The sequence below is a fragment of the Spinacia oleracea genome, chromosome 1, assembly GCF_020520425.1.
Source record: "Spinacia oleracea cultivar Varoflay chromosome 1, BTI_SOV_V1, whole genome shotgun sequence".
Taxonomy (NCBI): Eukaryota; Viridiplantae; Streptophyta; class Magnoliopsida; order Caryophyllales; family Amaranthaceae; genus Spinacia; species Spinacia oleracea.
The window spans coordinates 36,575,580-36,863,937 of NC_079487.1; the positions used below are offsets into that span (position 1 = coordinate 36,575,580).

At 38.1% G+C, this 288,358-nt stretch overlaps 2 protein-coding genes, 5 long non-coding RNA genes and 1 pseudogene across 7 annotated transcripts; 4 read left to right on the forward strand and 4 right to left on the reverse strand.

Annotated features, from left to right (window-relative positions):
* The first annotated feature begins 27,133 nt into the window (after positions 1 to 27,133).
* Positions 27,134 to 28,215, forward strand: LOC110777802 (uncharacterized). The gene is made up of 2 exons (XR_002530582.2): positions 27,134 to 27,715; positions 27,923 to 28,215. It is a non-coding gene; the product is annotated as an uncharacterized lncRNA (long non-coding RNA).
* Positions 28,216 to 54,742: 26,527 nt separating this feature from the next.
* LOC130465819 (uncharacterized) lies at positions 54,743 to 57,493 on the reverse strand. The gene is made up of 4 exons (XR_008925828.1): positions 57,001 to 57,493; positions 56,674 to 56,908; positions 55,994 to 56,057; positions 54,743 to 55,009 (listed from the first exon to the last, which is right to left on the reverse strand). It is a non-coding gene; the product is annotated as an uncharacterized lncRNA (long non-coding RNA).
* Positions 57,494 to 62,767: 5,274 nt separating this feature from the next.
* On the reverse strand, positions 62,768 to 65,475 carry LOC130465820 (uncharacterized). Its single transcript, XR_008925829.1, has 4 exons — positions 65,026 to 65,475; positions 64,699 to 64,933; positions 64,019 to 64,082; positions 62,768 to 63,034 (listed from the first exon to the last, which is right to left on the reverse strand). It is a non-coding gene; the product is annotated as an uncharacterized lncRNA (long non-coding RNA).
* A 758-nt stretch (positions 65,476 to 66,233) lies between these two features.
* Positions 66,234 to 68,316, forward strand: LOC110778176 (uncharacterized). Its single transcript, XR_002530686.2, has 3 exons — positions 66,234 to 66,407; positions 67,573 to 67,859; positions 67,965 to 68,316. It is a non-coding gene; the product is annotated as an uncharacterized lncRNA (long non-coding RNA).
* Positions 68,317 to 94,049: 25,733 nt separating this feature from the next.
* LOC110778175 (DNA polymerase I A, chloroplastic/mitochondrial-like) lies at positions 94,050 to 191,140 on the forward strand (annotated as a pseudogene).
* A 5,985-nt stretch (positions 191,141 to 197,125) lies between these two features.
* On the forward strand, positions 197,126 to 224,593 carry LOC110777056 (ferredoxin-dependent glutamate synthase, chloroplastic-like). Its single transcript, NM_001426325.1, has 33 exons — positions 197,126 to 197,641; positions 198,466 to 198,778; positions 200,494 to 200,936; positions 201,024 to 201,155; positions 201,823 to 201,921; positions 202,131 to 202,201; positions 203,355 to 203,451; positions 204,699 to 204,791; positions 207,911 to 208,056; positions 209,094 to 209,253; positions 209,679 to 209,789; positions 210,081 to 210,296; positions 210,390 to 210,547; positions 212,147 to 212,276; positions 213,791 to 213,849; positions 214,002 to 214,107; positions 215,200 to 215,296; positions 216,311 to 216,426; positions 217,019 to 217,216; positions 217,333 to 217,443; positions 217,631 to 217,870; positions 217,951 to 218,049; positions 219,008 to 219,103; positions 219,188 to 219,385; positions 219,479 to 219,553; positions 219,720 to 219,848; positions 219,962 to 220,060; positions 221,048 to 221,190; positions 221,313 to 221,406; positions 222,552 to 222,790; positions 222,873 to 222,951; positions 223,191 to 223,274; positions 223,960 to 224,593. Exons 1-33 carry the CDS (start codon positions 197,369 to 197,371, stop codon positions 224,119 to 224,121), a joined length of 4,866 nt encoding a protein of 1,621 aa, NP_001413254.1. The 5' UTR covers positions 197,126 to 197,368; the 3' UTR covers positions 224,122 to 224,593.
* Positions 203,352 to 207,126, reverse strand: LOC130466342 (uncharacterized). Its single transcript, XR_008926516.1, has 2 exons — positions 206,988 to 207,126; positions 203,352 to 203,506 (listed from the first exon to the last, which is right to left on the reverse strand). It is a non-coding gene; the product is annotated as an uncharacterized lncRNA (long non-coding RNA).
* Positions 224,594 to 284,095: 59,502 nt separating the features above from the next.
* LOC110805743 (uncharacterized) lies at positions 284,096 to 286,440 on the reverse strand. The gene is made up of 5 exons (XM_056833105.1): positions 286,362 to 286,440; positions 286,056 to 286,228; positions 285,674 to 285,893; positions 284,811 to 285,034; positions 284,096 to 284,166 (listed from the first exon to the last, which is right to left on the reverse strand). Exons 1-5 carry the CDS (start codon positions 286,438 to 286,440, stop codon positions 284,143 to 284,145), a joined length of 720 nt encoding a protein of 239 aa, XP_056689083.1. The 3' UTR covers positions 284,096 to 284,142.
* Positions 286,441 to 288,358: the final 1,918 nt, after the last annotated feature.

Below are 288,358 nucleotides of genomic sequence, written 5' to 3' on the forward strand. Positions count from 1 at the left end.
CGGAAGCGCATCGTACGAATAAGCATCGGACGAGGCCTGCCGGACGAGGCCCAGCACGATGCCAGGCCATCGCCCAGCAAGCCAAGCGCGCCGCACAAACAGCCTCGCCAGGCCCAGCGCAAGGCCAGGCCCAGCAGGCTGCGCAGCGCGCACAGCGCGCACAGCACGCGCAGCGCGCAGCGCGCGCGGGCGCTGCGTGGGCTGCTGCTCGCGCGCACGCATGGGGGCCCATCGTGGCTGCCGTGCGTGTGTGTGCAAGTGTTTGTGTTCGTGCACGTTTCCTAAAACATGCAGAGTTCGGTTAATGATTAAATTCCTAATTCTATTTGATAAATTAATTTAATTAGAGTTCTTGTAGGATTCTAGGTTTAATTAATTTGTATCTGAATAGGATTTCGATTCCCTTTCCATACCCCTATAAATATGAGGCTAGGGCTCACAATTTATAACAAGTTTCAAAGTATTCAAAGTGAGTTTTTGAGAGAAAAATTCAGTCACACATTTGCCTATAAAGTGCCGAAAATAATAGTACCTTAAGGGCGATTCTAGTTGGTCAATCTTAAGGCGGATCCGGACGTGCTGTGGACTATCTACGGAGGGACGACACTTGAAGTCCTAAAGACTTGTTCTTGTTCGGTTCGGGCGCAGCTAGGGAAGGCACGCAACAAAGAGTATGCATCTAAACTATGCTAAATGATTATGTGTAAATAATATGTTTTCCTGGCTTTATGGTTTTTCCGCATGATTTAGGAATTGTCATATGTATCATAACCTAACAGAAATATGGCAAATGGATGTCAAAACTGCCTTCTTGAATGGTGTTCTTGAAGAGACTGTGTTTATGATGCAGCCAGAGGGTTTTGTCGATTAAAAGAACCAAGGAAAGGTATGTAAGCTTAAGAAGTCCATTTACGGACTAAAGCAGGCATCAAGGAGTTGGAATAAACGATTTGATGAAGCAGTCAATAAGTTTGGCTTCATCAAGAATCAGGACGAATCTTGTGTATACAAGAAGGTCAGTGGGAGTAAAATTGCATTCCTAGTCTGGTATGTTGATGACATACTACTTATTGGAAACGACATTCCTATGTTGGAGTCTGTAAAGACTTGGCTTGGAAAGTGTTTCTCAATGAAGGACTTAGGAGAGGCACAGTAGATATTGGGCATCGAGATCTAAAAGGATGATTGGACTAAGCCAGGGCACTTACAATGATAAAGTGTTAGCTAGGTTCAATATGATGGAAGCCAAGAGAGGCCATCTACCCTTGTCACATGGCACTTATCTAAGCAAGACTCAGTGTCCCAAAACATCTGAAGAGCGTAGAAAGATGAGTGGAATTCCATACGCTTCGGCTATTGGATCCATCATGTATGCTATGATTTATACAAGGCCGGATGTTTCGTTCGCACTCAGTGCAACGAGCAGGTACCAGTCAAAACCAGGTGAGGCACATTGGACTGCTGCCAAGAACATCCTAAAGTACCTGAAAAGGACTAAGGATCAGTTTCTGGTTTATGGTGGTACAGATGAGTTGATTGTTAAGGGCTATACAGACGCAAGCTTTCAAACCGACAGAGATGATTTCAGGTCACAGTCTAGGTTTGTGTTCTGCCTCAACGGCAGAGCAGTAAGCTGGAAAAGTGCTAAGAAAACCACTATTGCAGATTCTACAACTGAAGCTGAGTACATTGCTGCCTCAGAAGAAGCAAAGGAAGCTATTTGGATTCGGAAGTTCATCGAAGAACTTGGGGTTGTCCCCTCCATTAAAGGACCACTGGCTTTGTATTGCGACAATAGCGGAGCCATTTCCCTGGCAACGGAGCCTAGGAGCCACCAGAAGTCCAAGCACGTACTGCGGCCATTTCATATACTTCGAGAGATCGTTGAAAGAAAAGAAATCGAGATTAGCGAGGTTGGAACTGACGACAACTTTGCGGATCCATTGACTAAACCGTTGCCACAAGAGAAACACAACGCACATGTAGCAACCATGGGAATCAAGCATGTTGGAGACTGGCTTTGATTTTCTAAGTTTTGTTTTAGAACATTTGTTAGCTCTATGTTTAAAACAATTGATTTAACCATTTCATATTGATGAAATTTATTATTTCATATTCATTTAATTTTGGTTTAGGATTAAATGATAATTCCATGTGATTCAAAACATTCAAATGGGATGTCAAGATGGATTCTTCGACAAAGAAACACCCATAAGTGAACTTGAATATTGAAGTCACAAAGGATCCCTAATCCAGGTCATTGAAAGGTGGACGACCAATGACTAATGAAGATTAGATTGCAAGTAGATTCTTTAGTTCTGTTTCTTGAAACTAAATTGAGTAGATGTCAGAATTGTTAGGTTATGATACATATGAATAAACATAAATCATGCGGAAAAACCATAAAGCCAGGAAACATATTATTAACACATAATCATTTAGCATAATTCAGATGCATACACTTTGTAGCATGCCCTCCCTAGCTGCGCCCGAACCGAACAAGAACAAGTCTTTAGGACTCCAAGTGTCGTCCCTCCGTAGATAGTCCACAGCACGTCCGGATCCGCCTTAAGCTTGACCAACTAGAATCGCCCTTAAGGTACTATAAATTTCGGCTAATAGGGCAAGAGTGTATGGCTGATTTTTGCGAAAATCTTACCTTTGAATACTTGAATCTTACGTGTATAAATTTGTGACCCTAGGCACATATTTATAGAGTTATGGAAAAGGACTTAGAATCCTATTAGAATACCAATTTAGTTTTAATTAGAATCCTATTAGGATTCTTATTAAATAAAATCTATCTACTAGGATTAGGATTTAATCATAGAACAAATTCTAATAGCTTTAGGATTTGTATTGCACACAACCGTACACGAGCACGAGCACGAGCACCACCCGCGCAAGCCTTACGGCCCACGCGAGCTGCACTCGCTCGCAGCCTAAATGTCGCAGCCCAGATTTACTCCGCGCGCGCCAAGGCCTTGCTGGGCCTGGCCTTGCGCTGGGCCCGGCGGGGCTTGGCTGTGTGCGATTGATGCGTGTGGCTTGCTGGGCGATGGCCTGGCTTCGTGCTGGGCCTTCGTCTGGCAGGCCTCGTCCGATGCTAATTCGTACGATACGCTTCCGATTAAATTCTCGATTCCGGAATTCATTTCCGATACGAACAATATTTAATATTTCCGATTCCAGAATTAATTTCCGTTTCGAACAAATATTTCCGTTTCCGGAATTATTTTCCGATTTCGATAATATTTCCGATTCTGACAATATTTCCGTTTCCGGCAATATTTCCGATTCCGGCAATATTTCTGATTCCGGCAATATCATCGTTTCCGGAGTATTCATTTACTTGCCTTTGACGATCTCAACTCCCACTGAAACCAAGATGTGTCGATTCCGAATATCCATAGATGGAGTATTTAATGCCATTAAATACTTGATCCGTTTACGTACTATTTGTGTGACCCTACGGGTTCAGTCAAGAGTAAGATGTGGATTAATATCATTAATTCCACTTGAACTGAAGCGGCCTCTAGCTAGGCATTCAGCTCACTTGATCTCACTGAATTATTAACTTGTTAATTAATACTGAACCGCATTTATTAGACTTATCATTAAATGCATACTTGGACCAAGGGCATTATTTCCTTCAAGAATCTTTTGCATAGATACTTATTGGATCTTGTATCGGAATGACCATGAGAACACTTTAAGATATTAAAGTCATGTCATAAGTAGTTCTCATTAATGGTGATTAGAACCATTCCTCAGAACATGAGCGATTATGTCTGCTTGTTTGAGAATTAGTTCGCTTTGATATTAGCAAAATGTCGCACCGTAAAAGGAGGCTATAAAAGTAGTTATTGGGCGTACTATGAATCAGATTGAGTGTTCATAGATTGTAATAATGGATTGTCCTCCTATCTTTGATGGGATATGGTGTTGTTTTGTAACAATGCCTCTCGGAGAGTTAGATACTGTAAAATGCATGGTCGTGCTCAGAATGGTTAAGGATTAACCTTCTATAAAAGTTTAACAGTTGAGATCTGTAATCCGAGAAACACTTCTGGACCTAATAAGGATGGCTTGGATCTTACCTTATCTTCAGTAAGTAACACTAAGTGACAAAGGAATGTGAATGCACACTTGTCTGAATGACAAGTGGGAGACTGAAGGAAATATGTCCTTCACCCAAGGTGCATTTAGTCTAATACCAAGGTTCGGATTAATTGCGAACAATTAATTCAGTGAGATCAAGTGATCGGAACAGCTAGCTAGAGCAATGCTTCCGATCAGTGAGTTATAATGAATATTAAGCTCACAACTTACTCTTGACTGAACCTACAAGGTCACACCAATGGCATGCAACAGATCATCGGATTAAATGAAAATCGAAAATTCAATTAATAGCTTTTCGGGAATTAGTTTTGGAAAACGTATTATACGATACGACCTTGCGTCAGAATCGTATATCGTATCGCGAATATTCGTAAGCTGGGCGAAACGAATAATCGTATCATACGACGCTGATTTGTCAGATACGATACGATAAATAATAGCCGTAAGGTATTAGTCGCGAATACGAAGAGCATCGGAGCTGCTGGCCCGTCGAGCCAAGCGCGTAAGGCCCAACGAGCCAGCGAGCTCGCGAGCAAACGAGCAAGCCAGCCTACATGGCATGGCAGCGCACGCACTAACGCGCAGCAGCACAACAGCGAGCCAGCGAGGTCCATGGCCCATGCTGCTCGGCTGCGCGTTGTGGGCTTCGGCCTGTAGTGTGGGCTACGTGTGGGAGTGTCCGTGTGGTTGTATGGTGTGGCTAGTCAAGGCCCCTTGGTCTTGGCCGGTTACACTAAATATAATTAGGTTAATTATACTTTTCACACACTAAACTTAATTCTGAATATTATGTTCTTCAGTTTTCTCCTCTGTGAAAACTGTTCTTCCCAAAAAGCAAAAACCTTGTACTTTGTCTAAGCTAAAATAATCAAGGCGGATCTGAACGTGTCGGTGAACCAAGTTGAGGAATGACAAGTGGAGTTCTTTGTTCGTGTTCGTTGACAGATTACTTGGGAAAACACGCTTCGAATGTAAGTTTGCTTAATCTGTGCTTTATACATGTTTCCTGGCTTTGGGGATTGTTCCGCACATGTTATGTATGTTTGATTGTATTCCCCTACATCTTTGTATATATATGGAATTGTTTCCATTAGGGAAAATTAGAGTGTTAGAATTGTAAAGAAACAGAAACAAATAGGCGCCACCCTCATACAATCAATGCAAAAATTGGGGTTTAACTCCCAACCAAAACTTACTCTCTAAATTCATTATTAAAATGGAAACTTGAAAGTGTAAACTTTCTTCATGGTATCAGAGCGTCAAGGTTGGTAAGATCTTGGTGGAAAGAATCAGTTTTTTTACTTTAAAAATTCAAACTTTGAAGCTGTACAAGCAAGGAACTGACTAAAGATGGTAGGATCATCAAAGGAAGGAGAGAAAGAGAAGGAAACACCTGGATACCAGGATCCTTATTATCTGTCTACAGTAGATAACCACATAATGTAGATTGGAGCGTTGGTCTTTAATGGAGGTAATTATCTAAACTGGAGTAGAAGTGCTAAAATGGGATTAGCTTCTAAGAACAAACTGGGTTACATAAATGGGAAAATTGCTAGGCCTTCAAATGATTCTCCTGAATATTTTAAGTGGGATAGGAATGATAACATTATTAGATGATGGATTTTAAGTCCTTGAAAGAGAGTGTTGCTGCAAGTTTAATGAATGTAAAATCTGCTAAGGAACTGTGGGAGGAGAGAGCAGAGAGATATGCCAGAGTAATGCACCACAGATTTATCAGTTAAGAAAAGAACTGAGTGATTTTGAACAAAATGACTTGTCTGTGTGTGATTACTATTGTACGTTGAGAGGATATTGTGACCAATTGAATGAAGTAGAAGGAATTCCTGAGTGCACTTATGGTGCAATGACCAAGGGTAGATGTAGTATTGTGAAGAAAATGCTGGAAATGCAGGAGAGAACTAGATTGAATGAGTTCCTTATGGGACTAAATGGGAAATATGAAACAGATACTGGGAATGGATCCTCTGCCTAATGTGAACAGGGCTTATCACTTAGTCTAACAGATTGAAACACAGAAACAGATGACAGAAGGTCTTGTGAGAACATCAGAAGTGAGTGCAATGGCTGTGAATAGACAGGAGAAAGTCTAGGTCTTTTACAGAATTTCCAGAAGAAGGAGTACGAGGAAATGAGACTTGAGAAGATTGAGAAAGAGTCTAGGAGATGTGAGAACTGTGGAATTAAGGGTCATTTAAAGGCTGAATGTTTTAATCTCATAGGTTATCCAGATTGGTTTAAGACAGGGAAACTAAAGGGTCAAGTCAAGTATGCAACAAATGTGGAAAACAAATATGAAGAGGCTTATCAAGATAGTCCTTTTGATGGTATGGGAGGAGAAACTTTGGGGAAGCAGGATATAACTCTCATTTCTACAGTGGTTCAACAAGTCATGAAGGCAATGTCAGAGAAGCAACAAGGGAACAACAGTCAGTCAATCAATTTTGCAGGTATAATATCAGCCTCAAATGTAGCTTACAATAATGACATGTTTGATTCAGAGTCTTGGATAATAGACTCTGGAGCATCAGATCACATGGTAGGGAACACGAGTCTCTTTAGTGGGGTGAGAGACCTTAAACAACCTATCAGTGTGGGACTTTCAGATGGGAGTAGCAGACTAGTGATGAAAATAGGAATGGTGATTGTTTCACCTAGTATAAGACTTGTAAATGTCTTGTTCCTACTAGAATTTAAGCATAACTTGTTGTCTTTGAGCAAATTGATTCAACACAACAAGCTGAAGATAGTGTTTGATGATCATAGATGTGTCTTTCAGGACCATATCACTAAAGAACCAGTGGAATATGGAAGGAAGGCAAACGGATTGTACAAGTTGTGTCTGGATGTCAGAAAGAAGGCTGAATCAAAGAAGAAAGAAGAAGAGAAGAAGCAGTTCCTGGAAAGAACAGTGAAATTTAATTCAATGTCTGTAAGTGGAAACATTAATCTTAATTTTATTCATGCAAGACTTGGACATGGATCTTTGTCTAAAATGCAACATTTGAGTTTCCGTGATTGCAAAAATGTGAAAAGTATCAATTGTGACACTTGTTGTGTAGCTAAACATCATAGATTGTGTCTTCCTGCTAGCAGTAGTATAGCTAGTAAAATATTTGAGTTGATTCATATAGACTTATGGGGCCCTTATAGAATTGCAAATATATCAGGGGCAAAGTACTTCTTGACTATAGTAGATGACTATAGTAGATTCACCTGGACTCACTTGTTGAAAAGCAAGGATGAAGTACAATATTTGATAGCTAAGTTCTTGGCTCATGCTGAAAATCAGTTTGTCAGTTGAGTCAAGATAGTGAGGAGTGACAATGGAACTGAGATAATGAGAAGTGAATGTGAAAAATTGTTTGGTGAGAGAGGAATAATTCACCAAAGGAGTGTTGCTGGTGTAGCACAACATAATGGAAGGGTAGAGAGGAAACATAGATTCCTTTTGGAAACTGCTAGAGCTCTTAGGATCCATGCATGATTGCCTAAGTTCCTCCGGGGAGAATGCATTCGAGCAGCAACACACTTGATAAAATTGTTGCCAAGTGTTGTTGTAGGATGGAAGACTCCATATGAGAGACTGATGAAGAAAGAACCAAGCTATGATCATCTGAGAATTATAGGATGTCTATGCTATGGAAGTGGAAGTGAGAAGAAAGGAGATAAGTTTGAAGGGAAAGGAATCAGGAGTATTATGTTGGGATATCCATATGGACAGAAGGGTTACAAGCTCTATGACTTAGAGAAAAAGAGAACTTATATAAGCAGGGATGTGGTATTTAAGGTGAAGGAAATAATGCCCTTGGTCCAAGTATGCATTCAATGTTAAGTCTAATAAATGCGGTTCAGTATTAATTAACAAGTTAATAATTCAGTGAGATCAAGTGAGCTGAATGCCTAGCTAGAGGCCGCTTCAGTTCAAGTGGAATTAATGATATTAATCCACAGCTTACTCTTGACTGAACCCGTAGGGTCACACAAATAGTACGTAAACGGATCAAGTATTTAATGGCATTAAATACTCCATCTATGGATATTCGGAATCGACGGATCTTGGTTTCAGTGGGAGCTGAGATCGTCACAGGCAAGAAATGAATACTCCGGAAACGATGATATTGCCGGAAACGGAAATATGGATCGTATCGGAAATATAAATATTATCCAAGTCGTAGATGTTGCCGGAAACGGAAACATGGTACGTATCGGAAAATATTATCGGAAATGGAAATATTGCCGGAATCGAAAATATTGCCGGAAACGGAAATATTGTCAGAATCGGAAAATAATTCCGGAAACGGAAATATTAAATATTTGTTCTAAACGGAAATTGATTCCGGAATCGGAAATATTGAATATTGTTCGTATCGGAAATGAATTCCGGAATCGGGAAATTAATCGGAAGCGTATCGTACGAATTAGCATCGGACGAGGCCTGCCAGACGAAGGCCCAGCACGAAGCCGGGCCATCGCCCAGCAAGCCAGCGCACCACAAACGCATCAGCCAAGGCTGCGCCAGGCCCACCGCAAGGCAGGCCCAGCGCGCGCCAAGGCCACGGCAGCGTGTGGGCTTGCGGCAGTGGGCTGCGAGCTGGCGGGCTGCGCGCGCGCGCATGGCGCCCCTCGTGGGCTACTGTGCATGCGTGTATGTTTGTGTGCTACTCGAATCCTAAAGCTACCGGGATTTGTCATATGATTAAATCTAATCCTAAAAGATTTAGTTTATTTAATTAGAGTCCTAGTAGGATTATAATTAAATAAATTAGTATCCTAATAGGATTCCAAATCCTTTTCCATAACTCTATAAATACGTGCCTAGGGTCACATATTTACATAGAGTATTCAAATATTCAAAGTGAGTTTTTGAGAGCAAAATTCAGTCATACAATTGCCTATAAAGTGCCGAAAATTCAGAGTACCTTAAGGGCGATTCTAGTTGGTCAATCTTAAGGCGGATCCGGACGTGCTGTGGACTATCTACGGAGGGACGACACTTGGAGTCCTAAAGACTTGTTCTTGTTCGGTTCGGGCGCAGCTAGGGAAGGCACGCAACAAAGAGTATGCATCTAAACTATGCTAAATGATTATGTGTAAATAATATGTTTTCCTGGCTTTATGGTTTTTCCGCATGATTTATGAATTGTCATATGTATCATAACCTAACAGTGGTATCACGAGCCTCTTATTATTTTCATAATCTAAATTGCATGAACATGGTTAAATATTACAAATTTGCAAGAATTAAAAAGGGGTGATTAATTTTCGTAATTGTTAATTAATTGCAAATTGCGTTTATTTAATTATACGTACGCAGTTTTTCGGCAGTTTCTTCGTTACTCATCCAAATCGAGTGATTTTTGTATCAATTCCGCATGTAAAAGGCATTCTAAAATTTTGACAAAAACAATATTTTTCTGCCGAACCCAGAATTCTCAAATTCGAAGCCTAACTATGACTTTTCGGAGGTTTTAGTTTTTCGAATGCAAAATTTCGTAAATTTAAGATGTTAAATTAAATATTTGCGATTCTTGTTGATAAATCTTGAATTTTTTATTGACCTACTGTATATGTTTAACAAGTTTGAATGCCTAGCCTTGTTAATTATGCAATCTAATTTGTAATTATGATTAATTTGTTGAAAATTAGAATAATTTAGAATTAATTTGATTTTCATAATTAATTATAATTTAATTAGATACCTATGATTAAAAACCACCATAAAAATTGTAAATTTATGTTAAATTTTAAATTTTTATGACCTAGACTTGAATCCATGTTAATCGGAAATCAATTGAATAATAAATTTTCGATTTTTCGCCCTAAAATTATGAAATTAATATTATTTATTAATTTGTCATTAATTTTAAATATAAATTTTTTAAATTTTATGCGATTCGCTCATATAACTTGCACGCACAAAGCAATGGACGCTACGTGTTACCCTTAAGGGGTGTTGTATAGTGCGGGCATGTGACGACGAGCAAGGGAGCTCGTCGCCCATGCGGCACGAATGCAATGAGCAAGGCCATGGTGCACGAGCACAAGGCAGCAGCCCTGCCTTGTGTCGTGGGCTGTGAGCAATGGACGAATGGGCGAGGGCGAAAGCAAGGCACAGCAGTCGCGTGTGGGCAGCAAGCGAGCTGCGCCACAGCGCGCACTGCCTCGCGCAAGCGTGCGGAGCCTCGCGCGCAGCGAGCGCAAGCTCGCGTGCCACGAGTGCTACGCCCAGCGTCGATGCCTCGCGCAGCGAGCGATGGCTCGCAGGATCGAGCGCTGGCAAGCGCGCGCAGCGAGCAATGGCCCGCATAAAGCGAGCGCGCGCAGCGAGCGCTGGCGAGCGAGCGCAGAGAGCGATGGCTCGCGTGCATCGAGCGCTGGCGCGCGCAACGAGCACCATGCGTGAAGCCTTGCGATGGTGAGCAGCAGCGATGCATGGTAGCGCATGGGCTGCGCGCACATGGCCAGCGATGGTTGTGTGCGTGTGGCCCATGGGCGTGCGATGCGTGAGGTTGTTGCTTTGCGATTGGATCGTTTTGAAATTTTAATTTGAAATTTTCAGTTTACGTAATTTTAATTAATTTTAAAATTAATAATTTAAATTATTTTCTTGGATTTTAATTTTGAATATTGTAATTATAATAAATTTTATTTATTCTAATTATTTTACTAAAATTAAAATCATGAATTAATTTAAATACGACTGAAATTAAATTAAACTTTTTGGATTCAATTATAAATTTATATGAGCTTTAAATTTTAATTAAATTTGTATGTTTCCGGTTAGACTAGAAATACATTTTTATGTTTAAAATTAGTAAAGCATATGAATTTATTGGTTTAAGTGGGAGCCCTTTTAGTCATAAACTCTTGATTAGGTCTACAAATCCTTAAGGTTAAAACAACTTGATTAGAATTAATAAGGACTGAATAATTGGTAGATTATTGGTGCCCTTGATTAATTGCTGCAAATGTTTACGTGATGCATAATGTGTTTTACTAACCAGCTAAGTGGGCCATTCATGATAATGAATGGGTGAATGGTATATATTGTATATGTACTGTTTTGCAGGTTATGAAGTGACTAGTATGGCCCAAATAGGATAGAAAATATGGTCTGCGTACCATTAATTTGAATGTAATTGGTCTAAAGTACCAAAGTTGTTTTTCAATTCAAATATGGTCTGCGTACCATCAAATAGTTGTAATTAGTTTTAATTATAGCTTATCCTATTTGAAGAAAATGGTGCCTCCCACGAAGATTTTCAAGACGGACTTTGAAGTTAAAGCTTCAAGATGAAGTCGGGCCATACTAGATCACATTTATCTTATGCATGTTTTAAGTTATTTATTGCTTTTAAATATGTCTTAAAATGCATGAGATCAAAAGCTTGATTATGTTGCATGATTAAGGATTTTAGTTCACTTAAAATCTAACCAACATAGTAAGAGCCTTAAGTTCCAAACTTAAAAATTGAGTTAAAAGGCGCCATGCCAAAATATACACTTGCTTGGATATCCTTTACATCAATCTAGTAATAGTTTTCGCTCAGCGAGGTGTTACTTATTGGTCCTAAAGGGGCAAGGTACACAAATAATTGTGAGTACATGTTAGTTTTGGTGAAACTCAACGATATAAGTAAGGAGTCCTTTTATGTCGTGGCAAAATCGATAGGTTTACCTAATAAGTTCTTAGACGTACCTATCAACCAAGAATAGTTTCTAGACTATTAGCAAAAGGCTTTTGCTTACCTAAGATGTTTTAGGATTAAGTCGACAAACTGTGCTTAGTTCTTCAATGATTTTAGGGTCTTGGAATCATTTTATTCACACCTGCCGGAACAATAAAATCGAATAAAATGCTAATAACTTGTTTGAATTGCATGGTTGCTTTAATTTCAAGTTATTATTCATGATAAATGTTTAGACTATGCATGCTTCAATGTATGTTTTAATTATTGTTTATAATTAAATATCTTGCACTGCAATAAATCCTTTTAGAAAGGTAACAGTAAATTTCCTCGATTGGTAGTGAATCCAAGAACGATTCACGGAAAAGAGAGAAAGTGAGCAATTTAAAATGTACGTTTCTTTTAGCGACTTTTATGGTTGTTTTCGAATATCAAAGTCGAATGGCAAAATCGATTGGTGCTTGTGAATTCAAAATACAATGTAGTTTTGAGATCATAAAGCATTGAGTTTAAACGCACAGCTTTACCAATGGTTAACAACCTAATATCTTTGTCCATTTAATTCTCGAATGAGTCTAGTCCCTAGACATTCGAATAGATCGATGCTTAGAGAACTTTAGAAGCTTCTGGTAAGATCATCTAGTTGAAACTTAATATTCAACAAAATTAAATGGTAAGAACCTTGTTGGGGTGACATTGGACATGTCTAACAAAGTATAAAAGTCAACACTAAAGAATTCAATTCTTAAGACTATAAGAAAGGGTACAAGAAATAGGAAAACGAGGAACAAATGAAAGGAATTTACGATTCCGTTTCTACCTATAAGTTTATGTTTAAAGAGAAGTGACCTAGCAATCAAACTTCCTTGGTATCATATACCGCTTGAGGTTCTTACTTCGGTAATAACTCAAACAATGGAAGCTAGGATACACTAATGACCTACAAGTGGGAAATGAAGCATGGCAATGCTACATTAGTTGTAGGGTCATCTAGTTTGTTTTAAGTCCTTTCAAAGGCTGGAACTTAATGGCTATTTTGTTCCATAATCAACATACCTAAATTTCTGTTTTCAAACACAGAAAGAGTCACATTCAGAAGAGCAAAAACAATGTTTGTTTGTTTATTTGAATGAAATGGTCATTTAAGGGTTGAGTCAATATGCTTGATTAAAACAAACAACTCTTTAAAGAACTTTACTAGGTTCAAATCAACCCCTTGATTTGAGTTCCACTAATCTTTGGCATTGTTGCTTAGACCATATCAATAAGTTAACATTCAAAAGTTCTATTTTGATGGAATTTTGAAAGTTGATTGATTTCTAGATCATTCAAGACAACTAGTCTTACTTGTTGAAAGTAACAAAAGATATGAACTATTGTTAGAACGCCTAGACAATAGAGTTCAAAGCTAAAGAAAGATTTTATTATTTCACATGGATTTGAGTGAATATAGGTTTATTTACTCAAATATGATATAAGTTGAATCTGTTTGGCTAGTTCAAAGATTCAGAAGTATAAAATCCACTTGGCAAGAAATCATAAAGATCTAGGTTAGATCATGTTGATGATTACTTGAGACCAAATATGATCATCAATGATTGTGTGTTGTAATTTCACAATCTAGGTCCATAAGATATGGCATATCTTAGTTGGAATAATCAAAGTCAATTAGTACTTGATTCGATCAATGATGGATCATAAAGACTTTTCCTATAATTTCTAAAACAAAATGCTCAACTACCACCAAACTAAACCAAATTCGTCAAAGCTATTGAAAAGTAATTTCAGAATAACTTTTCATAAAATATATCTAGAGAGTTGCAAAACTCAGTGGGAGCTTAGTGTTTGTCATTCGACAAACTAAGGCTCAAGTATAGATATATGTTTCATTATGATTTATTCAAATGAAACACAAGGGTATTGTTTCTACCACGAATTTTTGAGAACATGATGTTTGTTTGCTCGAAATAATGTCCTTTTGGAAATTCGTTTCCAAAATGACAAGTGGGAGAAAATAGACCTCGAAAGTTTTCGAGGCGAACAACAAACATAAACGGACATTCCGGAGGCTTTTCGAAGTGCTTCAGAAAATCCGAACTTATTCTTTAAGGACTTTAGAAGTGGCTTTAAAGAATAGACATCTCTTAGAAGACTTTACAAGTGCTTCAAAGAGAATAGAATATTCAAAGGACTCTCAAAGTGCCTGTTGATATTCTATTGTTTGATGTTCTATACCCAAGTAGGCATAGAATTCAAGTCACTGAAACTATGAGATTCTTCTATTAGATAGCGAAGAAACATAGAGATCAGGTCAATGAAACTATGAGATTCTTCTATTAAATAGTGAAGAAACCTACAACTTGCAGTCAAACTATTATCATATAGATTAATGAGTTTGTGACTTGTAAGAAAGCTATGACGAAATATAGATTCCCTAAAATGGTTAGAGGCCATATATAGACTCAAATGTTTTAAATGGTTAGAGGCCATAAAACGTACTCAATGTTTTGATGACAAAATTGAAATTTTGTTGATTTGCAAGAATAGTTTCACACCTATTGGTTGCAAGTTTATTTTAAGGATAAAAACCATCAAACATGGAATTGTGTTCACACACAAAGCTAGATTAGTTGCTAAAGGTTACAAGAAAATTCATGGCATGGATTGTGTTGAAACCTCATGCATAATCGTGATGCTCAAGTCTATAACTCAAGCAATGATTGCATATTGGTACATATGACAATTGGATGACAAAACGTATTCCTCAATCAAATGTTGGAAGAAAACTATGTACATGGCATGTCATAGGATTTGTGGATCCAAATAAATGCTTGAAAAGGAATGCTAACTTATGAAATCTAAGTACAGATTTAAGCAAGCAATTGGGAATTGGAACTGTATTTTAGTGAAGCTAATAAGCATTTTAGTTACATAAAATATACATGATTCTTATAGATATATAAGAAGTTTAGTGGGAGTACGTAAAACTTATTTGGTCCTATGAGTATCACACATATCTCTCTATTGTGAAATAACATTCAAATGCTAATGACTTAGGTTTGAAATTATTCATCAATGATGGACCAAGGCGAAACTTAGTACATACTGGGTATTAAGATCTATTTACAAAGATCTTATGATATTGTTTAGTAATGGCATTTACTAAATCAAACACGAAAGACTCCATTGGAGATATTCGATCCATATGAATAAATCTAAGTAATGAATGTTTGAACTATGTATAAGAATTTACTAAGTTAAACATCAAAGAATCTAATGAGATTCTTCACCTATATTATATGTCAAAGAATTTAGTTGGATTCAGTATCTACTGTAACTGAATGAGCTAAAGTTACATGAATAGAATTCAATTGGGAATTATTCTGCAAAATAATTTATCATGTATATAATATAATATGAGGATCGCCAAAAATGTATCGTATGACTTTAGGCATGACGAACATATACCAATCTCTATTGATCTAAGTGAAGATCAACTAGATTGAGATCAAGAACACTTATGGTACTTGAAAAGGTACATAGGAATAGTTCTTGATTCAAGGAAATAAAGATATGCTAAATATTGATGATACACGCATAAACACTGGCAAAGGATCAAGCAAAGACCCTTTGGAGTTAACCATTGACAAGGGCGAGCTAAAGAGCATCGTGTTTCGAAATGGCAACATGGATTGGAGACCATGAGTTGTTGCGTGGGAAATTAAAATATTAATTTCTATGTTCTAAGATACAGCTGGAAAGTCTTCCACATATCTGTGAACTGCTTGGATAAGCAAATCCAAACAAAGCATCACTAGCAACCTAAACAGTTGAAGTAAAAGTACTTATTGCCTAAGAAACAATAAAACAGAGTTGTTTATATTAATGAGTTCTTCATTGAACTTGGGTAGATCACATGTCTGCTGACTTGATGGCTCTTCATTGCAAAATGCGTAGAACCACTCTTGTAGCTAGAAAGAATAGATCACAAACTAAACACACTCAAAAGATTTTATCATCCTATCTCGAAGAGACATTCGATGAAAAGGATATTAAGATTGGCAAAGCATGATAATTAAACCTATGCAACAAGTGAGAAAGCAACACTCACATTGTAGCACTGGAAATCAAGCATAGCTTTGAATTCAATGAAATGTTTTAAAGATGGGTTCGAGGCCCATGGTTGTAAAACATTGGGGTTGAACATTTATCATATATGAAATGAATTTTCATATTCAATTTAATCTTGGTTTAGTATTAAATGATGAGTCCCTTCAATTTGACGATATATTCAAGATAGACTGTCAGGACCAGTCCTGTGACTAAGAAATGTCTATCAAGTGAACTTGAATGTCAAAGGTTGAAAATGGTCCCTAGTTGGAGTTTTCTATAAAATTGGACGCATAGAAAACGTTAGACGATTAGAATGCAAGATGACTAGTAGTTCTGTTTCTTGAACTATGTGGACATGGCAATGTCATAATCATTTGCATAGATACTTACTTTGGGAAGACTAGTATCGGACAAGACCTATGAAACTTTACTGTAAGAGATGAAAATCTGTCATAAGTAAATTTCATTAAAATTATTCGACACTAAATCCTCAATACCTGAGTGATTTGAGATTACTTGTTTGAGAACTGGTTACTTTGACGTTGACCAACCGTCGCACCGTAAAAGGAGGCTATAAAGGCAACGCTCAGGTAATCACCTATCAAACAAAGTCTAATCTCAAGATCGCAAGATTGGGATTGTCCTCCCATAAATCGGGATGAGATGCTTAAAAGTTGTACAAGGCCACTCGGAGAGCTAGAAACTGTGAAATGCATGGCCGTGCTCGGATGAATCATAGGCTATGATTATCTGTTTATTTGATCAGTTGAACTCTGAAACCGAGAAACACCTCTGGACATAATAAGGATGACAACTCTTACCTTATGTTCAAGAGCAAGCATCGAGCGACAAAGGAATTAGGAAATGCACACTTGTCCCTAAGGACAAGTGGGAGACTGAAGGAAATAATGCCCTTGGTCCAAGTATGCATTCAATGTTAAGTCTAATAAATGCGGTTCAGTATTAATTAACAAGTTAATAATTCAGTGAGATCAAGTGAGCTGAATGCCTAGCTAGAGGCCGCTTCAGTTCAAGTGGAATTAATGATATTAATCCACAGCTTACTCTTGTCTGAACCCGTAGGGTTACACAAATAGTACGTAAACGGATCAAGTATTTAATGGCATTAAATACTCCATCTATGGATATTCGGAATCGACGGATCTTGGTTTCAGTGGGAGCTGAGATCGTCACAGGCAAGAAATGAATACTCCGGAAACGATGATATTGCCGGAAACGGAAATATGGATCGTATCGGAAATATAAATATTATCCAAGTCGTAGATGTTGCCGGAAACGGAAACATGGTACGTATCGGAAAATATTATCGGAAATGGAAATATTGCCGGAATCGAAAATATTGCCGGAAACGGAAATATTGTCAGAATCGGAAATATTATCGGAATCGGAAAATAATTCCGGAAACGGAAATATTAAATATTTGTTCGAAACGGAAATTGATTCCGGAATCGGAAATATTGAATATTGTTCGTATCGGAAATGAATTCCGGAATCGGGAAATTAATCGGAAGCGTATCGTACGAATTAGCATCGGACGAGGCCTGCCAGACGAAGGCCCAGCACGAAGCCGGGCCACCGCCCAGCAAGCCAGCGCGCCACAAACGCATCAGCCAAGGCTGCGCCAGGCCCACCGCAAGGCAGGCCCAGCGCGCGCCAAGGCCACGGCAGCGTGTGGGCTTGCGGCAGTGGGCTGCGAGCTGGTGGGCTGCGCGCGCGCGCATGGCGCCCCTCGTGGGCTACTGTGCATGCGTGTGTGTGCTACTCGAATCCTAAAGCTACCGGGATTTGTCATATGATTAAATCTAATCCTAAAAGATTTAGTTTATTTAATTAGAGTCCTAGTAGGATTATAATTAAATAAATTAGTATCCTAATAGGATTCCAAATCCTTTTCCATAACTCTATAAATACGTGCCTAGGGTCACATATTTACATAGAGCATTCAAGTATTCAAAGTGAGTTTTTGAGAGCAAAATTCAGTCATACAATTGCCTATAAAGTGCCGAAAATTCAGAGTACCTTAAGGGCGATTCTAGTTGGTCAATCTTAAGGCGGATCCGGACGTGCTGTGGACTATCTACGGAGGGACGACACTTGGAGTCCTAAAGACTTGTTCTTGTTCGGTTCGGGCGCAGCTAGGGAAGGCACGCAACAAAGAGTATGCATCTAAACTATGCTAAATGATTATGTGTAAATAATATGTTTTCCTGACTTTATGGTTTTTCCGCATGATTTATGAATTGTCATATGTATCATAACCTAACATAAGGAATATATTTTCCCTTTCTTATTAAAACCTAGTGAAGAGAATCACATGAAAATGGTGATGAATGAAGTTCCTGTATTGGAAAAGAACAAAAAGGAACAAGGAGATATGAGAGATGAAGAATCTCTTGAGATTAAAGAGATGGAGGAATCAGATGATGTAGAGGGGGGAACAAAATGGAATAGGAGAGGGAGAAGAAACCAATAGACCAAATTTGGAAGAAAGAGAGGAAGAAACAGTTGAGAGGAGTGTAAGAAAGTCAAGCAGAGAAAGACAAGTTTCTTCAAAGCTGAAAGGATTTCAGTATAAGATCCCTGGGAACACAAGTGCGAACAAAATAGAAACCTCACCTTCCTTTGTTGCTCATCTCTTGTCATATATGGAATATTATTCCCCTGACTACTTAATTTCCTTGAACAATGCACTGAAGGTAGAGGAACCAACTAGGTTAGAAAAATATGAAGGCTATAGAATGGCAATGGATGAGGAATTTGATGCCCTAGAGAAGAATGAAACATGGGAATGGGTGGTTCTACCACCAGATAAGAAGGCCATTGACAGTAAGTGGGTTTTATAAAGTAAAAATCAACAAATAGGGTTTTGTTGAGAGGTTGAAAGCTAGACTAGTGGCTAGAGGAGATAGACAGATGAAAGGAAAAGACTACAAACATAACTTCTCACATAGCAAAGTTTGCTACAGTGAGAATGTTGGTAGCTTTGGCTACACTGAGGAATTGGAAAGTACATCAGCTAGATATCAACAATGCATTCCTGCATGGATATCTAGAGGAAGATGAATACATGAAGGCACCTCAGGGATGTAAAAATGTTTCTAAAGGCAAGGTTTGTAAATTGAAGAGAAGCTTGGTCTGAAGCAGGCTTCAAGACAATGGAACATTGAACTGACAAAATTCCTTAAGAACAGGAACTTCATCCAGTCCAAGAGAGATTATTCTATTTTCTGAAAAGAAGAGAATGAGAAGATGTGTGGAGTTCTAGTATATGTTGATGATTTACTAATCACATGTGATGATGCTGAATTCATAGAAAAACTAAAGAAGGAATTGGATGATGAATTCACTACCAAGGATCTAGGAGAAATGAGATTTTTCTTAGGGCTCGAAGTTTCTAGGACAGAAAAAGGAACAATGCTTAATCAGAGAAAGTACGTGACGGACATTGTGAGGGATGCAGGGCTGGAAAACTGCAAAGAATGCAAATCCCCTTTCCTCAACATGTCAAATTGTCAACGGATCAAGGAGTGATCATGGAGGATGCAGAAGCATATAGGAGGCTGGTAGGCAGGTTGCTCTACCTGAACTTAAGCAGACCTGACATATCTTACTCAGTGCAGCAATTGAGTCAGTTCATGAGTTGTCCTAGGATGCCACATTGGTATGTAACTCTACATGTGATCAGGTACCTGAAATGAATAATTGATTTGGGATTATTTTATCTCTCTAATGGTGATTTGAGCATCACAACCTTTTGTGATGCAGATTGGGGTACTTGTGCTTTCAGTGCAAGATCCCTGATAGGTTGCTGTATTTTCTGTAGGGGAATACAGTTAAACATACATAACATGTGCGGAACAATCCCCAAAGCCAAGAAACATGTATAAAACACAGATTAAGCAAACTTACATTCGAAGCGTGTTTTCCCGAGTAATGTATCAACGAACACGAACAAAGAACTCCACTTTTTATTCCTCTACTTGGTTCACCGACGCATTCAGATCCGTCTTGATAATCGTAGCTTAGACAATCACTCAAGAGTTTTTACTTTTCGGGATGAACAATTTTCACAAAGAGAAAACTGAAAAACGTAATATTAGAATTAGGTTTAGGGTTTCTGGAAAACTTATATGAGTATTGGGTTGTGTGAAAAATATAATAACTAATTATTATATTAGTGTAACCAGCCAAGACAAGGCTTGACCGGCCACACTTGCATACACGGCCTCATTGACCCGCGCACAGCCTACATGCTGCAGGCCGAAGCCCACAGCGCGCACAGCCGAGCAGCTGGGCCGTGGGCCTCGCGTGCTCGTTGTTGCGTTGCTTTTGCTTGCTGCGCGCTTGTGCCACGCCATGGGCTGGCCTGCTCGCTTTGCTCGCGAGCTCGCTGGCTCGTTGGGCCTTGCGCACTTGCGCGCTTGGCTCGACGGACCGGCAGCTCCGATGCTCCTCGTATTCGCGACTAATACCTTACGACTATTATTTATCGTATTGTATACGATGAATCACCGTCTCACGATACGATTAGTCGCTTCGCCCAGCTTACGAATATTCACGATACGATATACGATTCCGATGAAAGGTCGTATCATATAATACGTTTTCCAAAACTAATTCCCGAAAAGGTGTTAAATGAATTTCCGATTCATTTAATCCGGTGATCTGTTACATGACATTGGAGTGACCTTGTAGGTTCAGTCAAGAGTAAGTTGTGAGCTTAATATTCATTACAACTCACTGATTGGAAGCATTGCTCCAGCTAGCTCATGTTCCGATCACTTGATCTCACTGAATTAATTGTTCGCAATTAATATGAACCTTGGTATTAGACTTAATGCACCTTGGGTGAAGGACATATTTCCTTCAGTCTCCCACTTGTCATTCAGAAAAGTGTGCATTCACATTCCTTTGTCACTTAGTGTTACTTACTGAACATAAGGTAAGATCCAAGCCATCCTTATTAGGTCCAGAAGTGTTTCTCAGATTACAGAGCTCAACTGTTGAACTTTTACAGAAGGTTAAGCCTTAACCATTCTGAGCACGGCCATGCATTTTATAGTATCTAACTCTCCGAGAGGCCTTGTTACACAACAACACCATATCGTATCATAGATAGGAGGACAATCCATTCTTGCAATCTATGAACACTCGATTTGATTCATAGTACGCCCAATAACTGCTTTTATAGCCTCCTTTTACGGTGCGACGTTTAGCTAGCATCAAAGCGAACTAATTCTCAAACGAGTAGACATAATCGCTCATGTTCTGAGGAATGGTTCTAATCACCATTAATGAGAACTACTTATGACATGACTTTAATCTCTTAAAGTGTTCTCATGGTCAATCCGATACAAGATCCAATAAGTATCAATGCAAAAAATTTTGACATCTAGACAATTTAGTTTCAAAAAACAGAACTAAAGAATCTACTTGCAATCTAATCTACATTAGTCATTGGTCGTCCACCTTTCAATGACCTGGATTAGGGATCCTTTGTGACTTCAATATTCAAGTTCACTTATGGGTGTTTCTTTGTCGAAGAATCCATCTTGACATCGCATTTGAATGTTTTGAATCACATGGACTTATCATTTAATACTAAACAAAAATTAAATGAATATAAAATAATAAATTTCATAAATATGAAATGGTTAAACCAATTGTTTTAAACACAGATCTAACAGATGTTCTAAACCAAAACTTAGAAAATCAAAGCCATTCTCCAACATGCTTGATTCCCATGGTCGCTACATGTGCGTTGTGTTTCGCTTGTGGCAACGGTTTAGTCAATGGATCCGCGATGTTGTCGTTAGTTCCAACCTTGTAATCTCGATTTCTTTCCTTTCAACGATCTCTCGAAGTATATGAAATCGCTGCAGTACGTGCTTGGACTTCTAGTGGCTCCTAGGATCCTTTGCCTGGGTAATGGCTCAGCTATTGCCGCAATACAAAGTCACTGGTCCTTTAATGGAGGGGACAATCCCACGTTCTTCGATGAACTTCCGAATCCAAACAGCTTCCTTTGCTGCTTCTGAGGCAACAATGTACTCGGCTTCAGTTGTAGAATCTGCAATAGTGCTTTGCTTAGCACTTTTCCAGCTTACTGCTCCGCCGTTGAGGCAGAACACAAACCCAAACTGTGATCTGAAATCATCTCTGTCGGTTTGAAAGCTTGCGTCCGTATAGCCCTTAACAATCAACTCATCTGTACCACCATAAACCTGAAACTGATCCTTAGTCCTTTTCAGGTACTTTAGGATGTTCTTGGCAGCAGTCCAATGTGCCTCACCTGGTTTTGACTGGTACCTGCTCGTTGCACTGAGTGCGAACTAAACATCCGACCTTGTACAAATCATAGCATACATGATGGATCCAATAGCCGAAGCGTATGGAATTCCACTCATCTTTCTACGCTCATCAGATTTTTGGGACACTGAGTCTTTCTTAGATATGTGCCACGTGACATGGGTAGATGGCCTCTCTTGGCTTCCATCATATTGAACCTAGCTAGCACTTTGTCAATGTAAGTTCTCTGGCTTAGTCCAATCATCCTTTTAGATCTTTCCCTATAGATCTTGATGCCCAATATCTACTGTGCCTCTCCTAAGTCCTTCATTGAGAAACACGTACTTTCCAAGCCAAGTCTTTACAGACTCCAACATAGGAATGTCGTTTCCAATAACTAGTATGTCATCAACATACAAGACTAGGAATGCAATTTACTCCCACTGACCTTCTTGTATACACAAGATTCGTCCTGATTCTTGATGAAGCCGAACTTATTGACTGCTTCATCAAATCGTTTATTCCAACTCCTTGATGCCTACTTTAGTCCATAAATGGACTTCTTAAGCTTGCATACCTTTCTTTGGTTCTTTTGATCGACAAAACCCTCCGGCTGCGTCATAAACACAGTCTCTTCAAGAACACCGTTCAAGAAGGCAGTTTTGACATCCATTTGCCATATGTCATAGTCATGAAACGCGTTAATCGCAAGGATTATCCGAATAGACTTAAGCATCGCGACTAGAGAAAAGGTTTCATCGTAGTCCACGCCGTGAACTTGCATGTAACCTTTTGCTACCAATCTAGCCTTGTATATGTATACAGTTCCATATTTTTCTTTCTTCAATTGGAAGACCCATTTGCATCCGATAGGTGTGAACCATCCGGCAAATCTACCAAATCCCAGACTTGATTTTCAGACATAGAGTCTATTTCAGATTTCATGGCCTCTAACCATTTAGTGGATCTTGGGCACGTCATATCTTGCTTGTAAGTTATAGGTTCATCACTATCTAATATGAGAATGTCTAAGTTTTCAGTCAAGAGGACGCTTGTCCATCTGTCCGGCTGAACCTTAGTTCTATTTGACTTACGAGGGGCAACAACGTTTTGAGGAACCACTCCCACTGGCTCTTCTAAAGACCTTGGAGGTTCTTCATCCTGAACTGCTTTTAAAGAGTTCTTGGTTTGTTGTCCGTCTCGAATCTCTTCGAGGATTATTATTCTCCCACTTGTCAATTTGGAAATATGATTTCTTTCTAAAAAGACACCAACACGAGCAACGAATACCTTGTTGTCTGACTTGTTGTAGAAGTAATACCCCTTTGTTTCTTTTGGATACCCAACGAAGAAACATTTGTCAGATTTTGGTTCGAGCTTGTCCGAAATTAATCGCTTGACATATGCTTTGCAACCCCAAATCTTTAGAAAAGACAACTTTGGAAGTTTCCCAGTCCATAATTCGTATGGAGTCTTTTCAACAGCTTTTGACGGAGCACGATTCAGTGTGAGTGCTGCAGTTTGCAACGCATGTCCCCAAAATTGTAAAGGAAGTTCGGCTTGACCCATCATTGACCTGACCATATCGAGTAAGGTCATGTTTCTCCGTTCCGACACTCCATTCCATTCAAGTGTCCCTGGAGCAGTCAATTCAGAAAGAATACCGCATTCTTTTAGATGGTCATCAAACTCGTGGCTAAGATATTCACCTCCTCGATCCCATCTTAGAGCTTTGATTTTATTGCCATGTTGATTCTCTACTTCATTTTGAAATTCTCGGAATTTCTCAAACGATTCAGATTTATGTTTCATTAAGTAAATATAGCCATATCTACTGAAATCGTCCGTAAACGTTACGAAATAGCTGAACTCACCTCTAGCTTTCGTACTCATAGGCCCACATACGTCCGTATGTATTAGCCCTAGTAGTTCGCTTGTTCTTTCTCCCATTTTTGAGAAAGGTTGCTTTGTCATTTTGCCAAGTAAACAAGATTCACATTGATCAATCGTCTCTAAGATGAATGATTCTAGAATTCCCTTTCGTTGAAGTAATTCCATGCGCTTTGTGTTTATATGGCCTAATCGACAATGCCACAGAAATGTGAGATCCAAATCACCAGTTTTAGCCTTTTTAGTATTTATGTTATAAATGTGTTTGCTCGTATCTAGCACATATAGACCATTTTCTTGTTGTGCGCACTGAACCATAAAACATTCCATTCAAAGCAAAAGAACAACTATTGTCTTTAAATTGAAAACTAAAACCTTTAGAATCCAAACTTGAAACGGAAATAATGTTTCTGGTGATACTAGGAACATGGTAACAGTTTTCTAGTTCCAAAACAAAACCACTAGGAAAAGAAATAAAATAAGATCCTAAGGCTAATGTAGCAATCCGTGCTCCATTTCCCACGCGTAGATCCATCTCGCCTTTATCAAGCCTTGTACTTCTCCTTAGTCCCTGCGAATTGGAACATAAGTGTGAGCCACAACCAGTATCTAATACCCAAGAAATAGAATTAGCAAGATTACAATGTATAACATACATACCTGAAGGAGAAGCAACGTTTCCGTCCTTCTTCTCTTCCTTTAGTTTAGGGAAATCTCGCTTGTAATGAACAATTTCATTACAATTGAAGCATTGCGATGTTGAAGGAGAAGCATTTTTCTTCATCTTGCTCTTGGAAGGCGCCAGTTGCCCTCCGGGAGTGGATGAAGTTCCAGCCTTGCTTATCTTCCCCTTGCATACTTTCTTGAATTTGGTGCACCTCACATTCAAAGGGTCTTGCTTGAACTTAAGGATCCTCTCGAATTTCTCGAGCAATTCCACAAGTTCATAGAATGTGCTCTCTTTCTGATTAAAGAGATAGTGCATCTTAAACCCCTCATAATCCCTATGAAGAGAATTCAGCACTAGTGCGATAGCTATCGACTCTTTGACGGAACCACCAAGTCTCTCGATTGTGAAAAATAATCCAGACATCATATCCACATGAGACCGAATTGGTGTGTTTTTGTCCATCTTGATTGAGTAAATGCGCTTTTGTGCCTCTAGAAGCTCGTTCTCTAGGCACGACTTGTGTGGGGTAATGAGTTTGAGATTGCATATTGAATTAGCTAATTCATCAACCCCTTTGCCACCAGTTTGGCACTTGGGTTGAAACCCCGCACGACACCTATCCCCAAGATGACTTAGGAGAGAATGAGGCTCAAAAGTAATGAACCTCCCTCTCCAACTTTGGGGAATCTATAGACTTTAGGATAAACTCCGTGACAAGGTACTTGTGAAGTGCCCAACTTTTGTACCTTTCTAGAGTCATATCCTGCGCATCATAGCTAGGAAAAGGTTGTTCAATGACATAGTGCATGTCATTAACTTTTAATACTTCGATAAGTTTCCTTTCCCATTCAAGAAAGTTAGTCAAGTTTAACTCGACATCCAGAATTTCCGATGATTTGATTGTTGTTATTTATGCGGCCATTTGATTACTACATTTGAAAAGAATTCGCAATAAATAACCATTCATAACTTAATAACTTTAAAATAAAAGCTAGCATGCAATCATTAAAGCTATTAAACATTTCATTCATGCAAAAGCAAAACATGGTCCAAAAATGAATGAAACGATTCCAAGATCCTAAAAGTCCTAATCCTTAAGCAGCTTTGGCATGTCTTAAGTAGTTTAAGATTCTAGGTAAGCAAAACCTATTGCTAGTAATTCCAAATTACTCTTGGTTAATAAATTAATACCATAATTTATCCCATTTCCACAACATAATGCCATTGTTGTTTGAGTTTAAACCACAATCAACGTGCTCCTTTGGGACGCCTTACCATCTAAGTCAACTAATATAGCACCTCTCTTTGGCGTAAACCTACTACGTTAGATCCTTAGATTTTTGTAAGTGCTTGATTTGGAAGGAAATTTTTAAATTCAATATTTCTTTGGACCTAGTTGTTTCTATGTTGGTTTGATTATTTAGTGAACTAAATCTAATCGAGTCATACAAAACAACCTATTCATGCAAAATATACATTCATTCAAGCATAATATATATATATAAAGTGCATAAATAATAGGTGAACTAGTGTGGCCCAAAACATCTTGTCTTGAAACATCCAATCTTCTTCACCATCTTGTTAGCTTGGCATCGTCTTGAATCTTCATTCAATTGCTAACTTAAAGTTCTAAACTTAGAAATACTTGAAAATAATAAAATTACATCAAAATTTCCATGGTACGCAGACCATATTTAAAACTTTACATTCAAAGATAGAACGGTTCGCAGACCGTATTTAACTATCCTAAATGGCCATACTAGTCACTTGGAGTACCTGCATTACATAAAATATACATTCTATGCATTCACCCATTCGTATGCTAAAACGAATGACCCAATTAATTATGTTAATTATGCAAGTATTTACATGAATTAATTAAAATTCACGTTCACATAAACGCGTCCTAAAAGATTAATCAGTTTCCAAATTATTAATCTTTAGACTTCATTCTAATTAAAATTGAATTTAATTAAAATAATGCGACCTACAAAAATAATTAAATAATTATTTCATTTTTAATTTCATTTAGTGGATCCCACTCAAACCAATAATTATTCCGGATAATTAATTATTTAAATATTAAATTAAACTCGAGGCCCGGCCCAAGTAAATAAAATAATTATTAATTATCCCGTTAGCCCATTTTAATGCAAACGTAAAGATCAAGCCCAACGAAACAAACAAAAAAATTGTTCGTGTGCATGTGTGGGATAGGCTTGCGCCCAGCCCAGCATTGCATGATGTGGCCTACGAGGCACACGAGCAAATCCCATGCACCTCGCAGCCCCGCCCACGTACCCGCAGCATCGCTGCTGCCCCTTTGTGTTGTTGGCTCGTCGCTGCGCAAGGCAAGCTGCCTTGCTTGCTCGCAGCACTCGCAAGCCAAGGCAGCTGCCACTACAAGAAATCCGGACTTTACCTACCAAAAATTACCGACAGCTCTAATATTGGTAGGTAATATACAAATTACCGACTTCTTAATTTACAGTCGGAAATTACCGACCGAAAAAATTGACAGTCGGAAATTACCGACCGAAAAAATTATGTACCAACCGTATAGCAGTAGGTAATTCTTTTTTCAACTTTTAGAATACGACTGATCATCCTAGTATAAAAAAGAAAACCCTACATTCTCTTGTTCTCTCCGCCTCCCACTCCATCCTCTCACATCACATTCTTTCTTCTCTTGTTCTCTCCGCCTCCCACTATTTTCTCTCACCTCATCTTCCTCTCGTTCTTTGGCCTCTTTCACTTTCTCATCTCCACTTAATCTCTTCCCCTCCTATGTTCTTTACTTAATACTCGTGTTTTTCTTCTTGAATTTGATAACCAAAGTTCAAATTCTAGAAAGATTCAAATAAAGAATTGTTGTGGCAAATTAGTCGGGCGAAGATGAAAGGTAAAGGATTCAAATAAAATCAAGGAGCTTCAGTTGTTAATTTTTTTATTTTTTTTTTATTAGGTTGATTTATTTAGTTCAGATCTGTTTGGTTGGTTTAATTTTTTGGTTTGTAATTTGGACTGTTTGGATATGAGTGATAATTGTGGTCTTTGTTCTTCATACAACTCAATAATTTATGTTGTTGAAATTTAATTTTGGTTGTAGGTGAAAATCTGAAGGAATCGAGCAAAAATTTGATATGAGGAACTCAAGCAGTGAAGCAGCACCGAATATTTGATGTGACGGGGTACTGTACTCAAGCAGCAGCAGCAACAACACGGAGGAACTCAAAATCAACTTTTTTTTAAAGAAAATTTAGATAAGTCTGACATTTATTAGTGTATATTGTTTGGTAGATTTTATTAGATTTTTAGATCCTAAGTTATTTTTTATATGATATACATTGTATTGTGAATTTTATCATATTAATAATACTGCAAAAGTGTAGTTTATGTTAAGTTGAAATATCAAATTTTGGCTATAGGAAAACTCAGTTGGAAATCGGTGCACCGGAATACTATTCAGGCATTCTGGTGGCTGGTTTCCTATTTTTTTTTTTTTTTTGAGACCTAAAAATACCGACAGCTTTTGTCAATATCACCTACTGATAATTTTTACCTACCGACTACTGGTAGGTATTTACCTACTGATCAGTGGTAGGTAATTATAATAATTACCTACCACTGGTTAGTAGGTAAATACCTACTGTCGAGCAGTCGGTAATTTTTACCTACCGCTAGGCAGTCTGTAATAAAAATTACCGACCCGCCCGATACCTAGGAATTATTACCGACTGTTTTGTAGTAGGTAATCAAATTACCGATGGTTTTTCAATGATTACCGACTGTTTTTTGCGGTAGGTAAAACATCAAACTACAAGAATTACCTACCAATATTAGAGCTGTCGGTAATCATGATCCCTCACCCAGCTAACCGTGACCCTCATGTCAGACACTCAACCATTGTACTTTAAAGCAACTACTAAAGACGGACCATAAACTTCAGTTTAATTGATGCGCAAACTTAACTAAAAGATTAGCGACATCCAAGATTTACCGACTGTTTTTTACGGTAGGTAAAACATCAAACTACAAGAATTACCTACCAATATTAGAGCTGTTGGTAATCATGGGTGCTAATCATGATCCCTCACCCAGCCAACCGTGGCCCTCGTGTCAGACACTCAACCATTGTACTTTAAAGCAACTACTAAAGACGGACCATAAACTTCAGTTTAATTGATGCGCAAACTTAACTAAAAGATTAGCGACATCCAAGATTTACCGAGAAGTTCTAAGAGTAAAACACAATCAACGAAAGATCATTGCATACTGTAACACCCCCAATTTACTAACTGTGAATATATATGAAATAATACATACTTTATAAAAATTGCAGAAGCTTACACCTAAATCGGAGGTATCACCGCCACACTTGACCACATTGTCAAGTGCCAAGGCTTCCAAAACTCAAACTATTACAACTCGATTACTAGGTGATCTATTCACAACTGTACAACTGTGACTAAACGGTAACACTTGAGCACCTTTAACTTCTAACTGCAATCTTTCACGATCAATCTGCTCCAGTCATCTTGACTTCTCACCATAGAGGACAAATTCCAAAGGATCGTCGCAGAGCCACCATAAGAAAAAGACATGGCTACAAACACACATAACAAATAAACACACACGTCAGCAAAAAGGTGAGTAATCACATGTAATAAAAACCATACCAATATAGAATAATACTTGCTCATTTAAACAACGTAGTATGAAACTACGTTACACATATAATCCAAAAGGTATGACTAACTCTATACTCTGTAAGTACTATAAATCTTCTCTTCAGTTGAACCTTAAATATATTTGATCATTTCCTCTACCAGAGGTATTTAAACCAATAGGTGCCATGTGCGCTCTTTGTTCTATACATAGCCTTGGACATGGGTAATTCGAATAAATAAACCAACAAATATAAAAACTTGAAACTCTCAATAGCTACTAGAAAAACTCTCTAAGTCAAGACCACTTTTGTACCAAATTCTACTTTGGGGATATTAAGAAAATAATAAAGATTGTATCTTGCTCCTCTACTAATGGTTATCATCTCCTTACCAACAAGCCAAGGACTAAGGTATATAACATTGACCCTCAAACCAACTATATAACAATTTTCTCAACCCTTTTCTCATGATCTGATCACTATGATTGATACCCATTTCAGGTTAATAATCTATACTTCTCAATAACGGCACATATTCCTAAATAATGAATCGCATAAGTTGAGAAAATCCTATTCCCAATCTTTCATTTATATCATCCCTGGATGATAATAGGTCGCACCTTAATATAGCATTCAATCTCCAATATCAGATAAAACCTCAACACCTTATTTTGAGTCACCCCACTATTGTCGATTTCATTAAGAGGATAGAAAGAACAAATCAACAAACCAAAAAGCTAAGATTTTGATACATCTTGAGAAAGTTGTTAAAGATCGAACTCAAATACACGGTAAACCAACCATGAATTAATATAGTTCATAAAAAAAGAGCAACAATCATCAAAACATCAGCAAGTACATCGCATCCGTAAAATAATATACATTAGCTATGAATGTAAATATAACGTTGGCTATCATATACAAATTTAGTCATATAACCACACAACCCCAAAGATCTATACATGATTACAACCAATAATCAATACTTCCAAAAAATTTAAAGTGACTAAGTGTACGTGATTACCTTCCCAAAAAAAAAAATTAAAACGACAATATTCGTCTTCGATACGCATTCAACTCAAACAGATTGCTAGGATGCACGCAAATTATTTCGACGGATAATATTCGGTTAATAATTGGAGTACTAACTAATACTCCCTTCGTATTTATTTAAGGGATACACTTGATCGGGCACAAGTATTAAGAAGAAGAACTGAATGAAATAAAATAATAAAACAAGTGGGATTGGGTAGATATTTTAATAGGTAAAACAAGTGGGGACCATGTCATTTTAAGGGGTGGGGGTGGGGTGTAGTTATGAAACTAGTTGTTTAATAAGGTGGTGGGACATAGGATGTATTAGATAGATTATTAAATGAGATGGTGTGGTTGATAAGTTAATAAAAATGACAAGTGTATCTCTCAAATAAATACGACTGAAAAAGGCAAGTGTATCCTTAAATAAATACGGAGGGAGTAAGGGCGCATGATCTTGATGATCAAGAAATTGTGAGCATAACCATAATTACAAATTTATCAATCATGTGATGTAGAATGATGATATAGGGATCTCCTTGTTTCTAAACATTATAAAACCTCATGAAGAAAAACGACTGAATAAGTAAAAAGGCATCTCTAAATATTTTTAGGTTTAATAAGTGTTTATATTGTCTCATAAAAAGAGTCCTACTAAGTATAAAATAGCTTTTTAAGCTTTCCGAAAATATTAAATAATACTACTTAAATACTGAAAATTATTAAATAATAAAGATAATTTTATATTGGCTATAAAATATATTTTATGTAGCTATAAAATATATATTATGTAGCGATAAAATATTAGGGTATTACAATCTATTCCCCTTAAAAGAAAATTCGTCCCGAAACTTAACATTTGAAAAATATAGGGTATACTAATCTACCCTCCTTAAAAGAAGTTTCGTCCCGAAATTTAAAGTTAAACAAAATTTTATCACTCTCTCTCAAAAAAAAAGTATACAATATTTTTCTACTTTAAAATATAATTCAAGCTATAAAATATAAGGGATATTATATATTACCCAAAAAAAAAAAGGATTTCATCCCCGAACTCTAAACTAGCTAGTGAAATAATCATGTCACAGAGAACACATAACTGACAGTTAGAAAAAGTTGGTCTCTTCAATTAAATGGCTTTACCTAAACTTTTTAACTTAACACTTAATTAATCATTTTAGTCCTAGACAATTCAAACACTGCGATGTGAGGATCTCTGCGTCAATCCCAAAAGGCGATTAGGCTCTTGATACCATTATGTAACACCCCCAATTTCCATACTTGTTTAAGACTTATAGCAGAAGCATAAAACAATAAATTAAGGGTATTACCGTCATATTAAGCTATAACCCAAATGTAAGGCTTATTTATCCATCAACCATCCAAACATTTTAAATAAATCAACATTGTCATAATTAAATAACTTGAACCAACTACCCAAAATTTCATTACAAATCAAGTTAAATATAAACCGAAACTAATCCTATTTAAGTGATTTATGTTACTAGCTAATAGCTTGCTACTAGTTATTGTGAAACGACCGCTCATGACGTGCCATACATACCTGTAAATTGGAAAAACATATACAGAAAGGAAACCACAAATCAGTGGAAATTGAGTAAGTACTACTTCACCCCGTAAAACATTTTCGAAAAACTTTTTCTTACTTTGGGAATACAGTTTATTTTAAAATAATTCATGCACAGATAACACCTAGCAGGCACACGTACACCATTCATAATTAATAGTTAATTAATTACTTAGAGGTAAGAGAACAAGATAATTCCACCAATATGTAGTTCGAGACTACCACCCTAATGGGTGTAACCACCATAATAGGTCTTAGTCCTTAAGTGTGCACACCCCCAGTGAGTATTTTTAACTCAAAGGAGTAGAATAAGCCTAGGTCGTGCTAGTTAGATCCGACTAAATATTAAGACACGTTGTCATACCACCAATGTATTCATCACCTTAGGGGATCCTGCTTAAGATGTCTTACCAACCAAGTGTATTTCACTGCAAATGGTTATTATTTAAGGGGTTACTCGTGGCCATATAATACACAAACAGATCTTTCATTAAGCTATATAACACGAAATCATATTAAAACATCTCCGCCTTCATTATTAACATGTTAACTATATATGACCCACAATATTGCTTCTCGTTATTCCGCATTATAATCCCTGTGACGAAGAGAATTACTATACATAATATATAATATATATATATATATATATATATGTATATACGTCAGATACTCAGATATGGGTATTGTTGGTGTTTGGGCTCTCAATTGGAAATCAATTGGGCCTCTAAATCCAAAGCCCAATGGCTCAATACAACAACATCAAACCCACAAGCGCTACATTCCAAAAAGGGCTATTCAGCCACCAAGCAAGGCCCAAGGCTCAAATAGTAACAAATGACCTATGGGCACATTTACTACTCAAACACTATAAATAAGCCGCCAAGGCACACAGCCCAAGGTACGTCCATTTTCACGCCTTAAGACTACTCTTCTAGAGAACTTCTCTCTCTAGAATCCGAGCATTGTTCTTACTTAGGCGTCGGAGGGGCTTTCCTCGGAAACACCCCCGAGGCTAGTAACTTGTTTACTGTGCAGGTTGACTTGGACACGACACATTCGAGCTAGCAAGATCTTCAACACAAACAAAATGGCCTTCATTCGAAGCCCATTGTTTCATCCACTTCGACACCGGAACAATTTGGCGCCGTCTGTGGGGAGGAACACTTGAAAGCTTCGAAAAACACTTCACTTTCCACGTAAAAAATGAAAATTCCCAACAATGACAACCAGGTGGGAGATGTCCTTGTCCAAACGGATTCGGAATCCGATGGAGGGGAACAGCTGCACTCAGTGGGGAGATCGCAGCCAACAAGGGCCACCACCACAACCAGCAGACCACTCCCTTCTCGAGAAGAGCTCGCTGCGGCCATGACCATCATGCAGAACTTCCTCTTCAACGAGAAAGAACAAGCCCAGGCAGCAGCACGGCGAGAAGCGAGGAGAGCTAGGCGACAGGTATTGCTGAATATGCCCTCGACTGACGAGGACAATGTGAGGCCCGAGCAAGATCTCTCCACAATGTCAGGAACGCACCTAATGACAAGGTGGAGAGAGAGCACGTGGGATACGCAGCAAAGAGCTGCACAGCAGCCAGAGTGGTTCGCAACACCGTCTCCAACACCGCAAGCCCTCCAAAGCGGGGCCAGTGATCGCACTCGGATCCGAAGCTCGGTCCATAGCAGACTGCTACCTTCAGTTCATGACAGGCTGGGTAGCCCCTGTGGGTCCAGTAGACAACCCGAAGGCAGTGGCCAGTCGAGAAGGAGAAGGAGAAGTGACCGAACTCCTAGCCCCCTACACGCCCCCGAGCAATCCCTTGGAGGAAACTCGAGGAGCGAAGGTATCAGGGCGAGGCTAGGAAAGAGGATCATGACTCCAGCATCGTCCCCATTCTCGGACGACATTGTCATGGAGACAATCCCCAAAGTGAGGCTGCCAGCACACTTGACATACAGCGGGGTTACGGATCCGAGGGATCACGTCATCTCCTATGAGCAGCAGATGTTTCTAAGTCCCTACTCCGAAGCCTGTTGGTGCAAATACTTCCCAACCACGCTGACAGGAGTTGCGGGAGAATGGTTCAGATCGCTGCCGAAGGGATCGATTAAAAGTTGGAAGAAACTGAAGAAGAGGTTATGTGTGCAGTTCGTGAGCAACAATCGCCCAGAACGAACCACTGCCGAGCTAACTTCCATACAGCAAGAAAGGGACGAGAGCCTGCGAGACTTCATGGCCAGATTCATGAAAGAATCCACCAACATTCCGAACCTGCAGCCAGACGTGGCAATCTTCGCCTTGAAACACGCGCTACGTGAGGGAAAATTCCGAGACAAACTGACAATGAAAAACCCCTCCAAGATAGCGGACGTTCTCCAAATGGCAGATGCGTTCATCAGAACAGAAGAGTTCAACAAGGCCGCAGCAAGGCTAAGAGGATCCTCGGATCCGAAAGACAACAAAGCAAATCAGAGTAAGCCCGAGGGCAACTCGAGAAAGGGGAAAGAGAAGGTGGGTGCGAGAGAGGCGAGCCCAAAGAAGGATGGGAAAAGGGTGAATTTCAACCCAAATACACCAACTACACTCCACTCGCCATACCCCGAAGAGAAATTTTCAATCTCCACAAAGATGATGAAAAGTGGAAGCTACCAGACAAGCTCAGGTCCAACCTCCTCCGTAGGAACAAGAACAAGTGGTGTGAGTTCCACGATGACTTCGGCCACACCACTGAGGAATGCAACTCGCTGAAGGACAACATCGAGGACCTCATCCGCCGAGGCTACCTAAAGCAATACTTGCTCGACCGTAGAACGGAGAGGGAAGAAAAAGAAAAAGCAACATCTGGAAAGCTACAAGAGCAAGCCCAGAGAAGAGTCCATGAGACCGAGGGGCAAAAGAAGAAACCAATTCTCGTGGTGTTCGGAGGACAAAGGTCCGGCCACGCCAGCAAGAAACACTTAAGAGCTCTCTCCCACCGAGTCAACTTCAGCAATGTTGGGGAGAACCAGCCTACTCCCCCGAACATGACCTTCACTGCTGATGACTGCCTCGGGACCCAGTACAAACATGACGACCCGTTGGTGATCGAAATGGATCTCAACAACCATAATGTCCACAGAGTACTAGTCGATGGAGGAAGCGCCGTCAATATCATCTTCAGGAACTGTTTCGAGCAGCTTATCCTCGAAGAGGGAGAAGAGTCACTGACCAAGGTCAGCTACCCACTGATCGGATTCAACGGATCCGCGGCTATTCCCCGAGGAAAGATCACCCTACCCGTCACAATCGGCCAAGGCCTGGCGGCGAGAAACGTTCGAGAAGAATTCCTGGTGATGGACTGCGACTCAGTGTATAACGTCATCATGGGACGAACCATGATCCACAAAATACAAGCAATCCCATCCACATACCATCAGAGGATGATGTACGTCTCGGATGCAGGCTTCGCCGAGCGGATAAAAGGCGACCAAGAGGTGGCAAGGTCAACCTGTCACACGGCCATCCGAAAGCCGAAGCTAGGAGACAGTCCTGAGGACGAAGATGAGAAGAGCCCTCCCCCCAGGTGGAGAAAAATATGCCAAGAGGAGAAAGGCAGAGCCGAGCAGTCTGGTAAAGCCCGCAGAGGTTGATGCTCGACCAGAGACCCTTTCCCCCGAACCAGACCAAGAAATGGAAGACATACCCCTAGAGGATGATTCAGACAGAAGTATCCGAATAGGCAGAGGCCTAGGCTCGGGACTTCGAATAGAGTTGATCCAATTACTGAGGGATCACAAAGACATCTTCGCGTGGTCGGCGGCTGATATGCCAGGGATAGATCCGAAGATGATCTGTCACAAGCTGGACGTCAGTCTCGAAGCTCGGCCAATCAAACAGAAGAAAAGAAACTACTCCTCGGAGAAAAACAAATCTATCGCCGAAGAGGTAAAGAAATTGCAAGACGCAGGCTTCATCGAGCCATGCATGTACCCCAAGTGGTTGGCCAATATGGTCATGGTCAAGAAAGCGAATGGCTCATGGCGTATGTGCGTCGATTTCACTGATCTGAACCGAGCCTGCCCAAAAGACTGCTATCCCCTCCCGAGGATAGATCAGCTAGTGGGCTCAACCAGTGGTCATGCATTGCTGAGCTTCATGGACGCCTTTTCAGGGTACCACCAAGTGTTCATGCACCCCGACGATAGAGCGAAGACCGCCTTCATCACAAGCGCGGGAGTGTTCAACTACAGAATGATGCCCTTCGGACTGAAAAATGCCGGAGCCACCTACCAAAGACTATTTGATCACGTCTTCGCCGATCAAAAGGGAAGAAACGTCGAGGTTTATGTGGACGATTCCATAGTAAAAAGCGTGAAGGAAGAAGATCACATCAAAGACCTGGCTGTGACCTTCGCCAACCTGAGGAAATACAACATGAAATTGAACCCGAAGAAATGTGTCTTCGGGGTAAAGTCAGGGAAATTCCTCGGATTCATGGTGAGCGAAAGGGGAATAGACGCGAACCCGGACAAAGTCCTGTTAGGTTATGATACATATGACAATTCATAAATCATGCGGAAACAACCATTAAGCCAGGAATACATATTATTTACACATAATCATATAGCATAATTTAGATGCATACTCTTTGTTGCGTGCCTTCCCTAGCTGCGCCCGAACCGAACAAGAACAAGTCTTTAGGACTCCAAGTGTCGTCCCTCCGTAGATAGTCCACAGCACGTCCGGATCCGCCTTAAGATTGACCAACTAGAATCGCCCTTAAGGTACTAGAATTTTCGGCACTCTTAGGTAAGAATTATGGCTGAATTTTTCTCTCAAAACTCACTTTGAATACTTGAATTAATCACTGAAAATATGTGACCCTAGGCACGTATTTATAGAGTTATGGAAAGGGAATTGGAATCCTAGTAGGATACGAATTAATTAAACTTAGAATCCTACAAGAACTCTAATTAATTAATTTATCCTTTTAGGAATAGGAATTTAATCATATACTAATTCTAATAGTTTTAGGAATCGTGCATGAACACAAACTCACACACACACGGCAGCCACGATGGGCCGCCCATGCGCGTGCGTGCGAGCAGCAGCCCACGCAGCGAGGCCATGGCCTTGGCGCGCGCTGGGCCTGCCTTGCGGTGGGCCTGGGCGCTGCCTTGGCTGGGCGCGCGTTTGGCTTGCTGGGCGATGGCCCGACTTCGTGCTGGGCCTTCGTCCGGCAGGCCTCGTCCGATGCTAATTCGTACGATACGCTTCCGATTAAATTCCCGGTTCCGGAATTCATTTCCGATACGAACAATATTTAATATTTCCGATTCCGGAATCAATTTCCGTTTCGAACAAATATTTAATATTTCCGTTTCCGGAATTATTTTCCGATTCCGATAATATTTCCGATTCTGACAATATTTCCGTTTCCGGCAATATTTCCGATTCTGGCAATATTTCCATTTCCGATAATATTTTCCGATACGTACCATGTTTCCGTTTCCGGCAACATCTACGACTTGGATAATACTTATATTTCCGATACGATCCATATTTCCGTTTCCGGCAATATCATCGTTTTCGGAGTATTCATTTCTTGCCTGTGACGATCTCAGCTCCCACTGAAACCAAGATCCGTCGATTCCGAATATCCATAGATGGAGTATCTAATGCCATTAAATACTTGATCCGTTTACGTACTATTTGTGTGACCCTACGGGTTCAGTCAAGAGTAAGCTGTGGATTAATATCATTAATTCCACTTGAACTGAAGCGGCCTCTAGCTAGGCATTCAGCTCACTTGATCTCACTGAATTATTAACTTGTTAATTAATACTGAACCGCATTTATTAGACTTAACATAGAATGCATACTTGGACCAAGGGCATTATTTCCTTCAGTCTCCCACTTGTCCTTAGGGACAAGTGTGCATTTCCTAATTCCTTTGTCTCTCGATGCTTGCTCTTGAACATAAGGTAAGAGTTGTCATCCTTATTATGTCCAGAGGTGTTCCTCGGTTTCAGAGTTCAACTGATCAAATAAACAGATAATCATAGCCTATGATTCATCCGAGCACGGCCATGCATTTCACAGTTTCTAGCTCTCCGAGTGGCCTTGTACAACTTTTAAGCATCTCATCCCGATTTATGGGAGGACAATCCCAATCTTGTGATCTTGAGATTAGACTTCGTTTGATAGGTGATTACCTGAGCGTTGCCTTTATAGCCTCCTTTTACGGTGCGACGGTTGGTCAACGTCAAAGCAACCAGTTCTCAAACAAGTAATCTCAAATCACTCAGGTATTGAGGATTTAGTGTTTAATAATTTTAATGAAATTTACTTATGACAGATTTTCATCTCTTACAGTAAAGTTTCATAGGTCTTGTCCGATACTAGTCTTCCCAAAGTAAGTATCTATGCAAATGATTATGACATTGCCATGTCCACATAGTTCAAGAAACAGAACTACTAGTCATCTTGCATTCTAGTCGTCTAACGTTTTCTATGCGTCCGATTTTATAGAAAACTCCGACTAGGGACCATTTTCAACCTTTGACATTCAAGTTCACTTGATAGACATTTCTTAGTCACAGGACTGGTCCTGACAGTCTATCTTGAATATATCGTCAAATTGAAGGGACTCATCATTTAATACTAAACCAAGATTAAATGGAATATGAAAATTCATTTCATATATGATAAATGTTCAACCCCAATGTTTTACAACCATGGGCCTCGAACCCATCTTTAAAACATTTCATGGAATTCAAAGCTATGCTTGATTTCCAGTGCTACAATGTGAGTGTTGCTTTCTCACTTGTTGCATAGGTTTAGTTATCATGCTTTGCCAATCTTAATATCTTTTTCATCGAATGATATTCGAGATAGGATGATAAGATCTTTTGAGTTTGTTTATTATGTGATCTAGTCTTTCTTACTTCGATAGTGGTTCTACGCATTTTGCAATGAAGAGCCATCAAGTTAGCAGACATGTGATCCACCAAAGTTCAATGAAGAACTTATTAATATAAACAACTCTGTTTTATTGCTTCTTAGGCAATAAGTACTTTTACTTCAACTGTTTAGGTTGCTAGTGATGCTTTGTTTGGATTTACTTATCCAAGCAGTTCACAGACATGTGGAAGACTTTCCAGCTGTATCTTAGAACATAGAAATTAATATTTCAATTTCCCACGCAACAACTCATGGTCTCCAATCCATGTTGCCATTTCAAAACACGATGCTCTATAGCTCGTCCTTATCAATGGTTAACTCCAAAGGGTCTTGCTTGATCCTTTGCCAGTGTTTATGCGTGTAGCATTAATATTTAGCATATCTTTATTTCCTTGAATCAAGAACTATTCCTATGTACCTTTTCAAGTACCATAAGTATTCTTGATCTCAATCTAGTTGAACTTCACTTAGATCAATAGAGATTGGTATATGTTCGTCATGCCTAAAGTCATACGATACATTTTTGGCGATCCTCATATTATATCATACATGATAAATTCTTTTGCAGAATAATTCCCAATTGAATTCTATTCATGTAACTTTAGCTTATCTAGTTTCAGTAGATACTGAATTCAGCTAAATTCTTTGACATATAATATAGGTTAAGAATCTCATTTAGACTCTTTGATGTTTAACTTAGTAAATGCTTATACATAGTTCAAACATCCTTTACTTAGATTTATTCACATGGGTCGATTATCTCCAATGGAGACTTTCGTGTTTGATTTAGTAAATGCCATTACTTAATCCAAAACAATACCATAAGATCTTTGTAAATAGATCTTAATACCCAGTATGTACTAAGTTTCGCCTTGGTCCATCATTGATGAATAATTTCAAATTTAAGTCATTAGCATTTGAATGTTTTTTTTTTTTACAATAGAGAGATATGTGTGTGATACACATAGGACCAATTAAGTTTTTATGTACTCCCACTAAACTTCTTATACATCTATAAGAATCATGTATATTTTATGAAACTAAAATGCTTATTAGCTTCACTTAAAATACAGTTCCAATTCCCAATTGCTTGCTTAAATCTGTACTTAGATTTTATAAGCTAGCTTTCCTTTTCAAGCATTTATTTGGATCCACAAATTCTATGACATACCATGCACATATTATATTCCAACATTTGATTGAGGAATACGTTTTGTCATCCAATTGCTATATGTACCAATATGCAATCATTGCTTGAATTATAGACTTAAGCATTACGATTTTGCATGAGGTTTCAACACAATCCATGCCATGAATTTGCTTGTAACCTTTAGCAACTAATCTCGCTTTGTGTATGAACACAATTTCATGTTTGATGGTTTTTATCCTTAAAACAAACTTGCAACCAATAGGTGTGAACCTATTCTTGCAAATCAACAAAATTTCAATTTTGTCATCAAAACATTGAGTATGTTTTATGGCCTTTAACCAATTAAACATATAGTCTATATATGGCCTCTAACCATTTTAGGGAATCTATATTTCGTCATAGCTTTCTTACAAGTCACAAACTCATTAATCTATATGATAATAGTTTGACTGCAAGTTGTAGGTTTCTTCACTATTTAATAGAAGAATCTCATAGTTTCATTGACCTGATCTCTATGTTTCTTCACTATCTAATAGAAGAATCTCATAGTTTCAGTGACTTGAATTCTATGCCTACTTGGGTATAGAACATCAAACAATAGAATATCAACAGGCACTTTGAGAGTCCTTTGAATATTCTATTCTCCTTGAAGCACTTGTAAAGTCTTCTAAGAGATGTCTATTCTTTAAAGCCACTTCTAAAGTCCTTAAAGAATAAGTTCGGTTTTTCTGAAGTACTTCGAAAAGCCTCCGGAATGTCCGTTTATGTTTGTTGTTCGCCTCGAAGACTTTCGAGGTCTATTTTCTCCCACTTGTCATTTTGGAAACGAATCTCCAAAAAGGACATTATTTCGAGCAAACAAACATTATGTTCTCAAAAATTCGTGGTAGAAACAATACCCTTGTGTCTCATTTGAATAAATCACAATGAAACATATATCTATACTTGGGCCTTAGTTTGTCGAATGACAAACACTAAGCTCCCACTGAGTTTTGCAACTCTCTAGATATATTTTATGAAAAGTCATTCTGAAATTACTTTTCAATAGCTTTGACGAATTTGGTTTAGTTTGGTGGTAGTTGAGCATTTTGTTTTAGAAATTATAGGAAAGTTCTTTTATGATTCATCATTGATCGAATCAAGTACCAATTGACTTCGATCATTTCAACTTAGATATGTCATATCTTATGGAGCTAGATTGTGAAATTACAACACACAATCATTGATGATCATATTTGGTCTCAAGTAGTCATCAACATGATCTAACCTAGATCTTTATGATTTCTTGCCAAGTGGATTTTATACTTCTGAATCTTTGAACTAGCCAAACGGATTCAACTTATATCACATTTGAGTAAATAAACCTATATTAACTCAAATCCATGTGAAATAATAAAGTCATAAAATCTTTCTTTAGCTTTGATCTCTATTGTCTAGGCGTTCTAACAATAGTTCATATCTTTTGTTACTTTCAACAAGTAAGACTAGTTGTCTTAAAATGATCTAGAAATCAATCAACTTTCAAAAGTCCATCAAAATAGAGCTTTTGAATGTTAACTTGTTGATATGGTCTAAGCAACAATGCCAAAGATTAGTGGAACTCAAATCAAGGGGTTGATTTGAACCTAGTAAAGTTCTTTAAAGAGTTGTTTGTTTTAATCAAGCATATTGACTCAACCTGTAATTGACCATTTCATTCAAATAAACAAACAAACATTGTTTTTGTTTTTCTTGAATGTGAGTCTTTCTGTGTTTGAAAACAGAAATTTAGGTATGTTGATTATGGAACAAAATAGCCATTAAGTTCCAGCCTTTGAAAGGACTTAAAAACAAACTTAGATGACCCTACAATTAATGTAGCAATGCCATGCTTCATTTCCCACTTGTAGGCCATTAGTGTAGCCTAGCTTCCATTGTTTGAGTTATTACCGAAGTAAGAACCTCAAGCGGTATATGATACCAAGGAAGTTTGATTGCTAGGTCACTTCTCTTTAAACATTAACTTTTAGGTAGAAACGGAATTGTAAATTCCTTTCATTTGTTCCTTTGTTTCCCTATTTCTCGTACCCTTTCTTATAGTCTTAAGAATTGAATTCTTTAGTGTTGACTTTTATACTTTGTTAGACATGTCCAATGTCACCAACAAGGTTCTTTACCATTTTAATTTATGTTGAATATTTTGTTTCAACTAGATGATCTTACCAGAAGCTTCTAAAGTTCTCTAAGTATCAATCTATTCGAATGTCTAGGGACTAGACTCATTCGAGAATTAAATGGACAAAGATATTAGGTTGTTAACCATTGGTAAAGCTGAGCGTATTAAACTCAAGGCTTTATGATCTCAAAACTACAGTGTATTTTGAATTCACAAGCACCAATTGGTTTGCCATTCGACTTTGATGTTCGGAAACAACCATAAAAGTCGCTATAAGAAACGTACATTTTAAATTGCTCACTTTCTCTCATTTCCGTCAATCGTTCTTGGATTCACTACCAATCGAGGAAATTTACTGTTACCTTTCTAAAAGGATTTATTGCAGTGTAAGATATTTAATTATAAACAATAATCAAAACATTCATTGAAGCATGCAAAGTCTAAACATTTATCATGAATAATAACTTGAAATTAAAGCAACCATGCAATTCAAACAAGTCATTAGCATTTTATTCGAATTATGTGTTCCGGCAGGTGTGAATAAAATGATTCCAAGATCCTAAAACCATTGAAGAATTAAGCACAGTTTGTCGACTCAATTCTAAAACATTTTAGGTAAGCAAAAGCCTTTTGCTAATAGTCTAGAAACTACTCTTGGTTGATAGGCACGTCTAAGAACTTATTAGGTAAACCTATCGATTTTGCCACGACATAAAAGGACTCCTTACTTATATCGTTGAGTTTCACCAAAACTAACATGTACTCACAATTATTTGTGTACCTTGCCCCTTTAGGACCAATAAGTAACACCTCGCTGAGCGAAAACTATTACTAGATTGATGTAAAGGATATCCAAGCAAGTGTATATTTTGGCATGGCACCTTTTAACTCAATTTTTAAGTTTGGAACTTAAGGCTCTTACTATGTTGGTTAGATTTTAAGTGAACTAAAATCCTTAATCATGCAACATAATCAAGCCACAATCTTATGCATAATTAAGACATATTTAAAGCAATAAATAACTTAAAGCATGCATAAGATAAATGTGATCTAGTATGGCCCGACTTCATCTTGAAGCTTTGACTTCAAAGTCCGTCTTGAAAATCTCCGTGGGAGGCACCATTTTCTTCAAATAGGATAAGCTATAATTAAAACTAATTACAACTATTTGATGGTACGCAGACCATATTGAAAAATAACTTTGGTACTTTAGACCAATTACATTCAAATTAATGGTGCGCAGACCATATTTTCTATCCTATTTGGGCCATACTAGTCACTTCATAACCTGCAAAACAGTACATATACAATATATACCATTCACCCATTCATTATCATGAATGGCCCACATAGCTGGTTAGTAAAACACATTATGCATCACGTAAACATTTGCAGCAATTAATCAAGGGCACTAATAATCTACCAATTATTCAGTCCTTATTAATTCTAATCAAGTTGTTTTAACCTTAAGGATTTGTAGACCTAATCAAGAGTTTTATGACTAAAAGGGCTCCCACTTAAACCAATAAATTCATATGCTTTACTAATTTTAAACATAAAAATGTATTTCAAGTCTAACCGGAAACATACAAATTTAATTAAAATTTAAAGCTCATATAAATTTATAATTGAATCCAAAAAGTTTAATTTAATTTCAGTCGTATTTAAATTAATTCATGATTTTAAGTTTAGTAAAATAATTAGAATAAATAAAATTTATTATAAATACAATATTCAAAATTAAAATCCAAGAAAATAATTTAAATTATTAATTTTAAAATCAATTAAAATTACTTAAACTGAAAATTTTCAAATTAAACATTCAAAACGATCTAATCGCAACGCAAACACCCTACGCATTGCACGCCCATGGGCCGCACGCACACAGCCATTGCTGGCCATGTGCGCGCAGCCCATGCGCTTGTCGCATAGCTGCTGCATCTTCCATCGCAAGCCATCGCACGCTGTGGTGCTCGCTGCGCGCGCGCCAGCGCTCGCTGTGCGCGCGAGCCATTGCTCGCTGTGCGCGCGAGCCATCGCTCGCTGTGCGCGCGAGCCATCGCTCGCTGTGCGCGCGAGCCATCGCTCGCTGTGCGCGAGCAATTCCGCGCGATCAACGCTGGGCGCAGCGCTCGTGGCACGCGAGCTTGCGCTCGCTGCGCGCGAGGCTGCGCGCCCTTGCGCGAGGCAGTGCGCGTTGTGGCGCAGCTCGCTTGCTGCCCACACGCGACTGTCATGGCTTGCCTTTCGCCCATGCCCATTCGTCCATAGCTCGTGGCCCACGACACAAGGCAGGGCTGCTGCCTTGTGCTCGTGCACCATGCCTTGCTCATTGCATTCGTGCCGCACGGGCGACGAGCTCCCTTGCTCGTCGTCGCATGCCCGCACTATACAACACCCCTTAAGGGTAACACGAAGCGTCCATTGCTTTGTGCGTGCAAGTTATATGAACGAATCGCATAAAAATTTAAAATTTATATTTTAAATTAATGACAAATTAATAAATAATATTAATTTCATAATTTTAGGGCGAAAAATCGAAAATTTATTATTCAATTGATTTCCGATTGTCATGGATTCAAGTCTAGGTCATAAAATTTAAAATTTATCATAAATTTACAATTTTTATGGTGGTTTTTAATCATAGGTTTCTAATTAAATTATAATTAATTATGAAAATCAAATTAATTCTAAATTATTCTAATTTTCAACAAATTAATCATAATTACAAATTAGATTGCATAATTAACAAGGCTAGGCATTCAAACTTGTTAAACATATACAGTAGGTCAATCAAAAATTCAAGATTTATCAACAAGAATCGCAAATATTTAATTTAACATCTTAAATTTACGAAATTTTGCATTCGAAAAACTAAAACCTTCGAAAAGTCATAGTTAGGCTTCGAATTTGAGAATTCTGGGTTCGGCAGAAAAATACTTATTTTTGTCAAAATTTTAGAATGCCTTTTACATGCGGAATTGACACAAAAATCACTCGATTTGGATGAGTAACGAAGAAACTGCCGAAAAACTGCGTACGTATAATTAAATAAACGCAATTTGCAATTAATTAACAATTACGAAAATTAATCACCCCTTTTAATTCTTGCAAATTTGTAATATTTAACCATGTTCATGCAATTTAGATTATGAAAATAATAAGGGGCTCGTGATACCACTGTTAGGTTATGATACATATGACAATTCATAAATCATGCGGAAACAACCATTAAGCCAGGAATACATATTATTTACACATAATCATATAGCATAATTTAGATGCATACTCTTTGTTGCGTGCCTTCCCTAGCTGCGCCCGAACCGAACAAGAACAAGTCTTTAGGACTCCAAGTGTCGTCCCTCCGTAGATAGTCCACAGCACGTCCGGATCCGCCTTAAGATTGACCAACTAGAATCGCCCTTAAGGTACTAGAATTTTCGGCACTCTTAGGTAAGAATTATGGCTGAATTTTTCTCTCAAAACTCACTTTGAATACTTGAATTAATCACTTAAAATATGTGACCCTAGGCACGTATTTATAGAGTTATGGAAAGGGAATTGGAATCCTAGTAGGATACGAATTAATTAAACTTAGAATCCTACAAGAACTCTAATTAATTAATTTATCCTTTTAGGAATAGGAATTTAATCATATACTAATTCTAATAGTTTTAGGAATCGTGCATGAACACAAACTCACACACACACGGCAGCCACGATGGGCCGCCCATGCGCGTGCGTGCGAGCAGCAGCCCACGCAGCGAGGCCATGGCCTTGGCGCGCGCTGGGCCTGCCTTGCGGTGGGCCTGGGCGCTGCCTTGGCTGGGCGCGCGTTTGGCTTGCTGGGCGATGGCCCGACTTCGTGCTGGGCCTTCGTCCGGCAGGCCTCGTCCGATGCTAATTCGTACGATACGCTTCCGATTAAATTCCCGGTTCCGGAATTCATTTCCGATACGAACAATATTTAATATTTCCGATTCCGGAATCAATTTCCGTTTCGAACAAATATTTAATATTTCCGTTTCCGGAATTATTTTCCGATTCCGATAATATTTCCGATTCTGACAATATTTCCGTTTCCGGCAATATTTCCGATTCTGGCAATATTTCCATTTCCGATAATATTTTCCGATACGTACCATGTTTCCGTTTCCGGCAACATCTACGACTTGGATAATATTTATATTTCCGATACGATCCATATTTCCGTTTCCGGCAATATCATCGTTTTCGGAGTATTCATTTCTTGCATGTGACGATCTCAGCTCCCACTGAAACCAAGATCCGTTGATTCCGAATATCCATAGATGGAGTATCTAATGCCATTAAATACTTGATCCGTTTACGTACTATTTGTGTGACCCTACGGGTTCAGTCAAGAGTAAGCTGTGGATTAATATCATTAATTCCACTTGAACTGAAGCGGCCTCTAGCTAGGCATTCAGCTCACTTGATCTCACTGAATTATTAACTTGTTAATTAATACTGAACCGCATTTATTAGACTTAACATAGAATGCATACTTGGACCAAGGGCATTATTTCCTTCAAGTCCAAGCTGCGCTAGATTTTCCCGAGCCGAAGACAAAGAGGGACGTGCAAAGGCTAACAGGCAGGTTAGCCGCACTGTCGAGATTCATATCGAAAGCTTCGGATAAAGGGGCACCCTTCTTCAAAGCTCTCAAACCTAAGGCCCTCCCAGGAGGAGAAGCAGAACCCATCAAAAAGAAAGGAGTCCCGAGGAAAGTGGACCCCGAGTTAACATGGGAACAACAGCAAAGAGACGCATTTCAGCAACTCAGGGCTCACTTAGCTCAACTGCCGACGCTAGCCAGGCCGAAAGAAGGGGAAAATCAGTACCTGTACGTCGCAGTCAGCCCCAGAACTGTAAGCGCAATGCTCCTCCGAGAGGAGGAAAAGAAACAACAACCAATCTATTTTACCAGCCGAACCCTAACAGACGCCGAAACTCGGTACCCGCTCATTGAGAAAGTAGCATACGCGGTGGTGGTAGCAGCTCGGAAACTGAGACCCTATTTCGATTCCCATCAAATAGTGGTGCTAACTGACCAACCACTGGAGAAAGTGCTAGACAAAATAGAGAGGTCGGAAAGATTGGCTGCATGGGCTTTCGAGCTATCTGAGTTCGGGATCAAGTATCAACCAAGGACGACCATTAAAGCGCAAGCGCTCGCAGACTTCTTGGCCGAATGCTCATATCAGGAAATGCTAGATGACACCAAAAGGACATGGGAGGTTTACACTGACGGATTTTCCACTGTGAACGGCTCGGGAGCCGGAGTAGTACTGATACCCCCAGTGGGAAAGAGCATAGAGTACGCCCTAAAGTTCGGTTTCAAAGCAACCAACAATGAGGCCGAATATGAGGCCGCGATCGCAGGAATAGAGCTGTGCTTATCTCTGGAAGCCGAACATGTTTGTCTCAAAACTGATTCTCAGCTCGTAGCCAACCAGATCCGAGGGGAGTATGAGACCAAATGGCCAAGCATGACATCTTACCTAGCAAAAATCAAATCCTTAACGTCAAAGTTAAGATCCTTCGAATTCATACTCATCCCCCGAGGTCAGAACGCACAGGCAGATGCACTATCCAAATTTGCAAGCTCAACGCTCATCGACCTAAACAGGTCAGTTCATGTGGAAGTACACCAAGAAAGATGCATTGACATGCCACCCCCCACAGTGAGCAATGTGCGCCCAGAGCCGAGCTGGATGGACGCAGTCATTGCGTACAAAGTGAGGGGAGAACTTCCCGAATACAAGCTGCAAGCAAGGAAGCTGAAAAGGTTCAACCAATGGTTCATCATTGACGCCAACGGAGAGCTCATGAGGAAGTCATTCTCAGCCCCACTGCTGAAGTGTGTAGGCCCAACCGATGCCGATTATATCCTCAGGGAAATCCACCTCGGCATATGTGGAAATCACATCGGAGGCAGGGCACTGGCACACAAGGCACTAAGGGCCGGATTCTGGTGGCCCACCATGGTCTCCGAAGCAAAGGCGCTGACAAGGAAATGTGAGAAATTCCAAAAGTTCGCACCTACAATCCACCAGCCAGCCCAAACCCTGCAAGCAACACTCTACCCCTTACCATTTGCACAATGGGGTTTGGATATCATCGGTCCATTCCCTTCGGCTATGAATCAGAAAAAGTGGTTGATTGTAGGGGTCGACTACTTCAGTAAGTGGATTGAGGCCGAGGCATTCTCATCCATCACGGAGCAACAGGTCCGCAAGTTCATTTGGCAAAATATCATCACAAGGTTCGGGATACCGAGGCTAATGGTCTTTGACCATGGGAAGCAATTCGACAACACACCACTGCAAGGATGGTGTGAACAGTTCGGTATCCGCCTCGCCTACTCAGCAGTGTGCCATCCTCAGAGCAATGGGCAAGCCGAAGCCGCAAACAAACTCATCCTCAACGCACTCAAGAAGAGAGTTGAGAACGAAAAAAGCAAATGGCTAGAGGAGCTCCCTGGGACACTCTGGTCCCTTCGGACCACCGAGAAAGAAGCCACAGGACAAACACCCTTCCACTTGGTTTACGGTTCCGAAGCTTTCATCCCTGTAGAGATCGGAACAGAAAGCCTAAGGGTCCAAGCATACAACAAGTATGATGGAATCCATGGGCAAAGCAACGATCAACTTCTGTCCGAATCCTTGGATCTACTAGATGAGGCTCGGGACGAAGCCAGAACTCTCAACGCAACCTATCAGCAAAGAGTCAGCAAGCACTACAACCGAAGAGTCAATGCCAGACCTCTAAAGGTCGGCGATCTAGTGCTCAGAAATGCTGCTGCAGTTCAGAAGGGAAAGATCCACGGGAAACTCTCGGCAACATGGGAAGGACCATACATCATCCACTCTGAAAAGAGGACTGACACCTTTATGCTTAAACAGTTAGATGGAACCATCTTGAAGAACCATTGGAATGCCGATGTTCTCAAGAAATATTTTGTATGATCTCTCCCCTCCTTTTGTATTCCAAGTAAGTCGTTTAATGAGAAGAGGAAAGCCACTGGCACCATGTGTTTCATTAAACATATCCCTATGTCTTTTTTATTTTTCTGTCACTATGTTTTTATACGAATACATGCAACTTCGGATCTGATCAATCCGAAGCTAAAATCAACCCGAAGGAGCCATTTCTTGGGGTCAAAAGGCCCGAGAAATAGCTAATTCGAAACAACCCGCAAGGTACCGTCCAGAATCCTTGGATTCGCGGTACCCAGGGACATTCCGTTCGCAAAAAAGTCTCGAACAGTTATAAAGAGTTCGGCTCAGATCCATGGATCCCCGAAACTCATAGCTAAGTCAGACTTGCGATTTCTTGCCCAGGTTTCCGAACCACAAGAAGTCGGAAGAACGGAAGTAGACATTAAAAGAGCTCAAAAGCAGACTCGACAGATCCACGGATCTGAAGAGCTTAGAAGCAGACTCTAAACATGTCTACAAACATTGAAAGAGCTCAAAAGCAGACTCGACAGATCCACGGATCTGAAGAGCTCAGAAGCAGACTCTAAACATTACAAACATTAAAAGAGCTCAAAAGCAGACTCAACAGATCCACGGATCTGAAGAGCTCTGAAGCAGACTCTGAACACTACATACGTTAAAAAGCTCAGAAGAGCTCAGAAGCAGACTTTAAATACGTCAACGTGTTAGAAAGCTCAAAGTAGCCTCCTAACAACCCCTCGAATCTGAGGAGCTCGGAAACGGAATTCCAAGGAAATCAAAGACAAGTCTAAAGCTATCAAATCCACCCGCAGAGCCTAAGCAAAGCTCAAAACGAGCCTTAGAAAATCTACGGATTGGGAGAGCTCGCAAACAAGGAAACAACTTAGCAAAATGGTGGATTCAAAAGCAAAAAACAGACGCTTCGGTAAAATACGAAACAGCAGAGTCATTTTTTATTCAATATTCGGGGGGACAAGTACAATCATACCAACTAAAGCTCGGCACAGCCCGAGGAGCCCTCAAAAATTGAAAACAAAATGACCTAAGAGCTAAAATCGGCAGCCATCAACAGACAAAATGTCGGCCTACCGAAGTACTAGGAAAGCAAAAAAAAGAAATTATTAAAGTACGACGCAGAATCGAGGCAAAAGGGGAGTGTTAAGCACAAGTTCGGAGACCCTCAACTGGAGCCAACCGACTCTGAAGAAGACGGATGCCCGAGTTCCTAAGGGACTTCACCAGCAGGCCCCTGAGGAGTAGCTCGGGAAGCACCACCAGCAGTGGTGTCACCCTCCGAAGCAACCTTCCGAGCTTGCGCCTCCTTAGCAGCTGCCTCCTGAGCTTTGGCGGCGTCATCCCTGTCAGCTTGGCACTCCACCTGGTTGTCCTCGGCTGCGAGCCACCTGAGCACATTCTCTGCCCACTTAAAATCAGGCATGTTCTTGGAGAACATCCTGCGGCAGCCGAGGATCCCCTCCTAGTACATGTCTTGACACTGCTCGACAGTGTACATATTGGAGCCCCTTTACTCAAGGTCACGAACCTGCTCTTTCAGACGCCTGATGTCATCCTCGAGAACAGGAACTCGGTCGACAGAGGCCTGAAGCTTCGTATTGCTCTCCCGAAGACCGACAATCGTGGTGTCTTTACCTTGGAGCTTGCTCTCCAGGTCAGCCTTTTCAGCAGCATGCTTCTTCGACTCGGCCTTGTACCTCTCAGCGTCCTCCTCTACTTGGAAAGCGAGAATGCCAACCTCCTTTCCAATCTCCATCAGGGCATTCCCCCCTTCCTTGGTGAATTCGGCAACCTTCTCCCTTGCCCTCGCAAGCTCAGAGACGACCAAACTGAACTTTTGGTCAAGGTTGGGAATGTCCCGAGCGTAGAGTGCCTCAAACCTTTGGAGCCTTCTCTCGTCATGAGATTGGCATACAGCAGATAAAGAGCTCCAATAGGCGACCTAAAAGAGGAAACGAACTTAGCTGACGACAAAAACAAAAGAAGGAAAAGCAATAAGCAAAAATAAGCAAGTATAAATTACCTCGTTGAGATGGTACTGAGCCATCTTGGTGGGATGGTTCGATACCTCCCCAGGAATGCGAAACTGCAGGACCCCGCGCAGCAAGTTCTCATGGGCCGCCTCGAGGCCAATCATGGAGGTCGCATGGGCAGCATGGTCTTCACCCAGGACAGCAGGGCGACGGGTAGCGGGCCATAGTCTCCCGAACCTCCAAAGGAATCCTTTTTAAAGGAACTTCGGAGCACGGGTCGCCATGAACCAACCCCTCCAAAACAGAGGTAGAGGTGGAGCCCAAGGTCTCACGGCGCCGCTTCGTACCACGCCCCTCCGAAGCACCCCCTTTAGAGAAAACCAGAGCTGAAGGCTGTTCAGCACCCTCCGCCGCCGAAGGGACATCCTCAGCAGCATCTGAAGCAGTGAGATCCACGAGCACCCTCGGAGGAGTCTTCGGATCCTCCCCCAAACCTACAGCATCAGCCCCCATCAGAAGCATGCACCTCAGCGGAGGCAATCGGAATATCCTCCTCCTCCCTCTCCACTTCAAGGGTGATGTCCTCAACGATCACCCCCAAAGGCTTCAGTGGCGAGGGAATGGTTGCTTCCTCGGCCAAAGGTTGGTCCACCTGCTCATTGGGCACCAACACAGCGACGCTCTTCAGCTTCTAGCCCGGAACAGGGATGAAGCGGCGCAAGTTCTCAAGAAGAACCATTTCTTTCTCTTGCCGAGCAAGATACCGCTCCCCTGCTTCAGCGAGACTAGGATCCGAGGCAACAGCCTGTTGAATCCTCTCCTTAGTCAAAAAAGGCCGCTGACTCAGAAACTCGAGAACCTTGGGGCGGGGGGTTACCTTAGAGAAGTTCGAAGACTTCTTCTTCTTCCTCCTCGGAGACTTCTCCCTAGCAGCCGACTTCCCCTTCCGAGAAGCTTCGTCCTCCGAAGACTTCCGCTTTTTCAACCTCTGCGACTCCTGGAGAACACAGGAAAGTAAGAACGCAAGAAAAACCCGCAGAAGAGCGAAAAAAAAGAGAAGTGGACACTCACCTTGGGAACAGCGAAGGAAGGAGGAGACGAAGAAGATGAGACAACAGGAGCAGCAACTGTCATTTCGGGACCCTGCACGAATATAAAACGAGATGAGCCCCCACATCGGAAAAAAGGCAGAGTACCACGCAAACAAACAGCAAGAAAGTTATCGGATCAGAAGTAGTTACCAGTTCAGGGAGAACAGTCTGCCTCGGAACCGCGTCACCAGGACGATCAGCAGACCAAGGGTCGGACCGAACGTCGTCGATATGGGCCAAGGCGTGAGCCGAAAACCGGGCGTTCTCTAACCTCGGTTGCCGAGGGTTGCTAGCCTTGAAATCGTAAGGAGGGCAGTTAGAAAGAATCTCCCCACCTTCCAACTTGTATCCCAACACCTTGGGATCAAGAGCGGCCTCACCAAATGCTGCACAAAGAAAAGGAAAAAGGCCAGTCACAAACAGGCCAAGGGAGAGGCAAACACCTCCGCCGAAGCACGATCTCAGCACGAGAATTCTCACCCCTATCGTAGATCCTACTAAGACCGGCAGCAGCAAGGATAGCCTCCCGAGTGATATAATGAAAATTAGGAAGCCAGTGCATAGGCTCCCTAGTTGTCTTCGCTCGGAACCACTCCAACAGAGCTACGTGATATGGATTTCCCAGATCCACAGGACCAACCCTCGACATCTCCGGGTCCACCCTCACGAACCACTTCGGCGGAGAATAGTAGTGAGGATGCTTCGGATCCACATGCACCCGCACTAGAAGCCATTGCTTCTTCCAGTTGTGAACCGAGGAGACATAAGGAAACGCAGTTATGTACTGCGAGTCCCCCTTCCGAAGCCTTTTGTTGCTAATCGCCCACCAGCCGTGCTCCGCGTTTTGGTTCCTCGCGAGCTCGTGCATTTCCTTGAAAACCTCGATAGAGGGAGGGTAACCGAGGAAATCTCACGTCCAACGGTAAGAGATTATGTGACGCATGGACTTCGGCGTCAACTGAGCCAAGGAAATGTTGTACTCCTCCAACACGCGGGACACGAAGGGGTCCAAAGGGAACCTGAGCCCGTAATCAAAATGATGGAGATACACCGCTATCCTGCCTGGAGGCGGCCTCGTCACCCGAGCATGTGGCTGAAGAGGAAGCTCGCACCAGTAGCCCAAGGCATACTGAATGCCGTATAGATCCTCGGCGAGCCGATCATAACGCTCCCGCCGAGCGGCAACCAACCACTCCCCCTCAACAGCAGTACCGTGAGGACCAGCAATCTCAGTAGGGTCGTTAAACAAAGCCGCGAGCTTACCCTCGGGATCCGCCTCCTCCCACCTCCTCGGGAAGAAAGGGCGAACCACAAATCGACCAGTGGCCCCAGTTCGTTGGCTCGACCCGGCTTGGGCTCCGCTTCCCGCACGTTCCTCAACCTCGGAAGGGACATTCCTCACATCCTCCTCCGAACCACTAGAGGAGGACGCCGTGTTGAATTTCCTCTTCCACCTTCCTCCGGCCATGGCAAGAGCTTCGAAAAGGGCAGAATGCCGAAGATACAGAGTGGGGAAATGAAAGCAACAAAAAGGGAAACAAATTACCTTTCTCGGAGCGGAAATAGCCGATAAGTCGAACTGAGTGAAAATCCGAAGCTGATTCTCGACGAATTCACGAAGATCTGAAGAAAACTCACAAGAAATGTCACCGGATTTCTGGGAAAGCTTGAGAGAGATTTGGGTGAATAAAGTTTTAAAATGTGGTTTGGGTCGAGTATTTATAGACCTTGGCATGAAAAACCGCCCAACTTCCGCTACATCTTGGACCGTACGATGGACACCGCATCTGAAGCGTCCTTTGGACACCTGTCCCACTAGCGCACGGATTCAAACGCCCCTTTGTGAAAAAAGAGGGGGAAATCTTTCAACTTCTGGAACTTGGAAACCCGCCCATTTATTCCTAAATGGACCGGGTCTGGGGGGCATGTTGTTTGGGCCCCCAATTGGAAACCAATTGGGCCTCTAAATCCAAAGCCCAATGGCTCAATACAGCAACATCAAACCCACAAGCGCTACATTCCAAAAAGGGCTATTCAGCCACCAAGCAAGGCCCAAGGCTCAAATAGTAACAAATGACCTATGGGCACATTTACTACTCAAACACTATAAATAAGCCGCCAAGGCACACACCCCAAGGTACGTCCATTTTCACGCCTTAAGACTACTCTTCTAGAGAACTTCTCTCTCTAGAATCCGAGCATTGTTCTTACTTAGGCATCGGAGGGGCTTTCCTCGGAAACACCCCCTGTAACACCCCGACAATTCTCTCTTTTCTAAAATAATCTTTTAATATAAAACGTAGAGAATTATCAAGGCATTATCGCCCGTGTGAAAACGTAACGGCTTATTCAGAATTTTGCAGCGGAAAACATAAAACTAACTTTAGGTTTATAAATAATCGATTACAGATTTAGTCCCCAAAAATCAACCAACGAAAATAAGGAAATATAAATAGTACGACAAGTTTAAAGTCCCAATTAACAAACCCAAGTTAACTTAGCAAATCAAAACTAAATACAAGCTCTCTATTCCCGATCCCAATGATGCAACATCTTCAAACCTGCAGATGGACAATGCTTATTGATCCTTAGAGACTGCTCACCAAAGATTGGGTCATCACAAGATCAATAAGGCATAGCCATGATCAACATGCACAAGCAAAAGCACGTAATCAGCAAAGCTGAGTACTACATACTAAATCAATAATAATCCTAACATGATACTATTAAACGATCAATCCTAACATGACACTAATGAACATAAATAAGGGCAGACAAATCATGATAATCTGAAGACCATACTTAACTAGACTAGGCTAGACTGGACTAGACTTTTATAACAATAATATTATTTTAATTGAAATAGGCAATGGACCGAGTTTTCTAGCTAGACGAGGTACGGGCGCGACTCCGTAACCTCAGTGACCTGCGATATCGAGGAACGTTTGACTGAAAATAGGACGCGGTGATCAATCCGGTCCGAATGAAAGGCCATGGGCTACCACCATGAACCCCAACTCCTGTTTGTCCGTCACTTTAGACGTGCACAGTCTAAAGCTATTGCTACTCAGTTTCACTTTACATGATTTACAAATTAACACCCTGTTATGACTCGACAATCACATAAGGCATGCAACTCACATTTATTTATAACTGTTTTTATCTTGGAATTGAGTAAGTGATCACAAGGCATCAAACAGGATTCATTCCAATTAACTCCAATCTTTTCTTTAATACTGATCAACCCCTGAATATGGGTATAAGGTTTCAACTTACTAAATGAGGTCCTCCGCCCTCATAAAGTAGTGAAAAGCTAAAAAGGGAACAACAATTAACTGATCTGAATTATATACTAAATACTCTAGTGTTCCCAATCAAACATGTTTGCATCAATCTTCCATACTAACATGTTATAATCCTCAAAATGCAATAAAGGTTTAATATGTTCATCCAACAGTATCAAACATGCAATTTCAACCTGACTAAGTTCATCAACAACATTAACATAACCAAGTTCATCAATAATACACATGGTTTCAACAATTAGCACACATTCCAAGCACGCAGGTATGTACGTACCTTGTGTAAACAAACTGCAAGACCACTTTAATAATTCAAAAGTCGCCTACAGAGAATTCTCCGCCTAAAACAACCAACAAGGATTCCCAATCAACTTCTAATCGCTCACAGCTATAATAACACATTCTAACTACATCCTAAACATATTTAGAACTTTTCTCCAATAACAAAACTTGAATATTTGATTTCCTAGCATAACAATTATTGAATTAGTGATTGAAATTCGTTGAAAACTCTTTGCAAACACCATACTTTAAATTTTCAGCAATATAACTAATTTTAAACTACTCCCAAAACTTTGAAATCATAAAAACAATAACTTTAATAATTTATAATCATCCTACCATGCTTTAATAATTAAAACTCCTATTTTAATCAAATTATATAATCTGAAAATTACCAACTTAATTATATAAAACATATAAAATCTGAAAATTATAATTAAACCATAAAAATATAAATCTAATCCAAGAAAACATGAATTAAATTAATAAACATAATTAAAACTCTAACTTAAACATAATTAACAAAAATCTGAAAATTAATTAGTTTGTAATATCAACATATAATCTGAATTCTAAATTAAATTATCAAAACTAATAATTTAAATTATGAAAACCTTAATTAAATCATTAGAACATAAATATTACATTAATGAAATAAAAGGGTAAGGAATTAACCAAAAGAGAGAGGGAAGGGAGAGTGGTTGGCCGGAGGTGGTGCTGTGGCGCGGCGGCACGGCAACGACAATGTTATGGCGGCGGCCGGCTGGCTTGCGCAAGAAACAAGCAGGGGAGGAGATGGTTTCTACGCGAAGGAGGAGAGAGATCGAAGAGGGTGTCGGCTGGGCAGGGCTGCGACGAAGATGCAGGTGGTGGTTGGCCTGGGGGTCGCGGCTGCGCACGCGGCGGCTGGCTGGTGGTTCAAGAAAACAGAACCTGCGATTAAGGGGAGGATAAAACTAAAGAAAGAGAAAACAAAATAGAAGAGGAAGGAGGAGAGAGTACCGGCAAAGGGGAGAGGAGCACGTCGACGGTGGTGAAGCAACGGCGGTCCGACGGCTTGGCAGAAGCGGCGGACGTGAAGGGAGGAGAGAGAACGGCTGAGAGGGATGAGTGTTTGGTGTTGTACGTGAGGTTGAAGGAGGGAGAGGGTTTTTTTTTTTTTCTTTATTTTTTGTTGTTTCCTTTGGTCTCACGTGAATTAGAAAAGGGAAGGGAGTATTGGTTTGGGTTTTATTGGTTTGGGCTTTCCCCAATTGGGCTAGGAGTAGGATTTAGCTTTTATGATTCGAGTCCAAAACTGAATAGGATCGTTTTCTAAATTCAATCAATTTTCGTAATTCAAATTCTTTTCAACTTAAAATTCTAAAATCATTTTCGATTTCGTAAATCGTTGAAAATATTAAAATGTAATAAATAAATGCACGTTAATTATATATTTATTTCCAAAATTCATAAATTCTTATTTAAATATATTAAATATACGTTAAAATATATAAATGAAATGTATAGAATTACGGGGGATTACAATCTACCCCTCTTAAAAGAAGTTTCGTCCCGAAACTTGACACGAAAATTCACATATCTTTCCAAACTTTTGAACTTATTCTTATTGTAGAAGTACTTGTGGCATTTATGTACACTCTTTTGCCAACTTAAAGTTTCTTGAATTACTCATGAACACCTATTTCTTACGCGAAGAATCTATTTACTTGCATCGACATGTATAATTTGCTAAAATAAGCATAGAAATGCATGAAAACACCATAAAATTAGGTAAAAAGCGCGAATTTATATCGCATTCTACCCCTCTTAAAGAAAACGAGTTACGCCCTCGTAACTCATCTCACGGAATAACTTTGGGTATTTCTTCCTCAACGAATTATGTCCTCAATACAATATTTTCACTCAAATCATTCTAGCAATGGACTTCTACACTTTTCCCTCACAATGCCTCAACATGTGACATCGTAATGCTCGCATGGTAACTATTGGTGCAAGAAATTCAATCACTCTAGTTGGTCTTCCCAATTACCCTTAAAGTCAATTAACACAGAATCTCAACATATATTTCATAGTAATCTCAGTCTGTCTATCGGTTGCAGGGTGGAAAGAAATACTCATTTCAATGTTGTTCACAAGATTCACTAGGCCTTTTTGCCAAAATTTCAGACTTTATAGTCGGTAAGGATCTCAAATGTTGTCCCATAAAGATAATGTCTCCAAATCATTCAAAGCAACGCACTAGCAGCTAGCTTTAGGTCATGGGTTGGGTAATTGGCTTCATAAAGTTTCAATTGACGCGACAACAGGTGCGGAAGTCAAACGCTCTTTCAAAATTTAGAAAGCTTTCTCCCATTTCTCACTCCACTCGAATTTTGATTCCTCTTTCAACAAGTTGGTCAATGGTTTTGCTCTCTTCGGAAAGTGTTTCACAACTCCTATAATGGTCATCTAGGCTTAGAAAACTTCAAGTATCGGACACGTTCTTTGGAGTAGGTCGCTCACTCACAGCTTGAATCTTAGCAGGATCTACAGAAATTCCTTCTGTTCAACTTTTCCTTGTTACCGAACCTCATTACGCTTTTCATGGGTGTATAACTTTTGGGCTTTTCTCTTAGCTCTTGCGCCAATTCATGTATTTCTTTACATCTTTTCCAGACAACAATGATTTCTAACGATCCTGGACCACTCAAATCGTCTCTTAGATTTATTCCCTTACGTAACATAGTTCTCAATCAAGTTAGTCCTTCACTTTTCCACTGGTGTCACTTATACACACATGACTTCAAGATTTGTATACTTCATTTAAGAAAAAAAACTAGATTCTTTCTAAGCGTTTCCAAAGTAATCCTCAAGATTTCATTATGCTCTTTTTGCATTCTTTGAATAAATCAGGATACCATCAGTAATATAATAACAAACTTAATTCGGAATTCGTGGGAAATCTCATTCATCAATTCCATATTTATGGCAGGTGCATTGGTTAACCCAAAAGACATTACTCTAAACCCATAATGACAATAACGAGTCCTAATGAGGTCTAGGCCCTTATCATCTATCCTCAATTGGTGGTACTTCAACACAAATCAGACTTTGAGAACACACTCGCCCAATTCAATTGATCAAATATGTCATCTATCCTAGGCAAAGGATACTCGTTCTTGATGGTGTTTAGCTCCCTAAAATCGATGCATGGTTCCATACTCTTATCTTTCTCCTTAACAAACAACTCTTGCAATTGTGTATTAATTCGCTCATTTCAGGAGGTGTCATGCTATAAGGTGCTTTGGATATAGGTGTCGTTTCAGGATCTAAGTCTATAGTGAACTCAAAAGCTCTAACAGGTAACATACTTGTAATTTCACTCGGAAACACATCAATGAATCCACTCACAATGGCAACATCCTCGATTGTCACTAACTTCTTTAATCACCTCTGACACACTACAGAAAATAGTTCGTACTCCCTATTCATCAATTTCCTCACTTGCATTACGGAAATAAGTAAAGGTTCTTGGACTTTTCAAAACATCTATATGAGGTCAATTTTCCAATAAGGTTCCTTAAACTTACTTTCTGAACTTCACAATCTACCTTAGCCTTGTACACACTTAGCTAGTCCATCCCCGAAATTACATCTAGGTCCCTCAGACTAAACTTTATCAAATCAGAAGGAAAAACACAATCTTTTGTCTTCAAAGGCAAGTTCTTAAACAACTTGGTACACTTTATGGTTACACCAGTAGGTAGACTAACAGGTAAATCAATCGCCTCAAAATCTACTAACTTCAACTTTTAACAATAGAGCACGAAATAAAAGAGCAAGTTGCCCCTGAATCAAACAATGTTTTAACTGGCACGGAGTTAATAGAAAAGTACCATAAACTACATCTGCAAAACGTTCAGCTTCACTTCTACTCATAACGAATAGTTTATCCGGAGCCTTATCCTGGTTGTTATTCTCATTAGCAGACTTATGGAAGTTCTCTTAGTTGTTCTACGCCCCTAAAGGCTTCGACCCTAATTTCCTGACTGGTTAAATCCCTACTTTACCTGGTTACCACTCCCATTACCATTTTCATTCATATTTCTCTTGAAATTTCCTTGGTTTTCCCCAGCATTAAACTCTTTTCTTTTCTCCCCAACGACAATATTTTTCTTGTCCATTCTAGACTGCAACCCATAAATATGAGCAGCTCCCCCATACACAAAATCCAAAGATGTAGAGGTTTCCCCACCTAATCCTAAGGTGGTCATGCTATAAATCTGCAATAGTATTCATCGATGGTCATGCTCCCCATACTAATGTTTATGAATTCCTAAACTTTCTGCTTTCTCATAAAAGGTAGGGTAAACCTTTCCCTTAAGGCAGTAACAATTGAATCCTAATTGAATCTTTCAGCAGCGCTAAGCCTAACTCTATTTCTCTCCACTGTAAATCGGCTTCATCTTTCAAATACATGACAACTTGACCCACTCTCATATTCTCAAGACAATTCAAATCCCCAAACAATTTCTCAAACTCTCCAATCTGGTTTTCTAAAAAGGTGGGGTCATCTTTTCCGCCAAGAGGCGAATAGCAACAACTAAGTCATTATTGTTGGCCATTCTAGAACGCGGCCTGCAATTAGTATACTCTACTTTAGGTTTGAAACATCACCTATACGTTATCCCATACAATTTAATACTTGAATTGACCATAAAGTTCGCCTCAACCAACAATGTTCACATTAATACACATCATTTATGAAGGCACGACAATCGTTTATGAAGGTGCAACGATCGTCTACAAGATGCAATAATCATTGAAAAATAATCATCCTCGATAATTCACGAAAGACATTCACACACTGCACATAGGGCATAACCTTTTGAATCATATTGGTCATGAGGGTCTAGATTGGCCCTCACTTTCTTTATGTACTCAAATCATTTAATATTATTGTGGCAATTAAATTGATCCACAATTCACACTGAGTATGCAACCAATGGAAAATTAATCCATGACGTGTTACCTAAAGGTTGGGGTATTATGGAATCCTCAAAATAGAATAAAGAACAATTCCTTGAAAACTTTAACTTTTATTGCTAACTCCATAAATATTTATTACATCCTTCAAAATAATAAAGAACATTTCAAACTTCAATAAACTTTAACTTTAAACTATTGTAGCTTCGCTACTTATTCTCTAAAACATAAAAGAGTTAAATTAACTATTTATGACTTCAAAATATTTGTGGCCTCTTGCCTATCCATTGCTCCTGAAACTTGCGAAGTGAAATTTAGATCTCAAGATTATCGAACTCTTCTTCAGGGTCTTCATCGGGGTCTTCCTCAGGGTTTGCATCTTCACCCATGTCTTCATCTTGATTAGGCTCACTTGCCATCTCCTGTTCACTTTCGAGCTCTGCATCCGAATCACTAGAGATCTCAATGGTTGGCTCATGAGCCGCTGGGTTAGGATACTCTGCCTCAACACCTACATTCTCATTCTCCACAGCTACATCATTTTCCTCTAGGTCATTATTTACACTAATTCCCATAGGTTCTTCTGTAACTGAATCCCCAACATGACTCCCTACGATTTTACCGTCTCTAAACCCACTTTCTGCCGCTTCAATAATGGTGGTCAGAATTTCTGAATCATATTTCCATCTACCATCCCAAGTTCCATACTTAGTCAAGTTTGGAGTCCCATTATCAGAATGCATGTCTTTAAACTTTTCCTTGAGTTCTAGGTATGGAAATTTGTTAGGTAAGCAATTAATGATTGTGGCTGCTATGATATCCTTTCTCATTAAGATAGGTTGCCCTTGAACTTTAGCATAATATTCACATCCAAACACAATTTTCTTCACGTAAATATCAGGGGTTTCTATATCAAGTTTCTCGAAGGATCCTATGTTAGTATACTTGGAAAGAAACATTTTATTCCTGAAATAAACAATTCAAAGTCTCACTAACGATTTTCCAGCCAAAACATAAACAAGGTTCAATAATCAATAAGTTTGGTGGAATCAAACAATTCTTTATGCACATGTAAATGTAACACTTAAACAATTAGCACATGCACATACATAACAATCAATTTCTTATCATTGACTAGCTACTAATGCACATATAATTCTATCTTATATGCCCTTCTTATACTACCCATCTCTCATAAACTAAAGCATTAGAATCATTTATATAACGAAATAAAAGAACGAAGTTATAATAAAATTATAACATAGAATAATAACATAAATAAAATATAAAATAAATAAAGTAAAATAAATTAAGGAAATGCGTAGCGAATAAATTCGAAAATAAAATTATTAATTCGAAAAAGATTTATATTTCCTAAATAACGAATTCTAACTCTTGAAACAACTTTTAAAAAAAAGTTTTGAACTTTTTAAAAAAAAATTGTACTCATTTTTGAATAATAAATAATAAGAAAAGAATAAAAATTTCGAAAGTCACTTTAATTTGAATAAATAATTTGATTTCGAACTTAAATAAGAAATATTATATACTTTCAAACAAGATAAAAGGAAATCGGCCCCCCAAAAAAAGTACCAATTTTTGAACACTATAAGTCTATAATACGTAGAATCTCGATTTTTAAGAAATTTATTTTAAATAACTAGATAGTTAGGCGCCTAAAAATTTATTAAAGTAAAACCTTAGCTTCTAGATACCACTTTGTAACACCCCGACAATTCTCTCTTTTCTAAAATAATCTTTTAATATAAAACGTAGAGAATTATCAAGGCATTATCGCCCGTGTGAAAACGTAACGGCTTATTCAGAATTTTGCAGCGGAAAACATAAAACTAACTTTAGGTTTATAAATAATCGATTACAGATTTAGTCCCCAAAAATCAACCAACGAAAATAAGGAAATATAAATAGTACGACAAGTTTAAAGTCCCAATTAACAAACCCAAGTTAACTTAGCAAATCAAAACTAAATACAAGCTCTCTATTCCCGATCCCAATGATGCAACATCTTCAAACCTGCAGATGGACAATGCTTATTGATCCTTAGAGACTGCTCACCAAAGATTGGGTCATCACAGGATCAATAAGGCATAGCCATGATCAACATGCACAAGCAAAAGCACGTAATCAGCAAAGCTGAGTACTACATACTAAATCAATAATAATCCTAACATGATACTATTAAACGATCAATCCTAACATGACACTAATGAACATAAATAAGGGCAGACAAATCATGATAATCTGAAGACCATACTTAACTAGACTAGGCTAGACTGGACTAGACTTTTATAACAATAATATTATTTTAATTGAAATAGGCAATAGACCGAGTTTTCTAGCTAGACGAGGTACGGGCGCGACTCCGTAACCTCAGTGACCTGCGATATCGAGGAACGTTTGACTGAAAATAGGACGCGGTGATCAATCCGGTCCGAATAAAAGGCCATGGGCTACCACCATGAACCCCAACTCCTGTTTGTCCGTCACTTTAGACGTGCACAGTCTAAAGCTATTGCTACTCAGTTTCACTTTACATGATTTACAAATTAACACCCTGTTATGACTCGACAATCACATAAGGCATGCAACTCACATTTATTTATAACTGTTTTTATCTTGGAATTGAGTAAGTGATCACAAGGCATCAAACAGGATTCATTCCAATTAACTCCAATCTTTTCTTTAATACTGATCAACCCCTGAATATGGGTATAAGGTTTCAACTTACTAAATGAGGTCCTCCGCCCTCATAAAGTAGTGAAAAGCTAAAAAGGGAACAACAATTAACTGATCTGAATTATATACTAAATACTCTAGTGTTCCCAATCAAACATGTTTGCATCAATCTTCCATACTAACATGTTATAATCCTCAAAATGCAATAAAGGTTTAATATGTTCATCCAACAGTATCAAACATGCAATTTCAACCTGACTAAGTTCATCAACAACATTAACATAACCAAGTTCATCAATAATACACATGGTTTCAACAATTAGCACACATTCCAAGCACGCAGGTATGTACGTACCTTGTGTAAACAAACTGCAAGACCACTTTAATAATTCAAAAGTCGCCTACAGAGAATTCTCCGCCTAAAACAACCAACAAGGATTCCCAATCAACTTCTAATCGCTCACAGCTATAATAACACATTCTAACTACATCCTAAACATATTTAGAACTTTTCTCCAATAACAAAACTTGAATATTTGATTTCCTAGCATAACAATTATTGAATTAGTGATTGAAATTCGTTGAAAACTCTTTGCAAACACCATACTTTAAATTTTCAGCAATATAACTAATTTCAAACTACTCCCAAAACTTTGAAATCATAAAAACAATAACTTTAATAATTTATAATCATCCTACCATGCTTTAATAATTAAAACTCCTATTTTAATCAAATTATATAATCTGAAAATTACCAACTTAATTATATAAAACATATAAAATCTGAAAATTATAATTAAACCATAAAAATATAAATCTAATCCAAGAAAACATGAATTAAATTAATAAACATAATTAAAACTCTAACTTAAACATAATTAACAAAAATCTGAAAATTAATTAGTTTGTAATATCAACATATAATCTGAATTCTAAATTAAATTATCAAAACTAATAATTTAAATTATGAAAACCTTAATTAAATCATTAGAACATAAATATTACATTAATGAAATAAAAGGGTAAGGAATTAACCAAAAGAGAGAGGGAAGGGAGAGTGGTTGGCCGGAGGTGGTGCTGTGGCGCGGCGGCACGGCAACGACAATGTTATGGCGGCGGCCGGCTGGCTTGCGCAAGAAACAAGCAGGGGAGGAGATGGTTTCTACGCGAAGGAGGAGAGAGATCGAAGAGGGTGTCGGCTGGGCAGGGCTGCGACGAAGATGCAGGTGGTGGTTGGCCTGGGGGTCGCGGCTGCGCACGCGGCGGCTGGCTGGTGGTTCAAGAAAACAGAACCTGCGATTAAGGGGAGGATAAAACTAAAGAAAGAGAAAACAAAATAGAAGAGGAAGGAGGAGAGAGTACCGGCAAAGGGGAGAGGAGCACGTCGACGGTGGTGAAGCAACGGCGGTCCGACGGCTTGGCAGAAGCGGCGGACGTGAAGGGAGGAGAGAGAACGGCTGAGAGGGATGAGTGTTTGGTGTTGTACGTGAGGTTGAAGGAGGGAGAGGGTTTTTTTTTTTTTTTTCTTTTTTTTTTTGTTGTTTCCTTTGGTCTCACGTGAATTAGAAAAGGGAAGGGAGTATTGGTTTGGGTTTTATTGGTTTGGGCTTTCCCCAATTGGGCTAGGAGTAGGATTTAGCTTTTATGATTCGAGTCCAAAACTGAATAGGATCGTTTTCTAAATTCAATCAATTTTCGTAATTCAAATTCTTTTCAACTTAAAATTCTAAAATCATTTTCGATTTCGTAAATCGTTGAAAATATTAAAATGTAATAAATAAATGCACGTTAATTATATATTTATTTCCAAAATTCATAAATTCTTATTTAAATATATTAAATATACATTAAAATATATAAATGAAATGTATAGAATTACGGGGGATTACACCCCCGAGGTTAGTAACTTGTTTACTGTGCAGGTTGACTTGGACACGACACATTCGAGCTAGCAATATCTTCAACACACACAAAAGGGCCTTCATTCGAAGCCCATTGTTTCATCCACTTCGACACCGGAACAGTTGGGTTTTGGTTATTAGTTGGGGCTGTATATCCAAGGTAAAATATGACATGAATAAGCAATCACAAAAGGCTGAGAACCCACATAGTTGGACAACGGTGCAATATATTTTTCACCAAAATCATAATAAATATACGGATACCACATACGCATGTCAAAATCCAATTTTCACAAGGTTTGGTAAAACAGTAAACATAATAACTTACCTTAACATGCTTAGCATCACCGACATCACATGTAAACACTAGTACGTATCCTCACGCTGTATGCACTCTACATACAAGCATAACATAATTGACGTCAATATATATACGATCCAGGTGTAAGCTATACCTATAAGAACTCTATCTCTCTCTCTCTCTCTCTCTCTCTATATATATATATATATATATATATATATAGAATCGGGATCTGGTGAGAACCACCCCTTAAGATGAGAACTGAGAACCAATATCAACCATTCAATCAACGACCCTTGTCTTACCCGACCAAATCAAAATAATAAGGGTAGATTGGTAATTTTGTCAATGTGAATGACATCCCCTCTTTCCCGATTTTCAGTTTTCTTTCATTCTCTCTCTTCCTTTTGTTTTCTCTCTCTTCCTGAAAGTCCTCTCAATTGGATTGACTTCATCTTCTTCAACTTTCGATGTTCCTGGAATTCGATATTGCTTAATCTTCTTGAGATTTTATCTCTCTCAATTTGCGCAGGTTAATTCAGGTATTACTTTGTTCGATTTGTTGGATTTAAGTTCTGATTTGTATCGAAATTTGGTCGATTTTTTAGGGTTTCAGTTTTGTTTTGGTTGAATTAATGTTTAACTGAACAAGTATTGGAATTAATTTATGCTTTTAAATTTGTGAATTTGTTACATTGTTTGCGATTTCAATATCTAAATTTGGGGTTTTCAAATGTTGATTTTTTAGCAGTCTAGTTTTTAGGGTTTTTTCTTGTTGTTTTTTTACATGTTCTTGTTTTTTATTTACCGAATATTTATGGTAAAATTTGATGATTTAATAATATGAAGTAGTTTATGTTGTTATTTCAGTTTTACAAGGTTGATATGAGAAGAATGGAGTTTGGCTTGTTATTTGTACATTCTCCTAATTATGATTGTTTACTCTCATAGGTTGTATTGTTCACTTTTATGAGATTTTTATCTACTTCTAAAAAAAATGAACGACAAATTATGTACTGCTATATCTATATTTTCTCCTTCCATGACTAGCCCAAATTTTTTAATTCTTCCTCCTTTGTGTCTTTGTATTGGGATGATTGATTTTCTTTTACTTCGAGCATGATTGCCCCCTGAATATAGAGTTTTGGTTGCCTTGTGGCACCTATATAATAGGAGAAACATTTGGAGAATAGTCTCCTTTTTCTTGCTCTGAAAATGAGAGCTCCATAGATTTTCTTGAGCAGTGTTTTCTCAAGCCTATTATGGTTAACGCCAGGGAGAGTTTAGTTCTCCTTAGCTTGACGTTTTTCCTGCATTGATCATGGTGCTGCTCTTAAAACTAGTAATTGTTGCATCAAACAGTCGTAGCTCAAGTTGAGGAGAGGTAAATCAACTCAACACCAACCTTGCTGCTTGTTAGGTGTTCGTTAGGTGTTGGTTGGGAAAGCTAAAGGTTGCAGGTAGGCGGGTCATGAGCATATACTCGAGTGGCTGGTTGATTGTGTGGTAATAAGTGATTGTTTGAAGGGTGCTTTAGATTTATTTAAAGTAGTAAATTAGTAGTCTTATTTTGTTTTGTTTTGTTTTTTCGCTTGATTAGTGTTGTTCTATTTGTAGATTTTAGCTGCGTTTCTTTGTTGGTATAGTGTGAGTAAAATTTATGCTTCTTATCACAAGTTATCTTTTCTTCATTTATTTTCTGTGTAGAGGACATAGCCCTTTTCTATCAAGATTGCGATGAATCGATTCATGCGGCTGCTACTCTAGCCGCAAACCATCAGAGATACTTAGCACTCGTATACGGTTCGCACTGGACTGCCTCTCGAAGTGCAAAAATGAAACTGAAAAGAACTGCACAGAGCCATCAAACCAAAATGAATCACATGTTGCCTTAAAACAAACAGTGCAACAACCTGCTGCCTTTTCACCTCCATCATCATGGGTTGTAGATGATTAATTTCTTGGAGTTCCCTGATTTTTAATCTGCCAATAAGGTTAGGAATTAATATTCTAGCATGCAATAACTAATCCCCTTGTTTATTCTAATTAAGTTAAAATCTTATTGACATGCAATTTGTTGTTGATAATGTAATGTGCAGAAACTAGGAGAGTTTAACTGGTGGTCAGATGTATTCGGTGAGCAAATTCCTTACGAAGCCTTAGCAGCAGCTGAAGTAACTCATCCAAACCTTGCAACAAAAAATGTGATAGTTTTTGTTGTTTCTTACAATTGACTCATCTCGTGGGTTGAAAAAAGGCAATGACTTGAAGCTTCAATTCTATGCTTATTTATTGCGCTCATTTATCACTTCGTTCTTCATATATACTATTGATATTTTTTGATTCACTTTCGAGCATTTTTAGTTTACTTTTGAGACGTTTTGATTTACTTTTGAGATAATTTGTTTTACTTTCGAAATATTTTATTTCTTTTATTTATTCTATATGAACACACTAGCCTACTAGCTCAATAGGTAGAGCATTGTGCAAATGCACAAAAGATGTGGGTTCGAATCCCACGTAGGTTCATTTTTCTTTGACCTCCATATACTGCAATACTCGGAGTTTTTATGTCGTACATATACTTTTGAAAATTTTCTATTTACTTTGGAAATTTTTCTAATTACTTTTGAGATTATTTTAATTACTTTTGAAAATTTTCATTTACTTTTTTTTTATCAAACTTACATGATACTACTAGAAAATTTAGTTCATATAAAATTTGAATCACATACACAATTAGACTGATTTTATCTCAAATGAAATGATATGACTATTGTACACGTGTAAATAACCAACCTATAAATAGCTTTCTACTTTTATTTACTTTTTGGATTGTGTTATTTACTTCTAAGTTAAAAAACATTACTTTGGCCTCTGACAACCATATATTTATTTCTTATAGTTATCTCATATTATGGATCGAGATATGAAAGTTAATGAATCTTTCCTAGATCATTTGCCACTTTAAACTTCAAAATTCTTTTCTTTAGTTTAATGTATAGTAAATTAATAATTGTGTTGTATTTCAGAGATACATTTACTTTTTAGTTATTATGATTTACTTTTGAGGTACTTTGATCTACTTTTAGTTTCTTGTAATAACTTTTTTTTTAAAAAATTACTCTTTAGACAACCTATGTAGGAATCGAACCTACATCCCCTATGCAGTTGCATAGTGCTCTACCATTTGAGCTAATAGGTTTAAGAAAATCAATAAAATTTCAATCATGGCAAGAAGAGAAGAAAAGGAAATGAAGGACAAAGCAACAACATAAACCACCCTTCAAGCCAACATCTAACACTTCCCAACTGACTGTTCTTGCTTGTACTCGGCAACTGCACCTCAAACCTGCAAACAAGACACAAAAAGAGAACTAGGCTGCAACCAAACACTAGCAGACCATAGGCTCCGGCTCAGCTAGCAGCAACCACGACAATGTTAATTTATTGGTATTCAAAACAGGTTTAACCGTGGAGGAAACACCATTCCACTAATGACAACCCGCAGAAAAATAAATCAAGTCCTTGATTGTATCCAATTTCGGTGCAATTGCACCAAGAAGTTCAGAAGGAAACATAGACCAATCAGCCATCTAAACCACATTAAACACAAACATTCAGAAACCGTAGATACATATAAACACTTTGACTTCAGTAAGAAAAATCCGACAACATTGTGCAACAAGGCCTTAACTCAGTACTTTGCTGAGTATAGACTCAGATATATATACAGCCTGTACACTCCAATATATGTTGAAAACCAGAAGAGTATTCACATGAGGAATATACTCAGCCTCCTGTAATTGATGGCATTTCTCCTGGGTTGTTTTCCAGATTTGTAAGTCATTATATTCATTAATCCTATCTTTTCTACTTGATCACGAGTTCAACCCGGTCATAGCCCCATTCGCGACCAACTAATTGTTATTATTTTGCAGGAAGGGTGGCTCAGAAGACCAGCAACGGGGTCTGATCCATGTGCATCAGACTACACAGATGTTCATATGAATAGACCAGATGTTCAAGATGCCTTACATGCCAATATTACTAAAGTTCCTTATCCATGGACTCACTGCAGGTAAGTGTGAATCGCGCACTAGGCAACTATATATGGTCATTATCATTGATTCATTAGCTTCTTAAGCTAAGCTAAGCTACAACAGGTAATTCTTTGACATAACATCCAACCATTATTTACTTTTAAGTTTAATTAATCTACTTTTACTGATTGTTTATTTACTTACGGGTCTAACTAATTTACTTTCTAAAATATAGTTTGACAAGACCAAAAATTAAGAAAAACACAATTGCAACAGAATAGAATGACCAAAACCGACCAACAGACACAATTTTGGCTTAAACCTGACAAAACAACTTAAGCATGGATCCACATACCAAAACAACAACACATGAACAACATAACATCAACGCAGGAATGGGACCAGCAGGTAAAGCTCATATCAGAGAAATAGAACAGTAAAGAAGATAAAAAATATCAGTAAGATCCAACTGTAGCAGCAAACAACAACACAATTCAGAACAGAAATGAGCAAAAGCAAGCAGAGCATCAATCACAAATCGTTACAACATCTATCTTTCAACATTTTCCAAGTTGTTCAGTCTACTTTTAGTTCAATTTAGTTTACGTCTTCAACATATGAGAAGCTAGGAAGGCACCGAATGATAAAACCCAATAGTTCAGTCACATATCCACCATTTTTTTGCTAGTCAATATCCTACTTGCTGAACTCGTACAAATTTGTTTACTTTTAGCTATATTAAGTTTACTTTAGCACAGTTTTCGTTTACTTCAACACATAGAATGATAGAACTAATTTAAAAGTAGATAAATGTAAAAGTAGATAAACAACTCAGAAAAGTAAATGGAACTAATTAAAAAGTCAACTTAAATCATAGATGATATCAACTGCCCGTATTTCTTTCTAGTTCCTAGGACCATAGAGTTGCAGACCTGCAGTTGATAAGCACACAGCCTTACAGAAAGGAAAAGTTCAAATTGCAGGGTGTTTGAGCAACGATTAGCAGACTGTTTGTGAGGTGTATTTTCTATTCTTTATCGCTTTCCTCTGTGCAGGTTTTGCTAGCTAGTTGCCAGGACTGATTTCTTTAACAACACAGTGTATTATTACCACTGGTTGACTGTCCTAAATTTCGGAGAAGGTTACATCAATAAGTTGGATTTGTTAAGGGCCCTAGACTGCAGTGTCTTCATATTTCAGAGATATTAGTTTACTTTTAAGAGATATTAGTTTACTTTATTCAGATTTGAATAACTCTGCTAAATTAGAAGCTGAGTGATAATTTAAACATGAATAAGATTACCTAAAACTCAATGAAGCATAAAACACATAAAACTCGATCAAGCCTTATACCTAGAAATTGATTTCGACTGAATTTGCTCCAAAAATCAGTAAAATCAAGCTAAAATTTACTATCAACTCACAATCAGATTCAAAAGTAAACAAAGAGAGGAGAGACAAAACACCTCAGTAGTTCAGTCCCCGGAAAAATCGAAGCTCCGGCACTAGAAATGCAATTTCAAGAAATTCTTCAAAACAGTAAGATTAACATGATGTGGTGTAATTTGCAGAAATTTGAGCAAAATTCACAGATAGTTGAGTTTATTTTCAAGCAAATTCGACCAAAAAATAATTAAGGAACAAAAGCGAAAGAAATCGAGAGAAAAAGTAATATTACCTCAAAATCTTTGCAATCTTCGCGAAATATTTATAATTTTCGGTTTTCAAGTGTATTTTAAAGCAAATTCATTGAGGAGAAAGAGATTGACGTCAGTGAGGGAGAGAAAAATTGAGCGAGGAGAGAGAAAATGTCAGTTCAATGGAGAGAGGGAAAAGGAACCGCGCATCCGAATTTTTGTTTCAATTCGCGAGATGTGATCTTGGCCGTTTGTTTCATCTCAATCTAACGGTGGCTTTGAGGTTCTCATTATAGTAGAGGTTCTCATCTTAAGAGAGGTTCTCACCAGAACCTGGTCCTATATATATATTAGAGTGAAATCCTCCCCACTACTCGTTTCCATCATCCCTAGCAGTACCTAAAACAGAAAACAAAACGGTGAGCCGAACACTCAATAATGTACTATACTAGTAGCATACATTCATTTAAACTTATTTTAATTGATAAACAAGGAGAATAGAATAGGGTAAAACATTTAATAAAATATTATATTTAATTCATTCATTACCTTTTTATTAACATGCTAGTCGTTGGCAAGTATGACATGGTGGAACGTCTTCCACGATGGAAGTTGTTAGGTTATGATACATATGATATTACATAAATCATGCGGAAACAACCATTAACCCAGGAATACATATTATTTACACATAATCATATAGAATAATTTAGATGCATACTCTTTGTTGCGTGCCCTCCCTAGCTGCGCCCGAACCGAGCAAGAACAAGTCTTTAGGACTCCAAGTGTCGTCCCTCCGTAGATAGTCCACAGCACGTCCGGATCCGCCTTAAGATTGACCAACTAGAATCGCCCTTAAGGTACTAGAATTTTCGGCACTTTTGATCAAGATGTGGGACTGAATTTTTCTCTCAAAAACTCACTTTTAATACTTTAAAACTCGTTATAAATTGTGAACCCAGGCCACATATTTATAGGGGTATGGAAAGAGAATTGGAATCCTATTAGGATACGAATTAATTAAACTTAGAATCCTACAAGAACTCTAATTAATTAATTTATCAAATAGAATTAGGAATTTAATCATTAACCGAACTCTGCACGTTTTAGGAATCGTGCATGAACACAAACTCACACACACACACACGGCAGCCACGATGGGCCGCCCATGCGCGTGCGTGCGAGCAGCAGCCCACGCAGCGAGGCCCACGCAGCCGCGGCCTTGGCGCGCGCTGGGCCTGCCTTGCGGTAGGCCTGGGCGCTGCCTTGCGGTAGGCCTGGGCGCTGCCTTGGCTGGGCTTGTGGCGCGCGTTTGGCTTGCTGGGCGATGGCCTGGCTTCGAGCTGGGCCCTCGTCCGGCAGGCCTCGTCCGATGCTTATTCGCACGATACGCTTCCGATTAAATTTCCGATTCCGGAATTCATTTCCGATACGAACAATATTTAATATTTCCGATTCCGGAATTAATTTCCGTTTCGAACAAATATTTAATATTTCCGTTTCCGGAATTATTTTCCGATTCCGATAATATTTCCGATTCTGACAATATTTCCGTTTCCGGCAATATTTCCGATTCTGGCAATATTTCCATTTCCGATAATATTTTCCGATACGTACCATGTTTCCGTTTCCGGCAACATCTACGACTTGGATAATATTTATATTTCCGATACGATCCATATTTCCGTTTCCGGCAATATCATCGTTTCCGGAGTATTCATTTCTTGCCTGTGACGATCTCAGCTCCCACTGAAACCAAGATCCGTCGATTCCGAATATTCATAGATGGAGTATTTAATGCCATTAAATACTTGATCCGTTTACGTACTATTTGTGTGACCCTACGGGTTCAGTCAAGAGTAAGCTGTGGATTAATATCATTAATTCCACTTGAACTGAAGCGGCCTCTAGCTAGGCATTCAGCTCACTTGATCTCACTGAATTATTAACTTGTTAATTAATACTGAACCGCATTTATTAGACTTATTATAGAATGCATACTTGGACCAAGGGCATTATTTCCTTCAGTCTCCCACTTGTCCTTAGGGACAAGTGTGCATTTCCTAATTCCTTTGTCGCTCGATGCTTGCTCTTGAACATAAGGTAAGAGTTGTCATCCTTATTATGTCCAGAGGTGTTCCTCGGTTTCAGAGTTCAACTGATCAAATAAACAGATAATCATAGCCTATGATTCATCCGAGCACGGCCATGCATTTCACAGTTTCTAGCTCTCCGAGTGGCCTTGTACAACTTTTAAGCATCTCATCCCGATTTATGGGAGGACAATCCCAATCTTGCGATCTTGAGATTAGACTTCGTTTGATAGGTGATTACCTGAGCGTTGCCTTTATAGCCTCCTTTTACGGTGCGACGGTTGGTCAACGTCAAAGCAACCAGTTCTCAAACAAGTAATCTCAAATCACTCAGGTATTGAGGATTTAGTGTCTAATAATTTTAATGAAATTTACTTATGACAGATTTTCATCTCTTACAGTAAAGTTTCATAGGTCTTGTCCGATACTAGTCTTCCCAAAGTAAGTATCTATGCAAATGATTATGACATTGCCATGTCCACATAGTTCAAGAAACAGAACTACTAGTCATCTTGCATTCTAGTCGTCTAACGTTTTCTATGCGTCCAATTTTATAGAAAACTCCGACCAGGGACCATTCTCAACCTTTGACATTCAAGTTCACTTGATAGACATTTCTTAGTCACAGGACTGGTCCTGACAGTCTATCTTGAATATTTCGCCAAATTTGAAGGGACTCATCATTTAATACTAAACCAAGATTAAATGGAATATGAAAATTCATTTCATATATGATAAATGTTCAACCCCAATGTTTTACAACCATGGGCCTCAAACCCATCTTCTAAAACATTTCATGGAATTCAAAGCTATGCTTGATTTCCAGTGCTACAACGTGAGTGTTGCTTCTCACTTGTTGCATAGGTTTAGTTATCATGCTTTACCAATCTTAATATCCTTTTCATCGAATGTTCTTTGAGATATGATGATAAGATCTTTTGAGTGTGTTTATTATGTGATCTAGTCTTTCTTACTTCGATGGTGGTTTTACTCATTTTGCAATGAAGAACCATCAAGTTAGCAGACGTTTTTCTTGCTTCAAGAGTGGTTCTACGCATTTTTCAATGAAGAACCATCAAGCCAGCAGATAGGTGATCTACCCAAGTTCAGTGAAGAACTTTAAACAACCCTGTTTTATTGCTTCTTAGGCAATAATTACTTTTACTTCAACTGTATAGGTTGCTAGTGATGCTTTGTTTGGATTTACCTATCCAAGCAGTTCATAGATATGTGGAAGACTCTCCAACTATATCTTAGAACATAGAAATTATTATTTTAATTTCCCACGCAACAACTTATGGTCTCCAACCCATGTTGCCATTTTTAAAACACGATGCTCTATAGCTCGTCCTTATCAATGGTTAACTCCAAAGGGTCTTGCTTGATCCTTTGCCAGTGTTTATGCGTGTAGCATCAATATTTAGCATATCTTTATTTCCTTGAATCAAGAACTATTCCTATGTACCTTTTCAAGTACCATAAGTATTCTTGATCTCAATCTAGTTGATCTTTACTTAGATTAATAGAGATTGGTATGTGTTCGTCATGGCTAAAGTCATACGATACGTTTTTGGCGATCCTCATATTATATCATACATGATAAATTCTTTTGCAGAATAATTCCCAATTGAATTCTATTCATGTAACTTTAGCTTATCTAGTTTCAGTAGATACTAAATTCAGCTAAATTCTTTGACATATAATATAGGTTAAGAATCTTATTTAGATCATTTGATGTTTAACTTAGTAAATGCTTATACATAGTTCAAACATCCTTTACTTAGATTTATTCACATGGGTCGAATATCTCCAATGGAGACTTTTGTGTTTGATTTAGTAAATGCCATTACTTAATCCAAAACAATATCATAAGATCTTTGTAAATAGATCTTAATACCCAGTATGTACTAAGTTTCGCCTTGGTCCATCATTGATGAATAATTTCAAACCTAAGTTAATAGCATTTGAATGTTATTTCACAATAGAGAGATATGTGTGTGATACACATAGGACCAATTAAGTTTCACGTACTCCCACTAAACTTCTTATATATCTATAAGAATCATGCATATTTTATAAGCTAGCTTTCCTTTTCAAGCATTTATTTGGATCCACAAATTCTATGACATACCATGTACATATTTTATTCCAACATTTGATTGAGGAATACGTTTTGTCATCCAATTGCTATATGTACCAATATGCAATCATTGCTTGAATATAGACTTGAGCATTACGATCATGCATGAGGTTTCAACACAATCCACACCGTGAATTTGCTTGTAACTTTTAGCAACTAATCTAGCTTTGTGTGTGAACACAATTCCATGTTTGATGGTTTTTATCCTTAAAACAAACTTGCAACCAATAGGTGTGAAACTATTTATTGCAAATCAACAAAATTTCAATTTTGTCATCAAAACATTGGTTATGTTTTATGGCCTTTAACCATCTAAAACATTTGAGTCTATATATGGCCTCTAACCATTTTAGGGAATCTATATTTCGTCATAGCTTTCTTACAAGTCACAAACTCATTAATTTATATGATAATAGTTTGACTGCAAGTTGTAGGTTTCTTCACTATTTAATAGAAGAATCTCATAGTTTCATTGACCTGATCTCTATGTTTCTTCACTATCTAATAGAAGAATCTCATACTTTCAGTGACTTGAATTCTATGCCTACTTGGGTATAGAACATCAAACAATAGAATATCAATATCCACTTGAAAGTCCTTTGAATATTCTGTTCTCCTTGAAGCACTTGTAAAGTCTTCTAAGAGATGTCTATTCTTTAAAGCCACTTGTAAAGTCCTTACAGAATAAGTTCGGATTTTCTGAAGCACTTCGAAAAGCCTCCGGAATGTCCGTTTATGTTTGTTGTTCGCCTCGAAGACTTTCGAGGTCTATTTTCTCCCACTTGTCATTTTGGAAACGAATCTCCAAAAGGACATTATTTCGAGCAAACAAACATTATGTTCTCAAAAATTCGTGGTAGAAACAATACCCTTGTGTCTCATTTGAATAAATCACAATGAAACATATATCTAGACTTGGGCCTTAGTTTGTTGAATAACAAACACTAAGCTCCCACTGAGTTTAGCAACTCTTTAGATATATATAATTGAAAAGATATCCTGAAATTATTTTTCAATAGCTTTGACGAATTTGGTTTAGTTTGGTGGTAGTTGAGCATTTTGTTTTAGAAATTATAGGAAAAGTCTTTATGATTCATCATTGATCGAATCAAGTACTAATTGACTTCGATTATTCCAACTAAGATATGCCATATCTTATGGACCTAGATTGTGAAATTACAACACACAATCATTGATGATCATATTTGGTCTCAAGTAATCATCAACATGATCTAACCTAGATCTTTATGATTTCTTGCCAAGTGGATTTTATACTTCTGAATCTTTGAACTAGCCAAATAGATTCAACTTATATCACATTTGAGTAAATAAACCTATATTCACTCAAATCCATGTGAAATAATAAAGTCATAAAATCTTTCTTTAGCTTTGAACTCTATTGTCTAGGTGTTCTAACAATAGTTCATATCTTTTGTTACTTTCAACAAGTAAGACTTGTTGTCTTAAAATGATCTAGAAATCAATCAACTTTCAAAAGTCCATCAAAATAGAGCTTTTGAATGTTAACTTGTTGATATGGTCTAAGCAACAATGCCAAAGATTAGTGGAACTCAAATCAAGGGGTTGATTTGAACCTAGTAAAGTTTTATTAAAGAGTTGTTTGTTTTAATCAAGCATATTGACTCAACCTGTAATTGACCATTTCTTTCAAATAAACAAACAAACATTGTTTTTGTTTTTCTTGAATGTGAGTCTTTCTGTGTTTGAAAACAGAAATTTAGGTATGTTGATTATGGAACAAAATAGCCATTAAGTTCCAGCCTTTGAAAGGACTTAAAACAAACTAGATGACCCTACAACTAATGTAGCATTGCCATGCTTCATTTCCCACTTGTAGGTCATTAGTGTATCCTAGCTTCCATTGTTTGAGTTATTCCCGAAGTAAGAACCTCAAGCGGTATATGATACCAAGGAAGTTTGATTGCTAGGTCACTTCTCTTTAAACATAAACTTATAGGTAGAAACGGAATCGTAAATTCCTTTCATTTGTTCCTTTGTTTTTCTATTTCTTGTACCCTTTCTTATAGTCTTAAGAATTGAATTCTTTAGTGTTGACTTTTATACTTTGTTAGACATGTCCAATGTCACCCCAACAAGGTTCTTACCATTTATGTTGAATATTAAGTTTCAACTAGATGATCTTACCAGAAGCTTCTAAAGTTCTCTAAGTATCGATCTATTCGAATGTCTAGGGACTAGACTCATTCGAGAAATAAATGGACAAAGATATTAGGTTGTTAACCATTGGTAAGGCTGAGCGTTTAAACTCAATGCTTTATGATCTCATAACTACATTGTATTTTGAATTCACAAGCACCAATTGGTTTGCCATTCGATTTTGATATTCGAAAACAACCATAAAAGTCGATATAAGAAACGTACATTTTAAATTGCTCACTTTCTCTCTTTTCCGTGAATCGTTCTTGGATTCACTACCAATCGAGGAAATTTACTGTTACCTTTCTAAAAGGATTTATTACAGTGCAAGATATTTAATTATAAACAATAATTAAAACATACATTGAAGCATGCAAAGTCTAAACATTTATCATGAATAATAACTTGAAATTAAAGCAACCATGCAATTCAACAAGTTATTAGCATTTTATTCGAATTTATTGTTCCGGCAGGTGTGAATAAAATGATTCCAAGATCCTAAAATCATTGAAGAACTAAGCACAGTTTGTCGATTTAATCCTAAAACATCTTAGGTAAGCAAAAGCCTTTTGCTAATAGTCTAGAAACTATTCTTGGTTGATAGGTACGTCTAAGAACTTATTAGGTAAACCTATCGATTTTGCCACGACATAAAAGGACTCCTTACTTATATCGTTGAGTTTCACCAAAACTAACATATACTCACAATTATTTGTGTACCTTGCCCCTTTAGGACCAATAAGTAACACCTCGCTGAGCGAAAACTATTACTAGATTGATGTAAAGGATATCCAAGCAAGTGTATATTTTGGCATGGCACCTTATAACTCAATTTTTAAGTTTGGAACTTAAGGATCTTACTATGTTGGTTAGATTTTAAGTGAACTAAAATCCTTAATCATGCAACATAATCAAGCTTTTGATCTCATGCATTTTAAGACATATTTAAAAGCAATAAATAACTTAAAACATGCATAAGATAAATGTGATCTAGTATGGCCCGACTTCATCTTGAAGCTTTGACTTCAAAGTCCGTCTTGAAAATCTCCGTGGGAGGCACCATTTTCTTCAAATAGGATAAGCTATAACTAATTACAACTATTTGATGGTTCGCAGACCATATTTGAATTGAAAAATAACTTTGGTACTTTAGACCAATTACATTCAAATTAATGGTACGCAGACCATATTTTCTATCCTATTTGGGCCATACTAGTCACTTCATAACCTGCAAAACAGTACATATACAATATATATACCATTCACCCATTCATTATCATGAATGGCCCACATAGCTGGTTAGTAAAACACATTATGCATCACGTAAACATTTGCAGCAATTAATCAACGGCACCAATAATCTACCAATTATTCAGTCCTTATTAATTCTAATCAAGTTGTTTTAACCTTAAGGATTTGTAGACCTAATCAAGAGTTTATGACTAAAAAGCGCTCCCACTTAAACCAATAAATTCATATGCTTTACTAATTTTAAACATAAAAATGTATTTCTAGTCTAACCGGAAACATACAAATTTAATTAAAATTTAAAGCTCATATAAATTTATAATTGAATCCAAAAAGTTTAATTTAATTTCAGTCGCTATTTAAATTAATTCATGATTTTAATTTTAGTAAAATAATTAGAATAAATATAATTTATTATAATTACAATATTCAAAATTAAAATCCAAGAAAATAATTTAAATTATTAATTTTAAAATTAATTAAAATTACGTGAACTGAAATTTTCAAATTAAACATTCAAAACGATCTAATCGTAACGCAAACACCCTACGCATTGCACGCCCATGGGCCGCACGCACACAGCCATTGCTGGCCATGTGCGCGCAGCCCATGCGCTCGTCGTATAGCTGCTGCATCTTCATCGCAAGCCATCGCACGCTGTGGTGCTCGCTGCGCGCGCGCCAGCGCTCGACGCACGCGAGCCATCGCTCGCTGTGCGCGCTCGCCAGCGCACGCTGCGCGCGCTCCATCGCTCGCTGTGCGAGCGAGCCATCGCTCGCTGTGCGCGCGAGCCATCGCTCGCTGTGCGCGAGCAATTGCGCGCGTTCAACGCTGAGCGCAGCGCTCGTGGCACGCGAGCTTGCGCTCGCTGCGCGCGAGGCTGCGCGCGCTTGTGCGAGGCAGTGCGCGTCGTGGCGCAGCTCGCTTGCTGCCCACACGCGACTGCCTTGGCTTGCCTTTCGCCCATGCCCATTTGTTCATAGCTCGTGGCCCACGACACAAGGCAGGGCTGTTGCCTTGTGCTCGTGCACCACGCCCTTGCTCATTGCATTCGTGCTGCACGGGCGACGAGCTCCCTTGCTCGTCGTCACATGCCCGCACTATACAACACCCCTTAAGGGTAACACGAAGCGTCCATTGCTTTGTGCGTGCAAGTTATATGAACGAATCGCATAAAAATTTAAAATTTATATTTAAAATTAATGACAAATTAATAAATAATATTAATTTCATAATTTTAGGGCGAAAAATCGAAAATTTATTATCCAATTGATTTCCGATTATTATGGATTCAAGTCTAGGTCATAAAAATTTAGAATTTATTATAAATTTACAATTTTTATGGTGGTTTTTAATCATAGGTTTCTAATTAAATTATAATTAATTATGAAAATCAAATTATTTCTAAATTATTCTAATTTTCAACAAATTAATCATAATTACAAATTAGATTTCATAATTAACAAGGCTAGGCATTCAAATTTGTTAAACATATACAGTAGGTCAATCAAAAATTCAAGATTTATCAACAAGAATCGCAAATATTTAATTTAACATCTTAAATTTACGAAATTTTGCATTCGAAAAACTAAAACCTTCGAAAAGTCATAGTTAGGCTTCGAATTTGAGAATTCTGGGTTCGGCAGAAAAAAACTATTTTTGTCAAAATTTTAGAATGCCTTTTACATGCGGAATTGACACAAAAATCACTCAATTCGGATGAGTAACGAAGAAACTGCCGAAAAACTGCGTACGTATAATTAAATAAACGCAATTTGCAATAAATTAACAATTACGAAAATTAATCACCCCTTTTAATTCTTGCAAATTTGTAATATTTAACCATGTTCATGCAAATTAGATTATGAAAATAATAAGGGGCTCGTGATACCACTGTTAGGTTATGATACATATGATATTACATAAATCATGCGGAAACAACCATTAACCCAGGAATACACATTATTTACACATAATCATATAGCATAATTTAGATGCATACTCTTTGTTGCGTGCCCTCCCTAGATGCGCCCGAACCGAGCAAGAACAAGTCTTTAGGACTCCAAGTGTCGTCCCTCCGTAGATAGTCCACAGCACGTCCGGATCCGCCTTAAGATTGACCAACTAGAATCGCCCTTAAGGTACTAGAATTTCGGCACTTTTGAGCAAGATGTGGGACTGAATTTTTCTCTCAAAAACTCACTTTGAATACTTTAAAACTCGTTATAAATTGTGAACCCAGGCCACATATTTATAGGGGTATGGAAAGAGAATTGGAATCCTATTAGGATACGAATTAATTAAACTTAGAATCCTACAAGAACTCTAATTAATTAATTTATCAAATAGAATTAGGAATTTAATCATTAACCGAACTCTGCACGTTTTAGGAATCGTGCATGAACACAAACTCACATACACACACACGGCAGCCACGATGGGCCGCCCATGCGCGTGCGTGCGAGCAGCAGCCCACGCAGCGAGGCCCACGCAGCCGCGGCCTTGGCGCGCGCTGGGCCTGCCTTGCGGTAGGCCTGGGCGCTGCCTTGCGGTAGGCCTGGGCGCTGCCTTGGCTGGGCTTGTGGCGCGCGTTTGGCTTGCTGGGCGATGGCCTGGCTTCGAGCTGGGCCCTCGTCCGGCAGGCCTCGTCCGATGCTTATTCGCACGATACGCTTCCGATTAAATTTCCGATTCCGGAATTCATTTCCGATACGAACAATATTTAATATTTCCGATTCCGGAATTAATTTCCGTTTCGAACAAATATTTAATATTTCCGTTTCCGGAATTATTTTCCGATTCCGATAATATTTACGATTCTGACAATATTTCCGTTTCCGGCAATATTTCCGATTCTGGCAATATTTCCATTTCCGATAATATTTTCCGATACGTACCATGTTTCCGTTTCCGGCAACATCTACGACTTGGATAATATTTATATTTCCGATACGATCCATATTTCCGTTTCCGGCAATATCATCGTTTCCGGAGTATTCATTTCTTGCCTGTGACGATCTCAGCTCCCACTGAAACCAAGATCCGTCGATTCCGAATATTCATAGATGGAGTATTTAATGCCATTAAATACTTGATCCGTTTACGTACTATTTGTGTGACCCTACGGGTTCAGTCAAGAGTAAGCTGTGGATTAATATCATTAATTCCACTTGAACTGAAGCGGCCTCTAGCTAGGCATTCAGCTCACTTGATCTCACTGAATTATTAACTTGTTAATTAATACTGAACCGCATTTATTAGACTTATCATAGAATGCATACTTGGACCAAGGGCATTATTTCCTTCAGAAGTGCCCATAAAACATAGGGCCTTCTCGAAAATATGAGAGCATTGGCTCAATGGGCAGGTGCCCCATGGGTACATGCATGACCGAGAATCATAACATGTGAACATATACTTCCAAACGGACTAGGTCTTTCACTTTTATTTATCATGTTGCATTTAATTTTACTTTTCTTAGGCTTTGTACTTCAGTTGAAGTAGCATAATCCCTTTAGTTCATAAGATCAAATAAAACATCATTTCTTTCAATTCTCATAAACATCATATTATAAGAAATAATCCAATCAAGTCATATTTCATTCCCGCAATCATAAAACATGTCAAACATTATAAATTCAATCGTAACGTCATAATTTCATAATCTCATTTAGAAGGGATTGTGGGTACTAGCAATAGCCGTTATCTCAATTCCGCGATTTGCTAAGATTTTTCCTTGGTTCGTTCCTTCCGAGTTCGATTTCTTTGAAAAGATTATAAATTATTGAATTAATATTAAAATGATAGACACTTTAAAATCAATATTTCTAAATAATATTTTGTAAATAATTTACATGAATACTATTTAAATTCCATTTTTTTGTTAAGTCAAGCTAGTAACTTATTTTATTAAAATCAATAATTAAATACCTTTCTTTCCTGAAAATAGTAAATAATTTATTTGTAATTATTACATAAACAAGTAATTGGATTATCAAATTTTATTTATTAAAACATTTAGGTGTAGGGAATCTGAAAATTAAAATTCATATACAACTTACTTTAAGACAAAATATTTAGAATTGGGCTAGCTTTTAATATGGATAGGAAACCAAAGTTCTAATTTAGAACTTGGTTCCTGGGAAGTGAGAACAGGAGTAGGAGATGCAACAAGGAGTAGGGGTGGAGAACGAAGAGGAAAGAGAGGAGGGAGGGAGACGGCGGCTGGGGCCTGGGCGACACGGCGGCGCAAGAGAGCGCCGATAGGGAGACGGTGGTGGTGGCCGCATGGAGGCGTGACAATATGCTGGGTATGCGAAAAGAAGAGAAGAAGTAGGGGATATGTGAGTTGGGTTGTTCTGTGAGGTGGCAACAACAACTCGATGGTGAGAGGTTGCAGTGGTTCCTGCGTAGGGATGGTGGCGCTGCTGCTGGTGGGGCTGCGCTGCGATGGAGAAAGAGAAAATACAGGGAGGAGGGCGCGAGAAAAAGTCGAGGAGGAGGGGGAGAATGCAAGGGTTGTTTAGAGGCGTATCGTCGGTCGAGAAAGAGAAGAAGAAGGGTGGGTTCAGTGTTTCTGATGGTGGATGGACGGTGGTTATAGGCGGCAGTTTTTGGTGGTGGTTAAGAGTTTGAAAGGGGCAACAACAATGGTGGATTTCTATCACCAAAATGAATTGAAAAATAAGGGGAAATGCTCAATTTAATTATGGTTTTTGAACTGATTCGTTGTGGTTAATGAAGAAGAATGTTGCTCTGTTTATAGAGTAATGAAGGCTCACATGATATATTCCATGAGCTCATGGTGGAAGTAGAGTGAAGAAGAAGGAGACGATCTTGGAGACCAAGGAATGCATATGCACTGAAATTAGGGGAGAAGGAGAATCCAAAAGTGGGATTGCCTGGCAAGCTCCATGCTTGCCAAGTATGCTGGCTCATACGACAAATATGAAGAAGAGAAAGTGAATTTTTCTTATTTGTTGTGTTAGGGCCATTTTCGTAATTAGGAAATGTTGAGCAAATTTCAGAAATTTATTGCTATTTTTGGACATTAAACGAATGAATTAATGACTTTGAGTAGAAAGAAACTTCTATAAATATTATTTTATAAAGTGCTTAATAAATTTAGTTTTCGAATAAACATTTTCGTTAATAAGAATATTTTAAAATTATTGAATTATAAATTACAAAATAGGATTTAAAATAATTCTAAGCTCGTAAATACAAAATTAAATTATAAAATCTAAAGAAAAATAATAGGTCGTGTAAAAATATTAAAATGCATAAGTTAAATAAAACTTTCGTTAATCAAAATAAATTTTGAAATTAGAATTTAAAAAGATTTAAGTTAATAAAAAGGATTTTAAAAATTCGGGGTATTACATATTTACCCTCTTAGAAAAAGTTCCGTCCTCGAAAATGGAGCTTAGTTGGACTTAGACTAATGTTCATCCATTGAAAACATACAGGTCATAGTTAATCATTTAATCCGTTATACTTTCATGGTTGAGACATCATATCATAATTGAAGAAAGTTTACACTTTCAAGTTTCCATTTAAATAATGAATTTAGAGAGTGAGTTTTGGTTGGGAGTTAAACCCCAATTTTTGTATTGATTGTATGAGGGTGGCGCCTCTTTGTTTCCGTTTCTTTACAATTCTAACACTCTAATGTTCCCTAATGGAAACAATGCTATATATATACAAAGCTACAACCAATGAAAGAGGAACAACAAGGCAACTACAAAAATGTACAAAGCTGCTAACAGACAAAATGGTGGCTGCAAAGATAGTGGGTTCCTGTCACTATCATCTCACATGATCCTAGGAGGATACATATGAGGCCTCATCTCAGTGAGGCTTTATTGCAGTGTAAGGAGCACTAGAAACTCAACCATGTTCCTCATAGGAACTCGACCATAAATATGAGTACAGGAACTCGACCATGTTCCTCACAGGAACTCAACCATGTTCCTCCTCATATTTCTTCACCCCCCTCTTCAAGTTGGACTTGGGGGGAACAGACAAGACCTGACTTGAGAGACAAATAGTGATGTTGTCTTGCTGATAGAGACTTGGTATAACAGCCTGCACTTTCGAGCTGCTATTTAGAATTACTTATTAAACATCAATCAAACTTAACTCTTAATCCACCAAGAATTAAACCAATCTCATAAATAACTCTCATAATTAACCTAAGATTATCCACAAATAAAACTTTTACAACCTTATTCAATTCATAAAATCCAGCTAGCACATCTATTTTCACCATTCACGATCCTTGATTTAATTTCGGCATTTACTAAACCTGCAAAATCACTACATAAGAAACGGCCCCCACCAAGACAGGTTAAAAAAAAAAACAAAGTCAGGGAAACTGAGTACACACTGTCCAACCTGAAACTCATTTAATTGAGTGGCTTAAAAACATGATATCGTGATTTATTAATTTGTAAGATAAAACAGATTTGATACGATCAAAATCACATTTTAAATCAAGCTCAGTAAACAAATTGCAATAACTTAAATCATTCCACATGAAACCTTTGAATCATAACTTTAATATTCATAATTGATTAAATAAAATAAACAAAAGCTTCAGACTCATTCACTAAGTGTACCAAAGATGTTCATATATACCAAAAGTCTTCAAATATACTATTCAACATAATCAAACCTTAACATATACTTTGAAAAGTATCCATCATCTATTTACAATTCGTATCTCGTGATTTTATTTACGAACATAAGCTAAGCACTAACACATCTCGTACCATAATAGCCACTAATGATCTTCATATTGAATCTCTCATACCAATACACATATATTCATTCGAAGCATTGACACTCCAATTTGTATCGATCTCGATAATTTATTTTTGAAATAGTATCAAGACTAGTATAAACTTATCAAAAGAGTAACTATAAGTTATTCATACTCCAAAACTATAATTTTTTTAATTTTTATTTTTTTCCAAAAATACTTCTTACAAATAATAAATAACAGGTATCAAAATCACACTTTAGATTTTGCAAACAATATATGTTTGATATTTCAAAACGCATACACACAATAATTCTTTCATAATATTTGTTTGTTCTAGCAAACTCAAACACATTTGTCTTTAAAATTTGTATACCAATTAGGGGAAGAGAACACGAATAGAGACGGATTGAATAAATCACCGTCACTAAACTTTTAGGGGTCGTCACCCCACACATATACACAGCCTTGCAAGACTTTTAGGACATGTCCCCACACATATGTACAGATGTACATTTACACAGATGTACTGATGTACATTTACACACAAATCACGCACAGATATACAATGTTGTTCATGGCCGTTGCTAACGGCTTCTTCCCCACTAAAATCACAGTTAAAAAAAAACATATCTTATAGAATTAAGAACTTCATAAAACACAAATTTTCACAATTTGATTTCACAATCAAATTTATACAAGTATCTTTAATACAAAACTGAAATATTGTCACAAGTTTATGATAATTATGTTCAAAATATCGCTTAAAAATCATAACAAACTATTCACATATTTTCACAAACTTTATATACGTGAATCTTTAAAACGTTTTAAATTTAATACCCACGTATATAAATTCAATTTGCTTGAAAGCCCTCGAGTACGAAATGTAGCTCAAGGCATACCCGAGATTCATAACTTATCACAAATTATATACTCACAACTTTAAGCACTGTAAAATCTCAGTATTAGTTCTCCGATATCCTTAACCTTAAAACCCACAATTGTAATTTAATTCCGATTGGGTTTTTAACCCAAATATCACATCTCCGAGCCTTTCCAATTCATAGTCACAATAGTATAAAGAACATAAACCAACTAGAATATTCAACCCCCACAGCTTCAAGTATGATTATTCGAATCTCACTTATGGATAATCTCTGATGAATATGAGTTATACCCAAACTAGCTCAGTAGCTCTACTTATATTAGTCTACTTGATCTTAAATCAATCATGTATCTTATTCAAAATTAGCATGGCTTCATGAGAATAATCTTCAATACTATCTTTGAAAACATACTAAACTTAAGGAATCTAGCATAAGCTAATTCAGCACAGCTCATATCGCATTTAATAAGCATAGCCATCTTTAACAAGATTTCATAACGATTAAATACACAAGTTTTTTTTTTTTGATTAACCGTTCACATGGTTCATGGTCAGTTTTCACAAGTCTCGCAATCAACCGTTCACAAGTCTCATATTCAAAATCGATCATAGTATTCAAGTTTAGGTCACAAAACATTGAGTTCAAATTCTAAAACAAAGTTTCAAATAACACTTTATTTGTATAATTCCGAATTCCAATTCACAGTATTATAATGATTTAACTTAAATCGGAAATATTTTATGGACATAAATCACATCATTCTTAAAATCAAAAGAAACACAAGCCATAAATTTTATGGAAGTGGATGGACAATGTATAACTTAAGCATACGACAATAATACTCCAAGAGTATGATCTCAGGTTCATAATCCCATCATCACCACCAATTTCATGATACCCATCACTCCTTTGCTTGAACTCCCAATTATACATCCATAATTCAATCTTCATAATATATGCATGAACTCAACTCTTTAATAAGCTCCATATATTATCTTAACAATGGTTTTACTTTGCTAAACAAATCAGAGTTGAGAAATCAGAGGTAAGGCCGCAACAACAATGAATTGAGGCATCAACAACAACTCGTAGCCAGCAGCAGCGACTGATTTCAGAAGAGCATATCTCCTAAAATACGGCTCCAAATTGAGTGATGTTTGAGCCTAAATTCATCTACGCAAAGAGATCTAAATTTTTTGTTTAGAAACAAGAAGGGAAAAACTACCGCAAGATCTTCAAAACATCACAAACAGAAGCTAGTTCTGAAAACAACAACTGCAACAGCAGTGACAAGAAGAGGGCGTATCTCCTACAATATAGATCCAAATTGAGTGATTGTTGAGGCTAAATTTATTAGCTTTTCAAGGTCTACAACTTTGATGTGAGGAACTATGGCCAAAATATGAACGTGTGGTGTACGAATGTGTGGAACAAAGCATCGATATGAAACCGAACAGAAGGATGTGAGGCCTTTTCCATTTTATCCACTTAGTTGTCTTTTTTTTTCTTTTTTTTGAAAATGTAGGGAGGTAGTGAAAGGATGATGATGATCATCATTATGCATGATATTATGACAACAATGCAACTATGCAAGTGGTGGCAAATCCTCCACTAGACACGAATCATGAAGAGGAAAAACTATAAAGAATATGACTTCCTCAATTTTAAGTAATAAGGGTAATTTTGTAATTTTATATAAAGGCTCATAAATCATATTTTTCACACTAATGAATCAAAAATAAAAAAATAGTATCTTAACAATAGTCATATTCTCAAAACAAATTTTTAAGCAATATTAAGAGCAGCTTTAAATTAAAAATAATAATAGTTAATGCTTAATTACGGATTTCAAAAATTAGGGCTATTACACTTGGTCATTATGTCAGCTATCTGTTGAGCGTATCTAATGAACTCGGTGGATAAAAACCCATCCACTAAATGATCTCTCACATAGTGGTAGTCCACATTTAAATGTTTAGTCGTCTCATGGAACACTGGATTGTGAGCTATGTAGTGGGTTGCCTTGTTATCACAGTAAAGAGGGATGGGTTTAGGAATGCAACATAGTAAGTCTTCTAATACCCCATCCATCCATACAAGTTCAGATGTAGTTTGAGACATACATCTGTACTCTGATTCTGTGGAGGACTTGGAGACAGTCTTTTGTTTCTTTGTTTTCCAAGAAACTAGACAATCTCCCAAGAAAATGAAGGAAATATGTCCTTCACCCAAGGTGCATTAAGTCTAATACCAAGGTTCAGATTAATTGCGAACAATTAATTCAGTGAGATCAAGTGATCGGAACAGCTAGCTGGAGCAATGCTTCCGATCAGTGAGTTCTAATGAATATTAAGCTCACAACGTACTCTTGACTGAACCTACAAGGTCACACCAATGGCATGTAACAGATCACCGAATTAAATGAATCGGAAATTTATTTAATAGCTTTTCGGGAATTAGTTTTGGAAAACGTATTATACGATACGACCTTGCGTCGGAATCTTATATCGTATCGCGAATATTCGTAAGCTGGGCGAAACGAATAATCGTATCGTACAACGGTGATTCGTCGTATACGATATGATAAATAATAGCCATAAGGTATTAGTCGCGAATACGAGGAGCATCGGAGCTGTCGGCCCGTCGAGCCAAGCGCGCAAGGCCCAACGAGCCAGCGAGCTCGCGAGCAAAGCGAGCAGGCCAGCCCGTGGCGTGGCACAAGCGCGCAGCAAGCACAAGCAACACAGCAGCGAGCATGCGAGGCCCAAGGCCCAACTGCTCGGTTGTGCGCGCTGTGGGCTTCGGCCTGCAGCGTGTAGGCTGTGCGCGGGTCTGTGAGGCCGTGTGTGCAAGTGTGGCCAGTCAAGCCTTGTCTTCGCTGGTTACACTAATATAATAATTAGTTATTATATTTTTGCACACAACCCAATAGTACGTCATATAAGTTTTCCAGAAACCCTAAACCTAATTCTAATATTACGTTCTTCAGTTTTCTCTCTGTGAAAACTTTTCATCCCGAAAAGTAAAAACTCTTGAGTGATTGTCTAAGCTACGATTATCAATGCGGATCTGAACGTGTCGGTGAACCACGTAGAGGAACGACAAGTGGAGTTCTTTGTTCGTGTTCGTTGATACATTACTCGGGAAAACACGCTTCGAATGTAAGTTTCCTTAATATGTGCTTTATACATGTTTCCTGGCTTTGGGGATTGTTCCGCACATGTTATGTATGTTTAACTGTATTCCTGTACAGTGGTATCATGAGCCTAATGTATTCAAAGCATTTTTTAGCATGATTTAATTGTTTTTGCTGTTGTCGAATTTTTTAGTATTTTTGTTGAATTTTCGGATTTATTATGAATTATTGGATGAATTGCGTAATAAGGTCTGATTTCAAAAAGATTCGTATTTTCGACTTTTTGAACCCTAATCTGATTGAAAACAGTTTTCTAAGATCAACTCATGTGAACGGAAATGTAAAAACAGGCCTCCAAGTTGTGTTTTTTGTACGTTTTTGTTAATTTTGGTATTAAAATTAATAAATTCGGAAGGTTTTTCAATTAATTGGTCGACATAAACTACTAGGAATTGATTGAAGTTTTATCACAATGTTTCTGGGTATATTCTTGAACTATGATAAAAATTTCAGCCGTTTTCGATAAGTATAAACCCTAATTTTGTTTTCCCCAAATTCGTAAATTTTAGATCGCTAATTGATTTTTTAAATAATTTGGATATAGTAATTTGGTTAATTAGGAAAGGGAATATAATTTCATGGTCAGTGGCTAATTTCAAAAATTATTGGATTAAAATTTTGAATAGTTTCGTTAATTTTAATCGACACTTAAACCAAATTGATTAAAAATCTGAAATTTAAATGTTTAGAACGATTTAAAGTTTTAGATTTGATTATTTAAAAGTTCAAATTTTCAGTTGAAATCGTTCATCTTAAAATTTGAATAATATTAGCCTTGATTTAATAATTTTAACGAAATTGGATTGTTGTTAAATTAATTAAATCCTAAGAATCGTTATTTTTCGGAAATAAAAATCGTAACTTTTTTAATGAAAAATAACTTAATGCAAACGTTCGTGAAATTAATTTTTTTTTAATTAAGTTGGTCCGTAGGCACGAACCAAAGGCACGAACTTGAGGTGGGGTGGACGTGTGGCTCGACGAGCCGCGCAGGCTGCCACGCATATGCCGAGCCACAGCAACGCGGGCAGCAGCAGCGTGCTGCGTGCCGCGCTCGCTGGGCGAGGAAGGGGCAAGCAAGGCATGTGTCTGCATTACCCGTTATCTATTTGTCTCGTGTCTGCATTAACTACGGGAGATCATGTTCTTGAATGTGAAGCTATAAACCCGTTATCTATTTTAGAATTAATTGTTTAGTGATGTTGTGAGGTGGAGTATTCCATATATTCTGTTATCAATATCTTTGCTATAATTTTAGGCTGGTTAGTGAGAGATAGATATCTATGAGTTGTTCTCATACTTGCAGTTTTCTTGCATAGATGTAGAACATAAATGATTTTTTTGTTTAACCAAAAGTGTCATGGTGTTGTTTTTAGCATATGGTTTGGCTATGCAATTCCAGAAATGGGTCACAAAGGGATGCAAGGAAATTTGCAGAGACACGAGGCTAGCTTACTTGCTTCACAATACTTGGAGGAGGGAAGGAGGGGAGAGAGAGATGTTGCTACGGGGTGTTGTAAATTGTCCGTAGAACTACACAGGGATGCAAGGAACTTGGCAGGGACACGGGGCTCACAACACTTACTCGAATTGTTGTTGTAATGACTGTAGTTTACGCTACAGTGACTGATTTCGATTCTGTACTAGACTGCTAGAATTAGATGTTTTTATTGTGCCTCTAAACTATTATGGCACATACATTGTAAACATATTTATGATTATGTATTGTCTATTACATGTAAATCCAACTTTATTATCTATTACATGTAAATCCAACTTTAACGTAACATTTCTAACATTTAAGATATTTCTTACATTTACCTTAAAATACAAGTGGTTTGTCTTTCACATTAAATTTTTACAAAACTATTTTACATACCCTGGGGGACCGCGCGAGCTAACGCACGGTCCAACAACTAGTAAAAGGAAAAAAGCTGAATGTGGTTCACGAAAGAAAGGCACTTGGATTCCAAATGTATGAGAACCAAGTACATAAATATGAGAAGATGTCACTCTTTAGTGCCGATTTAGAATCATTGATGTATTTTGTTTTACTTTTTGCTTAAGAACACGTTACTTTTCTTAGATCAAGACATCAAATTTGATCTTTCTACTGTGGATAATTTGTTGTTTTGATTTTCATTGTATCCAATAATGTAAAACTTCTTTTGAGTAATGAAATTTCCATTTGATTGCAATATCAACAGCATAATAGTTAGTCGTTATTTCCAAAAATTCAATTTTTTGACCTTTGGATCGACATTTTACGAGGGTTTCGTTTGGTCGTTATTGCTTAGCTGTTCATCGTGAATAAGTACATATCGATGAAATATCATATCGTCGTTATTTTTTAACGACGAAATCGTAACGAGGAAATCATAATTCGTCGTTAATGGTTAACACCGAAACAACAATCCGTCGTTAATGGTTAACGACGACATGATGTTTCATCGTTAAATATTAACGACGAACATCGTCTTTAAAACCAATGACGATGGAACCGGTTACAAACGAACGTCACGATGGAAACTTTTCGTCGTTTAAAGTTTAATCGACGAAATTAGGGGCTTTTAACGACGAAATATTTCGTCGTTAAATGTCCTTTTTCTAGTAGTGAAACTTATTTATTTGATTGAATCTATTACTATATACTAAAACAGACACCGGGAATGACACGTGTCAATTCCTGGTGCAATTTTTTCCCGCCAAAAATCATTTCCTAAAAAAAATATATCTACTTTATTCTATTTTTATTTTCTTTCCTTTTGTATAAATGTTTATAAATAGAAAAAATTATAGGATTATTAAATATGACATTATTAGACAATTTTGGTAATATTTAGTCAGATCGTCATATCAATAATAGAAAACATTCTTACTCAATATTTTGTTCATATTAAGCATATCAAATATTTAATTTGGTCAAATCATCATATTAAACATATAAAATATATAATACGTAATAGAAAGGAAATTGCATATTGTTATATAATAAAATGAGTACGTTCGAGATTTATTAATTACGCAATAGATTTAAGGGATAAATATTTCAGTTAAAAAAGATGATTAATTAATAAATTTAAAATAACCGTGCGTGCACGGGACCTAATCTAGTTGTTTATAAGAATGATTACATGTATTTATATCATTAACTAATCACATGGACTTAAGCTAAGAACAACTAAAAACAACATTATGTTGTAACATAATTTCTCCCTCCCTTCTTAAAGCATGTACATTGGTTGAGTCTTCAAAAGATCTCTTGGAGCGCTCTCCACTCTCTCTCTCTCTCTCTATATCACTATCTCTCTACAAGACACATTCAAGAATTCATTCCTAAAAACATCAAACATTGGTTCGTTAATCAGGTGACTATGCAATCTCTTTTTAACCATGTGGTAGTCTATAATAATTGTATTTTTAACCAAAATTACTCCCCACTTTTCAACAAGAATCAACTTTTGGATAACTCTTAGGCTTAAGCAAAAGCTACTTCAAATAATTCTCCACGAAGATCCACTCAAAAATCGCTCAAGAGCTTGTTTAATGAAAGACTTGTCCTCGAGTGTCTAACTGTCAAGTATAGCTCCTCCCCTCCTCCTCCTCTACCGCCGCTCCTCCCTTCTTCTGCCGCTCCTTGTCTTCCATCTCTCTTCTATCTGTCCTCTCCGACCACCATAGCCGACCACCACCACCACCTCTATGTCTCTTCCCTCTCTCCTCTTTCTCCCTCTCCGACCACCAACCCACCCTCTATGTCTCCTTGCCTCCTTTCTCAAGCCTTCCCCAAAATTTTGCTCATGAACTCCTGACAAATCCCATCTCTTCAAAACCCTCCAAAAACCCTCCACCCCAGAAAAACCACCCATTTTTTTTGTAACTTCTGAGTTGTAATTTTTCCCCCACAAACAAAAACAGTATAAATTTCATTCCAAAACGGCGGGTTGTATTAGCAATAAAAGCCATAAGCTTAACAGAGCTTCTGAAGCTATAGCTATGGCGGTTTCTTCACATGCTTTTCCTTTTAGGGCTTCTTATTCACCTCCCCTATTATGGGTTTGCCCTCATTCTCGCTCTTCTTCCATGGTGGCTTTGCTTCGTCCTCGCTTCTTCTGCTCACAAGATGCCCACAATTGGTTATCTTCTGGGTTTGGTTTTCCCTGACAATTTATTTGCAATTTAGATTTATTTTGGGTATTTTAGATTTGCCATTTTTGTGAATTTTATGTGCTAAATTGGCTAGCTAGGACTTTGATAGTGCTGATTTTTCTTTTTTATAATTTTAAATTGTGTTGCATTCTACTGTTACTTGGATGTTGTTTATGTTTGGTTATCAATTATTTGCTCCATAGTGGTATTGCTTAGATATATACACACACCATGGATGATTTGAGTACTTTTTGATTTGCAAGATAAGATGAAGAACAGTGCTCACATGTGCTTTTATTAGCTTACAGGAAGGAGCATTTTCGGAGTCAATATGGGTTGTCTCATAACGATGAACTGTTCAAAGTTGGGGAGCTTAGACAACCTAAACCAATGTTTTCTACCTTGCAATATGCTAACTCTACCAAACATGCATAACAATGGTGTGCATTCGTTGTCTCTATTTAATACTTTATTCTGCATGAAGGGAATGCCGATTTTACTATTATGTGTTGTTTCTTTGAAGAAAACCCTTTTTTCATTCAAGTGTTGTTTCTGTACTTGTTGCTTTGACATGTTGTCCCTTAATCACATGGGCTCTATCAGAAGAAACCTCTCTTCAGCAATAATTAAGGAAGCTTTGATTTCCAGTCTTTGTTGGCTTTCCTTTGCTTGCAGGATCCATGTTTTCTTTAATTTAATCCTTTGATTTTGTCTCATGTGAATCAAGGAAGATAGCCACACTCTTCTGTTAGGCTATGATACATATGACAATTCATAAATCATGCGGAAAAACCATAAAGCCAGGAAAGCATATTATTTACACATAATCATTTAGCATAGTTTAGATGCAAGCACTTTGTTGCGTGCCTTCCCTAGCTGCGCCCGAACCGAACAAGAATAAGTCTTTAGGACTCCAAATGTCGTCCCTCCGTAGATAGTCCACAGCACGTCCGGATCCGCCTTAAGCTTGACCAACTAGGATCGCCCTTAAGGTACTTAGAATTTTCGGCTAATGTAGGCAATTATATGACTGAATTTTTGCTCTCAAAAATCACTTTGAATACTTGAATCGTATATTCAAATAATGACCCTAGGCCCTTATTTATAGAGGTATGGAAAAGGAATTGTAATCCTACTAGGATGTGGATTTGTTATTTAGAACTTTATTAGGACTCTAAATAACAAAGCAAATCTAATAGGATTAGGATTTTAATCTTCGCACGAATCCTAATAGGATTAGGATTTCCCGCACACGCATCGTACAAGCCGTGCACCCGCGCAGGCCTTGCGGCCCACGACAAGCGCACAGCCCATGTGCGGTGCTGCGCGCGCGCGCGCCCTTGGCTGGGCCTGGCCTTGTGCTGGGCCTGGTCGAGGCGTGTCTTGCTGCGTGCGGCTCGCTGGGCGATGGCCTGGCTTCGTGCTGGGCCTTCGTCTAGCGGGCCTCGTCCGATGTTAATTCGTACGATACGCTTCCGATTAAATTCCCGATTCCGGAATTCATTTCCGATACGAACAACATTTAATATTTCCGATTCCGGAATTTATTTCCGTTTCGAACAAATATTTAATATTTCCGTTTCCGGAATTATTTTCCGATTCCAATAATATTTCCGATTCTGACAATATTTCCGTTTCCGGCAATATTTCCGATTCCGGCAATATTTCCATTTCCGATAACATTTTCCGATACGTACCATGTTTCCGTTTCCGGCAATATCATCGTTTCCGGAGTATTCATTTCTTGCCTGTGATGATCTCAGCTCCCACTGAAACCAAGATCCGTCGATTCCGAATATGCATAGATGGAGTATTTAATGCCATTAAATACTTGATCCGTTTACGTACTATTTGTGTGACCCTACGGGTTCAGTCAAGAGTAAGCTGTGGATTAATATCATTAATTCCACTTGAACTGAAGCGGCCTCTAGTCAGGCATTCAGCTCACATGATCTCACTGAATTATTAACTTGTTAATTAATACTGAACCGCATTTATTAGACTTAATATTATATGCATACTTGGACCAAGGGCATTATTTCCTTCAGTCTCCCACTTGTCCTTAGGGACAAGTGTGCATTTCCTAATTCCTTTGTCGCTCGATGCTTGCTCTTGAACATAAGGTAAGAGTTGTCATCCTTATTATGTCCAGAGGTGTTCCTCGGTTTCAGAGTTCAACTGATCAAATAAACAGATAATCATAGCCTATGATTCATCCGAGCACGGCCATGCATTTCACAGTTTCTAGCTCTCCGAGTGGCCTTGTACAACTTTTAAGCATCTCATCCCGATTTATGGGAGGACAATCCCAATCTTGCGATCTTGAGATTAGACTTCGTTTGATAGGTGATTACCTGAGCGTTGCCTTTATAGCCTCCTTTTACGGTGCGACGGTTGGTCAACGTCAAAGCAACCAGTTCTCAAACAAGTAATCTCAAATCACTCAGGTATTGAGGATTTAGTGTCTAATAATTTTAATGAAATTTACTTATGACAGATTTTCATCTCTTACAGTAAAGTTTCATAGGTCTTGTCCGATACTAGTCTTCCCAAAGTAAGTATCTATGCAAATGATTATGACATTGCCATGTCCACATAGTTCAAGAAACAGAACTACTAGTCATCTTGCATTCTAATCGTCTAACGTTTTCTATGCGTCCAATTTTATAGAAAACTCCGACTAGGGACCATTTTTAACCTTTGACATTCAAGTTCACTTGATGGACATTTCTTAGTCACAGGACTGGTCCTGACAGTCTATCTTGAATATATCGTCAAATTAAAGGGACTCATCATTTAATAAACCACAAATTAAATGGAAAAATGAATTCTTTTCATTTATTGTGAATGATTAACCAATAATGTTTTACAAAGATTTAAACTCTAAAACTTTAAAACATTAAACAGGGATATCAAAGCCATTCTCCAATATGCTTGATTCCCATAGCTGCAGTGTGCGAGTTGTGCTTCGCCTGCGGCAGAGGTTTAGTCAATGGATCTGATATGTTGTCATCAGTTCCAATCTTGTTTATCTCGACTTCTTTTCTTTCAACGAACTCTCGTAGAAGGTGAAATCTACGAAGTACATGCTTGACTCTCTGGTGGTGTCTAGGCTCCTTTGCCGTGCAATAGCTCCGTTATTTTCACAATACAGGGCTATTGGTCCTTTAATGGAGGGGACTACACCAAGTTCACCTATGAACTTCCTTAGCCATATAGCTTCCTTTGCTGCTTCATGTGCAGCAATGTACTCCGCTTCAGTTGTAGAATCCGCAATGGTGCTTTGCTTAGCACTTTTCCAGCTTACTGCACCTCCGTTGAAGGCAGAAGACAAACCCAGACTGTGATCTGAAATCATCTTTGTCGGTTTGGACACTTGCGTCCGTATAGCCTTTAACAATTAATTCATCATCTCCACCATAGACCAGGAAGTCATCTTTGTGCCTTTTCAGGTACTTCAGAATATTCTTGGCAGCAGTCCAATGCGCCTCTCCTGGGTCTGACTGGTATTTGCTCGTAGCACTGAGTGCGTACGCAACATCCGGGCGTGTACATATCATAGCATACATTATTGAACCAATCAATGATGCATATGGAATCCCATTCATTCGTCTACGCTCATCAAGTGTTTTTGGGCACTGAGTCTTGCTTAGAGTTATTCCATGAGACATGGGTAGGTAGCCTCGCTTGGAGTCTGCCATTTTGAACCTATCAAGCACCTTATTGATATAAGTGCTTTGACTAAGTCCAATCATCTTTTTAGATCTATCTCTGTAAATCTTGATGCCCAATATGTACTGTGCTTCTCCTAGATCTTTCATCGAAAAACATTTCCCAAGCCAAATCTTGACAGAGTTCAACATAGGAATTTCATTTCCGATAAGTAATATGTCGTCGACATATAATACTAGGAAAGCAATTTTTCTCCCACTGACCTTCTTGTATACACAAGATTCGTCTGCGTTCTTGATGAAACCAAAGTCACTGACTGCTTCATCAAAACGTATATTCCAGCTCCTGGATGCCTGCTTCAATCCGTAGATTGACTTCTTTAGCTTGCATACCTTTTTAGCATTCTTTGGATCCTCAAAACCTCCAGGCTGTGTCATAAACACAGTTTCTGTTAAAACGCCGTTTAAGAAAGCAGTTTTGACATCCATCTTTGAAGAAAACCCTTTTTTCATTCAAGTGTTGTTTCTGTACTTGTTGCTTTGACATGTTGTCCCTTAATCACATGGGCTCTATCAGAAGAAACCTCTCTTCAGCAATAATTAAGGAAGCTTTGATTTCCAGTCTTTGTTGGCTTTCCTTTGCTTGCAGGATCCATGTTTTCTTTAATTTAATCCTTTGATTTTGTCTCATGTGAATCAAGGAAGATAGCCACACTCTTCTGTTAGGTTATGATACATATGACAATTCATAAATCATGCGGAAAAACCATAAAGCCAGGAAAGCATATTATTTACACATAATCATTTAGCATAGTTTAGATGCATACACTTTGTTGCGTGCCTTCCCTAGCTGGCCCGAACCGAACAAGAACAAGTCTTTAGGACTCCAAATGTCGTCCCTCCGTAGATAGTCCACAGCACGTCCGGATCCGCCTTAAGCTTGACCAACTAGGATCGCCCTTAAGGTACTTAGAATTTTCGGCTAATGTAGGCAATTATATGACTGAATTTTTGCTCTCAAAAATCACTTTGAATACTTGAATCGTATATTCAAATAATGACCCTAGGCCCTTATTTATAGAGGTATGGAAAAGGAATTGTAATCCTACTAGGATGTGGATTTGTTATTTAGAACTTTATTAGGACTCTAAATAACAAAGCAAATCTAATAGGATTAGGATTTTAATCTTCGCACGAATCCTAATAGGATTAGGATTTCCCGCACACGCATCGTACAAGCCGTGCACCCGCGCAGGCCTTGCGGCCCACGACAAGCGCACAGCCCATGTGCGGTGCTGCGCGCGCGCGCGCCCTTGGCTGGGCCTGGCCTTGCGCTGGGCCTGGTCGAGGCGTGCATTGCTGCGTGCGGCTCGCTGGGCGATGGCCTGGCTTCGTGCTGGGCCTTCGTCTAGCGGGCCTCGTCCGATGCTAATTCGTACGATACGCTTCCGATTAAATTCCCGATTCCGGAATTCATTTCCGATACGAACAACATTTAATATTTCCGATTCCGGAATTAATTTCCGTTTCGAACAAATATTTAATATTTCCGTTTCCGGAATTATTTTCAGATTCCAATAATATTTCCGATTCTGAAAATATTTCCGTTTCCGGCAATATTTCCGATTCCGGCAATATTTCCATTTCCGATAATATTTTCCGATACGTACCATGTTTCCGTTTCCGGCAACATCTACGACTTGGATAATATTTATATTTCCGATACGATCCATATTTCCGTTTCCGGCAATATCATCGTTTCCGGAGTATTCATTTCTTGCCTGTGACGATCTCAGCTCCCACTGAAACCAAGATCCGTCGATTCCGAATATCCATAGATGGAGTATTTAATGCCATTAAATACTTGATCCGTTTACGTACTATTTGTGTGACCCTACGGGTTCAGTCAAGAGTAAGCTGTGGATTAATATCATTAATTCCACTTGAACTGAAGCGGCCTCTAGTCAGGCATTCAGCTCACTTGATCTCACTGAATTATTAACTTGTTAATTAATACTGAACCGCATTTATTAGACTTAATATTATATGCATACTTGGACCAAGGGAATTATTTCCTTCATCTTCTCCAGAGATTTGGCTCCAGTACCTCCATCACAAGATACCACCACAAAATAGGGAATCTGTTAACCATAAAACTAATGGGGGTTAAAGGGTGGCTATGAGAAGGTGGAATAGGACTTAAGGGCAGTTAAATTATAATAACTATAATTAACGGTGTTTATGAGAATAATGCCTCCATTTACGGGTAGTTTTTGCTCGCAACTCAATTAATATCATACATGAGTATATATAAAATATACTCATAAAACATTTTTCAAAATAAATTGAATGACTATACTTCTATATTGGAATCCAATATGCTATAGTTTCTAAACTTTGACTTGAGGCATATACAACAGCATGAAGGGAATATTATATTATCTTGACACATTGTTTATAAAATCATGAAAATGATTCAAAATGTTGTTGACATATTGCCGTTTGAAATTCATTAATTGTGCTTTATGTTTCATCTCAAGATGTTAGTATAAACTAAAGGAGGATGTTTGAACTTTTTGCACTGAAAATTACAGAAAGGAGTTCCTAATTTGTGCTTGGTTTCACCAAGTACCATTTTGTGAAAAGAGAAATTTATGTCATTGTGAGAAAAAACTCCATGCCTATCAGTATGCTCATTTCCTGCTACTCTTTATCTAGGGACCTTGTTAATGCCAAGGGGATCTGGAGAATCTACCCAACAGTTAGTGGCGAAAATAGGTTGGACTCAAGAAACTCTTCATGAAAAGTGGAAAAAAATGGCCCTTAGACAAAGTTTGATTGAACGAGGACCATCACTATCCAAGGAAGCCACAGACAATCGCGGTCACAAATCTACAAGCGAGAGCTTAAATGGAATTCCTGGGTTTACTGGCGTCTCTTCCGTTATAGGGTCCCACCGTTTTGCAACCACCACTGTTGCTGTAGAAACAAACTTTGATAAAATTAAGGAAACATTTGGTAAAGAACTGCATGAATCTGATGGTAGTGCTACTTTACTTTTTGTTATTTGTGTTTCATCTCTATTGTGGTTTTGTTGTTCACAAGTTGAACAATAGAACTCATGATACCATAACAGCCAATACCTGTTTATCTTGGACAGACGTCGTTAATAAAGCCCTTTGCGCTAGTGGCTTATCATCGAGGAAAGATTTAGGTAATTAACTATTATCTAATGAAAGGAATGATGTGGGTCTGAAGTCTGCTGCGTTGAGTAGTCAAATTCACAGAAAATCAAAAACGACTTTGTCTGCCAATGGCTTATCCTCAGTTAAAGAACCGGATGAACACCGTTTATTTCAGGGAACAGAAGGTGTACATGAGATGTCTTCTGAGCTTCATTTTCTTGATGCTATACAAATGGATGATCAACAAAAACTTCGGACGAGGCTCTGCAGCATCTTCGACAAAGTTCTTGTAGTCGATAATGTAACCGTTGCTAGGAAAGTTGTGCATAAGCTAACACATGAGTACAAGCATCACGTACATGCGTGTGATACTGAGGCATGTTTACTGCTATTAAACTTATTTGGCTATTCCGAGGGGAGTTGTTTATTGGGTGGGGATTGTTTCTGTTGGATTCCCTATTAGTTTTATCTTGTACTACCACTTTGATTAATTGTCATGATGGATGTTCTTGTGGGGAAAAGGGGAAGCTTACTGTTTCCTTCTAGGGTTAGGGCCATTAGGGGCTTAGGGGCATTGAGGCATTGAACAAGTTAGGATTTGATACAGATTTATAGTTTATCTGAACAACAATATGCAAGTATACTAGAATTGTACAATGTTTCAGTTTTTATTGATGTCTATATGCAGTATATATGTGTTTTGAGCTGATTTCTTCAACGCTGGTTCTACTATTAATATACAACTTTATCATGATAGGTGTCCAATATTGACGTGAAGCAGGAGACACCTGTAAATCATGGGGAGATAATATGCTTCAGTATTTATTCCGGCGAAGGAGTGGATTATGGTAATGGGAAAACTTGTATATGGGTAGATGTGCTAGATGGTGGTGGCAATGATATTTTGGCTCAATTTGCTCCATTCTTTGAAGACTCATCAATAAAAAAGGTGAGTGTTTCTTTAAGTGTTCTATACTTTGTATTAATTAATGACTATTAGTATTATGTCACTCCAAAAGGACTGACCTACTGATGAAGCCATAACACTAGAAATCTTTTACATTTATCCGGTTGATCATCTATTAGTCGGATTTGAAGAAAAATAATGTCACTGTGCTTCTGGGTGTTGGCTGTCTGTTCATCATTGATGCCTGCCAACAAATTGATGATATTGGATTCTTAGACAGGCGCATTTTGGTATTATATCTAAGGGAAATCTACAAGCATAGTATTTAGCAACTGATGATGCTGTTGGCCTTTTCTAGTGATAGATTTTCTACCTGAATTAGATATTATTTTCTAAATATCACAATTTAGGAAAGTTCTTTTTGTTTCGTAAGCTTCTTTTTTAGTTATAAACTTTCATTCCCGAAGCAAATGAAAGATGGAAAATCAAAATGCAAATACGGAGTAGTATATTTTAGGTATACATTAAGGCGATTAAGAAATTAGTAGTTGCTTTCGGCTTTTATTTGTTTGAATCGACTAAGTTGAGATGGATCGATTATACTTGTATATTCATGCCTACCAAAGTACCAAGGCCAATGCTTTTGTATGTTAGATTGATTTTTAGTTCTACTTTGTGTAGGTCTGGCACAATTACAGCTTTGATAGCCATGTTTTAGAAAACTATGGGATCAAACCTTCTGGGTTCTATGCTGATACAATGCACATGGCACGATTATGGGATTCTTCGAGACGGACAGTCGGTGGCTATTCCCTTGAAGCACTAACAAGTAATCCAGATGTAATGTATGCAAATGCTATGGGCCATGATGATGATCTGATGGGAAAAATTTCAATGAAAACCATATTTGGCAGGAGAAAGACAAAGAAAGATGGGTCCCAGGGAAAAACTGTCTCTCTTCTTGCAGCTGAAGAGCTGCAAAAAGAAGAAAGGGTTCCATGGATATGTTATTCGTCTTTAAATTCCATGAGTACATTGAAGCTATATGAGAGCTTGGAATCCAAGTTATTAAAAATGCCATGGATAATGGAGGGTGAATACGTTGAGAATATACTTCATTTCTATAAAAACTACTGGTAGCCGTTTGGCAGACTTCTGGTGCAAATGGAAACAGAAGGAATGCTAGTAGACCGTTCATATCTTGCAGAGGTGGAGAAGGTGGCTATTGCTCAACAACAAGTCGCTGCTGATCGCTTTCGAAATTGGATTTCTAAGTACTATCCTGATGCTAGGTATATGAATGTAGGGAGTGATACACAATTGAGACAACTCATCTTTGGTGGCATATGCAACAGGTACTTTTGTTTTTATAGCTTTGTTTTTCCTTTTATTGTGGTGAATGGTTTTGATCCACTCAATGCTTTGAGTAGGTTGACAGAGTGATGTATGATTTTGATCATCTCCTAGTCCTGATTCGAATGCATTTGCTTCCAAAAAAACTTGTGCCCCAAGTGTTATGAGGTTCTGAAGGGTCTGGCACTGAGATCTTTAGTTTTGTTGTTTGATCAAGGTGGAACCCTACATTCAGTTCCTTTGGTTCTTTTGCATGTATTTGGTAGATCCACTTCCCTTTTACTTCTTGCAATTTTTTTCTTTAAACAAGAGTCATTAAAACCCTATCATCCTTTTCCTGTAAGGTTATGATACATATGATATTACATAAATCATGCGGAAACAACCATTAACCCAGGAATACATATTATTTACACATAATCATATAGCATAATTTAGATGCATACTCTTTGTTGCGTGCCCTCCCTAGCTGCGCCCGAACCGAACAAGAACAAGTCTTTAGGACTCCAAGTGTCGTCCCTCCGTAGATAGTCCACAGCACGTCCGGATCCGCCTTAAGATTGACCAACTAGAATCGCCCTTAAGGTACTAGAATTTTTGGCACTTTTGAGCAAGATGTTGAAGGAAATAATGCCCTTGGTCCAAGTATGCATTCTATGTTAAGTCTAATAAATGCGGTTCAGTATTAATTAACAAGTTAATAATTCAGTGAGATCAAGTGAGCTGAATGCCTAGCTAGAGGCCGCTTCAGTTAAAGTGGAATTAATGATATTAATCCACAGCTTACTCTTGACTGAACCCGTATGGTCACACAAATAGTACGTAAACGGATCAAGTATTTAATGGCATTAGATACTCCATCTATGGATATTCGGAATCGACGGATCTTGGTTTCAGTGGGATCTGAGATCGTCACAGGCAAGAAATGAATACTCCGGAAACGATGATATTGCCGGAAACGGAAATATGGATCGTATCGGAAATATAAATATTATCCAACTCGTAGATGTTGCCGGAAAAGGAAACATGGTACGTATCGGAAAATATTATCGGAAATGGAAATATTACCAGAATCGGAAATATTGCCGGAAACGGAAATATTGTTAGAATCGGAAATATTATCGGAATCGGAAAATAATTCGGGAAACGGAAATATTAAATATTTGTTCGAAACGGAAATTGATTCCGGAATCGGAAATATTAAATATTGTTCGTATCGGAAATGAATTCCGGAACCGGGAATTTAATCGGAAGCGTATCGTACGAATTAGCATCGGACGAGGCCTGCCGGACGAAGGCCCAGCACGAAGTCGGGCCATCGCCCAGCAAACCAAACGCGCGCCACAAGCCCAGCCAAGGCAGCGCCCAGGCCTACCGCAAGGCAGGCCCAGCGCGCGCCAAGGCCACGGCTGCGTGGGCCTCGCTGCGTGGGCTGCTGCTCGCACGCACGCGCATGGGCGGCCCTTGTGGCTGCCGTGTGTGTGTGAGTTTGTGTTCATGCATGATTCCTAAAACTATTAGAATTAGTATATGATTAAATTCCTATTCCTAAAAGGATAAATTAATTAATTAGAGTTCTTGTAGGATTTTAAGTTTAATTAATTCGTATCCTACTAGGATTCCAATTCCATTTTCATAACTCTATAAATACGTGCCTAGGGTCACATATTTTTAGAGATTAATTCAAGTATTCAAAGTGAGTTTTGAGAGAAAAATTCAGTCATATTTCTTACCTAAGAGTGCCGAAAATTCTAGTACCTTAAGGGCGATTCTAGTTGGTTAATCTTAAGGCGGATCCGGACGTGCTGTGGACTATCTACGGAGGGACGACACTTGGAGTCCTAAAGACTTGTTCTTGTTCGGTTCGGGCGCAGCTAGGGAAGGCACGCAACAAAGAGTATGCATCTAAATTATGCTATATGATTATGTGTAAATAATATGTATTCCTGGCTTAATGGTTGTTTCCGCATGATTTATGAATTGTCATATGTATCATAACCTAATAGTGGTATCACGAGCCCCTTATTATTTTCATAATCTAAATTGCATGAACATGGTTAAATGTTACAAATTTGCAAGAATTAAAAGGGGTGATTAATTTTCGTAATTGTTAATTAATTGCAAATTGCGTTTATTTAATTATACGTACGCAGTTTTTCGGCAGTTTCTTCGTTACTTATCCAAATCGAGTGATTTTTGTGTCAATTCCGCATGTAAAAGGCATTCTAAAATTTTGACAAAAATAGTTTTTTTCTGCCGAACCCAGAATTCTCAAATTCGAAGCCTAACTATGACTTTTCGAAGGTTTTAGTTTTTCGAATGCAAAATTTCGTAAATTTAAGATGTTAAATTAAATATTTGCGATTCTTGTTGATAAATCTTGAATTTTTGATTGACCTACTGTATATGTTTAACAAGTTTGAATGCCTAGCCTTGTTAATTATGCAATCTAATTTGTAATTATGATTAATTTGTTGAAAATTAGAATAATTTAGAATTAATTTGATTTTCATAATTAATTATAATTTAATTAGAAACCTATGATTAAAAACCACCATAAAAATTGTAAATTTATGATAAATTTTAAATTTTTAGGACCTAGACTTGAATCCATGACAATCGGAAATCAATTGAATAATAAATTTTCGATTTTTCGCCTTAAAAATTATGAAATTAATATTATTTATTAATTTGTCATTAATTTTAAATATAAATTTTAAATTTTTATGCGATTCGTTCATATAACTTGCACGCACAAAGCAATGGACGCTTCGTGTTACCCTTAAGGGGTGTTGTATAGTGCGGGCATGCGACGACGAGCAAGGGAGCTCGTCGCCCGTGCGGCACGAATGCAATGAGCAAGGCATGGTGCACGAGCACAAGGCAGTAGCCCTGCCTTGTGTCGTGGGCCACAAGCTATGGACGAATGGGCATGGGCGAAAGGCAAGCCATGGCAGTCGCGTGTGGGCAGCAAGCGAGCTGCGCCACGACGCGCACTGCCTCGCGCAAGAGCGCGCAGCCTCGCGCGCAGCGAGCGCAAGCTCGCGTGCCACGAGCGCTGCGCCCAGCGTTGATCGCGCGCAAATTGCTCGCGCACAGCGAGCGATGGCTCGCGCGCACAGCGAGCGATGGCTTGCGCGCACAGCGAGCGATGGCTCGCGCGCACAGCGAGCAATGGCTCGCGCGCACAGCGAGCGATGGAGCGCGCGCAGCGAGCGCTGGCGAGCGCGCACAGCGAGCGATGGAGCGCGCGCAGCGAGCGCTGGCGAGCGCGCACAGCGAGCGATGGCTCGCGTGCGTCGAGCGCTGGCGCGCGCGCAGCGAGCACCACAGCGTGCGATGGCTTGCGATGGAAGATGCAGCAGCTATGCGACGAGCGCATGGGCTGCGCGCACATGGCCAGCAATGGCTGTGTGCGTGCGGCCCATGGGCGTGCGATGCGTAGGGTGTTTGCGTTGCGATTAGATCGTTTTGAATGTTTAATTTAAAATTTTTCAGTTTACGTAATTTTAATTAATTTTAAGATTAATAATTTAAATTATTTTCTTGGATTTTAATTTTGAATATTGTAATTATAATAAATTTTATTTATTCTAATTATTTTACTAAAATTAAAATCATGAATTAATTTAAATACGACTGAAATTAAATTAAACTTTTTGGATTCAATTATAAATTTATATGAGCTTTAAATTTTAATTAAATTTGTATGTTTCCGGTTAGACTTGAAATACATTTTTATGTTTAAAATTAGTAAAGCATATGAATTTATTGGTTTAAGTGGGAGCCCTTTTAGTCATAAACTCTTGATTAGGTCTACAAATCCTTAAGGTTAAAACAACTTGATTAGAATTAATAAGGACTGAATAATTGGTAGATTATTGGTGCCCTTGATTAATTGCTGCAAATGTTTACGTGATGCATAATGTGTTTTACTAACCAGCTATGTGGGCCATTCATGATAATGAATGGGTGAATGGTATATATTGTATATGTACTGTTTTGCAGGTTATGAAGTGACTAGTATGGCCCAAATAGGATAGAAAATATGGTCTGCGTACCATTAATTTGAATGTAATTGGTCTAAAGTACCAAAGTTATTTTTCAATTCAAATATGGTCTGCGTACCATCAAATAGTTGTAAATAGTTATAGCTTATCCTATTTGAAGAAAATGGTGCCTCCCACGGAGATTTTCAAGACGGACTTTGAAGTCAAAGCTTCAAGATGAAGTCGGGCCATACTAGATCACATTTATCTTATGCATGTTTTAAGTTATTTATTGCTTTTAAATATGTCTTAAAATGCATGAGATCAAAAGCTTGATTATGTTGCATGATTAAGGATTTTAGTTCACTTAAAATCTAACCAACATAGTAAGAGCCTTAAGTTCCAAACTTAAAAATTGAGTTAAAAGGTGCCATGCCAAAATATACACTTGCTTGGATATCCTTTACATCAATCTAGTAATAGTTTTCGCTCAGCGAGGTGTTACTTATTGGTCCTAAAGGGGCAAGGTACACAAATAATTGTGAGTACATGTTAGTTTTGGTGAAACTCAACGATATAAGTAAGGAGTCCTTTTATGTCGTGACAAAATCGATAGGTTTACCTAATAAGTTCTTAGACGTACCTATCAACCAAGAATAGTTTCTAGACTATTAGCAAAAGGCTTTTGCTTACCTAAGATGTTTTAGGATTAAGTCGACAAACTGTGCTTAGTTCTTCAATGATTTTAGGATCTTGGAATCATTTTATTCACACCTGCCGGAACACATAACTTGAATAAAATGCTTAATAAACATTGAATTATGCATGTATGCTAGAATTTAAGTTTATTAAGAGAAACTGTGAATGGTTATTTATTTGTTTATTCTTTTCAATTGTAGTTTTAATATGGCAAACAACAATTCATTCAACATTCGATCAATTCTCGAAAAGGAGAAGTTGAACGGGAAAAACTTCCTTGACTAGCAAAGGAACTTGCAAATAGTTCTTATGCAGGAAGAAAAGGAGTATGTCCTAGATGAGGCGATGCCCGAAGCCGCAGGCGACGGGGTCACTCAGGCAGCCCTCAATCGTTGGATTGATGCCAACAAGGATGCGAAATGTCTAATGCTCGCCACCATGAGTGCGGATCTGCAGAAAACGTTCATCAATTCAGATGCTTTCACAATCATCAGTGAGTTGAAGAACATGTTCCAAGATCTGGCTCGAGTCGAAAGATTCGAGACTCATAGGCAAATTCTTGAGACCAAGCTTAAGAAAGGCGAGCCCGTAAGTCCACATGTTCTCAAAATGATTGGACTCATTGAGAATATGAGTCGGCTGGATCAGCAATTTTCTCAGGAAATGGCTATAGACACCATCCTCCATTCTCTTCATAGCGGGTATGATCAGTTCAAACTGAACTACAGTATGAATAGTCTGGACAAAAATCTCACTAAGCTTCACGGTATGCTGAAGACCGCTGAAAAGACGCTCAAAAGTTATAAGCAGGATGTGCTTATGGTGCGTGGGGGCAAGTTCAAGAAATCTGGAAAGAAGAGGAATGCTAAGAAAGGTGGCAACAAGGCCAGCCCAACTAAGCAAACTGGCGCCAAATCTGTAAAGAGGAAGGTCAGTCAACCCACTTCTGAATCCGAATGCTTCTACTGCAAGAAGAAGGGGCATTGGAAGAGAGATTGCTTGAAGCTAAAGGAAGATCAGAAGAACGGAACAGTCGTTCCTTCTTCAGGTATTTTCGTTATAGACTGTATACTTGCTAATTCAACTTTTTGGGTATTAGATACAGGTTGTGGCTCACACTTATGTTCCAATCCACAGGGACTAAGAAGAAGTAGAAAGTTAAGCAAGGGTGAAGTCGACCTACGAGTGGGAAATGGAGCACGGATTGCTGCATTAGCTGTAGGAACTTACTATTTGTCGTTGCCCTCCGGGCTAGTTTTGGAACTGGAAGATTGTTTCCATGTTCCAAGTCTTACTAAAAACATCATTTCAGTTTCTTGCTTAGATGCTAAGGGATTTTTCTTTTTAATAAAAGACAATAGTTGTTCGTTTTATTTTAAAGAGATGTTTTATGGATCTGCTAGATTAGTCAATGGACTTTATTTATTAGATCACGACAAACAAGTATATAACATAAATACCAAAAAGGCCAAAAAGAATGATTCAGATCTCACCTATCTGTGGCATTGTCGATTAGGCCATATAAACTTGAAACGCTTAGAAAGACTTCAAAAGGAAGGAATTCTAGAACCATTTGACTTAAAGGATTATGGTAAATGCGAATCATGTTTACTTGGCAAAATGACAAAGCAACCTTTCTCTAAAGTTGGAGGAAGAGCAAATGAACTGTTGGGATTAATCCATACAGATGTATGTGGACCAATGAGTACAAATGCTAGAGGTGGTTTCAGCTACTTTATCACTTTCACTGATGACTTCAGTAGGTATGGTTATGTCTACCTAATGAAGCATAAGTCTGAATCCTTTGACAAATTCAAGGGATTTCAGAGTGAAGTAGAGAATCAATTAGGCAAGAAGATTAAGGCACTGCGGTCTGATAGAGGCGGTGAATATCTGAGCTATGAATTTGATGACCATCTGAAAGAATGTGGAATTCAATCAGAATTGACTCCTCCTGGAACACCACAATGGAACGGTGTGTCAGAACGGAGGAACAGAACCTTGCTAGACATGGTCAGGTCAATGATGGGTCAGGCCGAACTTCCATTAGAATTTTGGGGACATGCACTAAATACAGCTGCACTCACTATAAATAGAGCTCCGTCTAAAGCTGTCGAAAAGACTCCATACGAATTATGGTTTGGAAAGCCTCCAAATGTGTCTTTTCTTAAGATTTGGGGATGTGAAGTATACGTCAAACGATTAATTTCAGACAAACTTCATCCAAAATCTGACAAATGTATCCTTGTGGGCTATCCAAAGGAAACAAAGGGGTATTACTTCTACAATACATCTGAGAACAAAGTGTTTGTTGCTCGAGATGGTGTCTTTTTAGAGAAAGATCACATTTCCAAAATGACAAGTGGGAGAAAAGTAGACCTCGAAGAAATTCGAGTCGAACAACAAACTCTAGAGAATGCTCAAGATGACATTCAGGATGAAACTCAGAGATCTTTAGAAGAATCTGGTGAGAATCATGGTCAATCTAGAAATGTTACCCCGCGTAGATCGCAAAGATATAGATCTCAACCGGAAAGGTACTTAGGTATTTTGACGAACGAGAGCTATGACATTCTATTACTTGAAAGTGATGAACCTGCGACTTACAAACAAGCTATGACGAGCCCTAGCTCCAAGCAATGGCAAGAAGCCATGCAATCTGAATTAGACTCCATGTCTGAAAACCAAGTATGGGATTTGGTCGATTTGCCAGATGGCTACCAAGCCATTGGAAGCAAATGGGTTTTCAAACTGAAAAAGGACAAGGATGGGAAACTTGAAGTTTTCAAAGCTAGATTGGTTGCAAAAGGTTACAGGCAAGTCCACGGTGTGGACTACGATGAAACCTTTTCACCAGTTGCAATGCTAAAGTCTATTCGGATAATGTTAGCAATCGCTGCATATTACGATTACGAAATATGGCAGATGGATGTCAAAACTGCTTTCTTAAACGGCATTTTAACAGAAACTGTGTTTATGACACAACCTGAAGGTTTTGAGGATCCAAAGAATGCTAAAAAGGTATGCAAGCTAAAGAAGTCAATCTACGGATTGAAGCAGGCATCCAGGAGCTGGAATATACGTTTTGATGAAGCAGTCAGTGACTTTGGTTTCATCAAGAACGCGGACGAATCTTGTGTATACAAGAAGGTCAGTGGGAGCAAAATTGCTTTCCTAGTATTATATGTCGACGACATATTACTTATCGGAAATGACGTTCCTATGTTGAACTCTGTCAAGATTTGGCTTGGGAAATGTTTTTCGATGAAGGATCTAGGAGAAGCACAGTACATATTGGGCATCAAGATTTACAGAGATAGATCTAAAAGGATGATTGAACTTAGTCAAAGCACTTATATCAATAAGGTGCTTGATAGGTTCAAGATGGCGGACTCCAAGCGAGGCTACCTACCCATGTCTCATGGAATGACTCTAAGCAAGACTCAGTGCCCAAAAACACTTGATGAGCGTAGACGAATGAATGGGATTCCATATGCATCATTGATTGGTTCAATAATGTATGCTATGATATGTACACGCCCGGATGTTGCGTACGCACTCAGTGCTACGAGCAGATACCAGTCAGACCCAGGAGAGGCGCATTGGACTGCTGCCAAGAACATTCTGAAGTACCTAAAAAGGCACAAAGATGACTTCCTGGTCTATGGTGGAGATGATGAATTAATTGTTAAAGGCTATACGGACGCAAGTTTCCAAACCGACAAAGATGATTTCAGATCACAGTCTGGGTTTGTCTTCTGCCTCAACGGAGGAACAGTAAGCTGGAAAAGTGCTAAGCAAAGCACCATTGCGGATTCTACAACTGAAGCGGAGTACATTGCTGCACATGAAGCAGCAAAGGAAGCTATATGGCTAAGGAAGTTCATAGGTGAACTTGGTGTAGTCCCCTCCATTAAAGGACCAATAGCCCTGTATTGTGACAATAACGGAGCTATTGCACATGCAAAAGAGCCTAGACACCACCAGAGAGTCAAGCATGTACTTCGTAGATTTCACCTTCTACGAGAGTTCGTTGAAAGAAAAGAAGTCGAGATAAGCAAAATTGGAACTGATGACAACATATCAGATCCATTAACTAAACCTCTGCCGCAGGCGAAGCACAACTCGCACACTATTGGTTAATCATTCACAATCTTTGTAAAAACAAAGTGCAGCTATGGGAATCAAGCATATTGGAGAATGGCTTTGATGTCTCTGTTTAATGTTTTAAAGTTTTAGAGTTTAAATCTTTGTAAAACATTACTGGTTAATCATTCACAATAAATGAAAAGAATTCATTTTTCCATTTAATTTGTGGTTTATTAATTGATGAGTCCCTTCAATTTGACGATATATTCAAGATAGACTGTCAGGACCAGTCCTGTGACTAAGAAATGTCTATCAAGTGAACTTGAATGTCAAAGGTTGAAAATGGTCCCTAATCGGAGTTTTCTATAAAATTGGACGCATAGAAAACGTTAGACGATTAGAATGCAAGATGACTAGTAGTTCTGTTTCTTGAACTATGTGGACATGGCAATGTCATAATCATTTGCATAGATACTTACTTTGGGAAGACTAGTATCGGACAAGACCTATGAAACTTTACTGTAAGAGATGAAAACCTGTCATAAGTAAATTTCATTAAATTATTAGACACTAAATCCTCAATACCTGAGTGATTTGAGATTACTTGTTTGAGAACTGGTTGCTTTGACGTTGACCAACCGTCGCACCGTAAAAGGAGGCTATAAAGGCAACGCTCAGGTAATCACCTATCAAACGAAGTCTAATCTCAAGATCGCAAGATTGGGATTGTCCTCCCATAAATCGGGATGAGATGCTTAAAAGTTGTACAAGGCCACTCGGAGAGCTAGAAACTGTGAAATGCATGGCCGTGCTCGGATGAATCATAGGCTATGATTATCTGTTTATTTGATCAGTTGAACTCTGAAACCGAGGAACACCTCTGGACATAATAAGGATGACAACTCTTACCTTATGTTCAAGAGCAAGCATCGAGCGACAAAGGAATTAGGAAATGCACACTTGTCCCTAAGGACAAGTGGGAGACTGAAGGAAATAATGCCCTTGGTCCAAGTATGCATTCTATGATAAGTCTGATAAATGCGGTTCAGTATTAATTAACAAGTTAATAATTCAGTGAGATCAAGTGAGCTGAATGCCTAGCTAGAGGCCGCTTCAGTTCAAGTGGAATTAATGATATTAATCCACAGCTTACTCTTGACTGAACCCGTAGGGTCACACAAATAGTACGTAAACGGATCAAGTATCTAATGGCATTAGATACTCTATCTATGGATATTCGGAATCGACGGATCTTGGTTTCAGTGGGAGCTGAGATCGTCACAAGCAAGAAATGAATACTCCGGAAACGATGATATTGCCGGAAACGGAAATATGGATCGTATCGGAAATATAAATATTATCCAAGTCGTAGATGTTGCCGGAAACGTAAACATGGTACGTATCGGAAAATATTATCGGAAATGGAAATATTACCAGAATCGGAAATATTGCCGGAAACGGAAATATTGTCAGAATCGGAAATATTATCGGAATGGGAAAATAATTCCGGAAACGGAAATATTAAATATTTGTTCGAAACGGAAATTGATTCCGGAATCGGAAATATTAAATATTGTTCGTATCGGAAATGAATTCCGGAACCGGGAATTTAATCGGAAGCGTATCGTACGAATTAGCATCAGACGAGGCCTGCCGGACGAAGGCCCAGCACGAAGTCGGGCCATCGTCCAGCAAGCCAAACGCGCGCCACAAACCCAGCCAAGGCAGCGCCCAGGCCTACCGCAAGGCAGGCCCAGCGCGCGCCAAGGCCACAGCTGCGTGGGCCTCGCTGCGTGGGCTGCTGCTCGCACGCACGCGCATGGGCGGCCCTTGTGGCTGCCGTGTGTGTGTGAGTTTGTGTTCATGCATGATTCCTAAAACTATTAGAATTAGTATATGATTAAATTCCTATTCCTAAAAGGATAAATTAATTAATTAGAGTTCTTGTAGGATTTTAAGTTTAATTAATTCGTATCCTACTAGGATTCCAATTCCATTTTCATAACTCTATAAATACGTGCCTAGGGTCACATATTTTTAGAGATTAATTCAAGTATTCAAAGTGAGTTTTGAGAGAAAAATTCAGTCATATTTCTTACCTAAGAGTGCCGAAAATTCTAGTACCTTAAGGGCGATTCTAGTTGGTCAATCTTAAGGCGGATCCGGATGTGCTGTGGACTATCTACGGAGGGACGACACTTGGATTCCTAAAGACTTGTTCTTGTTCGGTTCGGGCGCAGCTAGGGAAGGCACGCAACAAAGAGTATGCATCTAAATTATGCTATATGATTATGTGTAAATAATATGTATTCCTGGCTTAATGGTGGTTTCCGCATGATTTATGAATTGTCATATGTATCATAACCTAACAGATGTGTGACTGAATTTTTCTCTCAAAAACTCACTTTGAATACTTGAAAAAACTCGTTATAAATTGTGAACCCAGGCCACATATTTATAGGGGTATGGAAAGAGAATTGGAATCCTATTAGGATACGAATTAATTAAACTTAGAATCCTACAAGAACTCTAATTAATTAATTTATCAAATAGAATTAGGAATTTAATCATTAACCGAACTCTGCACGTTTTAGGAATCGTGCATGAACACAAACTCACACACACACACACGGCAGCCACGATGGGCCGCCCATGCTCGTGCGTGCGAGCAGCAGCCCACGCAGCAAGGCCCACGCAGCCGCGGCCTTGGCGCGCGCTGGGCCTGCCTTGCGGTAGGCCTGGGCGCTGCCTTGGCTGGGCTTGTGGCGCGCGTTTGGCTTGCTGGGCGATGGCCTGGCTTCGAGCTGGGCCCTCGTCCGGCAGGCCTCGTCCGATGCTTATTCGCACGATACGCTTCCGATTAAATTTCCGATTCCGGAATTCATTTCCGATACGAACAATATTTAATATTTCCGATTCCGGAATTAATTTCCGTTTCGAACAAATATTTAATATTTCCGTTTCCGGAATTATTTTCCGATTCCGATAATATTTCCGATTCTGACAATATTTCCGTTTCCGGCAATATTTCCGATTCTGGCAATATTTCCATTTCCGATAATATTTTCCGATACGTACCATGTTTCCGTTTCCGGCAACATCTACGACTTGGATAATATTTATATTTCCGATACGATCCATATTTCCATTTCCGGCAATATCATCGTTTCCGGAGTATTCATTTCTTGCTTGTGACGATCTCAGCTCCCACTGAAACCAAGATCCGTCGATTCCGAATATCCATAGATAGAGTATCTAATGCCATTAGATACTTGATCCGTTTACGTACTATTTGTGTGACCCTACGGGTTCAGTCAAGAGTAAGCTGTGGATTAATATCATTAATTCCACTTGAACTGAAGCGGCCTCTAGCTAGGCATTCAGCTCACTTGATCTCACTGAATTATTAACTTGTTAATTAATACTGAACCGCATTTATCAGACTTATCATAGAATGCATACTTGGACCAAGGGCATTATTTCCTTCAGTCTCCCACTTGTCCTTAGGGACAAGTGTGCATTTCCTAATTCCTTTGTCGCTCGATGCTTGCTCTTGAACATAAGGTAAGAGTTGTCATCCTTATTATGTCCAGAGGTGTTCCTCGGTTTCAGAGTTCAACTGATCAAATAAACAGATAATCATAGCCTATGATTCATCCGAGCACGGCCATGCATTTCAAAGTTTCTAGCTCTCCGAGTGGCCTTGTACAACTTTTAAGCATCTCATCCCGATTTATGGGAGGACAATCCCAATCTTGCGATCTTGAGAATAGACTTCGTTTGATAGGTGATTACCTGAGCGTTGCCTTTATAGCCTCCTTTTACGGTGCGACGGTTGGTCAACGTCAAAGCAACCAGTTCTCAAACAAGTAATCTCAAATCACTCAGGTATTGAGGATTTAGTGTCTAATAATTTAATGAAATTTACTTATGACAGATTTTCATCTCTTACAGTAAAGTTTCATAGGTCTTGTCCGATACTAGTCTTCCCAAAGTAAGTATCTATGCAAATGATTATGACATTGCCATGTCCACATAGTTCAAGAAACAGAACTACTAGTCATCTTGCATTCTAATCGTCTAATGTTTTCTATGCGTCCAATTTTATAGAAAACTCCGACTAGGGACCATTTTCAACCTTTGACATTCAAGTTCACTTGATAGACATTTCTTAGTCACAGGACTGGTCCTGACAGTCTATCTTGAATATATCGTCAAATTGAAGGGACTCATCATTTAATAAACCACAAATTAAATGGAAAAATGAATTCTTTTCATTTATTGTGAATGATTAACCAATAATGTTTTACAAAGATTTAAACTCTAAAACTTTAAATAGTGTGCGAGTTGTGCTTCGCCTGCGGCAGAGGTTTAGTCAATGGATCTGATATGTTGTCATCAGTTCCAATTTTGCTTATCTCGACTTCTTTTCTTTCAACGAACTCTCGTAGAAGGTGAAATCTACGAAGTACATGCTTGACTCTCTGGTGGTGTCTAGGCTCTTTTGCATGTGCAATAGCTCCGTTATTGTCACAATACAGGGCTATTGGTCCTTTAATGGAGGGGACTACACCAAGTTCACCTATGAACTTCCTTAGCCATATAGCTTCCTTTGCTGCTTCATGTGCAGCAATGTACTCCGCTTCAGTTGTAGAATCCGCAATGGTGCTTTGCTTAGCACTTTTCCAGCTTACTGTTCCTCCGTTGAGGCAGAAGACAAACCCAGACTGTGATCTGAAATCATCTTTGTCGGTTTGGAAACTTGCGTCCGTATAGCCTTTAACAATTAATTCATCATCTCCACCATAGACCAGGAAGTCATCTTTGTGCCTTTTTAGGTACTTCAGAATGTTCTTGGCAGCAGTCCAATGCGCCTCTCCTGGGTCTGACTGGTATCTGCTCGTAGCACTGAGTGCGTACGCAACATCCGGGCGTGTACATATCATAGCATACATTATTGAACCAATCAATGATGCATATGGAATCCCATTCATTCGTCTACGCTCATCAAGTGTTTTTGGGCACTGAGTCTTGCTTAGAGTCATTCCATGAGACATGGGTAGGTAGCCTCGCTTGGAGTCCGCCATCTTGAACCTATCAAGCACCTTATTGATATAAGTGCTTTGACTAAGTTCAATCATCCTTTTAGATCTATCTCTGTAAATCTTGATGCCCAATATGTACTGTGCTTCTCCTAGATCCTTCATCGAAAAACATTTCCCAAGCCAAATCTTGACAGAGTTCAACATAGGAACGTCATTTCCGATAAGTAATATGTCGTCGACATATAATACTAGGAAAGCAATTTTGCTCCCACTGACCTTCTTGTATACACAAGATTCGTCCGCGTTCTTGATGAAACCAAAGTCACTGACTGCTTCATCAAAACGTATATTCCAGCTCCTGGATGCCTGCTTCAATCCGTAGATTGACTTCTTTAGCTTGCATACCTTTTTAGCATTCTTTGGATCCTCAAAACCTTCAGGTTGTGTCATAAACACAGTTTCTGTTAAAATGCCGTTTAAGAAAGCAGTTTTGACATCCATCTGCCATATTTCGTAATCGTAATATGCAGCGATTGCTAACATTATCCGAATAGACTTTAGCATTGCAACTGGTGAAAAGGTTTCATCGTAGTCCACACCGTGGACTTGCCTGTAACCTTTTGCAACCAATCTAGCTTTGAAAACTTCAAGTTTCCCATCCTTGTCCTTTTTCAGTTTGAAAACCCATTTGCTTCCAATGGCTTGGTAGCCATCTGGCAAATCGACCAAATCCCATACTTGGTTTTCAGACATGGAGTCTAATTCAGATTGCATGGCTTCTTGCCATTGCTTGGAGCTAGGGCTCGTCATAGCTTGTTTGTAAGTCGCAGGTTCATCACTTTCAAGTAATAGAATGTCATAGCTCTCGTTCGTCAAAATACCTAAGTACCTTTCCGGTTGAGATCTATATCTTTGCGATCTACGCGGGGTAACATTTCTAGATTGACCATGATTCTCACCAGATTCTTCTAAAGATCTCTGAGTTTCATCCTGAATGTCATCTTGAGCATTCTCTAGAGTTTGTTGTTCGACTCGAATTTCTTCGAGGTCTACTTTTCTCCCACTTGTCATTTTGGAAATGTGATCTTTCTCCAAAAAGACACCATCTCGAGCAACAAACACTTTGTTCTCAGATGTATTGTAGAAGTAATACCCCTTTGTTTCCTTTGGATAGCCCACAAGGATACATTTGTCAGATTTTGGATGAAGTTTGTCTGAAATTAATCGTTTGACGTATACTTCACATCCCCAAATCTTAAGAAAAGACACATTTGGAGGCTTTCCAAACCATAATTCGTATGGAGTCTTTTCGACAGCTTTAGACGGAGCTCTATTTATAGTGAGTGCAGCTGTATTTAGTGCATGTCCCCAAAATTCTAATGGAAGTTCGGCCTGACCCATCATTGACCTGACCATGTCTAGCAAGGTTCTGTTCCTCCGTTCTGACACACCGTTCCATTGTGGTGTTCCAGGAGGAGTCAATTCTGATTGAATTCCACATTCTTTCAGATGGTCATCAAATTCATAGCTCAGATATTCACCGCCTCTATCAGACCGCAGTGCCTTAATCTTCTTGCCTAATTGATTCTCTACTTCACTCTGAAATCCCTTGAATTTGTCAAAGGATTCAGACTTATGCTTCATTAGGTAGACATAACCATACCTACTGAAGTCATCAGTGAAAGTGATAAAGTAGCTGAAACCACCTCTAGCATTTGTACTCATTGGTCCACATACATCTGTATGGATTAATCCCAACAGTTCATTTGCTCTTCCTCCAACTTTAGAGAAAGGTTGCTTTGTCATTTTGCCAAGTAAACATGATTCGCATTTACCATAATCCTTTAAGTCAAATGGTTCTAGAATTCCTTCCTTTTGAAGTCTTTCTAAGCGTTTCAAGTTTATATGGCCTAATCGACAATGCCACAGATAGGTGAGATCTGAATCATCCTTTTTGGCCTTTTTGGTATTTATGTTATATACTTGTTTGTCGTGATCTAATAAATAAAGTCCATTGACTAATCTAGCAGATCCATAAAACATCTCTTTAAAATAAAACGAACAACTATTGTCTTTTATTAAAAAGGAAAATCCCTTAGCATCTAAGCAAGAAACTGAAATGATGTTTTTAGTAAGACTTGGAACATGGAAACAATCTTCCAGTTCCAAAACTAGCCCGGAGGGCAACGACAAATAGTAAGTTCCTACAGCTAATGCAGCAATCCGTGCTCCATTTCCCACTCGTAGGTCGACTTCACCCTTGCATAACTTTCTACTTCTTCTTAGTCCCTGTGGATTGGAACATAAGTGTGAGCCACAACCTGTATCTAATACCCAAGAAGTTGAATTAGCAAGTATACAGTCTATAACGAAAATACCTGAAGATGGAACGACTGTTCCGTTCTTCTGATCTTCCTTTAGCTTTGGACATTCTCTTTTGTAATGGCCTATTCCATCACAATAAAGACAGCTTGATGTGGACTTGTCCTGCTTTGATTTAGCATTGCCCTTGGACTTTCCACCTTTCTTGAACGGTCTCTTTCTAGCCTTGAGTAAATCTTTGGCTTCACAGTCCAGTATTATTTCATCCTTTTTGACAAGGTGAACAAATTCTGCAACTGTTTCTTCTCTTGGTTCACTTTAGGTATAGTTGCTTGAAGCGACCAAACCCACTGTGTAGTGAATTGAGCAAGACAGAGACTGCCATCCTTTCGCTTATTGGTGTTCCTAGTAGACTTAGGCGATCAAAGTATGAACACATAAGATCCACATGGAACCTCAGTGGGACGCCTACCCTCTGTTTAGTGCGAAGGAGCTGAACATGTGTTTCTTGGACCTCCATCCTATAACACCTGTTGGGAGAACTAACCTTTAGACCAGACATTGATTCAATCAACTCATGGACGTTCAGGTCCCTGTCCTCCGTACTTCCACGACAGATATCCCTCAGATTCTTGATGAGCGTAAAAGGTTCATAGGCTACAAACCTTTTAGCCCAATCATCAGGGATATTGTTCAGCATGAGACTCATAACCTTTTTGAGATCCGCATCCCAGGCGTAAAATCTCTCAGGGTCATGTCTCTGGCATAGTAGCTTGGCATGGGATGTGACAGTACATACTCAAGTCCATTGAGTTTGACTATTTCAACTAGCTTAGCTTCCCATTCAAGAAAATTTGTCAGGTTCAGCTTGACCATAAGCTCAGAACCCATGATGATGCTTTGATTGTTGTTTGCCATATTAAAACTACAATTGAAAAGAATAAACAAATAAATAACCATTCACAGTTTCTCTTAATAAACTTAAATTCTAGCATACATGCATAATTCAATGTTTATTAAGCATTTTATTCAAGTTATGTGTTCCGGCAGGTGTGAATAAAATGATTCCAAGATCCTAAAATCATTGAAGAACTAAGCACAGTTTGTCGACTTAATCCTAGAACATCTTAGGTAAGCAAAAGCCTTTTGCTAATAGTCTAGAAACTATTCTTGGTTGATAGGTACGTCTAAGAACTTATTAGGTAAACCTATCGATTTTGCCACGACATAAAAGGACTCCTTACTTATATCGTTGAGTTTCACCAAAACTAACATGTACTCACAATTATTTGTGTACCTTGCCCCTTTAGGACCAATAAGTAACACCTCGCTGAGCGAAAACTATTACTAGATTGATGTAAAGGATATCCAAGCAAGTGTATATTTTGGCATGGCACCTTTTAACTCAATTTTTAAGTTTGGAACTTAAGGCTCTTACTATGTTGGTTAGATTTTAAGTGAACTAAAATCCTTAATCATGCAACATAATCAAGCTTTTGATCTCATGCATCTTAAGACATATTTAAAAGCAATAAATAACTTAAAACATGCATAAGATAAATGTGATCTAGTATGGCCCGACTTCATCTTGAAGCTTTGACTTCAAAGTCTGTCTTGAAAATCTCCGTGGGAGGCACCATTTTCTTCAAATAGGATAAGCTATAACTAATTACAACTATTTGATGGTTCGCATACCATATTTGAATTGAAAAATAACTTTGGTACATTAGACCAATTACATTCAAATTAATGGTACGCAGACCATATTTTCTATCCTATTTGGGCCATACTAGTCACTTCATAACCTGCAAAACAGTACATATACAATGTATACCATTCACCCATTCATTATCATGAATGGCCCACATAGCTGGTTAGTAAAACACATTATGCATCACGTAAACATTTGCAGCAATTAATCAAGGGCACCAATAATCTACCAATTATTCAGTCCTTATTAATTCTAATCAAGTTGTTTTAACCTTAAGGATTTGTAGACCTAATCAAGAGTTTATGACTAAAAGGGCTCCCACTTAAACCAATAAATTCATATGCTTTACTAATTTTAAACATAAAAATGTATTTCTAGTCTAACCGGAAACATACAAATTTAATTAAAATTTAAAGCTCATATAAATTTATAATTGAATCCAAAAGTTTAATTTAATTTCAGTCGTATTTAAATTAATTCATGATTTTAATTTTAGTAAAATAATTAGAATAAATAAAATTTATTATAATTACAATATTCAAAATCAAAATCCAAGAAAATAATTTAAATTATTAATTTTAAAATTAATTAAAATTACGTGAACTAAAATTTTCAAATTAAACATTCAAAACGATCTAATCGTAACGCAAACACCCTACGCATTGCACGCCCATGGGCCGCACGCACACAGCCATTGCTGGCCATGTGCGCGCAGCCCATGCGCTCATCGCATAGCTGCTGCATCTTCCATCGCAAGCCATCGCACGATGTGGTGCTCGCTGAGCGCGCGCCAGCGCTCGTCGCACGCGAGCCATCGCTCGCATTGCGCGCTCGCCAGCGCTCGCTGCGCGCGCTCCATAGCTCGCTGTGCGCGCAAGCCATCGCTTGCTGTGCGCGCGACATCGCTCGCTGTGCGCGCGACATCGCTCGCTGGGCGCGCGACATCGCTCGCTGTGCGCGCGAGCAACGCTGGGCGCAGCGCTCGTGGCACGCGAGCTTGCGCTCGCTGCGCGCGAGGCTGCGCGCTCTTGCGCGAGGCAGTGCGCGTTGTGGCGCAGCTCGCTTGCTGCCCACACGCAACTGCCTTGGCTTGCCTTTCGCCCATGCTCATTTGTTCATAGCTCGTGGCCCACGACACAAGGCAGGGCTGCTGCCTTGTGCTCGTGCACCATGCCTTGCTCATTGCATTGGTGCCGCACGGGCGACGAGCTCCCTTGCTCGTCGTCGCATGCCCGCACTATACAATACCCCTTAAGGGTAACACGAAGCGTCCATTGCTTTGTGCGTGCAAGTTATATGAACGAATCGCATAAAAAATTAAAATTTATATTTAAAATTTATGACAAATTAATAAATAATATTAATTTCATAATTTTAGGGCGAAAAATCGAAAATTTATTATTCAATTGATTTTCGATTGTTATGGATTCAAGTCTAGGTCATAAAAATTTAAAATTTATCATAAATTTACAATTTTTATGGTGGTTTTTAATCATAGGTTTCTAATTAAATTATAATTAATTATGAAAATCAAATTAATTCTAAATTATTCTAATTTTCAACAAATTAATCATAATTACAAATTAGATTGCATAATTAACAAGGCTAGGCATTCAAACTTGTTAAACATATACAGTAGGTCAATCAAAAATTCAAGATTTATCAACAAGAATCGCAAATATTTAATTTAACATCTTAAATTTACGAAATTTTGCATTCGAAAAACTAAAACCTTCGAAAAGTCATAGTTAGGCTTCGAATTTTAGAATGCCTTTTACATGCGGAATTGACACAAAAATCACTCGATTTGGATGAGTAACGAAGAAACTGCCGAAAAACTGCGTACGTATAATTAAATAAACGCAATTTGCAATTAATTAACAATTACGAAAATTAATCACCCCTTTTAATTCTTGCAAATTTGTAATATTTAACCATGTTCATGCAAATTAGATTATGAAAATAATAAGGGGCTCGTGATACCACTGTAAGGTTATGATACATATGATATTACATAAATCATGCGGAAACAACCATTAACCTAGGAATACATATTATTTACACATAATCATATAGCATAATTTAGATGCATACTCTTTGGTGCGTGCCCTCCCTAGCTGCACCCGAACCGAACAAGAACAAGTCTTTAGGACTCCAAGTGTCGTCCCTCCGTAGATAGTCCACAGCACGTCCGGATCCGCCTTAAGATTGACCAACTAGAATCGCCCTTAAGGTACTAGAATTTTCGGCACTTTTGAGCAAGATGTGTGACTGAATTTTTCTCTCAAAAACTCACTTTGAATACTTGAAAAAACTCGTTATAAATTGTGAACCCAGGCCACATATTTATAGGGGTATGGAAAGAGAATTGGAATCCTATTAGGATACGAATTAATTAAACTTAGAATCCTACAAGAACTCTAATTAATTAATTTATCAAATAGAATTAGGAATTTAATCATTAACCGAACTCTGCACGTTTTAGGAATCGTGCATGAACACAAACTCACACACACACACACGGCAGCCACGATGGGCCGCCCATGCTCGTGCGTGCGAGCAGCAGCCCACGCAGCGAGGCCCACGCAGCCGCGGCCTTGGCGCGCGCTGGGCCTGCCTTGCGGTAGGCCTGGGCGCTGCCTTGGCTGGGCTTGTGGCGCGCGTTTGGCTTGCTGGGCGATGGCCTGGCTTCGAGCTGGGCCCTCGTCCGGCAGGCCTCGTCTGATGCTTATTCGCACGATACGCTTCCGATTAAATTTCCGATTCCGGAATTCATTTCCGATACGAACAATATTTAATATTTCCGATTCCGGAATTAATTTCCGTTTCGAACAAATATTTAATATTTCCGTTTCCGGAATTATTTTCCGATTCCGATAATATTTCCGATTCTGACAATATTTCCGTTTCCGGCAATATTTCCGATTCTGGCAATATTTCCATTTCCGATAATATTTTCCGATACGTACCATGTTTCCGTTTCCGGCAACATCTACGACTTGGATAATATTTATATTTCCGATACGATCCATATTTCCGTTTCCGGCAATATCATCGTTTCCGGAGTATTCATTTCTTGCTTGTGACGATCTCAGCTCCCACTGAAACCAAGATCCGTCGATTCCGAATATCCATAGATAGAGTATCTAATGCCATTAGATACTTGATCCGTTTACGTACTATTTGTGTGACCCTACGGGTTCAGTCAAGAGTAAGCTGTGGATTAATATCATTAATTCCACTTGAACTGAAGCGGCCTCTAGCTAGGCATTCAGCTCACTTGATCTCACTGAATTATTAACTTGTTAATTAATACTGAACCGCATTTATCAGACTTATCATAGAATGCATACTTGGACCAAGGGCATTATTTCCTTCATTTCCCTCATGTATAATGTGGGTCTTGGAAGATAATCTAGGTAAGAGTACAACTAGCCTTTGACCATTTCGGTGCAAATGGTAGCATGGGAGAAAATATGTTGTTGGAGATGTATCATCTTTCAAAATCTTCGAACATTTATTGTATATATGGTGCATGTTTTCTTGGTAGGATTTTGTAGTGTCTTGTTACTGGGTGAATTATTTACTGTTTTCCCTATTTTATTTTTTGATGGTGAAGATGATTGTCATTGAAAGAATGAAGTCTTTAGCTTAAGGTATGTGTCAATTCGTTGTAAGATAAAATATGATAATGTGATTGAAGAAGGAAAGAAGACATTAGGGATAGAGCCTCTGATAATCTTTCAGAAGCACAGACATAATGCAGTGGCTTACCTTTTTTTCTATTGTTACAGGAAGAATCATAATGAGTTCCTCCCTAGAGAGAAAAAGTTCAAAGTCCCAAATATTGATAATGTGATTGAAGAAGGAAAGAAGACACCTAAAAAGTTTTGTGACATTACATTGCATAAAATTGGTGATACTATAAAAACTGATTTTTATACACCAAGTGGTTGGCCTTCTATTAGCGGAGATGCCTTGAAAGCTATTGCTGGGAAGGTCTGTGCAGAATATGTTTTTCCAGTGATTCTTCTGAAGATTTATTGATTGAAGATCCACTAAACTCAGGAAGAAAAGATGCTGATATTCCTGCTTACGGAACAACTTATGCTGCTTTTGGGGGAGGGCATGAAGGAATGGAGGCTTGTCATGCTATCTGTGAGGGGGTCGAAAAAGCACGAGGCTAATGCGTGACCTCGTCCCTCGTGGGTGTGACGCTTCTTTTTGTCAAATCAAGTGTAATTGGATTTCCTGTGAGTTTACACCCAATTGACTAGTAATATAGGAGTCGTCATTCAGTTTTTAACGACAATGAGAAAAACTGACAAAACCCGGTTATCGTGACATAAAGGGAGTACAATTATGTTTGACCACGACGGCCGTAGGTTCCCTTGTGATCCCTGGTGGTGGGGATCGCTCAACGTACACCCGCAGGGTAGACATTGAGGGTTCGGGGGACTGTAACTACCGAGAGGAGTACTCGCTCTTCGATAACTCCAGAGGCAGGATATCCTTACTAGCTCAGCATAAATAATTGAAGGGACATGCGTTAACTATTAAACTAATCTGAGTCGATTTTAACAATATGCAACATATAATACTAGATCGAGCGCGATTATCTGATTTAGATTGTTTTAAGGGACCTAGCATGATAATCCAATTTCCCAAAGATATCATATTTATTAGGCGTGATCGAACAATCAGATTTTAGTTAGTTTAACAGTTCATAAAAGGGCGAGGAAAGCAATTAAACCATAGAAAAGGGACACATTACGACGCACCCTTGAGAGGTGCGTCACGGTTCTCAGAAAACTAACCACTTTGACTTTGCTATTTCTCCTTTTATTTAACGAATCTCAAATTATGGGACGGGATACGTTCTGTTCGATTTATGGATCGATTGCGACAGAACGCGTGATCAGTTTTGCAGCGTGAGGCTTAGGCTTAGGCTTAGGGGTTTAGAGTCAATACTCGGAATAATAATTGTGTGTTGTTGTGTCCTTTTCACGTCGAACTTAAGGCCCTATTTATAGGAAAGAGTGGCGTAGAAAGATAGATTTTCAGGAATTTGAATACGAAACGGATTAGGAAAAGAATCCGTCCCAGGTATTTTCGGCGCCCAGCTCTGGGCGTCAAAGATTTCGGCGCCCAGGGCTGGGCGTTGAAAATAGGGTCTGGCAGAATTTTTTGTCATATTGGACTCTAGAGTACGGAGTTCATTAAGAGACTTAATCCGAGTTATTTGGTGCGTATCAATTTATGACGAAATGCGTCTGGGCCCTTTACGAACTCTAGGTTCGTTATGAGTTTAATTAATACGTTAACTCTTTTATCGAACTGCGATAGGAATAGAATTCCTTTTACAATTTCTATCTCTTTTAGGATTTATGTTGGCGTGCAACACCTAATTCTGACAGGTTTCTATCTTTTATGAATTGCCACTTTTAACAACTACCCATTACGGCAGTTACTATTTTTAGCAGGTTTCCATAAATAGCAGGTTTCTATAAATAGCAGGTTTCGGGTGAAATGAAAAGGGGAATTGAGATTCGTTATTTTATAGGAGATGCGTTGTCAAGTGGAGATGTACGTTTTCATCATCGAACCTTCCCTTTCGGGAATGGGGACAAAAGTAGGTGTCTACAGTTAGCCCCCACTTTGACTGAGTCTTGGAGTAAGACGATGGTCAAAGTATTAGACGGAGTGCGTCGCACAAGCCATGGTGACTTGTTTTGGCGAGGGTCTCACGAGCCCCCGAGTTATAACATTTGACTTAAGGGTCATCACTTGAAGTGTCGACATACCCCTCACGTGTCATTGGGATTTGTCAACGGATAGTATAGAAACTTCCTCACTTTGTCATTGGAAGGATCTAAAGGTGCGTAGAAACTCCCTTACTTTGTCATTGGGAGTAGCTACAGAAGATGTTTTCGAAATCAAAGCTATAAAGTGTAATTGGGCCTGGCCAAGCCCAACCACGAGGTAAAAATGTTTTTAAAGATTCTCATTTTCAGGGCTAGCTAAACGAGAAAACCCCCTTGTTTTTATGGGACGTAAAACGAAGGAAAATCCAGCACATCGTTCTTTTTTTTTTTTTTTTGGAAAAAACGGAAAACCAATCCTTTAATTTTTGAAAAAAGGGAAAACTACTCACATCACTTTTTTGGAAAAACGGAAAACCAAAAGCTACTCACATCGTTCTTTTTTTTTTGGAAAAACGGAAAACCAAAAGCTACTCACATCGTTCTTTTTTGGGAAAAACGGAAAACCAAAAGCTACTCACATCGTTCTTTTTGGAAAAAACAGAAAACCAAAAGCTACTCACATCGTTCTTTTTTGGAAAAACGGAAAACCAAAAGCTACTCACATCGTTCTTTTTGGAAAAACGGAAAACCAGAAAAAGTTATCGCTGCAGCGACTAAGGACCTGCGCGGTTAGTGGTGCAGACCCCGCCGGCTAAAGATGGCGAGCCTGTCCGCTAAGGGTGGACACCCCGTCCGATAGAAGTGGACGAATCTGTTTTTGAAATTTGAAAATAAGGACCTACGTGGTTTGTGACGTAGACCCCGCCGGCTGAAGATGGCGAGCCTGTCCGCTAAGGGTGGACACCCCGTCCGATAGAAGTGGACGAATCTATTTTGAAATTTGTTTGTGCTTTTTGAAAATAAGGATCTACGTGGTTTGTGACGTAGACCCCGCCGGCTGAAGATGGCGAGCCTATTTTGAATTTGAAGATTTTATTTTTCGAAAACTAAGGACCTGCGCGGCTAGTGACGCAGACCCCGCCCGCTGAAGGTGGGCGAGCCTGTTTTTGTGTTTTGAAGAATTTTGTTTTCTTTCGAGGGATGCTCGGATTTAGTTACAACCTGAATGTGGGTTGACAACGTGCTTAGACGGACCATTGTCTTATGGTCATCATCCTTCATGGTTTTGAGCTAGTCTTTACGGCTCAATTTTGCCACTACCAAGGTCCTTGAATAGGGGACTATGTGTAAGTATCAACGGCGACCTTTGTCTTTGAGGTCGTAATCCGGTTTTATTTTTTTGAGTTTATCCAAACACGGGACTTCGTACAGCGTAGTCTGGGAATATTGTTTTAACTTTGCATACTCTCTTTTGAAACATATATTTTCTTTCGAGCCCCCAAGCATTCGTGCTTGACGGTCATTTCTTGTCAAAGAGGTTCCTTGGGGATACGCATTTTGTAATGTCCTTGATTGTGTTTGGGATCGTGCTCGTAAGTGCGAGCGATCTTTGTAGTGGTGTGCTACTCTTAACAAAGCCGTGAGGTGCGACTTTCAGTAAAGGAATCGGCAATTTTGAGTCGAATGGATACGACAGGGCCCTATAGAAGTCAGAGCTGTTTTTTTTTGGGTCTGGGATAATTTTCGGCGCCAATGCCTGGGCGTTAAAGATTTCGGCGCCCAGCGCTGGGCGCTGAAAATAATTTCTGGCGAGGTTTCTTGAAGACACAGTTGGCCTCTTGTTCGTTCGTTTTCCTTTTTTTTTTCTTTTGAACGCGTTCGTAAATGTTCAATACTTAGAAAAGATGATATGTGTGTGCGAACGAGCGTTCATAGAATGGTCGTGGTGTGCGGTCCATTAATCAGTTTGCTTGAATTGTTTCATTTTTTTTTTTTGAGCAACGATTGATTTTGAATAGTTTGCTTAGAAGCTTGATAAGGTTCAGGCCCATTCATGAAGTGGGCTCAAACATCGTGCCCTTTCGATTGTTCAAACATTTGCTTCGAGATTTTTTATTTTGCTATGGTCGTTTCGTAGCTTGGAGCCTCCAAGCATGCATGTTGGGATGCTTCCTTTTGGCGTACGATTTTTGTAGGTTCTTTCGAGAAAGATGCCTTGGGGTTCCGCTCGTGTAGGTGCGAGTTATCCCTTCCGTGGTAGGTAATATTTTGCTACCTTTAATCCTTAATGTAGAAGTCGTGTGGCTTGCATTTTGAATTTGGGCGATAAGTAGTCTTTGCCTCTTTTACATGTGCTCTTGGTCGTGCCTACATTAGTGTAATATGCCTTACTCTCTATTTTTTAGACTTGCACCGTGGGATGTTTGAACTTATGGTGCGACGTAGGCTTGTGTGGCCTAACAACATGTATTAGAACTGTTAGGTTATGATTCATATGACAATTCATAAATCATGCGGAAAAAACCATAAACCCAGGAATACATATTATTTACACATAATCATTTAGCATAGAATAGATGCATACTCTTTGTTGCGTGCCTTCCCTAGCTGCGCCCGAACCGAACAAGAACAAGTCTTTAGGACTCCAAGTGTCGCCCCTCCGTAGATAGTCCACAGCACGTCCGGATCCGCCTTAAGATTGACCAACTAGAATCGCCCTTAAGGTACTAGAAAATTTCGGCAATTTTGAGCAAGATGTGTGTTTGAATTTTCTCTCAAAAACTCACTTTGAATACTTTGAAACTTGTGTTATAAATTGTGAGCCCTAGCCTCATATTTATAGCGGTATGGAAAGGGAATCGAAATCCTATTCAGATACAAATTAATCAAACCTAGAATCCTACAAGAACTCTAATTTAATTAATTTATCAAATAGAATTAGGAATTTAATCATTAACCGAACTCTGCATGTTTTAGGAAACGTGCACGAACACAAACACTTGCATACACACGCACGACAGCCACGATGGGCCTCATGCGTGCGCGCGAGCAGCAGCCCACTCAGCGCCCGCGCGCGCTGCGCGCTGCGCGCGTTGTGCGCGCTGCGCGTGCTGTGCGCGCTGTGCGCGCTGCGCGCTGCGCGCAGCCTGCTGGGCCTGGCCTTGCTGTTTGTGCGGTGCGCTTGGCTTGCTGGGCGATGGTCTGGCTTCGTGCTGGGCCTCGTCCGGCAGGCCTCGTCCGATGCTTATTCGTACGATGCGCTTCCGATTAAATTTCCGATTCCGGAATTCATTTCCGATACGAACAATATTTAATATTTCCGATTCCGGAATTAATTTCCGTTTCGAACAAATATTTAATATTTCCGTTTCCGGAATTATTTTCCGATTCCGGTAATATTTCCGATTCTGACAATATTTCCGTTTCCGGCAATATTTCCGATTCTGGCAATATTTCCGTTTCCGGCAATATTTCCGATTCTGGCAATATTTCCATTTCCGATAATATTTTCCGATACGTACCATGTTTCCGTTTCCGGCAACATCTACGACTTGGATAATATTTATATTTCCGATACGATCCATATTTCCGTTTCCGGCAATATCATCGTTTCCGGAGTATTCATTTCTTGCCTGTGACGATCTTAGCTCCCACTGAAACCAAGATCCGTCGGTTCCGAATATTCATAGATAGAGTATCTAATGCCATTAGATACTTGATCCGTTTACGTACTATTTGTGTGACCCTACGGGTTCAGTCAAGAGTAAGCTGTGGATAAATATCATTAATTCCACTTGAACTGAAGCGGCCTCTAGCTAGGCATTCAGCTCACTTGATCTCACTGAATTATTAACTTGTCAATTAATACTGAACCGCATTTATTAGACTTAACATAGAATGCATACTTGGACCAAGGGCATTATTTCCTTTAGTCTCCCACTTGTCCTTAGGGACAAGTGTGCATTTCCTAATTCCTTTGTCGCTCGATGCTTGCTCTTGAACATAAGGTAAGAGTTGTCATCCTTATTATGTCCAGAGGTGTTCCTCGGTTTCAGAGTTCAACTGATCAAATAAACAGATAATCATAGCCTATGATTCATCCGAGCACGGCCATGCATTTCACAGTTTCTAGCTCTCCGAGTGGCCTTGTACAAATTTTAAGCATCTCATCCCGATTTATGGGAGGACAATCCCAATCTTGCGATCTTGAGATTAGACTTCGTTTGATAGGTGATTACCTGAGAGTTGCCTTTATAGCCTCCTTTTACGGTGCGACGGTTGGTCAACGTCAAAGCAACCAGTTCTCAAACAAGTAATCTCAAATCACTCAGGTATTGAGGATTTAGTGTCTAATAATTTAATGAAATTTACTTATGACAGACTTTCATCTCTTACAGTAAAGTTTCATAGGTCTTGTCCGATACTAGTCTTCCCAAAGTAAGTATCTATGCAAATGATTATGACATTGCCATGTCCACATAGTTCAAGAAACAGAACTACTAGTCATCTTGCATTCTAATCGTCTAACGTTTTCTATGCGTCCAATTTTATAGAAAACTCCGATTAGGGACCATTTTCAACCTTTGACATTCAAGTTCACTTGATAGACATTTCTTAGTCACAGGACTGGTCCTGACAGTCTATCTTGAATATATCGTCAAGTTGAAGGGACTCATCATTTAATAAACCACAAATTAAATGGAAAAATGAATTCCTTTCATTTATTGTGAATGATTAACCAATAATGTTTTACAAAGATTTAAACTCTAAAACTTTAAAACATTAAACAGAGACATCAAAGCCATTCTCCAATATGCTTGATTCCCATAGCTGCAGTGTGCGAGTTGTGCTTCGCTTGCGGCAGAGGTTTAGTTAATGGATCTGATATGTTGTCATCAGTTCCAATTTTGCTTATCTCGACTTCTTTTCTTTCAACGAACTCTCGTAGAAGGTGAAATCTACGAAGTACATGCTTGACTCTCTGGTGGTGTCTAGGCTCTTTTGCCTGTGCAATAGCTCCGTTATTATCACAATACAGGGCTATTGGTCCTTTAATGGAGGGGACTACACCAAGTTCTCCTATGAACTTCCTTAGCCATATAGCTTCCTTTGCTGCTTCATGTGCAGCAATGTACTCCGCTTCAGTTGTAGAATCCGCAATGGTGCTTTGCTTAGCACTTTTCCAGCTTACTGCTCCTCCGTTGAGGCAGAAGACAAACCCAGACTGTGATCTGAAATCATCTTTGTCGGTTTGGAAACTTGCGTCCGTATAGCCTTTAACAATTAATTCATCATCTCCACCATAGACCAGGAAGTCATCTTTGTGCCTTTTCAGGTACTTCAGAATGTTCTTGGCAGCAGTCCAATGCGCCTCTCCTGGGTCTGACTGGTATCTGCTCGTAGCACTGAGTGCGTACGCAACATCCGGGCGTGTACATATCATAGCATACATTATTGAACCAATCAATGATGCATATGGAATCCCATTCATTCGTCTACGCTCATCAAGTGTTTTTGGGCACTAAGTCTTGCTTAGAGTCATTCCATGAGACATGGGTAGGTAGCCTCGCTTGGAGTCCGCCATCTTGAACCTATCAAGCACCTTATTGATATAATTGCTTTGACTAAGTCCAATCATCTTTTTAGATCTATCTCTGTAAATCTTGATGCCCAATATGTACTGTGCTTCTCCTAGATCCTTCATCGAAAAACATTTCCCAAGCCAAATCTTGACAGAGTTCAACATAGGAATGTCATTTCCGGTAAGCAATATGTCGTCGACATATAATACTAGGAAAGCAATTTTGCTCCCACTGACCTTCTTGTATACACAAGATTCGTCCGCATTCTTGATGAAACCAAAGTCACTGACTGCTTCATCAAAACGTATATTCCAGCTCCTGGATGCCTGCTTCAATCCGTAGATTGATTTCTTTAGCTTGCATACCTTTTTAGCATTCTTTGGATCCTCAAAACCTTCAGGTTGTGTCATAAACACAGTTTCTGTTAAAACGCCGTTTAAGAAAGCAGTTTTGACATCCATCTGCCATATTTCGTAATCGTAATATGCAGCGATTGCTAACATTATTCGAATAGACTTTAGCATTGCAACTGGTGAAAAGGTTTCATCGTAATCCACACCGTGGACTTGCCTGTAACCTTTTGCAACCAATCTAGCTTTGAAAACTTCAAGTTTCCCATCCTTGTCCTTTTTCAGTTTGAAAACCCATTTGCTTCCAATGGCTTGGTAGCCATCTGGCAAATCGACCAAATCCCATACTTGGTTTTCAGACATGGAGTCTAATTCAGATTGCATGGCTTCTTGCCATTGCTTGGAGCTAGGGCTCGTCATAGCTTGCTTGTAAGTCGCAGGTTCATCACTTTCAAGTAATAGAACGTCATAGCTTTCGTTGGTCAAAATACCCAAGTACCTTTCCGGTTGAGATCTATATCTTTGCGATCTACGCGGGGTAACATTTCTAGATTGACCATGATTCTCACCAGATTCTTCTAAAGATCTCTGAGTTTCATCTTGAATGTCATCTTGAGCATTCTCTAGAGTTTGTTGTTCGACTCGAATTTCTTCGAGGTCTACTTTTCTCCCACTTGTCATTTTGGAAATGTGATCCTTCTCCAAAAAGACACCATCTCGAGCAACAAACACTTTGTTCTCAGATGTATTGTAGAAGTAATACCCCTTTGTTTCCTTTGGATAGCCCACAAGGATACATTTGTCAGATTTTGGATGAAGTTTGTCTGAAATTAATCGTTTGACGTATACTTCACATCCCCAAATCTTAAGAAAAGACACATTTGGAGGCTTTCCAAACCATAATTCGTATGGAGTCTTTTCGACAGCTTTAGACGGAGCTCTATTTATAGTGAGTGCAGCTGTATTTAGTGCATGTCCCCAAAATTCTAATGGAAGTTCGGCCTGACCCATCATTGACCTGACCATGTCTAGCAAGGTTCTGTTCCTCCGTTCTGACACACCGTTCCATTGTGGTGTTCCAGGAGGAGTCAATTCTGATAGAATTCCACATTCTTTCAGATGGTCATCAAATTCATAGCTCAGATATTCACCGCCTCTATCAGACCGCAGTGCCTTAATCTTCTTGCCTAATTGATTCTCTACTTCACTCTGAAATTCCTTGAATTTGTCAAAGGATTCAGACTTATGCTTCATTAGGTAGACATAACCATACCTACTGAAGTCATCGGTGAAAGTGATAAAGTAGCTGAAACCACCTCTAGCATTTGTACTCATTGGTCCACATACATCTGTATGGATTAAACCCAATAGTTCATTTGCTCTTTCTCCAACTTTAGAGAAAGGTTGCTTTGTCATTTTGCCAAGTAAACATGATTCGCATTTACCATAATCCTCTAAGTCAAATGGTTCTAGAATTCCTTCCCTTTGAAGTCTTTCTAAGCGTTTCAAGTTTATATGGCCTAATCGACAATGCCACAGATAGGTGAGATCTGAATCATCCTTTTTGGCCTTTTTGGTATTTATGTTATATACTTGTTTGTCGTGATCTAATAAATAAAGTCCATTGACTAATCTAGCAGATCCATAAAACATCTCTTTAAAATAAAACGAACAACTATTGTCTTTTATTATAAAGGAAAATCCCTTAGCATCTAAGCAAGAAACTGAAATGATGTTTTTAGTAAGACTTGGAACATGGAAACATTCTTCCAGTTCCAAAACTAGCCCGGAGGGCAACGACAAATAGTAAGTTCCTACGGCTAATGCAGCAATCCGTGCTCCATTTCCCACTCGTAGGTCGACTTCACCCTTGCTTAAGTTTCTACTTCTTCTTAGTCCCTGTGGATTGGAACATAAGTGTGAGCCACAACCAGTATCTAATACCCAAGAAGTTGAATTAGCAAGTATACAGTCTATAACGAAAATACCTGAAGATGGAACGACTGTTCCGTTCTTCTGATCTTCCTTTAGCTTCAAGCAATCTCTCTTCCAATGCCCCTTCTTCTTGCAGTAGAAGCATTCGGATTCAGAAGTGGGTTGACTGACCTTCCTCTTTGCAGATTTGGCGCCAGTTTGCTTAGTTGGGCTGGCCTTGTTGCCACCTTTCTTAGCATTCCTCTTCTTTCCAGATTTCTTGAACTTGCCCCCACGCACCATAAGCACATCCTGCTTATCACTTTTGAGCGTCTTTTCAGCGGTCTTCAGCATACCGTGAAGCTCAGTGAGCGTTTTGTCCAGACTATTCATACTGTAGTTCAGTTTGAACTGATCATACCCGCTATGAAGAGAATGGAGGATGGTGTCTATAGCCATTTCCTGAGAAAATTGCTGATCCAGCCGACTCATATTCTCAATGAGTCCAATCATTTTGAGAACATGTGGACTTACGGGCTCGCCTTTCTTAAGCTTGGTCTCAAGAATTTGCCTATGAGTCTCGAATCTTTCGACTCGAGCCAGATCTTGGAACATGTTCTTCAACTCACTGATGATTGTGAAAGCATCTGAGTTGATGAACGTTTTCTGCAGATCCGCACTCATGGTGGCGAGCATTAGACATTTCACATCCTTGTTGGCATCAATCCAACGATTGAGGGCTGCCTGAGTGACCCCGTCGCCTGGAGCTTCGGGCATCGCCTCATCTAGGACATACTCCTTTTCTTCCTGCATAAGAACTATTTGCAAGTTCCTTTGCCAGTCAAGGAAGTTTTTCCCGTTCAACTTCTCCTTTTCGAGAATTGATCGAATGTTGAATGAATTGTTGTTTGCCATATTAAAAACTACAATTGAAAAGAATAAACAAATAAATAACCATTCACAGTTTCTCTTAATAAACTTAAATTCTAGCATACATGCATAATTCAATGTTTATTAAGCATTTTATTCAAGTTATGTGTTCCGGCAGGTGTGAATAAAATGATTCCAAGATCCTAAAATCATTGAAGAACTAAGCACAGTTTGTCGACTTAATCCTAGAACATCTTAGGTAAGCAAAAGCCTTTTGCTAATAGTTTAGAAACTATTCTTGGTTGATAGGTACGTCTAAGAACTTATTAGGTAAACCTATCGAATTTGCCACGACATAAAAGGACTCCTTACTTATATCGTTGAGTTTCACCAAAACTAACATGTACTCACAATTATTTGTGTACCTTGCCCCTTTAGGACCAATAAGTAACACCTCGCTGAGCGAAAACTATTACTAGATTGATGTAAAGGATATCCAAGCAAGTGTATATTTTGGCATGGCACCTTTTAACTCAATTTTTAAGTTTGGAACTTAAGGCTCTTACTATGTTGGTTAGATTTTAAGTGAACTAAAATCCTTAATCATGCAACATAATCAAGCTTTTGATCTCATGCATTTTAAGACATATTTAAAACAATAAATAACTTAAAACATGCATAAGATATTTGTGATCTAGTATGGTCCGACTTCATCTTGAAGCTTTGACTTCAAAGTCCGTCTTGAAAATCTCCGTGGGAGGCACCATTTTCTTCAAATAGGATAAGCTATAACTAATTACAACTATTTGATGGTTCGCAGACCATATTTGAATTGAAAAATAACTTTGGTACTTTAGACCAATTACATTCAAATTAATGGTACGCAGACCATATTTTCTATCCTATTTGGGCCATACTAGTCACTTCATAACCTGCAAAACAGTACATATACAATATATACCATTCACCCATTCATTATCATGAATGGCCCACATAGCTGGTTAGTAAAACACATTATGCATCACGTAAACATTTGCAGCAATTAATCAAGGGCACCAATAATCTACCAATTATTCAGTCCTTATTAATTCTAATCAAGTTGTTTTAACCTTAAGGATTTGTAGACCTAATCAAGAGTTTATGACTAAAAAGCGCTCCCACTTAAACCAATAAATTCATATGCTTTACCAATTTTAAACATAAAAATGTATTTCTAGTCCAACCGGAAACATACAAATTTAATTAAAATTTAAAGCTCATATCAATTTATAATTGAATCCAAAAATTTAATTTAATTTCAGTCGTATTTAAATTAATTCATGATTTTAATTTTAGTAAAATAATTAGAATAAATAACATTTATTATAATTATAATATTCAAAATTAAAATCCAAGAAAATAATTCAAATTATTAATTTTAAAATTAATTAAAATTGCGTGAACTGAAATTTTCAAATTAAACATTCAAAACGATCTAATCGTAACGCAAACACCCTACGCGTTGCACGCCCATGGGCCGTACGCACACAGCCATTGCTGGCCATGTGCGTGCAGCCCATGCGCTCATCGCATAGCTGCTGCATCTTCCATCGCAAGCCATCGCACGCTGTGGTGCTCGCTGAGCGCGCGCCAGCGCTCGTCGCACGCGAGCCATCGCTCGCATTGCGCGCTCGCCAGCGCTCGCTGCGCGCGCTCCATAGCTCGCTGTGCGCGCAAGCCATCGCTCGCTGTGCGCGCGACATCGCTCGCTGGGCGCGCGACATCGCTCGCTGTGCGCGCGAGCAACGCTGGGCGCAGCGCTCGTGGCACGCGAGCTTGCGCTCGCTGCGCGCGAGGCTGCGCGCTCTTGCGCGAGGCAGTGCGCGTTGTGGCGCAGCTCGCTTGCTGCCCACACGCAACTGCCTTGGCTTGCCTTTCGCCCATGCTCATTTGTTCATAGCTCGTGGCCCACGACACAAGGCAGGGCTGCTGCCTTGTGCTCGTGCACCATGCCTTGCTCATTGCATTGGTGCCGCACGAGCGACGAGCTCCCTTGCTCGTCGTCGCATGCCCGCACTATACAATACCCCTTAAGGGTAACACGAAGCGTCCATTGCTTTGTGCGTGCAAGTTATATGAACGAATCGCATAAAAAATTAAAATTTATATTTAAAATTTATGACAAATTAATAAATAATATTAATTTCATAATTTTAGGGCGAAAAAATCGAAAATTTATTATTCAATTGATTTTCGATTGTTATGGATTCAAGTCTAGGTCATAAAAATTTAAAATTTATCATAAATTTACAATTTTTATGGTGGTTTTTAATCATAGGTTTCTAATTAAATTATAATTAATTATGAAAATCAAATTAATTCTAAATTATTCTAATTTTCAACAAATTAATCATAATTACAAATTAGATTGCATAATTAACAAGGCTAGGCATTCAAACTTGTTAAACATATACAGTAGGTCAATCAAAAATTCAAGATTTATCAACAAGAATCGCAAATATTTAATTTAACATCTTAAATTTACGAAATTTTGCATTCGAAAAACTAAAACCTTCGAAAAGTCATAGTTAGGCTTCGAATTTTAGAATGCCTTTTACATGCGGAATTGACACAAAAATCACTCGATTTGGATGAGTAACGAAGAAACTGCCGAAAAACTGCGTACGTATAATTAAATAAACGCAATTTGCAATTAATTAACAATTACGAAAATTAATCACCCCTTTTAATTCTTGCAAATTTGTAATATTTAACCATGTTCATGCAAATTAGATTATGAAAATAATAAGGGGCTCGTGATACCACTGTAAGGTTATGATACATATGATATTACATAAATCATGCGGAAACAACCATTAACCTAGGAATACATATTATTTACACATAATCATATAGCATAATTTAGATGCATACTCTTTGGTGCGTGCCCTCCCTAGCTGCACCCGAACCGAACAAGAACAAGTCTTTAGGACTCCAAGTGTCGTCCCTCCGTAGATAGTCCACAGCACGTCCGGATCCGCCTTAAGATTGACCAACTAGAATCGCCCTTAAGGTACTAGAATTTTCGGCACTTTTGAGCAAGATGTGTGACTGAATTTTTCTCTCAAAAACTCACTTTGAATACTTGAAAAAACTCGTTATAAATTGTGAACCCAGGCCACATATTTATAGGGGTATGGAAAGAGAATTGGAATCCTATTAGGATACGAATTAATTAAACTTAGAATCCTACAAGAACTCTAATTAATTAATTTATCAAATAGAATTAGGAATTTAATCATTAACCGAACTCTGCACGTTTTAGGAATCGTGCATGAACACAAACTCACACACACACACACGGCAGCCACGATGGGCCGCCCATGCTCGTGCGTGCGAGCAGCAGCCCACGCAGCGAGGCCCACGCAGCCGCGGCCTTGGCGCGCGCTGGGCCTGCCTTGCGGTAGGCCTGGGCGCTGCCTTGGCTGGGCTTGTGGCGCACGTTTGGCTTGCTGGGCGATGGACTGGCTTCGAGCTGGGCCCTCGTCCGGCAGGCCTCGTCTGATGCTTATTCGCACGATACGCTTCCGATTAAATTTCCGATTCCGGAATTCATTTCCGATACGAACAATATTTAATATTTCCGATTCCGGAATTAATTTCCGTTTCGAACAAATATTTAATATTTCCGTTTCCGGAATTATTTTCCGATTCCGATAATATTTCCGATTCTGACAATATTTCCGTTTCCGGCAATATTTCCGATTCTGGCAATATTTCCATTTCCGATAATATTTTCCGATACGTACCATGTTTCCGTTTCCGGCAACATCTACGACTTGGATAATATTTATATTTCCGATACGATCCATATTTCCGTTTCCGGCAATATCATCGTTTCCGGAGTATTCATTTCTTGCTTGTGACGATCTCAGCTCCCACTGAAACCAAGATCCGTCGATTCCGAATATCCATAGATAGAGTATCTAATGCCATTAGATACTTGATCCGTTTACGTACTATTTGTGTGACCCTACGGGTTCAGTCAAGAGTAAGCTGTGGATTAATATCATTAATTCCACTTGAACTGAAGCGGCCTCTAGCTAGGCATTCAGCTCACTTGATCTCACTGAATTATTAACTTGTTAATTAATACTGAACCGCATTTATCAGACTTATCATAGAATGCATACTTGGACCAAGGGCATTATTTCCTTCATTTCCCTCATGTATAATGTGGGTCTTGGAAGATAATCTAGGTAAGAGTACAACTAGCCTTTGACCATTTCGGTGCAAATGGTAGCATGGGAGAAAATATGTTGTTGGAGATGTATCATCTTTCAAAATCTTCGAACATTTATTGTATATATGGTGCATGTTTTCTTGGTAGGATTTTGTAGTGTCTTGTTACTGGGTGAATTATTTACTGTTTTCCCTATTTTATTTTTTGATGGTGAAGATGATTGTCATTGAAAGAATGAAGTCTTTAGCTTAAGGTATGTGTCAATTCGTTGTAAGATAAAATATGATAATGTGATTGAAGAAGGAAAGAAGACATTAGGGATAGAGCCTCTGATAATCTTTCAGAAGCACAGACATAATGCAGTGGCTTACCTTTTTTTCTATTGTTACAGGAAGAATCATAATGAGTTCCTCCCTAGAGAGAAAAAGTTCAAAGTCCCAAATATTGATAATGTGATTGAAGAAGGAAAGAAGACACCGAAAAAGTTTTGTGACATTACATTGCATAAAATTGGTGATACTATAAAAACTGATTTTTATACACCAAGTGGTTGGCCTTCTATTAGCGGAGATGCCTTGAAAGCTATTGCTGGGAAGGTCTGTGCAGAATATGTTTTTCCAGTGATTCTTCTGAAGATTTATTGATTGAAGATCCACTAAACTCAGGAAGAAAAGATGCTGATATTCCTGCTTACGGAACAACTTATGCTGCTTTTGGGGGAGGGCATGAAGGAATGGAGGCTTGTCATGCTATCTGTGAGGGGGTCGAAAAAGCACGAGGCTAATGCGTGACCTCGTCCCTCGTGGGTGTGACGCTTCTTTTTGTCAAATCAAGTGTAATTGGATTTCCTGTGAGTTTACACCCAATTGACTAGTAATATAGGAGTCGTCATTCAGTTTTTAACGACAATGAGAAAAACTGACAAAACCCGGTTATCGTGACATAAAGGGAGTACAATTATGTTTGACCACGACGGCCGTAGGTTCCCTTGTGATCCCTGGTGGTGGGGATCGCTCAACGTACACCCGCAGGGTAGACATTGAGGGTTCGGGGGACTGTAACTACCGAGAGGAGTACTCGCTCTTCGATAACTCCAGAGGCAGGATATCCTTACTAGCTCAGCATAAATAATTGAAGGGACATGCGTTAACTATTAAACTAATCTGAGTCGATTTTAACAATATGCAACATATAATACTAGATCGAGCGCGATTATCTGATTTAGATTGTTTTAAGGGACCTAGCATGATAATCCAATTTCCCAAAGATATCATATTTATTAGGCGTGATCGAACAATCAGATTTTAGTTAGTTTAACAGTTCATAAAAGGGCGAGGAAAGCAATTAAACCATAGAAAAGGGACACATTACGACGCACCCTTGAGAGGTGCGTCACGGTTCTCAGAAAACTAACCACTTTGACTTTGCTATTTCTCCTTTTATTTAACGAATCTCAAATTATGGGACGGGATACGTTCTGTTCGATTTATGGATCGATTGCGACAGAACGCGTGATCAGTTTTGCAGCGTGAGGCTTAGGCTTAGGCTTAGGGGTTTAGAGTCAATACTCGGAATAATAATTGTGTGTTGTTGTGTCCTTTTCACGTCGAACTTAAGGCCCTATTTATAGGAAAGAGTGGCGTAGAAAGATAGATTTTAAGGAATTTGAATACGAAACGGATTAGGAAAAGAATCCGTCCCAGGTATTTTCGGCGCCCAGCTCTGGGCGTCAAAGATTTCGGCGCCCAGGGCTGGGCGTTGAAAATAGGGTCTGGCAGAATTTTTTGTCATATTGGACTCTAGAGTACGGAGTTCATTAAGAGACTTAATCCGAGTTATTTGGTGCGTATCAATTTATGACGAAATGCGTCTGGGCCCTTTACGAACTCTAGGTTCGTTATGAGTTTAATTAATACGTTAACTCTTTTATCGAACTGCGATAGGAATAGAATTCCTTTTACAATTTCTATCTCTTTTAGGATTTATGTTGGCGTGCAACACCTAATTCTGACAGGTTTCTATCTTTTATGAATTGCCACTTTTAACAACTACCCATTACGGCAGTTACTATTTTTAGCAGGTTTCCATAAATAGCAGGTTTCTATAAATAGCAGGTTTCGGGTGAAATGAAAAGGGGAATTGAGATTCGTTATTTTATAGGAGATGCGTTGTCAAGTGGAGATGTACGTTTTCATCATCGAACCTTCCCTTTCGGGAATGGGGACAAAAGTAGGTGTCTACAGTTAGCCCCCACTTTGACTGAGTCTTGGAGTAAGACGATGGTCAAAGTATTAGACGGAGTGCGTCGCACAAGCCATGGTGACTTGTTTTGGCGAGGGTCTCACGAGCCCCCGAGTTATAACATTTGACTTAAGGGTCATCACTTGAAGTGTCGACATACCCCTCACGTGTCATTGGGATTTGTCAACGGATAGTATAGAAACTTCCTCACTTTGTCATTGGAAGGATCTAAAGGTGCGTAGAAACTCCCTTACTTTGTCATTGGGAGTAGCTACAGAAGATGTTTTCGAAATCAAAGCTATAAAGTGTAATTGGGCCTGGCCAAGCCCAACCACGAGGTAAAAATGTTTTAAAAGATTCTCATTTTCAGGGCTAGCTAAACGAGAAAACCCCCTTGTTTTTATGGGACGTAAAACGAAGGAAAATCCAGCACATCGTTCTTTTTTTTTTTTTTTTTGGAAAAAACGGAAAACCAATCCTTTAATTTTTGAAAAAAGGGAAAACTACTCACATCACTTTTTTGGAAAAACGGAAAACCAAAAGCTACTCACATCGTTCTTTTTTTTTTGGAAAAACGGAAAACCAAAAGCTACTCACATCGTTCTTTTTTGGGAAAAACGGAAAACCAAAAGCTACTCACATCGTTCTTTTTGGAAAAAACAGAAAACCAAAAGCTACTCACATCGTTCTTTTTTGGAAAAACGGAAAACCAAAAGCTACTCACATCGTTCTTTTTGGAAAAACGGAAAACCAGAAAAAGTTATCGCTGCAGCGACTAAGGACCTGCGCGGTTAGTGGTGCAGACCCCGCCGGCTAAAGATGGCGAGCCTGTCCGCTAAGGGTGGACACCCCGTCCGATAGAAGTGGACGAATCTGTTTTTGAAATTTGAAAATAAGGACCTACGTGGTTTGTGACGTAGACCCCGCCGGCTGAAGATGGCGAGCCTGTCCGCTAAGGGTGGACACCCCGTCCGATAGAAGTGGACGAATCTATTTTGAAATTTGTTTGTGCTTTTTGAAAATAAGGATCTACGTGGTTTGTGACGTAGACCCCGCCGGCTGAAGATGGCGAGCCTATTTTGAATTTGAAGATTTTATTTTTCGAAAACTAAGGACCTGCGCGGCTAGTGACGCAGACCCCGCCCGCTGAAGGTGGGCGAGCCTGTTTTTGTGTTTTGAAGAATTTTGTTTTCTTTCGAGGGATGCTCGGATTTAGTTACAACCTGAATGTGGGTTGACAACGTGCTTAGACGGACCATTGTCTTATGGTCATCATCCTTCATGGTTTTGAGCTAGTCTTTACGGCTCAATTTTGCCACTACCAAGGTCCTTGAATAGGGGACTATGTGTAAGTATCAACGGCGACCTTTGTCTTTGAGGTCGTAATCCGGTTTTATTTTTTTGAGTTTATCCAAACACGGGACTTCGTACAGCGTAGTCTGGGAATATTGTTTTAACTTTGCATACTCTCTTTTGAAACATATATTTTCTTTCGAGCCCCCAAGCATTCGTGCTTGACGGTCATTTCTTGTCAAAGAGGTTCCTTGGGGATACGCATTTTGTAATGTCCTTGATTGTGTTTGGGATCGTGCTCGTAAGTGCGAGCGATCTTTGTAGTGGTGTGCTACTCTTAACAAAGCCGTGAGGTGCGACTTTCAGTAAAGGAATCGGCAATTTTGAGTCGAATGGATACGACAGGGCCCTATAGAAGTCAGAGCTGTTTTTTTTTGGGTCTGGGATAATTTTCGGCGCCAATGCCTGGGCGTTAAAGATTTCGGCGCCCAGCGCTGGGCGCTGAAAATAATTTCTGGCGAGGTTTCTTGAAGACACAGTTGGCCTCTTGTTCGTTCGTTTTCCTTTTTTTTTTTCTTTTGAACGCGTTCGTAAATGTTCAATACTTAGAAAAGATGATATGTGTGTGCGAACGAGCGTTCATAGAATGGTCGTGGTGTGCGGTCCATTAATCAGTTTGCTTGAATTGTTTCATTTTTTTTTTTTGAGCAACGATTGATTTTGAATAGTTTGCTTAGAAGCTTGATAAGGTTCAGGCCCATTCATGAAGTGGGCTCAAACATCGTGCCCTTTCGATTGTTCAAACATTTGCTTCGAGATTTTTTATTTTGCTATGGTCGTTTCGTAGCTTGGAGCCTCCAAGCATGCATGTTGGGATGCTTCCTTTTGGCGTACGATTTTTGTAGGTTCTTTCGAGAAAGATGCCTTGGGGTTCCGCTCGTGTAGGTGCGAGTTATCCCTTCCGTGGTAGGTAATATTTTGCTACCTTTAATCCTTAATGTAGAAGTCGTGTGGCTTGCATTTTGAATTTGGGCGATAAGTAGTCTTTGCCTCTTTTACATGTGCTCTTGGTCGTGCCTACATTAGTGTAATATGCCTTACTCTCTATTTTTTAGACTTGCACCGTGGGATGTTTGAACTTATGGTGCGACGTAGGCTTGTGTGGCCTAACAACATGTATTAGAACTGTTAGGTTATGATTCATATGACAATTCATAAATCATGCGGAAAAAACCATAAACCCAGGAATACATATTATTTACACATAATCATTTAGCATAGAATAGATGCATACTCTTTGTTGCGTGCCTTCCCTAGCTGCGCCCGAACCGAACAAGAACAAGTCTTTAGGACTCCAAGTGTCGCCCCTCCGTAGATAGTCCACAGCACGTCCGGATCCGCCTTAAGATTGACCAACTAGAATCGCCCTTAAGGTACTAGAAAATTTCGGCAATTTTGAGCAAGATGTGTGTTTGAATTTTCTCTCAAAAACTCACTTTGAATACTTTGAAACTTGTGTTATAAATTGTGAGCCCTAGCCTCATATTTATAGCGGTATGGAAAGGGAATCGAAATCCTATTTAGATACAAATTAATCAAACCTAGAATCCTACAAGAACTCTAATTTAATTAATTTATCAAATAGAATTAGGAATTTAATCATTAACCGAACTCTGCATGTTTTAGGAAACGTGCACGAACACAAACACTTGCATACACACGCACGACAGCCACGATGGGCCTCATGCGTGCGCGCGAGCAGCAGCCCACTCAGCGCCCGCGCGCGCTGCGCGCTGCGCGCGCTGTGCGCGCTGTGCGCTGCGCGTGCTGTGCGCGCTGTGCGCGCTGCGCGCTGCGCGCAGCCTGCTGGGCCTGGCCTTGCTGTTTGTGCGGTGCGCTTGGCTTGCTAGGCGATGGCCTGGCTTCGTGCTAGGCCTCGTCCGGCAGGCCTCGTCCGATGCTTATTCGTACGATGCGCTTCCGGAGTATTCATTTCTTGCCTGTGACGATCTTAGCTCCCACTGAAACCAAGATCCGTCGGTTCCGAATATTCATAGATAGAGTATCTAATGCCATTAGATACTTGATCCGTTTACGTACTATTTGTGTGACCCTACGGGTTCAGTCAAGAGTAAGCTGTGGATTAATATCATTAATTCCACTTGAACTGAAGCGGCCTCTAGCTAGGCATTCAGCTCACTTGATCTCACTGAATTATTAACTTGTCAATTAATACTGAACCGCATTTATTAGACTTAACATAGAATGCATACTTGGACCAAGGGCATTATTTCCTTCAAGAACATTTCTCCAGGTGTTGGGATATCATTGCATTGGAGTACTTCATCACGCCTCGTTCAGGTGCTCGAACAAGTGTAGCACCTTCTGCGTGGGTTCGCACGGCTTATTACTTCGTTCGATGCGAGGATTCATAGATGTTTATTTCTTGTTTTTATATCTGGGCAAAATTTGACAAGCAGAAAGATTCAGCGCCCAGGCTGGGGCGTTAAAGATATCGGCGCCCAGCTCTGGGCGTTGAAAATGATTTCTGGGTATATTTTGACAGTTCTTATCCTTGATTTTTTTTTCTTTCGCTTTTGCCTTGGAACGAGGTAGACTGTGTAACGGGCGCTTGTAGGGCGAGCGTTATGTGCAGTAGTTTGATCGGAGTTTTGGTGACTCGCGATTTTCAGTTACCCTTGGTAGTGGGGTGACTTTATATATTCTAAGTAGTGCTTAGAATTTGAGAGGGGTTGTAGCCATTCTAAGGTTTGTTTTTCACAATTTAAAGCTTAGGATTGTGCCCCTATGACGTGCGTATAGCATTAGCGTCGAGAACTTGCGATAAAATCATCATTTCGAGCATTTTTAGAATGTTTTTCTCAAGCCCCCAATTGTAGCTACAGGATTGGCTTGGTTCTATAATGCTTGGCATAAGTTTTTGTGCATTCATGGTGACATGGATCATGAATAGTTTGAACCAGACTCGTTTAGTGCGAGGTACGTTCGAGTAGTAATCTGCTACTTCTCTTGTAAATGTCGTATTGTGCGACATTGCCATGGTCAAGGTAGTCACATGTTGAAGTGTGCCTTGACCAAAAGCTAGGTGCCTTTCTTTACCCATAAACATATTTAGAAATCTTTTTTGACTCACTTGCAACATCGAAGATAAACACATACTTAGCTTAAACCAACGACACTTTATTATGTTCGAAAAAGTCTTAGAAAATTATTTAAAATCCGGATCCTACTGTGTACAATCCGAGGTGTCCTAAGTAAGTTGACTTATAGAAGGGTTCGTACAGGATTACACCAGTGAATCAAAAATACTGTTACGATTTTTAAAATGCTGTCTTAGGATTTGCTGGAAGCCAGGGTGCAGGCGTCAAGATATACTTGTGCCCGTTTGGCATATGCTTTAGGCTTTTAGGGCCATCTTTTCCAAAATTGCGGGAATATAAACCTTTTTCAAATAGACTTAGATTTACTTGGTGTATGTCTGCACAAAAGGTCAAGGTATACTTAGTTCTTTCCCTAGCTCTTTCATTTCAATTTTTAGCCCCCAATTGCTATTATGTCTTCCCATTAATGATGCTTTTAGATTTCGATTTTAGATGCCCGTGTCATATGTCTGAGTAGGGTGAGCCTTGGTTAAGTGCCAAGTCCTATTGACCATGTCTGTTTTTTTCAAAGGGGATTCGCAAGCATTTGAATTACCATGAACGGGTGCCCTGAGTTCGAAGGAACGATGGGGCAATGCCGTAGAACAATTCTCTTTATTGCAAGCTTGCTGCCTTTACTACTTGTTGGCGATTATGACTGTGTCTTAGTGGTGAAAGAAGGTCTTTAAGCGAACGACTATGTCTAGTAGTGAAAGAAGGTCTTTAAGTGAGTTAGTTCGCTTTAGCGAGGGTCAAGTCGAGTACTTTAGAGGTCATGGACGCTTGCGCTAGCCCCCATTCAATTGAGGCAAAGCGATCTTTTGAGTCTTTGCTAAGTGCCTAGGAGTGTGAGTGCTCCTTCTGGCAAGGGTACGTGCCCTTATTATTTTTCGATGTGTGCTCGTTTTGGCATCTTGATGACTTGGATTCTTCCTTTGACTTTAAATTTTTCTTTCGACTTGGATTGCAAGTAATTAAATTTCAATAAGGGACTCTATTTCTTATTCTTGTTATTCTATAGGCTCTAACATTTTTGCAAATTGGTTGGACCGAATCATGGATTGCCTAGGTATCCGCCTTAAATAGATTTAATTTGGAATCAGGTCTTGCGTAGCCTAGAAAATGGTTTCTTAGAATGCTGATTTTAAACAAGTACGTTCTGAGGTGGAAACATATTATTTGAAACAGTAGAATAAGTGAATTTTATTATTATTTTAATCTGCTGCTTTGCCGTAGGCCAAAATTTTGTTTATTTGTTTTATTTTTTGAGTACATGTATATTTTTTTTGGTGGTACGTATATCTGAATACATGCCGTACCCCTCCAAGTGTTCGTTATTTTTCCGTGCATGTGCGGATAAAATGATGAGCACTTCTGGACAAAATTTAGCAAGCAGGGAGATTCAGCGCCCAGGCTGGGGCGCTAAAGATTTCGGCGCCCAGTGGTGGGCGCTGAAAATGTTTTCTGGGCGGATCTTTTTTGGTGCGCTAAATGCTTCATTTTCTTTTTAGACTAACTTTAGAGGCGCTTTGCAAAGTTTCCTTTTTTTATTATTCATATATTTTTTTTATTTTTACATTGAGCGTAGAATGTACTTTTCATTTGTCTCTTTTTTATTTGTGACTCAAGACGGCTTGAAAGATGGGTTGAATGAGATAGGATAGGTTGTATAGGTATTAGTCAAGCATGAGGATTACATCTGCTAGGGCTCACAATTTGCAGCTTTGTGCTAGTGTCACGAGTTTACATCAACCAAGGCCAATGAGTAGCATGGGGACGGCTCACAGGTATATCAACAGGATGTATCCAAACAAGTTATATGGTCATTATGCTAATGGTGGTGTAAGAGCAGGTTTTGGAAATAATGGGTATGACGCACGTGTCAATGGCCGTGCGTGGTTTGCGGTTGACAACAAGTTCAAGAACGAGAGTCGAGGTAATGGTTTCTTGGGTTATGGCAATGAGAATATGGATGGGTTAAATGAGCTGAACAGGGGCCCCAGAGCGAAGGCATCTAAGAACACAAGGATTGGAAAGGGTAGACATCGTAGAATTTTATGATTTGGATTGGTTGACTCGATTCTTTTACTTCGTTTACTTGGGTAAATTCCGCATTTTGGGAGGTACGGGCTAAGTATTTCATGGCTTGCTCTCTTCGCTCTCCCTTTTCTCTTTCTTTTTAATATTTCATGGTTTGCCCTTTTCGCTCTCCCTTTTCTCTTTCGTTTTTGCTTGGGATTTCTCCCCAACATAATTCCTTCAAATTTTTTTATTTGGGATGAAAGGTAGATGGTTGTGGTCTTTGAGTCACGAGGCGAGACTGAGTGAGCCTCGTTTGGTAGGCCTATAGTGGACCTTTAACTTTAGTAGGCCTAGGGTGGACCTCTAGCTTTAGTAGGCCTAGGGTGGACCTTTAAATTGTCTTACTTTGCAAGTGTATTTAGTCGTTTCTTAAAATGTGCAAATAGCGTAGATTCAAATTGTTGTTTTTACCTTATTGAAATTTAACGAAAGAATTACATCGAAAATAATTTTTTGCTTCTTTTCAGATTCCAGTTTCTGGGATTTAATTGGAAGTTGTGATTTAGACTCAAACTTTCATTAATCTTTCTGATTATAACCCGTGTATGAATACAAGGAGGTGGCCTAGACTCAAAATAATGACATGGCGTAACCCTATAATACTTGACCAAGCGACTCTCAGACTTAGGCTAATTGGACCATAACTTTTGTTGGTTGACACTTTAGATTTTAACCCTTGGGTGTTCATTTGTCATGCGCCATTTTGCTTAATGCTGGCAAGGTAGTTAATTGGGGAGATCGAATTTTTATTTTTGCAAGACTAGAATCATTAGTGCGGCTTCTCTCTTAGTGTGTATTGCTTTACCCCAATGGTAGCCTTATGGCATGCCGATTTGGGTATTTTCATGGTTTGTCATGTTGTATTCATGGAAAATCTTTTTAGTCCGTACTTAGGGGTACTTCAAGGAGCGAGTGGCTCAAGAGGACTATGATAGTCGTGACCCAATGTGATCATAAGCCTTGAGGCCATTAATTTTGTGCTAATGGTATTGACCCCTTAGGTTCACTTTGGGGGTTGTGCGACTATGGGGGAATGATTTTCATAATGTGACTGTTTCCATTTTGCAAATACTATAATATATTCTTTTTATTGGTGAGAGAGAGTATTAAGGCCGTTGATTCTTAGCAAAGGATGACAATTACATATGGGTGCTTATTGATTTAAATGTTAGGAGAGGAGACTCAATATGGTTTAACCTTTTAACTTGCAGAACGACACCAAGCATTAGGACCGATTCTATGGATAAGACAACTAAGACTTAGGATTTAGACTGTACTTTGGCATAGCCTAGTCTAGACTCGGATTTATTTTTTTATTCGAACATTTATTTTTTCTTGAAGACTTCATTCGAACATTATTTTTTGAATACTTTGCCCATGTGACATTCAAGGTCGTTTAATTAGCATGCTCGGCTTTGGTGCCGAGCATTGTCGTCGTAGGAGGCCTAACAACGACACACAGAGTTATTTATTTTTATTTTTTGTCGCTTTTAGAATCGAGTGCCTTTTCATACGCCCTTGCAGCAATTTTTACGAAAAGTTTTTTTTTTTTGCTACGTGTTTTTTTTGCACGGGCACCGAGGCTGTTGTGTCTGGCCAAAAAGGGCAGGCAGCAACTTCAGCGCCCAGTGATGGGCGTGAGAAATTTTAGCGCCCAGCCAGGGGCGTTGAAAATGCGTCCCTGGCTGGTTCTCGTTTTCAGTTTTCGTCTACTTTGTTTTTGCGACTTTAACTTTGCGTGCTTGCCTAATAACGTCCTTTACGCGTTGTGCAGCGTTTGTGGGATTCGTTACAGGCCATCCTGAGCGTCGCTTATTTTTGTGGCGATCGTTCGGGTTTGCAAAACACGTATTTCGGTATAACTCTTAGGAAAATTGGTTTATGAATGTTTGGGCAATTTTTAAGGTCGTTGGTTTTTCTAGGATAGTTTGTCACACACAATCATATATTTCGCTACACATAACTAACATTCCGTCATGAGGCAGTAATAATATGTCATGTAGTTTATGATAATGGGTAGTTATTTGCGCCTGGCTTGGTACCGCTTCTATCGTAGATCCAACACATGCCCCGGTCGAGGTAGTGTCTTCAGCAGACGAATTTCGCTCAAGAGGCCAACCCGCAAGTGCAAGCCAAGGGGGCATGCAGGCGAGAGGGACCTAATGGGCGAGCGATTGGGTTTGGGACGGGTGTACTACTAGAGAAAGTGCCGAGTGGACAACATTCGAAGCGTATGCACCCCCCGGTTGGCGATGGGTATCCTTAGTCCCAACTCCCGAGATGAAACACCAAGGGAGCCAAGATTCGTTATGCGGTTCTGCCCGTTCACATTAATATGCTGATTTTCAGGTCGTCCCAACTTGATTGGGAAATAAACGCGGGATAGGATCGTTTCACCCTTCGGCTATTTTGATTACCTACAAGCACGAGTATTTCCTTCACTATCCCCAGTGAAGTCGCCACTGTGAGGGGGTCGAAAAAGCACGAGGCTATGCGTGACCTCGTCCCTCGTGGGTATGACGCTTCTTTTTGTCAAATCAAGTGTAATTGGATTTCTTGTGAGTTTACACCCAATTGACTAGTAATATAGGAGTCGCCATTCAGTTTTTAACGACAATGAGAAAAACTGACAAAATCCGGTTATCGTGACATAAAGGGAGTACAATTATGTTTGACCACGACGGTCGTAGGTTCCCTTGTGATCCCGGGTGGTGGGGATCGCTCAACGTACACCCGCAGGGTAGAGATTGAGGGTTCGGGGCACTATAACTACCGAGAGGAGTACTCTCTCTCTTCGATAACTCCAGAGGCAGGATATCCTTACTAGCTCAGCATAAATAATTGAAGGGACATGCGTTAACTATTAAACTAATCTGAGTCAGTTTTAACAATATGCAACATATAATACTAGATCGAGCGCGATTATCTGATTTAGATTGTTTTAAGGGACAAATCATGATAATCCAATTTCCCAAAGATATCATATTTATAAGGCGTGATCGAACAATCAGATTTTAGTTAGTTTAACAGTTCATAAAAGGGCGAGGAAAGCAATTAAACCATAGAAAAGGGACACATTACGACGCACCCTTGAGAGGTGCGTCACGGTTCTCAGAAAACTAACCACTTTGACTTTGTTATTTCTCCTTTTATTTAACGAATCTCAAATTATGGGACGGGATACGTTCTGTTCGATTTATGGATCGATTGCGACAGAACGCGTGATCAGTTTTGCAGCGTGAGGCTTAGGCTTAGGCTTAGGGGTTTAGAGTCAATACTCGGAATAATAATTGTGTGTTGTTGTGTCCTTTTCACGTCGAACTTAAGGCCCTATTTATAGGAAAGAGTGGCGTAGAAAGATAGATTTTCAGGAATTTGAATACGAAACGGATTAGGAAAAGAATCCGTCCCAGGTATTTTCGGCGCCCAGCTCTGGGCGTCAAAGATTTCGGCGCCCAGGGCTGGGCGTTGAAAATAGGGTCTGGCAGAATTTTTTGTCAGATTGGACTCTAGAGTACGGAGTTCATTAAGAGACTTAATCCGAGTTATTTGGTGCGTATCAATTTATGACGGAATGCGTCTGGGCCCTTTACGAACTCTACGCTCGTTATGAGTTTAATTAATACGTTAACACTTTTATCGAACTGAGATAGGAATAGAATTCCTTTTACAATTTCTATCTCTTTTATGATTTATGTTGGAGTGCAACACCTAATTCTGATAGGTTTCTATCTTTTATGACTTGCCACTTTTAACAACTACCCATTACGGCAGTTACTATTTTTAGCAGGTTTCCAAAAACAGCAGGTTTCAATAAATAGCAGGTTTCGGGTGAAATGAAAAGGGGAATTGAGATTCGTTATTTTATAGGAGATGTGTTGTCAAGTGGAGATTTACGTTTTCATCATCGAACCTTCCCTTTCGGGAATGGGGACCAAAGTAGGTGTCTACACTATCACTTCTCTGTGTGAAGTTTGCTCTATTGATTCACTAATATCCAACTTCATTCTTCCTTTGCAGGTTCACATAAACACACACTGAATAGTCCCCCCCCCCCCCCCTGCAAACTTTTTCATGTCATCTACTCTTCTTGTGTGTGTGTGTGTGCATATATATGTATTATGAGCGACCAGCCACTGGAAGTCTGGAATGTGTATAGAGCACACTCCTTAAATTGCTTGTGAGAAGCTCAGCACTTAAACATGGGAAGTAAACATAACTGTAATAAATAGTAAAGCACCACAAATCTTTATGTAGAAATTAATTTAACTTAGAAGCTTGGGCCGGTTAAAGGATTTTAGAAGACTTGGTATATTACTTTATAACCGTGGCTTAGGCCTCATGTTACCTCGTTTGAACTACTTCTTTATCTTTTGGCTAAGTGTCACGGTTTGAGGGTTTTGACACCGGATCGTGCGACGCGCTCTTGACTTTGGGGCGGCAAGGGCGCAAACCTTGTGCAGAAAGTGTGTCTCAAGGCTTGAGGGGCACGAGCGGGTGTTTGAATCAGAAAAGCGATGGTCGAGGGTCGATCGAGGCACTTGTGTGCACGCAACAGGCACAAGCGGGACCGACGACGAGAATGTATATGTTTTGGGGAGACTTTGTCGAGTCTTGAAAATCTTAAGAACGAGCGACAATACAATATCTATAAAGGCTTACAGCAACGCAAGTAATTAAGCAAAGATAACTTCTGATGAGAGGTATTGGTCCATACCCCTCATAGAGGTGTATTTTAAATTAGCTTCAAACTTCTATCTAAAGCCTAGAAAACTATTACCAAAGTCCTAGAAGGCAAAAGATATGCAAAATACAAATAAAGGAAGGTCGGATTCTAACACTAAGGCATGATCTTTCTATGTAATTGCTGTTATGATGGCGTGTGTTAGAGTGTGTCTCTATGCGTCATTATGCACAATTATGCAGAGCATGCACACATTAACACACAACATCTTACATGGACGGATTAAGGGAGAGGAAGGTGGGTTCAGACCGAATTTCATTGAGCAGCGAAGAAGAAATTAAGACAGTGATAATTTGTAAATTGGACAAATCATTTCCTATTGAGTAAGGTTGCTTAAGTCTGTTTTATCACAATTTGACCTCCCAATTTAATCCGATTCTGGGTCCGATTTGTTCTTTGAAACAAGTTTGAGAAAAAAGTTGAATCCCTTTTTTTTTATATAAAATAAAACCATTGGACCAACCGACTATGTAAGCCTACTTTATCTAGAAGAGCTTGAGTTCGATATCTTCCTCCTTGCCTCTGTATGCTCACTAAAAAGTTGAATACACTCGGTTGGAATTGGAAATTTCAATTTCAGGTTGCATCATCCTGTGTTTCAAGCATTTTCAATGGCTGATCCTGTTATTATTTCTGTAGACACCTACTTTTGTCCCCATTCCAGAAAGGGAAGGTTCGATGATGAGAACATAAATCTCCACTTGACAACGCATCTCCTATAAAATAACGAATCTCAATTCCCCTTTTCATTTCACCCGAAACCTGCTATTTATAGAAACCTGTCATTTATGGAAACCTGCTAAAAATAGTAACTGCCGTAATGGGTAGTTGTTAAAAGTGGCAGGTCATAAAAGATAGAAACCTGTCAGAATTAGGTGTTGCACTCCAACATAAATCCTAAATGAGATAGAAATTGCGAGAGAATCCTATTCCTAATATGATTCGAAAATAAGGGTTACGTATTAATTAAAATCCTAACGAGCCTAGAGTTCGTAACGGGCCCAGACGCATCCCGTCATGAAATTAATACGCACTAAAAGACTCGATTAAGTCTCATACACTCCGGATTCTAAGAGTCCGAATCTGACAAAGAAACGGCCCAAACATCAATTTCAACGCCCAGACCTGGGCGCTGAAATTGCCTGGATCCTATTTTCAACGCCCATAGCTGGGCGCCGAAATCTTTGACGCCCAGCCCTGGGCGCTGAAAATACCTGGACGTGTTCTTTCCTAATTCCTCGTGGATTAGAGTTCTACAATTCTATCTTTCCACGAACTCTTTTCTATAAATAGGGCCCTAAGTTCGACGTGAAAAGAACACACAATTATTATTCTGAGTATTGACTCTAAACCCCTAAGCCTAAGCCTCACGCTGCGAAATTAATCACGCGTTCTGTCGCAATCGATCCAAAAATCGAACAGAACGTATCCTGTCCCGTAATTTGAGATTCGTTAAATAAAAGGAAAAATAGCAAAGTCAAAGTGGTTAGTTTTCTGAGAACCGTGACGCACCTCTCAAGGGTGCGTCGTAATGTGTCCCTTTTCCATGGTTTAATTGCTTTCCTCGCCCTTTTATGAAATGTTAAACTAATCAAATCTAATTGTTCTATCACCCCTAATAAAGATAATATGTTGGGAAATTGGATTATCATGCTAGGTCCCTTAAAACAATCTAAATCAGATAATCGCGATCGATCTAGTATTATATGTTGCATATTGTTAAAATCAACTCAGATTAGTTTAATAGTTAACGCATGTCCCTTCAATTATTTATGCTGAGCTAGTAAGGATATCCTGCCTCTGGAGTTATCGACGAGCGAGTACTCCTCTCGGTAGTTACAGTCCCCCGAACCCTCAATCTCTACCTTGCGGGTGTATGTTGAGAGATCCCCACACCAGGGATCACAAGGGAACCTATGGCCATCGTGGTCAAACATAATTGCACTCCATTTATGTCACGATAACCGGGTTTTGTCAGTTTTCTCATTGTCGTTAAAAACTGAATGGCGACTCCTATATTACTAGTCAATTGGGTGTAAACTCACAGGAAATCCAATTACACTTGATTTGACAAAAAGAAACGTCACACCCACGAGGGACGAGATCACGCATTAGCCTCGTGCTTTTTCGACCCCCTCACAGTGGCGACTCCGCTGGGGATAGTGAAGGAAATACTCGTGCTCGTAGGTAATCAAAATAGCCGAAGGGTGAAACGATCCTACCCCGCGTTTATTTCCTTATCAAGTTGGGACGACCTGAAAATCAGCATATTAATGTGAACAAACAGAACCGCATAACGAATCTTGGCTCCCTTGGATGTTTCATCTCGGGAGTTGGGACTAAGGATACCCATCGCCAACCGGGGGGTGCATACGCTTCGAATGTTGTCCACTCGGCACTTTCGCTAGTAGTACACCCGTCCCAAACCCAATCGCTCGCCCATTAGGTCCCTCTCATTGGTGCATGCCCCCTTGGCTTGCACTTGCGGGTTGGCCTCTTGAGCGAAATTCGTCTGCTGAAGACACTACCTCGACCGGGGCATGTGTTGGATCTGCGATAGAAGCGGTACCAAGCCAGGCGCAAATACTACCCATAGAAGCCTATCATAAAACTACATGACATGTTATTATTGCCTCATGATGTAATGTTAGTTATGTGTAGCGAAATATGTGATTGCGTGTGACAAACAATCCTAGAAAACCAACGACCTTTAAAAATTGCCCAAACATTCATAAACCAATTGGCCAAAGAGTTATACCAAAATACGTGTTCCGCAAACCCGAACGATCGCCACGAAAATAAGCGACGCTCGGGATGGCCTGTAACGAATCCCACAAACGCTGCACAACGCGTAAAGGACGTTATAAGGCAAGCACGCAAAATTAAAGTCGCAGAAACAAAAGTAGACAAAACTGAAAACGAGAACCAGCCAGGGACGCATTTTCAACGCCCCTGCCTGGGCGCCAAAATTTCTCACGCCCACTGCTGGGCGCTGAAGTTGCTGCCTGGCCTTTTGGTCAGGCACAGCAGCCTCGGTGCCCGCGCATAAAAAAAATATACGTAGCAAAAAAAAAAAACTTTTCGAAAAAAAAATTGATGCGAGGGCGTATGAAAAGGCACTCGATTCTAAAAGCGACTTGTAAAAAATAAAATAACACTTTGTGTCGTTATTAGGCCTCCTATAGCGACAATGTTCGGCTCCGAAACCGAGCACGCTAATCGAAATAAACTTGAATGTCACATGGGCAAAATATTCAAAAAATGATGTTCAAATGAAGTTTTCAAGGAAAAATAATGTTCGAATAAAAAAAAATCCGAGTCTAGACTAGGCTATGCCAAAGTACAATCTAAATCCTAAGTCTTAGTTGTCTTATCCATAGAATCGGTCCTAATGCTTGGTGTCGTTCTGCAAGTTAAAAGGTTAAACCATATTGAGTCTCCCTTCCTAACATTTAAATCAATGAGCACCCATATGTAATTGTCATCCCTTGATAAGAATCCACGGCCTCAATACTCTCTCTCACCAATAAAAAGAATATATTTGCAAAATGGAAACAGTCACATTCTGAAAATCATTCCTCCATAGTCGCACAACCCCCAAAGTGAACCTAAGGTGTCAATACCATTGGCAAGAAAAAAAATTAATGGCCTCAAGGCTTATGATCACATTGGGTCACGACTATCATAGTCCTCTAGAGCCACTCGTTCCTTTAAATACTCCTAAGTACGGACTAAAAGATTTTCCATGAATGCAATATTACCAACCATGAAAATACCCAAATCGGCATACCATAAGGCTACCATTGGGGTAAAGCACTACACACTAAGAGGGAAGCCGCACTAATGATTCTAGTCTTGCAAAAAAAAAAAAAAAAAAAAAACGATCTCCCCAACTAACTACCTTGCCAACATTAAGCAAAATGGCGCATGACAAATGAACACCCAAGGGTTAAAATCTAAAGTTTCAATTAACGAAAGTTATGGTCCAATTAGCCTAAGTCTGAGAGTCGCTTGGTCAAGTATTATAGGCTTACGCCACGTCATTATTTTGAGTCTAGGCCACCTCCTTGTATTCATATACGGGTTATAATCAGAAAGATTAATGAAAGTTCGAGTCTAAATCACAACTTCCAATTAAATCCCAGAAACTGGAGTCTGAAAAGAAACAAAAAAAAATTATTTTCGATGTAATTCTTTCGTTAAATTTCAATAAAGTGAAAACAACATTTTGAATCTACGCTATTTGCACATTTTAATAAATGACTAAATACGCTTGCAAAGTAAGACGATTTAAAGGTCCACCCTAGGCCTACTAAAGTTAAAGGTCCACTATAGGCCTACCAAACGAGGCTCACTCAGTCTCGCCTCATGACTCAAAGACCACAACCATCTACCTTTTAGCCCAAATAAAAAAAAAAAATTGAAGGATTTATGTTGGGGAGTGTAGACACCTACTTTTGTCCCCATTCCCGAAAGGGAAAGGTTCGATGATGAAAACATAAATCTCCACTTGACAACGCATCTCCTATAAAATAAACGAATCTCAATTCCCCTTTTCATTTCACCCGAAACCTGCTATTTATGGAAACCCGCTAAAAATAGTAACTACCGTAATGGGTAGTTGTTAAAAGTGGCAAGTCATAAAAGATAGAAACCTGTCAGAATTAGGTGTTGCACTCCAACATAAATCCTTAATGAGATAGAGATTACGAGAGAATCCTATTCCTAATATGATTCGAAAATAAGAGTCACGTATTAATCTTAACGAGCCTAGAGTTCGTAACGGGCCCAGACGCATCCCGACATAAAATTGATACGCACTAAAAGACTCGATTAAGTCTCATACACTCCGGATTCTATGAGTCCGAATCTGACAAAGAAACGACCCAAACATCAACTTCAACGCCCAGCCCTGGGCGCTGAAATTGCATGGATCCAATTTTTAACGCCCAGAGCTAGGCGCCGAAATCTTTGACGCCCAGCCTTGGGCGCTGAAAATACCTGGGACGTGTTTTTTCCTAATTCCTCGTGGATTAGAGTTCTACAATTCTATCTTTCCACGAACTCTTTTCTATAAATAGGGCCCTAAGTTCGACGTGAAAAGAACACACACAACACATAATTATATTCTGAGTATTGACTCCAACCCTTAGCCTAAGCCTCACGCTGCAAAACTGTTCACGCGTTCTGTCGCAATCGATCCATAAATCGAACAGAACGTATCCTGTCCCATAATTGAGATTCGTTAAATAAAAAGGAGAAATAGCAAAGTCAAAGTAGTTAGTTTTCTGAGAACCGTGACGCACCTCTCAAGGGTGCGTCGTAATGTGTCCCTTCTCGATGATTTAATTGCTTTCCTCGCCCTTTTTATGAACTGTTAAACTAACTAGATCTGATTGTTCTATCACACCTAACAAATATAATATTTTTGGGAAATTGGATTATCATGCTAGGTCCCTTAATACTATTTAAATCAGATAATCACGATCGATCTAGTATTATATGTTGCATATTGGTAAAATCAACTCAGATTAGTTTAATAGTTAACGCATGTCCCATCAATTTTTTATGCTGAGCTAGTAAGGATATCCTGCCTATGGAGTTATCGACGAGCGAAGTACTCCTCTCGGTAGTTACAGTCCCCCGAACCCTCAATCTCTACCTTGCGGGTGTATGTTGAGAGATCCCCACACCAGGGATCACAAGGGAACCTACGGCCGTCGTGGTCAAACATAATTGCACTCCCTTTATGTCACGATAACCGGGTTTTGTCAGTTTTTCTCATTGTTGTTAAAAACTGAATGGCGACTCCTATATTACTAGTCAATTGGGTGTAAACTCACGGGAAATCCAATTACACTTGATTGAATAAAAAGAATCGTCACACCAACGAGGGACGAGGTCACGCATTAGCCTCGCGCTTTTTCGACCCCCTCACAGTGGCGACTCCGCTGGGGATAGTGAAGGAAATACTCGTGCTTGTAGGTAATCAAAATAGCCGAAGGGTGAAACGATCCTACCCCGCGTTTATTTCCCCATCAAGTTGGGACGACCTGAAAATCAGCATATTAATGTGAACGGGCAGAATAGCATAACGAATCTCGGCTCCCTCGGGAGTTGGGACTAAGGATACCTTTTTTCGCCAATAGGGGGGTGCATACGCCGCGCATGTTGCCCACTCGGTACTTGCGCAGGTAGTACACCTATCCCGAACCCAATCGCTCGCTCATTAGGTCCCTCTCGCCTGCATGCCCCCTTGGCTTGCACTTGCGGGTTGGCCTCTTGAGCGAAATTCGTCTGCTGAAGACACTATCTCGACCGGGGCATGTGTTGGATCTACGATAGAAGCGGTACCAAGCCAGGCGCAAATAACTACCCATAGAAGCCTATCATAAACTACGTGACATATTTAATTTTCAAATCCATGTTTGTAATGTAGTTATGTGTAGCGAACTAGGTGACTATGTTATGATTGTGCGTACGAATAATGCTAGACAAATAATGCTAGAAAACCAACGACCTTAAAAATTGCCCAAACATTCATGAACCAATTGGCCAAAGAGTTATACCACAATACGTGTTCCGCAAGCCCGAACGATCGCCACAAAAATAAGCGACGCTCGGGATGGCCTGTAACGAATCCCACAAACGCTGCACAACGCGTAAAGGACGTTATAAGGCAAGCACGCAAAATTAAAGTCGCAAAAAAAAAAGTATACGCAAACAGAAAACGAGAACCAGCTAGGGACGCATTTTCAACGCCCCTGGCTGGGCGCCATAATTTCTCACGCCCACTGCTGGGCGCTGAAGTTGTTGCCTGGCCTTTTGGTCAGGCACAGCAGCTTCAGTGCCCGCGAATGAAAAAAAATATACGTAGCGAAAAAAAAACTTTTCGAAAAAAATTTGCTGCGAGGGCGTATGAAAAGGCACTCGATTCTAAAAGCGACTTGTAAAAAAAAATATAACTCTTTGTGTCGTTGTTAGGCCTCCTATGACGACAATGCCCGGCACCAAAACCGAGCATGCTAATTAAACGACCTTGAATGTCACATGGGCAAAGTATTCAAAAAAAAATGTTCAAATGGAGTCTTCAAGGAAAAATAATGTTCAATAAATCCGAGTCTAGACTAGGATATGCCAAAGTACAATCTAAATCCTAAGTCTTAGTTGTCTTATCCATAGAATCGGTCCTAATGCTTGGTGTCGTTCTGCAAGTTAAAAGGTTAAACCATATTGAGTCTCCTTCCTAACATTTAAATCAATAAGCACCCATATGTAATTGTCATCCCTTGCTAAGAGTCTACGGCCTCAATACTCTCTCTCACCGATAAAAAGAATATATTATAGTATTTGCAAAATGGAAACGGTCACATTCTGGAAATCATTTCTCCATAGTCGCACAACCCCCAAAGTGAACCTAAGGTGTTGGCAAAGAAATAATTAATGGCCCCAAGGCTTATAATCACATTGGGTCACGACTATCATAGTCCTCTCGAGTCACTCGCTCCTTGAAATACTACTAAGTACGGACTAAAAGATTTTCCATGAATGCAACATGACCAACCATGAAAATACCCAAATCGGCATACCATAAGGCTACCATCGGGGTAAAGCAATACACACTAAGAGAGAAGCCTCACTAATGATTCTAGTCTTGCAAAAATAAAAATTTGATCTCCCCAATTAACTACCTTGCCAACATTAAGCAAAATGGCGCATGACGAATAAACACCCAAGGGTTAAAATCTAAAGTTTCAACCAACGAAAGTTATGGTCCAATTAGCCTAAGTCTGAGAGTCGCTTGGTCAAGTATTATAGGCTTACGCCATGTCATTATTTTGAGTCTAGGCCACCTCCTTGTATTCATACACGGGTTATAATCAGAAAGATTAGTGAAAGTTTGAGTCTAAATCACAACTTCCAATTAAACCCCGGAAACTGGAATCTGAAAAGAAGCAAAAAATTATTTTCGATGTAATTCTTTCGTTAAAATTCAATAAGGTAAAAACAACATTTTGAATCTACTCTATTTGCACATTTTAAGAAACGACTAAATACGCTTGCAAAGTAAGACAACTTAAAGGTCCACCCTAGGCCTACTAAAATTAAAAGTCCACTATAGGCCTACCAAACGAGGCTCACTCAGTCTCGCCTCGTGAATCAAAGACCACAACCATCTACCTTTTAGCCCAAATTGATTGAAGGATTTATGTTGGGGAGAAATCCCAAGCAAAAGGAACAAATAGAAAGAGAAAAGGGAGAGCGAAAAGAGCGAACCATGAAATACTTAGCCCGTACCTCCCAAAGTGCGAAATTTACCCAAGTAAATGAAGAAAAGAATTGAGTCAACCAATCTAAAACATAAGATTCTACGATGTCTACCCTTTCCAATCCTTATGCTCTTAGACGCCTTCGCTCTGGGGCCCCTGTTCAGCTCATTTAACCCATCCATGTTCTCATTGCCATAACCCAAGAAACCATTACCTCGACTCTTGTTCTTGAACTTATTGTCAACCGCAAACCACGCACGACCTTAACTCGTGCGTCATACCCATTATTTCCAAAGCCCAAACCTTTTCTTACACCACCATTAGCATAATGACCATATAACTTGTTTGGATACATCCTGTTGATATACCTGGGAGCCGTCCCCATGCTACTCATTGGCCTTGGTTGATGTAAACTCATAACCCTAGCTTGAGGCTGCAAACTGTGAGTCCTAGCGGATGTAATCCTCATGCTTGACCAATACCTATACAAATTATCCTATCTCATTCAACCCATCCTTCAAACCGTCTTGAGTCACGAATAAAAAAGGAAAACAAATGAAAAATACAAAAAAGTAATAAATAATAAAAAAGGAACTTTGCAAAGCGCCTCTAAAGTTAGTCTAAAAAGAAAAAACAAAGCATTTAGCGCACCAAAAAAATATCCGCCCAGAAATAATTTTCAGCGCCCACAGCTGGGCACCGAAATCTTTAGCGCCCCAGCCTGGGCGCTGATTCTCTCTGCTCGCCAAATTTTGTCCAGAAGTGCTCGTCATTTTATCCGCACATGCACGGAAAAATAACGAACACTTGGAGGGGTACAACACGTATTCAGATATACGTACCACCAAAAAAATACATGTACTCAATCAAAAAAATATAAAACAAATTTTTGGCTTACGGCAAGGCAGCAGATTAAAATAAACTTCACTTATTCTACCGTTTCAAATAATATGTTTCCACCTCAGAACGTACTTGTTTAAAATCGGCATTCTAAGAAACCATTTTTTAGGCTAAGAACTACGCAAGACCTGATTCAAAATTAAATCTATTTAAGGCGGATACGTAGGCAATCCATGATTCGGTCCATCCAATATTAAAGCCTATAGAAAAACAAGAATTAAAATAGAAGTCCCTTATTGAAATTTAATTACTTGCAATCCAAGTCGAAAGAAAAACTTAAGTCAAAAGAAGAATCCAAGTCATCAAGATGCCAAAATTAATGAGCACACATCGAAAAACAATAAGGGCACATACCCTTGCCAGAAGGAGCACTCACACTCCTAGGCACTTAGCCAAGACTCAAAAGATCGCTTTGCCTCAATTGAATGGGGGCTAGCGCAAGCGTCCATGACCTCTAAAGTACTCGACTTGACCCTCCCTAAAGCGAACTAACTCACTTAAAGACTTTCTTTCACCACTAGACATAGTCGTTCGCTTAAAGACCTTCTTTCACCACTAATACACAGTCATAATCGCCAACAAGTAATAAGGGCAATAAGCTTGCAATAAAGAGGATTGTTCTACGGCGTCGCCCCATCGTTCCTTCGAGCTCAGGGCACCCGTTCATGGTAACTCAAATGCTCGCGAATCCCCTTTAAAAAAAATCAGACATTGTCAATAGGACTTGGCACTTAACCAAGGCTCACTCTACTCAGACATATGACACGGGCATCTAAAATCGAAATCTGAAACATCATTAATGGGAAGACATAACAGCAACTGGGGGCTAAAAGATTGAAATGAAAAAACTAGGGAAAGAACTAAGTATACCTTGACCTTTTGTACAGACATACACCAGGTAAATCTAAGTCAATTTGAAAGCGGTTTATATTCTCGCAATTCTGGAAATGATGGCCCTAAAAACCCTAAAGCACGTGCCACACGGGCACAAGTAAAATCTTGACGCCTGCACCCTGGCTTCCAGCAAATCCTTAGACAGCATTCCAAAAATCGTAACAGTATTTTGATTCACTCATATAATCCTGTACGAACCTTTCTATAAGTCAACTTACCTAGGACACCTCGGGTTGTACACAGTAGGACTCGGATTTTAAATGATTTTCAAAGACTTCTTCGAACATAATAAAGTGTCGTTGGTTTAAGCTAAGTATGCGTTTATCTTAATGTTGCAAGTGAATCAAGAGATTTCTAAATATGATTATGGGTAAAGAAAGGCACCTAGCTGTTGGTCAAAGGCACACTTCAACATGTGACTACCTTGACCATGGCAATGTCGCACAATACGACATTTACAGGAAAAGTAGCAAATCACTACTCGAACGTACCTCACACTAAACGAGTCTGGTTCAAACTATTCATGATCCATGTCACCATGAATGCATAAAAACGTATGCCAAGTATTATAGCACCAAGCCAATCCCGTAGCTATAATTGGGGGCTTGAGAAAAACACTCTAAAAATGCTCGAAATGACGATTTTACCACAAATTCTCGACGCTAATGCTATACATACGTCATAGGGGCATAATCCTAAGGTTTGATCGTGTAAAACGAACCTTAGAATGGCTGCAACCCCTCCCAAATTCTAAGCACTACTTAGAATATATAAAGTCACCCCACTAACAAAGGGTAATTGAAAATCGCGAGTCACCAAAACTCCGATCAAACTACTGCACATAACGCTCGCCCTACAAGCGCCCGTTACACAGTCTACCTCGTTCCAAAGCAAAAGCGAAAGAAAAAATCAAGGATAAGAACTGTTAAAAATATACCCAGAAATCATTTTCAACGCCCAGAGCTGGGCGCCGATATCTTTAACGCCCCAGCCTGGGCGCTGAATCTTTCTGCTAGTCAAGTTTTGCCCAGATATAAAAATAAGAAAGAAACATCTATGAATCCTCGCATCGAACGAAGTAATAATCCGTGCAAACCCACGCAAAAGGTGCTACACTTGTTCGAGCACCTGAACGAGGCATGATGAAGTACTCCAATGCAAAAATGATAATGATATCCCAACACCTGGAGGAATGTTCTAAGACACGCTGTTAGGCCACACAAGCCTACGTCGTACCATAAGTTCAACCATCCCACGATACAAGTCTAAAAAAGAGTAAGGCATATTGCACTAATGCGGGCACGACCAAGAGCATGTGTAAAAGAGGCAAAGACTACTTATCGCCCAAATTCAAAATGCAAGCCACACGAGTTCTAATTAAGGATTGAAAGTAGCAAAATATTACCTACCACGGAAGGGATAGCTCGCACCTACACGAGCGGAACCCCAAGACATCTTTCTCGAAAGAACCTACAAAAATCGTACACCAAAAGGAAGCATCCCAACATGCATACTTGGGGGCTCCAAGCTACGAAACGACCATAGCAAAATAAAAAAAATCTCGAAGCAAATGTTTGAACAATCGAAAGGGCACGATGTTTAAGCCCACCTCGTGAATGGGCCTGAACCCTATCAACCTTCTAAGCAAACTATCCAAAATCAGTCATTGCTCAAAAAAAAAATTATGATTCAAACAAACTGATTAATAGACCGCACACAACGGCCATTCTATGAACGCTCGTTCGCACATGAATATCATCTTTTCTAAGTATCGAACATTTACAAACGCGTTCAAAAGAAAAAAAGAGAAACGAACGAACGAACAAGAGGCCAATTGTGTCATCAAGAAAGCTCGCCATAAATTATTTTCAGCGCCCAGCGCTGGGCGCCGAAATCTTTAACGCCCAGGCATGGGCGCTAAAAATGATCCCACACCCAAAACACAGCTCTGACTTCCATAGGGCCCTGCCATATTTATTCGACTTGAAAATTGCCGATTCCTTTACTGAAAATCGCACCTCACGGCTTTGTTAAGAGTAGCACACCACTACAAAGATCGCTCGCACTTACGAGCACAATCCCAAACACGATCAAGGACATTACAGAATGCGTATCCCCAAGGAACCTCTTTGACAAGAAATGACTGTCAAGCACGAATGCTTGGGGGCTCGAAAGAAAATATATATTATGCAAAGTTAAAATAATATTCCCAGACTACGTTGTACGAAGTCCCGTGTTTGGATGTCTCAAAAAAATAAAACCGGTTTACGACCTCAAGACAAAGGTCGCCATTGACACTTATACATAGTCCCCTAATAAAGGACCCAGGTAGTGGCAAGATTGAGCCGTAAAGACTAGCTCAAAACCATGAAAGATGATGACCACAAGACAATGGTCCGTCTAAGCACGTTGTCAACCCACATTCAGGTTACAACTAAAATCCGAGCATCCCTGGAAAGAATTCGCTCTTACAAGAATGAACAAAAAGAAATTCTCAAAAGAAATCACGATGAACAAAAGAAATAGGGACTTGCCCACCTCAATCGGGCAAGATCGCGCCACGAATCAAGCGAATCCGATCCCAAATCAAAAAAACGAAATCAGGTTCGCTCACCTCCAGCGAGCGGGGCGTCCACCCTCAGCGGACAGGGCTCGCCCACCCTCAGCGGGCGGGGTCTGCGTCACTAGCCGCGCAGGTCCTCAGTTTTTAAAAAAGAATCTTCAAAAAATATATGTTTACAGGCTCGCCATCTTCAGCCGGCGGGGTCTACGTCGCAAATCACGTAGGTCCTTATTTTCAAAAAGCACAAACAAATTTCAAAATAGATTCGTCCACTTCTATCGGACGGGGTGTCCACCCTTAGCGGACAGGCTCGCCATCTTTAGCCGGCGGGGTCTACGTCACAAACCGCGTAGGTCCTTATCTTCAAATTTCAAAAACAGATTCGTCCACTTCTATCGGACGGGGTGTCCACCCTTAGCGGACAGGTTCGCCATCTTTAGCCGGCGGGGTCTACGTCACAAGCCGCGTAGGTCCTTATTTTCAAAAAAAAAAAAAGCAAACAAACTTCAAAACAGATTCGTCCACTTCTATCGGACGGGGTGTCCACCCTTAGCGGACAGGCTCGCCATCTTTAGCCGGCGGGGTTGGCGCCACTAACCGCGCAGGTCCTTAGTCGCTGCAGCGATAACTTTTTCGGTTTTCCCTTTTTCCAATTAAAGGATTGGTTTTCCGTTTTTCCAAAAAAGAACGATGTGCTGGATTTTCCTTCGTTTTACGTCCCATAAAAACAAGGGGGTTTTCTCGTTTAGGTAGCCCTGAAAATGAGAATCTTTAAAAACATTTTTACCTCGTGGTTGGGCTTGGCCAGGCCCAATTACAGTTTATAGCTTTGATTTCGAAAACATCTGTAGCTACTCCCAATGACAAAGTGAGGGAGTTTCTACGCCTCTTTAGATACTTCCAATGACAAAGTGAGGGAGTATTCTATACTATCCGTTGACAAATCCCAATGACACGTGAGGGATATGTCGACATTTCAAGTGATGACCCTTAAGTCAAATGTTATCACTCGGGGGCTCGTGAGACCCTCGCAAAACAGGTCACATACACCATGGCTTGTGTGACGCACTCCGTCTAATACTTTGACCATCGTCTCATCCCGAGACTCAGTCAAAGTGGGGGCTAACTGTAGACACCTACTTTTGTCCCCATTCCCGAAAGGGAAAGGTTCGATGATGAAAACATAAATTTCCACTTGACAACGCATCTCCTATAAAATAAACGAATCTCAATTCCCCTTTTCATTTCACCTGAAACCTGCTATTTATGGAAACCCGCTAAAAATAGTAACTACCGTAATGGGTAGTTGTTAAAAGTGGCAAGTCATAAAAGATAGAAACCTGTCAGAATTAGGTGTTACACTCCAACATAAATCCTAAATGAGATAGAGATTACGAGAGAATCCTATTCCTAATATGATTCGAAAATAAGAGTCACATATTAATCCTAACGAGCCTAGAGTTCGTAACGGGCCCAGACGCATCCCGTCATAAAATTGATACGCACTAAAAGACTCGATTAAGTCTCATAAACTCCGGATTCTATGAGTCCGAATCTGACAAAGAAACGGCCCAAACATCAACTTCAACGCCCAGCCCTGGGCGCTGAAATTGCATGGATCCAATTTTCAACGCCCAGAGCTGGGCGCCGAAATCTTTGACGCCCAACCTTGGGCGCTGAAAATACCTGGGACGTGTTTTTTCCTAATTCCTCGTGGATTAGAGTTCTACAATTCTATCTTTCCACGAACTCTTTTCTATAAATAGGGCCCTAAGTTCGACGTGAAAAGAACACACACAACACATAATTATATTCTGAGTATTGACTCCAACCCTTAGCCTAAGCCTCACGCTGCGAAACTGTTCACGCGTTCTGTCGCAATCGATCCATAAATCGAACAGAACGTATCCTGTCCCATAATTGAGATTCGTTAAATAAAAAGGAGAAATAGCAAAGTCAAAGTGGTTAGTTTTCTGAGAACCGTGACGCACCTCTCAAGGGTGCATCGTAATGTGTCCCTTCTCGATGATTTAATTGCTTTCCTCGCCCTTTTTATGAACTGTTAAACTAACTAAATCTGATTGTTCTATCACGCCTAACAAATATAATATTTTTGGGAAATTGGATTATCATGCTAGGTCCCTTAATACTATTTAAATCAGATAATCACGATCGATCTAGTATTATATGTTGCATATTGCTAAAATCAACTCAGATTAGTTTAATAGTTAACGCATGTCCCTTCAATTATTTATGCTGAGCTAGTAAGGATATCCTGCCTCTGGAGTTATCGACGAGCGAAGTACTCCTCTCGGTAGTTACAGTCCCCCGAACCCTCAATCTCTACCTTGCGGGTGTATGTTGAGAGATCCCCGCACCAGGGATCATAAGGGAACCTACGGCCATCGTGGTCAAACATAATTGTACTCCCTTTATGTCACGATAACCGGGTTTTGTCAGTTTTTCTCATTGTTGTTAAAAACTGAATGGCGACTCCTATATTACTAGTCAATTGGGTGTAAACTGACAGGAAATCCAATTACACTTGATTGAATAAAAAGAATCGTCACACCCACGAGGGACGAGGTCACACATTAGCCTCGCGCTTTTTCGACCCCCTCACAGGGAGAAGTCCCAAGAAAAAGAAAAAATAGAAAGAGAAAAGGGAGAGCGAAAAGAGCGAGCCATAAAATACTTAGCCCGTACCTCCCAAAGTTCGAAATTTACCCAAGTAAACGAAGGAAAAGAATTGAGTCAACCAATCCAAATCATAAAATTCTACGATGTCTACCCTTTCCAATCCTTATGTTCTTAGAAGCCTTCGCTCTGGGGCCCCTGTTCAGCTCATTTACCCCATCCAGGTTCTCATTGCCATAACCCAAGAAACCATTACCTCGACTCTTGTTCTTGAACTTGTTGTCAACCGTAAACCACGCACGGCCATTGACACGTGCGTCATACCCATTATTTCCAAAACCTGCTCTTACATCAACATTAGTATAATGACCATATAACTCGTTTGAATACATCCTGTTGATATACCCTTGAGCCGTCCCCATGCTACTCATTAGCCTTGGTTGATGTAAACTCATGACCCTAGCTTGAGGCTGCAAATTGTGAGTCCTAGCAGATGTAATCCTCATGCTTGACCAATACAAATTATCCTATCAAACTGTTAGGTTATGATACATATGACAATACATAAATCATGCGGAAACAACCATTAAGCCAGGAATACATATTATTTACACATAATCATATAGCATAATTTAGATGCATACTCTTTGTTGCGTGCCTTCCCTAGCTGCGCCCGAACCGAACAAGAACAAGTCTTTAGGACTCCAAGTGTCGTCCCTCCGTAGACAGTCCACAGCACGTCCGGATCCGCCTTAAGATTGACCAACTAGAATCGCCCTTAAGGTACTAGAATTTTCGGCACTCTTAGGTAAGAAATATGGCTGAATTTTTCTCTCAAAACTCACTTTGAATACTTGAATTAATCTCTTAAAATATGTGACCCTAGGCACGTATTTATAGAGTTATGGAAAGGGAATTGGAATCCTAGTAGGATACGAATTAATTAAACTTAGAATCCTATAAGAACTCTAATTAATTAATTTATCCTTTTAGGAATAGGAATTTAATCATATACTAATTCTAATAGTTTTAGGAATCGTGCATGAACACAAACTCACACACACACACGGCAGCCACGAGGGCCGCCCATGCGTGCGTGCGAGCAGCAGCCCACGCAGCGAGGCCCATGGCCTTAGGCGCGCGCTGGGCCTGCCTTGCGGTGGGCCTGGGCGCTGCCTTGGCTGGGTGCGCGTTTGGCTTGCTGGGCGATGGCCCGACTTCGTGCTGGGCCTTCGTCCGGCAGGCCTCGTCCGATGCTAATTCGTACGATACGCTTCCGATTAAATTCCCGGTTCCGGAATTCATTTCCGATACGAACAATATTTAATATTTCCGATTCCGGAATCAATTTCCGTTTCGAACAAATATTTAATATTTCCGTTTCCGGAATTATTTTCCGATTCCGATAATATTTCCGATTCTGACAATATTTCCGTTTCCGGCAATATTTCCGATTCTGGCAATATTTCCATTTCCGATAATATTTTCCGATACGTACCATGTTTCCGTTTCCGGCAATATCTACGACTTGGATAATATTTATATTTCCGATACGATCCATATTTCCGTTTCCGGCAATATCATCGTTTCCGGAGTATTCATTTCTTGCCTGTGACGATCTCAGCTCCCACTGAAACCAAGATCCGTCGATTCCGAATATCCATAGATGGAGTATCTAATGCCATTAAATACTTGACCCGTTTACGTACTATTTGTGTGACCCTACGGGTTCAGTCAAGAGTAAGCTGTGGATTAATATCATTAATTCCACTTGAACTGAAGCGGCCTCTAGCTAGGCATTCAGCTCACTTGATCTCACTGAATTATTAACTTGTTAATTAATACTGAACCGCATTTATTAGACTTAACATAGAATGCATACTTGGACCAAGGGCATTATTTCCTTCAGTCTCCCACTTGTCCTTAGGGACAAGTGTGCATTTCCTAATTCCTTTGTCGCTCGATGCTTGCTCTTGAACATAAGGTAAGAGTTGTCATCCTTATTATGTCCAGAGGTGTTCCTCGGTTTCAGAGTTCAACTGATCAAATAAACAGATCATCATAGCCTATGATTCATCCGAGCACGGCCATGCATTTCACAGTTTCTAGCTCTCCGAGTGGCCTTGTACAACTTTTAAGCATCTCATCCCGATTTATGGGAGGACAATCCCTATCTTGCGATCTTGAGATTAGACTTCGTTTGATAGGTGATTACCTGAGCGTTGCCTTTATAGCCTCCTTTTACGGTGCGACGGTTGGTCAACGTCAAAGCAACCAGTTCTCAAACAAGTAATCTCAAATCACTCAGGTATTGAGGATTTAGTGTCTAATAATTTTAATGAAATTTACTTATGACAGATTTTCATCTCTTACAGTAAAGTTTCATAGGTCTTGTCCGATACTAGTCTTCCCAAAGTAAGTATCTATGCAAATGATTATGACATTGCCATGTCCACATAGTTCAAGAAACAGAACTACTAGTCATCTTGCATTCTAATCGTCTAACGTTTTCTATGCGTCCAATTTTATAGAAAACTCCGACTAGGGACCATTTTCAACCTTTGACATTCAAGTTCACTTGATAGACATTTCTTAGTCACAGGACTGGTCCTGACAGTCTATCTTGAATATATCGTCAAATTGAAGGGACTCATCATTTAATACTAAACCAAGATTAAATGGAATATGAAAATACATTTCATATATGATAAATGTTCAACCCCAATGTTTTATAACCATGGGCCTCAAACCCATCTTCTAAAACAATTCATGGAATTCAAAGCTATGCTTGATTTCCAGTGCTACAACGTGAGTGTTGCTTCTCACTTGTTGCATAGGTTTAGTTATCATGCTTTGCCAATCTTAATATCCTTTTCATCGAATGTTCTTCGAGATATGATGATAAGATCTTTTCGAGTTTGTTTATTATGTGATCTAGTCTTTTTTACTTCGATGGTGGTTTTACTCATTTTGCAATGAAGAACCATCAAGTTAGCAGACGTTTTTCTTGCTTCAAGAGTGGTTCTACGCATTTTTCAATGAAGAACCATCAAGCCAGCAGATAGGTGATCTACCCAAGTTCAGTGAAGAACTTTAAACAACCCTGTTTTATTGCTTCTTAGGCAATAATTACTTTTACTACAACTGTATAGGTTGCTAGTGATGCTTTGTTTGGATTTACCTATCCAGGCAGTTCATAGATATGTGGAAGATTCTCCAACTATATCTTAGAACATAGAAATTATTATTTTAATTTCCCACGCAACAACTCATGGTCTCCAACCCATGTTGCCATTTTCAAAACACGATGCTCTATAGCTCGTCCTTATCAATGGTTAACTCCAAAGGGTCTTGCTTGATCCTTTGCCAGTGTTTATGCGTGTAGCATCAATATTTAGCATATCTTTATTTCCTTGAATCAAGAACTATTCCTATGTACCTTTTCAAGTACCATAAGTATTCCTGATCTCAATCTAGTTGATCTTTACTTAGATCAATAGAGATTGGTATATGTTCGTCATGGCTAAAGTCATACGATACGTTTTTGGCGATCCTCATATTATATCATACATGATAAATTCTTTTGCAGAATAATTCCCAATTGAATTCTATTCATGTAACTTTAGCTTATCTAGTTTCAGTAGATACTAAATTCAGCTAAATTCTTTGACATATAATATAGGTTAAGAATCTCATTTAGACTCTTTGATGTTTAACTTAGTAAATGCTTATACATAGTTCAAACATCCTTTACTTAGATTTATTCACATGGGTCGAATATCTCCAATGGAGACTTTCGTGTTTGATTTAGTAAATGCCATTACTTAATCCAAAACAATATCATAAGATCTTTGTAAATAGATCTTAATACCCAGTATGTACTAAGTTTCGCCATGGTCCATCATTGATGAATAATCTCAAATCTAAGTCATTAGCATTTGAATGTTATTTCACAATAGAGAGATATGTGTGTGATATACATAGGACCAATTAAGTTTTTATGTACTCCCACTAAACTTCTTATATATCTATAAGAATCATGTATATTTTATGAAACTAAAATGCTTATTAGCTTCACTTAAAATACAGTTCCAATTCCCAATTGCTTGCTTAAATCTGTACTTAGATTTTATAAGCTAGCTTTCCTTTTCAAGCATTTATTTGGATCCACAAATTCTATGACATACCATGTACATATTATATTCCAACATTTGATTGAGGAATACGTTTTGTCATCCAATTGCCATATGTACCAATATGCAATCATTGCTTGAATTATAGACTTAAGTATTACGATTTTGCATGAGGTTTCAACACAATCCATGCCATGAATTTGCTTGTAACCTTTAGCAACTAATCTAGCTTTGTGTGTGAACACAATTCCATGTTTGATGGTTTTTATCCTTAAAACAAACTTGCAACCAATAGGTGTGAAACTATTCTTGCAAATCAACAAAATTTCAATTTTGTCATCAAAACATTGAGTATGTTTTATGGCCTTTAACCAATTAAACATATAGTCTATATATGGCCTCTAACCATTTTAGGGAATCTGGGTTTCGTCATAGCTTTCTTACAAGTCACTTCTTTTAGTTTGACTGCAAGTTGTAGGTTTCTTTTCTATCTAATAGAAGAATTGCATAGTTTCAGTGACCTGAACTCCATGTTTCTTCACTATCTAATAGAAGAATCTCATAGTTCCAGTGACTTGAACTCTATGCCTACTAGGGTATAGAACATCAAACAATAGAATATCAATAGCCACTTGAAAGTCCTTTGAATATTCTGTTCTCCTTGAAGCACTTGTAAAGTCTTCTAAGAGATGTCTATTCTTTAAAGCCACTTCTAAAGTCCTTAAAGAATAAGTTCGGATTTTCTGAAGCACTTCGAAAAGCCTCCGGAATGTCCGTTTATGTTTGTTGTTCGCCTCGAAGACTTTCGAGGTCTATTTTCTCCCACTTGTCATTTTGGAAACGAATCTCCAAAAGGACATTATTTCGAGCAAACAAACATTATGTTCTCAAAAATTCGTGGTAGAAACAATACCCTTGTGTTTCATTTGAATAAATCATAATGAAACATATATCTATACTTGAGCCTTAGTTTGTCGAATGACAAACATTAAGCTCCCACTGAGTTTTGCAACTCTCTAGATATATTTTATGAAAAGTTATTCTGAAATTACTTTTCAATAGCTTTGACGAATTTGGTTTAGTTTGGTGGTAGTTGAGCATTTTGTTTTAGAAATTGAAGGAAAAGTCTTTATGATCCATCATTGATCGAATCAAGTACTAATCGACTTCGATCATTCCAACTTAGATATGCCATATCTTATGGAGCTAGATTGTGAATTTTACTACACAATCATTGATGATCATTCTTGATTTAAGTAATCATCAACATGATCTAACCTAGATCTTTATGATTTCTTACCAAGTGGATTTTATAATTCTGAATCTTTGAACTAGCCAAACAGATTCAACTTATATCACATTTGAGTAAATAAACCTATATTCACTCAAATCCATGTGAAATAATAAATTCATAAAATCTTTCTTTAGCTTTGAACTCTATTGTCTAGGCGTTCTAACAATAGTTCATATCTTTTGTTACTTTCAACAAGTAAGACTAGCTTGTCTTGAATTGATCTAGAAATCAATCAACTTTCAAAAGTCCATCAAAATAGAGCTTTTGAATGTTAACTTATTGATATGGTCTAAGCAACAATGCCAAAGATTAGTGGAACTCAAATTAAGGGGTTGATTTGAACCTAGTAAAGTTCTTTAAAGAGTTGTTTGTTTTAATCAAGCATATTGACTCAACCTGTAATTGACCATTTCATTCAAATAAACAAACAAACATTGTTTTTGTTTTTCTTGAATGTGAGTCTTTCTGTGTTTGAAAACAGAAATTTAGGTATGTTGATTATGGAACAAAATAGCCATTAAGTTCCAGCCTTTGAAAGGACTTAAAACAAACTTAGATGACCCTACAATTAATGTAGCATTGCCATGCTTCATTTCCCACTTGTAGGTCATTAGTGTATCCTAGCTTCCATTGTTTGAGTTATTACCGAAGTAAGAACCTCAAGCGGTATATGATACCAAGGAAGTTTGATTGCTAGGTCACTTCTCTTTAAACATAAACTTATAGGTAGAAACGGAATCGTAAATTCCTTTCATTTGTTCCTTTGTTTTCCTATTTCTTGTACCCTTTCTTATAGTCTAAAGAATTGAATTCTTTAGTGTTGACTTTTATACTTTGTTAGACATGTACAATGTCACCCCAACAAGGTTCTTACCATTTAATTTATGTTGAATATTTTGTTTCAACTAGATGATCTTACCAGAAGCTTCTAAAGTTCTCTAAGCATCGATCTATTCAAATGTCTAGGGACTAGACTTATTCGAGAATTAAATGGACAAAGATATTAGGTTGTTAACCATTGGTAAAGCTGAGCGTTTAAACTCAATGCTTTATGATCTCAAAACTACATTGTATTTTGAATTCACAAGCACCAATCGGTTTGCCATTCGATTTTGATATTCGAAAACAACCATAAAAGTCGATATAAGAAGCGTACATTTTAAATTGCTCACTTTCTCTCTTTTCCGTGAATCGTTCTTGGATTCACTACCAATCGAGGAAATTTACTGTTACCTTTCTAAAAGGATTTATTGCAGTGCAAGATATTTAATTATAAACAATAATTAAAACATACATTGAAGCATGCAAAGTCTAAACATTTATCATGAATAATAACTTGAAATTAAAGCAACCATGCAATTCAAACAAGTTATTGGCATTTTATTCGATTTTATTGTTCCGGCAGGTGTGAATAAAATAATTCCAAGACCCTAAAACCATTGAAGAATTAAGCACAGTTTGTCGACTCAATTCTAAAACATTTTAGGTAAGCAAAAGCCTTTTGCTAATAGTCTAGAAACTACTCTTGGTTGATAGGTACGTCTAAGAACTTATTAGGTAAACCTATCGATTTTGCCACGACATAAAAGGACTCCTTACTTATATCGTTGAGTTTCACCAAAACTAACATGTACTCACAATTATTTGTGTACCTTGCCCCTTTAGGACCAATAAGTAACACCTCGCTGAGCGAAAACTATTACTAGATTGATGTAAAGGATATCCAAGCAAGTGTATATTTTGGCATGGCACCTTATAACTCAATTTTTAAGTTTGGAACTTAAGGCTCTTACTATGTTGGTTAGATTTTTAGTGAACTAAAATCCTTAATCATGCAACATAATCAAGCCACAATCTTATGCATAATTAAGACATATTTAAAGCAATAAATAACTTAAAGCATGCATAAGATAAATGTGATCTAGTATGGCCCGACTTCATCTTGAAGCTTTAACTTCAAAGTCCGTCTTGAAAATCTCCGTGGGAGGCACCATTTTCTTCAAATAGGATAAGCTATAACTAATTACAACTATTTGATGGTACGCAGACCATATTTGAATTGAAAAATAACTTTGGTACTTTAGACCAATTACATTCAAATTAATGGTACGCAGACCATATTTTCTATCCTATTTGGGCCATACTAGTCACTTCATAACCTGCAAAACAGTACATATACAATATATACCATTCACCCATTCATTATCATGAATGGCCCACATAGCTGGTTAGTAAAACACATTATGCATCACGTAAACATTTGCAGCAATTAATCAAGGGCACCAATAATCTACCAATTATTCAGTCCTTATTAATTCTAATCAAGTTGTTTTAACCTTAAGGATTTGTAGACCTAATCAAGAGTTTATGACTAAAAAGCGCTCCCACTTAAACCAATAAATTCATATGCTTTACTAATTTTAAACATAAAAATGTATTTCAAGTCTAACCGGAAACATACAATTTTAATTAAAATTTAAAGCTCATATAAATTTATAATTGAATCCAAAAAGTTTAATTTAATTTCAGTCGTATTTAAATTAATTCATGATTTTAATTTTAGTAAAATAATTAGAATAAATAAAATTTATTATAATTACAATATTCAAAATTAAAATCCAAGAAAATAATTTAAATTATTAATTTTAAAATTAATTAAAATTACGTAAACTGAAAAATTTCAAATTAAACATTCAAAACGATCTAATCGTAACGCAAACACCCTACGCATTGCACGCCCATGGGCCGCACGCACACAGCCATTGGTGGCCATGTGCGCGCAGTCCATGCGCTCGTCGCATAGCTGCTGCATCTTCCATCGCAAGCCATCGCACGCTATGGTGCTCGCTGCGCGCGCGCCAGCGCTCGGCGCACGCGAGCCATCGCTCGCTGTGCGCGCTCGCCAGCGCTCGCTGTGCGCGCGAGCCATTGCTCGCTGTGCGCGCGAGCCATCGCTCGCTGTGCGCGCGAGCAATTGCGCGCGATCAATCGCTGGGCGCAGCGCTCGTGGCACACGAGGCTGCGCGCGCTTGCGCGAGGCAGTGCGCGTCGTGGCGCATCTCGCTTGCTGCCCACACGCGACTGCCTTGGCTTGCCTTTCGCCCATGCCCATTTGTTCATAGCTCGTGGCCTACGACACAAGGCAGGGCTGCTGCCTTGTGCTCGTGCACCATGCCTTGCTCATTGCATTCGTGCCGCACGGGCGACGAGCTCCCTTGCTCGTCGTCGCATGCCCGCACTATACAACACCCCTTAAGGGTAACACGAAGCGTCCATTGCTTTGTGCGTGCAAGTTATATGAACGAATCGCATAAAAATTTAAAATTTATATTTAAAATTAATGACAAATTAATAAATAATATTAATTTTATAATTTTAGGGCGAAAAATCGAAAATTTATTATCCAATTGATTTCCGATTATTATGGATTCAAGTCTAGGTCATAAAAATTTAAAATTTATCATAAATTTACAATTTTTATGGTGGTTTTTAATCATAGTTTTCTAATTAAATTATAATTAATTATGAAAATCAAATTAATTCTAAATTATTCTAATTTTCAACAAATTAATCATAATTACAAATTAGATTGCATAATTAACAAGGCTAGGCATTCAAACTTGTTAAACATATACAGTAGGTCAATCAAAAATTCAAGATTTATCAACAAGAATCGCAAATATTTAATTTAACATCTTAAATTTACGAAATTTTGCATTCGAAAAACTAAAACCTTCGAAAAGTCATAGTTAAGCTTCGAATTTGAGAATTCTGGGTTCGGCAGAAAAAAATATTTTTGTCAAAATTTTAGAATGCCTTTTACATGCGGAATTGACAAAAAAATCACTCGATTTGGATGAGTAACGAAGAAACTGCCGAAAAACTGCGTACGTATAATTAAATAAACGCAATTTGCAATTAATTAACAATTACGAAAATTAATCACCCCTTTTAATTCATGCAAATTTGTAATATTTAACCATGTTCATGCAATTTAGATTATGAAAATAATAAGGGGCTCGTGATACCACTGTTAGGTTATGATACATATGACAATACATAAATCATGCGGAAACAACCATTAAGCCAGGAATACATATTATTTACACATAATCATATAGCATAATTTAGATGCATACTCTTTGTTGCGTGCCTTCCCTAGCTGCGCCCGAACCGAACAAGAACAAGTCTTTAGGACTCCAAGTGTCGTCCCTCCGTAGACAGTCCACAGCACGTCCGGATCCGCCTTAAGATTGACCAACTAGAATCGCCCTTAAGGTACTAGAATTTTCGGCACTCTTAGGTAAGAAATATGGCTGAATTTTTCTCTCAAAACTCACTTTGAATACTTGAATTAATCTCTTAAAATATGTGACCCTAGGCACGTATTTATAGAGTTATGGAAAGGGAATTGGAATCCTAGTAGGATACGAATTAATTAAACTTAGAATCCTATAAGAACTCTAATTAATTAATTTATCCTTTTAGGAATAGGAATTTAATCATATACTAATTCTAATAGTTTTAGGAATCGTGCATGAACACAAACTCACACACACACACGGCAGCCACGAGGGCCGCCCATGCGTGCGTGCGAGCAGCAGCCCACGCAGCGAGGCCCATGGCCTTAGGCGCGCGCTGGGCCTGCCTTGCGGTGGGCCTGGGCGCTGCCTTGGCTGGGCGCGCGTTTGGCTTGCTGGGCGATGGCCCGACTTCGTGCTGGGCCTTCGTCCGGCAGGCCTCGTCCGATGCTAATTCGTACGATACGCTTCCGATTAAATTCCCGGTTCCGGAATTCATTTCCGATACGAACAATATTTAATATTTCCGATTCCGGAATCAATTTCCGTTTCGAACAAATATTTAATATTTCCGTTTCCGGAATTATTTTCCGATTCCGATAATATTTCCGATTCTGACAATATTTCCGTTTCCGGCAATATTTCCGATTCTGGCAATATTTCCATTTCCGATAATATTTTCCGATACGTACCATGTTTCCGTTTCCGGCAATATCTACGACTTGGATAATATTTATATTTCCGATACGATCCATATTTCCGTTTCCGGCAATATCATCGTTTCCGGAGTATTCATTTCTTGCCTGTGACGATCTCAGCTCCCACTGAAACCAAGATCCGTCGATTCCGAATATCCATAGATGGAGTATCTAATGCCATTAAATACTTGATCCGTTTACGTACTATTTGTGTGACCCTACGGGTTCAGTCAAGAGTAAGCTGTGGATTAATATCATTAATTCCACTTGAACTGAAGCGGCCTCTAGCTAGGCATTCAGCTCACTTGATCTCACTGAATTATTAACTTGTTAATTAATACTGAACCGCATTTATTAGACTTAACATAGAATGCATACTTGGACCAAGGGCATTATTTCCTTCACAAACCGTCTCGAGTCACGAATAAAAAAGGAAGACAAATGAAAAGTACAAAAAAAAAGGGAATAAATAATAAAAAAAAGAAAACTTTGCAAAGCGCCTCTAAAGTTAGTTTAAAAAGAAAAAGAAGCATTTAGCGCACCAAAAAAGATCCGCCCAGAAACCATTTTCAGCGCCCAGAGCTGGGCGCCGAAATCTTTAGCGCCCCAGCCTGGGCGCTGAATCTCTCTGCTCGCCAAATTTTGTCCAGAAGTGCTCGTCATTTTATCCGCACATGCACGGAAAAATAACGAAGACTTGGAGGGGTACAGCACGTATTCAGATATACATACCACAGAAAAATACATGTACTCAAAAAAAAATATAAAACAAATTTTTGGCTTACGGCAAGGCAGCAGATTAAAATAATAATAAACTTCACTTATTCTACCGTTTCAAATAATATGTTTCCACCTCAGAACGTACTTGTTTAAAATCGGCATTCTAGAAAACCATTTTCTAGGCTAAGAACTACGCAAGACCTGATTCCAAATTAAATCTATTTAAGGCGGATACGTAGGCAATCCATGATTCGGTCCAACCAATTTGCAAAAATGTTAGAGCCTATAGAATAACAAGAATAAGAAATAGAGTCCCTTATTGAAATTTAATTACTTGCAACCCAAGTCGAAAGAAAAATTTAAGTCAAAGGAAGAATCCAAGTCATCAAGATGCCAAAAAGAGCACACATCGAAAAATAATAAGGGCACGTACCCTTGCCAGAAGGAGCACTCACACTCCTAGGCACTTAGCCCAGACTCAAAAGATCGCTTTGCCTCAATTGAATGGGGGCTAGCGCAAGCGTCCATGACCTCTAAAGTACTCGACTTGACCCTCCCTAAAGCGAACTAACTCACTTAAAGACCTTCTTTCTCCACTAGACATAGTCGTTCGCTTAAAGACCTTCTTTCACCACTAGACACAGTCATAATCGCCAACAAGTAGTAAAGGCAGTAAGCTTGTAATAAAGAGGATTGTTCTATGGCATCGCCCCATCGTTCCTTCGAACTCAGGGCACCCGTTCATGGTAATTCAAATGCTTCTTAATCCCCTTTGAAAAAAATCAGACATTGTCAATAGGACTTGGCACTTAACCAAGGCTCACCCTACTCAGACATATGACACGGGCATCTAAAATCGAAATCTGAAAGCATCATTAATAGGAAGACATAACAACAACTGGGGGCTAAAAATTGAAATGAAAGAGCTAGGGAAAGAACTAAGTATACCTTGACCTTTTTTGCAGACATACACCAAGTAAACCTAAGTCAATTTGAAAACGGTTTATATTCCCGCAATTCTGGAAAAGATGGCCCTAAAAGCCTAAAAGCTTATGCCAAACAGGCACAAGTAATATCTTGACACCTGCACCCTGGCTTCCAGCAAATCCTTAGACAGCATTCCAAAAATCGTAACAGTATTTTGATTCACTCATGTAATCTTGTACGAACCCTTCTATAAGTCAACTTACTTAGGACACTTCGGATTGTACAACAGTAGGACTCGGATTTCAAATAATTTTCAAAGACTTCTTCGAACATAATAAAGTGTCGTTGGTATAAGCTAAGTATGCGTCTATCTCGATGTTGCAAGTGAGTCAAAAAAAATTCTAAATATGATTACGGGCAAAGAAAGGCACCTAGCTTTTGGTCAAGGCACACTTCAACATGTGACTACCTTGACCATGGCAATGTCGCACAATACGACATTTACAGGAAAAGTAGCAAATCACTACTCGAACGTACCTCGCACTGAACGAGTCTGGTTCAAACTATTCATGATCCATGTCACCATGAATGCATAAAAACGTATGCCAAGCATTATAGCACCAAGCCAATCCCGTAGCTATAATTGGGGGCTTGAGAAAAACACTCTAAAAATGCTCGAAATGACGATTTTATCGCAAATTCTCGACGCTAATGCTATACACACGTCATAGGGGCACAATCCTAAGCTTTAATCGTGTAAAACGAACCTTAGAATGGCTACAACCCCTCCCAAATTCTAAGCACTATTTAGAATATATAAAGTCACCCCACTAACAAGGGTAACTGAAAATCGCGAGTCACCAAAACTCCGATCAAACTACTGCACATAACGCTCGCCCTACAAGCACCCGTTACACAGTCTACGTCGTTCCAAAGCAAAACCAAAAGAAAAATCAAGGACAAAAAAAGAAAAAACTGTCAAATTCTGCCTAGAAATCATTTTCAACGCCCAGAGCTGGGCGCCGATGTCTTTAACACCCCAGCCTGGGCGCTGATTCTCTCGGCTTGCCAAATTTTCCCATATATAAAAACAAGAAAGAAACATCTATGAATCCTCGCATCGAACAAAGTAATAAGTCGTGCACACCCACGCAAAAGGTGCTACACTTGTTCGAGCACTTGAACAAGGCGTGATGAAGTACTCCAATGCAAAAATAATAATGGTATCCCAACACCTGGAGGAATGTTCTAAGACACGCTGTTAGGCCACACAAGCCTACGTTGCACCATAAGTTCAACCATCCCACGGTACAAGTCTAAAAAAAAGAGAGTAAGGCATATTGCACTAATGTAGGCACGACCAAAGAACATGTGTAAAAGAGGCAAAGACTACTTATCGCCCAAATTCAAAATACAAGCCACACGACTTCTACATTAAGGATTAAAGGTAGCAAAATATTACCTACCACGAAAGGGATAGCTCGCACCTACACGAGCGGAACCCCAGGGCATCTTTCTCGAAAGAACCTACAAAAATCGTACGCCAAAAGGAAGCATCCCAACATGCATACTTGGGGGCTCCAAGCTACGAAACAACCATAGCAAAATAAATGTAGAAGCAAATGTTTGAACAATCGCAAGGGCACGATGTTTGAGCCCACTTCATGAATGGGCTTGGACCCTATCAAGCTTCTAAGCAAACTATTCAAAATCAGTCATTGCTAAAAAAAAATGAAATGATTCAAGCAAACTGATTAATGGACCGCACACAACGGCCATTCTATGAACGCTCGTTTGCACATACATATCATCATTCTAAGTATCGAACATTCACGAACGAACAAGAGTCCAACTGTGTCATTAAGAAACCTCGCCAGAAATCATTTTCAGCGCCCAGTGCTGGGCGCCGAAATCTTTAACGCCCAGGCCTGGGCGCCGAAAATGAGCCCAGGCCCAAAAACAGCTCTGACTTCTATAGGGCCCTGCTGTATCCATTAGACTCGAAAATTGCGGATTTCTTTACTGAAAGTCGCACCTCACGGCTTTGTTAAGAGTAGCACACCACTACAAAGATCGCTAGCACTTACGAGCACAATCCCAAACACGATCAAGGATATTACAAAATGTGTATCCCCAAGGAACCTCTTCAACAAGAAATGACCGTCAAGCACGAATGCTTGGGGGCTCGCGAAAAAATATATAAGAGTGTACAAGGTTAAAATCATGTTCCCGGACTACGCTATACACAGTCCCGTGTTTGGATAATCTCAAAAAAAAAAACGGTATTTTAAACAAAAAATAATATCGTTAACAGAAATATACACAGTGTGGGCCCACTTATAGGACACACTTAGTCAGGAAATATTGCGACCCACCAACAGGTTGTAAACACAAAAGCCCTTCTACATAGGCAAAATGAAAAGAAAGTAAGAAATTCAAAATAGGCTCGCCCACCTTCAGCAGGCGGGGTCTGCGTCACTAACCGCGCAGGTCCTCAGTTTTCGAAAAAGAATTTTCAAAAAAAAAATATATATGTTTACAGGCTCGCCATCTTTAGCCGGCGGGGTCTGCGCCACTAACCGCGCAGGTCCTTAGTCGCTGCAGCGATAACTTTTTTTGGTTTTCCGTTTTTCCCAAAAACGATGTGAGTAGCTTTTGATTTTCCGTTTTTCCAAAAAAAGAACGATGTGAGTAGCTTTTGGTTTTCCGTTTTTCCAAAAAAAGAACGATGTGAGTAGCTTTTGGTTTTCCGTTTTTCCAAAAAAAGAACGATGTGAGTAGCTTTTGGTTTTCCGTTTTTCCAAAAAAGAACGATGTGAGTAGCTTTTGGTTTTCCGTTTTTCCAAAAAAGAACGATGTGAGTAGCTTTTGGTTTTCCGTTTTTCCAAAAAAGCGATGTGAGTAGTTTCCCTTTTTTCCAAAATTTAAAAGATTGGTTTTCCGTTTTTCCAAAAAAAGAAGAACGATGTGCTGGATTTTCCTTCGTTTTACGTCCCGTAAAAACAAGGGGGTTTTCTCGTTTAGCTAACCCTGAAAATGAGAATCTTTAAAAACATTTTTACCTCGTGGTTGGGCTTGGCCAGGCCCAATCACACTTTATAGCTTTAATTTCGAAAACATCTGTAGCTACTCCCAATGACAAAGTGAGGGAGTTTCTACGCCTGTTTAGATACTTCCAATGACAAAGTGAGGGAGTTTCTATACTATCCGTTGACAAATCCCAATGACACGTGAGAGATATGTCGACACTTCAAGTGATGACCCTTAAGTCAAATGTTATCACTCGGGGGCTTGTGAGACCCTCGCAAAAAACAGGTCACCATGACTTGTGTGACGCACTCCGTCTAATACTTTGACCATCGTCTTACTCCAAGACTCAGTCAAAGTGGTGGCTAACTGTAGACACCTACTTTTGTCCTCATTCCCGAAAGGGAAGGTTCGATGATGAGAACATAAATCTCCACTTGACAACACATCTCCTATAAAATAACGAATCTCAATTCCCCTTTTCATTTCACCCGAAACCTGCTATTTATAGAAACCTGTCATTTATGGAAACCTGCTAAAAATAGTAACTGCCGTAATGGGTAGTTGTTAAAAGTGGCAAGTCATAAAAGATAGAAACCTGTCAGAATTAGGTGTTGCACTCCAACATAAATCCTAAATGAGATAGAAATTGCGAGAGAATCCTATTCCTAATATGATTCGAAAATAAGGGTTACATATTAATTAAAATCCTAACGAGCCTAGAGTTCGTAACGGGCCCAGACGCATCCCGTCATGAAATTAATACGCACTAAAAGACTCGATTAAGTCTCATACACTCCGGATTCTAAGAGTCCGAATCTGACAAAGAAACGGCCCAAACATCAATTTCAACGCCCAGACCTGGGCGCTGAAATTGCCTGGATCCTATTTTCAACGGCCATAGCTGGGCGCCGAAATCTTTGACGCCCAGTCCTGGGCGCTGAAAATACCTGGGACGTGTTCTTTCCTAATTCCTCGTGGATTAGAGTTCTACAATTCTATCTTTCCACGAACTCTTTTCTATAAATAGGGCCCTAAGTTCGACGTGAAAAGAACACACAATTATTATTCTGAGTATTGACTCTAAACCCCTAAGCCTAAGCCTCACGCTGCGAAATTAATCACGCGTTTTGTCGCAATCCATCCAAAAATCGAACAGAACGTATCATGTCCCGTAATTTGAGATTCGTTAAATAAAAGGAGAAATAGCAAAGTCAAAGTGGTTAGTTTTCTGAGAACCGTGACGCACCTCTCAAGGGTGCGTCGTAATGTGTCCCTTTTCCATGGTTTAATTGCTTTCCTCGCCCTTTTATGAACTGTTAAACTAATCAAATCTAATTGTTCTATCACGCCTAATAAAGATAATATGTTGGGAAATTGGATTATCATGCTAGGTCCCTTAAAACAATCTAAATCAGATAATCGCGATCGATCTAGTATTATATGTTGCATATTGTTAAAATCAACTCAGATTAGTTTAATAGTTAACGCATGTCCCTTCAATTATTTATGCTGAGCTAGTAAGGATATCCTGCCTCTGGAGTTATCGACGAGCGAGTACTCCTCTCGGTAGTTACAGTCCCCCGAACCCTCAATCTCTACCTTGCGGGTGTATGTTGAGAGATCCCCACACCAGGGATCACAAGGGAACCTATGGCCGTCGTGGTCAAACATAATTGCACTCCCTTTATGTCACGATAACCGGGTTTTGTCAGTTTTTCTCATTGTCGTTAAAAACTGAATGGCGACTCCTATATTACTAGTCAATTGGGTGTAAACTCACAGGAAATCCAATTACACTTGATTTGACAAAAAGAAACGTCACACCCACGAGGGACGAGGTCACGCATTAGCCTCGTGCTTTTTCGACCCCCTCACAATTTCGATTCTGCTTCATAGAGGATTTTTGTGCCTTGTTGTTTAACAAATGAATGTCATGCAAATTAATTGTTGGTTGACTTTTTGGTGATATGATGCTCCCGCCGTCCCGCTAAATATTCATTGTTTTCTTCATCTGCACGAGTCGATAAAAGTTTTTTTTATTAAAGAAACTGTACAGGCGATTGCCTAAGATTTTTCAGCTTCTACCTCCAGGCATCAACTTATGGAGTTGACTATGATCTTAAGAATGCTATGTGCCTTCAAAACCTTCAACTCTTCTGTAAGTTGTCTTAGTGTGCTAAGGATAAACAAGGGAAGAGTGAAAATTGTAGCGAGACCTGGTTAGTACACAGTACTCTGATATTTACGGGTCCCTCTACCTAGAACCTTCATCTTATCAATTTTAAGGATACAGGGTTTGGGCCTTTGGGGTCTGAGGCCGTCATTTCTTATGAGTGAAGGCACATCACACAATAAAGTTATATTATAAAACATTTGCAAAGCAAAGGATGCTTTCAAGTGAAACTGGTTTTTAGGTACCTATGCGTAAGATGGGACATTTTCTCTTGGCATATCAATCTTACACTTCTACTGGCTGTGATATATAAGGATTTGTAAAATAGGGTTACATGAGGAACATGCAAAAATGCAAAATCTTAGCAGAATGCTAGCTTGTTCAATAAATGGTTGAAAGAAAATCACTGTGCTGCCCACCTGCCCTTGTGGTCTTGCTAGATCTGCTTCTAATATCGTGGCGTTTATATTTGGTGGCATAAGTATCCTTTTGTAACAAGAAATGTTATTTATCTGGAAATGAATGCTAATTTGTTTTTGTTTTTGTTTTTTTACCAAAGAGGTATCTCTATATAGGTTTAGAGTAGCCCTAACATCCCCGGATTGTTTCTTGGTGATGATAAATTGATAACCTTGAACGAGGTATAAGTTGTTGGCTTGTTTCTTGTACAAGATGCCCTTCCATTGGCTATGATTGTGTTGTTAGGGTTATTTTGGGGTAAGTATATGCTTAGGTCGTTATGTGTGAATTCTCTCTAAAGTGTCAATCTTGAGAAATCATAAGGACGTTATTCTAGAATCCTGGTACAGAAAAATTCTGAAGAATAGATGTTATACAAAATTGCGAAGGGATATTTTAAATAGTAAAAGTAACTAGTCTAAACTGCTGCCCATTAAGAAAAAAAACTTATGCTGTGACTTGCCAAAAAAAAAAACTTATGATGTGTTGATAGTTTGATACTCTTGTTACTTTGTTAGTGGCTCTTGTTATCCTGTGCACGTATTGCAAGTTCCAAGTTTGCTTTCTTTTTCTTTTTATCTCGGATGGGAGCAGTGGGAGTAACTAAGCATTTATGAGAGCTAATCAATAATAGGTAATAATCCGTAATATGCAATATGACTATTATGACTTGAACTTGCCTATTTAAAAATCAAGGTCTGTGGATCATGTCTGAACATCTGTGCACTGTGTCTCAGGGAAGTCATGTGTTTGGGAGGAACGGGTGCATTCATTGTTCATTGAATATCAATACAGAAACTGGGCGCTTGTCTGCTAGAAGACCGAATTTACAGGTACTTATTTTTCTGATGATAATAATTGTGTGAAGTATTTCGTAGATTATTTTTCTTGTGAGAAACTTTTAGCCACATGTTAAAGTATTTTGCTTGTATAAATATCAGTCACTTAAAATGTTTCAAAGTTTTTTATTTGCGTTGAGTAGCAGATATTTCTTCACTGTTCTGTAAACACAGTTTGGTTGTATAGCTTGGGCACTTTGCTAGGTAGAAATTGTACAAAAACAGAGAAGCCAAACTTTCAATATACGTGTTTTGAAACTATTGTGAATCTGTTTTCCACCTATCGGAATCAACCTGCTTTAGAGAAAGACGGATATAAGATCCGCCAAGCATTTGTTGCGGCCCCTGGAAACTCGCTAGTTGTTGCTGATTATGGACAGGTTGGTCTACTTTCTTTCTATAATCTTTTTATGCTAATGACATTTACTATTTATAATATAGAATTAAATTTTTTTGGATTCCTTTGGAATAGCTGGAACTTATGATTCTTGCACACCTTGCTGACTGTAAGAGTAAGAAAGAAGCCTTTGAAGCCGGTGGAGATTTCCATTCAAGAACTGCAATGAATATGTATCCATACGTTAGGGAAGCCATCCAACGGAAAGAAGTAATTCTCGAATGGCATCCTCAACCCGGTGAAGAAAGGCCTCCTGTTCCTCTACTCAAGGTACATGAAATTCTTGCCCTGATTTTGAATTGAAACAGTGGGATTGACTTTTGCAGGACCCTATTAAGTCCATGAATTATGTCTGCAAGCATGTGACATGTAGATGTGAAAATTACTGAAACCATTTATTTAAACAAGGGTGTGGCATTTGAGTATAAAATATTTATTTTGTTGTATGCAAATGTTCATGTTGGAATGCTTACTTGGAATTCTCTTTTGTTATTGTGTGTACTAGTTTGGGTTAACTCAAATCCTTTATGTTTCTAGATACTTAGATTGGCATCTATGTGGTTACTTTTTGCTTGGCCTCTTTATTCAAAGAAACAGTCTCTCCAATAGTCAGTTACCCTATCCGTGATCTGTCTTGTATTTCTATGTAATTTTACTTTGTAGTTTTGAATCAATGTCATAATACAACTGTTGTTTCAGGATGCTTTTGGTTCTGAAAGAAGGAAAGCAAAAATGCTCAATTTTTCAATTGCATACGGGAAAACTCCAATGGGTCTTGCTAAAGACAGGAAGGTATCTTTTATATAGCTTCTCTGTATGTGTTGTGTGGTGTAGTAAACTAATACTCTGTATTATGAAGTATATAATTATAATTATTATTTTCATTGATTTAATTTTAATGAAGTCCTGGAAAATCAGATATTTGTAGCAACTGCTAAGGTTTGAACTTTCCTTGTTGATACCCAAAGTTATAGGTGAATTTTGTTTGGTAATTGTGTTGGTCTGCTCTAGATTTCTGTTAAAGAAGCAAAGGAAATTGTTGAGTTGTGGTATAAAGAACGCCATGAAGTTCTGAGATGGCAAGAAGCACGGAAGAAAGAAGCTGCAAAACGCGGCTACGTTCACACCTTGCTAGGGAGAGCTCGCCGCTTCCCTTCAATGGTTCATGCTTCTCCCCCTCAAAGGAGTCACATTGAGCGTGCTGCTATCAACACGCCAGTGCAGGTTCTTTACTCCTCTACGCTCTTTTCTTATTATTTAAAAAAAAAGTTCTTATTTATTCACATTGATCTAAGGTTAGAAATGGATTAATATCTTTTTTGACCTTGTCTATATGACCTATGTAGGGAAGCGCTGCTGATGTTTCCATGTGTGCCATGTTGGAAATAGATGCAAATAATCGCCTAAAAGAGCTCGGTTGGAAGCTTCTTTTGCAGGTTAAGATGGTTTCATAACTTGTTTACCTCTTTTCGTTCTCTTTTCCCTGTTTCAGCAAATTTCTTCTTCCCCATAAAAACATCAAATTTGCTTGTCCCTTTAGATTTCCAGTTTTCTTATACTTTCTCCGCTTCTAAATATTTGACATTGATGTTTTATTTTGTTGCTAAATAGTTGATTTTTTATAGTGCATTCAGTCAGAAAAATAAAGTGCGGCTCTTTTTCATGGAATTGATAACTACTCAAATCTCGTACCCAATGAGAAGCAAGTAAAAATGAGTGGTGAAAACATTTGGGTAGCATTAGTGTTAACAGGAGAGAGAAACTAACCCAAATAAATGAAACATTAACCCTTGTGCAAAAGGCTAAAACATATGGAGTAGTATTTGATGCGTGTTTGTGGGAAGTGTCTCTGTCTATACTATTGTTTTACAGGGTGAAATCTTGCATGCAACTTTGTCACATAGCACTCTCCAATCTCTACTTGATAACGGTCTCTCTCTCACGGGACTTTGAATCTTCAGTCTCTTAAGTAAGAAAATTGTATCCCACCAGCTCCTCGATGGAGAACTTTGTAGTTTAAACAGATGAATAGGTACAAAAGCTTATGTTGTGTAGAATGGGCAATGAGAAGAAACAATACACTTTTTGCAACCTATATTTTGGCATGTTCTTATTGAATGATAAACCTCTACTTCATCCAACAAGAATCATTTTTTCTTCATCTAAAATTTGCACTCCTTTTTCGTCTGAGTTGGTTGTTCCAAATGAGCACCCAAAAAATTATTGTTCTATACAAGTCTTTATTTAGTTACTAATTCTCTATATGCTTTTGTGATGTAGGAGTAATGGAGTACTGAATTAGAGCACTTAGAATCAAATATATAGTAACCTATTCAATGGTTTCCAATAACGTCCATAGTAAATGCCAATGTGGCCGTGAAAAACCAACTTCATACTTCCTTTAACGTCCATTAGATGTTTGGATGTGTCTTTTTTCTTTTCTTCGGGCTGGGAGTTGGGGCATGATAAACTCTTTCTTTTTGGGCAAGTAAAAGTATCATTATCAAAAGAACTGGATACAACCTAAGAGCCTCAACGTATAAGATAAACCTGCTAGGCAGGACTCCATCAAAACATTGAGCTCAAAAACCAAACCAGCAACAGCCAGAAGCACTATACAAGAGTATTCAACCAATCAGTATCTACGTGCTTTGTCTTCTGTGGTAAAATGTTAACAATTCTAAACTTGACATCTTCCTTAATCGCGAAGAGAAGTCTCTGATCAGACATGACTCTTTGATGCCACACTACATCACTTTGCACCATCCATAAATAATGATAAACATTTTTCCTGAATTTTACTAACCTTTCTTCTGGCGATCCATCTCAATATGCCCAGAGCATTGCCAGCTCTACCACACCAAGCCTTAACAGCAGTGAACCAATTTTGACTATGAATACAGTAAAAAAATAGGTGTTGATGTTACTTATCCTGTATACCACATACAGGGCATAAAATGTCAGTACAAATTCCCACTTTAGCTAATCTATCCCTGGTCTTCAGCCTTTGTAACACAACAAGCCAACAACAAAATCGGTGCCTTGGGATTGTTAGTCTACACCAAACACCAAACACCACCAGACCACCAGAACTTCTGTTGCGCACCAATAAACTCTTTGTGAAAGGTAAATGAAATGTTGTGAAAGGTAAATGAAATGCTGACCAGAAAAATAAATGCCCAAATTGTGGATCATCGTCTTTTGCTTGAAATGTTGTTTTAAGAAATTCCATCAGTTGTACAGTTATAAACTTCGCAATTCGTTCTGGCTAAAAAAAAGGTAAAGTTTATAATGTGAAATGTGAACATGTCTACGTCCATAATATTCCCAATAATATTCCCAAGATTTTCATTACTCCATCGGTGAACATGTTATGTTGTATATTTGCACTAAGTCCTCCCTCAAAGGACCCTGAGTTTCAGAAGTTGCCAAGGCTTCCATTACTTATGATGTTTTTTTGAAACAGGTTCATGATGAAGTGATACTGGAGGGACCTTCTGAATCAGCAGAAGAAGCAAAATCTTTGGTAGTCGAATGCATGTCTAAACCTTTTAACGGGAAAAACATTCTTACGGTTGAGCTTGCTGTTGATGCAAAATGCGCTCAAAACTGGTATACTGCCAAATAAGCAGACATCTATTTGTTTTTTGGGTCAATTTGTTTATGGTTCCAAAGAACTGTCAACAGGATTCACTCGGGCAGCCAGTTCATTGTCGACAAAACTACAACGAGATGGGCCGTTTTATGTGTTGGTTGGGCCTAGTATGGCACTCGGAGAATCACTGGGTTGATTTTCCTTTTTGGATTTTGCTGCCATGAAAACGAGTTTCAGTAAGTGTATAGTGTGCTGCAGAAGGGAAAGTCGTTTTTATTTTACCCCCAGGAGGTGGGTATTTGTAAAATTGCCTTGTCTATAAGAAAATAACACGGCTACTTCTGTGGTTGATTTGAATAGGACTTTTTTCTTTCTGTCTTTGGTATTCCGTCTGACCTATATTACTATGTAACATTAAGCTTGCATCATGTGTACTTAGTAATGAGTCCTTAAATTAGAAAGAGTAGATCATTTTGTGAAGAGTACCCTCCTAAAAACCTCTCAAGTGGTGAATTTAATGAGAATGCGCGATGTAAGAAAATTGTGCTGTAAATAAGAAACAACAAAAGTTCCTGCACGCACAAAGTGCATAATAAATTTATTGTACACCAGAAAAAAAAATAGCTTTTTGTAAGTTTTACCTACTTTTTTTTGTAATTTTTAATATGTTTTGTCATATAGACAAGGTCCAAACTTTAAAATGACTTATGACACTAATATTGTCAGGAATTGTGCTACATGTAGACAGGATAAATCGTACTCATATTAAAATAAACCTAGTGTTCATCAACTAAAATGTAGCTAGGGAAGTAAGGATTGTATTCACAGAGAAACAAATTTCTTATCACTATCAACTAACAAAACTAGACCAAGTAACCATGAATAATTCGGTGTTTTCAAAATCAAACAAGAATGTAAATAACAAAGATTTAATTAATAATAAAAAGATCTAGGGCATTGGTTCGCCACAAATATAGATTAGGATTGGACAAACGGACAATAATAACGAACTATGAAGAACATGCTACCGTGAATCTCCGCCATGAATGAAATCAACTTTTTTTTCAACAAACTAGAATAAAGTCTTTTAATTAGATGAAAGTAAACAAAAATAACTATAGAATGAATTGAATAATTTATGTTTTTCATATGTATAAAAAAGGCCAATCATAAAGTGACATTTGTCATCACCACGTTGAATTTCTCTCTTTTAATATAGTATATAGATAGATAGATAGGTTTATTCTGTTAGTATAAAAAAAAGTAGTAATGATTATTCTCCCTAAAAGAAGCTAAAAATCTAAATAGTCACTAGAAATGACATGCTATGAAATCTACGATAAGTTAGTTGGAGATGAAAATGACACAACGAATTTTGTTGAGAATAATACATTTGTGGGAATTGATTTGGTACTCTTCCTTGTGAGTAAAGTACAAAAAACTGTGCTATTATTGACTTATCGTGAGAGTGTCAAAATAGTTTTTGAAAGTGCAAAAATATGTGCTCTTATCGACTTATCGTGAGAGTGACAAAATTAGTTTTTGAAATGGCAAATTCATTTCTCACATTTTGTACTAACTCTTTGTACACGGGATATGTGCAAACATTTTAGAAACTTTGGTTTTATGTACAAGTTATGTTCCACACATTATAAATGTTTTTAACAGTTTAAATCTTATATAAGAGTGTTTTCGATATTTTATGTGGACGCTAAAGTGTTCAAGAGTTGACTTATATAATAGAGATATTTAGTCAAATTTAAAAACTCGTTCCTTAATGTGAAACAAGACACTTTAGAAAAAAGATAAATAATAATATTGCATATTTTATTTTATGTTTTTGGGTGAAATTGTAAATGTGGTGAGATTCTCATTCTATAGGATGAAGTTCATGTGGTTGTGATTATGATGACATTATGCCATCAATGGTCACAATTTTAATGGGAAAAGGGAAATAGGACAATAGCAATGACCATTTACCCTTGCTTGACCTTTAGACACTCGGAAAAGTCCTCCAACATGTACTCCAAATATCCAACTCCTTCGACTAACAAAAACATTAACAGTAATCACAAATTCTCATGTACATGGGGTATACGATAAATATTGTACAACAAAGTTAAAGTTAATGTAAAATGATTAAAAGTTGCCCTTATATATGTAAAAGTTATATATTTTTTAAGTAATGAAATTTTTTATTTTAATAAAAAATATTTCTTCAAAATCGCAAATAATGTATAAAATTAATTATTGAACCATTTAAAATGTTTATCTATCAACTTTTTTTTAATAATATAAAAGTTAGATAAAATAGGGTAAAAGTTAGAGAAAACTGGGTTAAAGTTATGTTGGTGTACAATAAATTTATCGTACACCTTGTGTATGCAAGACCTTTTGAACAGTAATATCTTACATCCATCCGGGAATAAATCCGTCTAATTTGATACAGCTTTCCGTTTTATGATACTTTGGAAGTATGAACCGAAAAGAATCTAACAATACCTAATTTAAATATATTTTCAATAACATATAAAGTAAAATAGATGGTTAAAGAGGAACGTGTGTTGCAAAAGTTTAAAAGTTTGCAGTATTTATGAAATAGAGGAAGTAAACAAAAAATTTAATACTGATTCAGTGACATTATGTTAGAAAAAGTATATGCAACATCTAAAATTTATCTTTGGACTCATTTATAATATACACTCGAACATATAATAGAGGTGTTAGATGAAAATGACTGAGAGTAATGTTTATTTGTAGTTTCCGTTGTAATTTTGTAAATACAGTATTGAAAAACGGCAAAGAAAACCAAATAGGACCTAAAAATTTTTTTGTGTCTAAATGAGCTATGTACAAGGGCATCACAAATTACAAATGGATAAAAGTCACATTACCATCTGTTGTCCTATAATAATTGACCCTATTATTTAATACTCTGCTATTGTGAGTTTTTTTTTGGTAAACACGGAGAAAAAATAGTGCGTACATGAATAAAAGGGACATATTAATTGCATATATGGGGTAGTAATTTGAGACGAAAAAAGTAGGTTTGGTGGTTTATAATTATTTTACCAAAAAAAACGCTTTTGATTTCCATGTACTTTTTTTTTCCGCAAATGAGCTACAACGCAGTTACGCAGGGCCGTCTCTGAGAATTTAGAGGCCCTGTTATTTTTCTAAAGTGGAGGCCCTTTTCTTAATGAAATGATTATTAACTCTTAAAAACAAAAAAAAATGTATATATAGGGAGTCTATCCCGTATCCTATGGAATATTAAGAGAAGGTTGTACATTTGATCCACAAATAATTAAGTTTTTTTTTATTTGCACGATTTACTATATAACCAATATTTGGGCTACGTGAGTTACCACTTACCTTACCACCAATTTTTTTGGGCCCCCAACATTTGAGGCCCTGTGTTGGAGGTTCTATTAGACCTCCTTATAGACGGCCTTGCTACAACACGTACCAAACGGCTAGCTAGTATTACACTCATTCCTAAAAGATTGCCCCATATTTCTTTTCTGGATTTTTCTTTAAGTTTATCTCATACCTTAAAATGGTGCATAGTATATTTCCACTTACTCTGCTCTCTATTTTTTTCTTCTTGAGTCTACTTTATTAACCCATGTGTACACGCCTATTTTTTAATAAAATGAATTTTAATTATGAACAATCTTCTGGAGACGGAAAAAGTAGACAACATAGTGCTAATGTTCTTTAATTGCATCAAGAGTACGTCATCGAACATGCATTTTGTTGTATTTCTTCGACGATGGAGTCACGTACGTAATTTCGTCAGCCATGACAAACTTAATTACAGTATTTAAATTTATTATAAGTCCTCTATTCTAGGAGACTCTTTCCTTAAAGGTGAAATCTAAAAAAAAAACTGTACTACTGTATCAGTTTATCACGAACTACTGAGTAAGTGAGTATTAATCATATTTAATCAATCTACTAATTATTTAGTCACAAGTGTCGAAGATTCTGTCCACCTTTTTGCTATGTGTAGCCATTTTGCTTGATTGATCAAGATTCCCCCGTTTCTTGCTCAATTCCCTAACTTTTTCTAATTATTAATTCAAACACTTGTTTCCCTTTGTCTATTAATTGCATTAAAGAGCAAATTAAGATGACCGTGGGCTGGGTAGGTCCGAGGCCCGACCTGACCCCTATATAAAAATTCCGGACCGGCACGGTCACAAAAAAGCACGGGCCGATATGAGCACCAAGTCGTGGGCCGTACATTTTGGGAAAGCACGACAAGTCACGGCACGACCTGTCACGACAAAGCACGCTAAATTTAGTAAAAATTAAGCTTAGGCACGACGACCCGTGGACCTGGGCCCTGTTTTGAACTTTTTTCGGCTTGGTCCGGCCCGACATAATGCAGATCGGGTTTGGCGTGGGCCGAGCACGTTTAGGCCATGACCCGTGAGCTCCAACCCGACCCACCTCCATCTTTATATTTGCATATATGCAACTGCTTGGTATATACTCAAGTTGATAGGAGTTGGTGGGTATTCACCTTGTTATATGAATTGAGGTCACAAAGTCAAGCCCTATCAGCAACATTATATTTGAGAGTGACTCAAACGTTGGCCTGTCTAGCCTAGCATGAATGGACCTTCTTCTTCTTCTTACGTACAACAAAATACTATTACTACTTCCTATCTCGTACATTTTTACTTAGCATAAATTCTTAAGAAAAACGATTTCAGTTAGTTATATTATTTTTCCTTTTTGAGGTGAGATAAGGACCACAATGAACCGAAACCAGATCATCAACATTGCTACTTAAGGAATCTCTACCCTAAAACACAAACAGATGGTGATGCTCAAACTCGTGACTTTGAAGTCACAATGTGAGTTCCCCATTGTCTGCACAAAGCTCGTTTTTTAGTTATAAATATTGTCTTGGATGTGCTATGAATCGATTGTGAAATTCAAAATTTCCTACTTTCATATAAAATAATTATTATGGAGTACTCCGTATTTAGGTACTATATTATATCACATGTGTTTTTATCAAAAAAAGAAAATAAAAAAGAGGAACGAGCAAATAAATATCTTTGGATATACTCACCCTAGTATATTCGACTAAATAATAACTACCAAATTAAGCTGACCTACTGAAATACGAGAATCTTTCTACTTTAAAGTCGAGGGTTTAATTTTCACCAAGAATACTTTGAAGATATGGATCCACATATCTATACTAATATTTTAAAATGCAATTACTTGCCACGTGTCTATTTCTTGGATTTCTATATTTTTCTTTTTCTTAAATTGATTTACCCTTGAGATTGTAATTTTACTTTGAAAAATATATAAAAAAAATAAGACTCTCCATATGTTTTTCATCAATGTTACTTACATTCATAACATCATACTTCCTCCGTCTTTTAATACTCGCAACGTTTGTTAGTTTCACGCATGCCGATGCACAACTTTGATCATTTATATCTTAATTTCTCTTTATGCAAAAATTATAAAAAGTTGATATTTTGAAAATACACATTGAGACGAATCTAACAAGATCCCACATGACTATGTTTTATCTTATATAAAAAAACACTACGAATAGTCAAAGTAGATTATATAAATAGTGGCAAAAATTCAAACGTTGCGAGTATTAAAAGACGGAGGAAATATTTCATCACTGCTAGAATAAATTGATTAGTCATTATCCCTTCAACTTATGTATCAAAGTATATTATATAAATTGATTAAAACATATAACCGTTCGAGTTGAAAACCAGTTTTTATCCAATTCTTCCCACTTCTAAAGGCCAAAGAATCTAGTCGGCTAACTACTCAGTTTGATCCGAGCAACATTCCTGCGCACTAGGGTACTTATTAAAAATTCTTTGATTAAATAACGAGTGTGTCGTAAAATTAGTCAAGGTTTATTATCCTAAAAAAGATAAACGAACCCAAAAAAAGACAAATAAATTAGGGCCAAAGAAGTAGAATAAAACAGTAAAGAGTACTCCGTAGCCACTAGCCACACTCCCCACTCAAAAACACCACGACGAAAGGCCAAAATTCCAACTGAAAAAACTCTCACATTTCAATCAGAATATAAAGCTTACCACTTTACCAGAACTTCGGGTGGTTCTGCTTCATAAACCTCTCCTCTTCCCTATCCTCCTCTTTTTCTCTCTTCTCCACACACTCCTCTTTCTTCATCATCTTCAATTTCTGCAGTTGATTTTCAATTTTTGATAGAGTTTTTGGTTGATCAAGCAATCATCAATGGCGCTGCAATCAGCGCCGAAGCTCCTATACTCTTCTCCTTCTCCATCGGTTTTCTCCGCTAATGAACGCCGCGTCGCATTCTCCGATTTCGTTGGTCTTTCGAAGAAGCGTTCTCGTCGTCGGAGAATCGCCGGAACTTTTCGAAACTTTCCTGCGCTTTCAGCTGTTTCGTCGGCGATCAAAGCTGTTGTTGACGTTGACCGTGCGCATCATTCCACTGATTCTGGTTCTCCTACTGTTTCCACCTCTTCTCATCCCCTGGACCAGCAGGTATATTATGGACTTCTTTTTTTTCGGAATTTGTGAAATTGTGAAAAATATTTCTATTTTGAGTTGACTAGTTGGAAAAAAATATTTCTATTTGGAGTTGAGTTCTATGAATCGATATTAAAATGTGATTATTATGAACTTCGTCTTTTAAGTTTTCTATTCTTAATTTCTTAGCTTATAGTACTACTATAATATGAATTTGCTCTAGTTGCTTAGTTCTGATGCTTTGGGTTAAAAGGTGATTCTGAATTTTGATCGTTTTTCTGGATTTTTTTAGTGAAAATTCTAGTTATTTTAGTGATTATGCTTGCCAATTGTTAGATTATACACCTGAGAGCATGATAATGAGGTTGAAAGTATATTTCTGAATTGTTTAGAGTTTAAAACTTCATATACATGATGACTTTTGAATTTTTATTTTTATTGGTTTGGCTTGGTTGAATGTAAATATGATAAAGTTATGTAATGTTTCGTGTACCAAACATACGAATTAAGATTAATAATCTGTAACTGGAACTATGTTATTAATTGTAGTAAATTAGTAATGTTGCTGATGATTTGCGTTAATTTCCGAAAGTTGTTGCTTGTATCTTATTACACTGTAATACTTTTTCAAATTGAACGAGCAAAGGTTTGGTCTCTATTTTCGACTCTTTAGTTTTTCTCTTCTTCTTTTCCCATATAAAAAATATTAAATTTTAAGATAGCGGAAGCATGATTCTGAAATTGAAGTAGCTATTTGTTTTGTTTAGGGGTGTGGTACTTGGGGAGAAAAGTTCTAATTGTGATGTTGCTTCTCACTATTTGATTTTTATATTTTGCAGGTTGTAAATTTGGAGGATATTCTTGCGGAGAGAGGAGCTTGTGGTGTTGGATTTATTGCCAATTTAGATAATAAGGGGTCATTTCAGATAGTCAAGGATGCTCTAACTGCGCTCGGCTGCATGGAACATCGAGGGGGATGTGGATCAGATAATGATTCCGGTGATGGTTCAGGAGTAATGACTGCGATACCTTGGGATCTCTTTAATGATTGGGGCAAAGACCAAGGAATTGGTCCTTTTGATCGGTCACACACTGGTGTCGGAATGGTTTTTCTCCCTAAAGATGATCTCCTCGCAGAAGAAGCCAAAAAAGGTATAAAGCTAAAAGAAATGAAATACAGAGTAATCTAAATTTTCTCTTGGAATTAGCGAATTATATCTTTTCTCTGATGTGGGGATGGGAAAGGGAAATAGCATATAGTAAGATAAAACTATATAAAGCAGGTAGAAATCTCTATTACGCAGTACTATGTTTACTAGTTTAAAACAAAAACCTATTTTTTTCAGATATGTACTAATGTCTAATTATAAGCAGATACACATGTAGTCATGTCCTTTCTTTTGAACATAGCAGAATGTTGATGCTGCAAGTATGGGTGTTTGAAGTATCATGTCATCAATATTCATAACGCTTAAGGATGAGCTAATATTTCGTTGACATGGTGTCTTGCAGCACTTGCTGTTGATTTCACTAACCAACCTAAGCCATCTCAAGGGAACACATTTACATCTCAATCGAGTTTTGAGAAACTATTGAGTTTTTGACTTCTAGCAAATGGGTTTCACGTGTTGGTGGTTGAGACTTGCGATGGGCCTAATGTTTTCTACTTATATTCACATGTTCAAAGATTTTCTAGAGAAAGTAGGTTTCAATTTCAAATCAACAATAAACAATCAACCATGTATCTCTTTTGGGGGTGGTTTTTATGCATTTAGCATTTACCCTAGTTTAGTGAGGCAGTCTGAGAGGCTGTTTCATGAGATTCATGTTGGCACAATTTTTTGTTTTTGAATAGGTAGATACTCAAAGATAAGTGACTTGGCGAGAAAGATGCGTAAGATTAGAAAACCTTGTTGACCTAGCTTTAGTATGAGTGAACTGATTCATCTACCAAGAGATTAATTCTAAGTTGATTGTATCAAGTATCTACATTTGTATGTCAAACTTTCACGAGTATTACAAAGTTTGCAATGGTTGTTAAAGGGACATGTACGTGTTAACATTTCTTCATGACAGTGAAAATAAAATGAATGTAAGATATGTCCAGGAGAAGGAAAATCATATGCCCCAGAACGCTCGAACTATTTAGTCAAAACTCTCACTAATTATCTTAAAAAGCTCCTCAAATTGGTAATACAATATGAGCAACTATCTCATTAATAATAAAATGTTGTGCACATTCACCAATCTCCCATATTATACACATAATAATTCTCCCCAACACCCTTATTTGTTGTCCACTCTCCCTTCTTGGCCCCCAACTGTGAAGTGCCTTTTCCGCCATTGAAGACACTTCTTTATCTGCAACAGCTCTCCACCATGGCATTAATAGGCAGTGGAAGCTTCGGGGCTGCGGTGGGTGGTGCAGAGTCTGGGTGCGATGGAGGAGAAGGTGTGCTCGGTGGAAGAGGCATGTGGATAGGGGTGGTAGGGTGATGGTGGGTTGGCAGTGGCTGCAAATGATGTGAACAGTATTACACGAAGGGAGGAAGGGGTGTGAAGGTGGGAGGAGAGAAGGGTTTGATAGGTGTGGTTTGGGCTATTTCGAGAAAAGAGATATAAATGGAGTGATATTTAGCAATTGAGTTAAGTCAGTTAACAACTTGAGGGCATATGGAAATGGATTCACAAACAAAAGAACTTCTGAGTCCAATACTCACTTAGTGAGGCACCCTTGGACTCTCTTATCATGATAAACCTCCATGAACTCTGCTCTTTCTAGCCTTTTCGTGTAACTTATGCTCTTGCATGAGAAAAGGCGGATTTAAATTTTACTATGACCCCTAACTTTTGTTTTGTTTATGCAGTTGTTCTGGATACATTTGCTCAAGAAGGTATTGAGGTGATTGGATGGAGGTCTGTCCCTACAAATGTCTCTGTTGTGGGTCGAAATGCTAAAGAAACCATGCCCAACATACAGCAGGTTTTTGTTAGAATTATCAAAGAAGACAGCACTGATGATATTGAAAGGGAGCTCTACATTTGTCGGAAATTAATTGAAAGAGCTGCCAGTTCTCATACCTGGGCTTCTGAGCTTTACTTTTGCTCCTTATCGAATCAGACAATTATTTACAAGGGGATGCTTCGGTCAGAAGTTCTAGGGATGTTTTACTACGATCTTCAGAATGAACGTTACACATCACCATTTGCCATTTACCATCGGAGATACAGTACAAACACTAGTCCTAGGTGGCCACTTGCCCAGCCAATGAGGTTTCTCGGTCATAATGGAGAGATCAATACCATACAGGTTCAGTTTGGGTTTTCTTTTGATTTTGGTTGTGCATATTCTCACTTTTTCAGTCACCAAAAATTCACTGTGAGATCCCATATACAGGGAAATTTAAACTGGATGAGATCTCGAGAACCATCAATACAGTCGCCTGTTTGGCGCGGCCGCGAAAATGAAATTCGTCCTTATGGAAATCCCAAGGCGTCTGATTCTGCTAATCTTGATAGTGCAGCAGAGGTAGGAATCCCTTTTTGGTTTTTTTTTCTCGAGGGAGTATGCATCGCTTAAACACTTTCCTGAAAGCATGTTGACTTCATGGGCTAAGTACCAGTTCTTTTTGAGCATTGCAAATAACTGCAGGAACTTTACATATAAAAATTTCTAATGCCAGAATTATCTTTGTTTTAAAATCCCGTCTGAAGATATGAAGATCTAGAGGCACATCCCTTAAACTATCATTTCAGAGAACCATTTAGGGTTGCCTACCGTTAAACTTGCTGATAACTGGCTACACCATGAGGTGTTCTTGGGCATACTATTGATGGTTTCTTTATGGGAGGAGGGGTTGGGCCGGTTGCCAATGGACTTGTTTTCAATATTTTCCAATTGTCTTCTGCTGTTTCCATTTTTCTAAACGAAACGCTTGGAGAGCTGCCGATTGCATGCAACATCTAACATATGCTTCTTATTGCTGTGATCCATTTGCTTACTCTTCACTTCATTTACTTTCTATTTCAAAGTGATCCTGTGGTTACATGAGGTTCGGTTGTTTATACGTAGCATGAGGAATATATAGGAGGGATGTTACTGTTGATTGTTCAAACTTCTTTCACTTTTACCCCATCCAGTGAGATTGAGTGATCTCTAATTATGCTATGCTTGCGTTGTCTATTTTCCTCGGCAGTTGTTGATAAGAAGTGGCCGTACCCCCGAGGAAGCTTTAATGATTCTTGTCCCTGAGGCATATAAGAACCATCCAACCTTGATGATCAAATACCCCGAGGTAATATTTTTATGAATTCAAACTTTATTGTTGGTTGATATTCGTAATTTGCATGTGTTTTCTCTAATTACGGGACCTCTTTGGCATATCAGGATAACTATATTTAGGTTTGGAGTTGGCAATTAACGAAAATTCTAGAATATCTTACACGAGTTTTTGTTTGACATGGATTTTGGCTAATAGAAGTATTACTCCCTCTGGTTGTCTAGGCTGTGGACTTCTATGATTACTATAAGGGACAGATGGAAACTTGGGATGGACCGGCTTTGCTTTTATTCAGGTAAATCAGGATTTTGTAATTTTCCATTGTGTTTCTTGAAACAATTTCTGTGGCATACTATGTTGGATGTCTGGGCTCACATGTTTTTCACATGCACGATTTTGTTCATGAAAAGTTATGTCATTTTCACTTGTAGAGAAAGTGAATCAGTTTTATTTTCATTATCTGCAATTTTCTGTTTGTATTTTTAGGTATATTCTTTGACATCTGTGTTATATTTTGCAAAGACAGTGCTTGATAAAGTTAAGGAACTATGCAACAGCAGGCAGGGCATATGTTGAGTTTTATATTGCTGTCTTGAATAATGTTTGAGACTCTTCTGCTGATGTGCGTCTTTCACTTTTTTTGTTGCTCTAGTTAATTTCACTTCTCAATGCCCAGCTTCAGTTGATACAGGTCTTCCTTGCTGGATTTATAGAAATTTTAATTGGAACTAGGGGAAGTTATGTAGTGGAAAGCCCAAGACCACTTGCACAGTGTTGAATAAGAAATTTTCAGTAGTAGAAATTGTGTATTTTTCCCCCTATAGTACTCTGGTAAAACCAGTTTAATGGAAGAATTTCATGTGAGTGGAGATGGGCTCTTATGCTATGTTACGGACACATGTATTAGTATTTTCTGCGGGTATATATATCCAACTGTCAGACATGTCAAGACAAACTTATGGAAATGGGGATACTCCGAGACAGTCCTAAAATTGGACTTTGGTGGGGACATGGCAATTATTTAACATGTTCTTGGCTCTAAAAGAACTTTTGCAATCGATTTTCACGTTACAAATACACATAGACATATACTCAGTTGGCTTCTTTGTTCACTCTAAAATTCCCTATCTCAAGGCTATGTGTGAGCATATATTTCATAAATTTCTCCTCTTTCCAGCTCTTTTACAAATCCTCAAAAGAATCATAGAGATTTCCAGCTCTTTTTGAGGATTTGTAGTTTTGCAAAGTTTTTTTTTTATACTGTATATCCTTCAAGAAAGAAAGAAATATCGGTTGGATGCCCACTGCCCAGCATCATAAGTTAGTGGAGTTCAACTTCACTGATTTGAAATAAAAAAGTCATTCTCTTTGTTAATGTTATGCCTCCTGCAATACTCTTTTGATTACTAAACTATTTTTGTTTCTCTGCTGTTGAAAATATCTCGCAGTGATGGAAAAACTGTTGGCGCTTGTCTGGATCGAAATGGCCTTCGTCCTGCTAGATATTGGCGCACAGTGGACAACGTTGTCTATGTTGCGTCTGAGGTATGCCTGTCAATCCTCAACTCTATCTTCTTGCTTTCCTGCAAGATCTGGAGACCTGAATTCATGGGGAGTTAAGATTATTACAAAAACTTATATAAGACGGTCTTATGTATAAGACCAACTTCGTACCAAATAATCGTACTTTTTAATCAAATAGTTGCTCAATGTGATCAAATAGTTATAATCTACGGTTATTTATTATACTCTCCAATTTAAATAGTTGTACTTTCTAATCAAATAGTCTTAGTTTCTAGTCAAGTAGTTATCTTTTTTAATGCTGACATCAGCCATCTTACGCATATGGCGGTCTTATAGGAGATACTCTAAAATAATTTGTGGTCTTTAGATGTAATAAAAAAGAAACAAACGAAATTGAGTAGCTTGCATATATTTGTGTTGTTTTCCAGTAGTTAAGGTTCTTAGTGAGCCTGGTGGAGACAATCCCTTTTGTGCTTTGAGTTTCCTCCATTTCGAATGGTGTAAATAATTATTTTAAAAGGACACCAAGGGGTTGGGATAAAAAAAAAAATCAGGCCTTCAGGAATCTGAATATCTCATGCTCACATCAAAGTGCTGGACTTCAACTGTACCAAAACAGCAATGTCCTCAAATAATATAATTTAAACACCTGAAGTGGTAAGGCTTTCCGTATCAAAACTTTCCGATTCCACTCCTTCGATGTACATCATCAAACAGTCCACGTCACTTGCTTCCACATTTCTGCAATTTACTTGCCCTTTAACAGTCTTTTCCAAACTTCGAGAACACATTTCACCCTACCAGGCTTTGGCAACTTTGGAGAGCAGATAGCTTTTTAGGTTAAGTACTTAGGCAATGAGGGAAATATTGTTTAGGTGGTATGTTAGAGTGGAATCAGAGAAAAATGCGTTAGCTGTTGAGCAGATTTATGGGCTGATAATTTTCTGTCATACACTTGGCCATTATGAGTTCTTCTGTTAGAGGACTTCTTGTTGTGAAGCTTGTGAACTAGTGGATCTTTCAGTAACTTTTTTTATTTTATTCCCTGAGAACAAAAGTTGACGACTTGACGATGCACATTGACTGTTGACAGAAGCTATTTTTTTGTTGGAGGTCTACGATACTTACAATTTCTGATGATTCTCTAATAGGGAAATACTTGGATTTCTGAATGCATATTCAAGTGATGTGTCATGGGAAGCTTAAGCTTATTATCTTGAGTAAATTCAACAGAAAAATTAATTCTTCCAGGTGTTATCCTCGTATAGGTGGGAGTTTTACCAATGGATGAATCAAAAGTTACAATGAAAGGGCGTTTAGGTCCAGGAATGATGATATCGGTTGATCTCTCCAGTGGTCAGGTTTGTACACTTTACTTTATGAAATTGTCTGAGGATGGGATTTATATGTTTCTTGTACTATGAAGATAATTTTCTTGTTGCATTTTGTTGTTATTTGTTGTTGTGCTTGTGAATAACGTGAACACGCTCCTTAGGTGCTTGGATTTAATTTTCATTCGAAACTATATACTTTATTAATCTTATTAGTTGCTTGGATGTGATTCTTTTTTTTTTTTTTCCGCAGTTCTACTCCCCTTTGCACTTTCGCAATAAGAATTAGGGGCCCGTTTGGTTGGTACTCTTGGAATGGGTTAGAATCCATTCCATCCATTTTGTTGTTTGGTTGGAGCTTTCTACTATGGAACCTCATAGCAAAGAGGTTCTAATTCCACCCCATTCCCTTAGAATCCCACACCCACCTCACCCCCTAAGATTCTTAATCCACTCCACCCATGATACAAACCCTAACACAAGAGATAGAGGAGAGAGAAGCAGAAACTGCGCGAAACCGACCACCACCCTCCATCGCCAGTCATACCTTTCTTCTTCGGTGGTTCTCGCCGAAAGTTTTTATTTTTATGTTTTTGAGATGTAATTTATCCTCTCTAACTTTCGTGGATTTGATTCGAATTGTTGTCGAATAGTTGTCAATAGGGTATGGATTAAGATGAGATAGTGTTTTTCAATTCTTTTCTCTGGTTAGTCGTAAGTTTTTTTTGGGTAGAGCGAATTGATGTCAATAATGGTTGGATTTGATATTGAGATGGTATTTTCCTTTTTCTCTTTTTTTGTTTTACTTTGTTGAGTTTTTTTTTTTACTTAATACGAAGTATAGATCATATACAAATTTTATAATTTTTTAATATATTGGGTACAATTCAATTTCCCTCAAAAATAAATAAATTATAAAATCAATTTATCATTTGTTTTTTATTTCATAATCCATTCTAAAAGTGAACCAAACATTATGAATGGGATATAGAATCCATTCCAATATTAAACCAAACAATTTTAGACTGGTATGGGATTTCAAATCCATACTCCCTTGGTATGAGGTTCCATACCAAGCCATTCCAGTTTAGTGAACCAAATGCCCCCTAGGAGACTATCAGGAAGAATCACAAAAACTGTTTTGATCATTAATCTACTAGCAGAAGTTCAATGCATAATCTCTGCATTCAACGAGTTTTCCTGAATTATCTTACTTTAATTACTCAGTTATTTCATTTTACCAAGTTCAATGTTTTGATGCAATAACAAGATTTTATATTTTACTAGTAGTTATATAGGTTGGTTATTTGGTCTTATTTAATTCATGAAATTTAAGTCACTGTCTGCTGCTTATTTCAAGGATGCTTGATTTCGAATGGATGTTAGTCACTCAGAAGGCATCACCTGTTTTCTTCTTTGGTTATTCTGAGGAACCATATGTTTTCTATGTGGGGGTTTGCTATCTCAGAAAAGTGTATACATGTGAAAGTATGCGGCTTGGCTGCATCTGTTTACAATCATTGGGTTGTCCTATATATTCAGTGAAAAATCAGTTTTCATCAGCAAAATATGTTTAAAGTAGTGTAGTTATGATCAGTAGAAACCAGTTTAATCATAAAATTTCAGTAAGCTAAAGCAATCAAAAATCAGTATTAATTAGTTAAAAAATACTGTTAATTAGAAAGTATCAGTAAGACTTTTAACCTGTAAAATTCTGTATTATGTTTTAATCAATGAAATCATTGAAAAAATATTTCAGTTTAGAGGAAATCAAGGTAAAATAAATGACCTAGTTGGGTGATTTGGTTGGAGTTCTGTGAGGAGATGGTTTCATTTTTAAGGAAATGGAGTTAGCGTTGTCTTTGAATTCTCAACCATTTAATAATTAAATTCATCTAAGCAGAATAACCTTATTCCGCCATAATTTAGGAAGTCTAATTAGGATTGTTGGTGCATCGAAGCGTGGGATGAAGAGTTTACTTATGGGTTATCTATTTCTCCATGTGGGGTTTGTATATGCTTCTGTGTTATGCTTCCAGACTATATAATACGTCATAATACTTTGTCTGATTTGTTTCTCTTGGTAACTCTTGTAACCCCATCTCTTTAGGACTTGAACAAGAAAGGCTAGATGTGTTTTGTTTAAACGGCATTTAACAATTATGTGTTTGTAGACTTTTTACTGTTTGGATCTGCTCCCTGTGCTGTAATAAACAATTTGCTTACCTTTTAGGAATATTCAAGTGGTTGTCTGCTTTCTGATAAGAAGATGACCCATGTTCCTTCACTTTTCTGCTTCCGAACATGTTTTCCATCTTCCAGGTTTTAGGAAATCCTACTTTGAACCTGTTCTGAGGATACAGAACGCACAGGAACACAAAATCCACTGGATTCCTGCAAAGAGTAAATAATAAAAAAAGTGAGGATTTGAGATCTTTAAGATACTCAAAGGAGTGATAAAAATAAATTATGTTAATGAATGGATATAATAGCCTCTACCTGAAGGTTTCCTGTGATGTGGGTTTAGTTTATATCATCAGGTAGAGTTAGCAATTAACTAAACAGCTATGCCTATACTTTTGTCTTAATTGGCAAGGTCTGCTGCTCTAACTGCAGTGATGTTTGTTTGTTTTAACTGTAACTAGCTTTTGAGCCCGTTCTAAGAACGGGCGGTTGTATAGTGGTGATTTAGTCTATCTTTTTAAGTTCTAATTTTATTGAGCTTTTGATTTTAGAGAGAATATATGATTTAAATAGAGGTAATTTTGAAAGTTGAAAGAATACATAAATTAAATAGTGTATTAATATTGAGTGTTAGTCGGAAAGATGGAGTGGAAAATGTTGAATGAATAGATTGGTGAATTGATGTTGTATGAGAAAGATGGAGTGAAAGAGGCTATTGGAATTGTATAATATATCAAATAACAAAGAAAAAATAAAATAAAAAACTAAATTGATGGAGGAAAGAATGGATGACACATGTCATCTAATCAAATGTTTTAACACATGTCATCTAATCAAATGTGGTTTTCCTTTTTAAATACTAGGTATAGATAGCAGTAAAAGGGCACTGGATGTAGATGCTACACCAGATATTTAGAAAGAGTTAAGTTTCTTCAACCAATCTTCTTTATGGATTGAAACTGCAGGTTTACGAGAATACCGAGGTCAAGAAGCGTGTAGCTTCTTCAAATCCTTATGGAAAGTGGGTAAAGGAAAATCTTCGATCATTGAAAGCGGTAAACTTCCTTTCAAGAGCACTTTTGGAGAACGACACAATTTTAAGAAACCAACAGTAAGATTGTTGCCCATTTTCTGTTTTTGATTCTCTTGGTGTGGTGGACATATAACATAATTGGTAGATGTGTTGCTAGAGTCTAGATGATAACAACTGCTTCCCGCTGGCAGTCTCATCTCTCATGTGCATGTTTCCCTCAATTAGGATTCATACTAGATTTTACTTCTATGCAGAAAGAGTATGCTATTTGTGGTATTACTTGATTGGGTATACTTGTATACAATCTTACAGGATTTGGTACCTCTTACAGGATTGGTTACTGTCTTACTGATTTATGAATCAGTAGATTATGACTACATCATGTGACAAATATATACAACAAGAAACTGTCCACACTGTGTAATATTACCAACCAAGTCTCGTGTTCTAAACTTCGACATCATCTTGAAGAGTGAAGAAATGAAAAATATGAGTGGCTGAATTTCTGTTATATAACCATTTAGCTAATTTATCAAACTTGTACTTCGTATTTTGTTGTGTAACGTGGGTAAAAGTATGTCCATTTTAATGCTAGAAATGAATGGCCCACTAGCCCATGGACACTTAAGCCCTTAAGGACTCGACATTATGGCAAAATCCTGTCAGGCTGTCCATCTGACAAAACCAAAGGTTAAAGCAAGGGCCTTAAACAGCCTTAGCATTGGGTCAGGATAGGCCCTACTGGTAACAGAATTTCACCAGATGCTATTCTTGCTGTCTAAAGGGCTAATGGTAGGTAGTTCAGAGGGATCAGATATTGTGTTACCAGCCCTCTTTAAGCTTCAGATTCATGGCTTGAGTTTAAGGAAGATGAAGCCTTCGTCATTTCTACAAACACGATGGGATGTTTAAATGAATTTCAAAAAAGTTCAAAGCTTTATAACAACTAAAAGGCATGATAGTCAGCTTTGATCCATGTTCTTTGCATCTTATAACCATCACTTTATCGAGTCTGAGTAATTTGTAAAATATTGGGATGGTCGGATGATTTTTCGGTGGACTATGTCAGTTTGAATTCTATTTGTTGCACGACTTTTAAGTGTTCTTCTTTACAGGGCTTTTGGCTACTCGAGTGAGGATGTCCAAATGGTTATTGAAAGTATGGCTTCCCAAGGTAAGGAGCCTACGTTTTGCATGGGAGATGATATTCCTCTGGCAGTAATGTCTCAGAAGCCACATATGCTTTATGATTATTTCAAGCAACGATTTGCCCAGGTTTGTTTTAAATTGGGGATTCATAGAATTACTCCTTACGTCCTTAATATGGCACAAATATCAACAAATTTGGTTATTTTAAACAGTAAATTTGACAATGGATAAAGATCAGGTGTTCAGATGGAGACAAATTTGGGTCGATGTGATAGAGAGAGTAAAGGAACATTTACTTGCAATAGAACTGTGAAGTTCATTTTGGAACATCCCAAAATGAAAAATGTTAAAAATATTATGTGACAGAGAGAGTTTTTGATTTTGTTTTGGAATAATAGTGTTTGCTTGGGGTTTTGCTTTTACTTGGGGATGAGTATTGTCACAAACAATTCATTATATAAAAAGCTCCTGAATCCTGTGTTTGCCTTTTCTTATGGTGCTTATGCTTAAATGTGGATCTCATTACATGTCTCCATCTTTAATTTTCACAGGTTACAAACCCAGCTATTGATCCTCTTAGGGAAGGATTAGTGATGTCTCTTGAGGTTAACATTGGTAAGCGCGGGAATATTTTGGAGGTCGGACCTGAAAATGCCTCGCAGGTTAGTCAATGACATTACCTCTCACCGTTGCTTTGAATGCTATGATTTATCAATGTGTATGTGAAGTGTTACCTAATTTGCGGAAACGCAATTCAATACCTAATTATGTTAAATTAACGGAAAAGTGTTCCACTGTACGACTATGTGTGTTCATTATACGCAATTCGTGGGGGAGGGGGGGGGGGGGGAACTGGTGTATTGGAATGTGTATGAGCCCTATGAGGCATTGGATCAATGATGTCTGTTTTATGTTTATTGGTTAGACATTTGACGCATTTCAATGTGGTTTAGGTTATTTTGCCCAGTCCCGTACTAAATGAAGGCGAGCTGGAAGCTCTTGTAAACGACCCCTTACTAAAGGCCCAAATGCTGCCGATCTTCTTTGATATAAGGAAAGGGGTTGAAGGAACTTTAGAGAAAAGACTTAATCGGTTATGTGAAGCTGCTGATGAAGCTGTTAGAAATGGTTCCCAGATGCTTGTTCTGTCTGACCGTTCTGAGGAGTTGGTATGCTGCTGTTTCCCGAGTCCTATCATAATATTATTGTCTTCAAGCTTATGATGCTTTTTATTATTTTAATTGATATCTTCTTTTCTCTAGGAACCAACTCGGCCTGCCATCCCAATACTCCTTGCTGTAGGTGCTGTCCACCAACATCTAATCCAAAATGGCTTGAGAATGTATACTTCAATTGTGGTTGACACTGCTCAGTGTTTCAGTACTCATCAATTTGCTTGTTTGATTGGATATGGTGCAAGGTGATATTTTTATCTATATTTTTAGCTTCTTAATTCTTGGATCTGTGCATGTACTTAAATCAAGGCCGTCCTGTAATGGATTGTGAACTTGTGGTTATGCAAATTTTCTTTGCAACATCCTTTGTCCACCCTCTTCACTGCATCACCTGTTATATTTTGTTATTAAAGCTGTTAAGCATATCGATATTACTGAACCAATGTATTAGAACTACACATATTTTTGTTACTATGATTTTAACCTTTTATTTGACAAACTAAACAATTATAGGGTATATAAAAAAAATTCTCTCTTTATCGATATTCTAATAAAAATGCTAAACCTTTTGAATAACATTTGTAAAGCGGAACTTCTCCTATTTTCTTTGCAACATCCTTTGTCCACCCTCTTCACTGCATCACCTGTTATATTCTGCTATTAAAGCTGTTAAGCATATCGATATTACTGAACCAATGTATTAGAACTACACATATTTTTGTTACTATGATTTTAACCTTTTATTTGACAAACTAAACAATTATAGGGTATTTAAAAAAAATTCTATCTTTATCGATATTCTAATAAAAATGCTACACCTTTTGAATAACATTTGTAAAGCGGAACTTCTCCTATTTTCTTTGCAACATCCTTTGTCCACCCTCTTCACTGCATCACCTGTTATATTCTGTTATTAAAGCTGTTAAGCATATCGATATTACTGAACCAATGTATTAGAACTACACATATTTTTGTTACTATGATTTTAACCCTTTATTTGACAAACTAAACAGTTATAGGTATATAAAAAAAATTCTATCTTTATCGATATTCTAATAAAAATGCTAAACCTTTTGAATAACATTTGTAAAGCGGAACTTCTCCTATTTGTCAATTCACAATTTCACATCATGATGGCCACGAAGCATAACGTAACAGCTAACACTTGCACCACCATTGTTATCATGATTGCAAGCTTGCAACCATGACTGCCATATTTTTCTATGGACCCAAGTACATATACAGTTCCTATATGAGCCAACTAAGGAGGAAATGTCGGATTTGATGAGTTTGCCCCGAATTTATAATTACTTGGAAAACACCGATGTGGTGCTTTTGCTAGAGACTAAGGTGGTAAGCTTGGGAGGAGAGGGATAAGGATTGGGTTCTTCTGCTTTCATCAGGTACTTCGCGGGGGGTGGGGGGTTATAGGGGCTATTTTCATCGGTTAGGATTGTGATGGTTATTTTTCTATCTCTCTTTTAAAATTCGAGGTAGAGGTTCATGGTGGATCATTTCTGTGCATTGTCCTTGTCGCATTGTCACCTTCAAGATCGTGTCGAATGTTGGTAGGAATGGAGTGTTTTGGAAGGTCTCTGTTCTACAAGGTGGTTAATTGGGTGACTTGAATGTTGTACGGTACGCTTAGTTTTAAAAGGTGGTATGGTGTTTGATGGTGGCAGACTGGCAGGAGGTATTATTAGCAAATCATGGTGAAAAGGCAGGGATCTTGCTTGTGAAAGGCAGGGATCTTGCTTTGTTGTTTCAGTTCTAAATTTCGTGTTTTTTTTCCTTAGCTTACGTGGTTGAAGTGCACTAATGTTAACGTGTGGATTATTTTGCAGTGCCATCTGCCCGTACCTAGCGTTGGAAACCTGTAGGCAATGGCGTTTAAGCAATAAAACCGTGAATTTGATGCGAACTGGAAAAATACCCACAGTTACAATTGAGCAAGCACAAAAGAACTTCTGCAAGGTTTGTGCATTTCTTATAACGTACCCCTGCCACCCAGCCCTGAACAAGATGCCTAAGCTACATGTTGTGTTTATGTCCGTGACTTTTGTTTCCTCATTTTTTCATTAGTTTCTGTACCATATAGATATAATGTAGGGCTGGCAAGGTTTTGCACGTTGTATCGAATTAAACTATTTTAAAAATTAAGGGACTGTTTAGGTTTTCAAAAAAGGGAAAACGAAGTACTATCATAGAATGACTTTGGAATTCAAAAAATGAATTTATCAAAAGTGTAGGCATTATGTGGAACTATAGGATCTGTATTTGATGTTTATATCTAGTAACCTAGTTCAATCTTGAGCATATATCGATGGGCTTTCTCACTTGTAGCGTATGTGGCATAAGGTAGGCACATGCCTGTATGTATCCTTTTGCTCAGGGTAGATTTAAACTATAACTAGTTCACTACTGTATTACTAGTATTAATTTCAAATTGATGAGAAAATGTTTCCTGTTTGGTTGTACAAACGTTTTGTGTGGGTCTATCTAAACCACCCCTCTCTGAATTGCACTTGCAAAAGGTATGGCTGGGTGGACTCTCTAATCTTGCTTGCAGCAGGGTCTACTGTGTCAACATAGGCGGTATTTTTACCATTTAGATGTGTTTTTGTATTTTGGAAGGTTGATGGTTATTTCTTATTAGATACCTAGGCATAAATAAAACGTTGGTTCAAGAAGTTTAACTGTAATAGACTAGTGAAGCACTGTTTTTTATGGATAATGGATGGAGTCCACTGTTTTTCACTTAGGGTGTGGAAACAGACGACTGAAGGATTGGAAAAATGTACTCTGGAGAGTCTAATTTGAGTGATATTATTAGCAAATCATGGTGAAAAGCCACGAGGCATGTTATTCTTTAATAGAAACCAATGACTTTAAAGAAGAGGCGCAGAAAGAGTTGTTCTCTTTCTGAGTGTTTGGCTGGGAGGAATTTCTTTCAAAAGTGATTTCCTCATTTCCCTTTGTTTTCTTTGTAATTTTGTAAAGGTGGAACCAGTTCTCATAAGCGTGGAACCAATCAAAGGAACATAATTTATTATTCTGTTTTTCCCTGAAAGAAAATTTCCAGGCAAAATCATTTCCGTCAAACCAAACAGAGCCTTAGTAACAAGATTTGTGTCTAGAAGCTTTGCGTTATTGATTAACCGTCACATAGACTGATTACTTAATATTGAATGAAGGAGAATGCTTGCAAGTTGCAACTTCTGTGTCTATCTGGCATGTGTTGGATGCATTATGAAAGATTTGATGTCTTTCTGTGCTGCTATGTTCATTCATCCTCCTGATGCCTCAGGTCTAGCGTTTGAACCTAGGTAGAGAAAATTAGTGAAGTATTTCACAATTTGACCACTCTTAACTTACCAATTGAAGCTAAAGCTGACCAGAGAAACCTTCCTATCCCCACCCCAAAATAATAAATAAAGAATGATGGATTCATTTTGCAATAATTAATTATAATACTGTTATGCTTGTAGGCCGTCAAATCTGGACTGCTTAAAATTCTTTCAAAAATGGGCATCTCATTGCTCTCTAGGTATGTGTTTCTTAACTCTAAAATTTCATAAGTTTTCTGCAAATTTCCCTGACGTGGTTGCTTTCTCGTAGTTTTTCCCCTTTCTTTAATATCTTTCAAGTTTCTGTTGTGGCGAGTTAAGTTGATAGTCTGACTCTTATTTCCTGCTGTAGTTACTGCGGGGCACAAATATTTGAGATATATGGTTTAGGAAAAGACGTCGTTGATATAGCTTTCCAAGGGAGTGTCTCTAAGATGGGTGGATTGACTCTTGATGAGGTAACCTAAGAAGCAATCTATCTCTCTATGCATGTCTATTTACACTGCATAATGGTCACGTTACTATGATTATCGTGGTTCTGGTTGCTTATTTGCAGAATAAGTAGTTATAAATGTTCCTGGACACACATTGTTCTACAGAATGTAAAATGACCAAGTGTACTGAGATTGCCATTGACTTGGTCCTGGAGATCTCATTTCCTGTAGTTCTAGATCCATTGATATCATCCAAGATTCATCATTGGAGGAACACTTGTAAAATACAACTTTTTTGGTGGGAATTTCCGAAACACAGTTTTAAGTGTTTCATCTCACCCATTTTCTGCATAATTACTAATATATGCCCATGACTGGTGCTTAAAATTCTCATTGCACCTGAAGATAGTCCATTTTTCTGATGGAGCCAAAGATTCATTTGTTCTTTTGGCTTTGGGATGTAAGGACTAAATCAAAATGGCTCTTAAAACCTCTTTGTTTCCTTTCCATGAAGTAGAAGATGGTTGTCCCGTCGTCCCGTTATCGCTTTTGGGTCAATTGGAAACAACCTCTCTGCAATTGCATAGGTAAGTTTGCGTGCGTCCGTCTCCCCTTACCCCTTATTGCGGGAGCCTCTTTGAGGCAATGAGTTAATGATAATGATGATAATGATATATTTAATACTCCTAACCCGCCTTCTGGTGGCATTCTAGTGCAATGAAGCAGCCCCATATTGTCCATCTTTTTGCGGATAACACGTGCTGCATCATCCAATGATTAGTATTGCATTAATCCATCGGTTTAGCCTTCCCGATGGGTGATAAAACTATGCAGATGCCTTTAGGAGCTTATTGAAATAGGATCAAACTGGCGAAGGTTATCTTATTTGATTATGCTCAAACCGGCATGTGAAGCTTTTTCCTCATAATTTCTCATGGCTCACCAATTATCTTTGGGATACATTGTTGATACATAACACTAGCAGCAGCTTTTGATTATTAGTAATTGTATGCTGTATGTCCCTGCTAAAAACAGTAAGTAGTTATCGTCATTGATTAGTTCTGATGATTATAGTGCATGTTTGTCTTTACTTTTCTGATGTATATTTATCTGTAGCTTGCAAGAGAGACATTGTCCTTTTGGGTGAAGGCATTTTCTGAGGATACAGCCAAAAGATTGGAGAATTTCGGGTTTATTCAATTCAGGCCTGGAGGTATTGCTTGCACACTGTTGTTTTAGCTTGACATGACATGTGTTTTGCTACTGTCTTTCCCTATTTCAGACTTTCAGTGACAAATTTCACTGAGTACAGATTTAGGTTTCAACCCCTGAAACTAATGTTTCTGTAACACATTTATTTATTAAGATGGGCTAGTACTTCATACCCATTCAATTAGCTGATTGAGAAATTTAAATGCTTTTCTTGGTGTTCGGTTCCTGTCGTGTCGTCATTTTTACCAACATTTACCCAGATTTAGGTTTTTTAGTGTATTAGGATTCTGGAATTACTTGCAGCTTGAAACACTTATTGATAACCATTATTACATGAGCCATTTTATTAGTGGAGAATCAACATGAAAAAATTTGAACTTTTGGGATCTCCTGTATTTATCCCGGTTTTGGATTAACTCAAATTATTTCCATTTTGACAAAAAAAGTTGCATTTTGGTGGTCTTATTCTCATAACAGTTTCAAGTGTTTAGTGGCTTAGGTTTTCAGGACTCTTGTGAAGGCCAAAGCGTTAGTGACCATAACCTAAAGCCATTTGAATAGATTATCAGGATTTTGAGAAGTTATCTTGAAAATCTGTTCATTTGTAATTGATTTTACATTTTCTATACTGTCAGAAATCTCAGAATAGTACCTTGTTGATTTTCCAAACTTAAAGAAGGCTTTAAGTAATGCTTGCTTGGATAATTTTGCTTCCAAACGTAGAGTCTTGGGCTCTGAGTCCAAACCTTGGTTCTTTAACTCTACATTTCGTCTTCTTGCTAGATTTTCCTCTATACTTATGTAGCACTTCAGAACATAATAATTTCACAGCAATGTAAATGCATATTTGTCTCCTTTGCAAAACTGCTCAGTCCATGATTATGGTGCTGTGAAGCTGGAGTTCATTATGATTCATAAAAATGCATAGCTTATTGATTTTTTCAGGTTCATTGGTTTTGAAAATAAAGGAATGTTGATTGTTCTCTTACAATTTTTTTTTTCTTCCTTTTGCAAGGGGAATATCATGTAAACAACCCAGAGATGTCAAAGCTGTTGCACAAAGCTGTCCGCAACAAAAGCGAAAGTGCTTATGCAGTTTACCAGCAGCATTTGGCTAACAGACCCGTCAGCGTGAGTTTTTTTAAAATCCTTGCACATTTAGGAGCTAATTTTCATGCATGTAGTTCCTTGTACTTCAAGTGTTTCAACATTAAAAGAGACGATGAGATTTTTGGTAACTACTTTATAGCTTATATTGCATAGTGAGGGTATCCATTTTTCAGCAGAAGGGAATATTTTCTTTCTCATAGCCTTCGAAATATTTTGTAATCTTATGAAGCAACAATGTGTAGCCTCTGTGATTCTGATTGAATCTAATTTTGCATTTGATTTTGATTCTTGAAATCTTGGCTGGTACAACTAAAATCTTACGTGGCCACTCTGCAAGAGTGCTTTTGTTGCTTTTTTTTTTGGGATAGGGCCCAAGGAGTTTGTGTTTTGTTACTTTTTTTTGTTCATTGTTCCGTGGGGTATATCATTGTTATTGGTTGGGAGGGTTTGGGCTTTTCTCTTGCATATGTATCCTTACTTCACTAAGTGTGGTGTATCGTTGTTATCCAAGTTTTGTGGTGATACAATTAATGTGAATATTATCCTCTTGGTGGCCAACTAATTAAAATTCCAAGATCTCTTGAAAAGATAACATGGAATGAACTTGGTTCAGGTACTTCGTGATCTTCTGGAGTTCAAAAGTGACCGGGCGCCAATTTCTGTTGGTAAAGTTGAACCTGCTACATCTATTGTCGAACGCTTTTGTACTGGTGGAATGTCCCTTGGAGCTATCTCTAGGGAAACACACGAAGCAATTGCGATTGCGATGAATAGGTTAGGCGGAAAATCCAACTCAGGAGAAGGTGGTGAGGTATTCACTTTCTTCTATGAAAAACTTCCCCTGGTTAACGATCTTTGCGCTTCTGTTTTATGTTATGTTTTTTTACAATATATGCCCTCTAGTTATTGAGCTATTCATTTTCTCAGGATCCAATCAGATGGCGACCCCTGACCGATGTGGTTGATGGGTATTCCTCTACTCTGCCTCATCTTAAAGGTCTTCAGAATGGAGACACAGCAACTAGTGCCATCAAGCAGGTGACTTGATATTATTAGCTACTTTCTTGAGCTGTTGTAACTACAACGATTCTACTAATGTACTAATTGCCTCAGATGACCACTTGTAGAGTCTCAACTTTTTAGTGCCATGCATAAAATCCTGCCAAGTTCTTGCAGAAAGTTGACATGCAATTCTTTAATAGTTAGATCCTTGTGCTTTCTCCAGGTTGCATCTGGGCGTTTTGGTGTCACTCCAACATTTTTGGTTAATGCCGATCAAATAGAAATTAAAATTGCACAGGGTGCTAAGCCTGGTGAAGGGGGTCAATTGCCTGGAAAGAAAGTTAGTGCATATATTGCCCGATTGAGAAACTCAAAACCTGGGGTTCCTCTTATCTCTCCACCACCTCATCATGACATTTATTCCATTGAAGATCTTGCACAGTTGATTTATGACCTTCATCAGGTAAACACCTCTTTTTTTGGATGTCATAGAGAATCTTTGACAAGTGAATGGAGCTTTAACTCATTATTGAAATTATACAGATCAACCCAAAGGCAAAGGTATCAGTTAAACTAGTAGCAGAAGCTGGGATTGGCACAGTTGCCTCTGGTGTAGCAAAGGGTAATGCTGACATTATTCAGGTATCATGCCCTTTCCAATCTTTATGTTGTTGATCATACTATTGCTATGAATTTCCCATTTTTTTAGACCGGCTCTTCTCCTTTCTCGTGCTTACAGATTGGTTCCCCAGATTTTGTAATTATATGCTATTCGAATGTTCTGAATCTTTTGATGGATTTCACCCGTTACTTGAACATCGGAATAAACAGAAGCATATTGTAATAATAGATGGAAAGAAAAATAAATTATGCAATCAAGTCATGGTTACATGGTGAGTGTGTAACAAAGTACTTTTATAGTTAATATCTGTTGAACTGGTATAGTTACTGGTGAATTGTAACTTGCAGTGACAAGTTTGTAAGGGCATAGTGTATGCACAATGTGGTGGTTTTGTCTCCTTGCATATTCATGCCAGAGCAATTTCCCCTTCCCGGATATTATTGAACTGGTAGTGATAGGTTTTTAATGTGAAACTTCTTCTCTTGATATACTGATCTTAGTTTAGTGACTGCATGTCATTACTGTAGAAGTCAGCTCAATTTTATTTTATTCATTTTTATATCAGAGCAATTTTTTTTTTTTGCCATAGGTCAGCATATTTTGATCTGGAAGCAGCTTTTTTTTTTTTGTATTTTTTTTATTACTGCAATTGTTCTTCTGGAGAGTTGACAACACTTACTAATTATGGTTTCATATAGAATTGAAGCATAACCTATTGTTTTTAGTAATTCCGGAGACCAATGAAATACTATATTCCTCTAGTAGATTTAAGAAGATTGACGATTTTTTTGTTTGGGAAGCTACTGATGAGAAAGATGTTGCACCTATATGACAAGAACAAATGTAGTTTGACGTGAAAAATGAAATGATTGTATTTCCAGAAATCTTGTAGTATCTATACTGTGTTGGGACAATATATCCTTATGTGTTTTGAACTTTCAATTTAGGACAGGAGTTAACTCACAGCTTGATTTGCAGGTATCAGGGCATGATGGTGGGACTGGAGCCAGCCCAATAAGTTCTATTAAGCATGCTGGTGGTCCTTGGGAACTTGGACTATCAGAAACCCACCAGGTTGGTGTAGCATAGAAAGGTCCCAAAATGTGTCTTGTTGGCTCTGTAATTTCTCTTTAATTTTACTGACTAAATATTACACAGACCCTTATTTCAAATGGACTTAGAGAGAGGGTCATTCTCAGAGTTGATGGAGGGTTGAAATGTGGGGTTGATGTCATGATGGCTGCGGCAATGGGTGCTGATGAGTATGGTTTTGGTTCTTTGGCAATGATAGCTACTGGTTGTGTCATGGCTCGCATTTGCCACACGAACAACTGCCCTGTTGGTGTTGCTAGCCAGGTATACAGAGTTTTGTTTGCACACTTGAAATCGCTTATCCTCTCCAGTGGCTGTCGTCTTTTACAACTATATTCTCACATAAATTAATTTCAGAGAGAAGAATTACGAGCCCGGTTTCCTGGCGTGCCTGGTGATCTGGTGAACTTCTTCCTGTATGTTGCTGAGGAGGTAATTGACTTTTTGGCTTGATGACGACGCTTCAAAAACTATTCAGTATTTGGTTGGATGTAATGTGGCTTCGTGGTTTATAGAAGTAGCTGGACATTTGGTTCAACTTTTGAAAGATCATGGAGGTAGTAGTCCTTATGCAATGGTTTTTTTAAATGTTTGTCAGGTAAGAGGGATCTTGGCGCAGTTGGGCTTTGAGAAGTTAGATGATATAATTGGGAGAACAGATATTCTAAAACCAAGAGACATCTCATTGATGAAAACTCAACATCTTGATCTAAGCTATATACTCGCCGTATGTTCTGTTCCATTTCTTATTGTGTATTCATATGCTGGTTTTTTTACCTCAACACTTCAAGTAGTTTTTTTCTTCTTACTGGGCGTGAAATCTTCCCCGTTTATTTCCAGAGTGCCGGTTTACCAACAATGAGCAGCACAGCCATCAGGAAGCAGGAAGTTCATACCAATGGACCTGTGCTGGATGATCAAATACTTTCAGATCCTGAGGTATATTCTAACCTAATCAATTAGCTCAAACCTTGCTGATTAAAACATACTTCTCTGGGGCATTGAAGGCTTTTCACCTTTTTAGTCTGCTTTTGTGTTTGTCTACTTTGTCATTTTCCATTCTTTTACTCTGTATTTTATGCTGGTAGCCTGGTACTGCTGTTTTAGTCGTATTTTCTAATTCACACAAGAGAGGGTTGCAATTGGTAATTTTTTGAGTGTTACTGTTGGCGCATTTTTATGAAATAGAAATACTACTTCTATGGTGAAAGTTAACCCACCAGGTAAATTCTAGCTGTTCACATTTTGATTGGCAACATGCAAGTTTTCCATGTTCTATATTTTGTCAATTGCATATTTCCACTATAAAAGCTGTAGTTAGTACTGCATATTAAGAATGTGGAAAAGAATACGGCCATCTTGATTTGATTATACCTGCATACCTGTCCATGAGCGAGAAGTCTTTTATCTTCTAACTAGCTCGTAATCTCTTATGCGTCCCCAAATATTCGTTTTGTCCCAGTTTATTGTTCGTTTTTCTTATTACTATTCCTGATGTACTTACTATTCGTTAATGCCCTTACATTTATTGTAATACATAATATTTGTGAAAAGTTAACGTGGAGAATAAGTTAGGGGCTGAGTAAAAGGAATAAGTTCTGGTATAGTAGTGTATTAAATGAATTGAGAATTGTAACTTATTACAATCATGAATATGATGAACAAAGGGAGTATTTGTTATATGTGAGACTATAGGTTACCTTAGTGTAAATGTTCAAAAGAAATTTATCTTGTGTGGGGATATCGCAACTTATGGTATTGTTAGATTTTATTGAAGAACATAATAATTTCTTTCTTGATTTTCTGTTAATTACCTGCAACTTTGTCAGTATAATCATTCTGAATTTTTATCTTCTTGTCCAGAAGGTTCTATTGGTATTGCCTTCTAAATTATATCTATAAGCTCTCTCTCTGATACTCTTGCAGATCATTGATGCAATTGAAAACGAAAAGATTGTAAACAAAACTGTAAAGATATTTAATGTGGACCGAGCTGTTTGTGGCCGTATAGCAGGTGTCATTGCCAAGAAATATGGTGACACTGGTTTTGCTGGCCAGCTGAATTTAACGTAAGACGCTTTCTGATATTTAAAATTATTCATCTCAAGTGCTTCATTTAATTCCTTTACTCTTTACCTTTATGAAAAAAGAGTTGGCCTAATAGAACAATAAACCTATTTCATGCCTGCAGCTTTGAGGGGAGTGCAGGTCAATCTTTTGCAGTCTTTCTGACACCTGGAATGAATATTCGCCTTGTTGGAGAATCTAATGACTATGTAGGAAAGGTAAGATGTTGATGTTGATTTTCTCTTTTGGCTCCGTTTGTTTTGACGGAAAACAACTTTCCGGAAAATATTTTCCTATTTTCCTTTGTTTTATTGAGGGTGGAAAAAATTCCCCAAAGGTGGAAAACCACTTTCCTTTAATGCCATATTTTTCTCTCTAATCCCTTACATTTTCTATTTCTCTCTTCCTATCCATCTCTCATTTCCACTACTATGTTTTTTTTCTTCAGGGTATTTCTACATTATACCATGTGTTTATTTGATTTCTACGTTGTACCCATGCTTTTGAAATCATCCACACTGTAGTTACGTGTAGTACCCCTGCACCTATAATATATAATCAACTTTATCCTTGTTGTTAACCCAATGTTAAAAATTCGTTACTTTTTAAACAAACCAAGTTTTTTCTACATTATAATCAACATTTTCTTTTTGTTGTTAAAATTAACGGGACTTCTTAACTTTGGGTGGGCGGCAGGGACAAAGTTGATCCACTTTTACAACTACAGGGTACAGTGTGGACATTAAAATGTAGGGTACAACGTTGAAATCAAAGAAGCAAATAGGAGGCATCATGTAGCAAAACCCTTTTTTCTTTTTAACTTTTCTTGTAAGGTAACAAACAAAGGAAAACTATTTTCCCCTGATGTTTTTTCCTTAGAAAATTGTTTTCCATGGAAAATAATTTTCCTTTGAAAATGTTTCCCGTTAAAACAAACATAGCCGTTATCTGTCGTCCGTAAACTTAGCCTGCTCCCTTCAGTAGGAGAATTTGCAACAAGTTATGACCATTCCTCATCAACCTTTTTTAGAATATATATATATATGTTGTATGTATTACTTCTGTACCGGAAATATGAATCAAAACTTACAATCTTTGGGTTTGAATCGAAACAACTAGGTGATGGAATGAACAAAACTTAGCTTTCATTCCATCGTTATTCTCGTCTTTACACTCTTTTGAGTTGCCGATGGGTAATTTCTGAATATAGTGATTAGAGATTTAGTGTTGGAGCGGACTCTTCACCTCTTTCTTAATGGGATTTAGAGTTAAAAAATTTCCATAGTTTTGTTCAACTTCCTTCTTATTTGTTTCAGCTTCCTACCACTATATTTACAACTGCTTTTGAATTGAATATTTACAGGGTATGGCTGGAGGCGAGTTAATAGTTACTCCTGCAGAAAATCCTGGATTTCGCCCAGAAGATGCTACAATTGTTGGGAATACCTGTCTATATGGAGCAACTGGAGGTCAAATATTTGTAAGAGGTAAAGCCGGGGAACGTTTTGCTGTAAGAAATTCGCTTGCTGAGGCAGTTGTTGAGGGTACTGGTGATCACTGTTGTGAATATATGACTGGTGGTTGCGTTGTCATACTTGGAAAGTGAGTTTCATCTCATTTGATCAATACCGTCTAGCCAGATAAAGAAGAATACATTCTTATATCTTTTTTTCCCCTTTGACAGAGTTGGTAGAAATGTTGCTGCCGGCATGACTGGAGGTCTGGCATATATACTTGATGAAGATGATACACTCATTCCAAAGGTTGGATTTAATCTCTGAAAATGATTTCCATCTTCTGATTACGAGAGAAAATTCTGGTTAATTTAAAGAGGATAATTAAATGCTGCATGTGAATTATAAACCAGTTCTCTCCTTGCAAGCGTATTGATTGCATTTTGTCAGCTTTAACTAATACTCTGTTCGGTTTTAGTGCTTTATTTTTCTTGTGAACTCATTAGTTGTGATGATTGTATTCTGATTATTTTGTGAACTTGAATCAGGTAAACAAGGAGATAGTGAAAATCCAGAGGGTGACAGCTCCTGTTGGGCAAATGCAACTGAAGAACCTAATTGAAGCCCATGTTGTAAGCATTCTACATGAACTGTAAAATTATCATGCATAAACAATATGCTTACTATTGGTCTTGCAAAATCTTTCACTATCCTTCTCACAAATCTCTGGTAACAGCTTCCTGTGTTTTCTTGTCTATTCTTGTTTTTTTCAGAGTGTTGTGATTTTGGATAAATTGTTTTTACCACCTAAAAAATCGAATTTTTTTTTATCACCTAAAAAACTAAAACTTGTATATTACTACCTAAAAAAAATTTAAAACTTGTATTTTACCACCTGAAAAATGGAAAAATAGATGAAAATGTTATGTGGGGGGGACAAAATCATATTTTGAATTTGGTTAACTGTATATATTTCGTACATAATCATATTTTGTATTTGGTTAACTGTATGTCTCTGTGTATCGCAATCTAGTTCTTTCGAATTGCCAAAAATTCAACGCACTGAAAACTTTTGCAGTCCCTCAATATATCTTCGGTGTATGGTTAACTTTCTTTCCAAAGGCTTATGACCAGACAATCTGTAGTTGACCATTATCAAAGAGTGTAGTTAACTGCTGCCCTATCTTCATAAATACAGCACTTATTCCTGTAGTCTTATTAATACTATCTAATAAACTAACACATGTAGCATCCATTTGTGATTCTAATAACTTGCGATTAACCTGCGATGAGTAACTTTAAACTTTGAATATGCAGGAAAAAACTGGAAGTTCGAAAGGTGCTAGTATTCTAAAGGACTGGGACAAGTATCTTCCACTATTTTGGCAGCTGGTTCCACCAAGTGAAGAAGACACTCCTGAGGCATCTGCAATGTTTGAGCAGATGACTAGTGAGGGGGCCAGTTTACAGTCTGCATAGAGAGAATTGCTGAAAGACCTTGTGTCTTCACCTACAGATGTCCAGACTCTTAGTCACAGTTTGCTAACAGTGATTGGAAGAAGAAGAAGAAGAAGAAGAGCCTCAGCTGCCCCTTAAGTTGAATTGAATGTATAGGATTGATTTTGGAGGCCTGCAAAGGCCTAACTCTGCGTCCTCAGCTGAGTTTCATTGGCAAAAGATGAAGGTCTTCGACTTGAGACCTGATCCATTCATGAAATGGCTTACTGTGAGGAGAACTGTATATAATGCAACTGTAAATTCTCTCATACTTGCCTATCCCTTATTTTACTCGCGATCTCATATTAAATACTAAAGGTTCAGGTGATCTTTTTTGCATCATCTTGATCTTAATTGCTATTTGTAGACCTGCAGACAAGTGCTGCCTGTAATTTATGGATCAACTTGTCCAGATTTTGAATAATTTGAATGAATCCTTTATTTTTTGGGTCAATGCACGAATGCTCATGAAATCATCAATATCCTCTTGAGAACGCCTTAGAAGTTAGAAACTACACCTGCAGAGTAGATCGGACTGATTATTAGACATGCATGTATAACGTGATAATTGAGTTCATTTCTAGTATCTCGTTCTTATGAAAAAATAAATCATGTGACTAAAGCGCTTCTTCCTAATAATCTATTTTGGTAGACTCAAATTATGCTTGCAGTACTTCTTTTCATTTTATTGTTAATAAATTTACATTTCAAGTTAAAGGAAATGGAATTATTGTTTGTAGTATCAAAAGATCTTGCATGCACAAGGTGTATAATTAATTTATTGTATACTAGATTTAGCCTGTGGATGCACGGATTCTATAAATTGTTAAATTAAAATAAGACTTATATATACCAATTGATATATTTTATATATTAGAATATTTTAATTATCATAGTGTTTGATTTTGGATGAAATTGTATATGTGTAATATTAATAATTAATTAATAAAAAATTTGCGTGGTGCCTAATTATTTATCCACGTGGCGCTCTAATATTGGATTAGTGTTTGATTTTATATTGAATTTTATTTTAGATTAGTGTTTGATTTTGGATGACTTTTTATTTTAGATTAGTATTTGATTTTGGATGAATTTTATTTTAGATTTTTTAAAAAAATTATTAGAGTGTTTGATTTTGGATGGAATTGTATATATTAGTAATTAATTAATTAAAATATCTACGTGGCACCTAATCAATTATGTACGTGGCACTTGATTTTTTAAATTCAAAAACAAATTAGAAATCTTATTTTTCATTGCCGAAACCAATAGTAATCATAGATGACACTCTAATTTTTTTTTTAAGGAAAAGTTAGGCTAGACATTTTATTTCAAATCAAGTTCCACCAAAGTTGTTATACTATAAAAAATTAATCATTTAACCCTTTAAATTATTTATTTTTTTTAAATATAAAAGTTAATCAAAACTAGGCAAAAGTTTAAAAAACTAGGCAAAAGTTATCCTTTATATATATAAAATTTAAACCCTAAATAATTTAATCCCTTTATATATACCCTAAACCCTAGACCCTAAATAATTTAAAGGGGTTAAATGATTAATTTTTTACCCTCAAAGTAAAATGTCTAGCCTAACTTTTCCTTAAAAAAAATTGATTAATTTTTTACATTATTAGTGATTTTGAAAGAATATTTTTTTTATTAAAATGAAAGTTATTATCACTAAAAAAAAAATAGATAACTTTTAACTATACAAGGATAATTTTTAAACATTTTGAGTGAAATTTTATTCTGATTTATAATATTTATTATATTCAACTTATAAATAAATGAGAAGTCATATTTGATTTTTCTACATTTATTTCCACTATATCATTTGGTTGTCGGATTATTTCGGTGGTTTTGTTTGACAACAACTTTTCTAGCCCCTATATTTTGTTAATTCCTTTGAAACATACTCCGTGTTAAGTTATAACTTGACTCGAGGAAGTCCCGGAAGAAAAATGGGGGCCAAATAAGAAAGCACAAGTTGTGGAAAATTTAAAGGGTTTTCTTCTGTGTGCCTATGTCATCGATAGCCATAATATTAGTAGTAGATGCAATGCATCGGTGATTTAATATTTAATGTAATGTATAATATAATGTTGATGGTTCAACGGATAACTCATGGAACTACTCACGTTTGTTAGAAAATAGTACCAGCCTACACAAAATCAGGAGTATCACACACATACACGTTTATTTTTCTGCACGGTTCAAAAGAATGTCATTGACATCTGTCTTTAAGTCTTTAACCCCTTGTTTTGAATTCCCTCCCATGCCCTATCCATCGGGGGCGGATCTTTGTTATGGTTGGGTTGTCTGGTCCCCTGGCCGAAAAGTTTTATAGTGTATTTTTAGTTACGGTCTCTCCTAAAATTTGTGTATAATTGTATAATTATATATTATATTGCTTAATTTTTTTTTCTATCGGCCACCCTTATAAAACCGTTTAAGGTCCGCCACTACTATTCATGTAACATCTCCTACTCTACACCATACTTAAATTTCGATTGTTTATACACACTCTTTCTTACTCTTTCACTCCGTTTAATTTGATGGAAAACGTTTTAGTTAAAAGTGAATTTCTATGCAAAACAATTTTTAAGAAACAACACAATTTTAAAATAGTTTTTCTTTTTTTTCCATTTATTACAGGAAAATTCATGGAGATGGAAAATAAAAGTAGATGAGTGAGGATTGATAGAAAGAAAAAACAGGAACATATGCGTCTAAACATAACAAACCATCAACTAGTTCATGATACGAGAATAGTAATTGACATGATGACAAATTAAAACTGTTAAATACGGGTCATAAAAAGAGAGACCACTTAACAAATTTAACGGAAATTCCACCTTAAACCATATAAAGGAATTACATCCTTAATCTCCCAGAGTATCCCTAAAAATTGGATATTACGGATAGGCGTTTTCAAACATACTATCTTTGTTTAATAGTTTTACGCACAGCTGATATACAAAAAATTTGTTGTATATTAGGGTAACTTATTTAAATTTTATCTCTTATTACAATTTCGGACAATAAAATTGTGACATCAGCTAGAGTGCTAGACCACTACCAAGTACCCTTAAAATGTACGCCAACGTGAATTTGGAGCTTTAGTTCATAGCACTGAGCAATGCATGAATTTATTCTGTCACTTTGGAACCATAAATTTAAATGCTACTCTTGGGTGACCGATCTCACCCTAACTTAGGATTCATTGTATTCTACTGATTTTTATTATTTTAACTGAACTTATTTTATCGGTATTTTTTATTTTATCTAAAATTAACTTATTTTTGTGTGAATATATTTTACCCTTCAACTGTTTTCATTTGCTGTGAAAATTAATTAAAGTTGCCCTTCAAATTGTTAGAAAGTCAGTGTGAGTATTGTGTCCTACATCGGAAGGTGAAGCAAAAAGTTTCTCGTTTACTCCGTATACTAAGTGGCTACTCCTCCTATTGCCAATTAATTTTAGGATGAAACCTCAATTGAGTTATGTTTGTAGGCTTCTATTTCCTCCTCAATTTATGCCTTAACTTTTAAGCATTATGTGTTAACTTTTACTACGGCGTGTAATATTTATTGTAAACCACTTGTCCATAACAATTATCCCTTGGAACTAGACCTGTCAAACGGGTCGGTCGGGTCGGGTTGTAAAAAATTATTTTCGGGTTCGGGTTAGATCGGGTCGGTCACTTTCGGGTTCGGGTTTACAAATGCTTGTTCAAGACCCAGAACTTTCGGGTTCGGGTCGACCCAACGGGTTGAGAGATTTTAAAACGCGCATTATATTTTCATTAATTTAGGTGATAAATATACAAAATATGGGCACAAATTAACAAATTTTCCTACACAAGTTTATATTTAGTCAAATTCAACCATAAAATGACGTATAATTCAAATTAAAATCATATTACACACAATAATAGTAAAAACAGCGTGTTTATTATGCTTAAATTTTCTCATAATCGCATTTATTACTATAAATACAACGATTTTCAATCGGTCGGGTCCAAAACGGGTTCGGTCGGGTTTTGACCCATTACTTTTCAGGTTGCTCGGGTTCGGATAAAATCGGGTTACGGATCACAAAATCTTGTTCAGGACCCAGTATTTTCGGGTCGGATTCGGGTCGGTTTTCGGGTCGGGTCGATTTTTGACAGGTCTACTTGGAACCATCAATGGTAACATTATGGAAAATTTTAACATTATTGTGTAGGAAACTGAAAATGTAGGTAATAAATTTAGGTAGCATCAATGACAATGCAGGTTCGCGTATGAATCAATCACGAAACGGATGACGTTTCTTACAAGATTAAAATTTTTATGAACATTCTAACGAGATGAAAGAGAAGGTTAATTGGCAAAGATAAAAAATTCTATCATGATTCTCATTTCGAATTAATTAAACAAAACAACTTCTAAATTTTTACATCATGGGATAATCAAAATTGAACTAATTAAAGAGTAGACAAAACAAAGGAATCGGAAGGATGATGATGATGAGGGGAAAGTGTACGATAATTATTAGGAGTGAAAGCCAAAGAGAAAAGAAGAACCAAAAGCAGCACCGGTAGAAAGAGAAGCAGAAACGGCGGTGGAGGAAGCGGCGGCAGCAACAACGGAAGCACCACCAACAACGCCGTAATAGCCACCATCAACATCAACATCACAGCCGAACTCCTCTTACAATAACACATCCAACTCTCAATATAAAACCAACAAATTTTATGACTAGTGTGCAATATATATAATGCGTGTAGTAATTATATGGTTAATTAGTTGATGAGTTGTTCCAAGTTCAACTCATCTTGTTTAAATTTGATTTGACTAATTGGTATAGTAATCAATGTTGTGTCTTCTTTTGGAAATTAGGAAGGGAGTTAAGGATGTGGGAAGAAAGGGAAATGAATGTGTTAAAGCAAAACAAGGGAAAGAGTCAAAGTAAGCGTATTTAAACACCCCTTCCTTCTTAAAGAAATTATTCTTTACTAGTATAACTTTTGAAAACATTTTTTTTGTCCTTATTGGGCGCCATGTAACATGATCTAGGTTTCTAAGTTGCGTTCTTTTCAACCGATGAAGTATGAATACGTTACAATTTATTAAACCTGATTGTAATTGATTGAGTCTAATTAGATTTGATTATAAGAGAGTAAAGTTATTAGATCTTATTGAAATTTACTGGACTTGATGAAATTTATTAAGCCGGTAATTTTTTTACGGTAAAGCCCCCTATTCTCTGTTACTAGACTCAGCTTTTATCAAGGATAGTTTTATGTAAATAAAATTGACTTAATATTTTAGGGGAGTTAGTTTTTTTGGTTCTACTATGAGGAGTTCCCACCGCCTTCGGCGAGTGGACTAATCTCCCGTGGGAGTTTGCACGGGTCGTTAGATGGGCAGCATCCCTCCCAGTTGAGGTTTTTTCCATTCCCTAGGCTCGAACCCGAGATCTTGATTAAGTAGTAAGAGACCATTAACCACTCATGTCAACCTCAATTAATAGAGTAGTTAGTAAGAAAGTGGCTATTTATTTTCTATATACAATTAGTATGTCTATTTTATTTGACGGATAGAAAGATACTTTTATTATAGATAGTGAAAAATGGATCTAAATTCAAAATGAAGAGAAACGGGAAAAATAATTACGTGTCAATATTTAAGGAAAGAAAAAGAAGTGTGTGGCCCGAGTCCATAAATACGACTCTAGCTATAACGTACGGCCGGACTTATGTTAATACAAGGATAATTACGTTCGCCCCTAGAATTCGTGTGGTCATGAACAACTGCTAATCCTCGCCCCTTGAATTGCAGTTACCATAAACAACAATTAATATTGTAATTAAGATGCAATTTAATTGTGACCTTAAGTCGAAGGGTAGTAGACTTGCGAGATCAAGGATTGGACCACCAACAAGCCAAAAAAAATTTAGAATTCTATGGTCTTGTTTATATATTCCCTCTACAAAAGCTTTTGTGTAAGACCGTCTAACGGTTAGATCACTTTTTTGATACTAACTAAACTAGTGTAAAACATAACTATAAGTAATAAAATCATAACTAATTGAATAACAAAATAGTTAAGGTATAAAGACAAATAGTTAAATTTATGAGTCGAATTGTTATTATTTTCGAACAAACTTATTAATAACTAAAACTCATAATATCTTAACTAATTGATCTCATTGTTTAACTAATCAGTTTCATTGTTTAACTAATTGGTTCAGTGCTTAACTAATAGGTTCGGTTGCATAACTAACTGGTTTCGTTGCTTAACTAATTGAATTTCAAACTTAACTAATTGATTTCAGCGGTTTACTAATCAGTTAAAGTGCATGCATAAAAGTGGTCTAACCGTTAGACCGTCTTTCCTAAAAGTTTGTACTCCCTCTATCCCTTAATACTCGACCTATTTTGACCGGACACATTTGCCAATGCATAACTTTGACCACCAATTTCTTTAACTACATATTATAAAAAATTTATAAAACATTAATATTTTGAAAATACATATTAAGATGAATCCAACAATATATTATATATACTAACATTGTTTTTATATACTATAAGTAAAATAGGGTCAAAGTGAATTATGTGAATAATGCAAAAAGTCAAGTAGATGGGTCCAGACTAGAGCTAGTCCGGCACATGCTCAACTCTAGTCCACAGTAGCACGTTTGGTTGTTAAAAATTATGACAAAATTTAAACTTCAAGTATGTTTACTCGAAGGGTTTAAGGAGTCCACCAACAACGCAACAAGATCAAGTACGTACGACTTCAAATGAATTTGTCATACGTGATGTCTACTTTTCTTCATCATTCAATGCATCTAAACTTTCAGATTTTTTTGAAGGAATGATCCCTACCAAATTAATGTCCTTTTCCTACCAAGTAGTTATTGTTTTTAATTAGTTTTTTTTTTTTCTAAGGATGTTAATGATCTGATACGCCCGCGAATAAGTTGTGAACAAGCTCGGTTAAAACTCGGTCAAAGCTCGTTCATAAAAACGAGTTTGAACAAAAAATTTAAGCTCGTTTAATAAATGATACTAGCTTGAACAACCTAGTGTACGGCTCATTTAGGCTCGCGAACAATTCGTTCATGTTCGTTTTCAAGTTCGTTCCTGTTCGTTTATAAGCTAGTTTAAAAGCTCGTTCAACCTCGTTTATATTAAATTTCTTAAAAATATATATATTTATAGTAAATATAATAAAATATTAACAAACAATTTATTAATGATATTATTCATATAGTTATGCTAAAATTAAGGGTAAGAAATCAATGATACACTAGTATATACCAAAACCATATATGTCTACTATTCTTATTTCTTCAATCAAGAATATATTAATATTGTTAAAGGTCAAAGCCTTTAAGTTTATTAAGGCTCGTTTATTAATATGATTGTTTAAATTCGATCTTGCTTGTTTATTAAGGCTCGTTTATTAAGACTCGTTTGCGAATAGCTCGGCTCGGCTTGAGTTTGAACTTAAAAAAGCTACTCGTGAGCTAAGCTCGAACAACAAAAAAACTTAAATGAGCCAAGCTCGAACAGGAAAAATGAAAGCTCGGTTAAGTTCGGCTCGAGCTCGAAAATTTCTTATCAAGCCTAGCTCGAACAACCAAATACTCGACTCGGCTTAGCTCGTTGACATCCCTATTTTTTCCCCCTCGGTTTGTAAAGTAGTTGACACGATTAATCTACATCTAATCCTAACATAATTTTGTTTTTATGTACGGATTTTCTTTTATACATCTATCCGAAATAAATACTCCGTATTTCATACTCCGTAATATTTAGTCTGGATTAGGGCAGTATTTAATAAAACTAATGTATATCTTCAAATGTTTATGAGATTGATATATATTACGTACTATATTAATGTAAATCAAATCAAATCATGCTTTCCTATTTGGTGCCTTGATAATGTACATTATGCTTATTAGTATTTGATTGAAACAAGTTGCACTAATTAACAAAACCCAAAGTGGAATGGATGCAAAGAACTCGGGCTGGAAAAGGATGAATCAACCATAACTTTAAGCTCAAGTGTAGTTATTATATATCTTCGACAGGTGGGTTCTTGGGTGATGATTAGTTGTAAGGGACAGTCTCGATCTACTAGAGTATATCCTATGCCTAATTGCCTCATATATATATTTCACTTCCCTATCTTTCTATTTTGTGGTCAAATTAAAAAATATAAGAATAAGAATATAAGATAATGCTCATGTATTATTTCATTATATACGTACGTAGTGTTCCGGCTATGAAGCAAGTAGCCTCGTATGTGGCTTAGTCGATTAATGAGGAACACCTTGCTTGTATTGGTTGATAGTTCTTGATTGTACCTACACACTAAGAGACGAGATGAAATTACTGGCGTCGGGGGTGGTTTCGAAGAAAGTCCCTTCGATGCCTAAGTCAGTGAATGATTAGGTCAAAGTGTATGTGAAGGCAAAACATGTACCTACCTTAGGGAATGCCATGTATTAGTCAAAATATTTATAGTGTTCTATAATAAAGGTGGTGAGCTTTATTATAATGGATAGTGGGCCAAAAGATAGATTACGAGTCCCTTAGAGGAGTAGACATGTGTTTATAGCCTAAGTGGGATTTGGGATGCAGGTCTAATTATTGGGTGCCACCCAAACAACATGCCCCTCAGACCCAATCTGTTTATGTTTAAATGGGTGGGTAATAGTGTTAGGTTATGATACATATGACAATTCATAAATCATGCGGAAAAACCATAAACCCAGGAAAACATATTATTTACACATAATCATTTAGCATAGATTAGATGCATACTCTTTGTTGCGTGCCATCCCTAGCTGCGCCCGAACCGAACAAGAACAAGTCTTTAGGACTCCAAGTGTCGTCCCTCCGTAGATAGTCCACAGCACGTCCGGATCCGCCTTAAGATTGACCAACTAGAATCGCCCTTAAGGTACTATTATTTTCGGCACTTTATAGGCAAATGTGTGACTGAATTTTTCTCTCAAAAACTCACTTTGAATACTTTGAAACTTGTGTTATAAATTGTGAGCCCTAGCCTCATATTTATAGCGGTATGGAAAGGGAATCGAAATCCTATTCAGATACAAATTAATTAAACCTAGAATCCTACAAGAACTCTAATTTAATTAATTTTATCAAATAGAATTAGGAATTTAATCATTAACCGAACTCTGCATGTTTTAGGAAACGTGCACGAACACAAACACTTGCACACACACGCACGGCAGCCACGATGGGCCCCATGCGTGCGCGCGAGCAGCAGCCCACTCAGCGCCCGCGCGCGCTGCGCGCTGCGCGTGCTGTGCGCTGCGCGTGCTGTGCGCGCTGTGCGCGCTGCGCGCTGTGCGCGCTGCGCGCTGCGCGTGTTGTGCGCGCTGTGCGCGCTGCGTGCTGCGCGCAGCCTGCTGGGCCTGGCCTTGCGCTGGGCCTGGCGTGGCTGTTTGTGCGGCGCGCTTGGCTTGCTGGGCGATGGCCTGGCTTCGTGCTGGGCCTCGTCCGGCAGGCCTCGTCCGATGCTTATTCGTACGATGCGCTTCCGATTAAATTTTCCGATTCCGGAATTCATTTCCGATACGAACAATATTTAATATTTCCGATTCCGGAATTAATTTCCGTTTCGAACAAATATTTAATATTTCCGTTTCCGGAATTATTTTCCGATTCCGGTAATATTTCCGATTCTGACAATATTTCCGTTTCCGGCAATATTTCCGATTCTGGCAATATTTCCATTTCCGATAATATTTTCCGACACGTACCATGTTTCCGTTTCCGGCAACATCTACGACTTGGATAATATTTATATTTCCGATACGATCCATATTTCCGTTTCCGGCAATATCATCGTTTCCGGAGTATTCATTCCTTGCCTGTGACGATCTTAGCTCCCACTGAAACCAAGATCCGTCGGTTCCGAATATTCATAGATGGAGTATTTAATGCCATTAAATACTTGATCCGTTTACGTACTATTTGTGTGACCCTACGGGTTCAGTCAAGAGTAAGCTGTGGATTAATATCATTAATTCCACTTGAACTGAAGCGGCCTCTAGCTAGGCATTGAGCTCACTTGATCTCACTGAATTTATTAACTTGTTAATTAATACTGAACCGCATTTATTAGACTTAACATAGAATGCATACTTGGACCAAGGGCATTATTTCCTTCAGTCTCCCACTTGTCCTTAGGGACAAGTGTGCATTTCCTAATTCCTTTGTCGCTCGATGCTTGCTCTTGAACATAAGGTAAGAGTTGTCATCCTTATTATGTCCAGAGGTGTTCCTCGGTTTCAGAGTTCAACTGATCAAATAAACAGATAATCATAGCCTATGATTCATCCGAGCACGGCCATGCATTTCACAGTTTCTAGCTCTCCGAGTGGCCTTGTACAACTTTTAAGCATCTCATCCCGATTTATGGGAGGACAATCCCAATCTTGCGATCTTGAGATTAGACTTCGTTTGATAGGTGATTACCTGAGCGTTGCCTTTATAGCCTCCTTTTACGGTGCGACGGTTGGTCAACGTCAAAGCAACCAGTTCTCAAACAAGTAATCTCAAATCTCTCAGGTATTGAGGATTTAGTGTCTAATAATTTAATGAAATTTACTTATGACAGATTTTCATCTCTTACAGTAAAGTTTCATAGGTCTTGTCCGATACTAGTCTTCCCAAAGTAAGTATCTATGCAAATGATTATGACATTGCCATGTCCACATAGTTCAAGAAACAGAACTACTAGTCATCTTGCATTCTAATCGTCTAACGTTTTCTATGCGTCCAATTTTACAGAAAACTCCGATTAGGGACCATTTTCAACTTTTGACATTCAAGTTCACTTGATAGACATTTCTTAGTCACAGGACTGGTCCTGACAGTCTATCTTGAATATATTGTCAAATTGAAGGGACTCATCATTTAATACTAAACCAAGATTAAATGGAATATGAAAACACATTTCATATATGATAAATGTTCAACCCCAATGTTTTATAACCATGGGCCTCAAACCCATCTTTAAAACAGTTCATGGATTTCAAAGCTATGCTTGATTTCCAGTGCTACAATGTGAGTGTTGTTTCTCACTTGTTGCATAGGTTTAGTTATCATGCTTTGCCAATCTTAACATCCTTTTCATCAAATGTTCTTCGAGATATGATGATAAGATCTTTTCGAGTTTGTTTATTATGTGATCTAGTCTTTCTTACTTCGATGGTGGTTTTACTCATTTTGCAATGAAGGGCCATCAAGTTAGCAGACGTTTTTCTTGCTTCAAGAGTGGTTCTACGCATTTTTCAATGAAGAACCATCAAGCCAACAGATAGGTGATCTACCCAAGTTCAGTGAAGAACTCTTTAACATAAACAACCCTGTTTTATTGCTTTTTAGGCAATAAGTACTTTTACTTCAACTGTTTAGGTTGCTAGTGATGCTTTGTTTGGATTTACCTATCCAAGCAGTTCATAGATATGTGGAAGACTCTCCAACTATATCTTAGAACATAGAAATTATTATTTTAATTTCCCACGCAACAACTCATGGTCTCCAACCCATGTTGCTATTTTCAAAACACGATGCTCTATTGCTCGTCCTTATCAATGGTTAACTCCAAAGGGTCTTGCTTGATCCTTTGCCAGTGTTTTATGCGTGTAGCATCAATATTTAGCATATCTTTATTTCCTTGAATCAAGAACTATTCCTATGTACCTTTTCAAGTACCATAAGTATTCTTGATCTCAATCTAGTTGATCTTTACTTAGATCAATAGAGATTGGTATATGTTCGTCATGGCTAAAGTCATACGATACGTTTTTGGCGATCCTCATATTATATTATACATGATAAATTCTTTTGCAGAATAATTCCCAATTGAATTCTATTCATGTAACTTTAGCTTATCTAGTTTCAGTAGATACTAAATTCAGCTAAATTCTTTGACATATAATATAGGTTAAGAATCTCATTTAGACTCTTTGATGTTTAACTTAGTAAATGCTTATACATAGTTCAAACATCCTTTACTTAGATTTATTCACATGGGTCGAATATCTCCAATGGAGTATTTCGTGTTTGATTTAGTAAATTCCATTACTTAATCCAAAACAATATCATAAGATCTTTGTAAATAGATCTTAATACCCAGTATGTACTAAGTTTCGCCATGGTCCATCATTGATGAATAATTTCAAATCTAAGTAATTAGCATTTGAATGTTATTTCACAATAGAGAGATATGTGTGTGATACACATAGGACCAATTAAGTTTTACGTACTCCCACTAAACTTCTTATATATTTATAAGAATCATGTATATTTTATGAAACTAAAATACTTATTAGCTTCACTAAAATACAATTTCAATTCCCAATTGCTTGCTTAAATCTGTACTTAGATTTCCTAAGCTGGCATTCATTTCAAGCATTATTTGGATCCACAAATCCTATGACATGCCATGTACATAGTTTTCTTCCAACATTTGATTAAGGAATATCTTTTGTCATCCAATTGCCATATGTACCAATATGCAATCATTGCTTGATTTATAGACTTGAGCATTACGATTATGCATGAGGTTTCAACACAATCCATGCCATGAATTTGCTTGTAACCTTTTAGCAACTAATCTAGCTTTGTGTTGTGAACACAATTTCATGTTTGATGGTTTTTATCCTTAAAACAGACTTGCAACCAATAGGTGTGAAACTATTCTTGCAAATCAACAAAATTTCAATTTTGTCATCAAAACATTGAGTATGTTTTATGGCCTCTAACCATTTAAAACATTTGAGTCTATATATGGCCTCTAACCATTTTAGGGAATCTGGGTTTCGTCATAGCTTTCTTACAAGTCACAAACTCATTAATCTACATGATAATAGTTTGACTGCAAGTTGTAGGTTTCTTCACTATCTAATGGAAGAATCTCATAGTTTCATTGACCTGATCTCTATGTTTCTTCACTATCTAATAGAAGAATCTCATAGTTTCAGTGACTTGAATTCTATGCCTACTTGGGTATAGAACATCAAACAATAGAATATCAATAGCCACTTGAAAGTCCTTTGAATATTCTGTTCTCCTTGAAGCACTTGTAAAGTCTTCTAAGAGATGTCTATTCTCTAAAGCCACTTCTAAAGTCCTTAAAGAATAAGTTCGGATTTTCTAAAGCACTTCGAAAAGCCTCCGGAATGTCCGTTTATGTTTGTTGTTCGCCTCGAAAACTTTCGAGGTCTATTTTCTCCCACTTGTCATTTTGGAAACGAATCTCCAAAAGGACATTATTTCGAGCAAACAAACATTATGTTCTCAAAAATTCGTGGTAGAAACAATACCCTTGTGTCTAATTTGAATAAATCACAATGAAACATATATCTATACTTGGGCCTTAGTTTGTTGAATCACAAACACTAAGCTCCCACTGAGTTTAGGAACTCTTTAGATATATTATGAAAAGATATTCTGAAATTACTTTTCAATAGCTTTGACGAATTTGGTTTAGTTTGGTGGTAGTTGAGCATTTTGTTTTAGAAATTATAGGAAAAGTCTTTATGATTCATCATTGATCGAATCAAGTACTAATTGACTTCGATCATTCCAACGTAGATATGCCATATCTTATGGAGCTAGATTGTGAAATTACAACACACAATCATTGATGATCATATTTGGTCTCAAGTAATCATCAACATGATCTAACCCAGATCTTTATGATTTCTTGCCAAGTGGATTTTATACTTCTGAATCTTTGAACTAGCCAAACAGATTCAACTTATATCACATTTGAGTAAATAAACCTATATTCACTCAAATCCATGTGAAATAATAAAGTCATAAAATCTTTCTTTAGCTTTGAACTCTATTGTCTAGGCGTTCTAACAATAGTTCATATCTTTTGTTACTTTCAACAAGTAAGACTAGTTGTCTTAAATTGATCTAGAAATCAATGAACTTTCAAAAGTCCATAAAAATAGAGCTTTTGAATGTGAACTTGTTGATATGGTCTAAGCAACAATGCCAAAGATTAGTGGAACTCAAATCAAGGGGTTGATTTGAACCTAGTAAAGTTCTTTAAAGAGTTGTTTGTTTTAATCAAGCATATTGACTCAACCTGTAAATGACCATTTCATTCAAATAAACAAACAAACATTGTTTTTGTTTTTCTGAATGTGAGTCTTTCTGTGTTTGAAACAGAAATTTAGGTACGCTGATTATGGAACAAAATATCCATTAAGTTCCAGCCTTTGAAAGGACTTAAAACAAACTAGATGACCCTACAGCTAATGTAGCATTGCCATGCTTCATTTCCCATTTGTAGGCCATTAGTGTAGCCTAGCTTCCATTATTTGAGTTATTACCGAAGTAAGAACCTCAAGCGGTATATGATACCAAGGAAGTTTGATTGCTAGGTCACTTCTCTTTAAATATAAACTTATAGGTAGAAACGGAATCGTAATTCCTTTCATTTGTTCCTTTGTTTTCCTATTTCTTGTACCCTTTCTTATAGTCTTAAGAATTGAATTCTTTAGTGTTGACTTTTATACTTTGTTAGACATGTTCAATGTCACCAACAAGGTTCTTTACCATTTTAATTTATGTTGAATATTTTGTTTCAACTAGATGATCTTACGAGAAGCTTCTAAAGTTCTCTAAGCATCGATCTATTCGAATGTCTAGGGACTAGACTCATTCGAGAATTAAATGGACAAAGATATTAGGTTGTTAACCATTGGTAAAGCTGAGCGTATTAAACTCAATGCTTTATGATCTCAAAACTACATTGTATTTTGAATTCACAAGCACCAATCGGTTTGCCATTCGATTTTGATTCTCGAAAACAACCATAAAAGTCGATATAAGAAACGTACATTTTAAATTGCTCACTTTCTCTCATTTCCGTGAATCGTTCTTGGATTCACTACCAATCGAGGAAATTTACTGTTACCTTTCTAAAAGGATTTATTGCAGTGCAAGATATTTAATTATAAACAATAATTAAAACATACATTGAAGCATGCAAAGTCTAAACATTTATCATGAATAATAACTTGAAATTAAAGCAACCATGCAATTCAAACAAGTTATTAGCATTTTATTCGATTTTATTGTTCCGGCAGGTGTGAATAAAATGATTCCAAGACCCTAAAATCATTGAAAAATTAAGCACAGTTTGTCGACTCAATTCTAAAACATTTTAGGTAAGCAAAAAGCCTTTTGCTAATAGTCTAGAAACTACTCTTGGTTGATAGGTACGTCTAAGAACTTATTAGGTAAACCTATCGATTTTGCCACGACATAAAATGACTCCTTACTTATATCGTTGAGTTTCACCAAAACTAACATGTACTCATAATTATTTGTGTACCTTGCCCCTTTAGGACCAATAAGTAACACCTCGCTGAGCGAAAACTATTACTAGATTGATGTAAAGGATATCCAAGCAAGTGTATATTTTGGCATGGCACCTTTTAACTCAATTTTTAAGTTTGGAACTTAAGGCTCTTACTATGTTGGTTAGATTTTAAGTGAACTAAAATCCTTAATCATGCAACATAATCAAGCTTTTGATCTCATGCATTTTAAGACATATTTAAAACAATAAATAACTTAAAACATGCATAAGATATTTGTGATCTAGTATGGCCCGACTTCATCTTGAAGCTTTGACTTCAAAGTCCGTCTTGAAAATCTCCGTGGGAGGCACCATTTTCTTCAAATAGGATAAGCTATAACTAATTACAACTATTTGATGGTTCGCAGACCATATTTGAATTGAAAAATAACTTTGGTACTTTAGACCAATTACATTCAAATTAATGGTACGCAGACCATATTTTCTATCCTATTTGGGCCATACTAGTCACTTCATAACCTGCAAAACAGTACATATACAATATATACCATTCACCCATTCATTATCATGAATGGCCCACATAGCTGGTTAGTAAAACACATTATGCATCACGTAAACATTTGCAGCAATTAATCAAGGGCACCAATAATATACCAATTATTCAGTCCTTATTAATTCTAATCAAGTTGTTTTAACCTTAAGGATTTGTAGACCTAATCAAGAGTTTATGACTAAAAAGCGCTCCCACTTAAACCAATAAATTCATATGCTTTACTAATTTTAAACATAAAAATGTATTTCTAGTCCAACCGGAAACATACAAATTTAATTAAAATTTAAAGCTCATATCAATTTATAATTGAATCCAAAAGTTTAATTTAATTTCAGTCGTATTTAAATTAATTCATGATTTTAATTTTAGTAAAATAATTAGAATAAATAAAATTTATTATAATTACAATATTCAAAATTAAAATCCAAGAAAATAATTTAAATTATTAATTTTAAAATTAATTAAAATTACGTGAACTGAAATTTTCAAATTAAACATTCAAAACGATCTTTAATCGTAACGCAAACACCCTACGCGTTGCACGCCCATGGGCCGCACGCACACAGCCATTGCTGGCCATGTGCGCGCAGCCCATGCGCTCGTCGCATAGCTGCTGCATCCCCATCGCAAGCCTCCGCACGCATTGGTGCTCGCTGCGCGCGCCAGCGCTCATCGCACGCGAGCTATCGCTCGCAGTGCGAGCGCGACATCGCTCGCTGGGCGCGCGACATCGCTCGCTGGGCGCGCGAGCCATCGCTCGCTGGGTGGGCGACATCGCTTGTTGGGCGGGCGACATCCCTCGCTGTGCGCGCGAGCAATGCTGGCTGTGCGCGTGAGTAATGCCGGGCGCAGCGCTCGTGGCACGCGAGCTTGCGCTCGCTGCGCGCGAGGCTGCGCGCTCTTGTGCGAGGCAGCGCGCGTTGTGGCGCAGCTCGCTTGCTGCCCACACGCGACTGCCTTGGCTCGCCCTTCGCCCATGCCCATTCGTCCATTGCTCGTGGCACACGACACAAGGCAGGGTTGCTGCCTTGTGCTCGTGCACTACGCCCTTGCTCATTGCATTCGTGCCGCATGGGCGACGAGCTCCCTTGCTCGTCGTCGCATGCCCGCATTATACAACACCCCTTAAGGGTAACACGAAGCGTCCATTGCTTCGTGCGTGCAAGTTATATGAACGAATCGCATAAAATTTAAAATTTATATTTAAAATTAATGACAAATTAATAAATAATATTAATTTCATAATTTTAGGGCGAAAAATCGAAAATTTATTATCCAATTGATTTCCGATTGTTATGGATTCAAGTCTAGGTCATAAAAATTTAAAATTTATCGTAAATTTACAATTTTTATGGTGGTTTTTAATCATAGGTTTCTAATTAAATTACAATTAATTATGAAAATCAAATTAATTCTAAATTATTCTAATTTTCAACAAATTAATCATAATTACAAATTAGATTGCATAATTAACAAGACTAGGCGTTCAAACTTGTTAAACATATGCAGTAGGTCAATCAAAAATTCAAGATTTATCAACAAGAATCGCAAATATTTAATTTAACATCTTAAATTTACGAAATTTTGCATTCGAAAAACTAAAACATTCGAAAAGTCATAGTTAGGCTTCGAATTTGAGAATTCTGGGTTCGGCAGAAAAATATTTTGTTTTTGTCAAAATTTTAGAATGCCTTTTACATGCGGAATTGACACAAAAATCACTCAATTCGGATGAGTAACGAAGAAACTGCCGAAAAACTGCGTACGTATAATTAAATAAACGCAATTTGCAATTAATTAACAATTACGAAAATTAATCACCCCTTTTAATTCTTGCAAATTTGTAATATTTAACCATGTTCATGCAATTTAGATTATGAAAATAATAAGGGGCTCGTGATACCACTGTTAGGTTATGATACATATGACAATTCATAAATCATGCGGAAAAACCATAAACCCAGGAAAACATATTATTTACACATAATCATTTAGCATAGATTAGATGCATACTCTTTGTTGCGTGCCTTCCCTAGCTGCGCCCGAACCGAACAAGAACAAGTCTTTAGGACTCCAAGTGTCGTCCCTCCGTAGATAGTCCACAGCACGTCCGGATCCGCCTTAAGATTGACCAACTAGAATCGCCCTTAAGGTACTATTATTTTCGGCACTTTATAGGCAAATGTGTGACTGAATTTTTCTCTCAAAAACTCACTTTGAATACTTTGAAACTTGTGTTATAAATTGTGAGCCCTAGCCTCATATTTATAGCGGTATGGAAAGGGAATCGAAATCCTATTCAGATACAAATTAATTAAACCTAGAATCCTACAAGAACTCTAATTTAATTAATTTTATCAAATAGAATTAGGAATTTAATCATTAACCGAACTCTGCATGTTTTAGGAAACGTGCACGAACACAAACACTTGCACACACACGCACGGCAGCCACGATGGGCCCCATGCGTGCGCGCGAGCAGCAGCCCACTCAGCGCCCGCGCGCGCTGCGCGCTGCGCGTGTTGTGCGCGCTGTGCGCGCTGCGTGCTGCGCGCAGCCTGCTGGGCCTGGCCTTGCGCTGGGCCTGGCGTGGCTGTTTGTGTGGCGCGCTTGGCTTGCTGGGCGATGGCCTGGCTTCGTGCTGGGCCTCGTCCGACAGGCCTCGTCCGATGCTTATTCGTACGATGCGCTTCCGATTAAATTTTCCGATTCCGGAATTCATTTCCGATACGAACAATATTTAATATTTCCGATTCCGGAATTAATTTCCGTTTCGAACAAATATTTAATATTTCCGTTTCCGGAATTATTTTCCGATTCCGGTAATATTTCCGATTCTGACAATATTTCCGTTTCCGGCAATATTTCCGATTCTGGCAATATTTCCATTTCCGATAATATTTTCCGACACGTACCATGTTTCCGTTTCCGGCAACATCTACGACTTGGATAATATTTATATTTCCGATACGATCCATATTTCCGTTTCCGGCAATATCATCGTTTCCGGAGTATTCATTCCTTGCCTGTGACGATCTTAGCTCCCACTGAAACCAAGATCCGTCGGTTCCGAATATTCATAGATGGAGTATTTAATGCCATTAAATACTTGATCCGTTTACGTACTATTTGTGTGACCCTACGGGTTCAGTCAAGAGTAAGCTGTGGATTAATATCATTAATTCCACTTGAACTGAAGCGGCCTCTAGCTAGGCATTCAGCTCACTTGATCTCACTGAATTTATTAACTTGTTAATTAATACTGAACCGCATTTATTAGACTTAACATAGAATGCATACTTGGACCAAGGGCATTATTTCCTTCAAATAGATCCAATTGGTGGATTTTAGAGCCAAAAACCCGCATTTTCTTTGATTTATTCGAATTTCAAATTTCGCTTCTGATACTTGTTCTTATACGCGTCTTGCTCTCAGGAGGTGGACATTTCAACTCCAGGTTTACTGGGAGGTAAATTCTTGGGATGAAATTCAGAACATTGGGGGTTTTACCCTATAAATACTTAGCGAATACCTTTGTTTCCAATTTTCCATTCTTGTTATTTTCCAAAAATTACCTAAAGGTTTCTTGTGAATTCCTCCCTTGGTTTCTTTGCTATTGCGAGTTCGTTCCTTCATACCTACTTCCGAGTTTATGTGCTTTCAGTTTGTCGGCAATTTCAACTCGTCCTGAAGGTATTTAATTTTATTTTTCTTTCGTCTTTCTTCGCCCTCTCTTCTACCCCACATTATAAACAGTAGATCTAGGATTTTGAGGATGTCTCTATATCGCGAGAAGCTTGTTGTGACTATCTCAAGTGAGGAGGGGGGTGAGGAACATGAAGTTCATCTAGTGCATCCCCCCAAGTGAGAGATCTGGTTCTTCGTCTTCCGAGGCGTCAGGGAACGTTTCTGAAATACTGATGGCGGTCCCTATAGAGCAAGGTGACCGCGTTGATTCTAGCGAAGGGGCTAACACCTCTGTTCGTCTAGTTATGCAAGGTTCCGTTATTCAGCCTCGGTACCCTCGATTTCATAAAGAGGCGTACCAGAATTCTAGGCTGGCACCTATCCTCCACAGGGTCGATGACATTGTTAGGCCGATGAATGCTCCGCTAGATGAAATCTGGTTCAAAAAATCTATAGTTGGTGGATATCATCGGGTAACCGAGGAGTTGTACGAGATCCAACCCACGAAGGGATATTGGTGTGAGATGCTGAAGTCTTTTAACTCTAGGATTACTGCGCCTCTGAGGGGGTTCATTGTCGTATATGTTCGACATCTGGAGTACGGGTTGAGATTCCCTTTGGATGAGTTTGTATTTGTCGTTTTGGATGGATACAACATTTCTTTGGAGCTGTTGACTCTGAAGTCTTTCGCCATATAATTGGATTCCATGGGTTAATGAATTTCTAGGCTTTCCACCAAGCGTTTCGATCTTTAAGGATCTGTATGTGCTCTAGAGAAACGTTGCTGCTGTTCTTCTGGAGGGACATAGTTGGTGGCATAATGTTCATAAGAAGGGGGCGAATCTGATCACCACCCATCCTTACATGTCTTCTGAGAAGGAGTGGAAAGAGGGTTGGTTGTGTGTTAGAGTGCATGTGGATCCGAAGCATCCTTACTACTATAAACCTCCAAAGTGTTTGTGAGGCCCGACCTAAAGATGTGTCGAGTTACCAGGGTGCCAGATCGAGATAGTAGGGACTTCAAGAATCATTTGTCCTGGTTTGCTGCTGCTGAGTATGCCAAAGGGAAAGACCCAAAGTCGGTCGCGTGGTTTCTGAACTTGTGGTCACATTTGCTATGAGCCGTTTGATCTTTTAACCATCACCACATTGGCTAACCACTTCGGATTGATGCAGGTCTTGATTAAGCTTGCCTTTGTTTGATTTTTGACTTTTTCGGCGATGACCTTGTTTTTCTCTAAGGAGTAATTCCTCTTTTTCTACTTGACATGCAGGTCGAGCGTCGTCGCTAACATCCAGCTTGTGGCAGATTATAATACCCCGTAATTTTTATGTAATTATAAATATATTTAATTATAATTACAAAGTTTTTTTTATAGATTTATGAATTAAAATTGCATTAAAATATTTATTTAAATGTATTTTATTAATAAAAAATAATTATTATTTTAATTGGAGAGTAAAACGATTTTTAGTCTTAGTTGGGGAATTTAATTGAGTTTTGAAAATTAAAAAAAATTAAAAATATTCTAGCCCAATACAATTCCAATTATAAGTCCAAACAATAAAACAAGCCAAGTTTACTTTTCAAGGGAAGCCCGAAAGGGATTTCCTAAGCCTAGCCCATTAATGATTTCGAAACCTATAAATACATGTTGAGTGTTCACAAATTCCCACACATGCATAATTCATTAAACCCTACACTTTAATTTTCTCTCATCTCTTTTTCTCTCTCCTCTACTCGGTCCCCTCTCTCTCCCTTGCCCGACCACACGCGCACCAGCAGGCACGAAGGTTGTGTGCCCCTCGCTGCTCTCCCCTGCCCCCACTGCACGAAGTAGCAGCACCCGCAGCAGTAGCTCCGCTGCCCCTTCCTCTCCCCTCTCTCGCTGGTTGCCGTGCACCACCACCCACCACTGTCGTCCACCGTCGGTCCCCGCTTCATGGTCGGCCGGTATACCTCTCTTCCATTTGAATTATTGTTTTAAATAATGATTAATTATTATGATTATGATTTAAATTGATTTTCGAATTGATTTATGGATATTTATTTATGGATTTTGATGTTTGAATGTTAGATGTTTAAAGTATTTAAATGAATTAAAATTTCCAGATTCGTTTTATGAATTAAAGCATTGATTTTTATGATCGTTAAGGGTTTTAATTATAAACTATGGTTAGAGTTTTAATTAGAACCATTTGATAGATTGATTAGCATAATTAGATGTCAATTTTAATTATGATAATCAATTGTAATTTTTAGATTTGTTTATGAACTTTAAAGTGTTGATTTTAAAGGTTTTAAGCATGAAAGTAATTAATTTTTATACTAGGGTTTTAAGTAATTAATTAGGACTATTATTTACGTTAATAACAGTTATTTCTAATTAATTGAAGCGATTTAAAACCTAATAATGTTGCTGGAAATTTAATAAACATGAAGATTGATTAAGATTATTTATTTTATGGTCGGAGGAGATTTCTAGTGAATTGGATTGAATCACAAAGTGGCCCCTCTAATTAGTGTAGGGGGGATTTTGAAATTTCATCTCGTAGTTTGTATGTTTGGATTTTGTAATGTATGTTTTGGGCCCTTGATGAATCCCGTTTAGGAATCATCAAAAACGTAAACTTGGCTGATTTATCAAAAAGTCTGACCATTAGTTTTAGCTTCATTTTTGACTATCCCACCCCCAAGGGGAGCCAAAAGCTAAGTTCGAGCTAGTGACTTTAATCAGTTTTCAACATTTGAAAATCAAAACTGAATCATGCAAAATACGTTAAAAAATTGCCCATATGGCTTAGAATATTGAGTTTCGACGGAGTTGCCACAAAACAAATTTAAGGGCCCGGTTTGAAAAGACAATGACTCGGGATAAGGCATATGACTAGAAAACCGCTTAGAGATTTGGATAAGGGAACGAGACAATTATTTAGAAAGATTGTCAAGTTTGGTTTAATCAAGACAAGGATCGTTTTCGTGCATGAAAATCCTAATCACGCACTATGTTTAGGTTGGTTTTGGTATGCATTTTAGAATATCAAGTTTGCTAATTTTGTACGTGATCACTCCGCTTTAAGTCAAATTAAGGGAACCTAGTACGGTTGTCCAAGAATTATCTTTGTTAAGCGTGATTAGAACTTGTATTTTGTTGATTTCGCATGTTGGGTGATGATACCTATAACAAATAAAGCAAAGTATCACAATAGAAATAAAGGGTGTAATAAATAAAATTATACACCACCTAGGGGCGTGTTCGGCAGCAGCGTTTGAGGTAGCGGGTAGTGTTTTGACCTAGTCAAGACGCTACTTGTAAAATTAGTAAGCGTTCGGCAAGGTAGCGTTTTAGGTAGCGGTTAGCGGTAGAGGTAGCGTTTGGGTAGCTTTAGAGATTTAGGGCCTCGGATTACCTAGTCTTGCTAGGACGATGCTTCCAATGTTTAAGCGCAATTCCTTTAATGCTTAGAACTTGTAGAGTTTAGAAAGTTTAGAAAGTTTGGAAAGTTTGGAAACTTGTAGAATTCCTTTATTTGAGCATTACGACGTTGTATTTTCTATATATGCTTCTTTTCTCCTCCTATTTATGTGTGGGGGGTTATATGGCAAAACTGGATAGAAAACTCCAGGGTGATCTGCGCCTGGCGCGGCACTAGCTGAAAAAGGAATGACAATGACGATCATCCTTTTTGATTATAGTAAAAGACGTGGTACCTTACTTGGGGAATAAGGCTTGAATTTTACACTTGAATGTGTCGCTTTTGAGGTTTTTGTATAGTTTGAGAACGATTTTACGGGTCGGGTTAGGTTTTGTGGGTCGACACCTGATTTTGGATTCCTTAAAGGTATGCTTCAGAGACCAATGGTGGCATCCTCTTTGATATATTGTGTTAGATTTTGAATTTATATTTTGGAATTTAAATTTTGTACAAAGTTCCAAGATGCGAACGGACTTGGTAATTGGATTTCGGATAATTAGACTTGGAACAAGTTCATTATATCTTAGCAATTGGGGCTTCCATGGCCACTTAGAGTGAAGCTAGGCTAATGTTTTCTTCATCGACCCTAAGGGGAGAGAAAAATTAGGTGTCTAGAGAAGAGCATATTTCCTGGTGTGGAGTTAGCAGGAACTACGACGGAGTAGAGAGTGCCCCTGTTCTTACTTATACTTGTCTGCCGGATGCTTATTTCGGGCATGAGTGGTCGTGTGCTGGCACACTACTTTGAGGGCCCTCATATCAGTCTCAGAGCTTAGTTGGGGTAGCTTAGCATATAGCCACCTTTTGTATGAGATGGAGAACACGTCGAGGACGACTCTTGCAGACCTAGCTGGCATGGCTGCTATGTGGAGGGTGTTGGAGGCATTTACGACTTCTTTCGATTTTTTTGCCTTTTTAATCGTACTTCATTCATATGATTGACTTGTGTTAGGTTATGAATAATACAACAATATAATTCATGTGGAAAAACCATAAAGCCAGAATCCAAATTAATTGCCACATAGTCAATTAGCATAATTTAGGTGACATACAATGTGATGCGTGCCTTCACTAGCTGCTCCCGAACCGAACAAGAACAAGTCTTTAGATCCCCAAATGTTGCTCCTCCGTAGAAAGTCCACAACACGGTCGGATCCGCCTTAGGTTCAACCAACTAGGATCTTACTTAAGGTTTTATGTATTCTGGCAAGCTTGTATTATGTTCTCCCTTGAACACAATGGGAAATAAAGAATATGAATTTTCAATTCAATTGATGTGTATAATTATGAGGCCCTAGCCCTATATTTATAGTGTAGGAAATAAGGAATTTGAATTTTACTAGGAATAGAATTACCAAACCTATTATGACTGAAATTCTTATTCAATTAGAATTGCAACTATAATTAAACTCTTAATTATTTGAATTCTAGTAAAACTAGGAATTTAACTAATCAGCCACAAAGGCCCACGTGGGTCGCACGAGTTTCCTCGGCCCACGGCGCTGCGGCCCACGCCTCGCAGCTGCTCCACGCGAGCTGGGCGCAGCCCATGTGCTGCTGCCTTGCCGCAGGCTTGGCGCGGCCCATGAGCTGCTGCCTTGCTTGCAGCTTGACGCGGCCCATGGGGCTGCTGCCTTGCTTGTAGGTTGCCGTGGCCTCATGGCTGCGGCCTTGCTTGCAGGGCGCGGCCTCATGGTTGCTGCCTTGCTCGCAGGCGCGGCCCATGGTGCTGCCTTTAATCGTCGAGCGATGGGCCGGATCGCTTGCCGGCTTGTCGCTCGTCGAGCTTTCGATTCGTTTTCCGATTCCGGAATTCATTTTCGCTTCGAATAAATATTTACGTTTCCGTTAATATTTCCGATTCCGGAAATAATTTCTTTTCTGACAATATTTCCGTTTCCGGCAATATTTCCGATTCCTGCAATATTTCTAATACCGATAATATTTTCCGATACAAGCCATGTTTCTGTTTCCGGCAACATCTACGACTTGGATAATATTTATATTTCCGTCAAGAACCATAATTCCGTTTCCGGCAATATCATCTTTTCCGGAGTATTCTTTATTCTGCCTTTTGACGATTTCAGCTCCCACTGGAACCGAGATCCATCGTTTTCGAATGTTCATAAATGGAGTACTTAATGAATAATATATTCACTTAAATACTTGATTCGTTCACATACTATTTGTGTGACCCTACGGGTTCAGACAAGAGTAAGTTGTGGATTACTCCCTTCGTCCCAGATTAGTTGTTACACTTTCCTTTTTCGTCCGTCCCAGATTAGTTGTTACACTTCTACATTGGGAATGACCCCAAAATTATTAAATTGTTTCTCTCATCCCACCATATTTTTTTGTCCTTTCACACTCTCTCATTCAATTATAAAAGTACCCCACTAACTCCTATCACATCTATTTTTTTAATAAAATAACAATTGATAACCAAACAACCACTTATCACCTAAAACTTTGTGCAAAGGTAAGTGTAACAACTAATCTGGGACAGAGGGAGCAATATTATTAATTCCACTTGAACTGAAGCTGCATCTAGCTAGGAATTCAATTCACTTGATCTCAGTGAATTTATTAACTTGTTAATTAATACTAAACCGCATTTATTAGACTTAGCCTTGAATGCATACTTGGACCAAGGGCATTATTTCCTTAAGTCTCCCACTTGTCCCTAGGGACAAGTGTGCATTTCCTAATTCCTTTCTCGATCGATGCTTGCTCATGAACATAAGGTAAGAGTAGTCATCCTTATTATGTCCAGAGGTATTTCTCGGTTTCAAAGTTCAACTGATCAAATAAAACAGATAACCATAGCCTATGATTCATCTGAGCACGGCCATGAATTTTTCAGTTTCTAGCTCTCCGAGTGGCCTCGTACAACTTTCAGCATCTCATCCCGATTTATGGGAGGACAATCCCAATCTTGTGATCTTGAGGTTAGCCTTCGTTTGATAGGTGATTACTTGCTGAGCGTTGCCGTTATAGTCTCCTTTTACGGTGCGATGCTTGACAACGTCAAAGTAACCAATTCTCAAACACGTAATCTCAAATCACTCAAGTATTGAGGATAATGTAATGAAATTTACTTATGACAAATTTTCATCTCTTACAGTAAAGTTTCATAGGTCTGTCCGATACTAATATTCTCAAGTAAGTATCTATGAAAATGATTGCGACATTGCCATGTCCACATAGTTCAAGAAACAGAACTACTAGTCATCTTGCATTCTAGTCGTCTAGTGTTCTTTATACGTCCACCTTTATAGAAAACTTCCGACCAGGGACCATTTTGAACTTTTGACATTCAAGTTCACTTGATAGACATTTCTTAGTCACAGGACTGGTCCTGACAGTTTATCTTGAATATATCGTCAAATTAAAAGGCATCATTTAATAAACCACAAAATTAAATGGAAAATGAATTCAATTCATTTATATGAATGGTTAACCAGATAACGTTTTACAAAGTATTAAACTCTAAAACTATAAAACTTTAAAACATTTATTAAGGACATCAAAGCCATTCTCCAACACGCTTGATTCCCATAGCTGCAGTGTGCGAGTTGTGCTTCGCTTGCGACAGAGGTTTAGTTAATGGATCTGAGATATCATCGTCAGTTCCAATCTTGCTTATCTCGACTTCTTTTCTTTCAACTAACTCTCGTAGAAGGTGAGATAACTTGGTTTTTCTCATGATCAACTTCATGGGATAGTTAGTTCTCACAATTATAGGGTGGCATTCAAAATAAGGGCGTGGTTTAGTAGATGCTACAACTAATGCAAGTACAAGTTTTTCGAGGCGTGAGTACCTTATTTCGGCGCTAAGTAATGACTTACTGATGTAATAGACTGGTAATTTCTTTCCGTCTTCTTCTCGTGCCAAGACCGTGCTGATTGTCGACTCTGTGACTGCAAGGTACAACTGCAATTCTTCCTTATCCTTGGGTTTGGAGAGTGGCGGGGGCTCGAAAAGGTATTTCTTGAGTTATTGTAATGCGGCTTCGTGTTGTTCGGTCCAGCTGAACTTCTCGTTCTTACTGAAGATGTCGTAGAATAAATTGCATTGATCTGATGATCTGGAGCTAGATAAAACGGTGAGGGCGGCCACTCGTCCTGCTAGCTTTTGTATATCCTTCTGACTTTCTGGTGATTGCAGGTTGATGATGGCTCGGATTTGGTCAGGACTGGCTTCAATACCTCGTTGAGTTACCATGTAGGCTTGTTGCAGATGACTGATGTGGTCTGAAGCTTTCTTAGACTTAACTAGCATGTCGTCGATGTAGACTTCCATGGTGTCACCCAACTGATTTTTGAACATTTTGTTGACAAGACGCTGATAAGTTTCCCCGGCATTCCTTAGGCCGAAAGGCATGACCTTGTAGCAGTAAGTCCCTCGTTCCGTGATGAAGGCGGTCTTTTCTTGATCGTCCGGATGCATCAAGATCTGATCGTACCCACTGGAGGCGTCCATGAAGGTTAACATTTCATGACCAGCTGTGGCGTCGACCATGGCATCAATGTGTGGTAATGGGAAGGAATCTTTTGGGCATGCTTTGTTGATGTCGGTGAAGTCTATGTACACACGCTACTTTCCATTTTTCTTCCCTACAACTACAACATTAGCCAACCAGTCTGGATACTTAACTTCTCTGATTTCCCTTGTGTCGAGCAACTATTGGACCTCGTCATTGATGATCTGGTTGCGTTCTGAAGAAAACTTTCGTCGTTTTTGCTTGACGGGCTTATAATATGGGTCAACGTTGAGCCTGTGAGTGATGACATCTAGGCTGATTCCAGGCATGTCTTCATGAGACCAAGCGAAGTAGTCTACATTGGTTTTGAGAAATGTTATGAGCTCCGACCTTGTATGTCGCATCCAATGAAGACGAGTTTCCCAGGTTTGCTAGGATCCAAGATTACTTCATCGAGTTGTTCAGATTTTGGTTCTTTGTACTGTGCGGAACCGGGGTTGGATTGTAGTTGCTATAATGAGGCTTTGTTTGTGGCGGAAGGTTTCAGTGCTGCTTTATAGCATTCCTGGACTCCCCATCGAGTCGGGAACTTGATGGTTTGGTGATAAGTCGATGGGATGGCCTTCATGTCGTGGATCCATGGCCTGCCCAACATAATATTGTAAGACGAAGTGCAGTCAATAACACAAAACTTTACCTGTTGGTTCACCCCTTGAGCATAGACGGGAAAGGTGACTTCTCCAAAGGTGGTTTTTGCCTCGCCACTGAATCCTATTAGGAATGTCGACTTCTTGGTGATATTCTTCTCTGGGTTTAGCCCCATATCCTTGAGGGCATCCAACATTATAACATTAGTGGAGCTTCCATTGTCGACAAGGACTCGTTTGATCATACAGTTCCCGACGGGGATGGATATCACTGTTAGGTTATGATACATATGACAAAACATAAATCATGCGGAAAACCTTAATGCCAGGAAACATATTATTTACACATAATCATTTAGCATAATTTAGGTGCATACACTTTGTAGCGTGCCCTCCCTAGCTACGCCCGAACCGAACAAGTCTTTAGGACTCCAAGTGTCATCCCTCCGTAAATAGTCCTCAGCACGTCCGGATCCGCCTTAAGATTGACCAACTAGAATCGCCCTTAAGGTACTATAATTTTCGGCTAATTATGGGCAAGAATGTGACAGATTTTTTTGCTCAAAAGTCACTGTTTTATTGTATGAATACTTGTTAAAAAACTCGTATCTAAAATTATGACCCTAGGCATATATTTATAGGACTATGGAAAAGGAATTCGAATCCTGTTAGAATACTAATTTATTAATTAGAATCCTATTAGATCTCTAAATAATAAATTTAATCTTTTAGGATTAGGATTTAATCAATGTACGAATTCCGATAGCGTTAGGATTCGTCACGCACACGAGCAGCGCACAAGCACCGCACGCCAGCACGCAGGCCTTGCGGCCCACGCCGAGCGCACAACGCTGAGGCCCTTGCTCGCAGCCCATCGCTGAGCTTGTCGCGCGCCAAGGCTTGGCTGGGCCTGGCCTTGCGCTGGGCCTGGTCGAGTACTTGGCGTGTTGGATGCGTGTGGCTTTGCTGGGTGTCGGCCTGGCTTCGTGCTGGGCCTTCGTCTAGCAAGCCTCGTCCGATGCTAATTCGTACGATACACTTTCCGATTAAATTCCCGATTCCGGAATTCATTTCCGATACGAACAATATTTAACATTTCCGATTCCGAAATTAATTTCCGTTTCGAACAAGTATTTAATATTTCCGTTCCCGGAATTATTTTCCAATTTCGATAATATTTCCGATTCTGACAATATTTCCGTTTCCGGCAATATTTTTGATTCCGGTAATATTTCCATTTTCGATATGTACCATGTTTCCGTTTCCGGCAACATCTACGACTTGGATAATATTTATATTCCCGATACGATCCATATTTCCGTTTCCGGCAATATCATCGTTTCCGTAGTATTCATTTCTTGCCTTTGACGATCTCAGCTCCCACTGAAACCAAGATCCGTCGATTCCGAATATCCATAGATGGAGTATTTAATAACATTAAATACATGATCCGTTTACGTACTATTTGTGTGACCCTACGGGTTCAGTTAAGAGTAAGCTGTGGATTAATATCATTAATTCCACTTGAACTGAAGCGGCCTCTAGCTAGGCATTCAGCTCACTTGATCTCACTGAATTATTAACTTGTTAATTAATACTGAACTGCATTTATTAGACTTATCATTAAATGCATACTTGGACAAGGGCATTATTTCCTCCAGTCTCCCACTTGTCCTTAATTTCCTAATTCCTTTGTCGCTCGATGCTTGCTCTTGAACACAAGGTAAGAGTTGTCATCCTTATTACGTCCAGAGGTGTTTCTCGGTTTCAGAGTTCAACTGATCAAACAAACAGATAATCATAGCCTATGATTCATCTGAGCACGGCCATGCATTTTACAGTTTCTAGCTCTCCGAGTGGCCTTGTACAACTTTTAAGCATCTCATCCCGATTTATGGGAGGACAATCCCAATCTTGCGATCTTGAGATTAGACTTCGTTTGATAGGTGATTACCTGAGCGTTGCCTTTATAGCCTCCTTTTACGGTGCGACGGTTGGTCAACGTCAAAGTAAGCAGTTCTCAAACAAGTAATCTCAAATCACTCAGGTATTGAGGATTTAGTGTCTAATAATTTTAATGAAATTTACTTATGACAGATTTTTCATCTCTTACAGTAAAGTTTCATAGGTTTGTCCGATACTAGTCTTCCCAAAGTAAGTATCTATGCAAATGATTACGACATTGCCATATCCACATAGTTCAAGAAACAGAACTACTAGTCATCTTGCATTTTAGTCGTCTAACGTTTTCTATGCGTCCATCTTTATAGAAAACTCCGACAAGGGACCTTTTTCAACTTTTGACATTCAAGTTCACTTGATAGACATTTCTTAGTCACAGGACTGGTCCTAACAGTCTATCTTGAATATATCGTCAATTTGAAGGGACTCATCATTTAATACTAAACCAAGATTAAATGGAATATGAAAATACATTTCATATATGATAAATGTTCAACCCCAAAGTTTTACAACCATGGGCCTCAAACCCATCTTTAAAACAGTTCATGGAATTCAAAGCTATGCTTGTTTTCCAGTGCTACAATGTGAGTGTTGCTTCTCACTTGATGCATAGGTTTAGTTATTATGCTTTGCCAATCTTAATATCCTTTCATCGAATGTTCTTCGAGATAGGATGATAAGATCTTTTGAGTATGTTTATCTTGTGATCTAGTCTTTCTTGCTACAATGGTGGTTCTACACATTTCGCAATGAAGAACCATAAGGTTAGTAAACATGTGATCTACCCAAGTTCAGTGAAGAACTCTTTAACATAAACAACCCTGTTTTATTGTTTCTTAGGCAATAAGTACTTTTACTTCAACTGTATAGGTTGCTAGTGATGCTTTGTTTGGATTCACTTATCCAAGCAGTTCACATATTTGTGGAAGACTTACCAGCTATATCTTAGAACATAGAAATTAATATTTAATTTCCCACGCAACAACTCATGGTCTCCAATCCATGTTGCCATTTCAAAACACGATGCTCTATAGCTCGTCCTTGCCAATGGTTAACTCCAAAGGGATCTTTCTTGATCATTTGCCAGTGTTTATGCGTGTAGCATCAATATTTAGCATATCTTTATTTCCTTGAGTCAAGAACTGTTCCTATGTACCTTTCCAAGTACCATAAGTTTTTTTCTGGATCTCAATCTAGTTGATCTTCACTTTGATCAATAGAGATTGGTATATGTTCGTCATGCCTAAAGTCATACGATACGTTTTTGGCGATCCTCATATTATATCATACATGATAAATTCTTTTGCAGAATAATTCCCAATTGAATTCTATTCATGTAACTTTAGCTTATCTAGTTTCAGTAGATACTAAACCCAGCTAAATTCTTTGACATATAATATAGGTTAAGAATCTTATTTAGATCCTTTGATGTTTAACTTAGTAAATGCTTATACATAGTTCAAACATCCTTTACTTAGATTTATTCACATGGGTCGAATATCTCCAATGGAGACTTTCGTGTTTGATTTAGTAAATGCCATTTACTTAATCCAAAACAATATCATAAGATCTTTGTGAATGGATCTTAATACCCAGTATGTACTAAGTTTCGCCATGGTCCATCATTGATGAATAATCTCAAATCTAAGTCATTAGCATTTGAATGTTATTTTACAATAGAGAGATATGTGTGTGATACACATAGGACCAATTAAGTTTTACGTACTCCCACTAAACTTCTTATATATCTATAAGAATCATGTATATTTTATGAAACTAAAATGCTTATTAGCTTCACTAAAATACAATTCCAATTCCCAATTGCTTGCTTAAATCTGTACTTAGATTTCATAAGTTAGCATTCCTTTTCAAGCATTTATTTGGATCCACAAATCCTATGACATGCCATGTACGTAGTTTTCTTCCAACATTTGATTGAGGAATACGTTCTGTCATCCAATTGTCATATGTACCAATATGCAATCATTGCTTGAGTTATAGACTTGAGCATTACGATTATGCATGAGGTTTCAACACAATCCATGCCATGAATTTGCTTGTAACCTTTAGCAACTAATCTAGCTTTGTGTGTGAACACAATTCCATGTTTGATGGTTTTTATCCTTAAAACAAACTTGCAACCAATAGGTGTGAAACTATTCTTGCAAATCAACAAAATTTCAATTTTGTCATCAAAACATTGGTTATGTTTTATGGCCTTTAACCACCTAAAACATTTGAGTCTATATATGGCCTCTAACCATTTTAGGGAATCTATATTTCGTCATAGCTTTCTTACAAGTCACAAACTCATTAATTTATATGATAATAGTTTGACTGCAAGTTGTAGGTTTCTTCACTATTTAATAGAAGAATCTCATAGTTTCATTGACCTGATCTCTATGTTTCTTCACTATCTAATAGAAGAATCTCATAGTTTCAGTGACTTGAATTCTATGCCTACTTGGGTATAGAACATCAAACAATAGAATATCAATAGCCACTTGAAAGTCCTTTGAATATTCTGTTCTCCTTGAAGCATTTGTAAAGTCTTCTAAGAGATGTCTATTCTTTAAAGCCACTTGTAAAGTCCTTACAGAATATGTTCGGATTTTCCGAAGCACTTCGAAAAGCCTCCGGAATGTCCGTTTATGTTTGTTGTTCGCCTCGAAGACTTTCGAGGTCTATTTTCTCCCACTTGTCATTTTGGAAACGAATCTCCAAAAGGACATTATTTCGAGCAAACAAACATTATGTTCTCAAAAATTCGTGGTAGAAACAATACCCTTGTGTCTCATTTGAATAAATCACAATGAAACATATATCTAGACTTGGGCCTTAGTTTGTTGAATAACAAACACTAAGCTCCCACTGAGTTTAGCAACTCTTTAGATATATATAAGGATATATAATTGAAAAGATATCCTGAAATTACTTTTCAATAGCTTTGACGAATTTGGTCTAGTTTGGTGGTAGTTGAGCATTTTGTTTTAGAAATTATAGGAAAAGTCTTTATGATTCATCATTGATCGAATCAAGTACTAATTGACTTCGATTATTCCAACTAAGATATGCCATATCTGATGGACCTAGATTGTGAAATTACAACACACAATCATTGATGATCATATTTGGTCTCAAGTAATCATCAACATGATCTAACCTAGATCTTTATGATTTCTTGCCAAGTGGATTTTATACTTCTGAATCTTTGAACTAGCCAAATAGATTCAACTTATATCACATTTGAGTAAATAAACCTATATTCACTCAAATCCATGTGAAATAATAAAGTCATAAAATTTTTCTTTAGCTTTGAACTCTATTGTCTAGGCGTTCTAACAATAGTTCATATCTTTTGTTACTTTCAACAAGTAACACTTGTTGTCTTAAAATGATCTAGAAATCAATCAACTTTCAAAAGTCCATCAAAATAGAGCTTTTGAATGTTAACTTGTTGATATGGTCTAAGCAACAATGCCAAAGATTAGTGGAACTCAAATCAAGGGGTTGATTTGAACCTAGTAAAGTTCTTTAAAGAGTTGTTTGTTTTAATCAAGCATATTGACTCAACCTGTAATTGACCATTTCTTTCAAATAAACAAACAAACATTGTTTTTGTTTTTCTTGAATGTGAGTCTTTCTGTGTTTGAAAACAGAAATTTAGGTATGTTGATTATGGAACAAAATAGCCATTAAGTTCCAGCCTTTGAAAGGACTTAAAACAAACTAGATGACCCTACAACTAATGTAGCATTGCCATGCTTCATTTCCCACTTGTAGGTCATTAGTGTATCCTAGCTTCCATTGTTTGAGTTATTACCGAAGTAAGAACCTCAAGCGGTATATGATACCAAGGAAGTTTGATTGCTAGGTCACTTCTCTTTAAACATAAACTTATAGGTAGAAACGGAATTGTAAATTCCTTTCATTTGTTCATTTGTTTTCCTATTTCTTGTACCCTTTCTTATAGTATTAAGAATTGAATTCTTTAGTGTTGACTTTTATACTTTGTTCGACATGTCCAATGTCACCCCAACAAGGTTCTTACCATTTATGTTGAATATTCAGTTTCAACTAGATGATCTTACCAGAAGCTTCTAAAGTTCTCTAAGCATCGATCTATTCGAATGTTTAGGGACTAGACTCATTCGAGAATTAAATGGACAAAGATATTAGGTTGTTAACCATTGGTAAAGCTGAGCGTATTAAACTCAATGCTTTATGATCTCAAAACTACAGTGTATTTTGAATTCACAAGCACCAATTGGTTTGCCATTCGACTTTGATGTTCGAAAACAACCATCAAAGTCGCTATAAGAAATGTACATTTTAAATTGCTCACTTTCTCTCATTTCCGTGAATCGTTCTTGGATTCACTACCAATCGAGGAAATTTACTGTTACCTTTCTAAAAGGATTTACAGCAGTGCAAGATATTTAATTATAAACAATAATTAAAACATACATTGAAGCATGCAAAGTCTAAACATTTATCATGAGTAATAACTTGAAAATTAAAGCAATCATGCAATTTCAACAAGTTATTAGCATTTTATTCGAATTTATTGTTCCGGCAGGTGTGAATAAAATGATTCCAAGATCCTAAAATCATTGAAGAACTAAGCACAGTTTGTCGACTTAATCCTAAAACATCTTAGGTAAGAAAAAGCCTTTTGCTAATAGTCTAGAAACTATTCTTGGTTGATAGGTACGTCTAAGAACTTATTAGGTAAACCTATCGATTTTTCCACGACATAAAAGGACTCCTTACTTATATCGTTGAGTTTCACCAAAACTAACATGTACTCACAATTATTTGTGTACCTTGCCCCTTTAGGACCAATAAGTAACACCTCGCTGAGCGAAAACTATTACTAGATTGATGTAAAGGATATCCAAGCAAGTGTATATTTTGGCATGGCACCTTTTAACTCAATTTTTAAGTTTGGAACTTAAGGCTCTTACTATGTTGGTTAGATTTTAAGTGAACTAAAATCCTTAATCATGCAACATAATCAAGCTTTTGATCTCATGCATTTTAAGACATATTTAAAAGCAATAAATAACTTAAAACATGCATAAGATAAATGTGATCTAGTATGGCCCGACTTCATCTTGAAGCTTTAACTTCAAAGTCCGTCTTGAAAATCTCCGTGGGAGGCATCATTTTCTTCAAACAGGATAAGCTATAATTAAAACTAATTACAACTATTTGATGGTACGCAGACCATATTTGAATTGAAAAACAACTTTGGTACTTTAAACCAATTACATTCAAATTAATGGTACGCAGACCATATTTTCTATCCTATTTGGGCCATACTAGTCACTTCATAACCTGCAAAACAGTACATATACAATATATACCATTCACCCATTCATTATCATGAATGGCCCACATAGATGGTTAGTAAAACACATTATGCATCACGTAAACATTTGCAGCAATTAATCAAGGGCACCAATAATCTACCAATTATTCAGTCCATATTAATTCTAATCAAGTTGTTTTAACCTTAAGGATTTGTAGACCTAATCAAGAGTTTATGACTAAAAGGGGCTCCCACTTAAACCAATAAATTCATATGCTTTACTAATTTTAAACATAAAAATGTATTTCTAGTCTAACCGGAAACATACAAATTTAATTAAAATTTAAAGCTCATATAAATTTATAATTGAATCCAAAAAGTTTAATTTAATTTCAGTCGTATTTAAATTAATTCATGATTTTAATTTTAGTAAAATAATTAGAATAAATAAAATTTATTATAATTACAATATTCAAAATTAAAATCCAAGAAAATAATTTAAATTATTAATTTTAAAATTAATTAAAATTACGTAAACTGAAAATTTCAAATTAAAATTTCAAAACGATCTAATCGCAACGCAACAACCCCACGCAACGTACGCCCATGGGCCACACGCACACAGCCATCGCTGGCCATGTGTGCGCAGCCCATGCGCTGTGTCACATCGCTGCTGCTGCTTTCCTTCGCAAGGCATCACGCGAGCTGGTGCTCGCTGCGCGCGCGCCAGCGCTCGATGCACGCGAGCCATCGCTCGCTGCGTTCGCTCGCCAGCGCTCGCTTCATGCGAGCCAGCGCTCGCTGCTCGCGCTTGCCAGCGCTCGCTGCTCGCGCTTGCCAGCGCTCGCTTTGTGCGAGCCATCGCTCGCTGCGCGAGGTATCGACGCTGGGTGTAGCACTCGTGGCACGCGAGCTTGCGCTCGCTGCGCGCGAGGCTCCGCACGCTTGCGCGAGGCAGTGCGCGTTGTGGCGCAGCTCGCTTGCTCCCCACACGCGACTGCTGTGCCTGCTTTCGCCCTTGCCCATTCGTCCATTGCTCACAGCCCACGACACAAGGCAGGGCTGCTGCCTTGTGCTCGTGCACCATGGCCTTGCTCATGGTATTCGTGCCGCATGGGCGACGAGCTCCCTTGCTCGTCGTCACATGCCCGCACTATAAAACACCCCTTAAGGGTAACACGTAGCGTCCATTGCTTTGTGCGTGCAAGTTATATGAGCGAATCGCATAAAATTAAAAAAATTTATATTTAAAATTATTGACAAATTAATAATTAATATTAATTTCATAATTTTAGGGCGAAAAATCGAAAATTTATTATTCAATTGATTTCCGATTAACTTGGATTCAAGTCTAGGTCATAAAAATTTAAAATTTAACATAAATTTACAATTTTTATGGTGGTTTTTAATCATAGGTATCTAATTAAATTATAATTAATTATGAAAATCAAATTAATTCTAAATTATTCTAATTTTCAACAAATTAATCATAATTACAAATTAGATTGCATAATTAACAAGGCTAGGCATTCAAACTTGTTAAACATATACAGTAGGTCAATCAAAAATTCAAGATTTATCAACAAGAATCGCAAATATTTAATTTAACATCTTAAATTTACGAAATTTTGCATTCGAAAAACTAAAACCTCCGAAAAGTCATAGTTAGGCTTCGAATTTGAGAATTCTGGGTTCGGCTTCGAATTTTAGAATGCCTTTTTCATGTGGAATTGACACAAAAATCACTCGATTTGGATGAGTAACGAAGAAACTGCCGAAAAACTGCGTACGTATAATTAAATAAACGCAATTTGCAATCAATTACGAAAATTAATCACCCCTTTTAATTCTTGCAAATTTGTAATATTTAACCATGTTCATGCAATTTAGATTATGAAAATAATAAGAGGCTCGTGATACCACTGTTAGGTTATGATACATATGACAATTCATAAATCATGCGGAAAAACCATAAAGCCAGGAAAATATATTATTTACACATAATCATTTAGCATAGTTTAGATGCATACTTTTTGTTGCGTCCCTTCCCTAGCTGCGCCCGAACCGAACAAGAACAAGTCTTTAGGACTCCAAGTGTCGTGCCTCCGTAGATAGTCCACAGCATGTCCGGATCCGCCTTAAGATTGACCAACTAGAATCGCCCTTAAGGTACTTAGAATTTTCGGCACTTTATAGGCAATTGTATGACTGAATTTTGCTCTCAAAACTCACTTTGAATACTTGAATGCTCTATGTAAATATGTGACCCTAGGCACCTATTTATAGAGTTATGGAAAAGGATTTGGAATCCTATTAGGATACTAATTTATTTAATTATAATCCTACTAGGACTCTAATTAAATAAACTAAATCTTTTAGGATTAGATTTAATCATATGACAAATCCCGGTAGCTTTAGGATTCGAGTAGCACACAAACACACACGCACGCACAGCAGCCCACGAGGGGCGCCATGCGCGCGCGCGCAGCCCGCAAGCTCGCAGACCACTGCCGCAAGCCCACACGCTGCCGTAGCCTTGGCGCGCGCTGGGCCTGCCTTGCGGTGGGCCTGGCGCAGCCTTGGCTGGTGCGTTTGTGGCGCGCTGGCTTGCTGGGCGATGGCCCGGCTTCGTGCTGGGCCTTCGTCTGGCATGCCTCGTCCGATGCTAATTCGTACGATACGCTTCCGATTAATTTCCCGATTCCGGAATTCATTTCCGATACGAACAATATTCAATATTTCCGATTCCGGAATCAATTTCCATTTCGAACAAATATTTAATATTTCCGTTTCCGGAATTATTTTCCGATTCCGATAATATTTCCGATTCTGACAATATTTCCGTTTCCGGCAATATTTCCGATTCCGGCAATATTTCCATTTCCTATAATATTTTCCGATACGTACCATGTTTCCGTTTCCGGCAACATCTACGACTTGGATAATATTTATATTTCCGATACGATCCATATTTCCGTTTCCGGCAATATCATCGTTTCCGGAGTATTCATTTCTTGCCTGTGACGATCTCAGCTCCCACTGAAACCAAGATCCGTCGATTCCGAATATCCATAGATGGAGTATTTAATGCCATTAAATACTTGATCCGTTTACGTACTATTTGTGTGACCCTACGGGTTCAGTCAAGAGTAAGCTGTGGATTAATATCATTAATTCCACTTGAACTGGAGCGGCCTCTAGCTAGGCATTCAGCTCACTTGATCTCACTGAATTATTAACTTGTTAATTAATACTGAACCGCATTTATTAGACTTAACATTGAATGCATACTTGGACCAAGGGCATTATTTCCTTCAGATTTATGTTTATTCATATGTATCATAACCTACAGTGGTATCATGAGCCTCTTATTATTTTCATAATCTATATTGCATAAACATGGTTAAATATGACAAATTTGCAAGGAATTAAAAGGGGTGATTAATTTTCGTAATTGTTAATTAATTGCAAATTGCGTTTATTTAATTATATGTACGCAGTTTTTCGGCAGTTTCTTCGTTAATCATCCAAATCGAGTGATTTTTGTGTCAATTCCGCATGTAAAAGGCATTCTAAAATTTTGAAGCCTAACTATGACTTTTCGGAGGTTTTAGTTTTTCGAACGCAAAAGTTTGTAAATTTAAGATGTTAAATTAAGTATTTGCGATTCTTGTTGATAAATCTTGAGTTTTTGATTGACCTACTGTATATGTTTAACAATTATGAATGCCTAGACTTGTTAATTATACAACCTAATTTGTAATTATGATTAATTTGTTGAAATTCGAATAATTTAGAATTGATTTGATTTTCATGATTAATTAATAATTTAATTAGGTACCAATGATTAAAATCCACCATAAAAATTGTTAATTTATGTTGAATTTTTAATTTTTATGACCTAGATTTGAATCCATGTTAATCGGAAATTAATTGATTAATAAATTTTCGATTTTTTCGCCCTAAAATTATGAAATTAATATGATTTATTAATTTGTCATTAATTTTGGAAATAAAGGTTTAATTTTTATGCAATTCGCTCATAAAACTTGCACGCACAAAGTAATGGACGCTACGTGTTACCCTTAAGGGGTGTTGTATAGTGCGGGCATGCGACGACGAGCAAGGGAACTCGTCGCCCATGCGGTACGATACAACGAGCAAGGGCCATGGTAAACGAGCACAAGGTAGCACGCTGCCTTGTGTCGAGTGCTGTGCGCATGTGGGCGGGTGGGCAAGGGCGAAGGTCAAGGCGCAAGCCAGTGGCAGACGCGTGTGCGCAGCAAGCGTGCTGCGCCACAGCGCGCGCTGCCAAGCCCAGCAAGCAAGCAGACGAAAGACGACGAGCAAGCGGGTGCGCGCAGCGTGGCCTGCATTGCTGCGTTGCGTGTGGCCTGCAGGCGCGACGAGCGAGCAAGCGCGCGCGCAGCATGACCTGCAGTGCTGCGTTGCGTGTGGTTGCTTGCGTGTTGCTGTACGAACAATCAAGGGGCGCTAAGCCTCGTGCACTCGATGGGGCTTGGGCGCAAGCCCAAGTGCCTCGTTGTGTCTTGATTGAGTCGTTTTAAATTTTAATTTGAGATTTTCAGTTCATGTAATTTTAATTAATTTTAAAATTAATAATTTAAATTGTTTTCTTGGATTTTAATTTTGATTATTATAATTATTATAAATTTTAATTTATACTAATTATTTTACTAAAATTAAATCTTGAATTAATTTAAATTCATTTAATTCAACTGAAAATAAATTAAATAAAATGGATTCAATTATAAATTTATATGAGCTTTAAATTTTAAATAAATTTGTATGTTTCCAGTTAGACTAGAAATACATTTTTATGTTTAAAATTAGTAAAGCATATGATTTTATTGGTTTAAGTGGGAGCAATTTTAGTCATAAACTCTTGATTAGGTCTACAAATCCTTTAAGGTTAAACAACTTGATTAGAATTAATAAGGACTGAATAATTGGTAGATTATTGGTGCCCTTAATTAATTGCTGCAAATATTTATGTGATGCATAACGTGTTTTACTAACCAGCTATGTGGGCCATTCATGATAATGAATGGGTGAATGGTATATATTGTATATGTACTGTTTTGTAGGTTATGGAGTGACTAGTATGGCCCAAATAGGATAGAAAATATGGTCCGCGTACCATTAATTTGAATGTAATTGGTCTAATGCACCAAATTTGTTTTTCAATTTAAATATGGTCTGCGTACCATCAAATAGTTGTAATTAGTTTAATTATAGCTTATCCTATTTGAAGAAAATGGCGCCTCCCACGGTGAAATTCAAGACGAAGTTTCCATTTTCGAGACGGACTTTGAAGTTGAAGCTTCAAGATGAAGTCGGGCCATACTAGATCACATTTATCTTATGCATGCTTTAAGATATTTATTGCTTTAAATATGTCTTAATAATGCATGAGATTGTGGCTTGATTATGTTGCGTGATTAAGGATTTTAGTTCACTTAAAATCTAACCAGCATAGTAAGAGCCTTAAGTTCCAAACTTAAAAATTGAGTTAAAAGGTGCCATGCCAAAATAAACACTTACTTGGATATCCTTTACATCAATCTAGTAATAGTTTTCGCTTAGCGAGGTGTTACTTATTGGTCCTAAAGGGGTAAGGTACACAAATAATTGTGAGTACATGTTAGTTTTGGTGAAACTCAACGATATAAGTAAGGAGTCCTTTTATGTCGTGGCAAAATCGATAGGTTTACCTAATAAGTTCTTAGACGTACCTATCAACCAAGAGTAGTTTTAGACTATTAGCAAAAGGATTTTGCTTACCTAATTTTTTTTAGAATTGAGTCAAAATACATAATGTGCTTAATTTTTCAATGGTTTTAGGGTCTTGGAATCATTTTATTCACACCTGCTGGAACAATAAATTCGAATAAAATGCTAAATAACTTGTTTGAATTGCGTGATTGCTTTAATTTCAAGTTATTATTCATGATAAATGTTTAGACTTTGCATGCTTCAATGTATGTTTTAATTATTGTTTATAATTAAATATCTTGCACTGCAATAAATCCTTTTAGAAAGGTAACAGTAAATTTCCTCGATTGGTAGTGAATCCAAGAACGATTCACGGAAATGAGAGAAAATGAGCAATTTAAAATGTACGTGTCTTATAGCGACTTTTATGGTTGTTTTCGAGTATCAAAGTCGAACGGCAAACCGATTGGTGCTTGTGAATTCAAAATACAATGTAGTTTTGAGATCATAAAGCATTGAGTTTAAACGCTCAGCCTTACCAATGGTTAACAACCTAATATCTTTGTCCATTTAATTCTCGAATGAGTCTAGTCCCTAGACATTCGAATAGATCGATGCTTAGAGAACTTTAGAAGCTTCTGGTAAGATCATCTAGTTGAAACAAAATATTCAACATAAATTAAATGGTAAGAACCTTGTTGGAGTGACATTGGACATGTCTAACAAAGTATAAAAGTCAACACTAAAGAATTCAATTCTTAAGATATAAGAAAGGGTACAAGAAATAGGAAAACAAAGGAACAAATGAAAGGAATTTACGATTCCGTTTCTACCTATAAGTTTATGTTTAAAGAGAAGTGACCTAGCAATCAAACTTCCTTGGTATTATATACCGCTTGAGGTTCTTACTTCGGTAATAACTCAAACAATGGAAGCTAGGATACACTAATGGCCTACAAGTGGGAAATGAAGCATGGCAATGCTACATTAGTTGTAGGGTCATCTAGTTTGTTTTAAGTCCTTTCAAAGGCTGGAACTTAATGGCTATTTTGTTCCACAATCAGCATACCTAAATTTCTGTTTTCAAACACAAAAAGACTCACATTCAAGAAAAACAAAAACAATGTTTGTTTGTTTATTTGAATGAAATGGTCAATTACGGGTTGAGTTAATATGCTTGATTAAAACAAACAACTCTTTAAATAAGAACTTTACTAGGTTCAAATCAACCCCTTGATTTGAGTTCCACTAATCTTTGGCATTGTTGCTTAGACCATGTCAACAAGTTAACATTCAAAAGCTCTATTTTGATGGACTTTTGAAAGTTGATTGGTTTCTAGACCAATTCAAGACAAGCTAGTCTTACTTGTTGAAAGTAACAAAAGATATGAACTATTTTTAGAACGCCTAGACAATAGAGTTCAAAGCTAAAGAAAGGTTTTATGACTTTATTATTTCACCTAGATTTGAGTGAATATTGGTTTATCTACTCAAAGTGATATAAGTTTGAATCTGTTTGGCTAGTTCAAAGATTCAGAAGTATAAAATCCCCTTGGCAAGAAATCATAAAGATCTAGGTTAGATCATGACGATGATTAATTTAAGACCAAATATGATCATCAATGATTGTGTGTTATAATTTCACGATCTAGCTCCATAAGATATGGAATATCTAAGTTGGAATGATCGAAGTCAATTAGTACTTCATTCGATCAATGAAGAATCATATGAATTTTCCTATAATTTCTAAAACAAAATGCTCAACTACCACCAAACTAAACCAAATTCGTCAAAGCTATTGAAAAGAAATTTCAGAATATCTTTTCATAATATATCTAAAGAGTTCCTAAACTCAGTGGGAGCTTAGTGTTTGCTATTCAACAAACTAAGGCCCAAGCATAGATATATGTTTCATTGTGATTTATTCAAATGAGACACAAAGGGTATTGTTTCTACCACGAATTTTTGAGAACATAATGTTTGTTTGCTCGAAATAATGTCCTTTTGGAGATTCGTTTCCAAAATGACAAGTGCGAGAAAATAGACCTCGAAAGTATTCGAGGCGGACAACAAACATAAACGGACATTCCTGAGGCTTTTCGAAGTTTTTCAGAAAATCTGAACATTTATTCTTAAGGACTTTAGAAGTGGCTTTAAAGAATAGACATCTCTTAGAAGACTTTACAAGTGCTTCAAGGAGAACAGAATATTCAAAGGACTTTCAAGTGGCTATTGATATTCTATTGTTTGATGTTCTATACCCAAGTAGGCATAGAGTTCAAGTCACTGAAACTATGAGATTCTTCTATTAGATAGTGAAGAAACATGGAGTTCAGGTCACTAAAACTATGAGATTCCTCTATTAGATAGTGAAGAAACCTACAACTTGCAGTCAAACTATTATCATGTAGATTAATGAGTTTATGACTTGTAAGAAAGCTATGACGAAATATAGATTCCCTAAAATGGTTAGAGGCCATATATAGACTCAAATGTTTTTAATGGTTAGAGGCCATAAAACATACTCAATGTTTTGATGACAAAATTGAAATTTTGTTGATTTGCAAGAATAGTTTCACACCTATTGGTTGCAAGTTTGTTTTAAGGATAAAAACCATCAAACATGAAAATGTGTTCACACACAAAGCTAGATTAGTTGCTAAAGGTTACAAACAAATTCACGGTATGGATTGTGTTGAAACCTCATGCAAAAACGTAATGCTTAAGTCTATAATTCAAGCAATGATTGCATATTGGTACATATGGCAATTGGATGACAAAACGTATTCCTCAATCAAATGTTGGAATAAACTATGTACATGGTATGTCATAGGATTTGTGGATCCAAATAAATGCTTGAAAAGGAAAGCTAGCTTATGAAATCTAAGTACAGATTTAAGCAAGCAATTGGGAATTAGAAATGTATTTTAGTGAAGCTAATAAGTATTTTAGTTTCATAAAATGTACATGATTCTTATAGATATATAAGAAGTTTAGTGGGAGTACATAAAACTTAATTGGTCCTATGTGTATCACACACATATCTCTCTATTGTGAAATAACATTCAAATGCTAAATACTTAGATTTGAGATTATTCACCAATGACGGACCAAGGCGAAACTTAGTACATACTGGGTATTAAGATCTATTTACAAAGATCTTATGATATTGTTTTGGATTAAGTAAATGGCATTTACTAAATCAAACACGAAAGACTCCATTGGAGATGTTCGACCCATATGAATAAATCTAAGTAAAGGACGTTTGAACTATGTATAAGCATTAACTAAGTTAAACATCAAATATTCTAAATGAGATTCTTAACCTATATTATTTGTCAAAGAATTTAGCCGGAACTAGTATCTACTGAAACTAGATGAGCTAAAGTTACATGAATAGAATTTAATTGGGAATTATTCTGCAAAAGAATTTATCATGTATGATATAATATGAGGATCGCCAAAAACGTATCGTATGGCTTTAGGCATGACGAACATATACCAATCTCTATTGATCTAAGTGAAGATCAACTAGATTGAGATCCAGAAAAAAACTTATGGTACTTGGAAAGGTACATAGGAACAGTTCTTGACTCAAGGAAATAAAGATATGCTAAATATTGATGCTACACGCATAAACACTGGCAAATGATCAAGAAAGATCCCTTTGGAGTTAACCATTGGCAAGGACGAGCTATAGAGCATCGTGTTTTGAAATGGCAACATGGATTGGAGACCATGAGTTGTTGCGTGGGAAATTAAATATTAATTTCTATGTTCTAAGATATAGCTGGTAAGTCTTCCACAAATATGTGAACTGCTTGGATAAGTAAATCCAAACAAAGCATCACTAGCAACCTAAAAAGTTGAAGTAAAAGTACTTATTGCCTAAGAAGCAATAAAACAAAGTTGTTTTTATTAATGAGTTCTTCATTGAACTTGGGTGGATCACATGTCTGCTAACTTGATGGTTCTTCATTGCAAAATGCGTAGAACCACTATCGAAGTAAGAAAGACTAGATCACATAATAAACAAACTCAAAAGATCTTATCATCATATCTCAAAAAACATTCGATGAAAAGGATATTAAGATTGGAAAAGCATGATAACTAAACCTATGCAACAAGTGAGAAGCAACACTCACATTGTAGCACTGGAAATCAAGCATAGCTTTGAAATTCCATGAACTGTTTTAGAAGATGGGTTTAGGCCCATGGTTGTAAAACATTGGGGTTGAACATTTATCATATATGAAATGTATTTTCATATTCCATTTAATCTTGGTTTAGTATTAAATGACGAGTCCCTTCAAATTTGACGATATATTCAAGATAGACTGTCAGGACCAGTCTTGTGACTAAGAAATGTCTATCAAGTGAACTTGAATGTCAAAAGTTGAAAATGGTCCCTGGTCGGAGTTTTCTATAAAATTGGACGCATAGAAAACGTTAGACGACTAGAATGCAAGATGACTAGTAGTTCTGTTTCTTGAACTATGTGGACATGGCAATGTCATAATCATTTGCATAGATACTTACTTTGGGAAGACTAGTATCGGACAGACCTATGAAACTTTACTATAAGAGATGAAAATTTGTCATAAGTAAATTTCATTAAAATTATTAGACACTAAATCCTCAATACCTGAGTGATTTTAAATTACTTGTTTGAGAACTGGTTACTTTGACGTTGACCAACCGTCGCACCGTAAAAGGAGGCTATAAAGGCAACGCTCAGGTAATCACCTATCAAACGAAGTCTAATCTCAAGATCACAAGATTGGGATTGTCCTCCCATAAATCGGGATGAGATGCTTAAAAGTTGTACAAGACCACTCGGAGAGCTAGAAACTGTAAAATGCATGGCCGTGCTCGGATGAATCATAATCTATGATTATCTGTTTATTTGATCAGTTGAACTCTGAAACCGAGAAACACCTCTGGACATAATAAGGATGACAACTCTTACCTTATGTTCAAGAGCAAGCATCGAGCGACAAAGGAATTAGGAAATGCACACTTGTCCCTAAGGACAAGTGGGAGACTGAAGGAAATAATGCCCTTGGTCCAAGTATGCATTTAATGTTAAGTCTAATAAATGCGGTTCAGTATTAATTAACAAGTTAATAATTCAGTGAGATCAACTGAGCTGAATGCCTAGCTAGAGGCCGCTTCAGTTCAAGTGGAATTAATGATATTAATCCACAGCTTACTCTTGACTGAACCCGTAGGGTCACACAAATAATAGTAAACGGATCAAGTATTTAATGGCATTAAATACTCCATATATGGATATTCGGAATCGACGGATCTTGGTTTCAGTGGGAGCTGAGATCGTCACAAGCAAAAAATGAATACTCCGGAAACGATGATATTGCCGGAAACGAAAATATGGATCGTATCGGAAATATAAATATTTTCCAAGTCGTAGATGTTGCCGGAAACGGAAACATGCTACGTTTCGGAAAATATTATTGGAAATGGAAATATTACCGGAATCGGAAATATTGCCGGAAACGGAAATATTGTCAGAATCGGAAATATTATCGGAATCGGAAAATAATTTCGGAAACGGAAATATTAAATATTTGTTCGAAACGGAAATTAATTCCGGAATCGGAAATATTAAATATTGTTCGTATCGGAAATGAATTCCGGAACCGGGAATTTAATCGGAAGCGCATCGTACGAATTAGCATCGGACGAGGCTTGCTAGACGAAGGCCCAGCACGAAGCCAGGCCCGCGCCCAGCAAGCCGAGCGCCCAAACACGGAGCTTCCACAAACTCGCCAGGCCCAGCGCAAGGCCAGGCCCAGCAAGGCCTTTGGCGCGCGCACGCTAAGCGTGCTGTTGGGCTGCGGGCAGCGATTGCTTGTGTGGGCCGCAAGGCCTGCGCGGGTGGTGCAATGCTCGTGGCCATACGACGCTCGTATTCGTAACGAATCCTAATCCTATCGGAATTCGTGTATTGATTTAATCCTAATCCTAATAGATTAAATTTATTATTTAGAGTTCAAATAGGATTCTAATTAATAAATCCACATCCTAGTAGGATTATAATTCCTTTTCCATATCTCTATAAATAAGTGTCTAGGGTCATAATTTATGGACACAATTGAAGTATTCAAAGTGATTTTTGAGGGCAAAAATCCAGTCACATTCTTGCCCATAATTGCCGAAAATTATAGTACCTTAAGGGCGATTCTAGTTGGTCAATCTTAAGGCGGATCCGGACGTGCTGTGGACTATCTACAGAGGGACGACACTTGGAGTCCTAAAGACTTATTCTTGTTCGGTACGGGCGCAGTTAGGGAGGGCACGCTACAAAGTGTATGCATCTAAATTATACTATATGATTATGTGTAAATAATATGTTTCCTGGCATTATGGTTTTTCCGCATGATTTATGTTTATTCATATGTATCATAACCTACAGAATTTGCTTGTAACCTTTAGCAACTAATCTAGCTTTGTGTGTGAACACAATTTCATGTTTGATGGTTTTTATTCTTAAAACAAACTTGCAACCAATAGGTGTGAAACTATTCTTGCAAATCAACAAAATTTCAATTTTGTCATCAAAACATTGAGTATGTTTTATGGCCTCTAACCATTTAAAATATTTGAGTCTATATATGGCCTCTAACCATTTTAGGGAATCTGGGTTTCGTCATAGCTTTCTTACAGGTCACAAACTCATTAATCTACATGATAATAGTTTGACTGCAAGTTGTACGTTTCTTCACTATCTAATAGAAGAATCGCATAGCTTCAGTGACCTAAACTCCATGTTTCTTCACTATCTAATAGAAGAATCTCATAGTTTCAGTGACTTGAACTCTATGCCTACTTGGGTATAGAACATCAAACAATAGAATATCAATAGCCACTTGAAAGTCCTTTGAATATTCTGTTCTCCTTGAAGCACTTGTAAAGTCTTCTAAGAGATGTCTATTCTTTAAAGCCACTTCTAAAGTCCTTAAAGAATAAGTGTTCGGATTTTCTAAAGAACTTCGAAAAGCCTCCAGAATGTCCATTTATGTTTGTTGTTCGCCTCGAAGACTTTCGAGGTCCATTTTCTCCCACTTGTCATTTTGGAAACGAATCTCTAAAAGGACATTATTTCGAGCAAACAAACATTATGTTCTCAAAAAATTCGTGGTAGGAACAATACCCTTGTGTCTCATTTGAATAAATCACAATGAAACGTATATCTATACTTGGGCCTTAGTTTGTTGAATAAGAAACACTAAGCTCCCACTGAGTTTAGGAACTCTTTAGATATATGATGAAAAGATATTCTGAAATTACTTTTCAATAGCTTTGACGAATTTTGGTTTAGTTTGGTGGTAGTTGAGCATTTTGTTTTAGAAATTATAGGAAAAGTCTTTATGATCCATCATTGATCGAATCAAGTACTAATCGACTTCGATCATTCCAACTTAGATATGTCATATCTTATGGAGCTAGATTGTGAATTTTACTACACACAATCATTGATGATCATTCTTGACTTAAGTAATCATCAACATGATCTAACCTAGATCTTTATGATTTCTTGCCAAGTGGGATTTATACTTCTGAATCTTTGAACTAGCCAAATAGATTCAAACTTATATCACATTGAGTAAATAAACCTATATTAACTCAAATCTGTTTGAAATGATAAAGTCATAAAACCTTTCTTTAGCTTTGAACTCTATTGTCTAGGCGTTCTAACAATAGTTCATATCTTTTGTTACTTTCTACAAGTAAGACTAGCTTGTCTTGAATTGATCTAGAAATCAACCAACTTTCAAAAGTCCATCAAAATAGAGCTTATGAATGTTAACTTGTTGATATGGTCTAAGAAACAATGCCAAAGATTAGTGGAACTCAAATCAAGGGGTTGATTTGTACCTAGTAAAGTTTTTATTGTTAAAGAGTTGTTTGTTTTAATCAAGCATATTGACTAAACATGTAAATGACCATTTCACTCAAATAAACAAAGAAACATTGTTCTTCTGAATGTGAGTCTTTCTGTGTTTGAAAACAGAAATTTAGGTATGCTGATTGTGGAACAAAATAGCCATTAAGTTCCAGCCTTTGAAAGGACTTAAAACAAACTAGATGACCCTACAACTAATGTAGCATTGCCATGCTTCATTTCCCACTTGTAGGTCAATAGTTTAGCCTAGATTCCATTGTTTGAGTTATTACCGAAGTAAAAACCTCAAGCGGTATATGATACCAAGGAAGTTTAATCGCTAGGTCACTTCTCTTTAAACATAAACTTATGGGTAGAAACGGAATCGTAAATTCCTTTTATTTGTTCCTTGTTTTCCTATTTCCTGTACCCTTTCTTATAGTTTTAAGAATTGAATTCTCTAGTGTTGACTTTTATACTTTGTTAGACATGTCCAATGTCACTCCAACAAGGTTCTTACCATTTTATGTTGAATATTAAGTTTCAACAAGATGATCTTACCAGAAGCTTCTAAAGTTCTCTAAGCATCTATCTATTCGAATGTCTAGGGACTAGACTCATTCGAGAATTAAATGGAAAAAGATTTTAGGTTGTTAACCATTGGTAAAGCTGGGCGTTTAAACTCAATGATTTATGATCTCAAAACTACATTGTATTTTGAATTCACAAGCACTAATAGGTTCGCCATTCGACTTTGATACTCGAAAACAACCATAAAAGTCGCTAAAAGAAACGTACATTTTAAATTGCTCATTTTCTCTCATTTCTGTGAATCGTTCTTGGATTCACTACCAATCGAGGAAATTTACTGTTACCTTTCTAAAAGGGTTTACTGCAGTGCAAGATATTTAATTATAAACAATAATTAAAGCATACATTGAAGCATGCAAAGTCTAAACATTTATCATGAGTAATAACTTGAAAATTAAAGCATTCATGCAATTTAAACAAGTTATTAACATTTTATTCAAATTTATTGTCCCGGCAGGTGTGAATAAAATGATTCCAAGACCCTAAAATCATTGAAGAATTAAGCACATTATGTATTTTGACTCAATTCTAAAATATTTTTGGTAAGCAAAAGCCTTTTGCTAATAGTCTAGAAACTACTCTTGGTTGATAGGTACGTCTAAGAACTTATTAGGTAAACCTATCGAATTTGCCACGACATAAAAGGACTCCTTACTTATATCGTTGAGTTTCACCAAAACTAACATGTACTCACAATTATTTGTGTACCTTACCCCTTTAGGATCAATAAGTAACACCTCGCTGAGCGTAAAACTATTACTAGATTGATGTAACGGTTATCCAAGTAAGTGTTATTTGGCATGACACCTTTTAACTCAATTTTTAAGTTTGGAACTTAAGGCTCTTACTATGTTGGTTAGATTTTAAGTGAACTAAAATCCTTAATCATGCAACATAATCAAGCCACAATCTCATGCATAATTAAGACATATTTAAAGCAATAAATAACTTAAAGCATGCATAAGATAAATGTGATCTAGTATGGCCCGACTTCATCTTGAAGCTTCAACTTCAAAGTCCGTCTTGAAAATGGATTGGAAACTCCGTCTTGAATTTCACCATGGGAGGCGCCATTTTCTTCAAATAGGATAAGCTATAATTAAACTAATTACAACTATTTGATGGTACGCAGACCATATTTGAATTGAAAAACAAACTTTGGTGCATTAGACCAATTACATTCAAATTAATGGTACGCAGACCATGTTTACTATCCTATTTGGACCATACTAGTCACTTTCAATAACCTGCAAAACAGTACATATACAATATATACCATTCACCCATTCATTATCATGAATGGCCCACATAGCTGGTTAGTAAAACACATTGTTATGCATCACATAAATATTTGCAGCAATTAATCAAGGGCACCAATAATCTACCAATTATTCAGTCCTTATTAATTTTAATCAAATTGTTTTAACCTTAAAGGATTGTAGACCTAATCAAGAGTTTATGACTAAAAAATGCTCCCACTTAAACCAATAACTTTATATGCTTTACTAATTTTAAACATAAAAATGTATTTCTAGTCTAACCGGAAACATACAAGTTTAATTAAAATTTAAAGCTCATATAAAATTATAATCGAATCCATTTATTTAATTTATTTTCAGTTGAATTAAATGAATTTAAATTAATTCAAGGTTTAATTTTAGTAAAATAATTTGTATAAATTAAAATTTATAATAATTATAATATTCAAAATCAAATCCCAAGAAAACAATTTAAATTATTAATTTCAAAATTAATTAAAATTATTTCCGAACTGAAAATTCAAATTAAAATTCAAAACGACTCAATCGTAACACGACGAGCACTTGGACATGCGCCCAAGCCCCATCGAGTGCACGACCGATCGCACGCCCATGGCACAGCGCAGCAGCAGCCACGCGCAAACGCAGCAAGTCAAGCCAAGCTTGCGCGCAACCTGCTCGCCCACATGCATCGCAACAGCTACCGAAGGAGTGCTCACTCGCTAGGCGCAAGCAAGCCCTCGTGGCGAGGCAGCGCTCGTTGGTGCGCAGAGCAGCGATCGCTGGGCGACCTAGCTCTCGCCCTCGCGCGCGCGCCTTGTCATGTGCCACGCCCATCGCCCTTCGCCCATAGCACACAACACACACGCCCAGGCTCCCTTGCCTCGTGCGCGCGCCATGCCTTGGTTGCTCGCTGCATTCGTACCGCACGGGCGACGAGCTCCCTTGCCCGTCGTCGCGTGCCCGCACTATACAACACCCCTTAAGGGTAACACGTAGCGTGCAATGTTTATGAGCGAATTTTATAAAAAATTAAAAAAATTTAATTTAAAATCTATGACAAATTAATAAATCATATTAATTTCATAATTTTAGGGCGAAAATTCGAAAATTTATTAATCAATTAATTTCCGATTAACATGGATTCAAATCTAGGTCATAAAAATTTAAAATTTAACATAAATTAACAATTTTTATGGTGGATTTTAATCATGGATACCTAATTAAATTATTAATTAATTTTGAAAAACAAATCAATTCTAAATTATTCGAATTTCAACAAATTAATCATAATTAAAAATTAGGTTGTATAATTAACAAGTCTAGGCATTCAAATTTGTTAAACATATACTGTAGGTCAATAAAAAACTCAAGATTTATCAACAGGAATTGCAAATATTCAATTTAACATCTTAAATTTACAAACTTTTGCGTTCGAAAAACTAAAACCTCCGAAAAGTCATAGTTAGGCTTCGAATTTGGGAATTCTGGGTTAGGCCGAAAATAAATATTTGTGTCAAAATTTTATTATGCCTTTTACATGTGGAATTGACACCAAAATCACTCGATTTGGATGAGTAATGAAGAAACTGCCGAAAAACTGCGTACATATAATTAAATAAACGCAATTTGCAATTAATTAACAATTACGAAAATTAATCACCCCTTTTAATTCTTTGCAAATTTGTAAAATTTAACCATGTCATGCAATTTAGATTATGTAAATAATAAGAGGCTCGTGATACCACTGTTAGGTTATGATACATATGACAAAATAAATCATGCGGAAAACCTTAAGGCCAGGAAACATATTATTTACACATAATCATTTAGCATAATTTAGGTGCATACACTTTGTAGCGTGCCCTCCCTACCTGCGCCCGAACCGAACAAGAACAAGTCTTTAGGACTCCAAGTGTCGTCCCTCCGTAGATAGTCCACAGCACGTCCGGATCCGCCTTAAGATTGACCAACTAGAATCGCCCTTAAGGTACTATAGTTTTCGGCTAATTATGGGCAAGAATGTGACAGATTTTTCTGCTCAAAAATCATTGTTTTATTGTATGAATACTTGTTGAAAAACTCGTATCTAAAATTATGACCCTAGGCATATATTTATAGGACTATGGAAAAGGAATTTGAATCCTATTAGAATACTAATTTATTAATTTTTTTTTTGGTAAAGGTAAAGTTATATTAACAATCTCACCAAAACTGTTACAAGCACCCCTTGAGGTAGTTCTTCAAAGAAGAACAAGGGGGAGACAGAAACAACTCAAACACCCAAAAAAAAACTCTATAGAGAAGCCAACCATTCTCTATCTATACAACTTACTTTCTTCCCTATGGTATGTATGCATCTGTTTTTTACAAGGAACTTTATGTTCTTTACAGTTCTATCTACTCCACATATTGTAGCTTCCCAAAAACCCTTGTTTTTCACCTGCCATAACGGGTACACGGTAGCAGCAGTTGCAGCTAGAATCACTTGTTTCCTCCATTTAGATGCCTTTAACACACCTCTGATCCACCTGCATAAAGTCTCAATCCCAACTAGTCTGTGAGGGACACCAAGCCAGTGCATGATAGCAGCAAAACATTTACTAGCATAAATGCATGATCCAAATAAATGGTCTTGAGTTTCAGAAGCAGACTCACGGATCACACAAGTATCAGAAACAGCAATGCCCATGTGGCACAATCTAGCACAGGTGGGGAGCCTGTGCAACATGACTAACCAGAGAATAAACCTGTGTTTAGGTATTACAGTTCTAGCCCAGATAATGTTAGACCAGTGTAAATCCACACCAGGTCCTTGTAACTGCTTGTACACCTGAGAAATGGAGTAATGTTGTCCCACAGGCCAAGTGTTACATCCCAGGTGTTGAACAAGTTCCTGTTTGACTTTACAAATACATTTGAAACCCCAACTAGCAGTTTTAGGAGCTTCAAAATCCCACCAGTTAGACTGTTTCACATAAACCTCATTAATCCATTTAACCCATAATGAATCCTGTTTTTGGGCAATATTCCAAACCAACTTTCCTATTGCAGCTTTATTCCACAGCAAGATGTTCCTAATACCAAGACCACCAGTTTTCTTGGTCTCACACATTTTCTCCCAGCTAACATAGCCATGTTTTGAGCTAACTGGATCTCCTGACCAGAGAAAAGCTCTGCAGAGGGAAATAATCTGTTTAAGAACAGCTTTTAGGAGGATAAAAATCTGTCCCCAGTACACATGAATGCTCATCAAGACAACATTAATAAGGACCAATCTCCCTGCATAAGATATGTGTCTAGATTGCCATACCGTTATCCTTGTGGTGATCTTTTCCACCAATTGCTCACAATCAGCTACATTCAGTTTCTTGGTGCTGATAGGTACTCCTAAATACTTGAAAGGAAGAGAGCCAAGAGTAAAGCCAGAAGCAGCAGTCAACCTCTGTGTATCGACTTCATCCATTCCAGAACAATACATTGCTGTTTTTTCCTTGCTAGCAAGCAAACCAGAGGTGTCTGAAAAGAGGTTCAGACCTTGGATCATACAGAAAACTGATTGAAAGTCACCCTTGCAGAACAACAAGACATCATCAGCAAAACATAGGTGGTTCAATCTTAAACCAGTGCATTTTGACTGAAATTTGAAGTGAGGGAGATTGCCAACATAAGCCATAGTTCTAGATAAGTATTCCATACATATCACAAATTTATTAATTAGAATCCTATTAGATCTCTAAATAATAAATTTAATCTTTTAGGATTAGGATTTAATCAATGTACGAATTCCGATAGCATTAGGATTCGTCACGCACACGAGCAGCGCACAAGCACCGCACGCCCGCACGCAGGCCTTGCGGCCCACGCCGAGCGCACACCGCTGAGGCCCTTGCTCGCAGCCCATCGCCGAGCTTGTCGCGCGCCAAGGCTTGGCAGGGCCTGGCTTTGCGCTGGGCCTGGTCGAGTCCTTGGCGTGTTGGATGCGTGTGGCTTTGCTGGGCGTCGGCCTGGCTTCGTGTTGGGCCTTCGTCTAGCAAGCCTCGTCCGATGCTAATTCGTACGATACGCTTTCCGATTAAATTCCCGATTCCGGAATTCATTTCCGATACGAACAATATTTAACATTTCCGATTCAGGAATTAATTTCCGTTTCGAACAAATATTTAATATTTCCGTTCCCGGAATTGTTTTCCGATTCCGATAATATTTCCGATTCTGACAAAATTTCCGTTTCCGGCAATATTTCCGATTCCGATAATATTTCCATTTCCGATAATATTTTCCGATACGTACCATGTTTCCGTTTCCGGCAACATCTACGACTTGGATAATATTTATATTTCCGATACGATCCATATTTCCGTTTCCGGCAATATCATCGTTTCCGGAGTATTCATTTCTTGCTTGTGACGATCTCAGCTCCCACTGAAACCAAGATCCGTCGATTCCAAATATCCATAGATGGAGTATTTAATACCATTAAATACCATTAAATACTTGATCCGTTTACGTACTATTTGTGTGACCCTACGGGTTCAGTCAAGAGTAAGCTGTGGATTAATATCATTAATTCCACTTGAACTGAAGCGACCTCTAGCTAGGCATTCAGCTCACTTGATCTCACTGAATTATTAACTTGTTAATTAATACTGAACCGCATTTATTAGACTTATCATGAAATGCATACTTGGACCAAGGGCATTATTTCCTTCAATCACAAGTCCATCATGGTGTTGAAGTAAATATGTCCTTCACCCAAGGTGCATTAGTCTAATACAAGGGTTCAGAATAATTACGAACAATTAATTCACTGAGATCAAGTGATCAGAACAGCTGGCTGGAGCAATGATTCCGATCAATGAGTCCTAATCTATATTCGGCTCACAGCTTACTCTTGATTGAATCTATAAGGTCAAACCATTGGCATGTAACAGATCACCGGATTAAATGAATCGGAAATTCAATTAATAGCTTATTGGGAATTAGTTCGGAAAAACATAAATATACGATATGACGTTGGATCGGAATCGTATATCGTATTGCGTATATTCGTAAGTTAGGGGAAACGAATAATCGTATCGTACGACGGTGATTTGTCAAAGTACTATACGATAAACAATAATCGTAAAGGCATTGGTCGCGAATACGAGAAAGCAAAGCTGCCGACCGGACGAGCTAAGCGCCCAAGGCCCATCAGGCGCAGCAGCGCGCCATCGCGAGGAGCAAAGCCCATGGCCTGCGGCTGGGCGCGCGGGGGACAACAGCAACAACAGCAGCAGCAGCGCACAACAGCGCGACCCAAGGCCCATAGCTGTGTGGCTGCGAGTGCTTGCGGGCTTGTGCGGGCAAGCTGGCCGGCCTTAGCCTTTGTGCTTTGGCTGGTTGGTGGTATAACACACCTCCCCTAATGTTTTTCCAACACTTTTACTTTACGTAATCAGTTTAACCTAAATCAAAAGAGAAACCCAAAACTCTTTTGAGCCAGCGTTCAAACTGTTCTTCCCTAAAAGCAAAATATCTTGAGTGACTTCTAACCCATCGATCTCAAGACGGATCTGAACGTGTCGGTGAACCAAGTAGAGGAACGACATCTGGAGTTCTTGTTCGTGTTCGTGATTTGTTGAATCTAGGGAAAACACGCTACAAATGTAAGTCTGCTTGATCTGTACTTTATACATGGTTCCTGGCTTTGGGGATTATTCCGCTATGTTAATATGTTTTTAACTGTATTCCCCTAAAGTGGTATCATGAGCAACATGTATTTAAGTACTTTTTGGCATGTTATTATGTTTGTGATATTGTCGAGCTTTTTCTAAAATTTTCGTGAATTTTTCGAATGTTTCTGGATTATTGGATAAATCGTAGAAAATGTTCTTACTTATTTTTTATTATCTCTTACAATATTTCTTCTATAATATATATACATTTTTCTCTTATCTTACTTTCATTAATTCCACTTTCTCTTCCTTGTTTTTCATATTACTTCTTGCTCCTTTTTTGTTTGATTGGTGACAATGACGATCTCCTACGACGATTCATGTTAGCCGACCCCAAATCATTTTGGGACTAAGGCTTTGTTGTTTTTGTATCGTAGAAAATGTTCTGAATTCGTCAAATGTCGGAAATTCAATTTTTTTGACCCTAATCTGATTGAAAACGGCATTTTAAGATCATTTACTATAAACAGAATTGCAAAAACAGGCCTCGAAGTTCGAGTTTTTGGGCGTTTTTGTTAATTAATGAATTAAATTAACAAATTTGGAAAAAAATTCAATTAATTACTCAAACTATACTACTCGGCATTAATTGAAATTTTCGAAGGACGGAAGAGCTCACACGTGCCACCCTGCCTCTTTCTCTTTACCACTCTACATGGCTCACCTTCAGAGATTTGTGGGACTTGCTGGGGCTTCCTTTTCGAAGGCCCAACCAAGGATTGGCTATTAGTTGATGATCCTTCCCCTTCTGATGGCGGAGATTTTCCATTAGTGTTAGTGACTTTGTCGTTTTCCTTTACTTGGTTGTTGGTGCTGCCCCCGAGCTGGCGGAGCTTTTCCCTCCCCTTGATTGTCATCCGACGATGGGTCAAAGTCATAATCTCCATCTTCAACTTCCAATGGAGAGTGTTATCCCACTTTTTGGACTAACGACATAACCGCACTAACGTTTGATCATGTCGTGTCAACCAGGTTCTGTCGTGTCGCAGGTAAGCATAGTTCCAGGGAGATACGTCCGACGTGGCGTCGTATGACGAGGCATAGACGACGAAGGACAGACGACAACGCGCAAGACGTAGGGACGCGTCATCTCTGGGCAGGCCAATAAAGATAAGCTAACCTAAAGCCCACGATGGGCAGCGCCGTCATGACAGCAAGAACGAGTCCAAGGCATGCGCGAGAAATGTGGAGTTAGTTGAAGACCAAAGAGACGTGCGACAAAGATATCCCTATCTTTGTGGGATTCTCTCAACCAACTAGACCGTTGGAAATTTCCTATAAAAGGACGAAGACGAAGACAAGCGAGGGACACATGAACTAAAACTCTCATACTCTCAAGCCATAAAAGCATTCAAATCATTCTTGTATTCGTTATTCACTAGTAGAAAAAACCCTTATTGCAGCGGGCTTTTAGACCCCTGTTGCAGCGTACATCGTATGCTGCAACTGGGGGGCCTGCAACAAGTCTGAACTTGTTGCAGCGTACAAGTTCGCTGCAAAAAGTGATTTGTTGCAGCGGGCTTTTAGATGTACGCTGCAACAAGTGCCAAAAAATTGGCAAAAATTTGGACTTGTTGCAGCGTACATATATATGTACGCTGCAAAAGACTCAACTTTTTGCAGCGTACATTTATTTGTACGCTGCAACAAGTCTGAATTTTTGCGAAATTTTTTTCCCTTGTTGCAGCGTACAATATATATGTACGCTGCAACAAAGCACTTTTGGCGGGAAAATTCTAATTTTGTTTAGGGATACCTAGAGTGCCTTGCACCAAATATAGAAACCTGTCAAAACAATAATAGAACAACGCAACCTGTATAACAAATATAAAAACAACAACTGGAGTTTTGTATACTATATATCCCAAAACCAAATTAAGTGCACATATTACATTTAAATATATGTTCCAATTTCAACATAAACATACATTTTAATATAAAATTTATTCTATAACAACTAAACCAACTTGATCAAGCGCGCTAAAGCCAATAATAAATACTTGCTGGTAAAAAACTTGGCCCATTGCTCACGAACCACATCAAATTCCTCGCATAAGGCGCAATCCTCGGAGTGTAGACCTTTACAAAAACAGAAATTTAAATTAAACATTAGATTAAATACAAATTAAATATCACATTTTAACATTCAAGAAACTAATGACAATGTCCTAATAGTCTAAAATGAGTCCTTAGGTTCTTTAGTTCATAGTTGGGAGCGAAAATGTCATTTTAGCCTAAATATGACCTACAACGACCTAATGAGCCTTAAAGGTGCATAAATATATTGGAACGAATCTTATAAAGTTAAAATTATGCATATTAAACATGTATTAAGTTTAAAATGAGTGCTTAGGTTCTTTATTTTAAAGTTGGGAGCGAAAATGCCTTATTTTAGCCTAGATATGACCTATAACGATCAAACAAGCATTAAATGGGTATAAGTAGATTAGAATAAGTCCTAGAAACTCAAAACTAAGCTTATTAATCATATAATAATTTAAAAATGAGTCCTTAGGTTCTTAAGTTCAAAGTTGGGAGCGAAAATGTCATTTTAGCCTAAATATGACCTAAAACGACACAATGAGCCTTAAATGGGCATAAATGGATTGGAACGAGTCTTATAAAGTTAAAATTATGCATATTAAACATGTATTAAGTTTAAAATGAGTGCTTAGGTTCTTTATTTTAAAGTTAGGAGCGAAAATGCCTCATTTTAGCCTAAATATGACCTATAACTATCAAACAAGCATTAAATGTGCATAAATAGATTAGAATAAGTCTTAGAAACTTAAAACTAAGCATAATAATCATATAATAAGTTTAAAATGAGTCATTAGGTTCTTAAGTTCAAAGTTGGGAGCGAAAATGGCACTTTAGCCTAAATATGACCTACAACGACCTAATGAGCCTTAAAGGTGCATAAATAGATTGGAACGAGTCTTATAAAGTTAAAATTATGCATATTAAACATGTATTAAGTTTAAAATGAGTGCTTAGGTTCTTTATTTTAAAGTTGGGAGCGAAAATGCCTCATTTTAGCCTAAATATGACCTATAACGATAAAACAAACATTAAATGTGCATAAATAGATTAAAATAAGTCTTAAAAACTTAAAACTAAGCATATTTATCATATAATAAGTTTAAAATGATTTGAAATGCGACAAGAGAAAAACAAGTCGGAGGCACCAAAATACAGGACCTGAAAATCTGATATCAAATAAACATATTCATGTACTTGGAAAAGGCTAGCAGAGGTTGCCACAGAAATACAAGTTTCACCGAGTCAATTGAGTTGAACTACAACGTGCTGGACTAAAAACAAGATAAAGAGTTATGCTGAATGCATCCCCCAATTATAACAAATTTTACATGATCTATTACTGTACTATTAAATTAGTACATATTTTCTTTACATTATTTATTTCCTCTTCTTATTAAGAATAGTAATTTACCTGTAAAACAAAATGAAAACTAAACCTTCTACAAGTTCTGCTTTTAAACAAAAAAATCTGACTGTCAAGATTATATACGCTCTGTAATTAAGAAGATTACATAAAGATTACGTTTAACTTTTTCCTTCAAATTTTTTAAATCAACTTCATTGTTTTGGATTGTCCTAATTTTAACTCCTTAATTGAACCGTCACTCTCCTCGTTTGTCATGCATCGTCTTGAAGTATTACCACATCAAACCAGTTGCGTACTCAAAACACATTAGTAGACTAAACGAAAAGTCTGTTTCATGCATGCTACTCCAAATTAATTAGGGATGTTGCCAATTATCAGACTATTTAGTGATTAAAAACAAAAACCGAGCTTAAGTTTGTTTGTTTTTCTTTCAACCAGCTCTTGATTACTCGAACTTGACCACTTGTTTTGATTAGCAATTTAGCAGAATTAACGGGGAACTCCATAGAGATAAGATAATACAAGGTGAAGAAGATTATCACACCTTAATTTGTGTCCTTTTGTAAGTGTAAGTGATGTGGACGGATCCATCGCTGGCTTGGATGACAGCTGGATACGAGAATTCCATTTCTGAAGTATCTTCAAGAGTCAAAGCATCAATCCACGAGTCACCATCATCACAAGACACAGCAACCTTGAGTAATCCTCGCGAGTCAATATTGTAAGCAAGCACAACACGACCATCCTTTAGCTTCACCCCATCAATTCCTAGTTAGTGATAATTTGTGTAAGTCAGAGGAGACGCAATCAAACTACATGGAAACCCTAGAACTCTAACGACCCATTTGATAACCGGTAAGAAATTGTGGGAATGAGAATAAATCAAAGTGTTATTGAACAAGGAAAATAACATCAAATGTCTATGGTAATGAAACCTTATCTGAAAATTTGGTGTTTCTTCGTAAATTTTCATTACCATTCCCCAGATGGTAATGAAATTTATAAAGGAAAATAAATAATTTTGAGTGAACCATGAGAATGAATATTGATTTTCCATACAAATTTACATATAAATTCATTCCCATAGACACCATTTATGGCCGGCTACCAAACGGGCCGTAAATCTAAGAGAATGTTTTCTTGTCAAACTAAAATGAAGATACAAGTGCAGAAGGTTGACAGAATATATAGTAAGATGTATATTTAGTTATTTACAGTTCGATATGTTCTATAAATCTTAATATCTTCTCTTATTTACAAAATGCAAGGTGTAATCTTAATACTGAGATTAAGGAGTTGAGCAGCTGCGTGTATAAAATGAAGACATTGAGTCATAATATTCACAGAAATTAATTGCTGCTAAAAGATTAAAGATATCACAATAGAAAAATGCTTTCTGAAAAGAACCTGAATTAGGATTTGGGAGTACAGTCGGCTGTGCGTGGCTCCAGGTAAGTCCTCCATCTAAGGATTCCGACATACAAACTCTGCCAATAGCAGACCTCAAAAGAACCCGTAAACTTCCATTTGCTGTCTGGTAAGGTACAGGTTGAATCACACTCAGTCCCTCACCAGGGATATATATTGGTCCATTTTTTCTCCAAGTTTTACCTAAATCCGATGTTACCTAGAAAAGTGAAAAGGAAAAAAAGGAGTCAAAATCAAAGTAAAAGAAGAATGTTCAATTTTGTATATGCTCTTAAAATGTCAGACCTCAACCCAAGCTCCCCAAGATTTCCAGCTTTCTACAAACTAAATGGTTTGACATATAAAATTCGAAACACTAAACAGATTCAAAACCTGAGCCATCAGTGTCAAACAGTTCAAAAGCTTCCTTTATCTCTTGCCTCTTCTGTTGAGTGAGACCATGATGACGCCCACGTGGCTTATCTTTCCTCACCGTCCTAGCACTTGCACTGATAGTATTTACCAAATCAAGAAAATCAAAGTCAACAAAATTCACTAGAAAAATACACACCAACATCTAACAGATATTTCACTACTTAGAGCACACTATTGGCCGGTGTCTCAGTTCCTATCCAAACAGTTCGAACTCAAGACGGTCTAATAACTCAATTAATTCTTACACACTAACAGGAAACTAACCAGCTATATATCGTGCCAGTAAGAATAGAAACAGATACATAAACAAAACACAAATAAAGCAGAACCATAGTAAAAGCATATACTAAATAGAAAATCATCAAAGTGATATAGTAATTCATAGGGTACCAAATATTATCCACTTTAGGGTTGACATTCAAAATCGGAAAAAAATCGGAAAAAAATAAAACCCTAACAATCAAAATCGGAAAAAATGTATCAATTAACACAAAAAATAAGAATAATTTATATAATCAAACCCTAAAAATACGAAATTAGGGGAAAAATCAAGAATTGACTGAAAGCAAACCCTAAAAATAGAAATTAGGGGGAGATGAGGCGAGAACACAGACCCATCGGCGAAGACAGCGACGCAGGGCCGAGCAACGCCTGAGTTGCTGAGTTCGACGGCTGAGTTCGACGGCGGCTGAGTTCGAAGGCTGAGGTCGAAGGCCAGATGCTTGGAGAGAAGGAGTCGAGCAAATTTTCACAAAAACCAAGACGAATTGTCACCCAATTTCAACAATTACTTGCAAAAAACCCAAAAAAAACCACGAATTAGAGAGAGAAAGAGAGCAGATGAAGAAGAAGAAGAATGAGGAGGTGAGAGAGTACGCAGGGAAAGCTGAGGGAAGAAGAGGGAGTACTGAGCGTGGAAATGGTCCTTAGGTTTGAGATGAAATGTTTTTCTTAATTAGCTTTGCAGCGAAATTTTTTTATTGCATGGGGGCTTTTATCTGTACGCTGCAAAATAAATGGGCTATTGCAGGGGGCTTTTACTTTGTACGCTGCAAAAAACTCTCTTGCTGCGGGCAATTAATTTGTACGCTGCAACAACCCTTTATAAAGTTTGACCCGCGTTGACCTACTGGTTGTTGAAGCGTATTATTACATGTACGCTGCAACAAGGGGGTTGCAACAGGGGTTTTTTCTACTAGTGATTTATATTTTGTTACATTGATTTCTAGAATAAGATACAAACAATCATATAGGAAACTTAGTGGATTGATAGCCTCATAGCTATCCGCGGTTTTTTACCTTATTCCTGGGTTTTCCGCGTCAACACTTCTCTGTGTCGTGTCTCTTTTTGTCTTCCCTTATTTAATTATCGCTTAGTTAGTGTCGACCTAAGCCAAAGATCGCCCCTAGACGAAATTTGGCATAAACAGTTTGGCGCTGTCTGTGGGGACATTAACTAGGTTTCACACAAAATCACCCTACACACCATGACTACTGAAAAGATGACGCTCGCAGAGATGAAAGCGGCCTACGAGAAGGCCCAAGCAGAGCCAGGTGCCAAGTATCAATCGCGTTACAAGCTCGAATCCGTGAAAAGTACCAAGTATCAATCGCGTTACAAGCCAGGTGCAAAACCGAAGAAGTTGATATTCGAGATGACTGACGACTCTGAGGACCTGTCCGACGGCGAGGTGCCACATGGGGAAGAGGATGAAGCAACATCGGACCCCGTCACCAAGCGCCTAAATAAGATGGAAAATCACATGAAGAAGCGATGCTCGTTGATGATGAAGCTGATGACCAAACTGCCGGGGGCACCCACGCCCGTGGAAACCGAGGCGACCGACGGGTATGCAGCATCGCCGTTCTGTGAAGCGATCGCTAGGGTGACGGTACCACACCAGCTCCGACTCCCTACCTGGACCACCCTGTATGACGGAACGTCTGATCCATACAGACACGTCAACTTCTACAAGCAGCGAATGTGGCAGATCGGCATCCCCTACGACCTGGTCGAGCCCGTCATGTGCAAATCCTTCGGAGGAACCCTCGACGGAGCAGCCCTGGAATCACTACAAGAAAGCGCGTGATTACCAACCGATTTTACCGACCGCCTAAAAAGGAGTCAGTAAAAATAAATTTATCAACCGATAATGAAGCAGTCGCTAAATTTACCGACCGATTGAAAAGCGGTTGGTAAATTTTAGTAAATTTAAAATTTACCAACCGCCTTCAAAACGGTCAAAATAT

Coding starts and splice junctions, on each gene's coding strand:
- LOC110777056 (NM_001426325.1), top strand. CDS start 197,369: ATGGCGCTGCAATCAGCGCCGAAGCTCCTATACTCTTCTCCTTCTCCA. Junction 203,452..204,698: donor TTGTCTATGTTGCGTCTGAG/GTATGCCTGTCA, acceptor ATCCTCGTATAG/GTGGGAGTTTTACCAATGGA. Junction 212,277..213,790: donor CACAAAAGAACTTCTGCAAG/GTTTGTGCATTT, acceptor TTATGCTTGTAG/GCCGTCAAATCTGGACTGCT.
- LOC110805743 (XM_056833105.1), bottom strand. CDS start 286,440: ATGGTTCTGCTTTATTTGTGTTTTGTTTATGTATCTGTTTCTATTCTT. Junction 285,894..286,055: donor ATGGCTCAGGTTTTGAATCT/GTTTAGTGTTTC, acceptor TCACTTTTCTAG/GTAACATCGGATTTAGGTAA. Junction 284,167..284,810: donor ACAAAAGGACACAAATTAAG/GTGTGATAATCT, acceptor TTTTTAGTCCAG/CACGTTGTAGTTCAACTCAA.